Raw genomic sequence first — 234,193 nt, 5'->3', positions numbered from 1 at the left:
ATCGACCCCATCTGCCTGGCTCCCTGCAAAGCCTTCTTCCAAGGCAGGAGTCCCCTTGCTGAGCTGGAAGGCTCTGCTTCCTTTTTCAAATGTTGGATCTTGGTTGTGTGCATCCTGATATCTTCATCTCACTTCATGCAACTCAGCAGAACTGAAGACTGTTCGTCTTAGTGTTTTCTTCCTTCCTTCCTTCCTTCCTTCCTTCCTTCCATCCTCCCTTCCTTCCTTCTTTTTTTCCTTCCTTCTCTTCCTTCCTCCTTCCTTTCTTTTTTTTTCTTGTGTGTTTAGGTGTGTGTTTGTTTGTGTGTCTGTGTGTGTGTCTGTCTGTCTGTGTGTGTGTCTGTGTGTATGTGTTTGTGTGTGTGTGTTTGCCTCTGCGTGTGTCTATGATTCCCTTCTTGCTCATTTCTTGCTCCAGGCTGACTGCAGCTGTAGTGGATACAAATGAAATCATGCATGTTCAGTCCAGCACATTAAGCTGAGCTTAGGTTTTGACTCTTCCCCTGAAATCCCATGAATACCATCTTGGACATTTCCCCTTTTAATTTAGAAGCAGAATATCAGAGAGGTGTTTACTGCTCCCTCATGGGCCTGTGAGGCAGGAAAGTGCATAATCAAGGCTTCCTGTTATCAGTTTTATTTCGGCATAGCCTGCATGCAGTACCCACCACTCCCTTGACCACTCTCTTGCTATAGAATTACAAAACAGAGTCCTCATGTAATTTTTCTTGCCAGAGCCTGTGCTTAGGCATGTTCAGCACTCCTGCTATTTCGAACACTTCCTCCATTGATCTATCTAAACTAAATTACTTTTGCTTTTGTGCTGTGTACTGTATTTTCCCAGCTTTAGAGTTTGTCCACTGTGAAAGGCAAGGGCTCAGCCATTATGAGGACGATAAACACAAGGGTTCTGTTCCTCCACAGATATTTAGCTTATTAGGACACAAGAGTCCTCAATGGGTGCCCAAGGCACAAGGTGATTCTGCATGCCCAGCAGAGTAGCATAGATAGTTTTGCATTGAAGCAAGTTCTGTGCCATTCATTCACTGAGAAAGGGCTGCAGTGGGTACCAGGGTCAGGATGCCTAGCACCCTGGTGTGGTAGGAGGCATCCAGAATGTAAGTGACAAGGTGGAGCCTGGGATATTGGAGTTAACATTCCTCATGAAGTCAGAGAGAACTTTAGACCAGCCTATGCAACAAGAGACACTGTCAATCACCCACAATTTTAGACACACACATAGAGACACACGCGCACACTCACAGTCTCTCTCTCCCTCTCTCCCTCTCTCCCTCTCTCCTTCTCTCTCCCTCTCCCTCCCTCCCCCCCCTCTCTCTCTCACACACACACACACACACACACACACACACACACACACACAAGTGAGGGAAGGCAAGCAAGCAAGCAAACACAGAAAACAGCAAGATAGTTGATAATGAGAGGTACATGCATATATCGTTTGACCTTGGCCCCACAGAGGCAGTGGCATGCCTGAGACTTTGATTCCATTCCTATGTATAAAAACACCTCCCAGGAGTTATGAAGTTGCTTGTAGTCCAAATCCACTTGAGACACCAAAACCACCTCTACTCATTACTGCCAGATTTGAGTATCATGAGCTTTGTGCAGAAACATTTTGAAAGAAGAAAAAGCAGTGTGGAAAGATGTAGAGACAACGCAAGGAGTCAATCCCGAGTAGAGATCAGACCTGAGCATCCGAGTTGAAGCCTGGGCATGATTCCATGTTTGCTTGCAAGCCAGCACCGTGAGAAGGTGAGACTTGAGGACCACAGGGATTTTCTGCTGCTCAGCACCAAAGGCTGGGACTCTGAGTGGTCAGGCAGGGAGTCATAAGTCACAGAGCAGTGCATGCCACATGTTTCTGCCCCTCCCAGATCCAAGAGCAGCAGCCATCATATGTCATCTCACACCCCACTCACCTCTACAAACACAAACTCACCTATCCACTCTGTTTAGTCAGGTTCTCTGTGCAGGGTTTTCCAGTCCTCACCATCTAATAGCAGCAGGATTCCTTTGTTTATAATGCTACTCAGGGCTACATTGGTTCCCATCTCCCTCCATCAAAATAGGAAAATTCTAAGAGAACCCATAATGTCATATATTTCTGTATATATTTTCCAGAATTCAACATACACACAGTGGCCTCAAACTCACTTCCTGTCTTCTGCTGTATTTCCACTATCCTGTCCTTTTACCTTTTGGTCTTGCTGCTGACACTGCAGGCAACTGATACCATGTCTGGTGGTAATTACTTTCTTCTTTTAAGACCAGTTTTTTCAAGGTAAAGTCACCCAGTTCTTCAATAAGTGAGTGGTGTGGCTGAGGCTGTTGATTTTTTTTTTCATAGATGTGTCTTATAGTCAGTCTGATATCATATTATGCTCTAAGACCGACAGTCCAATAGAGAGAGACCATTTGTATTAAGAATTTTTCATTGATGTTATTCTGTTTGTTTGTTTATTTGTTTTAAATCTTCATATGTGCATGTCTCTTTTGAAGGGACAAGATGTCAGTTACCAAGAAAATGAATTACAAGTACTATGGGCATCCACAAATATGGAAAGATAAACAATTCCTCCACAGGAGCAGTAAAACTTTTTCACTACTGTGCCATCATCTTTTTTTGGCCTGAAATTGGTGTTTTATGTTTATTTTATATATCTAATGTCTGGACTTGTAACTGCTCACCTCCAATTTCATGAATGTATTGTGTGATGTGTGGTGTGTTGGGATAGGGGTCTTCTCCTGTTACTCCAGCTCCCCAGTCTGCATCCATTCTGTGAGTTTAAACCATGGTTCCCAAATATCCCTCTGAGGGCTATGAGGCTAGTGAGACACTTTGATGATGTGAGCCGTGTGTTGCTAGAAGTCAATCTGCTCAAGGGCACTTGGACATATGGAGACTTTCCCTATCTGCTACATGAGCTCCAAGACAGTGCTGGGTGCGGAGGACACTAGGACAGTGTAACAGGTATAATCACCATTGTTGGGGTTTGTGGTTAGTGTCAGTCATTGGGCAGTGTGCCAACTACTTCTACCATGCCTCCCCCTGACCTAGACCCAATTTCACATTTATCACAGTCTTCCCAAGTTTCAGTGTGTGTGTGTGTGTGTGTGTGTGTGTGTGTGTGTGTGTGTGTGTTACTCCAGGCCCAGAGGATCTGTTGCCATCTTTGGTTTCAACGGACATGGTACACATGTGGGGCACACACACACACATACACACAAACACACACATACATACACACATACACACATTGTGAAAAATAAATATAAATTTTTTATAAAGAGAAATTTAAAGGTCCAAAACAATTAATTAAAATAAAACAATTAATTAAAGTCAATCAATTAATTATTAAAGTGAAATATGTTTGTTTCCTTTCTGAGCTGTAAGCGGTTACAATAAACACATTTTGGAGGTTGGAGTGGTTCTTGTTATAACAGCTAGGAATTTTAAAAGTTGGTCCTCATTTGGTGCCACTGTTTGGGAAGTTTAGGAAGTGTGGCCTTGCTGGAGGAAGTATGTCACCGGGTTGGACCTTAGTAGTGCCTGGTCATGGTGTTTGTTTTGTCACGGGTAAGCATTGTGAAGATCAGCACTGGCCCCAGGGATTCCTGCTTCACTGTGATAGTTTCCCTCTGCAGCCCCCACCTCTCCTTTCTCCAAAGGAGCTTTAGCCATTCCCTTCATGCAGAAAGCTGGCAGCAGTTGTTTTAAAGCAGTTATAGGTCTGGAGAGATGGCTTAGTAGGTTAGGAACACCGGCTGTTCTTCTAGAGGATTGTGTGCAGTTCCCAGCACCCACACTGGGCAGCTCACAACTGCTTATAGCTCCAGCTCTGAGGGATCCAATATCTTCTTCTGGCCTCCATAGCACAAAATGTGGTGCACAGAAATACATGCAGCCAAATACCCATCACATAAAGTATCAGTTACGATAACATCAATTGTGTGAAGCTATTATCTAGGACGGTGTGGTGCAGGCATTACATTCCAGCACTGGAGAGGCAGATGCAGGTGGGTCTCTGTATATTTGGGGCTAACTTATTGTGTGTTTCAGGCCAGACAGGGCTACATAAAATCTCTTAAAATGGAAAGCTTTACGTTTTATAAATTACTATGATTTAAATATGGTCTTTCTCTGAGATAATGCAGCTTAACCCCCAATGTTTTATGTTAAAGAAATTAAGAGGGTGAAAATGAGTATCAGTGTGGGTGGAGGTAGGGCTTTTGGGGTGTGGTCAGGGTAGATACGGTCATTGGCAGGGCTTAAGGGCCAAATCCTGAAGGCTTCAATAAGATTAAGGAAAGAGAAAGACCAGACAAGCATACATACATACATACATACATACATACATACATACATACATACATACATATACACACACCCACATCATGATGTCATGAAGCCTAGAAGAGTCCTCAACAGAGCCTGCACCATGCTGTTTTAATCCTGAACATCCAGAGCTATAAGCCAACATAAACCTTTGTTCCTTACAAAGGAGCCTGCAGCATATATTTTGTTGTACCAGCAAAACCCAAACTAAATCATAACCTTTGCACATAGTTATGCAGAAGTGTAGTGGTGAATTAGTTAATCTTCTTTGGCTCCCGGTGGGTTGAGCATACCATGCACCTGCCCAAGAGCTCTGGGTTCACAAATGAAAGACACAAACAAGCCATCTGATTTTGATATGCCTTGAATAGCTCAATGGCTAGGCACCTCTAAACTACCCCATGGCTAGCACACACTCCCCTCCAGTATTCCTGAGTTAACATCTTTTAAAATATATATTTCATCTCTGCTACCCCAGACCCAACTGGGGGACTGGCCCCTAGGTCCGCTTTCCTGGAATCTTACCTGATGGTAGTCCTTTAAGTCTCTTCTCCTTGTTCCCTAGTCACGGCCTTTCCTCTCTCTTTCTCCTGGGTCCCTTGCCCACACAATTTAAAAGTCGTTCCTCCATGTCCCTGCCCAGGCATTGGCTGTATGGCAACTCTTTACTACCAATCAAAGTCAGCTTGGGGCAGGAACCCTCAACATCTGGAAGCACGGCTTTTGGGAGCCGAATAAGACAAAGCATTAGAACCAATGTCCAACACAGAAGTCAATGCTGGGTAAATTAGTAAGTTTAACAAGCAAGTTTCCCGAGAACTTACCTGAAGATAATCAGGCCATGGAGAGAATCCTGAAGGAACTGGAGAGTCCAGTACAGTGTTACACAGTGATGGTAAGGCACAAAGCCTGGCTGTTGGCATATGTTCATGGTGGTGGCAGTGGCAGCGGTGTGTGTGTGTGTGTGTGTGTGTGTCCCAGAAGTCAATGTTGGGTGCCTTCCTTTATCCATCTGATGCTTAGTTTTTGAGACAGTGTCACTTGCTGAATCTTATCCTTGCAGACCCAGCTAAATAAGCTGGGATACTGAATGCTAAGGACCCACAGTCTCTGTCTCTCCAGCACTGGGATTACAGTTGCACGCTGCCACACTTATTTTTAAAATTTATTTTATTTTTATATGTATATGAGTGTTTTCCTTGTATGTATGTGCACTGTGTGTGTGTGTGTGTTCCCCACAGGGCCAGAAGAGAGCATCTGATCCTCAGGAACTGGTGTGAGCTGCCATGTGTGTGCTAAAGCCATACCTGGATCTTCTACAAGAGCAGCCAGGGTTCGTAATTACTGAGCTATCTCTCCAGTCCCAACTTTACCTTTTATATTTATTTCATGTGTGTGTGTGTGTGTGTGTGTTACCTTTAGGTATGCATGTATACCAACTGTGTGCCTTGTGCCTGAGGAGACTAGAAGAAGGGGTTGGATCCCCTGGAACTAGTGTTATAAATACTTGTGAGTTGCTATGTAGGAGGTGGGAACTGAACCTGGGTCCTCTATATGATTAAGCAATGCGCTTAACCACCAAGCCATCACCCCAGCCCAATGTCTTTATTTTTAGGTTCACGTGAAAGCCTCCTTTGTAAGAGTTGGAAACTCTGAGCATTGTCACAGGGCATCATATGTTCCTTAGCGGAAGACTTGTATTCACTGATCCCTCTTTGTCCTTGTCAGACCCAAGTCAAAGCTCCTTTCTCAGCATAGCCCAAAGACCCCCCAAGCTTGAGCATAAAGAGTGTCCCAGGATGCAAGAAGGAGTAAGATGCTTCTTAGAACCACCACCAGGGGCAGAAGCTGAGGGTTGGCCATGGCCATCCCGTACAAAAGTCCTTTTAGAGGACATTTATAAATTTGAGTAGAAACCAGAGAGAAATCCTTGTCAGGCTTTCATTTCCACCTGTTCCCCCAGCCTTTGAGACTCAGAAAAGTAGACAGAAAGCAGCCCTGTAACAGTATCCTTCCGAATGTCATGTTTTAGGTAAGCAAAAATATCTCGTTTGGACAGATCATGCAAACAGGAACACAGACACAAAAGACCAGCTTTTACAGGGGTTCCTACTTGTGACACACATAGATGTTTAACATTACATTTTAAAACACAAATCACAACCCAACTGTGGCATAAATAAAACTGGACGCTCCCATGCCTTCAACAGGATTCACTTAGCATGTGTGACTAGAAGCCACACAGTCTCACAGAGAAAAGCACATGTGTCCCTTCTGAAGGTCACCCTCTGTGGACAGATGTGCTTCGTGACAGTCACGTCTCCCGGGGAACATTGCGAGTACATGACAGGGGTCATTTCTTCCTTTTTGGAGAAGGCGAGTGACAAGGAGTTGGGACCATACAAAGTTCTCATCCCAAGTTTCCAAGTGTCAAATGATCCCAGGAACCTTCTTTTCCCTTGGCTGTTACCCGCTTGTCATGTGAGGCCTGGAGTGAGAGTGCCCTGGTGGAGTCTTAAGAAACAAGGCTCTCTTGCCTCACCTTTGCTTAAAATACAACCGTGGAGAAACCACTTCCTCCCCTTCTTGACACTTGAGGACAGGTTTTGTTACTGTGCCACCATTTTAAAAAGCCAAAAGAACTAAGGGTTGAAAATGATGGACTCACAAGCTGCCTAATTTCCTAGCAACTCTGAGACACGGGTAAGGCAGGTTCCACGGTGGGGCAGACAGCTCCGGACAAAGCTCTAAGAGAGGCGAGGCTCAGAAGGACTGTGTTTTAAGAAGTGCGGCTGCAATGGAATAGCTGCCATACCTCTCCAGGTGACCACTGGAAGGGGACAGCATCCGTATACCTGCCTCTGCAGTCACATAGCTTTTGTTCAGGAAGTCTGAGTCCAGGCTAACTCTCCAGAAGAACTGTAGCCACACATTCCCACTTCGGTTACTAAGGAACTTCAAGTCAGAGACTTTGACTTCCAAGGAGTATCTGAGACTCCCACAGTCCCTGAGGGCCAGGCGTGCTCTGCCTGGGTCTCTTTCAGATGCTCTGCTTTCTACCCAGGGTACAATTGCTCTGCTGCCTGCTTTCCTTCTGACAGACCCTGGGAATGCCTTCACACTGCTCAGCCCAGGACCTTCGATTCCACTTCCTAAGGCTCAGGGGTCTAGCGACGCCCATGCTTTCTTCCTCTGGCTCCCTCTTGGACATCAGACGTTGTCTATCCACCATGTGGCATCCTTTGGACATGCCCTTAGGAACGAATGTGCAGAATTTTTTTGAATGTCTTCTTGAAGTTCTCGTTGCACAGCGGGTAGATGAGGGGGTTCAGCGTGGAGTTGATGTAGCCCAGCCAAATGGTGAACATGTGCACAGGTTCGCTGCAGCAGCTGTTGCAGAAGGCAATGACCATGAAGAAGATGAAATAGGGAATCCAGCAGAGAATGAATGCTGCCATGATACAACCCAACTGCTTGGCTGCCTTCCGCTCTCGGTTCAAGTGCAACCCGGACACATACTGTCTGGAATGTGAGCGGAGCCTCTTCCAGGTGACTTTGATGTAGTCCAGGCCACTGTTAGACCTGCTTCTCGCTTTGACTTTGCCCAGCCCTGGCTCTATGCTGGTGTCTGAGTCTGTGGTCCGGGAGAAGGACTGTCGATCCACCAAGGTCTGGTCCTCTGATGTCTCACTGATCCGCCGGCAAGTACTCAGGCTCTGCTCATCCATTTTGGGCTGGCTCAAGGTCTGGTCATTGGCCTTTGAGCCCCTGGCATCTCCCTCAGGCACAGGCTGTGTCTGCATGACGTCAAGACGGAAACAGGGGCGTGTGACTGTTTCCCTTTCCCCCTCTTGGCTGAAGACAGTCGGAGAGGTCACCTTGGGGTCTTCAGATGTTGACTTCTGATCCAGACCTCCAGTAGGGTCTCTTGACGGCCTCTTCTGGACCCCCCAGGGAGACTCTTTCCCAGGTTTCTTGGCACCCTCTTTGGCATCCTCCGACCTCAGCTTGATTTCTAAAAAGGTAGGGAGGGACCCGTTGGTGAGCTGGCGGTGCTGACAGTGTCGCCGCACAGCCTTGTAGATCTTCACATAGAACCACAGCATGAGCAAAGTGGGGAGGTAGAAGTTGATGATGGCGGTCATGATCTTGAACCAAGTGACATTGTAGAAATCTGTCTCACACTTATCTTCCCGAAGCTCTGGGGCCAGGGGCGTGAAGTGATGCCAGCCAAGTATAGGTATAACCCACAGGAAGGAGAGAAACCAGGCCCCCAGGATGGTAGCTGAAGCACGGGTCTTGGTTCGATACCTCAGGTACCGGAGGGGTTGCTGGACAGAGCGGTAGCGATCAATACACAGGATGAAGACACTAAAGATGGATGCCGTGCTGGCCACATAATCCATAGAGAGCCAAAAGAGGCAGAGGGGGCGGCCCAGGGACCACTTGGTCATGATAAGATAGAGGATGTTCATGGGCATGACGACTGCCCCTACAATCAGGTCTGCTACCGACAGGCTGACAATGTACAGGTTGCCCACGGTGTGTAGCTTGCGCTCACTGCGCACTGCATACAGCACCAGCAGGTTGAGGCCCACTGTGACCAGGGAGATACTACTTAGAACCACCACCAGGGGCAGCAGCTGAGGGCTGGCCATGGCTGTCCTGTTCCCCTCACACATCTTGTCTTCGGAGGCAGAAGAGGTGTTGGGAAGGCTCATTGGCACAAGGGCAGCCTCCAGTGATGGCTCCCTCCCTGGGAGAAAAGACACAAGATCAGGGTCAGAGGTCAAGGTGATCAGAGGTCACCCATGATGAGCATCATGGTGGTCAGACTGGGAGTAAAGCGGCTGGGGACAGGGGACACCCATCCCACCGTCAGGACCATGTATTCACTCATGTGTTCCTATGGTCCTCACACCCCGCCAGGGACTAGTTGCTGAATTCCTGGCATTATTTTTTATATCAGAGATACCACCATGGACAAACCAGAGAAAAAACTCTGATCTTGTGGAGTTTAGATACCAGAGTTTAACCAGATCAGGGTGATCAGCACCTTGTACAAGTCTTATTTCAAACATGTCCTGAACACCCTGAGCAGTCTCATCATCTGGGTCCTCTTTGATTGCCCTGGGCCAAAAATGTGGCCAGAAAGAGGCTGTGGGGCTCAAAAGCATGCTCCCTCTGTGACAAAGATGCCAAGCTATGAAAATCACCCTTTCCCTCTACCCTACTCCTGAAAGGAAGTGAGGAAGGGGTGTTTGGGGTATGATGCTAGTTTGGAGGTAGTTAGGAATATCAAGAAAACCCCAGAGACTACAGTTTAAGGTTATGTGGTCATGCAGCTGCTGAAGTAATTCTGCAATCTTGCTCATATCATAGCTAAATGTGCTCTTTGCTTAAGCCACTGCCCAAGAATTGTTGTTGGAAGCAGGGCAGCTGCTGGAAGGGAGCAGTTGGGAAGGAGCTGATGGGGTGGAGCTGTTGCGAAGTCCTTGGAAAGAAAGCCCTGTGCCCAGCCCCGCACAGTGAGGCCAGAGGAATGCCTGCAGTTCCATGGAAGTGGAAAAGCCTTGGGGAACTCTGTGAGCCGGCTGTGAGCCCAGAAAGAAATGGCCACACAGGGAGCTCAGCAAACAGCACGGCCTGAGAAAGGCTGCTGCAATTCCAAGAAAGGAGGGGGAGCCTTAGGGCCAGGCCTGAGGGAATGCTGGGGACTTCCCGAGAAAAGAGAGATGCCTCAGGGACCTGTGGGTTCTACGCCTGGAGTGTATGGTCACACACAGAGAACTGCAGAGGGCCCATGAGAGAGATCTCCCCTACTCCATGCCCCACTCAGAGCCAGATACTTCAAAATAAAAGAAAACAAAATACCAAAGTACTAATAAAATGGAAAAAAATAAAAAAGGAAAAATATTTTCCAATGCTAGAAATCAAACCTAAAGCGTCACCGTCCCCAAACAAGTGCTCTGTCGCCAAGCCACACAGCCTTAAATAAAAATGTCCAAATGATCAGGAATTTGGTGTCAGGAGTTGCAGAGCATCGCAGTATCTGAGGACCCTTCTGGACAGCTGCAGGGTTACAGGGCCGCAGTGGCTGGGAAGTGCCTGTGCTGTATCCAACCCTTAGGCAGGACCTAGACAGGAAATAAGAAGCCAGTGTGCTCTGCCCTCCATTCGGATCAGCAGTTTGAAGAGAAGACCCACAACAGTTTCTAAAAGAGGGCCAGGAGCTTGTGGCGAGAAGGGGAGGCATGCCAATACAGACCCCACTCCATCAGGCTTCACGGCCCACAGAGACTACAGAGAAAAATGAGGACAAGACCCTGTCCAGTCTCACTTCTCACCAGAGACTGTGAAGAAGGTGGGGGCACACAGAGACTAGGACCCCCACTTGGCCTCATATCCCAGCGGTGACTGACTAGAACACGGGAGAAACGGGCTTCCGTATGACCTCACATAACACAGGCATCTGAAAGGAAAGGTGGGGGCATGTAGAGACAGGGGCCTGCAGAGAGGATGAGGGTGGGGACATGGATCCTTTCAGCCTCATACACTCTCCTGGTCCCCAGCAGACTGAGCAGCCTAGATTCTGGCAAGATAGCCTTATATCAAAAGCAGAAAATGCCTCCTCCTTCCCTCCCTCCCCCCTCCCCTCCTTCCTCCCTCCATGCTAGAAGGCCAACATCCTTCTGAATTACAGTGATGGATACAGACCAAAGCCACAGACCAAAGCCATCAGAAGGAGCAGGCTCTTTAGTAATTACAAATAGTAAAATCCAATCAAGCTCAAGTACCATGAAACAAGCCCAAGGTCAATGTTCCTTCCACATTCTGGACCACAGACAGTAAGAAGCCAAGCTCCGGGCATCTCTCACACATCTGTTACATTAATCTGAGCACCCCCACACTCAGAGATGCCAAGAATTTTACTCAAAGCCACACAGCTCAAGAGTGTTTGCCGAAACTGTGGTTGAGGAATACTCCCTTTGGGTCTCTCACCTGAGTACCACTGGCATCTGGTAGATGCCTTACTCTGGGTGGGGTCTGCCCTGTGCCTGGTCTGTGCAAACATCCCCGGCTTCTGTGCTTGGGGCACCAGTAGCAGAAACATCCCAGAGTGGCAACTGCATATCTGATGTCAGATATTCCCTGGAGTACAGAAGAAAGTGTTCCCACGGCAATGGCACATTTGTTAAGCTTAGGGCACAACATGCATCTCACAGTAAGGGGGGCTTGCTTGTGCTGTGGGTTTAAACAGGGTCTCTCTCTCTCTCTCTCTCTCTCTCCTTCTCTCTCTCTCTCTCTCTCTCTCTCTCTCTCTCTCTCTCTCTCTCTCTCTCTCTGTGTGTGTGTGTGTGTGCATGTGTCCATGCATCTGTGGGTCCGTGTGTCTGTGCATCCATGTGTTCGTGCACCCGTGTGTCCGTGCAGGTACTCTCAGAGGCTCAGAGAGTCAGTTGGATGCCACGAAGATGGCAGTATGAGTAGCTGATGACTGTTGGGCTGGGGTGCTGGGATCATCTGCAAGAGCAGTTCACGTTCTGACACAGAGCCATGTCTTCAGTCCTTGATTTGGTTTTGGAGACAGGGGCTCATGTAACCCAGGCGAGCCTCCAACTCAAACTCCCTATAGAGCTAAGGATGACCCCGAACTTCTGATCCTTTTGTCTCCATCTCCTGAATTCTGGGGTGAGGAGCATGTGCCACCATGCCCAGTTTTATGCAGTCCTGGGGACAGATCCCATGGCCTCCTGAATGCTAGGCGATTTCCCGAGTGCTGCCAACTGAGCCACATCCCCACACCCAGCATGGATTCGTCACCAGTCAGATCTTATCTGGTAAAAAGCCAGGAGTTACCTGAGAAATTTAAGCTCTTTTTTCATGGAAAGCACATAACAAGAGGTAGTTTCCACATAATCTAAATTAAATGCCATCCATCTTTCTCAAAGGTAATGATCTGACGAAAACCTGCAATGGTGGCTTCAGATGTAGCATTCAAGGCACTTAGCACTGTGCCTGGCATAGAGCAGGTGCTCGGTTGTTGTAACTGCCATATTTTCCAACAGCCATAGCTGCCCCAGTCCAGCTAAAGAGGCCACCTTCTCTTCTTCTTATTGCCTTGGCTTGCTTTCATTTACTTGTTTGCTCACTTGTTTGTTTGTTTGTTTGTTTGTTTAGACGGGGTTTAAATATGTAGACCAGGATGGCCTCAAACTCACAGAGATCTGCCTGCCTGTCTCCCAAGTGCTGGGATTAAAGGCACATGCCAGCACTAACTTACTGATGAGTACCGTTCCATGCCGTTTAGACAACTTGCCTAGCCTCCCTTGGAAGCTTCAGAGTTAGTAAAAACTTTTATAGTAATCTGAAACATGAAAAAGATGTAGACCCAAGGTGGGTAATCTCAAAAGGTCATCTCTGGCCTCTAATGACCTCAAAAAAAATCCAGAATAAAACAAATAAACAGATCTCCACTGTGTGAGTCCCCAAGAAGACTGACCTGCAGGTGTGCGGTTTGTATGTGGGTGCAGACGAGTCTATAAGGGCTTCTAGTCACCATCATGGGAGGGGCCTCATGGGTCCTCCAACCCACTAGGGGACTGCTCATCTTGGGATCAAGGTAGACCTTCAAGTCTTGGAGGAACCATTGGTACTGACACCTGAACCTGACTCCGGGCTCTCTCTGGCTTCCTGTTTCATATGCTATGGCCATTGCCTTCCACACACGTGCCAAAGCAGTGCCATTGGAGGCTACTGCACTGGGGATGCCCAAACTTGGCTTTTTGATCACCTGAATTCTGAGCTGCATCAATCTTTTTTCCTTTATACTTAGCCTGTTTTGGGTCTCTTGTTACAGTAACAGAGAGTAAGGGTCACTAAAGCAGAGACTATCATCTTAGACCACTCATGACAATATAGGAAAATCTGAAGACAAAATTAAATCTTCAAGGTGTTGTTTGTACATGCTGGTGCCAACTCTACTGACCAAAAGGCTCTGAGGGAGGGTGGATCTCTGCTACACTCATGGCTCTCTCTGGGCTGTGAAAAACATTATCTTTAATATTTCCCAAAGTGTCAAGAAATGAGATTTGACTTAATTTAATGATAGGAAAAATAGTACATCAACCACATTTGTTTTTAAAAACACAATAAAAATAAATTTCATTTGAAAACAATAAAACAATGTGCTGTATTTTTTTAAAAACAGGTTTATTTTCTCTAGAAAGAATGAGAATTCAGGATTCCATTTGGGCACATTCTGAACGGATCCCCATTCCAGCCTACGCTATTCATTTGCATAGATGGCACTTCTAGTTGAGTAAGTGAAAACATTAATTTCTTGGCTCCCATTCCAAGTAAAAAGCACCATGGGCAAGGCTGTGCCAAGGATGGCATAGCCTCCTCGTGTCTGGGAGGGCATAATTTGCACAATGCCCTAAGCTTGGCAGTGCCACCTTCTGTGTGCACAGAGCAGATGCTGGTGGCGGGAGACCATTTGAACTCTGCTGCAGAGGTCAGTCCCAGTGAAAGAAGCAGTTGGCAGGTGACCTTGAGCTTGGGCAGAGGTCCTCGGAGATCTTCTGGGGTGCAGGTTGACATCCTGGTGTCTAGGGGCTGGAAAAATAGCTCAGTAGTAAGAATGTTTACTGCTCTCAAAGAGGACCTTGGTTCAGTTCCCAGCACCCACATGACAGCCCAAAACCACCTGTAATTCCAGTTCCTGGGGGATCCTACATCTCCTTCTGACTCTGACAGCTTCGGGCTTATACACGGCACACATGCATGCATTAAGGCAAAACAAGCATACACATAAACACATGCACATACACAAAAAACAGGCATACACATAAAATTAAAACAAATACATTTTTAAACAAAGTATGTTTCTTAGATATGATACTAAAGGTTCAAGCCTGAAAGGAGAAGTTGGTAAACCAGACTTAGAGCCCAACATAGAGCCCACCATGGTCTGGGGTGTAATCTGGCACTCATGAGGCTGAGGCAGGAGGATCAGCATGAGTTCAAGGTCAGCCTGAGCTACACAGTGTGTAGCGGGGCAGCCTTGGAAACATAAGGAGATCTTGTCTCAAACAAACACCATGGGAAACTTGTGTTTCAAAAGGAAGCATAGGGCTGTGGAAGGCAGAGGATCCTTTGTTCTGTATTTGATCTGTATGTGCTATATCCAGGATACGCCCACAATGCACTGCAGCTGTGACTGGGATCATGTAGGAGTGTGTGGACAAAGTGACAGTGTTGACCACATCGGGTAAACATACCATGCTCACATGAATGAAACAGTCTGATAAAGACTGTCTAGGACATAGCATCATCAGGAAGGGGCCTGTGACTATAGAAAGAACTCCTCCCACACAACCATGAGAAGATGAGAAGATGAGAAGTGGCCCCCTTTAACAAGCAGGAAAGGACATTTTACTGAAAAGACAGAAAAGATAGGAAATGCCTTCCAACTCCAGGAAAATATTTGCAATAGTGTGGATCTCTAGGGAAATGCAAATCACTACCACAGTGACACACCACTTCGTGTCTACTGGGCTGATTAATAATTAAGAAAGAACAATAGCCAGTGCTGGATGTAGACAAGTTAGCCTCAAGGGCTGCTGGGAAAATATGAAGTGGCACAGGTGCTGTGGGAGGCAGTGCAGGTTCTTCAGATGTTTAAATATAGTCTCCTTTGGAGCTGAAATCACATGCCTAGATGCTATCCGCACACCAGAGAACCAAGAACGTGTGTCCACAGGAGACAGGCATGCAAACAGCATTGTTCACAATGGCCTAGAGAAACCCAAGACAGCAGCTGGTGACTGTATCCTAACTACACAGCCTATTACTGAAAGGGTCACTGGACGCCAATCAGTGAGAAGGAACAAAGTACTGACAGGCTGAGTCACACTTGGTGCTGCGTGCCTTTAATCCAACGCTTGTGTGGTAGAAGCAGGTAGGTCTGCTTGTAAGCTTAAAGACAGTCTGATCTACACAAAAACAAAACAAAATCACACACACACACACACACACACACACACACACACAACTCCACACAATGAAACACAAAGGCAGCGATTATCCAGAACCAGCGAATCAGAGAGAGACAGGCAAACAGACACACAGACAGATAGACTGACAGTTTGTAACGACTCAGAGTGGTTCAAGAACAGGAGGAACCTTTGGGGGGAATGATAGAATGTGCTGCAGTTGGGGTGTGTGTGTGTGTGTGTGTGTGTGTGTGTGTGTGTGTGTAGCCTGCATGTATAGATACGCTCCCTGTATGAGCTTGGCACTTGGGGAGGTTAGAAGAGCACACCTTAAAGGATGGTGTGAGCTGCCATGCAGGCAGAGTCAGCACTCTCAACCACTGAGCCATCACTCAGGCCCTTAGTATTTAAATTATGTGTCTCATGGTACAAATGACTAAACCTTATAGTATATAAAATATGCTTCAATAAAGTTGTTGAAGTTTTTATTTTTAATTCCTCCAAAGTAGAAGGATTGTAAGTTCAAGGTCAGCTTGGGCTGTGTAGTAAATCCCTTCCTCAAAATCACAAGCAAACCCGAATAATGTATTAAAATTTCCATGCATTAAGAAAGAGCCTGCAGGGCCAGGTGGAGGGGCATGGGGCAGGAGGCAGAAGCTGCCCAGGGCTCTGGATCTCTGTATCTGTTAAAATCATCTTCTCTGTACTAGTGTGGGAAACAGAATGGATTCCAAGATTCTTAGGACCATTGATTTATTTCTTTTCTTTAAAATATTAAATTTACATTTTTATGTGTGTGGGTGCCTAGGACTGTGTGTGTGCGCTGGGCCTGGGAAGGTCAGAAGAGGATGTTGGGGGAAGCTGGAGTTATAGAAGACTGTGAGCATCATGTGAGTGCTAAGAACCAGACCTGGATCCTCTGCAAGAATAGACAGTGCTGTTAACTGCCGAGCCAACTCTCCAGCCTCAGTGCCATCTAAATGACAGCAAGCCAGTTGACTAACAGAACAAAAGCTTCAGCCAGTACCAAGAATTAACTGTTGCATGGGTAGTGGTTAAAGCACAAGCCAGGCATGTGTGCATGTGTGAGGCTCTAAGTTTAATCAAACAAATAAAGTAAGTATGTATACACACACACACACATGCACACACATGTACACACACATGCAAGCATGCACACACACACCTCATTAATCTTACAGTTTCCTGGTGAGGGTACAGAGTGAGTTGTCACTGCTAACTTCTGAGTTAGTCATCAGAACTTCCCCAGGATCCCCATGTGTACTGGCTAGTTTTGTGTCAACTTGACACAGCTGGAGTTATCACAGAGAAAGGAGCTTCAGTTGAGGAAATGCCTCCATGAGATCCAACTGTAAGGCATTTTTTCAATTAGTGATCAAGGGGAAAGGCCCCTCGTGGGTGGGACCATCTCTGGGCTGGTAGTCTTGGGTTCTATAAGAGAGCAGGCTGAGCAAGCCAGGTGAGGCAAGCCAGTAAAGAACATCCCTCCATGACCTCTGCATCAGCTCCTGCTCCCTGACCTGCTTGAGTTCCAGTCCTGACTTCCTTTGGTGATGAACAGCAGCATGGAAGTGTAAGCCAAATAAACCCTTTCCTCCCCAACTTGCTTCTTGGTCATGATGTTTGTGCAGGAATAGAAACCCTGACTAAGACACCATATTACCATGGTATAAGGTTTTAGGACCGTGGCTCTCAACTTTCTAACGCTGTGACCCTTTAACACAATTCTTCGTGTTGTGGTGACCCCCAAAGATAAAATTCTTTTCATTGCTACTTTATATTTGTAATTTGTCTACTGTTATGATTCATAACATAAATATCTGATATTTGACCCTGTGAAAGGATCCTTGGACACACGGGTAGGGGGACATCAAGATCCACAGGTTGAGTACCACTGGCTTAGGAGATCATAACTGTTTAATTATTTGGACCATCTCCATGGAGACAGATGGATGCAGGAAAGGGGTGCCTAGGGGTAATGGTCCCTAAAAGGACTGTATGGAAAGTTAAACTCAGCTGTCTCTTCCCTCTGGCTTTCACATCAGTGACGAGAAGGTGCCTCAATCTGGGAGAGGTCCCTCCTCTCACCCATCATACCACTAGTGGCTTCCCCTAAATCAAAGATGTAGAACTGAGGCTTACAGAGCTTGACACCAACACTATGAGACCCAAGGTGGGGTGACAATGGACTGGGGTGTGACTTGGTGACAGAGCGCTTGCTGAGTGTGGGGGCCCTGGGTTCTTAAACACAGTCCCGCAGCCATGAGTGTAAGCTGCACTTGAAGAGCCACACCCCAGCACACTGACTTCCCAGACCTTCCAGCAACCTTTGCCTCCCCTAGCTCCCAGCTTTCCTCTTCACTGGAAGAGAGAGAAGAAAATAAATGCTTTAAATAAAAATGTCAGTCGGGCAGTAGTGGTGCATGCCTTTAATCCCAGCACTTGGGAGGCAGAGGCAGGTGGGTTTCTGAGTTCGAGACCAGTCTGGTCTACAGAATGAGTTTCAGGACAGCCAGGAATGCAGAGAGAAGCCCTGTCTCGAAAAACCAAAAAAAAAAAAATGTCAGGAAATGGAAAATATGAACATCAATGCTAAAGTTAGACAGAAATAGTCAATGCTACTCCCAACCCAGCATGTGAGTGTCATTTCAGGATATGAGGAGTGAAGTTTCCTTTTTTCCTCAAATCCCTGAAGATTCAGCTTTGAGAAAGACACTTCCAAAAACCAGTGTTACCCAGGATGTTCTCTGCTTCAGGGAGGAAAAAAAAAAGATTTACAAAACTGCAGTGAACAAAAGAGAGAAGAAGTGGGCAGTGTGGGTGAGTGCACTTGGAATTGGATGCTCCCTCATCTATCTCCCCGAGCCAAGTAACCTGGGGTCCAACAGGCTGTCACCCTGCTCCCACACTCAGGGATGCTCAACACCACCATGTTTGTCTCAGAACCAAAAGCATGCAAAGATGGGAACCAGTATGGCTGTGGGTGCCATCTGATGTTCCTTCACTCTGTTTTGCATTCATCCATCTTCCACTCATTCTGTCTTCATTCATTCATTCATTCATTCATTCACCAAATCTTTATTGAAGGAAATCCTCCTTGTGAATAGATATAAGGACAGGGGCCAGCCCCTGCTGTCCTGCAGTGGGCAGTGGGCAGCTCTTACCAGCAGGTCTCACCCTTGCCTTCCCAGACTGCATCTCAGTGTTCTGTACCTTCTACTTCCTAGTGATGGGATGGGCATGGTTTGTTTTCTATTCTTTACCAAACACAACTGGAACCCTTGGACATACCTGCAATGTTCCTATAGTCCCAGCTACCTGGAGGGCTGAGGCAGGAGGATAACTTGAGCCCAGTAGTATGAGAAGCTTGGACTTCACGAGACTCAATTTCAAAAGCAAATAAGCAAATGGACCAATCCCTAGAAAGTACTCTGGATGTTTATTCTTAACTGTGTGTACGAGTGCATGGGGGGATGTGAACCTGGGTACAGTTGCTCAAGGAAGCCTGAAGGAGGCACTGGATACCCTGGAGCTGCAGTTGCATGTGGTTCTGAGTTGCCTGGTGTAGTTGCTAGGAATTGAACTTGAGTCCTCTGCAAGACGGTTCTTATTCTTAGCTACTGAGCCACCTCTCCAGCTCCAAACACTGTTTTTGTTTTCTTAAGACAGGGTCTCACTATTTTGCCCTGGCTATCCTAAAACTTGCTACGTAGGTCAGGGTATCCTTGGACTCACAAGACCTGCTACCTCTGCCTCCAGAGTGCTGAGATCAAAGGTGTTCAATAGTATACCCAGACCAGACATTATTCTTAAGATAAGCACAAGGCTGACAGGTCTTGGAGATGCAGAGGCCAACTCGCCATGAAACTTGGAAGCCCAAGAATGATCTGAAGGGGGGCTGGAGAGATGGCCCAGTGGTTAAGAGCACTGACTGCTCTTCCAGAGGTCTGGAGTTCAATTTCCAGCAACCACATGGTGGCTCACAGCCATCTGTAATGGGATCCGATGCCCTCTTCTGGTGTGTCTGAAGACAGTGTGCAGTGTACTCACATGCATGAAATGAATAAATGTTTTAAAAAAAGATAAAAAAAAAAAAGAGAATGATCTGAAGATGCATTTCCTGGGATCTTTTCTTGGCCACATGAGGTACAGAGAGGAACCAGGAGCGCAGCAGACAGAAAGAGAATCCTCAGGCAAAGCCCACTGTGTCTAGTTAAAGGCCCAGAAAGTAGTAGCCTGGAAAAAAAAATGGCAGCCTTTCCGTCTTAAATGGCTGTACTCCAGCCAAGTCCTGCAGAAGGCCCTAACTTTCTTGTCAGCAAAGATACAACCCTGCTCAGGAGTCTCTCTTCCTGCCCCCTGTGGATCTGAGTCTAGAAGTCTCAGCTACTTCTCCAGCACCTGTCTACCTACATGCCACCGCGGTTCCCTCCCCAGACTAAATCTCTGAAACTGTAAGCCAGCTCCAAATAAGTGCTTTACTTTATAAGAGTTGTGTGGTCATGGTAATAGAACACTGACTAAGACACCCACAGACACCAGAAGAGAGCAAGTCTCTGGTTCCCTTTACTCCCCCAGTGATGGACTTGGGGAGCGGGAGCCCCCAGCCTCTTCTAGTGCCAGCAGAAGCTGAGTGTGGTATCTTGACTTCACTCCTATTTGGAGCTAATGGTGCAACACATCTCCCAATAATGACTCCTTCTTCTACCCTAGCAGGGACAATAGAAGCCTGAAACGTGACCCAGGGTCCCCTAACATAGTCTAGAAAAGTGCCTACATTACCATAAGAAGTCACATGTGTTATAAAATGGGCATACTACAAATAAAAATGGAAAAGATACGGGCTTGAGAGATGGCTCAAACGGTTAAGAGTCTTGGTGCTCCTGCAGAGGACCCAGGTTTGGTTTCCAGCACGTACACAAGATATACTATAAATGGCTGTAGTTCCAGCTCCAGGAGATGTGATGCCTCTGTTGGCTTCTGTGGGTACCAGTCATGCACATAATGGAGGTAGGCATATATGCAAAATACATACACAAAAATTAAAACAAACAGACCTTTCTTTCTTTCTATTTTTAAGGACAAAAAAACCCCAAATATATCTTTCTTTCTAATGTTTTAAGGACATGCGCTGAGAACACAGCTTAGTTGTTAGAATGCTTCGCTAGCATCTGAGGCCTGGGATTGATCCTAGTGCTATATAAACCTGTCGTGGTGGTGCAGGCCTGCCATCCCAGCATTCCAGAGGGGGAGGCAGGATAGAAAGTTTGAATTTCAGGTCATCCATGACCTATCCAAGGCTAACCTGGGATACAAGAGACTCTCTCAAAAACAAACAAAAATGGGGGCTAGAGGGATAGCTCAATGGTCGAGATGCTTGCTAGACCTTCAGAGAACCGGGCAGCTCACATTAGCTCCAGTTCTAGTTCCAGGGGATCCAATTCCTTTCAGGAACATGCATACATGTTCTCATTCTCTCTCTCTCTCTCTCTCTCTCTCTCTCTCTCTCTCTCTCTCTCTCTCTCTCTCTCTCTCTCTCCCCAAAAGTAAAGTATTAAAAAGGTTAAAGACACAATAAACAAACAGCAACGAAAACTAGTGGTAAGATACAATGGTCTCCCAATAGTTTAAATGATTTTTTTTGAAGAATTGCTATAAAGCGTTTCAGAGGTCAAAAGTAGACGTGCTTGAGATAAGTGAAAAGAATCGAAAGTCTCAGGAAAAAACAGAAGATATAAGGAGGAGCTGAATGGAAACTTTAGGATAAAAATAATAACAGTTGAAATGAAAACTCCGTAAATGAGATCAAGAGCCGAGGGAAGGCAGGTAAACTGGCTGAATAGCCATGTCTACAAACCCAACACGTAAGAAACAGAGGCAGGGGGATTGCCACAAGTCCAGGACCAGTCTAATCTACCACAGTGAACAACAACAACAACAACTAAATCAAAAAGAGAGAATGAACTAGAAGATTAATCAAAGGAAATTACTCAATTCCAACACCAGAGGGAAACAGTCTAGATTTAAAATAATTAAGCAAGCGCCAAGAAGCTATGGGACTAATAAAATGGATTTAATATTCATGTAATAATGCCAGAAGGATGCAAGATAGCAAGGATAAAAATATACTGGAGGGAGGTGCTAGATTCTCCTAAAGTCGACTCGTTCCTTTTACCATTGCTGTGACCGAGTGACTTTCAGAGACAGCCAATGCAACAAAGGCTTATTCTGGTTCCTGGTTTCAGTGGGATTTCAGTACCTCAGAGGAGGGGGGGATGAGCGTGGTGGGGCAGCTCCCTGGAGGGGGATCACCCCAGCTCATTCATGTGATCATGGACCAGTGGTCTTCCCCCCCCAACCCCCAGGCAGGCTCTATCTCCTAAGGTTTTCACTTGGGGGACAAGCATTCACTGCCTGGCTTTATGGAGGACATTTTTACCTATGAGCCCACGAGGGACACTTCAAACCATCACACCATAGACCCAGCGAATTCAGAACCAACCGAATTGTAGATGAGTTACAGCTCTGATAACTCTTCACCAAGACACATGATAATTAAATCCCTGACAACTAAGGACAAAGGAAAAGATGTGGGAAGCAGCTCAAAGAGACAATATCTTACAATAATGAGAACATCTCTTCTCGTGAGAAAACACAGGCAGAGAAAGAAGTGGGTAGGGACACTCAGAGGCTCACAGACCAACAAGTTCTCAGGTAAAGAAGTTAAATAGGACTTGTATGCTGAAAACAATTACTCAGGGATTAAAAAAATAGATAAAGCCGGGCGTGGTGGTGCACGTCTTTAATCCCAGCACTCGGGAGGCAGAGGCAGGCAGATTTCTGAATTCGAGGCCAGCCTGGTCTACAGAGTGAGCTCCAGGACAGCCAGGGCTATGCAGAGAAACCCTGTCTCGAAAACAAACAAATAAATAAATAAATAAATAAAAAGGTGGACATGACTGGAGACTGGAGAGCTCACATCACAGACCATGAGGCTCAGCACAGTAAATAGTTCCTCAGTGAGATATAGATTCAAGAAGCCTTACACATATGAGTAAGAATGTTGTAGGGATGGGGAAACAGTTCCTTGGTTAACATTGCACAGTGCTCTTTCAGAGGATGGGTATTTGGTTCCCTGCACCCAGGTCAGGCTGCTCACACTGCCTGTAACTCCACTCCAGGAGATCTGATGCCCTCTTCTGGTCTCAGGGGGCACTGCAGTCATGCATACACACACACACACACACACACACACACTTAAAAATTAAAATTCAATGAAAAATTATCCTAACACGTATGTAGAAATGCAAAAGAACTAGAGTAATAAAAACACCAAAACTTTAATTATACTGTTTTGGTTTTTGCAGCTAGAGGGCCTGGGTATGCCACAGCATGTGTGGAAGCTCCATTAGTCAGTCTTGGCATCAGTTGTCTTTACCCACTGAGCCATCTCACTAGCCTGGTTTCATTTTAAGACAGGGTTTCATGTAGCCCAAGCTAGCCTTGAACTCACTATGCAGCCTCGGCTGACCTTGAACTCCTCACCAGCCACCTGCTGAGTGCTGGTGTTCCGGGAGTATGTGCTGTATGTGCTGCCACACCTAGAGTGGCATTGAAACATTTTGAAAAATAACAACAACACAGAATCCTGCTCACCCAGTTTCGAGATGTTACTAACAGCTCTTGGCAGCTTGGGGGGTAGCCATGAACAAATCGAGTAGAATGACAATCAGCAAGCAGTTCCCAGACATAGTAGAGTGTCTGGGCCCTTTACAGAAGAGCAGAAAGGCTTTAGTTAATGGCACTGAAGCATCCCTGAGCCCTCAGGCAAAAAAAAAAAAAAGCATAACCCAAGCCTCATGCTGGCTTAATACTAAACTGTAAAATATGACACTATAAAGCCTTTACAAACCTCCGAGCTCCAGGGCTTGTCCAGGGCTAGGACATCTCAGACTTGAGGCCAAAAGCCAGGCACAAAAGGAGAAAAAAATGTCCATGTGGATTTCATCAAAATGCTAAACCTTGCAATAGAGCTTGCTACGAGGAAGAAAAGGCAAGAAGGGCCTATGTGCAAGGGCCAACCACGAAGGACTAACATCCAGTGCACATAGAGAGCTCTTGCCAGGCACGGTGGTTCATGACTATTGGCCAGTACTGGGGAAGTAGAGGCAGGAGGATTGGAAGTTCAAGGTCACTGTGAGCTTGAGGTCAGTCTAGGTTACATGATATTCCCCCTCACAAGCCAAACCAAATCAAAACCAAAACCAAAAAAACAAACCCTCAAAACTCAGCAGTAAAGACCAAACAATCCAATCAGGAGTCAAGGGAGTGTCATGAAGAGACATTTCACCAGGACACACACACATACACACGTACATGCATACGAGCACGTGAGCACACACACACACACACACACACACACACACACACACACACACACACACACACAATGCCACTGGCCACGAGGGAAATGAAGATGGAAAGCATAGCAGACACTGCTGCACACATACTGAGTGGTTGAAACAAAGAACTGTGGCAGAAACACCCAGGAGTGTGCAGAGACTGCACCATGCTCTTTGCATACTCCCAATGACAACCGGAAACCACACGGACACACAGAAAAGAGTACAGCTGTGACCTAGAGTCCTAAACATGTGGCTCCCAACAGCTCAACAATGCACCCCTGATCGTCTGCCCCGGAGAAAGGAAAGTGGTGTTCACACAAGAACTCACTGGTGGGTCACCCAGTTGCTGTACGCTCGCAGCCCCCAAATGTAGCACAGCACAAAATACCACTCGGCAATAAAAGGGGAGCAAGCTGGAGCCTCTGGTGTAGCTCAATGGTCAGCTGTGTGTTTAGCCTCCAAGAAGTCCTGGCTGCCATTCTGCAGCCCAAGAGGATGGGCTGCCAACAGGCACAGAGCATCCTGACGAGAAAAGCCCAGCTCAAATGGCTGCTTACTACACGATTCTGTTTATGCAGCACCCTCGAAAGAATCAAATTAAAGATATAGACAATAGATGAGTGATCATCAGAGGCAAGGGATGCTGGGATGCCACTGCCCTGGAAGCAGTGATGTCATCATGCTGATTGTGATGCTGGCCAAGAGCTTTGCAGGATGCTCCTCCCATGGAAGGAAACTGAAGAAAGCGGCATGGGATCATCCTACATGATTTCTTTGCTCTGTATTAGTTAACTAATTGGACACTGAGCCTCATGTAGCCCAAGCTGGCCTCGAACTCTTTGAACTTCTGATCCTCCTGTCTCCACACCCTAAGCGCTAGAATGACAGGTGTGTACTAGCAGGCTGGCTTAAGTTAGTTCTCTGAGTATCTTACTACACACATGTATTTTCTGGGGCTCAAGTTAAAATGTATGAGGCAGCATGTGGGGTGCTGCGTTTGTAGCAGGCTCCCCACTGACACCCGTGATGCTGGGTCACCTTAGAGCCAGAGCTTCTGCACAAAGCCTGTATTTAGATTGAGATCATAAGAATTGCCAAGGAAACATCAATAGAGGGAGAGATGAAAGAAGTTGCATACACACATAGTGAAATGCTTTTCGGTCATAAAAAAGAACAATGTCCTATGGCTTGCTGTAACAGAGGGGGTGGGGACTGGAGATGTGAAGTAAATACCCCAGACACAAAAAGGACCAAAGCTGCATGTTATCCAGCATGTGCTAAAAACAATTCGAATGTCAGGCAGGGATTACTCTGGGAAGGGCAAGAGGACGGACAGGGAGGTTGCACACTCTGTAAGAGGCACAGTTCTTCCAGGGCAGCTTAGGGGGTAGACTGGCTCATAAAGACCGGTGTGCTCTCTACTTTAAGAGTCACTACAGAGAGAAACCTGGAGGCTCTAACACAGCCACAGAAAGAAGGGAACAGAAGTGATGAAAAGATACACCGGGCCAAATTCTGGAGAAGAGTCCATAAGGTCTGGCCTGGGGCTTAGGAATCCAGTCTTTAATCCCTTGCCCCTTAGCCAGGTTTGGGGCCAAGCAGTCAGGTGTGCCTCTTGATCCCCTGTTTCTCTGGGAACAAGCTCCCTGTGGCCCCAGGGCAATAACTGAGCCCACAGTTTTCTGTTTTCATTTCCAGTGATTTCTTTGTCTAAGCACCAGAAGAGGGCACCGAAGCCAGTATCCTCATCTGCTGATGGGCTTGTCTGTGGCTCCTGCCAGTGCCACCTCCTGGGGCTCAGCTCCAGGGCCCCTGGCAATGCTTGGATGCCGGCCACCCACCCATTTCCTTCCCCTGCATGAAGACTGCTGGGTCCAGGCTCAGATACAAACTCAGGTTCTCTCTCAGGCCACTGCAAAGGTCCCAGCGCACTGGCCTGCTTCTTGTCTCATATCTGCCAGCCCCCAAATTTACCAATCAAAAAGCAATTTCTTGGAGGCTGGAGAGAATGCTCAGTGGTTAAGAGCACTAGCTTCTCTTGCAGAGGATCTGAGTTCTATTTCCAGGATCAACATGACAGCTCACAACCATCTGCAGCTACTGTTCCGGGGGAATCTGACGCCATCTTCTGGCCTGTATAAGTATTGCATGCACACGTTGTACAGACACATAAAAAGAAATAAAATAAAAAGCAATTTCCCTACATCCATACCTCTCTCTGTCCTTCCATTGCCTCCATCACTACCCCTTTTACTGGATCTGTGTGGTTCCTAGCCCACCATTTGTTTACTTTATGCATTTTGTAAAGAACCTACTTTCAAAAGGCACTTCCATTTATTTCACTGATAGAAAGCTACAGAAACGCAAAGACTCTATGATGTCACTTCTTCGAGGCATCTGAAGACACTACCGACAGAGGAGGGGAGGAGAGGGGAGGCTCACAGAGGCTGTGGAGGAAGGGCAGGAGTGGAGGGGGCTCGCTTCCAGGCACAGCCTCATACCGAGTGGAGATCTCTATACACAACAGGGCAGATGTGCTTAAGGAGGTTGTGCAGAACATCCCTAAAACAGCTGGATGAAAGGATTCTGGGTGCCAGGAACCTCAGGAGGGTGGGTGATAAACTGACAAGATGGCAGACATGCTACTTAGCATATCGAAATACCATCTTCTACACTAAATATGCACCGTTGTTAGATGCCAATTAGAAAACACTCATGCAAAGCCCGGGTATGGTTTCTGTGTTCCGGGGGAAGCTTTCCATAGCCTTGGCCGTGTTGACAACAGATGAATGGAACTGAGTTCTAGAGGATTCTAGCTAGCAACTGTGAAGAAGGCTCAGCCTTGAGGAAGGGAAGCTAAGCCCATGTACGGAGAGCATCAGAGCCGCCACCTCCCACCTCAGAGCTTTGATTAGATGCTCCCGGAGGTAAAGGGAGGGCTGACACACACAAGCACAATGCAGGACAACACTGATCACCACCGCGTCTGTGATGCCTTCGGCTGTGGGAGCATTTGAAATCTCGTCACAGAACTGCTATTCTCTCCCTGGAAGGAAGACATCTAAGTCCGTCTGAGCATTACAGGGCAGTCAAAGCAAATCCCATCCCATCTGTAACTGCAGAGCTTGAGGCAGAGGCAGGAGGATCTCAAGTTCAGAGTGGACCTAAACAATGTGGTAAGGCAGAGTCTCAAAAAAAAACTTCTTTCAAGATTCATTTTATTTTATTTTATTTTATTTTATTTTATTTTATTTTATGTGTATGAGTGTTTTTGTTTACTTGGGTATTTGGGCACTGTGTGCATGCAGTACCCATAGTGGCCAGAAGAGGGTAGCAGATCCCTTGAAATTAGATTACCAGTTTGTTGTGAACAGCCTGTGGGTACTGGGAATTGAACCCAGGTTTTCTACAAAAGCAACCAATGCTCTTAACCAGAGTTGGGAACACTTTGCCAGTATGAATGAAACCCTAGGTTAGAACCCCAGTACTGAAAGAAAGAAGGGACAAGGAGGGAAAGGGGGAGGGGAGGGGAGGGGAGGGGAAGACTGCTTGCTACTGAAGTTAAGAAACTGAGTTGAGACCCTAAACACCCATGTTAAAAAGCCAAGTGTGACTGCGCAACCCGAGTACAGAGTGTGAGACCAAGTTGAGACAGAATGAGGACTGTGGCCTACTGGCCAGCTAGGCTAGCGGGGGCCCGGGGAGGTGAGTGAGCTCCAAGTTCGGTGAGAGACCATCTCAAAGGGACAAGATGGAGAGCAGGACACCTGGTTCCCTCCTTTGGCTTCAGCACAGGGGCACACGAGTGAGGTTACCCGCACACATGAGCGAGTATATTCACGTATGTGTGTACGCACACTCATACACCACTCACAGAACAATGTAAAAATGATTAGTAGTAATAAAGGATTCAGGAATAACCGATAGAAGAATGCTTGCCCAGCATGTGGGTGCCCGACTCCATGCTCCAGTGCTGGAGGGGTAAGATGGCAGGAGAAGGAGGAAGAGTGAGAGATTCAGAGGATGTCAGCAGGCTTCTACTTATCATATGAAACCCATCTTATTAAATGTTTTTCTCCATTCATTTATTTGATGAATGTGTACAGTGTGTGTGTGTGTGTGTGTGTGTGTGTGTGTGTGTGTGTGTGTTATAGCACATGCGTACATCAGTTTCTTTCCTTCTACTGTGGGGTCCCATAGATTGAACCTAAGTTGCCGCGCCTGACAGCCAAGTGTCTTTACTTGCTGACCCATCCTGACAGCCAGTCACAAAGCCCATCTCCAACGTTCCTTTCTCTTCCAAGCTTTTCTGTGTCCTTCAGCAAGCTCTGAAGTCGGCTCAGACAGTGACAGATGTAAGCTACGGAAGTGAAGTTTTCCTTTCTGGGGATTCTCATGATAAGAGTCTCAAAACTCAAGTGAGAGAGTCCTGAGTGCTAACCACTCTGAGATGGAATTTCAAGTCTCTATTCAGGTTTCTAACATTCTGCTGGGATGAATGAATGACTGAGTGAGTGAATGAATGAATGAATGAATGAATGAATGAACGAATGAAGTCACATGTACTTTTGTCCTCACATGAGCCAGAAAATGAGACATTTACCTGCATCTCCAGCATCTGGCTGAGTGGCTTTTCAGCCTTGGCCACTCTTGATGTCACACAGGGAACTTGAAAGACTGTGGCATGAGTCCCACCTAGGACACAATTCTGACTTAACTGGCCTAGGGTATAGTCTTGACAATTCTCCACATGACCTCAATGTAGCCTAAGATTTTAATCTGCCACCCTAACCCAACAGCTAGCAGACAGAGAGGCAGCACTGACTCACTCAGCTCAGACCTGCTGGGTTCATGTTATGCTAATTCATTAATATATTCGGGAACTATTAATTAAGCAGTAACATGGTAGCAGGTGCTATGCTTGGCTGAGCTGCTGGAGATGGGGCCATAAACAAGACGCCCACCTCTCTCCCTGGTCCCTTGAGAGTTTGGGAGCATGGGGGGGGGGGCATGTGCCACCAGCTCTTCTAAGAACTTTCTGTCCTGTTGGTTAATTGGTCAGGCTCACCAGCCATCATTTCTCTGGCTGCAGGCAGTCGACCTCACTCCGTTTGGTCTGTTTCCTGTAGTAAAGGTTATGTAAGGATAGATCGTATTCACTTAAGGAGACAGGGACTTCCAAAGACAGAGTGGCCTCACCCCGACAGCCCCACAAGCTGCAGTAAGATAGGCAAGTCAGGTGCCCCATTGCAGTTCCGTGCAACCAATGTGGTGGGTTTACACAAAGCAATGGAAAAGCCCCCAACAAAAGCCCCAGCTTGTAATTGTTGGAAGATATTCCTAGCAGCCACTGTCTCGGCACTCTTATAGCCTTTCCTGGAAACTCTCTACAGAAGCTGGGGGCAGCACACACCCCTGAGCCCAGAATGTTGGGCGGAAGGAAGAACCAAGAGCGTCTCAAGTTTCAAACGAGTCTCCATAGGGAGGAAACCTTGCCTCAAAAAATAAACCAAACCAAACCATACATTGGAGGAGAGCAGAGAGGCCGATGCCTGGCCCTCACTGCCAACTGAGAGCAAAGCCTCCCTTCAAATCCTCAGCTGCTTCCTCGCTGGCCTGCCTCTTCCATCCATCCTCCATACAGAAGCCAGACAGCGTCCTCTCAGCCACCACGCAGTCACCTCTGTGCCCGGCTCCAAGTTCTGCTGGATTGTCACTGTCAGATTATAACGGAAACCCGGCTAAACGTAAACGAAGGTGAGCGCACATGAGACATGGGGCTGCATCTGCCTGCCACCCAGGGCATTACAGCCGGCATCAAGTTATAAATATGCACACAGAGGGAGACGCATATTTGTAGTTATAGACACAGGTATCCGTGCATAGATCTGAAGTCACTGAAATCTCTCCTGGAGGGCTGACGAGCTGCTCGGCAGGGAGGATCATGAACCTGTAACTCCAGCTCCAGGGGACCCAGTGCAATCTTTTCCCCTTGGCAAGCACCTGCACTCCCACATATCCATGTATCCCCTCCACAGACTCACACACATACAAGTGATTTAAACAAAAACATAAATCTTAAAAACCTATTTTTAAAACCCTACTGGGGTCTTACAGAGGCAGGGTGGGTCCCAATGTTCCATGAGTACCACGCCACAGTGCCATTGACTCTGACATCTGCCTGCCCTCAAAACTCCCTCCCTTCTCCCCAAACCCCAAGTCTGCCTCAGTGTGGCCTTTTCCTCTCCTTCCTCTTCCCTTCCCCACCACAGCCACTCTGTGACTGATCCTTGGAAGGACACCAAATCATTTGTGCAATGAATCAACCTGGCTTTCCCCACGAGTCTCTTTCCTGCTCCCTACTCCCACTAGAGATATCAAGACAAGCACATAGACTCCACTCTGTGGAGGGGCCCAGGGCCCAGACAGAGGCTGCTCCCACACAAACACCTTAGGACACCTAAGCTTCCATACCCAGTCCCATCAAGCGCACCTCGCCACCTACCTGTGTCTACGCTGTTCTCTCTGCCAGGAAATGCCAAGGCCTTCCCTTGGCTCCTAACGCCCAGCTCTGACATCACTTCCTGTTGGGTATTCCTTGACCTCACAAGGCAAGTTCACCTACTTCCTTCTCTGGGGTTTTCTCAGTTCTGTATACTTCAGTTCTAAGCCTTATCAAGCTGGGCTGTAATTGCTTAATTGCCAGGCAGACTTGCTCAGACTGGGGGTGTTGACTGGAGAGGGCTGAGTCATGTCTGGGTCCTTGGTGCCAAGAGCTTAGGATGCTCTCCCTAGGGTATTCAGAAGCTTCAGAGGCTGCCTGTACCCTGCAAGACGGTCCCTGTCCTCTCTTCCCTGCTTGTCCTCTGAAGGAGCCCAGGTCTGACCCTGGAGCCTTGCAGGCCCACTTCTCAAGTGGTTCTGAACAGTCTGCCATCCCAGGAAGAAAAGGCAGCTTCCAGACAGGAAAGGTGGGAATTGTACCATCCTCAGACAGCACCTGATCCTGTCCATGACTTCAAGGGACCTGTGGAATTCTGCTGACCCTAACCAAGTGAACTCCAGGGTCCCGGACTTGGGACAGCCCCCAAAGGCCTTGGAGGCACAGATCTGATTCTGGCAGTTTGATGACATTTTTAAGTGCTGCATCTCTTATGTAGCTCTGAACACCAGCAGCCACTGGGCCCTTCCACGCCATCCCCACCTTATCCCAGTGTCTAGAGTGAACAGTCACCCTAGGAAGGCAGATTCTGCCCCGAGCCTCACTCCCAGCTCAGCCTTATCCTTGGCCCTGTACCATCTCTGACTTAGCTAACCCTCAGCCACATTTTCAGAGGAGGTGCCACCCCTTGTCTCAGCTCAGTTACAATGTGGAGACTCTGAAGGATCTGAAGACACCTCTATACCATTGCCTCTGACAGACACATCCTTAACCTAAAATAGACCAGAGAGGCGCTGAGCCTGTTCTTCTGCCTGGGTGAGATGCCTCCTTTCCCCGTGACCTAAACCACAGGATGGGAAGTGATCAGGTCCCTGACCACAGGCAGTACCAATTCCCACTAGCTCAAGAACACCAGCCTTGGCCACGGCCTTGGCCAGCACTAACCAGCCTCACACTGCAAGGGCTCAGGAAAGAGGAAAGTGGGTGGCAGAGGGACATGACTCCTTTCTTTTGCCTGCACATATTTGGTGTGTGTGTGTGTGTGTGTGTGTGTGTGTGTGTGTGTGTGTGTGTGTAAACAGAGGTGGGGAGATGTCTCAGTCTTTACTCACAGAGCCTCATGGGCCCCCTATTGCCTCATAATTTTATCTCCTTCTTCCAACTTCTTTGTAAAGCAAGGCTAGAGAGTTTTTTACCCGCGTCCCTCTGTTTGGGTAGTGCTACTGCTGATTCCTGTTGATGTTTCTCTAAAACAGATCAACGAGAACTGGTGTGCTCAGAGGGTCCAAAGCCCCATGTTCTGGCTCCTCCTCACCTTCCTTGCTCCGTGCTCCCCCAGAGAGCACTCAGAGCAGCTTAGCAACGTGGAGAAGGGCTTCAACATCCCCCAGCACAGAGGATGGCTCCCAGGAACATCTGCACCGCCTTGAACAGCCTGGAAATGGAAGTTCTCCCAGACACATTTGGACAACAGTGACTGAGCCTCGAAGTGCTTAAAGGGAGGCAGGCAAGGCAGCTTGCTGAGAAACAACAGGCTGGACCGACTCAGGATGGAGAGAGGATTTCCCCGGTGCCTCCAGCCAAACTTGAGCAGGGGGTGTCTTGCTCTGTCTTCTCTTTGAGTGGCATCTGGCTACAGAGCACGTTGCAGTCAGCAAATTGAGCCGCTGTCCCTTCCTGCCTGCAGCTTTTGAAACAGGCTCCCCAACTTTTCTCCATCCCCCGCCCCCCCCCCCCCCCCGCCTTACGCTTTCCAGAACTCATGCAGCAGTTAGAATAGCACAGTGAACTCCCTTGGAGAGGTCAAAGCTGGGCAGAAGAACGGTAGGCCAGCAGCCCTTATTTGGATGTTTTAGTTAAAACTCAACAGGACACAACAACTGTTCGGCTTCTCAGGGAAGTGGTTGCAGATGCTGGGAAGTAGAAAGCAATCAAGAATGGCTCCCAGGAGAGCCTCCCAGAGCAGGGAGGTTACCACTTCAAATATTCAGGATGTTATGACCCCTTGTCCCAGCCCAGCCCTGCTGCCCTCACACAGACCCTGACTCCAGCTATCTTGGAACTTTCTAGTCTCTGAGCCAGGGGCAGGGCTCAGAGAAGCTGCCAGCTGACTGGAGCACCTCCTTGAGATGTTTCCCTGAAACATCAGGTTACATAAGGGTAACAGGATGGTTCTCTGAGGTTTTGCAGGTAGGGAAGGACTCTACCACACAGCCACAGCTTTGGACCCTGCCAGAGGAAAGTCATGTATACTATAGCATCCATTCACAACACCCAGATGGAGAAACGGCCCACGAGTCACAAGAGACAAGAGTGGTCACAGTGTGGTTCCAACATACAGGATGTGATGGTTAACACTGACTGCCACTCCACAGTCTGTCAGGGAGTTTCTAGATTAGCTTATCAGATGTAGAAAGTCCCATCCTAACTGTGTATGTCACCATCTTATGGACCAGAGCCCCAGACTGGATGAAGAAGAGACAGACAGCTGGGTACCAGCCTTCGCCTCTCTCCACTCTCTCCATCTGACTGCAGATGCACTGTGACCAGCTGCTCCATGCTCCTGCCGCTGTGCCTGCCGTCACTGCCACGATGCACTCTGTCCTCAAAGTGAGCTGCAAATAAAGCCTCCCTTCCTTGAGCTGGTTTTTGTCAGGTGCTGGGTCAGAGAAAAGTACCTCACAGCGGAATGCTATTTGGTCTTACAAGAGCATCACAAGGTATTCTGCCACGTGCTACACAACATGACATGCAGGGGCAGTTTCACAGATAGCCAGTGACAGAGTACCTGCTTAGCACATGCAAAGCCTGAGGTTTATCCCTTGCAGCGACCAAAAGATGGTCCACCTTAAAATTCTTTAAATTAAAATTTTGTGTGTCTGTGTAAATGTATGGCACCTATGTGTAGGTACCTGGAGAGGCCAGAAGAGGGCACCAAATCAACTGCAACTGGAGTTGTAAGGCATCACGTGGGGTCTGGGAACAGAACTCAGGTTCTCTGTAAGAGCAGCAAGCAACCAGTGAGCCATCTCCCCAGACCCAAGAGCACAACACACTCTTGTAGGCAAATGAATTCTCAGAGAAGGATGGATGCAGAAAGCCTCAGGTTAGAAACAGGGTGGGGAGAACGGAGAGCTAGGGTCAAAGGGAACAGAGTTCAATGTGGGAAGGCAAAGGCATCCTAGAGAGGAGCAGGGGAGGCAGCTGCATGTGAGCACACTTGATGTCACTGAACCACGCTGCGGAAGTGCTCAGAACCCTAAGTCCTGTGTTATGGACATGGAGCCACAGCTGCAGAGCCAGGAGAGGCCTGCAGCATTGGAATGGGGCCTTCCACCCATGAGCTCTTCAAGGTGAGGACATTTCCTAGAGTCCTGGGTAGCAGAGAGGCAGGAACTTAAGTGGATCCAGTATATGCTGGAGGCACTCACTCTGCATGATGTCACCCTCCCTGTACGCAGCCACAGACACTGTGCCCACTAGGACCCTCCCACATATGCCCCGTCTCTGAGGATCTAAATCTAGGACCCAAGGACTGGACAACAGTCTGGAGATAAGAAGCATTCTGAATGAAATCCCAATGTAAAATGTGAATGTATGTGTTATGTTTTGTTTAATAACTGATGTGGAGCACTCTTGAAAAGTACGGCACACAGGGCTGGGCTGTGTCTCCATGGCAAAGGAACTGCCTCACACATATGAGGTCCCAGATTCCATGCCTGAAGAAGACAGAAAACAAAATGATGCATACAGATAGAAAACAGAAACACGGGGGAAGATGGGATGGGAGCAGCAGGCAGCCATTCCCAAGTTGCTATGGTAACCTTGAACTACCTGTTCTGAGCTTGCCATAGTGACCTTGAACTCATCTGTTCTTTAGAGTTTGGCTCAGGCTGTATGGGGGTGGGCAGGGTTTGCAGTTTAAGATTAGGAGGGAAAGCCAGCTTGAGTTTGACATACAGGGTGACAAAAAACCAATTTACTGGCTCAGCTGTGTGTTGGGCACATACTTTCCCCTGCAGGTGCCCATGGGAGGCTTCGCCATGCTGCACCTCTTACTTGTCACAGCGTCCCAGGGGCTCACAAGTCCAAGGACTATTCCTATGTGCTCCTGTTACAGCGAGCAGGTCACTCAAACTCAGTATCTCTGTTCATGATGGGAATTGGAGTCATCGTACTGGGGCACATGACTTCAGACAGAGGCCACCTTGCGGAGAGTACAGAGCAGGCCACAGGTCAGGCTGGAGCTAAAGTAGTGTTGCTGACCTCATATTCAAGGCCTCTGCATAATAATAATCAGCCGTGCTCACTTGAGGTCAGATGTGGCACCTGAGGACTTCTTTGCATTGTCGTATTAAGTTCCCTCCACAATGCCAAGAGGTAATTACTGTTACTCTTCTAGACAGGAAAGCACAGCATGGAGAGGTTAAGCAGTTTGCAGGAGGTCATGGAGCTGACAAGAGGGCAAATTCAGATTTGGATCCAAGCCCTTGTGATGACTGTTTGTATCTAGCACTGCCTTCCTCACTCCAAAGGTTGTTTTTGGAATAAAACATAAATACTGCACAAATGTAACATATGAATTCATAGATTATTATAAGATAATTACCTAGAAAGAAATGTTTGTCATCCATCACCCCCCCCCCCCCCATGGCTCCCACAAGTGACAGTTATTTTGACTTTAAAGACTCTTAATGTCTATAAAAATGCACCTCAAAGGACTGGAGAGATAAAGAGCTTGTCCTGCAAACATGGGGACCACAGCATTCCATAAAAGCCAGCTGTGATTCCAGTGCTGGGAAGCCAGCTGTGGCAGTATGCACCCGTGAGTCCAGTGCTGGGAAGCCAGCTGTGGAAGTATGCACCCGTGAGTCCAGTGCTGGGAAGCCAGCTGTGGTGGAATGTACCTATGACTCTAGTGCTGGGAAGAAGGAGGCAGGTGGGTGCATACCTGTGCACATACATGACCATGCATACACAGGAGGGCAGGAAGGAAAGGGAGGGGTAGAGAAAGGTAGGTAAATAGGTTGGGGGGCGGAAAGAGAGGGAACCCCAAGGCTTTATATGCTTGCCCATTTAAAAAGCTTGATAAACCTTTTAAATTTTTGAGGTGCTAAGACACTAGCTAGTATAGCAAGTCCTCTCCTGCTGAACTGCACCTCAGCCTATGACCTTTAATCAGATTAAAAAAAAAACTTATTTTGAATGTATGAGTGTTTCCCTGTATGTATGTATGTATGTATGTATGTATGTATGTATGTATGTATGTATGTATGTGCTCAGTGCCTTTGGAGACTAAAAGAGGGCGTCATAACCCCGGAACTGGAATTATAGATGATTCTGAGCTACCATGTGGGTGCTGGGGGCAGTAAGCGCCCTTCCCATGGGGCCTTCTCTCCAGCCCCCTTCCAGGTTGTTGTAACGTGTGGGTTCCTCTCCCATCCATTTCACATCCTTGTTCTTTCTGGGTAGAAAAGGATGCAGTTGGGCTGAAGAGAAAGGGATGCAGTCTGGTGTGCAGACCTGGGCTCACCGTCACACACTGTCCCGCCCCCTATGGGCTCTACAGGTCAGATCTAGACTCCAGTTCAGACTCAGGTCCGGCACCTTGGGCAGGAGTTTGCCCCCTCTAGGAGGCTCAGGATGCCTGGTAGTCTCACATCCCCAGCTCTTGGAAGTAGTTGGCACCTCACACAGTTGTCTTTTTCTTTGTCCCCTTAAAACCTTTTTTTAAAGTAATATTTTGACAACAAATGTGCCCTCTTCACCCTGCAAACACTTGGTGCAGCGATGTTATGTATCTGTATTGTGCAGTCAGTTTCCAGAATCCTCCACCCTGAATAACTGACATTCCACATTTATTAAATAACTTCCCATCCCCCCAGCTCTGGCAACCCATCTGCTTTCTGTCTCTAGGAACCTGACTTCCTCACGTAAGTGGAATCGCACAGGCTTGTTCCTCTTATGACACATAGGTTTTATTGTTATTTTACATCCATCTATCTATCTATCTATCTATCTATCTATCTATCTATCTATCTATCTATCTATCTTGTATGTGCATGTGTGTGTTATGTATGTATGTGGTACACCATGCCACGGCATGTATGGGAGGTCATAGGATAACATGCCAAAGTCACTTCTTTCCTTCTACCGTTTAAGTCCCAGGGACTGAACTCAGGCTGTTGGGCTTGGCAGCCAGTGCCTTTACCTGCTGATCTAGCTCTCATTGGTTTGTGACAGGCTGGTTTTATAGTCTACCCACTTTGCAGCATGTGGCAGGGTTTTCTTCCACTCACAGGCTGAGGAGTGACATTTTACTACATCCAATATAAGAGACATGAAATCCTAACACTCAGGAGGCTGAGACAGGGCTTCTCTGGGTCAAGGCCAACCTGGGCTACCGAGAAGAGACCCTGGCTCAAAAAGCCCCAAAGAACAACAAAATCACTAAGTATAAACAAAGAGAAGCTGAACTGTGAGCTTGGAGGACATGAGAGTGAGGCTGAATCCGGGGACAGTCGATAAGCAAGTGGAGGGGGCAGGGGAGGGGGCCGACCACAAGAGCCTGGGCACAGCTCTTCTTTGAAGATACCCTGCTCACTGAGTTCTCACTTGGGGACGTCCATTCTTGTCACTATTACTGCTCTCAGTTTTCACAGCTCTCTACAGTGAGTTATTAACTTCATCGCATGCCAACTGTGTGGAGTTAGAAAATTCTGCTCTGCTATATTCCCTGGCCAGAGGGGCCAGCTCACTGCTGCAGGGGAGGGTGCAAGAACACCATCTCCCTGTCCTGCCTCCTAATGACAAAGCAGCCATCTCTAACTCATCTCTAACCCATCTCTAACCTACCGTCAGATTCCTTCCTTGAGAATCTGGATTGTGGGCCCAGAAACCTACTGTGAGTGACTTGACAAACCGACTGGAGCTGAAACACAACCGAAACCTACCAGGAACTGCATCTTCCACTTCTCTTCAGTTACAGAATTTTTCCCTCTGAGTAGAAAATGAGACAGAGACACGGAGGCAGAGTGATAAGCCTGTGCTGCCCACTGAACGCACTGACTTGGACACAGTAAGGCACTCTGTTCTGGTTGTGGGCATAGATGAGTGAAGGGGTGGGTGGTAAATGCAGAGGGAGCCTTCATTCTTCATCCCTCATGAAGGACTGGCCCCCCAAGTTTATTAAACAGTGCCATACCTGGTGCTGGGAAATATTGCCACCACCGACTGGTTTCTTCTGGATGTGATACTTTCAGGTGACCCTGGTATTAGAATAACAAGCTTGTAATCTTTTCTACCACCCTCCAGTGGGGCTGTGACAGTGAGCAGAGCTATGCTCAGGCACCTGCCTTCTGGCTGCATAGCCCTCTCCTCTGAGCAGGCTCAGAATCACTCTGCCCCCTTTAAGTTCTGTTGATCATGCTTCCCAGAATGCACCAGGGGCATCTCCTCTCCCACAAAGGAAAAGCATGCCTCCCTTCATGTTTGTTCTGCTCTCCCTGCTCCTCATGCTGAATACTTCCTTCTGGAAGTATTTCAGCCCAGCCCCACAGGACTCCCCCTTCGAAGTCTTCTGGTTCACACAGTGCCACCCCCTATGCCACCATCCCATATGCTCAGGGGCCCAGCTCATCACACCTGCCCAGAGAAGTCTTTGCATTTGAGCCACATGGGCAGACCTCTGCCATCTCTGAACATGACAGTCCTTTGGGAGCCTCTTTCATCTTCTTTAGCATTGCTGGTCTTGGTAACAGTCTAATGGCATTTACTGGGACTGAACATACTGAGTGTCATATAGACCAATGACTAGGATGTGTGTGCAGCTATGGTTTGAATGTCTGTGTTCCTCCAGGCAGCTTGGCTGAAACTTAAACTCCCAAGGCAATAGCAATCAGAAGTGGATCTATACTAGGGTGTGGCTCAGAGGCAGAGCACATACCTGGTGGCTTTGAGGCCCTGGGTTGGAGTCTCAATGCCAATATCAATAAATGCTGATAATGGTAAGAAGATATGGCACCTTTGGGAGGCAGAGGCCATGCCAGCTACTTCCCAGACAGGATCAATCTTTACAATCAAGGCTCCAGAAAGTCTTGACTCTTTCATCTCTTGTGCCACATGAGGGAGGGCATTCAGTGTCATCTGAGGAAGGGGCCCTCGCCAGATAAGAACTTGTCAAACCTTAATCCTGGGCTTACTAGCTCCACACTGTGAGAAATAAATTTCTGTTTGTTATAAATTACCCACTCTGTGGCAATTTGTGACAGCTATACAAAAAGACTAGAGGTAGATAAACTTATCTTGTCTAGCGTGCAAACCTCTCTAACCATGCAAACCTCTAACCATGCAGATCTCGCTAACCTAGCAGACCTTTCTCACCATGCAAGGTCATTTTATGAATGTACAGACTAAGGATCAGAGATGCTAATCACACAGAGCTAGTCACACAGCTAGTAAAAAAAAACCAAGCTAGCCAGCCAGCCAGCCAGCCAGCCAGCCAGCCAGCCAGTCAAGTAACCCTTATTATGGTCCTACAGTATATTAAACATGTGGGAACATAAGAGAAGTCCTACTTATAAATGCTTTTATTCTAGTGGGGAGACATGGGCCACAAAGAAAAACCCCAGTAAATAAATAATGTGCTAGGTAGTGAAAATGCTAAGGGATACTGATGGACTGAAGTGGCTGAGGTGAGATGGTGGCATCCAAGCAGGGACACAAAAAATGAGGGAATCTATGATACTAATACCTTTGGAAAAGAACATTCCAGAAAGAAGACACGGTCAGTGCAAAGGCCCTGGGGTGGACATGCCCTGGCATGTAAGATGAACAGCAAAGAATTAGGTGTGGCCAGAGCTGACAGTGAGTGGAGTGGAGACAAGGTAAGAACTTTGGTTTTGATCCGGTCAAGGGAAGGAGCCCTGGAGGATGATTTCCAGTGCCCACACTCTTGGTGGCTATGTTCTGTGACTGACTGACTGACTGACTGACTGACTGACTGACTGACTGGTTGTATTTGAGAACATCATAAGGAATATGGGGCCTATTCCCATTAAAACCAGCAGGCTGTCATCTATTCAGGCAGTCTGAAAACAACACCACAGAGGCTGGGTCGGAGGAAGCAAGAACAGGAAGCCACTACAGTGAAAAGACCCTCCACTCAGCCACAGGGCCATGGCCCTCCCCACGGGGCTAGGTGGAGTCCTACGGTGGCCTTCAGAGAATCATCCTCTCGGGGCCTTCCCTGAGCCATGTGCTGTGAAATCTGCTCTCTGCTAACCAGAGGCGGCAAGAAAAGGCAACATTTGCGGTGACTCACCAGCTAGGGATGAGAACTGCGTCCAAGCTGGGAAAGAATCCATTTGAAGTGACACATTTGCCTCAGAACAGATAGAACGCCTTTTCTTTTTCCTCCCCATTTGAAGGAAGGCAGAGCCCTGCAGACAACCACCTCACAGCGGGGAGAAACTGGCATCTGAGATTCCTGCTGCAAATCTCTCTGAGGCAAAAAAATATATAACTGTGGGTCTGTGGCTGGCACCAGGCTCACAGTGATGTGCCATTTGATGGCCGGATGCAAGCATACCCTGCCATTCCTCCCCAGGATGGATTCCACTGCACATGTTCTGATTGGCTGTCCACTTGACCCAGCCCTTCTCAAAGCCTGTAGTGTGTGAGAACCTGCTGATGTGGGCATCAGAGTCGGGAGGCCAGTGAGAGCTCAGAGTGAGGGAGGGCACCAGTCTTCCTCAGTTTTTCTCCAACTCATTTTTTGAGAGAGGGTCTCTGGAAGAACCTGGAGGTTGCTAAGCTGGAGGCTAAACTGGCTGGCCAGTAAGCCTGGCATCCCCGTCGTCCCCCTTCCTCCCCAACGCTGGGCTTACACTCAATGTTTATGTAGGTACTGGGGATTGAACTCAGGTCCTCATGCTTGTTCGGCAAACACGTTATGATCAGGCCAGCTCCACATCCTGCTACTTTTCCCATTTCTTCCAGGGTTGAGGATGGAACTCAGGGGTCACACACGCTAGACAACTGCTTACCGTCCAGCTAACTCTGCGTAGCTGTGTTTGTTACAGATGTGTTCCTCAGGTTGTCCGGGCCCCAGGAGTGAGAGGTGAGGGGTATTTGGTATTCCACGGGATTCTGGTTTACATTCTAGCTTCTGATGGGCTGCTCAGACACATCACACTGAACAGGCGCTCAGCTAATGTTGACTGACTGAGAGGCTAAGTCGTGGGCTTTTCGAGGGCAAAGCCACATCTGTCTCCATGGTACCCTGTTCACTAGATCCAGGCCTTCGCCTCTAAATAGATGGGCTGAGGATAATGGCAGGTGCTTTAACGTATTGCTTACTATGTACAAGCAACAGTCTCTCATTTTGTCCTGAAGGCAGCATGACAAGGTAGAGATTAGCCCCATTTAAGAGACAAGGAGAAGGGGGCTGGCGAAATGGCTCAACGCTAAGAACGATGGCTGTTTTTCTGTAGAGGACCTGAGTTCGGTTCCCAGCACCCACATGGCAGCTCACAACCATCTGTAACTCTAATACCAGGGGGTCCACTACTCTATTCTGGCCTCTGTGGCCACCAGGCGCACATGGTACATACAAGCAGGTAAAACGCATACACTTTAAGTCTTTAGGAAGAAAGTGGGGACAAGAGAGATGGCTCAGCAGTCAAGAGCACTTGCTGTTCTTCCAGAGCACCTGAGTGTGGTTCCCACGGCCCATTTCAGGATGTGCACAACCATCTGTAACTCCAACTCCAGGGAATCTGAAGTCTCTGGCCTCCATAGGCACCCGCTTTTACACGCATATGTCTTCATGCAGACATACACCTACACCTTCGCAGAACTAGAAGTAATAAAAAATAAATCTGAAAGGGAGAGAGAATGGAAGACAGAGAGAAACAGGGGAAAGGAGCATGGATAAAGACACCCAGAAAGAGGTAGAGCTAAGCTGCTTCCTACTAACGTTTGGTGGGACCATCTTGTATCAGCATTGGAGTGGGATTCAGGAGATCAAGCCCAGGTCCCAACTCCCAGAAATCCAAGTCTTCCTGGACAGCAGGACTGAACAAGGAGCAAGAGTTTGTCCCTAAGTTCCCTTCCCCTCCAGCTGAGCCCACTGCCTCTCCTGTAAAATGGAGCTAATAAGGCTCACATATGGTGAGAGGGGCCTGTAAGGCTGGGTGGGCCACACTGAAGAGTGTTTCCTTACTACAGAACCTGACACACTACATGTTCAATAAATAACAGGGCTCACTGGCTACCCCTAGAGAGCCAAGAGAGCCCTCCCTCAAAGCAGTGATCCATCCCACCAGCTCCTGGACCTGTCCTGTGGACTGGGTGCTATGACTCCTTAAACACACACGTTGTAGCCTGACCCTCTGTGTGGACAGGATTAGGAGGAAAGATCTTTAGGGAGTCATCAGGCTTAGAGAAGGTCATTAGGTGGTCCCATCCCAAGATTAGGGTCCTTGTAAGAAGAGGACGAACTCACCAGTTTTCTCCCTGGCTGTGTGGGGATGCAGCAGGAGGGAGAACTTTGAGAGGCTTCCACATTGGCTCTGAGCATGAACCTTCAGCCTCCAATACAGTGACAAATGCCTGCTAAGCCACCTTTGGGATGGCACTTTGTCAGCGGCCTGACAGACCAAGGTGGTCTGAGAGCTGTGGGGCAGCGTCCAGATGCTAGGGAATGCACACACACTCAGTTCCAACCTACAGAGCAGTTTCATTGTCAAGCACACAAAGAAAAGAGTGAAAACTCCCCAGGCAAATCAATTGCTCTCAAGTCCCTCTGATAACAAGTATTTAGGAACTGGGTGTTTTACATTTTAGCATTTGGGTGAGCAGCACAAGGTAGGGAGCACTGGGGAACAAGGCAGGGAGTACTGAGGTGGGGATGAGCAAGGAGCACTGAACAGGACAAGGCAGGGAGCACTAGGGGGACAAGGCAGGGAGTACTGAGGTGGGGATGAGCAAAGAGCACTGAACAGGACAAGGCAGGGAGCACTAGGGGGACAAGGCAGGGAGCACTAGGGGGACAAGGCAGGGAGCACTGAGCAGGGCAAGGAGGGAGCACTGGGGGGACAAGGCAGGAAGCACTGGTGGGGGGACAAGGCTTCCACTACTTCCTGCAGAGCGGCAGTTGGTGACTTTTAGTCCAAAATGTAAAATGTGTCAGCCCTTTGGCCCAGCAAGTCATCTCTGAGAACACCTCATGCCACATGGCACCCAAAGATATTCAGTAGACTGGCAGGTTGAGAATCTGACCTGAAGTTCTAGGGCGAGGAAGACTCAGGTCTAAATCTGAGATTAACATGACCTTGGCCTTCAGGCAGAGATTGACATACATGTCCCATGGACCACGCTTGTACAGAGACTGACTATGTCTCCCATTCACTACATCTGTAGGCAGAGTGTAGTTTTGTACAGGGTCCTAGCCTCTGAGAGAAGCTTCGTGTTCTGGAGTGCTTCAGACTCACTATAGAGAACGGCCATCATGGGGCTGGAGGAACAGCAGGATGGGGACAGTACACAACTGTATCTGGCTTCTGTAGTGCCTGAAGTGTGACTGTCAACCTGATAGGAATCACAGAGGAGACAAGCTTGTGGGAGTTATGTAGGTTAGGTTGTGGTAGGAGGTCTCACCCTGAAAGTGGGTAGCACCATCGTATGGACCGAGGTCCCAGTGTGAATTAAATGGAGAAAGTGGGCAGAGCAGCAGCATCCATCTCCTGCTTTCTGGTCACGAATATGATGTAACCACGCAGGCTGCTGCCGACATAGCCTGCCCACGATGAACAGTGGGAACTGTAAGCCAGATAAACCTTCCTGCTCGTGTCAGGCATTTCACCACAGCAGGAAGACACTGACACACACTTGCATGGGTGTGCCTGCTTGCAGAAAGCCTACAAAATGCTCTCTAAAATATTCACGGTGGCTTTGCTTTGGGGGAAGTATTTCGAGTGCTTTTCCCCAAAACTTTCTATAAATATGGTGTCGGTGGGGCGGGAAGCTAGGCATGAAAATGAAGCAAGTCAACTTAAAATTGATTTAAAGGAAAAGATCAAGGAAGTAATAGAACAGACAGGAAAAGGTGTGCTAAAGCCAGGACACATTTATCAGACACAGCTTTCAACTCTTCATCCGGCTCTTGCAAACAGTCCACAGAGTAGAAATGCACCTGGGTGAGAAGAGTTCTCCTTTAACATGCCGCAGCTCTGGATGAGACATGACACCCACGCTTCCTGACAGCTACCAGGACCTGAGCCAGGCAGGATGTAGGGGTAACCATGCTTCTCTCTTTGTAGCATTATTAAAATAAAAGTGTGTGTATGCTTTGTGTGTGTGTGTGTGTGTGTGTGTCTTTGTGTATGTGTGTGTGATTTGTGTGTATACCTTTGTGTGTGTGTTCACACACAGCCATGCACAGAAGTGCAGTGTCTGCAGAAGCCAGAAGAAGGAATTAGACATTCTAGAGCTGGAACTGCAGGTGGTTGTGAGCTACCTGACATGGGTTCTGGGAACCAAACTCATGTCCCCTGCAAGAGCAGGACACACCTTCATTGCTGAGTCAAAACACTAACTCCTCTTTTTATTTCTGAGATAAGCTTAGACAGCCTCAAACTCACTATGCAGTACAGGATGGCCTCAAACCCTTGATTCTCCTGCCTTGGGTCCCTTTAACATTTAAATAGATCTTCTTATGTGCATTTGGATTTACAGCATAACCTCACTGGATGTGCATAGGCAGTAACTATGTAGACAATGGTTACTATGGTAACAGAGATTAATATATTCATCATTTCATAGTTACATATTTTTCTGACAAGAGCAGCTAAAATCTACTTACAGAACAAAAGTCCCTAATCCAGTGCACCTTTATGCCACGCTACAGAGAAGAGGTCTGGCTCCACTAGCTCAACTGTGTGTGCCTGCTGTCCATGACCTCTGTGCTCCCCCCATCCACCACTGATGGTAACTAAAGTGTCCTCCCATACCTTCCCTCCCACCCCATGCAGTTCTTTACTTCATGTACAAGTGAGACATGCAGTATTTGTCTGTCTGTACCTGGTTTGTTTTACTTAGCATAATGACACATACCCTCCAGTTGGGAGGGTGAGAGAGAGGCATGAATGGCTGCCAACAAAGAATTTTCATTTCATCTGTTCATTCATTCATTCATTCATTCATTCGTTCATCTGTCCATAGGCTGTTCTCATGGCTTGGCTGCATGGCAGTGCCCTAGCAGAGACTACAGGTCTCTTTCTAAAGTGGCCATCTCTCCCACTTTGGTTCTCAGTCTTCAAGGAGGATCACCTAAGCCGTAGTGTAACTCTAATGTATGTTTTGTTCTGTTGTGACAAAGTCTCTCTATGTCCTGGCTGTCTTGGAGCACACTTGTGTAGACCAGGCTGGCTTTGAACTCACAGAAATCCACCTGCCTCTGCTTCCCCAGTGCTGGGACGAAAGCTGTGCACCATCATGCCTGGCCTTATTATATGTTGATGAGAGGTGGGGTGTCCCTCTGCTGCTCAGGACAACCTTGATCATGAGCTCAAGTGAGCTCTCTGCCTGATGGCAGAAGCCAGGACTACAGGTAAATACAGTCTTGCCTGGCTTTATTTTAAAGCGCATGGGTTTTTCCATAACGGCTGTGCCCATTTACTTCTCAAATCTTCTTCCACATTGTTTTCAACATTTGTGGAGCTGCTGTCTTTTGACTTCTGGGTAACAGCCCATGTTTACTGACAGAAGCCAACATCTTGTCATGCATGGCTTTAATTTGTGTTCTCCAATGGTGAGTGGTGTTTCACAAACCTGTCAGCTGTGACACATCTCTTTCAAAGAAGTTTATGCCAAGGACTTTCGTCCACTTTTTTTTTCACTTTTGGAGCCAGATCTCTATGTAACCTGGCTAACCTGGACCTTGCTGTATAGACCAGGCTGGCCTCCAATTCTGAGATCTGCTGCTGTCTTGTGAGTTCTGGAATTAAGGATGTGTACCTCCATGTCTGGCTCTGTATTGTGCTGTAAGCTTCTTTATACGTTCCAGGCATCACCCCTCATCAAACGTGTGGCTTGCTGTCACTTTTCTTCCATGCTGACCTTTCACCTGCTCACTGGTTTCCACATCACATGCAGCTTTTGTTGGATGCGATGCTGGGAAGAAATTGACTGACTTACTGTAGGCTGAGTCATGGTCCACAGTAAGGGACTTCCCTTGCTTTCTCTCTGGGGAGGTTGAGATGGCTTCCCTGTATGGGTAAGCTGAGAGTCAGGTCCACTCACTCATATGTGGACATCAAGTCTCTCAGAGCCCATCATGGACAAGACTGCCCACTCTTCATAATGACACAGTCAAAAATAAGGTAAGCCTGTCTATGTGAGTAGACTTCTCTAGTCCATTCCAGTGATACACATTGCTGCTCTTACCTGCATGCCATACTGTTTCTACTGCTATAGCTTTGTAGCATCATTTAAATCAGAGAGCCAGTTCTGCAACCTGCTCTGAGTGTAGCTCTGTTACTAGAGTGTTTTGTTGGTTTCATTTTGCTGGGTTTTGGTGGCTCTCAGATTTGAAAGCTGTTTTTGTTATTGTTGTTGTTGTTGTTTATGTTTGTTTGTTTGTTTTTCCTATTTTAGGGCAGAATGCCTCTCCTGTTGATCTTGCAGCTGCTTTGTATGTCTTCAAAATGGTGGTGGGGGTGAGGACAGGGGTGTTATGCAGAGATGGGCTAGCATTTCCTCACACATCTTCCCAGCCACCCCAGGAGAGAGGGAGCCCAAGTACCCCCTGATAGTTTACTGATGGAGAAACAAGGCCCAGAGAGGTAAAGGTTTTTGTCCATTGTCACATAGCAAGAAAGTGGAAGAGCTCAGAGGCCAAAGTGATTCTAGAGCCCACCACCCTCACCCTCCAAGAAGTTCTCCCTGAGGCCACCTTCCAGACCAGCCCAGTCTGGACCCTGGACCCTGTCCACTTTTACTGTCTCCTCACCACTGTCATCCCATCCATCCTGAGACTTCAGTCACTAAACAGCCACACAACTGCCACACCTCATCCCTGCCTGCTCTCTGGGGACATTTTCCCCCACACAAACCTTCCACACTCACATTCCTCCCTCAACACTGAGGCCAAGGGCAGCTTGGTTGACCTCTTCCTTGACTTCTCCTTAGGAGGACACAGGTCACTCAGGGCTTCCACAGACCCTCTGCCTCAAGCTCCCATCTGCTGCATGTCAACCCCTTCTGCCCCCTCCTGCATGTCTGCGTGCTTCTCCTTTGCTATGCTCCTGGATACAGGGTCTCTGGAAAGCTGCTGTTGAGCAAGACGTTTCTGGGAACCAGAAGCATGCCAACTAGAAGGTTTAAGGATATGTCTGGGACTCAAACAAGCATAGCGTAAGCTTCAACATGGCATCTTCCCAGTTGTGTGACTCTGGGCTAGCCACTCTGCCTCTCTGAGCCTTAGTGTCTACAGACCATGAATATGAAACAGCACCATAGGTGAGGTACTTGCCCAGGTGACTACACCACAAAGCACTGGTTATGATAATGGCAGTGCCAGTTATGTGATTTACTTTGAAACAAAAATTGCCACTGAGACATTGGAAACGAGAGCTGCTGGACACAAGCAGATGCTAGGAGTGGTTCTGGCTTTGGTACTCAAAAATCTGAGAAACAGCCATCCCAAAACAGCACCTCAGACATGCCCAGGCTCTGGTCACAAGAGGAGACCTATGAGCCTGGGGCTAGAAGACAGCACCAGTCTCAGGGGACACAGAGGCCTGGCAAAGTTGATGACAATGGCCCCTACGCACAGCAGATCACTGCTAAGTGTTTTACACGCATAATCACATTTCATCTGCATGGCCATCTTCTTGGAATGTGCTAATATTATCCCACGTTGGGATAACATAGGCCCTGAGAGGTTCATAAACTTGCCTGAGGAGGCACAGCTAGAATGTTGTGGGGAGGGTCTGGCTCAGGCAGACCCTGCAGGTGGGTATGAAGAGGCCGGAGCTTGGTGAGCCTCGCCCCGGGGGATGCTGTGAACGGGCTTTTCCTGCACGCTGTGTCCTCTTCCAATGTGAAGAGCTCCTCCCCAGAGGCGGGCCAGATGTGGCCTGTGTGGCTGTGCTCTCAACCCCCAACCTCCTCACCGAGGAGAGAAGCCGATGAGAGACCTGGCCTGGCCAAATTGCCTCCAAATTGCTTCCTTCATTCACTGTACAAATCTGCATCTTAATTAGGCTTAATGGAATCCAATTACCAGACCCCACATTTCCCTCTGGGATCCTAAGCAAGGATGCCACAGAGACAGGCCAGAGGCCAAAAGAATGGGCTGGAGGGAGCTGGGCTGGGCTGGGCTAGCCCTGTAGGCCACTTCACACCTGGGAAGGGAGGGGTGGTGGGCAGTACTGAGGACTGCAGCTGGTGCTGTGGGCTGATGAGCTAGGGCTCGGAACAGGTGCAGGCAGGAAGCTTGGTTCTGCTGCCAACCAGCTCTTCTGAGCCTCTGTTGTCTTGTGTTAAGATGGTGCCTATGATATGGAGGTCATCAATGAAGACTGCTGAAAATCCCGTGCACCAGCATCCCATGGAGTCTCTAGCATGTGCTTTGTCCTCCTTCTCCACACCCTCTCTCTACATCCTCAATCCCACAAGGCCATGCAGAGCCAAGTCCTCCCTCGGAGGTGCAATGACCTCATCTTGTCCATCTTCCCTCCCATGCTCTGGCCACATAACCCCCAAGTCCTTGGAAAGCTCTGAGCTCCTCCCAGCCCTAAGGGCTGTCCCAGGAACCCCTGGCCCATCTCGACCTGGTCCATATCTCAGTGGACCTATATCTCTGCACAATAGTGCCACCTACAGGCAGACTCTCAGGCCCCAGACCAACATCCCCATATCCCCCCATATCCCATTGCCTGTGAACAATGCCATTAGTGGCTCTCTGCCTCCTACCCAGTAAGCTCTGTGAGCATGTGGAACAGCACTGCTGTGGCATCAATGAAGCTCCTGGATCAGGGATTTGTAGAAGAAGAAATTCCCCTCAGGACCCTGTAAACACCTGACAGGAATTATTACTCTGCCCCCAGGTACTACATACAGAAGAACTGCACAATATGGGGCACACAACAGACTCTTGATAGACAACCTCCCCTTTCCTTTTGCATAAGGAGAGTAGGGAATGGGAGTGTAGCCAGCTTGAAAGGAAGCTCTGATCTTACCCAATGCAGCTCCATGTACATGGAGAGAAGTCACTGTTGTCTTAGAATACCAGTTGTTCCCAACATTACATATAGATGTAACAAAACCCCAGTCAAAGTTATAACAAGCTGCTGTATGAATTTATACAGATGGACCCTAAGGTTTCTATGAGGCGAGAAATCCCCAGGAGAGTCAATATGGTACTGAAGCTGGGCAGAGCTCCTGTATGTGGGTGGGATTGTTCTTCTAGGAATTTCCACCTATTATAGGCTGAAATCTGCTGAAACTGTGGGCCAAAGCAAACCCAGCCTCCCTTAAGTAGCTTCTTTGGGACATTTTTGTTACAGCAATGCAAAAGTGAGCACTATGGGAAATTGCTACCAGGAGTGGGGTGATCACAACAACTAAACTTCATTATGTTGTTCTTAGGGCTCTGGAATTCAACTGGTTTGTAGGAGAAATGTGGAAGAGCTTGATGTGTGCTAGAGATGCCCCAGAATGCTGTCAGCTCTGGGGTGACATCTGTGAGACATCAGAGTGCAAATAGAAAAGCTGGGTGTTAGGCAGCACACTCAGAAGGCCCAGATGGGAACAGGGACTCTAGAGCTGACCTTAAGTCTCTGAACAGATATTCAATTTTGGATATTTTTTAAAAGAATTGTTTATTTTTATTTTATGTAGGAAGATGTTTTGCCTACAGGTATGTATGTGAAGCATGTGCATTCACACCCACAGAGGCCAAAAGAAGTCACTGGATCCCCTGGAACTGGAATTACAGACAGTCGTGAGCTATAATGAGGTGCTGGGAATTAAGCCTGGGTTCTCCAGAATTGCAGCAAGGGCACCACGGAGCAACCTCTCCAGGTCCCTGAATTTTTAAATGTTGAACAGTGTTGATACTTGGGGTACTCAAAGTTGAACTGAATGCATTCTGCGTGATTTGATGCCCATGAGTCTCAGAGTGGCCAGAGTGGGATGTGACAGTTTGAATCTGAAATGTCACCACAAGTCCAGGTCTGGGATGTTTTCTTCTTAGTATTTTGGAGTGCCACTTCTTGGGGAGGCTGTGGATCCCAAGGGGGAAGGGCCTAGATGGAAGAAACAGGCCAATGGGGATGGATCTTTAAGATTACCACTGAGCTCCTGGTTCCTCAGACCCTTCTGTTTCCTGGACTGCCATGATATAAGAAAACTCTTGCCATGGATTCTGCCATGGCCCCTGCCACCTCTGAGGGATTCACTCTGCCATGATTCCCAACTATGATAAACCAAAATGTCCTCAGGCTGTGGGACAAAAGAAACAAAGTCTATCCTCTCTTCAAATGTTTTGTTGAATATTTTGGTCATAGTAACATAGAACATCACTGAGGGTAACCGAGGTGCCAGGGCTGACTCCCAGCTGTGCTTTCATCCTTCCTCCTCCCTGATCAGGCCGGGGGCTACCTGAACCTTGACTGCCTTGCTTTCAGTCTGCACTGTGTTCCTGGATGGACCCTCTTGCTCTTAGCCCCAGCCTCCTCTCTGCTCAGAGAGTCCCACTCCACAGTACTCATGTCAAGTAGCACAGCTCACAGAAGAGGAGGAAGAGAGAGTGAAAGCACACTTGGTGATGGGCCTGTGGCTGCTGGCTCCACAAGAATTGGCTCACCAGGAGAACAGGGTGACCAGGTGAAAAGAAGTGAACATAAAGACACATAAAGCCCCCAGGAGGGGTCGCAGAGTCAAGGACTCTTTCACAGAGAGGTGACCATCATTCATCTGGCTAGGGACATCTGAGATGGAAGGCTTGGTGCCTGAACCTCCACCAATCCAAGATGTCTCTATGCCTGTAGTTAAGGCTCCTGGCATGCAGCCGGCTGCCCTGGCCTGTAGGGAGACGGTAGCACATTGCAGGGCCTCTTCTATCCTGAGCCCCAGGCTGTGCCGTAGGCCTAGAGCTCAGGGGAGTTAATGCCCGAGGAAGGACACTCACTCAGATTTGATGTGTCACTTTTCAGGCACAGGCCATGCTTTTCTCAAGGGTCACAACATACCCAGTCAATGACATCAGCCCCCTGGAGACCCAGGAGGGCTGAGTGTCTAATTCCTCCTATGTGCCCCAGTTTCTAGTAACTTTGTGTCACAAAGTGGTTAATGGCTTTCAAGTCTTCTTCCCCCAGGACAGGGCCGTTTAGACATCTGGTGCAAAGTAGGTACCCCTCAGTGGTGGCAGAGTCAATGACGGGGGCTTTAGTAGAGTTGCTTCTCAGAGCCTTACACATCCATATACGATACCAGGACTGCTGCCCTTGTGGTAATGTACGTACTTGGCATCTGGCTTCCTGTAAACAATGGCTACCACACACACTTACTCACACTCTGAGCATGACCTGCAGACCAGCGTCTCTTTGCCTCATTAGAAATGGAGTACCCAGGCCCTACCACAACCCACCTCTCCTGGACTCTGCTCATAAGGTGTATAGATGTCTAGTCTTTGTCAAGCTGCAGACCAGGACCAGCTTACGGAAGCTCCTGTACCATCTGTGTCCCTGTACTTCTTTTCCTCTGTACCTGCCTCTCTAGTCTGGGGTGCCTCTCCTTTCTTCTAGGCTGCAAACTTCCCGAAATCTGGGGAACTCCAACTGCAACTGCGATATAAAGTTGCACCTGTCATATAAAGGCAAAGATTTATTTTTCTCTAAAATTATCCCCCAGGAGAGGGTCAACTTTGTCTTTCATAATACATCAAGCCCACAGAACAGGAAGCTATTCTATTGAAAGCAGCATCAGCTGTACTGAAGGGGACACTGTGAAAAGCCCTAGATCGGCAGCTTGCTGCAAGATGGAAGCAGGCTCAAGACACAGCTCAGAGGGTAAACCTTCTAGGGGCCTCTTCAGAACTCCTCAGGGAAGGTGGTGGAATGGGGAACATGCAAGAGGGTAGTGCCAAGGCCAGTAGATTGGAGGACAATTTCAACGTGTCACTGTCACAAAGCCTGCATGACCCCTGTCTCCTGGAAACCATTTCCAGACACGTGGCTCTCTTCTGATAATCGAGACATAACCAACGTGGGAAGATGTCACATGTGTACTTAATAGTACACGTGCATCTTTACCTTGACAGCTTTGATGGCCATGTCTATGACAGAGTTCCACATGACCACGAGGACCTCAGGGCCATCCCTGCTAATCTCCACAGGAGAACTGAAGCCCTCATTTCATAATCCACCAGGAACAACGTCCTGCTGACAACTTAACCAGCCGTGCCCTTAGAAACAAACCTTCCTTGCTCAGTGGAGCCCAACCCTAGCCACTACCTTGACTCCAGCTCTGCGAAGGGTAACGAACCTCACCTACCTGGAAAGCCACACCCAGGACTCCGTACCCACAGGAACCCACACTGCAAATGGGTATGAGCTAAGTCACCACAAACCATTAATTGGCTTAATTAAAATTTAAAAGTTGGGGACATAGCTCAGTAGAAGAGCATTTGTCCGGCATGTGAGAGGCCATGGTTCAGCCTGGAGCACCCGAAGAAACAAACGCATGAATCTGGTAATGACCTCAACGCTGGCTTGGATGTTTACTGTGGGCACATAATAGACACCATAAAAACAAGTAAATAGATGTAGTCTGATCTAGAAGCATCCTGGAACTGTGACTTCACAGCTCTTGGCTGGAGGTCACTGTAAACATGGCCTGAAGACCACCCATAAGAGCACTGTAGTGCACGAATGTACTGGGAGTCATGGAACACATCACAGAATCAGCCGATGAAGACGAGCGACAGCTCACTACAGGCTCCCCTGCCTGTGTGCCTTCCTGACACCACAGCAGTCACTTGGGAGCTTGCTGGGAAGTCCATGGGTGGCAGCTTTGTGGCTGGGGAGTCCCTATTTTGATCATGCTATTAGGGAAACATTTGGGGAGAGAATGGTAAGGTTGGGACAGACTCCCACTGTGGGGCCTGTGGGGATTCCTGGTACCAGCTGGTGACTGCCCTGTAACTCTCAGGTCAGCTCTCTCCTCACCTGGAAGTGAGGACTCCGCCCTCTCACTCTGGTGGTTACTTATTCACTCCCAGTTGAGATGTCCAATGACCTGTGGCCCCTCCTGACCCCTGTCAGTTTGTACTATAGAGAGCGAGAGGACTTGAGTCAGGCTTCAGAGAGCCCCCACAACAGTGACAGTGGCCACCAGATCACCCTCAGCCTTCACAATGCCTGTGCTCACACAGCGTCCACTCAGGCCCACAGGCTTGCCCATGGCTCCTGTGCGTCCCCTTCCCCCGCCTACATCCCAGCCAGCTTCCAGCCCTAGCCCACTTACCCATGCTCCACACACACTTTTTTCTTCGCTTTCCAATTGCCATCTCCCCAAGGCCCCACTGCCAGGGTTTTCTTTACTGACAGAACAAAAGGGAAAGGGGTACAGGGATGGCCAAGAGAGCCATCTCTCATTGTTCAAGTAATTACTGCTATTTTTGAGCAACCCTTTGGGGCTTAGATTGGACTTGCATGTGGGCGGCAGGGCTGTTCCCGGAGGCAGAATAGGACATCGAGATCTTTGGGGCCCAATGCTTGACCTAGGGACAGGAGCTGTGGCTCAGTGAATGAGCATCTGCCTGGCACACATGAGGCTCTGGGGGCCACCCCTAGAACTGCATTAAAGTAAAGAGTGAGCACATTTATGCAGGAGATGCCCAGCCCTGAGCCCATTCTAACATCTGGGGACCAAGGCAAGGTGGAGCATGGGTGGACTGTGGTTTGGGTTGTGGGTCTAGGAGAGCCTGGAATTGAGGCTGTGGGATGCAGCAGCCAGGGAAGGGTTCAGTAGGAGAACAGGATGATCAGAGTGGCATCCTGGGAATATCCCTTCAACAAATTACAAAGCATCCATGGACTGAGAGCAGAGGCAAGGGAGGCAGATGAGTTAGAAAAGAATCCCAGTGTTCCCATGGGAACACTAAAGACACAACTAAAGCAGAGAAGTGAGAACAGAAGGTCGGGATGGATGTAGGAGACATTCCCAAGACAAAGATGGAATGAATGGCTACCCCAAATGTTACAGGTGTGTGGCTAAGGTGGGGGGGGGGCATTGCCGGCACAGGTGGCCAGGAAGAGGCCAAGCTAAAGTTGACCCGTCCCCAGAGGAGCTGTCAGGAGGTGTGGATACTGGCCTGGGCTGGCAGACACGGGCTGAGGACAAAATCACTGGATGCCCAAAGGAGGAACCTAGAGCCTGGGCTCACCACCCAGCTAAGAGGTGACAGCAACTTGAACTAGAAACGATGGCTGAGGACCACACAGGTGAGACAGAGAAGTCAGTTTTGGCTCCTGGGAGGAGGTGGAACAGCTTGGGAGAGAGAGATAGGGACCTGGCCATGCCTCTACCCAGAGTCAGTCTTCAACAAAGATGCAAGTGTGAACCATTTAGCTGGGAGGCGGCCACAGCAGGCAGTGGGCAGTTATCCAGAATCTGGGAGGAAGAACAGGCCAGAGGGTGAAGCACAGAACTCTCTTTGTAGACTATGCTGGCCTTAGAGTCTCGGAGGTCAATTGTTCGTGCATCGTGAGTGCTGGCATTAAGGGCAAGTGCCACCATACCTGGCTGTTTAGGATCCAGTTCACTGGGGGGATCATGTGGTTTTTCACAAGGGCAGTGGCCTGACATTTCATATTTGAGATGGCCCAGGAGGTCTCAGAGGGCACCAGCGTTAGCTCTGCCACCAACAGAGGAGCACCCACTATGTGTCAGGTGAGTAAGCAGACATTCCACAGTCACTGTGGAGGGAACAGCTGACAGGAGTAGACAGTAAAATCCAAAGACCCCCGAGGGACACTGGCAAAGTGCATCTGTGACAAGTGCCCTATGTGACTGTGAGTGGCAGGAAGCATGTGAGGAAGGGGAATAGAGGAGGGAAGAACCAGGCACGGCTGGAGGAGGAGGCCACAGTAGTCCTAGACAGGGCCAGTGGCAGCCAGGACTGCAAAGCAAGGCAGCATGCATGTCAGGCAGGGCCTAGGGAGATTTGTGTTCATACAGAGTGAGCCTGTGCACTACAGAGCACTGGGGAGGGAGCCCCCACACCTCTAACTGTGCAGAGATGGCCAGGCTGCAGCACAAAGTGGGGCAGGAAGGACTAGGGTGTTCAGTCACTTCCCTGAGCTCCTGGGTGGAGGCTTGCTAGAGAGCATTTCAGTCTCCTGGGGACCGGAGACTTGAAAGGCATTGACTGCTTTGTGACACGAGGTCACTGAAAACTGGGACATGTGGTTTGAGAGCAGAGATAGCATTAGACACTTAAAAAGTCATGGGGGCTGAGAGTGCAGCCATTAACAGCCCAGAGGGCTTGCCTTCCGTGCAAGAGGTCCTGTGGTTGATCTGCCTTCAAAAGCTGCCTCTGGTTGCATCCCTGCCTGACACTCCTCTCTGCTGCCTTGATTTACCTTGTGATGCCTCTCCAGCCACGAGGAATTCTTCAGATAAGGTGGTTTCTTACAGCTCAGAGAGCCCTGGGGGATTCTTCAGTACCCTGAACTGTGTTGACATAATACAACAGTTCCAGAAAGGCAACCTGCAGGCACAAGGTCAGAACCTCTAGACCCCTGGATGGATGTGACCCATCACCATGGCAGTCACTTGGTTCTGATAAGCCAGGGCAGGGGGGTGCTAGGTTGCTGTCTTTGCCTTGGGTGGGCTGGGGTAGAATTTCTAGCCTGAACAGGGTCGGCAAGTAAGCAGGGTGGCTGGGAGAACGCATGGTAGGCAGGCCTATCTGTGGCCTGCTTTGGTTGTCTAATTTCCTACATAGGGCTCTTGATGCTCAAGTCATATGGAAGGGTGGGTCTTGGATCTGATCTTCAAGCAGCTCGGGCAAATGAGACTCTTTCCAGAAAGAAAACCCATTCCAAAGAGATGGTTCGGGGGGTGGGGGTGGGGGGTGAAGTCATTTGCCTTCAAACCCAATCTGTACAGTGGAAGGAGAGAACCAACTCCGAAAAGTTGTCCTTTGAACCCCCCAAGCCCCTGGAGTAGCACACATTCGAACACACACTAAACACATAAAACATAATTTCAATAAGAAAAACAGAAATACCTTCCCTCCCCCCAGAAGCTGCTCATTCCTCAGGAGCACTTGGGATTCGGTTTTCCTCCTTTTGGCTACAGGCACTGTGGGAATTCTGAAACTGAAAGGCTTTTCTTCAAAGGAAATTGTCTCGGAGAAAGTCAAAGTGACCTCACAGAGTTTCCAGCTGCATGCTCAGTGTTAGCAGAGGAAGAGGAGATGGGGGGAGGGAGAACCCACTACTGATGCTCTGGGGGGCAGGGCAGTCCTGAACAAGACCACACATCCACACCCCTGCACAGGACCTCCCATCCACACCCCTGCACGGAGCCTCCCATCAACACCCCTACACAGGACCTCCCATCCACACCACTGGACAGGACCACCCATCCACACCCCTGCACGGGGCTGCCCACCCACAGGTGAGCATGGAAGTGACACCAGGAATCACAGCATCTCTCTAACACAGAAGTTACATTGTAGTGACTCAGGACTTCTTACCAAAAAAAAAAAAAAAAAGAAAGCCAGAGAACACCCTCCACAAACACACACACACACACACACACAGGCACACACACTGTGAAGCTGTGTCTTTATCAAAAGTCAAAATAAGCATATGGGACTGGTGATTCCACAGCTCTTAGTGCTCAGCGGGAGACCTAACTGAAGTGAGGGTTTGCTTGGAAGGTGTAAGTCCCAGTGCAGTGACAGTTAAACAAGATGCAGAGAAACTTGCCATTACGTCCCATCTACAGCTGGGACCTGCTGTGTCCTATGAAGGCTCCCACACCAAGCTTAAAAACAAATATGGAGCTGGGGCGACACTCTGGGTAAGGGGACTCCTGTGTAAGCATGAAGCCCTGAGCGAGAATCCCCAGCAGGTATGGGAGCCAGGCATGGCTGTGTGTGCCTAGAACCAGAAAGCTGGGAGAGTGAAGACTGTGATCCTGGGGCTTTGCCTAGTCAAGAGTGAGTGAACATCAGTGGGTGAGCCTGCCTCAGAGCGGTAAGGCTGGGACTGAGACTGACAGAGCAAGACACACAGCTGTACACAAAAATGCATATGCTAAACACATACATACATACATACACAGAGTCAGAGACACAGACAGACAGACAGACAGACAGACGTAGGGGGAGAGGAAGAGAGGAAGGAGGAGAGAGATGGGGAAAGGGAGAAAGGTGAGAAAACCTTGCCCAAATGCACAGTATCAGAAAGGTCAAATTGGGATTTGAACCTAGGTCTGCTTCCCTTTGGCCTTCTGGTTCTCTAACGATACCACCCTCTCCTCACCACAAACCACACCTCCTCCTCTAGAAAAATGTCCTTCACGTGGACACCTCATGAGGACACCTCCTCTTTCCCCAGTTTGGGCACAGTCATTTTATCCCTGTAAGTGTACTGTGTATGCACATGCGTTTACACGTGTTGTACATGGAGAGCCACTCAGTAAGCTGAAGTTCCAAGACCAGACGTGTTCTCATTTCTTCATGAAGTGATGAGAAAGCACAAGGCTCCACTAAGCAGAAGTCTCACCACTGTACCCACCAGAACAGACACCTGAGGAGACGGCCCTGCCGTGAGCCTTTCCCCCCTGCTCCCACCCTGCTGGTATTCTGAGTGTTATAATAAATATTTAATCTCAATCAGGAGTTCTACCCCATCTTTGATCATTCAGTTCCCAGATTAAAGATACAAAACTTTTATGTTTATAATAAGCCTTAGACAGCACTAAAGCAGGGCAGATATCTTCCCCCTATGACAATAACCCTGAAAATATAACTAGCCATGTTCTGCCCAGGCTGCTCTTACTCCAACTGGCCAGCCCTCATGGCCACATTTTTATGATTCACCTACCCCATGTCATCTTCCCCTCTCTCCATCTTCTCTCTACTCCACTTGTGGTCCTAGTCAGACCCCAAGCCTGGGAAGTGAAACCCCCCCCACCTCTCTTCTGATGAGCTATAGGCTGTTTTAGTATCTTTATTCAGCCAATAGTTTTAAATTAAGGAGCAACTTGATGTGTGTGTGTGTGTGTGTGTGTGTGTGTGTGTGTGTGTGTGTGTGTGTGTGTATTCTCTAGTCCCTGAGGGCAACCAGACCTTGGGGGCCAGTATTTATCATTATAATACATAGCAACAGTCCAAATCTCAACACCTGCTATTTGTGTCTCCTGCATTCCTATGTTGAAATCCCCCTGCAAAAGAATTTGGAGACGGGACCTTTGGTGAGGAATGGTGAAGGCCTCAGGAACAGGATTAGTGTCTGTGGTGTTTTGAATGAGAATGCCCCCCCCCATACTCAAGTCTTTGGTCCCAGTTGGTGGTGCTCTTTGGGGAGATCTGGAAGTGTAGCCTTTTTTGGAGAAGTGTGTCACTGGGATGGGCTTGGAGGTTTCAAAGCTTTGTGCCATTTCCTGTGTGAACTCTGGAACTCTCACATTCCTTCCCCCTCTCCTTCCTTCCCTCATCTTCCCTCCCTCCCTCCTCCACCCTGTTTCACGCTTAGGGTTTAATGTGAGCTTGCATCTTGCTGCTCTAACCACTAGGCCTCTCTGCTTCCACACTTCCTCACTGTGATGGGGAGTTGGACTCATCCCTCTAGACAGATAAATTCAAATAAACCCCTCCTTCTGTGCACTGCCTTAGGCAGTGGTGTTTCAGCTCAGCAATAGGAAAGTAACTAATGACGTGTCCTCATGAAGAGGTTTGAGGAAAGCTGTCTTATTCTTTCTGCTATGTGGGGACACAGGAAGAAAGAGCCTTCTGTGAACACCAAACATGCTGCCACCTTGACCCCAGACTTCTCAGCCTCTAAAAATGTGACAAAGAAATCACTCATTTTTAAAAGCCACCAATCTTACAGTGTTTTGCTTACAGCAGCCTGAAGAGATTAGGAAACCTACTTTAAAAGTATTGAACTCCAGACACAAGACAGGAGCCTCTAAGTAGAATACCAGCAGCCTGCAACCCGCCATCAGCATCACTGGTGTGCAAATCAAAGAGTTTAAAATTCTTTTGGACGCTGGGCATAGTAGCACATGCCTTTAATCCCGGCACTTTAGAGGCAGACACAGACAGATCTCTGTTAGTTCAAGGCCAGCCTGGTCTACAGAGCAAGCTCCAGGCCAGCCAGGGGTCCACCGGAAAACCCTGTCTGATAAGTAAATGAATGAATAAGATGAAATACTTTGTAACCATTTTCACCTATGTGGAGAAGAGCACATACAGGAGACCTCTAAAAGGATTTTCTATGATCAGTGTGCCCTCAGGAAGACTATGCTGTGGGGCTTACAAACATGAATGTTTACATGTTGATCTTCACAGCCCTTAAGTGTAAGTTAGGAAAAAGCTATTAACCAGACCAATCAAGAAATAGCTTGTTCTATCTCCTCCTCATGGCAGACACAGAAAACACCATTGGTAATACCTTGCTGCCAATAATAACCCAGCCGTGACTTCTCTGGCTGGTTTAAAAAGAGAATCAAGTTAATGAAGATGTGTTCCTACCTCTAACATCCTTTGGAGAGAAGAACAGAGCCAGCAAAGCCCAGATGGGATGCAGGCGACAACAGAGGAGCAGAAGACTGTGTCCCCTGCAGAGAGGGCCATCTCCTGGGACACTGTCTCGCTGCTCAGTTGATGTGTGGGGACCTGACTGGACCACTGTGATCCCTTTCCAAAAACGACACAAAACCAAGAAAGAGCCTACCACCTATCAAGGAAGTGTATGTACTTCCCCCCCAAAGACCCAGAATGTTCCGGTAGCTCCGCTGACCGCAGTACCATACTTGAGGCCGTCTTCTGCCTCAGAACTGTGGGAGCTCAGTTTAGTACATTGCCGTCATCAACTAGAGGTGATGTCAGCAGCTACAGCACAGACCAACAGGCAAACGGTACAAGGACCGATGGAGCTGAAAGAGGCAAAACCTACGGGCACAGGCCGAGCAGATCCATTACGTTATACAATGGCTGTGGCAGCTGTGGAGAGAGACAGAAGGGGAGGGGACCTACTCACACACCACGCTGGGAGTGTTCTCTTCCTCCTTCTGGATGCTCGCTATCTAGCTACACAGTGTACATCCCTGGTTAAAATACATCCTGCGGTGCACTCGGCCTGCAGATGGAGGCATTTGTACACGTCACGGTTCAATAGAGAGTGCCACTGTTGTGATTAAAGGCCCATGAACAGGAAGCTCGCTGCATCCGTCAGGGAATTTCGGGTGGAGATCGTTGAGATCGCATCTGAGGGGACAGGAAGTCCAAATGCTCCATCTTTGTTCCCTACTGCTGCTAAGCTGGCCTCTTTCCCCTGTACTAAGAGGCTAGCACTGTACTCGATGCCCACCCTGTAGGGGGTATCTGGGGATCATTTGTGGCTCTGGCCTGGAACTACTGTAGCATTCAGTGATAATGTCACCAATACCCAGGCCCCTGCCAAGGACAAGATGACAAGATGTCTGCATCTCGGGACACTTTGCCTCCATTCCTTCCCTTATGAGCCACTTGTCACTTAGGAGGGTAGGCTGGTGGCTCACGGCTATGAACCTCAATGGAGGAAAGCAATATGGCAGCTTGAAGACCCCAAACCAGTCAAGAGCCTGTCAGTATCCTTATGCACTTCCTCCTGCCCATATCGTGGCATGCCACCCACACTTTCCCTCTTTGCCCATTTAAAGAAAATGCCCTAGGAGGCATCCTGTACATCTGCCTCAGAGAACTCCCGGTGATCCCTTGAGCCTGGGTGTGGAAAGCGAAGGTGCAGGCAGAGGCATCACCTGTGGCCATGTGCCCCTAAGAGCTCACAGATGTGCTGTGCCCTGGCTTTTGCCACTGTGTCACCTCCTATGGGCTTTGCTCACCCTTCAGTCTCTCAGCAAGCATCTAGGGTTGGGCTGCAAGGGCCTGGGGAGCAGCCCTGAACTTGGCTTTGAGGCGTAGGGTGGGGCAGGGATCACAAACCAGCTTGAGCAATCTGAAATCCTCAGAAGTGTTTCAGTTTCCAAGGTCTCCACACTAGGGAATTCTGTCTATGCAGAAGCATCCTTGGGAATGAGACCCAAGTCTAAACTCAAAGCTCAATTATGATTCCTGTGCAGTGTTTACACACAGGCCAAAGGTAATTAATTCTGTACCTTGTTCTTGGTGCATCTATAATGGGGCCGGGAGCTGTGTGTGACACAAGGCCAGGCATGGAGCTCTACACCGGTGGCTTCGTGAGAATCGTGATGTTCTGGACTTAGGGGCCTGGCATCTTCAGATACTCGCTTATGCCAGCTGGCTGCGTGCAGACAATGGGACAGTGGCAACAGTCAACTGCGGGACCATGGCAACCAGCGGGGCAGCTGCCTTCCAGCACCGCCAAGTGCACCAAAGGGATGTGCACTCACCGCTGGAAATCGCTGTCGTGTGTGTGCATTTTCAAGAGTACTGGAAACAAAAATCTCCTGTGAAATTGGAGCCAAGTTCATTTATCCGATTCCTTTAGGTGTTCATTTGCAACTCCTGGTGAGAGGCCATGATAGGGCATCACCAGATGATTTTTAAAAAAATACACGGTAGTATTTGGTCTGGAAATATGGTTATTTGAAAAATATGTCCAGGTTTAAAAACAAAAACATGTATTGTTTTACTCTACAATAAGTATTCATGTGGAAAAGAGGGGAAAGGACATAAATAAAGAAATTAAAAATAGCGTTGAATTATTGTAACCCTATTTTCTGAAGCAGACATTTGAATGCACTCTGACATTTCCTTCTGGTTTTCCTCTATATTCACCATGGAAATAACAGTATCGGTGTGTGCAGCTATCTAAACAGCACCTGCCTGTGTGGCTTTGACAGTCTCGATTTTATAACTTCTGCTTTCCATCCAAAGGCACTGTGATTTTTTTTCCCCATCTCAAAATTCTGCAAAAGCCCATTGTTTTCCATGGTTATACAAAATGCCATCATGTAACATTACCATAATTTACAAAATAATTGCCTCACTACTGAGCATTTAAAGGTATTGTTTGTTGTTGTATTGAAACAGTTTCTATGTAGCTCACATTATTATTATTATTATTATTATTGTTGTTGTTGTTGTTGTTGTTGTTATTACTATTATTGTTGAATCTATATAGCTCACACTGGCTTGGAACTCAGGATCTTCTCAACTCGGCCTCTCAAGTGCTGGGAGCACGTACCGGAGAAATGCTCAGGGAAACTAAATGTTCCCCAGGTTTCTGTGTTTGCTGGAAATGTGGGAAACACTTTTCTTGCTTCTGTTCTTTCCCCTAGAATGCTTTTCAATTCTATTCTACAGTCTTTGTCAAAGGATACTCAAAGGCATGTCTTTCCGTTGACTTTCCAAGTGAGCACCCCAGTGTCTCAGGAGCCCCCTCATCCTTTACAAAAGTGCCCAAGATGACAAAAGACATCATTTTCTCAAACAATTCTGCAAAGAAAAGGATGTCTAGGTCACCAGTGGGATGTAGAGACCCAAGACTGGATTATGTCAGGCCTCGGGATGTCCTCCACCCAGCCCCAGAGTCTTGGAAGAAAACGGGTCTGAGGTTAGATACATATGTCAGAAAACTATAGTCCCGGGGGGCTCCCAGGAGATGGGAGGGTTGGGGAGCTCCCTCTGCACAGACAGAGGAAAACTTTGTCATGAAGACAAGAGGCTGAGTCTGTCTCCTGGCATTGTGGAGATCTCACACTAGATAGGCAAATATTCCCAAAGCTAGGAAGTTCTGAAATTTGAAATACTTCTCTCAATATTTGGGTGAAGGATCCTTGCCACCGGGAAACCTCAGACTCTGTTCAGTTCACGTTCTCCTCGAACAATTGTCCTTGACCCGCACTGTCACCCGAAAATGAAGATAGGCTCAAGAGCCAGCATCCAAAAGGAGAAGCTGAGGCTAGCAAAGGAAAGAGGGGCCTGATACTGTCAGTGCATCCCATGTGTCTGCTGTTTGTTTATCCATCAATCAGGGCACAGTCAGAGAGAACGACTCTGCAACTAAGGGGAGGGCCTGATCCCTGGATGCTGTGACCACAGCCAAGTGTCTCCTTCTAGGGCCATGGCTACTGTACTGGGTGGTTGTGTGTGTCAACTTGACACAAGCTGGAGTTATCTCAGAGAAAGGAGCTTCAGTTGAGGAAATGCCTCCATGAGATCCGGCTGTAAGGCATTTTCTCAATTAGTGATCAAGGGGGGAGAGCCCACTGTGGGTGGTGCCATCCCTGGGCTGGCAGTCTTGGGTTCTATAAGAAAGCAAGCTGAGCAAGCCAGGGGAAGCAAGTCAGTAAGAATCATCCTTCCATGGCTTCTGCATCAGCTCCTGCTTCCTGACTTGCCTGAGTTCCAGTCCTGACTTCCTTTGGTGATGAACAGCAGTGTGGAGGTGTAAGCTGAATAAATCCTTTCCTTCCCAACTTGGCTTCTTGGTCATGATGTTTTGTCCAGGAATAGAAACCCTGATTAAGACAGCTACCCACTCCCAAGTTCGGGAACACAAATAAGCTCTTGCTCCTAACCCCTTCCCTCCATCCCGCTTCCTCTTCCTTTACTGCCCTCCCCTTCCTTGTCCTTCCCTTCTCCTTCCCTTCCGAGGAAGGCATTCCCTCAGACTCCTCCCCTCCCACAGCTGCACAGTGAAGCTCACAAGGATAAATGGGTGTTTGTTTAAGAACCCGCAGTGCCCACCTAAGGCATTTCCCTGCACACCATCACCACTTCACACACTCACAGGGTTAGCTGTCGGACAGACCTACAGGAGGAGGGAACTTCTGGGTTAAAGGAACAGTGCATATTGTTACACAACCTCAAAATCCTAATGTCTCATCTAACTTGTCCATCTTTCCCAATCCCTGGAGGTTAGAAGCCTGCCTCACTTTCCTCTAACTTCTGCTCCATTTAATAAGAGTGAAGGGACATCCTTCCACCTTCCACGTGGGACACCCTTCACTTCCTTCTCTATCCCAGTTCTTTGACCATTTCAAAGCTCATGGGGAAGATCTTTCCTTTATTGGTTGGCAGGGGCTCTTTACATATTAAGAAATTTAGCTCAAGGCTGTGTGATCTGTGCTTATGATTATTTTTTCAAGTGACTCATCTGTCTTTGGACTTTGCTGGTAGTATGTTAAATTTTAGAGTTTATTTAAAAAAAAAAAAAAACCTGTCTTCTAGATTGTTATACCTTAGGGAGGTTAAGCCTGGGGCTGTATTTGGCTTTGGGCTTTGCATCTGCTCTTACCTTGCAACAGTGCATTTAGTAGCTTAGTTCCTTCACCTGCAGGTACGGTGCCCCCACACCCTTCTCCAAGCAATGCTCTTATCCTCGAAAACCTTGAGCCTCCCCCTAAAAACTACAGCAGGCTACACATACTTCAGTCTCTGAACAATAGTACAGACGTTCCCATTTTTAGTAGCAATCAGATTTAGACGGTTTCTCTTCAAGTGTATTCCCAGTATACCTGGGTATAAATAATAGAAGTGCCAATCCAGCCTGAACTGGTTTTAGGTAAATTTAGATCTACAGTAAAGTAAAAACCTGTCCTCGGGTGAACTTTCAAGGAGAATCCCCTACTTACCATCTGATGCCCATGCGTGCGTATGATTAAAATCAGATGCATCAGGGAGGGGGTGCGCACAGTAGGGAAATAAGTACACAGCCCCACTTCTCATCAAAAGAGAGACCCACCCTCACCACGGCCCTTGGTAACCAAACGCCTCCTCTCGCATGCAGTCAAAGGAAGCCCTAAACAATATTCAGGGCTCTGGAGTCCCCTCACTGATTATTAGACATTATGACAATGTATCTCTAATCTATACTACTACTCGACTCTGAGTGATGTATCTTCTTTTGCCACACTGAGTAAGCCTTGGCTAAGAACCTGGAAAGAGCCTGTGCAGACCTGACCATGGTAACATCCATACAGACTTCCTCCTTTCAGGTGTGGCAATCCACACCCTACCAGACCTATGGTTTTACCGTCCTGTTTAACCTCTGTGGTTTTGTCAGGAGGCCCTAGAGCTGCTACAGCCCCTTTCTGAGCACCTCACCTACATGTCTGTTTCTGCCTGTCCCGCTTGCCTCTCTAGCTCAGAGCAGGCATCTTCACAACGACCATATTAACCTGCAAGAAGCCTGTGACTCGGGAGAGACCAGGACACTCTCCTTGTAAAGTTGGCCCTGGGCACCTAGTTCTGGACCAGAGATGGAAAGGTGGCTTCCTCTTCCCCCAGGCCAAGGAGAACCACCGCTTGCAAGCAGTAAACCCAGATCCTCCCTCCATCTCTCAGAGTCAGGAGTCAGTACTACGAGCCACTCTGAGCTGGACCCAGCCTTCTCTAGACTCAGCATGCCTCTCAGCACCTCTGTTTTCCCTCATTGTGAAAGGATAATGGTAGAGCTACTGCCATGTCCTAAGGCTGGTCAGGAGTGATGGTTACACTATCACAGTTACAATGTCTAAGAGTGTTGGCATGGTGACCCCACCGCTTTCCCTCATGTTGAGGCAAATAATGTCTATTCCTTCAGCTACACTTGGCAGGAAATAAGCGATCCATCTCCTTGACAGCCCTAATAAATCTAAAGCCCTAGTTGCCACACCCCAAGTGCACATATCTCCCACGGCAGGAGAAGGAAAGGGTGGGACTCTCCCAAGCCCTCCTAGACTTCAGGGCTCTGGGGCAGAAAGGGCCTTAAAACAGGGCTAGGTCTTGCTGGGAGGAGCGAGGACCCAGGCTATGCAATCCTGAGAGCTGTGATGAAACTGAGTGGAGAAGGAAATGCCAGAGGGTGGCTGGAATTGGGCAGAGACTCAGCCCTCTTCATGGCACAGCACTGAACAGATCAGACCCCAGACCAGTGGGGACACTGGGTGTGGGCCAGAGCTACGTGTCCATCTGTTACTCTTAGTATTCAGTGAACAACTCTTGCGGTACCAGCTTCACATCCAGGAGGTACACAGCAGGTGCCAGGGACAGCGAGGCAGATAAGACAGTATTTGCTCCAAAGGCCCCAGTACACACATCGCCTGCAGTGCCCGGTGTGGTGAGGGTTGGAAATGAAGCTGCTAACTCCTTTGAAGAACTAGGGAAAGCTTCCTGGAGGAGGTGGCTGGTGAGACAGAACCTGATTGATACTGCCTGGGCCGGTGATGCATAGAGACTCGCTAGTGCACATCCTGGCACTGTATCCGGGACTCTGCTCTCTCTGCTGAGCCTCTGGGATGCCCGGGACGTCCTCAGGCCCAGGCACTAGACTGTTTTCATGACCCCCAGGATAGATATCTGAGGTGGGTATGCAGGGAGTACCGGCCATCTGTTGCAAGTGTTGTCTCGTTTGATTCTTTAGTGAGCACTGTTTCCTTGGATTAAAAACTCAGTGCAACTGAAAAGCAATGTCAGAAGTCCCAGGGAGAAGTCCCCTGACAGTTGGTCTGTCCCAGTAAGTCCAATTGGAGACTGTGACCTGGGCTCACTGGGAAACATTCCCCCCTCTTACTATTCATGCCTGACTCCATGGAAACGGGTTCTTGTTCTGGGAATAATGTGTACCCATGTAGGGAAAGGTCATGTTCATACCCAGGTATGGACAGGGCAGGAAGCACTTTATTTACCTGTTTAGGAAAAAGGGGTGACACTCAGCAGAACCAAACAGTTCATGTTTAGAGTAAACTGGTGCTGCCTCTGAGCTGTGTGACTTGGAAAAAGTTGCTCAGTCTCTCTGTGCCTCAATTTCTTCATCTGTACAATGGGGACAATAGCAGTACCTGACGTGTAGGTTGTGTGGGGACTGCGGAGTTTGTGCATGTGATGCAGCATGTATAGGTAGCAGTGCTGGCCAGCAAGCATGCTTCATGGAACTGCACTCTTATGCCGAGGTAGAACACACTAGGCAACAGCTCTGTCATTGAGCTGCACCCCAGTTCTTCATGTTCTAATCTCTGCATCCCAGTCTGCACTCCAGGGTCTAACCTAGTGAGTGTCAAGTGTCTGTTCATTTCAGCATCCAGACAAGAGTTTGGCTGTACCCTCACTGTGAGGCCCCTGCAGACCAGGCAGCAGCACCTATACCCTAGGACCCATCCAAGATTATCCAGAGACATGCTAGCTCTGGGAAACGCAAGAGCCATTGACACCTCTCAGACTCCCTGGGCTTCAGGGTGGGTATGTTTCCTTGGTTTCATCAGAAGATCTTTGAATTCTTTAGCCCTGAGCACAGGAAGAGGGGCAGAGTACCTAGGAAGCCCTGTGAGTCAGATGAGGGAGGATCATGCATTCACGCGCATACACAAACAAATGTGCCTCTGGGTTGGTCCAGCCTAAGTTTCTCTCCATCTGTGTCTGGAACTCTGGGTACAGGTAAGTCTAGACCCCAGGCAGAGCTGAAAGCTCAAAAGTCCTCAGCCTGAGTGCACCTTCCCTGCAACCTGGGGCAGCTCCCACTTCAGACACTACCCAGTATCCTGCTTCTGCCTGAAGGTCACTTTGGAATCATGCCAGCCCTCCCCAGTCCATCATGGGAGTGCAGACATGCCGATCTCCATAACTTCTGCTACAGACCCAACAGACCCTCAGACCCAGGGCTCTGCTCACTCAGCCTCCCTGCCTCGTCACTTTGCAAAGGTGGGCTGGGCTGGACATGATGGCACCAGAGCTTTCTGATGAATGGAAACAGTGTCTCAGGATGGGAACATCAGGGATGCAGGAGTGGGGTGGGCCTTCCATCTTCCTCAGGTTTCCTCCACAGTTCCCAGAATTTCCAATCAAAGAGCAGTGATGAGCATTGAGAGGAAAAGAGAGGGAAGAAGTTCTCATTGGGATTTCCCAAGACTGGGTGTGTCCTGGGATACAGGGAGTGGCAGCAGAGAGACAGATGCCAGACACAGTTATGAATCATAATGCAAATATCTGATATGTGACTCCAAAGGGGTTGTGACCCACAGGTTAATAGCCACTGCCATAAGGGCTGAGCCTCCAGAACATGGTGCTAAGACATGCACAAAACTAAATCCATCAACATTCAGTTATGAGCAGGGATGAGTTTATAAGGCCCAGCCCTCCCTGAGAACTGACTGGCAGCTAATGGTTACTTGGGGTGGAGTATCATTCTGGTGGTGTAGCCATAGGTAGCTTGCCCTTCCTTGGGTAAATGACCCTCCCCCGACCCACCCAGGTACATGCAGGCAACTCTAGCTAAACACTTCGGAGACGAAATAGACTTGGAGTGAGAGGGGGCTCAGGGGGGAGATAACGGAGAAAATGATCAAAGTACATTGCATATTAAGCATGGAACTGAGAGAGATGAAAATAGATGGATACAGGTTAAAATAAATAATAAAATAGAACGCTGGGCCAAGTGGCTGAAGGCACAGGTCACAAAGCACCTAATGTCGAGTGACTCTGCTTACGTGAAGCATTCAGAGCAGGCAGATCTGTCTGGATGACCGGCACTGGTCGGCAGCTGCCACAGAAAGGGTGGAGTGGTGTGGTACAGGGGGTAGGTACGGCTATAGTAGGTGGGAGCTTGCTTTGCAGGGGTGGGGGGTGATGAAAACACTCTAAATTAGACTGTGTTTAAAGTCACGTATCACTACGAATAAGCTGAAAACCACCACATCACGCACTTCAAATGGATGAGTAGTTGGGTGTGTGAACTGCCCCTTAAAACAGCTGCTGAGTAGAAAGGGTTCTATAGACTTGATCTAAGGACAGTGAGTGCGTTTAGAATGAAGTTGGGACTCACAATTCCCCAGGCTGAATCCTGACCAAGTGATCTATTAAGAGAGGGCTCTCTGAAGGAGCTTAAAGAAGCTGGGGACCATTCACAAGTGACATGACATTTAAGTCAGGTATTGAGGGGTGCAGGGAAGCTTGCTAGCAAAGGAGCGAGAAACCTGTCATTCCAAAGTTACTTAGCATTACACAGTAGGACTAGGACTATGACCCCTAATTATGCTCAGGATAATGGGTCACTATCACATTGGCTCTCGTCTCACTGTCTGGCCTCGAACTCATAGTGATGCTTAAGTCTCTTGAAGTGTTAGGATCTTGGGCATGAGCTGCCACACCCAGCTACATCCCTTTCAAGCTAGCTGGCCCTGTAAGAATTAAGGCAGTATTACTACATTCATGGCCTCGGGCCCAGGGGCAGGCAGACACTCAGGCCTCTTTTCCTTTCCCAGCCCAAAGAGGACCTGAGCTCAGGGAAGGGAGCATAGCCGCAGGGTGAGCACCACTGCTCGTTCATCCCTCTGTGAACCTCAGAGTGGGTTTCAAGGGTGTGGGACTCCATGCCTTCTCTAGAGGTCTGTAAATGGCCAGAGGAGATATTCTGAATTGCCACAATGATGAGGGGGTTGCATATGACCCCCAGTGAATCTCTACATTACAAGGAACTGCGTGTTCCCCAATGTTTCCTGGCCATGATGTAGGTAGAACTATCAGCTTGTAGTTTCTGAGTCCAGAAGCCCAATTCTATTTCCGTGAAGCCACAAACCTGCTGCATATTTTAACCTGCTCAGAACGTCTGAGCTAGCTCTTGTGTGATTGGCAGGAAGCCTGGGTGTGGCTTGGGCTGTGTCGCTGGATCCCGTGCCACGCCTGTAAGTAGGGAACCCCTGACTCTGTGAGGCTACAGGCCTCAAATGGCTACGGAGTGTGAGGTGTAGGCAGGCCACCATCCATATGGTGAAACACAGTCATTTTGTGATGGGTGGTTTCCTTCTGTCCCCCTTCACTGGTGGGCACCACATCCCTGTCACTCCTGCAGGGTGCAGTCTGTGGGCAGCTGGGAGAGACACTGGCTGCATTTAGGGAGGATGGCACAAATCACATCATGGAAAGGGGCGTGGTCTATAACAGAAGCCCTGGCTCTGTCTGTCGGGAGTCCTGCTTCCTTTCTGTGGTGACAAGCATCTAGCCTAGAGGTCAGGAGTCATGTCCTCAAGCCAGATAGATCCAGTCTGGGGTTTACTAGCTAAACACTCTAGGGACATGAGGTGATCTTGATAATCCTGAACTGTTTGTAACATAGTCTACCATGGACCCTCAAAGGCTTGTAAATGGGCACAGGAGTTGTTTCTATAAAAACCCCCATGTTTCTATATGGACCAAAGTCTCAACAGCTTTATTTTTGTTGTTAGTATTTCCCCTGCAATCCTACCCTGACCTGACCCGGCTACAGCATCCCCTCAGGTCTTGCTCACCAGATGTCTACAGGGAAAGGGCTGGCCCAGATGGACCAGGGAGCAGATATGTCTGTACCAGAACCATCTGAGCTCCATCTGGAACCAGGCACAGCTCCTGGCTGCCTGCTAGGATAGAGGAGGTGGGGAGAAGGGCATCTACCACCTAGAAGCTCCCTAAACTCCATGCAGGCTCCTGAATCACCCACCACTATTGGGGTCCTGGAAAGCCCTGGGCCAATCCTTAGGCTTTGGACTTGTGGGGTCTCCTCTCAGGATTCTGCACTGATCTGAAAACTCTTGGGATGAGCCAGGTTCCTGCCCACAAGGCTCAGCCCAGCCCTCAACACAGGAGACCACTGCTGTTCCCTAGGACTGAACCTCCAAGGACTTCCACTTGGCTCAGACAAGCCTCCAGATTCAAAGCTCATAGCACGCGGACTTTGGAGCAGACGGCATTAGCTTGTCTTCTCATCCTGGTGTCCCTGTCTGTTGTCACTCAATGGTGTTCTCCTTCCTAAACAAGCTTAGGCTAAGATCAGCCCCAGTGGGACTCACCTCCTGCCCTGGGTGACACACTCCAAGGTCTTGTGCCTTTCCCCATGGCCACAGAAGCAGAGGACAGCTACTCAAGCCTCAGAGTACCCTGAGCTTTCTCTTTGTCCTTTGACCTCCAGCTGTGACATGAGCAGTCCCTGGGGTGGTGACAAAATTGGCACTCCATCAAGAGCTGGCTGGGATCCCTAGGGAGAAACCATTACATCTGCTCTGAGGAGGTCATGGTCCAGCCAGGGTAACAATCACGAGACTGTGGTTCAGTGTTGTGTGTTGAGATGGTGCCAGAGGCCTTGAGCCTCCTTGGGTAAGGAAGGCCAAGCGATTCTGCCTCTGCCTAGGTAGGATGTGAAATAGGAAGTAAGAGCTAACACTGGAGTCAGGCTTTGAAGGATGGACAGGCGCTTCCCCAGGACAGGGCTAGAACTCAGACTCTCCCTTCAATCCCTAGGCTAAAAATTCTGGCCACTCTTAGCCCACACCTTTCTTCCTGAGTGACAGAGGATAAGGGAGGGATCAAGGATGAAAGACAACTCCTGTTTGGACTGAATCCTACCCCAAGTCAGTGGTTTCCTCAGACTGTTTCCGAAGCTTGAGTGTCTCCCCAAATGAGTATCACAGGATACAAATTCCCTAAGACACCCCGCCACCGCCATGGCCACCGCCACTGCCGCCTGATGTTATACAACAGAAAACAATCAAAAATCAAAATAAACTCCAGAAATACTGGGTCAAATAAAGCAGAGTAACTTCATGAAACTTTATGACAGGACTTCTCAGAGCCTTTAGAGAAAAAAATAGAACACAATTGGTGTGTTTTAAATGAATTTTTGAAATAAAAATATCATAGCAAGTTTTTAACATACCGTGAACCAATACCTTTCTCTGAGTCTTTCTAGCTGTGTACGGGTCTGTAAGGTCTCATAAGTTCATGTCAATAGTACTGCCATTGTTCCCATTTGACAGACAGGAAGAGTGAGGCGTCTCAAGAAAGATTTCACTTCCCACAATCCAATGAGACATAGTAAAATTGAGACTCAAAGCCAGACTCTGTCCAACCCAGTCCCACCCCTTAACGGGGGTGAGGGGTTAAGAGACCCTGAGAGAAGTATCTCAAGGCTATCCAACAGAGAACCCCTTTCCACTCATGCTCCCCAGAGCAGCTATGGCAAACACTTCTAGGAGACTCTGAAAGCCATGAAAGGCTACTCAGAGCCCAGCTTCTCCTTCCTCTTCCCCACTCGTGCCTGTAACCAATCACCCACAGACACCGAGGATGGTGGATTTGGGTTCACAGCTTTGAAACCCAGTAAGAACCAGCTGGTGATGTTATTTTGGACTTGAGGTGGTGCTGAGGCAGGAGCAAATGGCAGCATTAAGACAGTCACCCTTGCCCAGGAAGCAAACAGAAAGAAGGGAAAGTTGCCAAGGTCTCTCAAATCCCCTTCCAGGGATAGCTTCCAAATGGCCTACAGAGCTCCCACTAGACCCTACCTCTTAAAGGTCCTGCCACTTCCCAGGGGCATCATGGTTTGCAGCCAAGCCATCAAGACACAGGCCTTGAGGTGGGACACTTACCCAAAGCATAGCACTGGATGGCTCATTGCAATGGAGAGATGGCAGGCTAGACCAGAAAATGGGGATGGTATGGCACTAATTCTGAGTCCAACAGCAGCAGGTCCCAGCTCTCTACAGGTTTGCTCTCCTGCACTCTCTGCCCTTAATCTTGACTCCAGCCACCAGCACAAGCAGGGAGGTTTGGCTGAGGCAGTAATGTGGGTAGCACCATCCCATGGTCTGAAATTGGGACTGAATAAAAAGGGGGGGAAGGGAGAAACCACTGAAACTTTTCTCCAGGTGATGCGCTTTTCTCATCTCTGCTTCCTGGCTGTCTTAGTTGTTCTGTTTTGTTTGCAATAAACCATTCTGACAAAAGCAACTTAAGGAAGGAAGAGAGGATTTACTCCAGTTCCCAGTCCAAGGTGCCGACCACCATAGCAGAGGGTCACAGTCTGAAGCAGAGACCTGTGCGCAGGTCCCTCTTCATTCAGTCCAGGACCTGGCCCTCAATGGTTCCAGGCACATCTCAAGTGAGTCTTTCCACAGCAATTGATGCGATGAAGAAAATCCTTCCAGGCTAGTGAGATGATTCAACCAGTAAACATACATCCTGCCAAGCCTTGAGACCTGAGTTCAAACCCTGGGACCCAGCTCGTTGAAGAAGAGAACTAACTCCCACAAGGTGTCCTCAACTTCCACGTGTGCATCATGCACACACTGGGGTGGGGTTGGGATGGGTCTCTGTTGATGTAACAAAACTCTGACCAAACGCGAAGTTAGGGAGGAAAGGGTTTATTTGGCTTACACTTCCAGGTCACAGTCCGTCAATAAAGGAAGCCAGGGCAGAAAGCCAAGACAGGAACTTGAAGCAGAAACCTTGGAGGCGGATGCTTGCTGGCTCTCTCCGGCTCAGGCTTGGATGCTTTCTGTACACCACCCAGAACTATCTGCCTAGGGATGATTCTACCCACAGTGGGCGGGGTTCTCCTGTATCACTTAATAATCGAGACACTCACAGGCCCATCTGATCTAGGCCAGTCTTCAACTGAGGCTTTCCTCTCAGGTGACTCTAGGATGTGTAGAGTTGACAATTAAAGCTGAGACAGACAGACATATACACACACTAAATAAATAAACAAGTAGATTGATTTTAATCTTAAAAAAAGAAAAATCCCCCCATAGGTATACTCATAAGCCAACTTAATCTAGACAACCTCCTCCTGAGACTTCCTCTCAGATGTTTCGGATCCTGCAAAGCAGACAACTGAAATTAACATCACATTGGCTGAGGACAGGATGTGACCAGCCACTCCACACTCCTCCTGCCATGTCTATCCACCTCAGTGGACTGTATCTCTCTGAACTATGAGCCAAAGTAAAACCAACTCTTCTCCCTCCCTCCCTGCCTGCCTCCCTGCCTCCATGCCTGCCTGCCTGCCTGCCTTCCTGCCTTAAAGGTCTCAATAATGAAGAGATTAACAGCATACTGCACAGATAACAATGACACAGAGCTGCACCTAAAAACAAAAAGAAACAAAACAAAACATCCAAAAAACATTGAATCCAGCCAGGAAGGTCCAAGAACCAATCCATTAAACAGATTAGAAAACTGAGGCTCAGGGAAGCCATTCCTCTGTCTTACAGCTCAAGGTTCCAACATGGTCTTGGGAGTCCAGGCGCTGAGTTCTAGAGGCTACAAAACTTGAAGCTGACTTCTTAAATGGGACAGAGGAGGCCCATAAACAACGGGCACATAGGAAGGATTCAGAAAAAGCTATGTGATGGGTTGGTGTGGAGAAGAGGAAACACTTCTTGCTAGAACGAGGTGCCAGAACAGGACGGGGCACAGAAGGATGCTTGGCTGAAGAGACCAGGCAACAGCATAGAATCTCTCCTGTCTGCACACTGTGACAAGGGCACTGGAGGACTGGAGGACTTGACGGCATGTTAAACGTGTCCAAGGGAAGTGACTGCACAGGCTCTTACTGAGCAAAGGGGCAGTGGCAGGTGGGCAGCAGTCACCAGATGAGTCACACCCTGGAGCCAGTCTGCATGAGTCCTGGATCCCTCCATCTGCCTGCCCCGACTTAATTCCTCAGAGCCTGTCACTTGGCATAATGAGCTGGTGAGAGCGGCCATAGGGTGAGCAAGGGAATGACGTCCCTCCCACCCCCATCCCTCCTCTGGGCCTCTCCTGTTTCTCCATCTCTTCGTTTCCATGACAGCATCTGGCAACGAGATGTCTACTTCGGAATGCTGGCAGGAATGGTCCACAGGGTAGAGGCAGAGGCTGCAGAAGGGAGGGTGGTCTGACTCCCAGACTCACTATCTGGGTACTACCACCTAAGACTTTACAGCTACCATTCCTACTCCTTACTCCAGCCAGGAGAGGATGGGTGACTCAGAGAGACACCAGGGCTACCCAGTTCTGCTTATAGAACATGTCAGAAGCCCACCTCATCTCACACGCTCTGGTCACACCCTGCTCTTTGTCCCATCTGACTCACTCATTGGAACAGCACCAGTGTCCCAGTCTATCTGATACTTCTTGCTTTCTTTCTTCATTGTTCCAGGTGATTAGAGCTAGAGCAACATTTGACACACCACCTGTTGCTGGTGGTCCAGAATTTCCCTGTGGCTCTCAGGGTCATCTGAACAGAAGTTAAGACATCACAATGGCCAGGGATGTCCTCCATGGAATGTTTGATCTCTCCCATGGCCACCTTACTCACTATGCTTATTCATTCATGTCTTCTTCCTCTCTCTAGAACATTCCAAACTACTTCCATCCCAAGGCCTTTCTAATGCCTCTTCCCAGAATAGTCTTCTTCAGGAGTGCCCCTCCAGGCTTCCCTCAATACAAACACCCACCTCTGACTCGGAGAGGAGAGGGGAGGGGAGGGGAGGGGAGGGGAGAAGAGAAGAGAAGAGAAGAGAAGAGAAGAGAAGAGAAGAGAAGAGAAGAGAAGAGAAGAGAAGAGAAGAGAAGAGAAGAGAAGAGAGCAGATATACAAAGCTGTGGGGCTGCAGAGGCACAGGGCCATGGACCGTGAACAAGAGACATCACAGCCAGCAGTTGTCCAAGATGAAAGGTGTCATGGGTCAGCAGAGGACACAGGATATCAAGGACTCACAAGAGGAAGGAAAAGATGTGGCAGGCCTAGAGAATCGAGGGGACAACAGGAACTGTGGGACGAGAGAAGTCTCAGGGTGGCAATAGCAGCAGGTTAGAATCTGGCCTGGGTAGAGCCTTCCCATCTCAGCAGGGAGCCCAGGAGTCAGCACAGGAGTAGACAGGCAGAACGGATGCTCAGTAAACACATAGAGAGTGATGGAGAGGCATGCCAGGAGCAGAGGACTGGGCAGCCAATGGTCATCTTGCTTTCCTGCCCTGGCTTTGGAAAACAATACCTTACTGCAGAGCTGCGCTGTAAATGGACCCTTAGCTCCCCACAGGGTCTGCCGTGTGTAATAACACTGTTTGGTCTTGCTCTTGTCCCCATATCTGGGCAACCAGCCCTTACCCAAGCCTAAAGCATGATTTTGGCTATTCCCAACTCCAGCAGGGAGAATCAGCAGCCCGCCTGGCAATGCCATGGCAAGGGACACCAGACAGGAGACTTTTGTGCGCTTTTCACTGTTTTTTAAGCAGCTTTGGTGAGAAATAAGGCAAACCCCCATGACATTTACCATTTTTAGCAGGGAGGGTCATCTTGCTACTCTACCATAGGCTGGCCTCAAACTCAGGATTTTCTGCTTCAGCCTCCTGACCACTGAAGTGCAGGCACAAACCATTTAACAACATTCACCTATTTCATATAAATTTTATCACAATAAAATATTTGTAAATTCTCACCAACATGAGAACATGGGATGAGTGGGTAGAGAAAGTGGGAAGACATGAAACTAAGGATGGAGTTCAGCCGTATGCAGGGGAGATCTGGCTGTCCAGTGTGGACCAAGCAAGCAAGTGAATGGTGCCAGGCCAGCAGTCACAGAACCTGTGGTTTGAATTCCAAATTTTACTTAGCACACCTGGGAAGGATAACGCAAGAGTGGCCTTAGAGGTCAGGAGACCTAGGCTCCAAAGTTAGCGCTGCCACCAACGGGTGCTGTGCCCTGGAGAAGTTCCCCTCTGTGTTAGTCAGCTTTCCATCACTGTGACGAAAGAGCAGAGGCAATCAACTTTAAGGGAATGAGAGATACCTTGGCTCACAGAGGTTTTAGTCCATGGTTACTTGGCCTTGCTTCTTTGGGCCTGTGTTAACACCATAAGCCATGACAGTAGCACATACTGTCACTTCAGGGTCACTGTCTGTTCACCTTGTATCGAACAAGTGTTCACCTTGTAGCAAGAAGCAGGGGATGTGGGGGAGGGGAGGAAGGGGCTTCAGGTCCCAATATCTCTTCAAGGACATGTCCCAGATGGCCTAAGATCCTCTTCTCAGGCCTCAACTCCCGAAGGTTCTGTAGCTCCCAACAGCAGCACAGGCAGGGGCCTCGGGGTGACACATACTGACAATGCAACTCTTTCGGCTCCCAGCTCATCGCAAAGATGCAGATAACAGCAATCCCAGCCTCACAAGGTTCCTCAGAGGGTGGATGAGGTGACACTCAAACGTGCAGCATCCTGCCCAACTCCCAGCAGATGCTCTGCACACACCATTATCACCCCCCGCCTCGGGTCAGGTGATGCTGGCGAGCCTAATGAGGGTAATTTCCCCAGGAAGCACGGATGTAGAGATGCTCAACTTGAAAACAAGTGTTCTCAGAGTGGCATTCAGAGTCCGTGGGGCACAGCTCTGCATCTGAGATAAAAGGGGCAGGGCACATTCAGAAACAAAACAAAACAAAAGAAAAAAAAAAAAAAACCTCACTTCTGCAGGGATTTCTCTCCAGCCAATCACAGAGAAGCATGGGACAAGCCACTGAGGTCATCTTTACCTTTTGACACCAGAGTAGCAAGCCAGCCCAGTGTCAGTCCTGAACCTGTTCTCTGGGTCTTTGACACACCCCAAAGCTGCACTTCCACACAAGGCTCAGTTTTGGGCTTTCCTGTCTGTTCAGGCTTTTTCCCCTACAGAGATATCAGGAAACAGCCAACATCAGGTTTCCCCAGAACCATGTGCCCAGCCTGGAGCTCAGGGCACGGGGTATACACATACACACACACACACACACACACACACACACACACACACACACACACACAGCTTCTGCAAACGCCCATGTTTCACTGTTAGGAGAGGGTTAAATGGACAAAAGCAGCCTGACTTTCCACAGGCAGGTGGCATCACAATCCAGGTGGCTTTGTGACACAGTAGAAGGGAGCCAGAAGATCCTGGTTCAAGCTCTGGCTTGGCTACACAGTAGCTGTGTGCTGCTGAGTGAGTCACTCACTCTCTGAGTCTCCCTTTGTATCTTCCTCTCCCTGTGTCCCTCTTAGTTATCCACCTTGTCTCCTATCAGGATAGCAGGCCATAGCTGTACGGTGTCCTTGGGGCACAGAATTTCCGGATACCCACAAACAGCCTCCAACTCCTATTCAACCTTCGTGAGCCTCAGCTGCTGGCCCAGGCACTGTCTTCCCTATTGATTTTAGACAAGCCGGATTCTGCTTGGTCCCTAGAACTTCAGAGGGAAGTCTCCTGTGCAGGTGCCCATCAAAAGGCCTGTGTAGCCATCTAACTACTTCCTCCAAGGCCTCCATAGAGGAAGCAGGTGGAAGGAGCAAGTTCATCTGAAAGGGAAACTATATAATCTTTACTCCTTCGGGAACTGAGACACAGCTTCTCACACTCTACAGCAGCATGCATTGCACACCCTGTGCCTGCAGCCCTCTGTGGGGAGGAGAAATGTAAGGGGAGAAGCAAGCATATTTTGTCTGTGCATAAGAAGATTTTTTTTTAAGGAGAAAACCAACCAAACAAGAGTTCCTCCAGTTTCCACCTCTGAAACACTAGAGTCTGGCTGTGTAGGCAAGCTGGTTCTTCCCGTTACCTCATAACGAATCCACGGTGTGACGGAGGCATTCAGCAAGGTCCATGGAATCAGGCAGAAGTGCAGGACTCCCCCCTCAGTCCCTCCCACTTTCATCACACCCACCCTATCACAGCCGCACTCATCTCTCTACACAGAGCATCCCAGCCTGTCCCACCAGGCTCTCTTTCATTACTTCCTGCTAAGTTCCCAGGTCACCGCCCTCTGAAGGGCATACACCCTTCCAGTCTCTCAACCTTAGCTAGCACAGCTCACCTCACTCCTTCAGTCATTCACTCGCTCATTCATTCATTCAGCAGTCTCCTGCGTATCTCTGTATTTCCTGCACTGTGGTGGATGTAAAGGTATAATAAGGAGTCGGTCACCACCTGTGTCCTCAGACTGCTCACACCCGAGGAACAATGATGGCGACAGTGAGAAATACAGTGTGATAGACATAGGTCCAAGGGGGGGAGGGGCTGTGAGGCCAGGGAAGATCATAGCCCAGGCTGTGGGTGATCGGGGTGGGCTTCCTAGAGGAAGACACAGCTAGCTTGAGTCCTAGAGCTGGGAAGCAGGAGAGGCGTGTCAGTGTCTACGTGAGCACATATAATCATGTGGCCAGATATGACTGCGACTCATCCCTAGCACAGGCTGGCAGTGTAGACGGCAGAGCCCCTGCCCCACATCCAGCTCCCTGAGGTGAAGAGGCCTAGCAGAGCCAGGTCACTTACTTTCTTCTGTGCAGTTACCAAGCAGCCTGGTCAGAGTGGGCCTGGAAGCCACAGTGTGGCCAGGACGCTCTGCTATCTGTGATTTCTGTCCCAGGTAGGTTTCTATCGCTGTGATAAAGCACTACCACCATAAGCTACTTGGTGAGGAGAAAAGGGTTTATTTCAGCTTGCAGCTTGTAGTCCAGCACTGAGGGAAACCAGGGCAAGAACTCAAGGTGGGAAGCTAGAGTTAGGAACGTAAGCAGAAGCCATAAAGAAACCTTGTTTACTGGCTTGCTCCCCATAGCTCACTGCTTTCTTAAACACCCAGGACCATCCGGCCAGGGCCCTCCCACATCAACCAGCAATTAAGAAAATGCCCTACGGACTTGCTTACAGACAAACTGATGGAGGCATTTTCTCAATTGGCATTCCCTCTTCCTGGGTGACCCTGGCTTGTGTCAAGTTGACAAAGAAAAAAAAAAAAGTAACGGGGACACTGTGCATGCTGTCCGTGTGATTCTGCCATTTACTCTCATCACCTGCCAGCACATTCATCAGCGTCATCTTTCTTGCTTCAGCCTAGGGCTCATTCCTTGTAAGGGCACTAGATGTCATCACTGGGTTTGGAACAGGAGGTGACACCGTCAGACTCTACCCTGGAACAATCTCCGGTAGTAACAATGGGCTTTGGGAGCACCAGGGAAGGTGTCAGGGTCCAGTGAAGGGAAGTGGAGAGCTATGCTAAAGCTGAGGCAGGGAGGATGCAGGGGATGGGCTTATCGATCAGTGGGATGCAGCCACCTGTCACCTATGGCAACTAAAGTGCAGGAAGGATGTCAGGATGTCTACCATATCTCCTAAGGGCCCCAGCCCCTGTGTGTCCAGGCCCTACTGCTGCCCTGTAGACTCCACTCACTGAGCATGCTCCAGCAGAGAGAGCCCCATTCCTAACTCCCCGAAGTGGGCAAGTGGCACCATGCCTGCAGAACTGTGAATCCCCTGCAGAGGCTCCGCCTATGAGGTCGTGTCTAGTCTACCCTAAGTACAAAACCAAACTGAGTCCCCCCAATGAAGAAAAAAGCCAAACACAGTGAACTTAGCCAAGAACATGGCTTCAGCGCCACCCCTAACAATGACCGATTGCCCTTGCCCTTGCCCCAGCATGCCACCTGCCCAGTGTTCCCTCACTGACTCCTAACAGCTGTCCCACCTCCTCTCCGTGGCTGCACCCCCTTGCCTGGATCTCCACAGCAGTTTTCCCATGTCTGTCCATGCCTCTGATGTGTCAGCCACCACCTCCAGCCTCCGTGGGTGCACGAACGCTCACCTCCCCAAGTGGCTGAGCAAACAGGATGACCTAAGGAAGAGAAGTGCCCAGAGCTCAGCTCCTGGCCTGTCAGTGGGATGGTGACCCTGCTTCTTCAATCCTCTGCTTACACAGGTAATTAGTCAGCACCCAACCCCTCGATGCACAGACACACGCGCACACTCACATGGATCGAGAAGGAAACGTGCACACAGGGCAGTGCATAGGTTGCCAGGCTTCTCTCCCCAGGAGGGAGGGGCCAGCGCCCAGCACTGCTGCACCTGGGCAGGAGCCCAGCCAGCTCTGCCTTCCAGTCACTCACTCTCGGCCCCGCTGATTGGCAATCACGGTGACATTTTGTTCTCCAGCTGCCTCGCCTTTTATCTTCCTCCAGTTGGACAGAGCTTTAGCCGGGCAAAGCCTCCTGTGCACCCAGCCCCCTACAGGAGAGGCGAGGGAGGAAACATCGTCTATCTCGTGTTCCCGACTTACTAATGGAAGGCCTCAGTCAAGCCCGGTGCCAGGTGCTGTGAGAATCAATCGATAAATTACCGACAAATATTTATCGAGCTCCTGAAGCAGTCGTGAAAAGGGTTTGCCTCCAGCCAGGGTTTCCTAGGCCATTCAACTTCACAGTCTGAGTGGCCCTGCATTAAACAGAGACATCGTGGTGGGCTACGCAGCTACCTGTTAGCTTGCATTGGGTAGGTTTTTATTGCGCACCTACTAGGTGCCAGCTGCTAACAAAGTCATTGCAGGTGAAGGGATGCCAGCAAATACTGTTCCCATACGATAGGTTGCTGGGAGCTGTGCAGATAACCTGTCAGATCACAGGTTGGAGCAAGATAGCCCTCCCTGAGGAGGAGCCAGCTGGGGTCTGGGACACTGGGCTCTCAATAAGGCTATAAGATGGGCATCACCATTTTGTCCTTTTTCCAGATGAGGAAACTGAGGCCAGGGAGATTAAAATGCTTCCCTGGAAGCCAAAGATTGGCGCCCAGGAGCCTGAAGAGGTGACCTCAGTGGTTGAGAACACTTGCTGCTCTTCCGAGGATTTCCAGCACCCACTTGCGAGTTCATAGCCATTCAGCTCTAGGGGACCCGATGTCTCTGTCTGGTCTCTTTGCACACCAGTACGAACAGACATACTTGCAGCCAAACAGGTCCAGGAAAAGACCGGGAGGTCCCAGTGATGACCACCAAACCCACCTGTCCCCAGGCTCTAGCGTGCCTTACCTAGGAAGCCTTGGCAAACGCCAGTGGTGCCCAACAACTTGAGGACTCTGAGCCGCTAATGCCACTCAGAAAGGGCCACACAGGCCCTGGCATTCAGGGACAGGGCCACGCCATTGCAAACTGACAATCCAATAAACCGACAGCTGACTTCCTGGGGGGGGGGGTAGGGGGGTTCCAGGCAGCTGCTTATTAATCAGCTTATTTAATACACTTATGCCCCTGTTGTCGATGCTTTTCAAATAGTAATTCACTCAAGCTTCATGACTCATTTAATACTCATAAACGATGCTGGCAGTAAATTGTCAGGCATCACCAAGGGACAGGGATGTGACATGATTCATTACGAGACACGTGCCATTCCATTGCCACACAAACACAGCAGACTGGCAGAGGCTGCCACATACCTAGGCTGTATAGCATGAACCGCTGCCCCCAGCTGCAAGTCAGCACAGCCTGTGAGTATACCACAAGCACCAGCAACACACAGTGAGCGTTCAGACATCTAGACATGTCTAAGCTAACACGGCTGCACACCTGAAATCCCAGCACCTGGGAAGCTGAGGCAGGTGGCCATCCTGAGCTACACAGAAAGATCATCCTGGGCTACAGAGTGAGACTCTTGTCTTCTTTAATAAACAAGCAAACAAACAAACAAATACCATAAATAGGAGCTGGAGGGATGGGATGGCTCAGCAGCTAAGAGCAGAGCACCTGGATTCTGTTCCCAGGGCTCACGTAGCATCTTAGAACCATCAGCTACTCCAGTCCCAGTGGCTCTGATGACCTCTTCTGGTCTCCTCTAGTACTGCATGTATGGAAGGCATGGCCATATAGGCAAATTTTCAAAACACATAAAGACTTTTTTTTTTAAGGGGAGAAAAAAAAAACATGAATAAATAAATGAAAAAAATCCAGATATAGAAAAGATGCAGTCAAAAATATATGAAATAAGATGAAAACTCGGCCACCTGTTGCTGCTCTTATGGTGGGATCGATCCTACAGGGCAGAGACTACTCTGGGAACCTGTAAAGCCTAGAAAAAGTTCTATTCACTGCCAGAGACTTCGGGAACGTTGTACATGACGCCTCTGTAAGAATGGTTATAATACTTAAGAAGTATTTATTTTATGTGTGTGGGTGTGCATGCATGTAGTCTGTGCACTATGTTCTTGCCTAGTGACCATGGGGACGAGAAAGCGTCAGACCCCATTGAACTGGAGTTATAGGTGGTGGTGAGCCACCATGTGACTGCTGGGGATTGAGCTCAGGTCTTCTGCAAGAACAACTAACAGTCTTACCCACTGAGCCATTTTACTAGCTCTGTGTGTGTGTGTGTGTGTGCATGTGTGTGTGTACATGTGTGTGTGCATATGTGTATTAGTGGAAATTGTTGTGGGTGTGTATTTTAGTAGAGGTTGTTGATTTTGTGTGTGTGTGTATGTGTTAGTTGAGGTTGTTGGTTTTGTGTATATGTGTGTTAGTGGAGGTTGTTGGTTGTTTTGCGTGTTGTTTTGTGTGGAGATTGTGTGTGTGTTAGTGGAGGTTGTTGGTTTTGTGTGTGTGTGTTACTGGAGGTTGTGGGTTTTTGTGTGCATTTATATGTGTTAGTGAGGTTGCTGGTTGTGTCTGTGTGTATGTGTTAGTGGAGGTTGTTGGTTGTGTGCGTGTGCATGTGTGTGTTGTTTTTGAGGCAGAGCCTCACGTCTCCCAGGCTAGCCTCACACTCACTATGTAGCCAGCAATGAGCATGCACTCCTGATTCCCCCACCTCCCGGTAGCTGCTCTCATGGGCGTGTACTCTCATCATACCTGGGCTTAATTGTCATTATAATTATTTTACCTCTCAAACATGTTTGTTAAAATATAAGGCATAAACACGTATGTGAACTGAGGCCTTGCATATGTCCCACTGATTGATCTTATAGCATCACCGCCTGTGGTGACAATGTCTGTTCTGCCTCATGGTAATCTTAGGAGATACTGACCTCCCTTCAATCCATCTTTGCCCAAAATAGCATTATATGGCACAAGACTGTACTGTCACACAGCTAACTACACAGGGAGGGCATCAAGTTACAGAGAAGTCAGGACATTTGACCAGGACACAATCTGGAAGGTGGTGGGCCCAAGACAGAGCCCCGTGTTCCCAGCCCTGAGCCCTGGCTGGATTGGCAAGTGGCACTGTACAGCTGAATCTGCAACAGTCTCTCTCGCCCTTTCTGCTTCAAATATGCCTATTCTCAGGGAGAAACAGGAATGGCCTGATTTAAATGCAAGATCATCCTTCCCCTAGATTCATACAGGGAGCCTTGGGAGACACTGGCAAGAGCCGGGCCATCTGCAGTCCTCCAGGGAGGCTGGAGCCAAGTTACCCAGAGAGCCCAGAGAGAGGTCCCTGGGACTACAAAAACCACGGTGAGCAAGACCCCCAGGGACAAGTCTTATTCAAAGCCCTGAGTTCATATGTGTGGCCTGGCCATAACTCTGTGCAAGGAACAACAGTGTGCATTTCCTTAATGAGGATCAGTGAGCCTCTTCAAGAACAGAGAAAAGTCAGCGAGCAAATGAAAGGAGCCCAGCTAAATCAAGAGACTACATGGAAATTGCCTAGAAAGGCAGGCATCTGGGAGCTTAAAATACATTTGGTAGCTATAAAATGCACCTGGGTAGGCATTTGGTAGTTATAAAATATATTTGGTAGCTATAAAATACACGCTATACAAATAGCCCTCAAATCTGCAGCTCAGGCCCTACTCCTCCGTACCTCCTTGGTACCTACATAGACCCCAGAAGGCTTCTTGCTGTCTGCTAGTCCACCTGTCTGCCTGTTTCCAGCCAGCATTGGCCACCAGGCTTGCTGAAACGAGTATGAGGGTTTTTTTTTGCCTGAACTCTTCTCTACCTTGACCCTAAGGGTCACTGAGGATGGTTCCAAGTTCAGATTCTGTACTGTGCTTTCTCCTTGAAAAACCACACCCTTCTTATACCCACCAGGCTTACAGGTAAAACAACTACACACACACACACACACACACAAAAACACACACACACCTCTTCTCCCTGATGCCCAAAGCAACAGTTCCTTGGTTAAGCTCTTTGAAGCCACCTCGTTTCCTGCCTCTGCTGACTACTCAAGCCAGTGGGACAAAGCAAAACAGCCCAGCCCAGCCCAGTAGCCTGCAGCCAATGTCAGTTGTGACTCATGCTGCTGGTGTTCCTACAGCTGCGTGGCATTCCTCTTGTCACTGTGCCTCCGGAGACAAAGCCATCCAGCTCTGATACAGGAAGCAAGAAAGGGAAGAGACAAGGGAGGAAGGAAGATTCTGGAGACAGAATGAAGAGGCAAGAAGCAAACGGTTTCACTGTGAAACACAAAACCAATGCCGATAATTAACTAGCACCCTTGCTTTTCCTCATCTGGAAGGAGTAGGTAGTGACCACCCATAGTGTCATTATAGTGACTAAGAAAGACGATCCAAATCAGTACAGAGCCTGGCAGATCTAGCAAAGAGGACTAAGGAAAGATTCTAGCTGAGAAACTCAGCCAGATCTACCCAGAAGAGTGGGAGAGGAGGTGGGAATGACGTCAGGAAGAGATACAGTATTAGGTCAAAGGTCCTGCAGAAACTAGCATGAGAGGAGAGCCCCTGCCACCAGCTGGAAAAGGATGGATGTGGAGAAAGTCAAGTACCTCGGTCTCTGGCTGTCCTAGGGAGTGATGAATCACCAGCCCACAGTAGCAGGAGCAAGCTCAGGAGGAGACCCAACTGCAGCCCACAAGCATCGGGTTTCACTCGTGGCTGAGTCTCCTCCCTCTGGGGGGGGGGGGGTCCTGCGTTGGCAGACACCTCATGCAATGTGTGTGGCTGGGCTCACCCCATGCCACTCAGGATGGATGGTTGGCAACCTCTTTCCGTTTCTGCGCTAGGCAGTCGGAGCCTCTCACTATTAGTAAGTTCCTCTGGGATTTGGCTGAGCTGGCTTTCTTCCCCACCCTCCATGTGTATGTCCACCCAGTGTGGCCCCACTGGTGATCTCCGGCAAAGACCCGAGGAAGAACAGCTCCCTGCTTCAGCAACTGCTTCCTGCACAGAAGAAGGCTAAACCATCCAAAGTCTGATAAATAAGCTTGAATATGTAAATCACCAGGAATTTCACCCATGAACTTGCATTACAGTCCTATGGTAAAAGATCAGCCGTCGAGATGCCGCAGGATGATGAGAGGTAGGTCTATGCCAAAGAAGCAAAAATCGGGGTCATTTATCAAGTTAAAATGGCGGGGGAGAAAGATCACATGGTCAGGCTGACATAGGAAAAGCATCTGTAAAAGTCTACTTCCATTTATGACTAAGAAGAAAAGAAAACCCCAGAAAACCAGACATTGGGAATGTAAGGGACTTCTTCAACCTGACAGTGATTTACCACAAACCTAGAGTCAAACCATACTTAACCTGCAAATTAGAACAGCTCCTACACAGGCCTGGCAAAAGGCTCAGTGCCCATAGGACTCTTTAATTCATCATCCTGAGGACTTAGGACGAACAGGAGAATTAGAAAGGGATGGAGTTGCTCATTGTATCTCTGATCACTGTACACACCATGCTTTCTAACGAATCTACTAAGACAGTGTTTAATTAGTAAGAGGGATAGCCAATATTTCTGGCTGCAAAATCAATTTTGCAAAATGCAAATGTGCTTCCTGCAATAACAAGAAACCAACAGAACTTTAATTTAAAAGATATAAACGCCTAACAGATACAGCAGCCTCAAGCTATCAAGTACCTGGGAACATGTCTAACAAAAGATGTATTCATCAAGAGAAAATTAAGAGCCTAGCTGATGGAGACATATGCCTTTAATCCCAGTACTTAGGAGGCAGAGGCAGGTAGATTACTGAGTTGAGACCAGTCTGGTCTATAGAGTGAGTTACAGGACAGGCAGAACTGCATAGAGAAACCCTGTTTAAATATATATATATAAAATCAGAGAGAGGAGATGGGGAGGGGAAAGGGGGGAGAGACAGAGACAGACAGACGGACAGATAGATGTGGACAGAGACAGAGAGGGACAGAAACAGAGACAGAGAGGAGATATATTATTATGAATTCATTCTCTTAAAATAGTTACAGAGCTCTAACAACATAGTTACAGAAACCCTACAATGAAAAGAGGTACAATGTTCATGAAAGACTTAACACTACACATTCCACCCTCTAGAGGGCAACAAGGAGCTTGACAATAACAACGGGGACTTGGAAATCAGAGTAAACTCTAAACTCAGTAAACTCTGGTCTTCCACCAGGGGCAGTGATCTGGGGAGACCTAGGTAGCCTTGGATGGAAGGTCTAGAAAGCCCTGAATCACAGCAAGGTATCAACATGGGAGGAGCAGGGATTCCTGTAGGAAGCAACTCAATGACAGCAACCCACCCAGAGACCCATCGAAGGCAGAAGCAGGGATGCTGGGGACCCTGTTGCCTAGCATCCCTCTGTTGTTTGACTCCACCGCTGCCAGCCACAGCACAGAAGGACCTGAGGTTCCATCTCACACTGCTTTTAGACTCTGGTGTGTATTTATCTTGTTTGTAGAAATCGCTACAAGCATCCACACTGTTCCATCACTCCTTTTGAACCTTAGTTTCCTCCCCTGAAAGTAAGAACAGGTATTCCTGCCTCCCTGTTAGGAGGAAACAAATACTAAAACACTCTTGTAGAGTGTTGTCTAAATACAGGGCATTCTTCTGGCTTGTACTATTGCTTCTTTGTAGACTGTGGGTAAGAGAATAACATTCTATTTCTTAGGCTGGACAACAGTATCCTTCCACTATCTGTCTCTCTCTCCAAAGGCATCACTGAGTCCTTTACTCTGGTCATAACATTTCATCAATTAGTTCTCACAGCAAACCCTAGGGGAGGTGTGTGCTATCCGGCTCCATTCTACAGAAGAAAAAGCCAAGGCTCAGTTCTCCATTAGGCATCCATAACTGCCTTTCGTAAGAAAGACACCGTCCCTGCTCTACAGAGTCATCCTCTAGTTGGAAACCCATCCAAACCTCACAGATGAACTGGCAGACCCCCACATCCAAACTCAACTCCAGTTGACGCCAGTGGCTACACTTTCAACTCATCTCTGGAGTTGCCTTCATCTTCCTCTCCCACTCCATCCTCTTTAACGACACAGTGGTTGCTAGCACATTCTTCTAGCTGAAACAAGGTGCAAGGGCCCTTGCCATGAAAGCAAGTGAGAGCTGTTAGCTTCTTCGGTCCATGTGATCCTCCTGCAGGATCATTGGAGAATTACTAAGGGATTGATGAATGCACACAAAAGGCGAGGCACCCCACTCCCTACCCCACCCTGAGCAGCATCAGGAGCATTGTCTCCTAAGAGTGTGTGGCTGAGTCCTCTGCCACCATTAATGGCAGAAGTGAGTCACTTATAAGTAAGATACAGAAGCTTTGTTATAATTACATCCCGAGACTCAGCAATGCTCCGCATCACTGTGAAAGAGAGGGCAGCGGGTGACTGGGGCTTGAATGATCCTCTGCCAGGTACGGCTTTCAGATAAAGCGTCTTGGATCAGGAGCAGTTACAGCTAATGCCCAGCCTGAATGCTAATGAGAGTTATTTACAATTGCATGTAATTCTTTGCCATTTATACGCTCCAGCCGCTCCCCCCACTCTTCCCGTCCTTTCTTTGCCTGTCTATCTGAGTTAATCTTGAGAAACAGACACTGGTAAGGATGATTCATGGCCATTTCACAGATGAGGATACTGGAGTCCACGGTTATTCAGGTCTCAGGGACGAAAATGAGTTTCGACCTTCAGTATGCTTCCCTGGGAGGGAGAGCCTGCAGAACTCTTTATGCTTTCTCCTTGCTCGGAAGGCATGTGGTATCCCCACAGCCAGCCGCACGCACCCAGAGGCAGTGGCTGGTGTCCTCTGTTGGGACAGCTGTGGCCAGATCTTGTGAAATAGACCAATAGACCTCACACATGCCCTTTAACCCTGTGACTGTCAACTCGTGCCTCTTCCTTGGAGAACCCAAGCAATGACCACACAGTTCAAGTCCAGGCTGAGAGACAGGAAACAACTTCTCGGCCCTCCAATCCAAGACTCCCCAAGTCCACCCCAGCCTGACCACATCCGTTTAGAAAACATGTGTTTGAATACCGCCCCGGATCCATACCACACAGGAGCACAGAACTGAGCCTGCCAGGAGAAGGAGACAGGTCTGGGTGGCAGTGAGAATGACAGCAATGTCTGGAGCGTCCCCGGGGCCTGGCCCTGAGGTGGCTGGCTGAGGAGTCCTCTACCTGTTAGAATTAGAGGCTACAAGAAGGACCTTTTTACCATATACAACATCTAACTAGATCTGCCCCATTTTTACAGCTGAGAAAGCCATGAGGCTTGGGGCTAGAGATGTAGCTCAGTGGCCGAGTATTTGTCTAGCACGAACAAGGCTCCCCAGGTGGATTCCCAGCATCACAGAACAAAACCAACACAGCAAGGGGTGCACAATGTCCAGGAGCTCAGAGGCTTGCCTCGCTGGGTCTGTCAGTGTCACAGTGACAACTGCTGCTACTACTTTGGTGAATTACAAGGTATCTTTGCAGTGCTGTATCAATGTGGCATGGTTAATTCCTCCACCCCCGCGCAGGGAAGAAGGAACCATGAACATCTCCAATCAAAACATGGGGAAACAGATATATGTCAACGGCGCATAAGAGACAGCATGATGACCGGACCCAGAAATGTACCTTCAACCTCTCCGCCATGCCTTGGTACTGAGGAAAAGCCACGGTGCCTCTGCCAGGCGTTCCTTGACTATAGAAAGGAGTGTAGGCAGGAGAGTTCACTCACAAATGCCTCCCCACAACCCTCAGCTCAGGGCTGGGGACCCCGTGCAGGCCACGACTGCCCAGTGTTGGGGGAGGGGTGCTAGGATCGTGGCAGGCAGCACGGCTCTGAAATCATAAATGGGGAATACCCAGGTTTTGCGGGTCTTTGACATATTTCAAAACAGCATCAGTCAAACCCTGTCTTCCACCAGGAGCAACGTTCTGGGGGCAGCTAGGTGGCCCTGATGGAAGGTCCAGCAAGTCCTGAGATACAGCAGGGTATCAACATGGGCGGAGCAGGGATTCCTAGAAAGCTACTCAATGACAGCAACCCACCCAGAGCCCCATCGGAGGCAGAAGCAGGGATGCTGCGGACCCTGTTGCCTAGCATCCCTCTATTGTTTGTCTCCACCGCTGCCAGCCACAGCACAGAAGGACCTGAGGTTCCATCCGCCTCTTGAGTCTCACTGATAATTTAAGATACAGGCAAGATTGGTTGGTACTCAATCCACTCCACCACGGACCAGCTGGGCAACTCTAAGCAATCTATTGAACCTCTCTGAGTGTCCACCTATCGCTCAATAACGGTACCTTGCATGGCTGCTGTATAAACTATGTTAATCCATAACCATCTCATAACCATGGGGGGGGGGGCTCTTTCTCTGTCTCCAAGGATTGCCGGTGGCCTTCAGGCCCCCAAGAGTGTCGGATCTCCACCTACTCTCTCCTTTTTGTTCCAGTAACACACTTCACCCCTGGTTCAGGGTCCTGCCCTTCCTCCTCCCCACCCCCCACCCCCCAATAACAGAACGCGCTCTCAGAGCAGTCAGCCTGGGGATCTTCCAGTTCCCTCAGCTCCATTCCGTCTGGAGGTGGGAGCCCCCTGTCGGAGGAGAGCCACCCTGCCTGGAGCAACCCTGTGTCTCCATCGCCCAGGCTAGCAAGCGCCTCAAAGGTGGCTTCTGTAAAGATCAGTTGTGCTCTGATTCAAGACTCTAACTTTCAGAGCAACACGGCGTAAATTGCAGAATTTGGTATCCCCTAACGCTCTCTGGGAAAAGGCAGCCCTCAAGGATCTTCTCTGCCATCAGAACACACCCTGGCCACAGTATCAAGTCTTCTGGCTCGGCCAGGAAACGACGATAAAGCCGGCTAGGAAAGGAGGGAGCGCTGGCTCAGACGCTTCTCATACCCAGACACCTGGTTTGGGTTCCACCTAGCTAAGAAGCTTGGATTCATCCAATTCAGTCTCAAGGCTGTTCTCTAAGAGACAACTTTCCCTCCCCAAGCCTCAGTTTCCTCCTCTGTAAAGTGGGTATACTAGTAGTACCTGGGTCCCGGAGATTCAGAAGGATTTGAGATAGTGGATGTCCGGAGCTTGGCACGGAGATCGCACCTCAACCCAGAGTCTGCGTCCACGGTTAGCATCAAAGCCAAACCCTGAGGAATCTCGGGGAGCCGTTGAGGAGGCCCCCTGGCCCAGAAATCGGAGGCGGACTCTAACCGGTGAGCCCGGCCCCAGCTCCGGGAAGCCACAGGTGTTTGTGCTTACGGGCATAGCAGCCACAGCTCCGATACCCTGCCCAGGCCGCTAGAGCATCCGGCGCGCCCACCTCGTGCGGCCACCTGCGGGATGTCCCCACCGCCCTGCGGGGGCGCGGAACTCAGAGCTGGGCGTGCGCGCATCCTTGCCCTCCTCCCGCCGCCCGCCACCGGGTTCCCGCCCCTGCCCGCGCTGCGCTCCGACTCACCCGCGCCAGCTCCGGGGAAAGTTTGGCGGCGGCGGCCAGACTGCTCGGTGCGGTGGCGGAGGCGGCCGCGGGGGTGGCGGGAGCACGCGGAGGCGGCCTCGGGGGAGGAGCCGCTGAGAGGCCCGCCCACCAGCAGCCCCAGGGCACCCTCCCCCGCCCATCTTCTACCGCCGCGCCCCGCATCTGTGGCGGAGCCCTGAGCTTGGCAAGAAGCCAAGGATGGATCGGAAGCCTGGCGACAGCCCTCCGACACTGCCACCGCATGCTAACCCGGGGACACGCAGAGCCACAGACCAGACCTCAGATAAGGAGGAGCTGACAGGATTCTTCGCAAATTCAACCGCAGGTGGACCAAGGGACTAGTTGGGTTTTTGTTTTGTTTTGTTTTGTTTTGTTTGGGTTTTGTTTTGGTTTTTTGTTTTTTAAATTAGTGACACTGATTGATCCGGATCACCAAGACTCGGGAGGTTTAGAACCGCACAACCACTGTTTCTCTAGATCCTGAAGAATGAATGCGCTCTCGCCCTCTCCCTCCCTCTTTCCCTCCTTCCCTCCTGTCCTCATCCTGCAAGTGCTATGCTGAAACTCAGGGCCTTGCGCTGAGCTATCCCGACCTTGTTCAACTCTCACTGTACCATTACACTTAGGAACCTGTGCCGGCTAAGAGGAGAAGGCGAGAGTGTGTTTTTGTGTGTGTGTGTGTGTGTGTGTGTGTGTGTGTGTGTGTGTTGGGGAAACTTAAGGAACTGTTTTTTTGTTTTTTGGGTTTTGTTTTTCTGAGCTAGGAGAGGGCGTTTCTCCTTCTTTGCTAGGGAAAACCCTTTTAACATTCAATTGTGGCTTCAGATGGCAACAGTCAGGGAAGGGAGAACAACTGAGGAAGGGAAGTGGCTCCTCTTTGCTATGACACCGTGCCCCCTAGAAGGGGCTCATCCTCCCGCAGTGGTATGTAGTTGTGGGAATGCAGGCCCAGCCCTGTGTGGCTCAGTTCCAGACTTGTATGGATGTCTTAGTCCCCTCCTCGTAGCCCTGATTTAAATCTCAAACTACACCAGAAAAAAGAAGCAGTCATCAGCCCTATTTATAGATGATGGGCAGGTTTTGTAGCTTCTACCATGTCCTCACCGAGAACTGCACTTCTAGCCTACCCAGCCCAAGTCCAAAGGCCAAAGTTTTTAACACAGAGGGGCGGAGGACAAGTTAATGATGTCTTTTACACAAAGGGCTTACTTGGTAAGCACCTCGATATAGCCCTTGACCTTGAGCCTGTCTGTGCCTGCCTGGAAGGTGGGACTCCAGACTCATTTGAAATGCCCTTAGGAACCCAGGCAACAGGTGGCTGAATTCAGGTCAGCTGGCAGACCTGGGTGCCAACCCTGCCAGACCCTGACCCTCTTTGACCTGTACCTCCAGAGACCAAGGAGCCCAGGAATCCACAGCACGTTCTACTTCCAGTTGCTACTCTAGGGCCTCCATATTTACACTTTGTGGGACTAATGCACTGTTTGGAACTGAAGGAGTGACCAGGATCGCACCTGTTATAAACTGTAAGGCAAGATATTTCCTCTTCACAGCTGTGGAGTTTACAGGAGTTGGGGCGTATGGCAGAGAGCCTTGGAAATCATCTCTCTTCTTCCTGAAAGTCAGCAGCGCCCGATAACTTGGAATTCTGCTTGAGAAGGTTTCACTTCCTAAGGCCTATTATGGTCTTGTTCTACCCATGGGATTTTTAGAAAAATCAGCATTTTAGAAACAGTGTATCAGGCATTATTTGAAGCTTCTGTTGTTTTTTGGGTTTTGTGTTTTGTTTATTTTGTTGTCATTTTGTGACTGACAGAGCATAGGGTAACCTGGGCCATGTCTAGCTGAAGTCAGCCAACTACCAAGAGGTAGGTAGCAAGTGAAAAAACAAGGCTAGTCCTCTTGTCCTCCTGTCCTCCTGTCCTTCCATCCAGTGGAGGCTCTTCCCTGAGAGGAGTCAACTTGCCTGCTTCTCAGAGCAGCTCAAAGGGAGGCTCTGTCTTCATCTGGTTTGCAAATGAGAAAACTGAGTGTTCTTGATTGGCCAAGCCTGAGTCACATGCTGATGGCTGGTCTAGTCAACTGCTCTTCAGACACTTAAGATTAAAAGAGGGCAAGAGATGGCTCCCCAGATTCAGGTGTGATGAGCAGAATGTGGCATTGGATCTGGGGATTGCAGGAGTCCCCTCTCTCCAGAACTGTTTTTGGGATTGGGTCAGTGTGTGTGTGTGTGTGTGTGTGTGTGTGTGTCTGTGTGTCTGTGTGTGTGTGTGTCTGTGTGTCTGTGTGTGTGTGTGTGGTGTGTGTCTGTGTGTGTGTCTGTGTGTGTCTGTGTGTGTGTGTGTGGTGTGTGTCTGTGTGTGTGTATCTGTGTGTGTGTTTGTGTGTGTATGTAGGTCAGGGCAGCCTTTGGCACTGGTAGGTGCTCAGTAACTGAGTGACCTCCCTTCCTTCCTCTTCTGGAAAACAGGAACTGTGGCTCACCAAACCCAGGCCAACTTCTCCCTATTCACATAGGGAAACTGAGGAAGATCCATAGAAGGGACTTGTCCAAGGTACCCCAACCTTGTCAGCCATAGAAACATGACTGACTGGGTACAAATCCCACTGGAAGCTGTCAGCTGTCAAGTTGCAGCTCCACCACCACCAACCCTCTCCCCCCCCCCCCACCCACACACACTGGTGAGGAGGGAGCTGACTGCCTTCATAGACGAGACTGGAAACTCACAAAGCCTTCCCAACCCAGAGGAAGTGAGTACCACTTATGTTGGGCTCTCAAGTCATGCCACAAGCTCTAGACAACGTAGTTCTGGGCAGAGTGCCCAATCAGCTCCCACCCATTAGAGCTTACGTCAGCCAGTTCCTCAGGGGACAGCACGCTCTGGGTGCTGAGAGACCCCCAAAGCTGTTCTTATGAAACTGCCCAGATTAGACAAGATGGCTCTTTGCTTGACTGTTCCTCTGCTTGGTTTGAGAGAGCAAAGTGCATGTTACAGGACCAGAGTGGGGAGAGAGCAGGCTGTCCTTCAGTCATCAATGTCAGCCTTCCAGTAGGCTCTCACCCAAGTCCCAATCCCTGGCCTTAGACAGTGTTACAGTTTGGATCTGGAATGTCCTCAAAGGCTCATGTGTTCAAGCCTTGGTCCCCAGCTGGTGACACTATTGGAGAGGGTGGGGAATAGGAGTTGGGGCTCAGAGGGAGGAAGCAGGCCTCTGGGAACAGGATCTGATGGTTGTATTTTATCCCCTGCTCCTTCCTCTTAGTCTTTCCCTCTCTCTTTGCTTCCTGGGAACCATGATATAAGCAGTCTCTCCCTCCACAATGAGCTTCTGTTGCCTTGAGCTTCTGCCTCAGTTTGGGCCCAAAATAATGGAGCAGACCACTGGAAGCCATGAGTTAAAAAAAAAAAAAAACCTGGAAGCCATGAGTTTAAAAACCCTGGAAGCCATGAGTTAGAACAACCCTTTCTCATCCCAAAAGTTGACCTTTTTCCCCAGAAAATTTGTCACAGTGATGGAAAGCTAAAACTGGAAGTCTTATTCTTCCACTTCAAGGTTGACAAGATACACGGTGAGGAATAAGTCTGTCTATCTATCTTACTGCCTGTCTGTCTATCTGAAGGGACTCTAGCCAGCTCAAGCATGGCAACATAGCTTTGGCAAGGCTTGCTCTTCTCCCCTATTCCCTTTGCTTTGCTAAAAAAAAAAAAAAAAAAAAAAAAAAAAAAAAAAACAACAACAACAACAACAACAACAACAAAACAAAACAAACAAAAAAAACTGTTAGATAACATCCTCAAACCTAACCACCAAGGTCCACTACCTATCTGGCCACTTCCTCCTCTTGAGGCTGACCACCAAAGTCCAGCTATCCAAGTACTGAAGTGCAGCAATAAGAAACCCTCTTTGGCTCACCTAATTAATATGTCTGACATATTAATTAGACACCTCATCCTGGCTCAGGGTTTCGCTTTATAAACTGTCACTTGCCTATGGCATGTCTGTCTCTTCTCTATCCAGAGGCAGTCCTTTGTTATCATCCTGCCTCTGCCTCTGCCTCTGCCTCTGCCTCTGCCTCTGCCTCTGCCTCTGCCTCTGCCTCTGCCTCTGCCTCTGCCTCTGCCTCTGCCTCTGCCTCTACCAGGCAAATATCCCTTCTCCCTCTCTTTATTCCCTTCCCTTTCTCTCTCATCCTCTATTTCCTGTTTTTGTCTTTTATTCCTTGCCCACTGTCCCTCTGGGACAAATAGATCTCCTTTGTGCTGAGAACTTGGTCTTAGGGGTCCTGAGCTGATACCATACCCTCCACTATCTATCTATTTGAGGATGCTGAGATAAACCTATGTCCTTGATCACACCAAATATGACATATACCATACTGGGATGAGTAGATCTGTCCCATGGTTTTGGTGTGCAGTCTGTGACAGAGTTTAAGGGACAGCATTTCAAGCAGAGGAAGTCACCAGGGAACAGAGCACAGGACTGGGTAAAGAAACATAGACAGTGGTATCAAGCTGCCTGCACCCAAATCCCAGCAGAGTCCTGGAAAAGCATTGTGCCACTTTGCACATAAGCGCCCCCCCCCCTGCCCCATCCACAAATGAGGATGATGGCATCCAGCAGGTAGAGACGGTTAAGTGTCTCAGTTCCACAGAACAGAATAGATGGCCTCACAAGGTAGGGATTCCATGAACACAGACTGTTGTGTGCCTACGTAGAAGGTGGGACACATATGCATGTTCAGTGTTCTAGGGTCACTGTACACCATACAACACAGGATTTTACACATGTGGATGCTATCCATGCCACTCTCTTGCCTTTCTCATCCTCCCTCAAGGTCCTTACAGTTGGTATACAATAGTCTCCATAATTTCTAATCTGCCGAACCCTGGGGCGGGAGTCTCTGACTCCACGTTGGTATCTGTGGAGACATCTTTGTTCCCATCCACACAGGTCACTGCTAAGTTGTCCCTTCTTTTTTCTCTCTCTCTCTCTCTCAGCAGTCTCAAGGACACATTGCAAGCTCCCCAGGGAAACTGTTCAGCTCTGTAGTAGCTGGAGCTCAGAGAGCTCTCGGGGAGGCAGGAGGCTCCTCTATGTACCCACACAGCCCTGCCTGAGAGGGGCACTGTTCTCTATATTCTGTTTTACTGAGACTTGTCTAAAGATGGCGATGCCTGACAAGTCCAACAGTCAGCAAAGGAGGTTCCCAGATGGAAGGGGAGTGACCTGTAGCAGAGCCTCGCAAGCTTGGGAGGCTCTGGAGAGTGGTGATTAGTTAGAGCTTGGGAAGGAGGACCTTGGAGGTGGGAAGGAGATGCTCACAGGGCCTTAAGTAGCTCCGGAGATGGGAGTGAGGCTGAGGCATGTGGAGCCGGGGAAGGAACAAACGGAGGACAAGTATGGAGAGAGAAGAGTCCTGGAATGCTGGCAGAATGCCTTTGGGAGCTGGCAGTGTTAAGCTGCAAGGGAGGGGACAGATAAAGAGATTCCTGCCAACATGAAGCCATTTACTAAGAAAAGACTGGGAGAGGGACACTTGTAAGTGTCAGGGTGAGCAGTCTGTTGTATCCCCTCACTCCCGGTCCCCTTACGCTTGAGGAAGAACCCAGTTTGTGCTATGGAGAACCACTCTGCTCTTTGCTCCATTGGGCTGTAGGACTCTGATCTGGCCCAATCAGCACATCCACTTCTTGGGTCCCAAGGATTGGTTCAGAGACTGGCACACAATCAACTCCAAGCCAAAGGGAACCAGTCCTCGGAAATGCCAGTGTTCTCGGTAATGAAGACTGTCTTCTCTGAGGGTTTGCTCAGCAGGCAGATGCTGGAGCTGCTAATAGCCACTTGGCCACCAAGGCAGGGTGAACCATCTTGAAGACACCAGCACTCAAACAAGCAGAAATCAAAGGATGGAAGAGCATATGCAGGGTGCTCCTGTTGTGAGCCCAGACCCAGCAGTGCCTGGAACCAGACGGACTTTTTATGAAACGCCACATCATCATCTTAGAACAGTTCTGTTTAGACTAGGGTTGTCTCTCTTACTGAGAGTATTCTAATGAATACAGACCCCTTTCAAAAGACTTTATGTGATCATTGAGCCTCTTCTTGAGAGAGTGGAACATTCTAGAGGTGGACAGCAGGCAATGGCTGTACAATGCCAGGCTTACGCTGTAAAGCACATTGTTACAATGGTTAAGTTCTTATGTTCCCACAACTCAAGGCACATTCTTTAAAACTTTTTAGGATGAACATAAGAAAAACAAGTTTAAGGGTTCATGAAATCCTGAGGTGGCATTTGAAAGACACCAGACAAAGCCTGGGTGGGCATGAGAAAGCTGGATCTCAGGTGGAAAGCCTTGCAGACAGGAAAAGAAGAGAGACAGTGAGGGAATGTGAGGGGCCAGGCTGACCTTACCATGCAAGGGGAGAGGAGAAGAGTCCAGAAGGGACACCAGAGTACCAGCCACTGTGCCTTTTGGTGACAGAGTCATTTGAGGTTCCTATGCAGCAGAATGGATGTGAGCTCAGGGACTGGCAGATGGTTCTTGGATATAGCCTGGTGATGTCCCTTCCTGCCCTTTCCTAATTCATAAAGCCTCCCCACGCTGGGACATCTGGCAGTCTTGGCCAAAAAATAAGCCAACCGTACCATTGTCCTCTATAACCCACTTCCCACACAGTAGAATGAGGACCCTGCAGCTACACAGCTGCCTGTGCTCATATAAACCCTGGAGGTAAGCCCACACACTCCCCAGGACCACAAGGACCTATGTCACTGAACCTTGTGCCTGTTCTGTCATTGTATCTCAACCTCCTCATCACTATCTCACTGCCTCATGCCCACCCTCACCTGCATTCTCACAGGTTCTTTTAGCTTCTACCCTACCTTGGGGGTGCCCTGCTATCTCTTCTGTCTGCCAGGAAAACTCAGGCCTCAGCCATGCTCAGAAACACCTCCTCAACACTAATCTTTTCTCACCTGGGGGAGACTATGCTACTCCAAACCCTACTAGGCCTTGCTTATGGGCTGGGGATCACAAGTCCTTCTGAGAGATTGCCCAAGAAGCTATATAGGAGGCTCTCTGCAAGTGCCCATGATGGACTTGTGAGTATGTAGATCCCCTATGTCTGTCACCTTGCCTTCCAGGTTTTCTTTTCTTTTTTGGTTTTTCGAGACAGGGTTTCTCTGTACAGCCCTGGCTGTCCTGGAACTCACTTTGTAGACCAGGCTGGCTTCGAACTCAGAAATCTGCCTGCCCCTGCCTCTGCCTCCCAAGTGCTGGGATTAAAGGTTTGCATCACCACGCCCGGCTGCCTTCCAGGTTTTCTTGGCTGGCTATAGTCCACATGAGTATTTTACTCCATCTGAGTGTGGGTAACTGTTGGGCAGGGGCTCTGTCTGAATTCATAGAGGTGTCTAACAAATGGCAATGGAAGGAACACTTTGCACCTGGGAAGTTAGACCCCAAAAATGAAGGAGCTTAGCAAGAGCACCCTGGCATTAGTGCTGGAGTCTGGTCCCAGTTCTAAAGCCAATTCGTTTTCTACAATTCCTCCCACATTTTTCTGTAAAAGGATTTACCAGACTTTTTCACAGTAGTTTTTCTCTCTAGGGCAGAAAGAACAATGAGCTAGCAGCCAGAAGAGATGGGAGTGGTTGAGAGTCTGCCACCATGCACCTTGTAGCTGCTAGATTCCTCCTGAGAGAGCTCAGCAAGTGACTAAGCAATTGTTTGCATGAAGATGGTAGGTACTACCCAGGCAGTGGTTTTGACTTCAGAGTCTGGGCCAGGCGATCTGACTTCAAATCCTGCCATGCTAGTGGTTAGTGGCTCTCCATCTGGTCTCAGGCAATGACAAAGACAAGCCTTGCCTGAGACACAGTGGCTTTTACCTCCCTCCTACCTATGTGTTTATGGAACCCATGGCAAAGAGGGATGACCTGTGTGGCAAAGGAACCCTTCTGAGTGACAGCATGTGACGTCTACATTCTAGATCATAACAGAGGACTCTCAGGAGCTCCATAGAAAGGGCCACTATGAAATGAATTTAGCCACTATGCTAATGTGTTCTACCAACATTTAGCACCAAGCTGGGGGCAGACAAGTGAGCCATTGCAGCAGGTCCCTTCAGTCAACTTTAGCTTTCAAAGCCAGAAGGCAAAAACAGGAGAAACTGTGCTAGAAGCGCCCAGCAGGGCTGCTTCTGAAATATCAACTACTCAAACTACTGCTGTGAGTCACTATATATTGGGGTGATCCACTGAGCAGCCAAGGCAATAATTCTCCTTATCTCCATCCTGGGCACTTGCAGAGAAGCCTCTTATATAGCTTCTCAGCTAAGCTCTCAAAAGGACTTGAGATTCCCCATTCCACAAGCAATGGCTGCTGGGGTTTGGGGTAGCACAGTCTCCCTCTGCAGAGGCCTTGATCTGAGAACTTTGTAGTCAGGCCTGAGAGTTAGAGCTGAGACACCTATGACTCCAGGCAACACAACTCTAGGGACCCAAGAGGGAGAGAGAAATTTTGGAGTGTGCATTCACAGCCTGGGGTGCTAGAGAATGTCTGAGAGACAGAGACCTCACCTGGGAGCCCCTGACTAAGTCCCAGGGAAGCTTGGAATTAGTTGGACTGTGTATGCCTATTTTCCTGCAGAGAGACAGCCCAGCCTACACAGTAGTAAAACCTTTCGAAAGAGCATGGCACTTTGCTCTTAGGAAGTCCCACACACCCTTAGCTATGTGGCAGGCCATGAGCTCAAGAAGCAAGGCAGTCAGCAGACATCATGCAGCAGTTTTCTCCAAGATTAAACCTTCCATGTTGGAGGGAAACTTAAAGATGGGGAGGTAAAACAGAAGGACGTTCTCTATTAAAGGGTCCCGGCATTAGGAAGGTTGTGTGTCACTGCTCTAAGGGGAGGCAAAATGATAGGAAGCTCCTTAAGACCGGAAGTAAACAAGTCAAAGTAGCTCCAGGAAGTCCCTGAAACTGACTAGGGACTTCCTGGAGGAAGGCTAGGCTCCTGCTTGACCAAGAGTATATAAACAGTCAAGACTGCTGAGAGTCTCTGATAAGCTCAGCTGCCTAGAAGAAGCAGAATTCAGCCCAACTGCCTAGAAAATGCAAAGAACTGCCTGAAAGCAGTGTAGATCAACTGCAGCACTATCCTAAGTGCCTAAGGATGCTGTCCACCCTGCTAAGCTGCCTACAGGCTGTGCAGTGTGCTTCAGGCTTCCAGCTTTTGTGAGCTGTCGTCTATGCTGGGGTGGGCTTTGGTAGTGCAGCTGTCTTTGAGACATTTCGGCTCCTGTAAATAACCCCAATAAAACCCATTGGTTTACCAAACTGGATTTTCATGAAATTGTGGGCCTCACCATTTAGGGGTGAATAGACATATGTATGTTGCATCTCTCTGGAAAAAGCCTATCACAAAGAACTTTCTTGTGTTGTATGAAGGTGAAAGGGAGGCTGGAGAAACTGTGTGACTGGCAGAACCACACAGCCTGTAAGGACATCACCCAGGAAAAGTCATACTTTTTTGTTTTACAAATAATTTAGGACAGAGAGAAGGCAGGTAGGGTTCCTCCAAGTTGGGAAGGGGTGACTTAAAAAAAAAAGATGTATTTATTTGTTTTATGTATGTGAGTACACTATCTCTGTCTTCAGATTCCATTACAGATGGTTGTGAGCAACCACGTAGTTGCTGGGAATTGAACTCAGGACCTCTGGAAGTGTAGTCAGTGCTCTTAACCACTGAACCACCTCAATGAGTGAGGAGTGGTTTTGAAATGAAAGGCAATGTTGCCCTGGTACTATTTGTATTTTGATGTTAATTCTGCTTCCTCAAGAGGGCCTGCCCCAGTGAGAGGGAGGAGTGGATCGGGTGATTGATTTCATGTGAACTTTCTCCCCACTCTAACTGGCCATATAAAGGCTAGAGCCTGTAATGGGTCAGTGGAAGAGAAAGGTGGGGCTCGAGGTTTTAGAGAGGAAGAAGAGAGGAAAGAGAAAAAAAGGAGTGGATGAGGTGGAGGAAGACGGAGGAAGAGGAAGTGGAAGGAAGATGGACTAGAACCCCGTGGTCTGGAGGAGCTGCAAGTACCAAGGGACCTCATAGCTGGGAAGAAGAGTAGTGTAGTGGGAAGAAGAGTAGTGTAGTGGGAAGCCTGCACAGTCTAGGTGTGCAGCTTATAAATACTGCAACTGAGTTGTGTGGGGTTTTTTTTGCACAGACTTCTTGGGGTTGGAGATTTACTGCAACCTTGGAGTCCCTGAACGGATCTGAGGGGAGAGAGGAAGTTGCTGGGTTCCCAGGGCTTGCTGGGCCACAGAGGGTAAACAGTTCTAAAGCAGAAAGAATGAATAAGCTGGGTGTGTGGCAGAGGTGTGGCTGGAGACCCCAAGGGTTAGCTGAAACTACAGCTGCAGGGCGTGTGCAGGAGAGAACTTTGAGCCTGGGCCCAGAGTCACTGCTACAAAGAACGTAGAGATGGGGCTCATTGTCCTTGTTGAGTTGAAACCCTCTCTGCTCTCCTGGGCCGTCTGGCGGACGGATGGGGTTTCACTAGCTTCAGCAGATGTGTTTGGTCTACCATCTCTCTTCTGTCAGAGGGGCTAGCAGAAATCCAGATGTGGGTGGAAACCCTGATGTCCCACTTCAAGCTACCAACAACCCCTGAGCTGTTCACTGCACACAGGCACCAGGCCAAAGGGGCTAAACCCCAGCTTGCCCTTTGATTTTTAACCATATGTCAGCAAGGCTGCATTTTCCAGAGTGATTGCAGATTGCTTTTCTTTTATTACTTAGAAAAATAAAGTTTTATGAGCTAAAGTTCACGGTACTTAAAATCTATAATTGAAAATACTTTTGAACATAAAAGTCGATGGCTCTGGTATAGTTGCACCCTCAATTTGTAGAATAATCCCATCACCCCCACAATAATTCTTTAGCTCTTAATGCTCCCTCGCCCAATGTCTAGACACCCAAGGATCTTGTGTGGAGATGGCATCCTCTGGTTTGTGGGTGTTTGTGGCTACTTCTTCCATTTAACATAGTTGTTTTCACGTTCTTTTTCTCTCTCGTGAATCAGTGCCTCGTCCTGGTATGTTCTGGTATGGAAGCTCTACTTTGGGTGAATGCATCCATTGGCTGATGGCCTTCTGGTTCTCATGAATAAGGATGTTATGCACACATGAGCAAGCTTTTAGGTGAACTTATCCTCCCTTCTCTTGGGTGTAGAGTTGGGGATAGAGAGTGCTCTTGGATCATCTTGAAGTTCTGGTTGACTTTCTGAATCACCAGGTTCCCTTCCAAGGGAATGGCATCCCGCTGCCCCAACTTTCCGGCTGGACAGGCATCTAAGACTCTGAATGAGAGTAAAGTTATAGCTGTCAGAACCACAAGCCAATGGCAGGCTTAATGTCAAGTAGACAGTTAGGAGGTGCTTGAGATACGTGGAGGGACTTTGGGGGTGACTGAGGATGAAGCCTAGGCCACAATCGTGCAGTTACAGGCTTGAACGTGCACCCAAGTCACCTCAGAAGGAGGGCTCAGGGCAGGCTCACATCACTCTCTAAGGGCGAGAAGCAAATTGAACTGACCTGCGTGGATGGCTATGGGATCCTCAAATCCAAATGCTGGAGATGACTTTTAGGTATGGAAGTGCATGGCTAAAACCCCAGCAATTGTATAGTGGAGGCAGGAGGGGATCAGGAGCTAAGTCATCCTTGTGTACAAAGCAAGTTCAAGGCCAGTCTGGACCACATAAGTCTCTGTCTCAAAAAGGCGAAAGAAAGCAAAAAAAAAAAAAAAAAAAAAAAAAAAAGGATTAGAAGAATCAGGGAAGATGGCTTCAGCCTGCCCCAGGTGACACTGTTGGGCAGTGGCTGTGGGAAGCAGACTCTCGGGCACATCTCAGGTCACAAGGTCACTGCAGTGAAGGCTGTGTGTGGCCACTCTCCATGTTTTCCCTGTCTGGAAGCCAAAGCCTGGCTTTCTTGCTGTCAAAGTGCTAGGGGCAAGCCCTTCTGGCCACTGTGGTTTTGGACTCGGTTCCTAAGAAGGTTCTAGAAAGAAGGACCCCTTGACCTGAAGCTTGGACAAGGGGGCAGCTTACTGAGCTCCAGGTGAAGGAAAGGAGATTCAGGGAAGCAAGGAAAAGATAGGGAGAAGCAGGCAGAAGTGAGGTCAAATGAAAGCATGAGCCTGGTCTCTGGCCGCCAGGGCAGGCTCTGGTGAGGTGGGTTCTCCGGCTGTTTCCTCCTGGTGCGTTGGCCACCACTGTTCTGAAGCATCTCCCTGCTGAAGGCCATTGCATCACAACACTGGTCTAAAACATGGCTTCCCTTCCTTCTTTCTTTTCCTCTCTCTCCCCCTCCTCCCACCTTCATCTTCAGCTTTTAATTAAGGTTATATTTTTCCTTGGGTCTTTATCTCTTCTCACTTCTCTTTCAGGCTTGCTTGGCAAAACCACATCTCTGGTCGCCTTGTCCCCACCTATGACGGAAAACAAGCCATGTTTTTGGGTTCGTTTGGTTTTGTATCTTTTTTTCCCCCCATTAGCTTTCTCAGAACCACCTGGGCTCACTTGAGATTCGTGGCCTTGACTGTTTCAAGACTCCACCACGCTGCCTCTCCTGCTCTGGTGTGTCTTCCTCTGCCTGCTGCAGCCTAAATACTGCCTCTCTAGATCTCACCCACCACTTCCTGCTTCCAGAAAATCAAAGCAGAATGTCCCTGGACTTCAAGGTTTGCCCGCCACTCTGCCTTCAATGTGTCCTCCTAAATTCCTTGTGTTTTGGAATTAAGAAGATTCAGTCCTCAAAAGTAGGCATGAGGGTTTTGGGAGTGGAGCCTCTTAAGAGGCTCTCTTGAGAGGTTGCAAGGGAAAGACCCCCATGACAGCATCAGTGGCTTTGTAAGAAAGACCTGAGTTGGTTTCACTGGGTTCTACAAAGGAAATGAGACATTATGTCATACTGGCACTTTGATATTGGACTTCCCAGTCTCCAAAGCCATGTCCCAGATAAACTTCTAATCATTATAAGTTGATTAGCATCAGCTGTTCAGTTATAGAAATAATAGGAGACAGACAAATACCCCTCCCTCTTGTGACATACTCTGCCTCCTACTCCTTGCTAAGGTTGAACTGACCGTGGGGTTGTGTGTCTGGGCCTGGACCATTTCCATCTCTCTCATCTGCTAAGAAACATCACTCCAACAATTCTCTGTCTCTCTGTCTCTCTCTGTCTCTCTGTCTCTCTCTGTCTCTCTGTCTCTCTGTCTCTGTCTCTCTCTCACCACAGCATTGTTCTTTTTAACTTCTGAATCATTCTTAGCCAGCACACAATCATGCCGCCATTTCTCCAAGCTTTGAAACATCATGCCAATGAAAATCCTTTTGACAAAGCCTTTCCCAAATATCCCTTCATATGTCTGTCTGGGGTCATGACTGTTGTGCAACAGTGAGCTTATAATGATGGCTTTAAAGCCACTATTATTTTATTCTGCCTCCAGCAGTCCGGCAGGACTTGGCTGTATGACTGCTGTGATTCACATGGCATAAGTGGGGCTATTGCCTTCTCAGGTCACTACTGGGACAGGCTGGCTCTGGCCAGTGGCTGGAGTTCATCTGGAGTTGTTAACATGAAACTTTGAATGTCCCTCTTCAGTGGCATGTCCTATTTAGAATATGGTGCCTTTGTTCAGTGCCTGTGGGCACTGCTAGATCTTCTTAAGATTTAACTTTGCAGCAGCACTGTTATTTTGGACACATTTCCTTGGTGATAGTCAATCATAGGTATGACCCTGATTCAACAGCAAGGGACTACAATATCCCTTGCATACTAAGAGGTGAGATTTGTCAAGGCCACCTAGTGCCCCGTTACCCTACTGCTCTCTGTCAGCAGAAGGGTCTCCGTCCCTTCCAGTCCTTCCTTCCATTTCCTTAAACCCATGCTGGTCAGGTATCCACTTCCCCTCTGAACAATGATGTTCTTTGTTAAGGTTGCCAGTAGCTACAACATGGCAAGATCCATAGTAAGGTCTCAGTCTTCACACTCCTGGGATCAACACAGTTGCCTGCTCCCCTCTTTGCTGGCTTCAGGACCTCAGTGTCTCCCCCTTTTCCTCCTGTTTCAAGGGCCCAACCTTCCCGGGTGATTTTTCTTGTTCCTTCCTTTGCCCAACCTCTCAGTACAGGGGCAACCCAACATTCAGCCCTTCATGTTCCTCTCTTGGCCAATCCCACCACTTGAAAATTCCCTTCATAGCCATGGACTGCATGGCTGCATTGACCATAGACTTGGTCAATATCTTAGATTACTTCCTATTGCTGTGATAAATACTGTGGGAAAAAGTAATATGAGAAGAAAGGGTTTACTCGGTCTATATCACAGGGCACAGTTCATCACTGAAGGAAGTCTGGGCAGGGACAGAATGCATTTGTCATTCGTTTGTAGTGACACTGGTATAAACAGACCTACTGAGTGGGCTGCACAGACAGTTATGTGTGGTGCTTGGCACTTGGAATTAACAATCAACAATTAAGTTAGAGAGTTATGCAATGACTGTACCATATACAGCAGAGTAAGTCTCTCTCTTGACTTAAAAGCAAAAGTTGACTTTAGAGCTGAAGCCCTGTGGTGGTGGCTACAGCCTTCAACATCCTGTTTACTGTTCCTCCAGATTACCTCAGAAGGCCACATACAGGGAGTGAGTGACCCAGGCCATCTAGGTCTGAGGAAGTGTCCTCTAAGATGCTTGCAAGTGAAACAGCTGTGATGTGTTTGTCAGAACGCACATCTGTAGCCCATAGCCCTTCCTTGCGTCCTGACGTCCCTCACCATCTTCCTTATTGTGCTGGACAGGTTTTTGTTTGTTTGGTTAGTTGGTTGGTTGGTTGGTTGGTTGGTGGTTGGTTGGTTTTTGTTTTTTTGTTTATTTTTTTGTCAACTTGACACAAACTAGAATCATCTAGGAAGTGAGACTGTCAATTGAGGATTTGCCTCCATCAGATTGGCCTGCAGGCAAGTCTATGAGGCTTTTTTTTTTTTGCTTGGTGGTGGAGAAGTGTGGGGGCATCCCTCTGTGGGTGGTTCCATCCTGGTTAGGTGTGATCCTTGGTATATAAGAGAGCAGACTGAGAAAGCCACAGAAAGCAAGCCAGCGCTGTGGCCTCTGCTTCAGGTCCTGCCTCCGGGGTCCTGCCTTGAACCTTGACCTGGGAGTTGTAAGCTGAAGTAAACCCTTACCTCCCCATGTTGCTTTAGGACATGGTTCTTATCATAGGAATAGAAGAAACCCTAACTAAGGCAGAAATTGGTGCTGCAGAATGGGCTACAGCTGTGACAGCCATGACTACATTGACTTTACCTCTGGTTGAAGGGTCGATCTGAACCTCCAAGGGTATGACATGACATTGCCGTTTCTAATAAGCTTCTAAGGGAGTCTAGTGTGCAGCTGGGCCAGAGCCGTTTCATTGCTGCCCTTTATCGGTTGCATCGATCATGAACTTTGCAGCTGCAGAAGAGCAGATTTAATTAGAGAAGGCGGAACATTTGGGGTGAGTGGATGACAGTGTCTGGACACGTCCAAGGGTCTCACAAGTCCCATCTCTCCTGTTGTCTTGGCTTGACTTGTTTTCAATTTAGCTGATGTCACTAGTACAAGTCATGTTCAGAAGGCTGGGCTTTGGAGGGGAAAGCAAAATTTAGGAGGGCGAAAAGGAGATAAGAAACAGATTAAAAACTCCCAAAGGCTGAGATCCAAAGGAAGGAGCTGAGGGCTGGGGCTGGGGAAGGAAAATAAATGATGTTTTCCTGAATTAACTGGGTAAGAGAAGATATTTTTTGGATATAAGAAAACTCTAAAAGACAGCATTGTATTGTTGTGAACCAGGGAGGAACTGCTTCTAACAGAGGGGACAAGAGAAACAGACTCAGCCCTTCTCCTCCAGGGCCAAGTAAGGATGGATGCAGTACTATAGGAATTATTGGTTCAGTCCCTGTAGGCAGAGCCAGAACCTATGGGACCCTCTAACCACATTTGAGTGATGGCTGTCACCTGAGCAGGAAGGAACAGGGAGGGGGTTATCAGGAACAGTATAAACTTCTATGTATGGCTAAATCCCAGCCACACCCAAGGGAGACCAATAACACAGGCTGGGTGCTAGAGGGGCCTTGCAGAGAACAAGAAGCCTGGTTCTCTATTGCCAGAAGGATCTGGAGTGGTGGACCAAGAGGCAATATCTGGACACTGTCATCCAGTACTTCATGCCCAGCCAAGCATCTGACAGGGGCAGCTCCACAGCAACCCTTAGGTACAATAACCAGAATATTCAACCTATGACTGAGCTCAGTCTGTACAGAAAGTGTTGGGGTACACCCAGTGGACCCACCAGAGAATAAGGCAGACATGATCCAAGCTTCCAGGAGCAGGGGAGACATGCCACATCATGTGTGCCTCAGTTACAGCTATGACCTTCCAGGAGAGTCTCCAGGAAGCAAGTTTGGATGTGACTTAACCTTCAAACCAGGATCTTTTAGGTAGTGAAAGTGGGCATCACTTACAGCTTTGATTGGACAACAAATTAGCACTCACCAGGGCTGTCCTGGGCCAATGGGGCACACAGGTGCCCTGGCACGGAGAGACACCAGCTCCCCTTGAAATCAAGTCAGGCTTCCTCTAGGAAGGGACATTTGAGCTGATACTTAACAAATGTGTAGGATTTGACTAGCTGCCTGGGTTGATTTTGTATATTGTCAGCCTGTAGACGCCTCCTGGGTGGTTGTCATTGTGATATTGGTGGGTCGTTGGATAGGTGATGTTTCAATGTCATAGTAAGTCCCTTATGGGAAATGTCATGCTTGTCTGACAGCTCTGCCTGGGATTCTTGTCAAGGCACCAACTGGAAGCATGGGTCAGCTGGCACATCTGCTGCCTCTCCCGCCTTTTGTCATGCTGCTCAGAGCAGAAGCTGGGGACCTAGTGGCTTCTCACCTAGCCCCCTGTCACTATCTTTTTCTGATGTTTGATACATCTGTTTTACCCCTGTCTTATTATGATAAACATACATAATATAAAATTAACCACTTCTAGGCATAGAGTTCCATGGCATTAAGTGCTGCAGCCAACACCATCAGTTTCAGAATATTTCATCTTCCCAGGCAGCAACTTTCCACATTAAACACTAACACACTCTCTTCCTCCTCCAGGCCCTCATACCCACCGTGCTGTCTCTCCTTGAATTCAGCTATTCCATATTGTGGGTGTGATCTAATGCTGCATGTATTGTGTTAGTCTGGCCCCCCAAATTGCACAAGAATCCACATGTCTGCATTTTAGACACTGAGGGACCCTGTCCCTAGTTAGTTTTGATTGGTAAATAAAGTTGCCAGCAGCCAATGAGTGGGCAGGGAGACAGAAGCAAGATTTTAGGATTCCCCCTCCCCCCGCAAGGGACTGAGGAAGGAGCAGAAAGAAAGAGAGCCACTATGACAGAAAAGGGGTAGAGACCACATCTGAGGGGTGCCAGTCAGAGAACATAGCCATCATGTAGGTGATGGAAAATTCAGTCTGAGAGGGCTGTAGGTCTGGGTCCGGACAGCCAAGATGGAATATAGGTTTTAGTAAGTCCTCTTGTAACCATATTATTTTTCAAGGGAGAACATCTCTATCCATATTATAGTGTGTCTGTCAAACTCTCTTTCCTGTTCAAGGTTGGATGGCATTCTACTGTGTGACTATCAGCATGTTCCAACCACCCATCAAGAGTTGGGTTGCTTCCATCTCTAGCTGTTGTACACAATGTTGCTGTGAACACCAGCATAAATCTGTTCAAGCCTCTGCTTTGTTTACTTCCCCATGCTGTAACCAAATACCTGAGATGTCAGCTCAAAGGAGGAAAGGTTTGCTGTGGCTCCCAGCCACATGAGCTACAGACCCCATTGCTTCTGAACTTGTGGTGAGAAGGTTCAGGACCTCATAACAGCGGAGTATGCTGTTGCAGTTATTGACTTTATGGGAGCCAGGTAGGCAATAGAGTTGGGCATGTGGGGACAGGTATGGACCCAGTGACCTGCTTTCTCCAACTGAGCTCTGCTTATTAAGAGACCACACACATGGTAAGTCCATTGATGGGGTTAGCACCTTCACAATGCAATCATCTCTCAGCCAAACCACCAAGTCTTCAATCAGTGAGGCTTTGGGGTAACACGCCTGTTTTCATTTTGTGTGGGTTTAAACAGCATGACAGCCAAACCATGGAGTGGGTCTCCCAAGCTTTTCCCAGGAAGGATTGTGCTGTTTCCTGTGATAGTGGCACCAGGTGACAGATCCATCAACCATGTGCAGGAATTTCACTTTCTTCATACCACTGTTAGCAACCGTTGAATCGCTTTACCTTTTGTAGGGACTTGTATTAGTCAGGATTCTCTAGAGTGACAGAACTTACAGAGTGAATCTCTATCTAGAGAGAGAAAGGGGATTCACTGGAATGACTTATAGGTTGTGGTCCATCTAACCCAACAATGACTGCTTTAAATCGGAGGTTCAAGAATCCAGTTGTTCTTCAGCCCAGGAGGCTGAATGTCTCTCTCAGCTGACCTTCAGCATATTCTGGAATAAGTTGGCTTGAACACCAGTGAAGGACAGACTTGATAGTGAGGTGGGAGCAGGCAGGCAAAGAGTAAAGGCTTCCTTCTTCCATACCCTTATATAGGCTTCCAGCAGAAGGTGTAGCCCAGGTTAGAGGTGTGTCGTCCCACTGCAAAGATCTGGATCAGAAATTGATCTTCCCACTTCAAATGATCAAACTAAGCAAAAATCCCTTGCAGGTGTGCCCAACCATTTTTTCTTTTTGTTTTTCTTTTTTCTTTCTTTCTTTGTTTTTTGTTTTTGTTGTTTGTTTGTTTTAGTTAGTTCCAAACAGTCACATTGACAACCAAGAATAGCCATCACAGGATCTTTCTTTTTTCCAATTTGAAGAGGATTGTTGATTTCATGTAGCTACTTTCAAGAAGAGTACAGTGTCCCCACAGTCTTTAGCCATTTCCCACCAAGAGTGACATGTCACACAGTTACAACATCTCAAGCATAATAGTTTAAGCAAGTGTTAGTGTCATTTAGTGCTTACTAATGTACATGGTGTGTGTGTGTGTGTGTATAGATATTTAAATTTTATCACATGCAGAGATTCATGTGACAACCACATCAGTTAAATTCCCAAGATATATAAAAAATATTAAGCATGTGGGGAAATTTTAAATGACAGGAAACTAAAGTGAGCACCCGTGCACTGCCATCCAGCGTCAGCTCTCAGCATCAGTCTCCTCCCAGCCTCCTCTCTCCTCCCTGACATTTCAGTACCTCAGAGGCTTTTCATCATTCCATCTGCAGCCACTGCAGAAAGGTAGGAGATGGGGCAGAGCTGCTATGGCACCCTTAAGCACAACCCCTGCTCCCAGACAACAGTAACCCCTAGACATTCCCACCTAGATGCCTACCCACCCACCCCAACAGCAGCAATCCAGCCATATCCTAGGCGAGGGGAGCACCAACTGCAAAGGTATTTACTTGGCGTGGAAGACGACAAAAGTCACCATTTCATGCCCTACAGACAGCCCACCGAAAGTCTTGCTGGGGCTGGAGAAATGGCCCTTGGTGCCCTTGCGTAGGACTCAGCTTTGGTTCAGAGCACAAACATGGTGGTTCATGACCATCCTTAACTCCAGTTTCTGGGGATGCCTAATTTCCGAGACCACCTGGCGCACATGGGGTGCAATACATATATGCAGACAAAACATTGAAATGCATTAAATAAAAAATAAATACGTAGAAAGTCCTCTCCCTTTACCTTCCAGACAGAGTCTCCGTACAGCCACTCCCTGCTGTGTTGGTGTCCATTGGCTATAACCAAATAGCTGAGAGAAAGTCACCTTAAGGGAAGACCGGTTTGTTATGGCTCTTGCCTGCAGAAGTTTCTGTCTACTGGCAGCAGGCTCATTTGTTTCTGGGCCTGTAGTGAGGAGGTTCATTTACCTGGCTCTTATCTCAAAGTTCTGGAAGGTTTTAGAATCTTCCACCCAAACCTCTGCAGCAGCCTCCAACCTAGCACACTGCCTCCCTCTGCCTGGCTGCAGCCCAGAGAGACCCTACTGCAACCCTAGTTGCCGTACTCCTCATTGCTCAGAACTTCCGGCTTTCAGGCATTCAAAAGTGCACACCAAGGATGCTCCCCGCACCTTTGTCTTCTAATTTCTTTCTCTTTCCCACTAGGGACATCCAGGTGCCCTCCTGCTTTCTGACCTTTGGCAGTCTGATCCTTCTGTTTGGAATGCTCATCTTCAGATGCCACATGGTCTACTGGATGCCTCCTTGTCTAGGCTCAGACCTCATGTATAAAAACAGCATAACTTGGTATGCATGGGGGGTTGGTTCCAGGACCTCCTTGAATCCTTCAAATATTCTCAGATACTCATGTGTTATATATACTACAGTATACATCCTCAGAGCCATACACACCCTCTCATATATGTTTGTATTTAATTTCTTTGGAGAGCTTTTTTGTATTGTATTTACATACATTTTATATGTAAATCTAACCCTTCTTCTCCCCCCTCCCCGCTCCAGCGTCTCTTGTGTCCTCTCTACCCCTTCTCAAATTCATGACCTCTTCTTTAATTACTTTTTGTAAATGCTGCTTTTACTACCTCAGAAGAAGAGCTAAGATGAGAGCTCTACCCAAACCGTGTGAATACACAGCTTGTGCTGATGATGATCCCAGAGTGTTTCTATCTAACTCTCCCTAGGCCTAGGCCTGGAAGCTTCTAACCTCCATATAATCTAATCTTCTGCAAACCCAGATCTTGAAGGTTTCAGCCTCAAGTCTCTGTCTACTAGCCTAGGCCTAGAATGTTTCAGCTTCCAAGACTTAACTGCTGCATAAACTCACCCTTTCTAGCTCTTTCTGAACTCTGGCTGTCTGGTTCAGCTCAACTAGCTATTCTGGCTCAAGCTCCTTAAGCTGATTGATTCAAACTGGCTTCTCTTGGCTTCTGACTGAATTGCTCTGCTTGGAAGCACTGCCTCTGAGCTTCATGAACTGAACTGCACTGAACTCAACTGTTCTGCTTTGAACTGAGCTCAACTGCATTCAACTGAACTGCTCCAAACTGAACTGACCACAACTGAATTGCACTGAATTCCCTTCCCCCACCTCTCTCTCACTGTTCCTTAAGTAGCCTCTCTTTCCTGTCTGTTATCATAAGAGTTGTGTATTCCTATCTCTGACTCGTTCTGTCAAATCTTCCTCTGATTCATCACTTTATCTGCCTCTCAATTCGATGTCATTGTTTGGGATTAGAGGTATGAACCAAAGGCATGTCTGTATTCCAGTCAGGAGGATTAAAGGAGTGTGTCATGCCTGCATTCTAGCTGGATCGTATCTTTGGATGTGATCCCTTGCCAGAGCAGCTATGTTGCTGGATTAAAATTCCTCTACAATTATTGTTACACATACATGCACACTTGAAACCTACTAAATCCATTTGGTGTTGCTTGTATGTACATGTATTTAGGACTGACCACTTGGAATTGGCCAGAGAACTCATCTCTGGTGAAGACTGATCCTTCATTTCTCAACAGTCATTATTGCCTATAGGTCTTCATCTAGGGATGGGATATTGTGAGATTTCCTCCACCCATGTTGGCATGTTAATTGGTTTGTCATTGTGATAGTCTTGAAACAGATACCCTGGTCCTCTGGCTCCTACAGCTTCTGTCTCCTCTTCTTTGATGTTGCTATGTGTAGGAGTGTGTTGTAGATATATGAGTTAGGGTTGGGCTTCCCATGGTCTGTTCTCTACATTTTGACTGGTTGTAAATCTCTGAGATGGTCTCCATTGGTTTCACAAAGAAACTTCTTTAATGGGGGTGAAATCTACACTTACCAGGGAAAGTGGGTGCAGGTTCCATTGTAAGCAGACCTGCAAGTGTTGAGATAGTTGAGGGATTTGCATCTCCAGATGACTGCCTGTGCCAATACAGTGTAAACCCTCTGCAAATACTGATTTCACTCCAGCTGGAGGGGAATAGGTCTGCTCGGTGCTGATGGAGGTTTAATTTTCAGAACAGTTTCTGTCCGAGATTGGGTAGACCTGGGGATTTGGAGACCAGGGACACTGAGTCAACCACAACTTATATCTCCCTCTGCATCCACCTGATACTTTGCTCTGTGTCTCCATTGCTGATGGATGAGAGGAATAAACAGATGATTCCATGGGCTGGGCCCATAAGTATTCTGTGGGATGAATGGAGTGAGTGAGGCCAGGTTCCTGTTTATTGCTCCCCCAAGGATTGCCATGGGCCTCCCTCTGGTCACAGTCACTGTTTAAACATTGCAAACTCTTCTTCAGTGGCCCACTCTCTGGTAGGAGCCCAACCCCTGTGCTAACCTTGTTACTCAGCTCTCCCTGGTGACTCTCTGAGTCCATCTCTGTGCCTATTCTCTCTCTCTCTCTCTCTCTCTCTCTCTCTCTCTCTCTCTCTCTCTCTCTCTTTCTCTCTCTCTCTCTCTCTCTCCCCCCGTTTCTTCCTCCTCATTATTTATCACCTTTTCATGTGGTACACGTTACACCTTCCTGCATTACTTGTCATCTGAATCCTCTACCTGGCCAGCCCTGTCCTATTGCACAATCTGTGTATCTTACAGCCCCAGCAGTCTCCATTCACAGACTGTGATGCGATTACAGCAAAGGCGACTCTTGGTGTTGTACAACAGTAGCCCTAACACTCAAAAATGTGAAAGCCATTGCGGGGGTGGGGGGGCTGTTTTCCAACTGCTTAGAAATAAACTTAGCTCACTCTGGTCTCACAAGGTTTTCTTTAAGGATTATCAATCTCTTTTCCTCCCAAAGAAAAGAGGATCCTTACCTAGAGGTATCTAGGGCTCTTCATAAAATCCTTGAGAGTAGTGTGCCGGCTGGTTTTGTCAGCTTGACACAAGCTGGATTTATTTGAAAAAAGGGAACCGCCGGGCAGTGGTGGCGCACACCTTTAATCCCAGCACTTGGGAGGCAGAGGCAGGTGGATTTCTGAGTTCGAGGCCAGCCTGGTCTACAGAGTGAGTTCCAGGACAGCCAGGGCTATACAGAGAAACCCTGTCTCGAAAAACAAGAACAAAAGCAAAAACAAGAGAGAGAGAGAGAGAGAGAGAGAGAGAGAGAGAGAGAGAGAGAGAGAAAGGAAGGAAGGAAGGAAAGAAGGAAGGAAGGAAGGAAGGAAGGAAGGAAGGAAGGAAGGAAGGAAGGAATCTCCGTTGAGAAAATACCTCTATAAGATGGGATTGCAGGAAAGCCTATAGGGCATATTTTTAATTGGTAAGCCCATTGTAAGTGGTACCATCCTTGGGCTAGTGATCCTGGGTTCTTTAAGAGAGCGAGTTGAATGAGCCATGAAGAGCAAGTCTGTTCATGTCCTCTGCATCAGCTTCTGCCTCCAGATTCCTGCTCTGCCTGAGCTCCTGTCCTGACTTTCTTTGATGATATACAGTGATTTGGAAATGTAAGTCAAATAAACCCTTTCCTCCCCATCCCAGCGATGGTAACCCTCACAAGGACAGGTAGCAACTGTATCTTATTGCTTACCCAATGTTGTGGTTGTTGTCTGACATGCCAGATAGGACTTACTCAGTGGTGCCATTGTGGCACCAGGCTGTATGGCAGCTTCCAGCCCTCAGAAGTCATATGTGTGCTTGGTTCCCACCCTCAAGACTCAGCTGAGAGCCTGGAGATGTGTCTGGTCCAGGATGTGCCAAGGACATACTTTTGAGCTGCCTGATAGGTCTGAATGAATTGCCTTTCCCTTTCCATGTCCCCCTCGCACTATATAACTCAGAACAAATTGGACTTGATCCTGAGATGAGTTCCCCAAAGGGGAGGTCAGAATGATCCTGACCATCAAGTTGACCCTGAGGACTTATGAGAGGCCAGTACTAGATATGAAATTTCAGGCTGCAGCAGGCAAACAGGCTGCCCCTTCATGTCTTCCCTAACTTTTCTCAACAGCCTTGTGAGCAGGAGCAGGAGCTCCCTTGCCTTTGTGTGGTGGTTTGAATATGCTTGGCCCACAAAGTGGCACTATTAGAGGAAGTGTGTCAGTGTAGGAGAGGGCTTTGAGACCCTCTTCCCAGCTGCCTGGAAGCCAGTCTTCTAGTGTCCTTCAGATCGAGATGTAAAACTCTCAGCTCCTCCACTGCCATGCCTGCCTTGCCTCCTACCTTGATGATAATGGACTGAACCTCTGAAGCTGTAAGTCAGCCCTAATTAAATGATGCTCTTTATAAGAGTTGCCTTGGTCATGGTGTCTGCTCACAGCAATGGAAACCCTAACTAAGAAACCTTGCCCTGCATGGCTCCTTTGTTCTCATCAGATGTTGGGTCCAGTCTGGTCAGCTCACTTGCTATCTCTTGGCAGGGTGGCTTTCTTTACCATGTTCTCCTCCCTCCAGAGGCTAGGGCCCAGAGGCACCCGTGGATGTTCTTTACTTGATTGAAAGTGCTGTGGGTAGCAGGAGAGACTTGAGAAAGGACAGTGATGAGAGGAGCCATTAGGTACTAATGCCACCCACCATCACTGCACAGCCTGGCAGGCTTCTCTCAGGCCAACTGGGTTGGGGTTAATTAGCTTCTGGACTTCTTCACTGTGGGGTGTCTCCTTAATCATCTGCCACCTGCCCCTCTCCAGTCCAGCAGGGATGAGAGTTCTGGTAGCAGGAACTGACCTCGGACCAGTGGACCAAGGGCAAGTCTCAGAGAGCTAAAGTCACATGCCCCAGTGGCTCCACTGCCAGCTCCCATAGAGAAACTGAGGCCCATGGAGGTGGGGACTGATCTGGGGTCCTTTTTTGGGTGGCAGAATCATGAAGCAGCCTGGCATCCTTGGATTCAGGTCTAAGGCTGACTGTCTCGAAATGCCTTTATTCATACTGTAGACTGAGCTCCATCACACTGTGTTAAAGAGTCCAAGGCTTCAGAGATGACTAAGTCGGAGGGAGATCCTCCTCCCACGGGCTCACTCTACAGCAGAGGACACCCCATTGAAAAGGCTAGCAAGCAAATAAATGGGTGATAGCAGAGTGCGGACGGATCGCAAGGGTGGCAAACTGCAATACCCAGGATGATCATGGACTGCCTTACTCAGGGAGTGTGGTTTAATGCATTTTGCTTCACACCGAGACCTGATTGTCAGGGCAATTGTATTAATGAGATCACAGGATTCATGTCTTTCTCTGAGACAGAGAACTGGTCTTCATGAGCATAGGTTATTCTCACAAGAGCAGGTACTTACAGGAGGTGCCTGGCGACTCCCCTTGGTCTCTGGTACACAAGCTGCCTCCTGGTCCTTCCATTTTCCCACTATGTAGGGAACTCCGCAAGTCACACCAGAAATAGGATCTTTGGCTGCCTGATCCTGGACTTCCAGAATCCAGAATAAGAGCTAAGCAATGTCCTTATTATTTACCTGCCTCTGGGTTTTGGTTGCAGCAACACAGCATGAACCAGGACTCCAGGGCAGACACCCGGGAAGTCCTTTCTGAGGAGATAACTAATTTCCCTAAGATAACAAGCTTTTCTTTATCAATTCTTGGCTAATAAAGAAGGATGACATAACAGGAGACAATTATACTTTCACAGCCCCCAGTGGCAGTGTAGAGACAGGTCTGGGGAGTTGAGCATTGCAAACACCACAAAGAAAACAGCAAGACCCTGTGTCCCTTTACAGTGTGGTACCAAAGAGTCTTTAGAAAATCAAAGGTAAATCTGGGGCTAGGGAAATGTCTCAGTAGGTAATACCCATGCAAGGATGAGAACCTGAATTTGAATCCCAGAGCTCATGCTGCTGACCCCACCCCCCCAAAAAAAAAACCAAAGGCTAAGCACAGCGACAAGTGTTTGTGACCCCTGTGTTGGTGGGGGGCAGACAGGAGAGTCCCTAGGGCCCTATGGCCTGGCTAGCCCTTGTGCAAACGTGTGGCGCCTGAGGGACAAAATTAAATTTGCCCTCTGATATCCCCACATGCACGTGCACGGGTTTGCACGCGCACACACGTGTACGCACACACGTACAAACATACACACAGGCACACACACACACCCATGCACACACACATGCATGCACACATGCACACATACACACACATGCATACACACAAACACATTCACAGGCACGCACACACACACATACACACAGGCACATACATGCACACACACGCACGCACACATGCTCACACACATGCATATACATGCACACGTGCACACACGTGCACACACACACATACACACATGCTCCTTGTGAGACTGCTGAGCACTCTGGACAGCACACCTGTGGCCCAGTTCTCAGTCTCCAGGTGACTCAAAGGATGGAGAGACTCATTCAACCACACACCATGGTGGTCCAACCAGCAAAATCCAGACTGTGGGACCCTCTACAGGAAAGATGGCCAGCATTTTTTCCTTAAAGAAATATAATGCATTCCATCCAATAGCTGACTGCGAGCATCCACTTCTGTGTTTGCCAGGCGCTTCTGTGTTTGCCAGGAACTGGCATAGCCTCACAAGAGACAGGCCCCGAGTGAAGGAGCTAGAGAAAGTACCCAAGGATCTGAAGGGGTCTGCAACCCTATAGGTGGAACAACAATATGAACTAACCAGTGCCCCCAGAGCTCATGTCTCTAGCTGCATATGTATCAGAAGATGGCCTAGTCGGCCATCATTGGGAAGAGAGGTCCCTTGGTCTTGCAAACTTTATATGCCTCAGTACAGGGGAACACCAGGGCCAAGAAGTGGGAGTGGGTGGGTAGGGGAGCGGGGGGGGGGTATAGGGGACTTTCGGGATAGCCTTTGAAATGTAAATGAAGACAATACCTAATAAAAAAATTGGAAAAAGAAAAAAAGAAATTTATAAGGACAAAAAAAGAAAGAAAAAAAGAAAGAGAGAGAGAGAGGGAGGGAGGGAGGGAGGAAGGAAGGAAGGAAGGAAGGAAGGAAGGAAGGAAGGAAGGAAGGAAGGAAGGAAGGAAGGAAGGAAGGAAGGAAGGAATATAATGCAGTGTAGGAGCTGGCTCGGGGGTTAAGAGTACTGGCTGCTCTTGCAGAGGACCTGAGTTCAAGTCCCAGTACCCACATAGCAGCCACAACTGTCTGTAACTCCAGTCCCTGAGGATCCCACACTCTCTTTGGCATACAAAGACACTTCACAAATACGATGCACAGATAAACATGCAGACAAAACTCCCATACTCATAAGACAAAAATAAAGGCAAAAATGAAATATATTATAGGACCAGTGAGATAGTTCATCAGGTAGAAGAAATCCATGACCAAGCTTTACAACCTGAATTGAGTCCCTGAGACCTGCATGGTGGGAGGTGAGAACCAATTTCCAGAAGTTGTCCTCAGTGTGCCACATGCACACACCCCACACACGCATGCACACACACATACACACATGCATACACACACACATGCACACACACATGCACACATATATGCACACAAAATTATTAAATGTTAGTTTTAAAAAATAAAGTATATTTTAAAGGGGAAAACTGTCAGAAAAGACACTTAAAACTACCAGAGTCTCTCCAAACTTTGTATGCCCCAGTACAGGGGAATGCCAGGGCCAAGAAGTGGGAGTGGGTGGGTAGGGGAGCAGGGTAGGGGGAGGGTATAGGGAACTTTCGGGATAGCATTTGAAATGTATATAAAGAAAATATCTAATAAAAAAATAAAGTAAGCCAGCAAGTAGGAAAAAAAACAAAAACAAAAACTACCGGAGTCTTCAAACACATAGAAAGTAGCCACTGTGTGTGAACTTAGTTTAGTTCCTGGTTGAAACAAACCACCTAAAAGACATTTTATGGTGTCTATGAAAGACGTTTCTACTAAACAGTGAACATTCGATGGTGCCCAGGAATGACTGGTATTTAATGTGATAATGGGACTGGCTGTTTTTAAAAGTCATTCTCATTTTTTAAAGATGCACTGAAATATTTATGAATGCATGCCAAAATAATACATCTGGAATTTGCTTCCAACCAACGTCTGAGGGGAGGGACAGATGGGCATAAAATGGAACCAAGTTGATAACTGTGATGCATATCACATATTCTGTCTATTTATATACTTACTGGAAGTTTCTGGACTAAAAAGAAATGAAGGGAATTGGGGTATTTCTGAGAGACTGTGGATAGTGGAGGCCACACAACTCCAGAAGGGTAGGGAGTCCGTCTACCTTGATCAACAGTAAGCATCTGCTGTGGCTAATATGGAGAGTGGCCCCTAAAGGTCAAGAAAATAAGATATTATGCATCCAGACTGGAAAGAAAGAAAACCATCACTGTTTGTAAGCGTGCATGGCCTTGCAGATGGAAAATCTGAACTAATGCATTAAAGAGAGAGTGGAGGTAATGAATGGGTCCAGGCAGGTCATAAAGCAGGTCAATGTATAGAAGCCAATGCTACTTATGTACACTAGCAATGAGAACCCCACCAATGAAATGATAGCATGATTTCACTTGTAGTGAAAGGCTCAGAATACCTCGAATGAACAGAGACAAACCACATGAACGCTGTGGGCTTGGCTCAGCAGGTTGGATAAAACGAGGATATGACCACTGCAAGGTGTGATAGAGGAGAGGTTTCATTGTCAATATGAGAGAGACATTAACTAGAGGCATCTGGAAGGGTCCAGAGCAGAGAAAGAGAGAGTAGCAGATTGAACATGGCCAGCAGAACAGATTAGGCCATGAGAGGGGAGGTCCAGGGAGCAAGGGAAGAAGGGAAGAGTGAGCAGAAGAGAGGGGAGAGAGTACACGGGAAAAATGGATGGGTTATGTGCGAATCAGTAGCTGGGGAGAGAAGCAAAGCCCTGGGCTGGAGAGGTTTAGGGTGGGAGGCAGGATAGGAAGAGCAGAGCAGAAGAGACACAGATATTGAGTAACCCTGGGCCAGTGTGCACCACCTGAGCCATTTGTCCTGAGTTTCTTTGGGACCTGACATAAGCAAAGGTGTTCCTCACCAAATGTGGCAACCTGAGTTCTATCCCTGGAACCCACATGGTATCAGGTGAGGACCAACTTCCTCAAGTTGTCCTCTGACCTACACACACACACACACACACACACACACACACACACACACCATACCATGGTCTGTGTCCCCTATGCCCAATAAATAAAGGGAACACTAAGCTGTTTTGAGAAGATTTTCACATTAGAAACTATGAAGGGAAGCCTCCTTGAAAGCAATCAAAAATGCTCCACACAGGGAAAGATGCCTGCACTGGAAGACTTGGTTTTGTTAAGACGTCTGTGCTGCCAAAAATCTACTACTCATCAATACCCCTCTTACCAGACTTAGAGTTGTCTCCCTTTTTTTTTTTTGAAAGAATTGACAAACTGATTCTAAAATTCATATGGAAATGCAAGAGACCCGGAATAGAAAAAAAAAAAAAAAAAAAAAAAAGAAGTGAGTCACAATTCTCACATTCAAAAGTTTCTGTGCCAAAGACAGGAGAGATGCACAGGCACAGCACGTAAACCAGGGAAAGAGAAGGGAGACGCCCTCCATTGTGACCAACTGACGGTGCCAAGACATTCAACCAGAAAGAGTCTTTTCACCCAATGGAGCTGGGAAGACTGGCTTCATAAGCCATCCAATCATTGTCCCTCAAACGGGTCAAAGTGGATCATGGACTGTTTACAAATTAGACCACGAACTATTTGCCTCTTAGATATGATACCAAAAACATAATCAACAAGAGAAAAATTAATACATTGGACTTTTATCAAAATTAAAAGCTTTAGTGTAATTTTAATTAGGGCTAGCAGGCTATGGGTGCTGGGTGCAAGAATGATGCTATCTCAAGAGAATATGGCTGATCAAACTTTTTTTATTTATGTGATTTCCTGTTATGAACATATCCCATCTATGGTGAGAAAGACACACATGGACAGTGTGAAATCCAGGGGAAATTTAAGCTGAAATGCTACCACATGGAATGCATCGTGACTGCCGTCTCCATGGCCACAGAACTCCTGGAGAGGATGCATCCTCTTATAGTCGGCAGCTGCTGGCTGGAGGTGTTGGCTCAGCAACAGACTCCTGCTATGGCGCTTCGCTGTCACGTCAGAAGTGCACAGGAGTTAATTTCCACTCAGTCCTGGTTTTAAAGTGTGTGTGTGTGTGTGTGTGTGTGTGTGTGTGTGTGTGTGTGTGTTCCAGTGCCCAAGGAGGTCAGAAGAGGCCATCAGTGAAGCTGGTCTTAAAGGAGCTTGTGGGCTGCCTGACGTGGGTGCTGGAGACAGAACTCAGTCTTCTAGAAGGGCAGTGAACTCTTAGCCTCGGCATCATCTCTCTAACTCCCAATCATTCACTTTTAAGAGAAAGATGGTTTTTAGAATATTACAATATTTTCAAGTGGAAAAGTGGTTAGCAAAAAATAAAAAAATTAGAGACTGGCTGAATGCATGGTGATGCTACATGACTGGCTGAGATCTGGGGGAGTTCCAGGCCAGCCAGAGTAACATAGGAAGAAACTGCTAAAAGAGAAAAGAAGGAAGGAAGGAAGGAAGGAAGGAAGGAAGGAAGGAAGGAAGGAAGGAAGGAAGGAAGGAAGGAAGGAAGGAAGGGAAAGTGAAGAGAAGAAATGAGCTCATGTCAACCTTATAACAAAGAGAGCAACAACACAGGTGTCCATCAACCAAGAATGGATGGGCACACTGTGGTAGATAGAGCTGTACAATGAGGTAGCACTCCAATAAAAGCCAGACTGTGTAGACCCAGTGTGTGTGAATCTATTTGCATGCAGAAGGACAAGTACATCTAATTCATGGTGATAGACATCAGAACAGTGACAGCCTAAGGGACTTATCTGGAAAGGCACAGAGACGCATCACAGGGTGACAGAAACATCCCATGTTCCCAGAACGGTGTTGATAACCTCTGTCAAAGATCAACATTTGCACACCCAGGACCCCTGCAGGTCACTTGTAAGATTTGCTTTCATTTATGAGAGACGGATGAGAGACTAGAGGGTGCATGTGTGCAGAGAAGAGCCATGCATTCAGGGCTAGAGAGTCTATGGCCTGGGGGCTAGAGAGAAGGCTTGCTGGTTAAAAGCACTGGCTGCTCTTGCAGAGAATCCCCCAATTCAGATCCCAGCACCATATGGTGGCTCACAACTCCTGTAACTCCGGTTGCAGAGGATCTGATATCTTCTTCTAACTTCCAAAAGTACCAAACATGCACATGTATATCTGGGCACATAGATTATGCAGGTAGAACACTCATATACCTAAAACAAAGCAATCTATTCATTTCAGGGGGCCAGATGATGAGCAGGTGGGGTGGGCATAGGACTCTGGCTCTGCCTTTGTTTGTGTTTATTGCCCCCCGTGTGCCTCCTAGGCAGACCAAGTAAGGCTTCTGGGAAATCTCATTTAAAGTGTCAGCCATGTCTGCCTGTGGCCACTCCAGGATTTCCGACCATGACATAAAGTCCTAGCAAGGACAATGACTCACCGTGGGGGGGTAGAGCCAAGGGGAGCTGAGGCTACAGCCAGGCCAGTGGAGGCAGGATGAAAGGACACAAAGATCTGAATTTTGGGAACAGACCAAACCAAAGACATTCAATGTAAGCTCAGTTAACTCTTCTGTAAAATGACGTGGGGGTTGTTTGGGGACATCAGGTCATGCCCCTTATGGAAGGCGAGGTGAACTGGCAGGCTAGGGAGGGTCTGAGCAAAACAGGGAGTCATCTGGGTGTAAATCTGGCCTTGGTGTGATCTCTTAGGGGCTGTAGAATTGCTTATGCAACACGGAGGTGCTCCTGCTTCAGCTGAGATGGGCCAGAGTTCCATACTCCCATCTCAGCCATTAGCCCTAGAGTCTGGGGGTTTCTGTTCTGAACAACTCTCCAGAAATAAGGAGTCTGGGCAGTTGTGAATTCTTAGCAGCCAATGAACAGGTAGTTGAAGTGTGGGTGCCTAACTTACTCTGAGTGGAAAAGACCCCCTACCAGAGCTTTTGTGACATGGAGCAGGTCATGAGGAAGTGTTACCTGTGTTTTGGCTGCATAAGGAAAAGCACCCCATCCCAAAGGAAAGTACACCCAACTATTGTAGAGTGGAATCACCGGCCATAAGCTATGGCTGAAGTTCTCAACAGCCAGAAGCTGGCAAGGGCCGTGCCCTGGTGCCTGCATGAGAAAGCTGGGCTTGCCTGGAGAGGGGAGGGAGTAGTGAAAAGGGCCCTTTAGGCTCTTAGACCCTGGAAACCTGCTGCCTGCTCCTGCCAATTTCCCATAACATCTGCTTCCAGATGTTTCCACACACTGACCCTGAGTCAGCTTTGTGTCTCATGGGTCCACCAGTCTCATATTCCCACTCTGTCCTTCTCTGTTTTTTTGTCATGTACACTTAGAAGTATGAATGCTGACCCTGGATATGCCAGGATCTGCTCAACCCAGAGCTCCTCTGAGAGCGCTTTCTAGAAACATCGAGCTGGTCCTGTGCCTGGATCGTTCCCATCCTCATGGAAGGAAAGACAGTAGACTTCTGGGCTGGTTAGTTTTTTTGTCAACTTGACACAAGCGAAGGTCATCTAAGAAACTGCCTCCAACGGATGGTCAAATGGCAAAGCTGGCAGGCACTTTCCTTTTCTTTTCTTTTTTTTTCTTGTTTTTAATAAAGGCTTACTTTTATTTATTTGTATAAGTGTTTAGCTGCATTTTTGTATGTATACCATGTATGTGTAGTGTCTGTGGAGGCCAGAAGATCCCTTGGACAGCTGTGAGCTGCTGTGTGAGCTGCTGGGACCCAAATCCAGGCTCTCTGCAAGAGCAGCCGGTGCTATTAATAGTTACACTATCTCCCCCATTTCTTGATTATTGACTGATGTGGGTGAGCCCAGCCCATATTGTGCCATGATGCCCCTGGGCAGGTGGTCTTGGGTTATATATGAAAGAAGGCTGAGCAAGCCAATAAACAGCATTCTTCCTCATTCTCATCTGTTTCGGTTCCTGCCTTGGCTTCCCTTCATGACAGACCACAAAAGATTAAATAAACTCCTTTTCTCATGTTCCTTTTGGTCATGGTGCTTACCACGCGATAGAAATCTAACTAGAATCAGATGGACCTCGCTTTGACTCCAGCTCTGTCATCTGCTAGCTGTGGGATCCTGCTCAAGTTGTTATCCATCTCTGGCTGCTAGCTTCCTCTTCCTTAAAACACGCTTACCCTAACACCTCTGTTCAGAATGGGTAAGGGGAGAAGTAAGAGCTTTATCACATTTTGTGTCTTGCAGTATGTGGTAGACATTTCCTATAAGCAGACCCCTTCCTGTCTCCTGAAAGAGACCTGACGCCCCTAAGGGGCAGCTTGCATGGATTCACCATGGTACCAGGCCACTCATCCTGTCTGCCTGGACTTGGGGGTTTTCTTCAGTTCTGGGTGCCTTGTCCTGCAGGCTTCTGTTTCCTGTCCGAGTCACTACCCTTCAAAGGCTCAATTGTCTGTTGTCTTCAGAAACCTCGCTCTCATGGGCACCTGATCACACTTTCCGAGCAGAAGAACGGTTTCACTAAGTTTTTGCCAGGAACTGGTCTTTTGTTCATAGCCCAGAGAAGTTGACAAGTGTGGTCGGGCGTCACCAGTGTGGTCTTCAAAAGGACTAGTTCTGGAAAGAAGGTGGGACTCAGTCTGAAAGTGATGGACAAATGATGCCAGATGACTCCCAGGGGCCACAGGCTGAGCAGAGCCTGAGATCAGACACATCAGACACTAGACATATCCACCTATTCCGTTAAGGACTCCTACTGTGCCAAGAAAGGCAGGGTTGGTGACAGGGCTGCCAAAACCAGATAACAGTTCTCACAGCTGGGGTGGGCATGGGGGGCAGCTACCAACTGTGTCCCCCATTTCCACTCATGGTGCTGTCTGATTCCACGAGACCCAAACAGATTTCTTAGCCCCCATCCTGGAAATGGCGCTATTTTCCAAAGCACAGCCACACCAAGAACGGCACTTATCATGCCAGATCGGGTCATTTTTCCTCCTCTAGAAACATGATTATTCCCAAGAGGTATCGTGGCTAATTGTTTTGTAAAAACTTGCTGTTAGCAGCTTCCTCGTGATTTCCATTATATTCACAGTTTTAGAAGCAACGCACATGAGGTAACCATTTACATGTTAAGATATACTGTGTTCACAGTGTATAATGGATTATAATGTGAATATGATAAAGGACTGATGAAGGATATTAAATGTTTAATTTTACTTTCGGGATAGCATTTGAAATGTAAATGAAGAAAATATCTAATAAAAAATTGAAGAAAAAAAAGAGAGACTGGAGGCCCCAGGGAGTTTAGAGGTCAGGAGGGGTTGGGGCGGGGGCATCCACATGGAGACAGGGTGGTGTGGGGAAGAGGTGTGGGGTGTGGAGCAGATGGAGGGTGGATGGGAGGGGGCGGGAATGGATTATGGAGTGTGAAAAAATATATTAAAAGTAAAATAAAATTTAAAAAAATAGAAAAAATAAATAAATGTTTAATTTATTGTATCCTCAGAGGCCAGAAGAAGGTCCTGAAGATAGGTGCAGGGAATCAAACCCAGGTCCTCTGGAAATGCAATCAGCTCTTAACCAGTAATCTGGCTCTCTGGTTTCCAGTTTAATTAAATCTTCCCTGTTTACAACCCTGCAAACTCTACCTGCATCAAGGGCTACATCATTTCCACCATACCCAAAAGGCCCCTGGCTATTGATTAATAGCCCAAATCCCACCCTCCCTACCACAAAGTTAACACCACCCCCAGTTTGCCACCAGAGCTGGGTTCTGCCCAGTTTTAAACTTCATATAATGAAACCGTGTATGGTCTGCAGTCTCATTCAGTTAACATAATAGTCCATACGAGTTGCGTTATCTATTGTCATTCTGTTATATGACCACTTCTTGCTAAATGGTTTCCAGGGGACAAACAAAAGCTGATTGTTTTAAGCAGGAAAGTCATGGAGCATGCTAGATTTCAAGGAGTAGAATATGAAGGGTGAGGGATGGCAAGAGGGTTTAGAACATGAAGGTGCTTGCTGCCAACCCTGACAGCCTGAGTTTGATCCCCAGGACTCACAGTAGAAAGAGAAAAGCTACTGTTACAAGTTATCCTCTGACCTCTACATGTGTACTGTGTCGTGCATGTATACACACATGTGCACACGCACACACAAGCACTCTAACTAATGAAATAAGTAAATGGATTTAGAGTTGAATGGGAGGAAATTTAGAGATCATGCTCAGCTTCCTCAATTTCTGTGTGAGGTTCAGAGAAGGGAAGTGACTAGGCCAAGCCCAAGGTTACACTGCTTTGTGAGGCCGAGCTGAGGTTAAGCCAAATCTGCTTCTCCAGGCAGCTGGAACTAGCTTCCCTTGTTTTGGTTGGCTGGTTGGTTTGCCTTTGGTTTTGCTTGTCGTTTATTTGAGACAGAGTTTCTCTGTGTAGCCCTGGCTGTCCTAGAACTCACTCTGTAGACCAGGCTGGCTTCAAGTTCACAAAGATCTGCCTGCCTCTGCCCGCTGAGTGCTGGGATTAAAGGTGTATGCCACCACTGCCTGGCTGGAACTACCTTTTAAAGATATTTATTCATGTATGTGTATTCAAGATCCCCCACTCTCTCTCTCTCTGTATCTCTCTCTCTCTCTCTCTCTCTCTCTCTCTGTGTGTGTGTGTGTGTGTGTGTGTGTGTGTGTGTGTGTGTGTGTGTGTGTGTGTGTACTCACGTACCTGCAGAGCTAGAGGATACTCAGATCCTTTGAAACTGGAGTTGAAGGAAGTTGGGAATCAGCTAACGTGGCTGCTGAGAAGCAAACTTGGGTCCTCTGGAAGAACAAGAGCTCTAACTGCTGAGCCAGCACTCCAGTCCCCTGCCTTTATCCATTCTTGTCCTGTCCTGTCCTGTCTGTTCTGTCCTGTCCTATCCAGTCTTGTCCTGTTCTGCCCTATTCAGTCCTGTCTAGTTCTGTCCTGTCCTATCCTGTTCTATCCAGTTCTGTCCAGTCCTGCCCAGTTCTGTCCAGTCCTGTTCTGTTCTGTCCTGTCTTATCCTATCCAGTCCTGTCCTTTTCTGTCCTGTCATGTCCAGTCCTGTCTTGCTCTATCATCTGCTGTCCTCTACTCTCCTCTTGGCCTTGCCTATTTTTTCCTACCCCTTCTCTCTACACCTCACTTAATCTATTAAATAGCTAAACAGAAGCAAACCTTTACAACCTAAGAGGCTTGCAAGGCTTTCTGCACACACAATATGTTCCCATGGGAACATATGATAAAATTTATTTCCGAGGTGTCAAAACTGTGTCTGTTATGAAGTAACAGACACAGATTTATAAATGTTCATAAAAGAGAAAGAAGAGCAACTAATGATTCATAAGAAACAGACTGTTTGTATCAGCGTTCCTGTGGTGGAAACCCCAAACAAGGGAAACCCTCAGTTCTCAGCTTGCTTTGCACAAGGCTAAAATCTGGATGCTCATGTGTGTTCCAAGCCTGATTTCACTGGTTTTTTTTTCCCCACCTTTTATGGCTGTAGAAAAAAAAAGTTAAGTCAGATATACCAGGGTTCACATTATGGTCTCTGTTTTTGAAGCTTCGTTATGTCATAGCTTGCTTTCTAGTGCTCTGATGAAACACCACGCATGACTAAAAGCATCTTGGGGAGGAAAAGGGTTATTTCATTTTACAGCTTGTAGTTTGTCAGCCAGAGAAGTTGGAGCAGCAACTCTCAGCAGAAACCTGGAGGCAGGAACTGAAGCAGAGCCTCCTGAGGAATATTGCTTACCAGCTTCCTCCTCAAAGCCAAGCTTTCTTATAACACCCAGGACTACCAGCCCAGGGGCAGCACCACCCACATCAATCAAGAAAATGCACTATCGGCTTGCCCACAAGCTCGCCCCGCAAGCCAATCTAGTAGAGGCACTTTTCAAAATTGACTCTAGCTAGTGTCAAGTTGACATAAAACTAGATGGCACAGTTATTACATAGTTCACTCCTATGAACTTCAATTTCCCCTGCAGACTGGGCACAGACAGTATCAATTGTCCTGCCATGATGCTAGGGGCATCTTTTCAGGCACCAAGTAGATACTCGATGCATCCTCTTGGGATAAATTTGGATATTTGGATTCAGGAAGAGTTCCTTGGGGGAGATGAGGTGTGTCTGGCAGAGTAAAAGCAAGGAAATGGGAGTCTAGTCTGTGGTATGTGGGAAGCCATATTTTTCCTATAAATTTTGGCATTTTTCTTGGCAAGGGTTGTGTACCTTTCAAGTCTCTGGTGCCTGGCTCTGTTCATCTGCTCCCTCATCTCAGGAGTAAAGGACAGGAAATGACCAGGTTTGTGAAGTTTAGGCCTCAGTGTAACTGGTAGTTAGAGTCTAGGCCAACGTTCCCAGGTTCTTGAACTCCTATTTAATGAATTGAAACGAAGATTTGCACAGACCACAAAGGTAGCAAGATGATTTTATTTAATCCAAAGCAATAATACAGATCAGAAGGAAATTAGCTGCCAAAAATGACAGGGGTCACATGGATGAGGCTGCTCAAGGTCACTGGTTATTGTATAGGGTTTTCTTTTGAGGGGTTCAAGAGAAGGAGGAATTTGGCTTCTAAGGGGCATAGCAAAGAAGTTATCTGTTTTGATTGGCAGATCTGCTTTACGTAAGCTTCTGCCCACTGAGCATGCCCCTTTCCATTATGCATTCAATTTTAATCATATATGCAATTACTCATAGGCATAAGATGGTAAATAGAATATTCTCCCTAAAAGTTCACTTGTAAGACAGTTTAGCCCCAAATTTGTTCAGGACAGATTGACCATCCTACATACTGGTCTATAGTGGGAATGTGTTTGAATAGAAATGGAAGAGAAACTGATTACATTATTGAGAGGGCTGTGTGCGTAGCTCAGTGTGGGAAGGAGGCCTAGGTTACCAGGTACATTGTTAAGAAGAGAGGTGTGTGTACAGTGTGTGCATGAAGGTCTAGGTTTCCATGTGCATCATTAGAAGGCTGTGTATAGCCCAACTGAGCGGAGTCCTAGGTTGCTGAGCTATTCCCTATGCTTGCCTTTCTCAACAGATTAAGAGTGGGGCCTTGATAGTCACATAGCTGGGTCTGGATCTTATTCTGGGGTCCTAGGTAGGTCTATTTTCTGTTTCAGTGATAAAATATTATAGCCAAGGCAACTTATAGGAAATTTTATTTGGGCTTGCAGCTCCAGAGAGCAGATCCATATTGGCTGGAGCAAAAACCCAAGAGGTCACATCTCAACTGCAAGCATGAAGCAGAGAGTGGGGTGAGGCTGTGAGGTCCCAAAGGCTGCCCCAGCAAGGCTGCACCTTCCTGGGTTCCATAACACCCCCCCCCAAAACAGCAGTACCATCTGGGGACCAAGTGTTCAAATACAGGAGCCTATGGGTGACATTTCTCATTTAAACCACCACGAAGGGCAACCGCATTTGACTGTCCAGAATTTTGGTGGCTTTAAGAAGGAGGCCTTGAGATTTGGAGGTCTTGGGGGTGGGTTGGTGTTCTGGATGGGCGGGGGTAGGAATCCCTGTTCCTAGAGATGTGTGGTGTGATCTTGTGCGGGTTAAAGTTTCTCTTTGAGCCTCTGTTTCTTCCTCTGCAAAGGAGGAGGGTCACACCTGTTGGGAGAATTGGGAGGATGGCATGGATGAATGGTAACCAGTCCTTTCCCCTACCGTCTAACAAAGACTGAGACGTTTTCAGACTTTGCCATCCCATGGACCTGGTGTGTTACTGAATCCCTTCCATCACACCCTGGGGACAGGTGGCTTCAAGAAAGCTAACCTGCATCTAGGGGGTCTGTGGTTGACAGAGGCTGTTCGCAAGTCTCATCCTCTGAGTTCGCTGTTTCAGTCATAGGACAGAACCACAAGTGTCAGAGGATTAAGTGGCACAATGGCAAAGCATTAAACAGAGTCCAGTCAAGTGCACTGGCTCAAGGAATGGATTCTGGACTCAAGAGGGGTTTGAAATCTGTCTCTAGTGTTTCCTAGATGTACTAAGTTAGGAAATTGCTTAAGCCTTGGGCCTCAATATCTCTACGTGTAAAGAGAGGACTTAGCCATACCAGAGGATGTTTCCATAACACAAAGACAACAGACAGGAAAAATCACAATGACTGGCAGTTAACCAGACCTGTGTGGTAGGATGTGGTGTCCTCTGGGGAATGGGACTCCATGTTCTTTAACTTCCCTGTCTGTCTATCACTGCCATGGAATCGGACCTTAATCAGTTAGAGAAACATAATTGTATTTTAGTTTGGCTCCCCCCCCCCTTTTTTTTAATTTCTAAAAAGGTTCTCTTTCTGGACGGGGACATAATAATTGAAAAGAATGTGGATTCAGACCAACCATGGAATTCTGAGTCATACACAAGTCATGTGACCATGGACAAGTCACTTCCTCTCCATGGAGTATCTTCCTTCTCTGCAGAATGTGGATAATTATGGCAGCACCGCAGGGCCCCTGTGGGTGTGATAGGACTCTGGAGGCTAAAGCCCCAGCCAAACTCTCTTTGGCTCAGGGCCAGCTCTTGAAGTCTGCAGCTTCCTGGCTTGAAAGCATCCACAGAGGCAAAGCTTTGGCTCAGGAGTGCCCCGTGACTCCTGGCCAGAGGGAACCAGCATTTGCAGCTTGTTCTATTGCTCTCCCTCAGCCCAGATTCCTGGCTCCTCTGCTCTCTTCCGGTGGTGATGGCCTAGCCTGCTCAAGGGCAAAGCAGACATCTAGCCTTTGGTGCCGCCGGCTGGGCAACGTTGAAACCCATACTCTTGTGTGAGCAACATCATCCCTCTGACCCTCAGTCTCCCCTTTGGGGACTATGTTAAAAGTGGTTCCTTCCTCAAAGGGCACTTAGCTTGTGCATGGTGGTCAGGACTGGCATGAGGTGACCACTGGTCATCTACTCCAGAACTATCTGCCAAGCACCTACAGTGTGCTCTGTGCATAAGTGTAAAATGGACAGACTCACCTCATCCTTGGGGGTCTCTAGCCTAGTTGAGACAGTAATATGAATAATGACATCCAAAGTGGTAAATGCTCTCTTAGTCTGTTTGGGAATAGCTGGAATAAAAAGTGTCCAATATGGTGGCACACACCTTTAATTGCAGCAGGCAGGAACCAGAGGCAGGAGGATCTCTGTAAGATCAACCTCTCAAGGCCAGCTTGGCCTACATAGACAGTTCCAGGCCACCAAAGGATATAGGACAAGACCCTGATTCAAAACAAATTATAATACAACACACACACACACACACACACACACACACACACACACACACACACACGAACAAACGCATGCATGCACAGTACCACCACCACCACCACCACCACCACCACCACCACCACCACCACCACCACCACCACCACCACCACCACCAAATAGGCTGTATTGATTGCTTTATGGCTAATTTTGATTGTTATCTTAATAGACTTTAGAGTCCCTACAGAGACAAACCTCTTGACCAGTCTGTGAAGGATTTCCCAGATTAGGTTAATTGATCGAGGCAGCACCATTCCATGACAGAGTCCACAAAAAATGAGAAATCCAGCAGAGTACTACTCTCTTGTTCCCAACTGCAGATGCAATGTGACCAGCCACCTCCTGTTCCCCAGCTTTGCTGGCCACAGCAGGGCACATCTCTTGCAACCAGCCACCAGATGGTTCCTGCTCTCTTAAATTGTATCTTGTCAGGTATTGGATCTCAATTCAGGAAAAGTAACAAATATAGTTGCTAAAACAAAAGAGTCAAGGCTGTGTAGCATATAGGGATGATTCTTTTACTTAACTCATATTTCTAAGTTCAAAGGCACAAGGCTGACATCCGCTTAGCTCTGTGGAAGGTAGACAGCAGCGTATGGTGGGAGCGTGCACAGAAGAGATCCTTAAAGTGAGACAAGCTTATTTATAACAGCTAACTTTTACGGGAACAAACAGTGGTTCTGGGGGGAGGGGTGGAGAGAGAGAGAGAGAGAGAGAGAGAGAGAGAACAATATTAATTTATAAGAGGACAGCCCAATGACCAAATGACTTTCCATGAAGCCCACCTCGGAAGATTCTACTACTTCTCATTCCACCACGCTTAGGACCAAGTCTCTGACATATATACCCTTGTGAGACACCACACCACCAAAAAGACCCCTGGCTTATTGGCTAGCCAGTCAGTTAGCCACATGTTTGCTAGAGACCCTGCCTTATTAAAGAAAGCAGAGATCACAGCCACAAAGGAAAATACCCAACACCGACCTCAGGCCTCCACGTGCATGCCCACACGTGCACACATGCACACAACCATACAAATACGTATATGCATATACACACACAATATCTCCAACATGTTCATGCTGGAGCGCTTAATCTAGTGGCTACTGTGGTAAGACCTTAGTGGTGGGAGCAGGTCACCGGGGTGGGCCTTTGAAGGTTCTATCAGCCCCTGGAGTCTGACTTGGATCTACTTCTTCATTTGCCAGCATGTGAGCAGCCTCTGCTGCGCATTCCCACGGCCACGACCTGAGCTGCAGCTCCACACCTCCCTCATCATCATGGACTGAAGAGCTCTGAAACCATGACCGAAATAAATGTCCCCCACCTTGACTTGTTTCTGCTATGTATTTTTGTCATAGTAATACGAAAGCAATGAAGGCAATCTTGCTATCAAGCTGTTGTGCAGTCGAGTTCTGCTCCCATGCAGACATTGAATTAAGTAGCTAGTGTAAGAAAGCAGGCTCCAGTGTGGTTAGGTGCAAGACAGAATATTCTGGTCATAGTCTATGACTGCTACAGGTCGCCGCAAGTCATCCTTAGCTGATGGCTGGACACAGTCTATTAGGGACATAGAAAAGTGCCTCCCTGGGGATGACGGATTCCTTACATTTTGTTCATTTAGAGAGGGCCTCTAAAATGCTGTAGCCACGCTACATATTCTGAATTGCACTCATCTCCTCAAGAGCTTGCTTCCAGCATCCATTAAGCTGCCTAACAAGCTACAGATTTCACCTCTGGAAACTCGTTTATTTTTAACAGTCATTATGCTAATCAGCAAAGGCTCTGCTGTTGATCTTCCAAGAAGATAAACGGACCCCTTGTTGTGGTGACTTCTGAAGGGGTGGGGGTGGGGCATCATGGAGAGGATGCTGACTGGCATTTGGGGACCCTGGGCTCCAAGCATATCACCTTTCCCAGAAAATCACACTACTGTTTTCCCAAGGTCCTGGAAAGCTTATCTCTGGCATCATGGTTGATGCCTTCTGACCATCAACCTTGCTTCTAGGATGAAGAGCAGCCTACAGCCATGATGAAGCCTCCTACTCTGGACAAGGAGCTGGTCCAAGGTTGCCCTGAGCTCCCTGTCATATGGGTCACTTTGTCCAATAGTAGTACCTGCTTCTGATCCCTCCACAATCCTAAACTATGCCTGATTGCACAATTAGTCTTTACCTCTAAACATTCTTGGTTCGACAAGCTATCCATTTGTCCATTACTCCTTTTATTTTTGTATTTTACATACATGAAACACTCCATTGGTGTTCACTTTCTGTCTACCTGCCAGACCTCAAGCTTCAGCCCTCAGTGTTCAGCACTTGGTAATTACTATCATCTGGGGACACAGATAGCAACTTCTGCAGATGCTCTGGCCCCTTACATAAAATACTGTAGAATTTGCATAAGCCTACACATACCTGCCATATACATTACATCATCTCTAGACTGTAGTACTGATAGAATGTAGACGCTACCCAAATCCCTGTCCTGCACTGTTTAGAGAACCTCCCGGTGCCCCAGAATATTTCTGATCCACTTTCATTGAATCTGTGGGTGTGGCTCTGCATATCTATGGGGCTGACTATGAATCTTAATTTGGGGAACTGGCAGAGCCATATTCGCTGGAAACAGAGGGTCATGAAGCCAGCACAGCAGCTGGACAAAGTTCCAGCAATGCTGAGCAGACTGCTGCACCGGCTGTCCTTTCTCTCTAACTTTAGGGTTTGGGTTCCTGCGTGTTGCATTCTGGGAAGACATTCTGCATGATGATTCATTTTATGTCTTCTCCAGAGAAAACTGCATCTGAGTCTTTTTAGGAAAATCCTAAAATTAGCTTTATCTGGCTACTATTTGCAAGTCTTCCTTACTCGCTGGAGATCACTAAACACAGATAACCACATAGCTAGATAAGGCTATTACTCAGGAATCCTCTTGGGGTATCTGCCCCTGAGCAAACTCAAACAGTATAAATGGTGCAAGATAATCATAGATAACTAACAAACTCTGACTGGCCAGGAAAAGAGGGTTTAGATTCAAGGTCTCTTTTTATTATAGGCTTTAGAGGTCTATAAAAATTAGTTTAAAGATAGGGGGTAGTACAGGGTATACCCCTTGAATAAAACTCAGTAATTAAGATAGATTGACTAAAATAAATCTTTTCCTGCTGTATAGCATAGGTGACGAAAGATACAGTAAAAGAAGTTAGGTATAGTATTTGCTAGTCATAAAAGGACCGATTCTGATATTTTCTGTTTTCTGGAGTGATTTCAAACTGCAAACACTTCCAGCCTAAAAGTAGGCCATCATATATTAAACGTGTTTGCTTTGGAGGAGACGTTCTTTAAAGTCTTTAAATTGGAGTTATAGAAAATATGTTCTGTTTGCATTTTCTAATTGTGACTGAACTTGTGACCCTGGATGTGTCGTGAAAAAAAAAAATCAAACACATAATCAGTACTACGTGGATAACCATTAGTCTGCCTTTGTTCTGAGAAGCCTGTATACATAAAGAAGCTCCAGGTTGGTAGTCAGAGCTGCGAGATTCCTCTCACACTCCTCCCTCTGATCCCCTTGCCAATGCCTTATCTCCTCTGCTGCTGCCCAGTCAGTAATGACCCTCTGCCCCGACCCCCAGCAGGGGGGGGGGTCAAAATAGTGGCAACAAGGACCTTCCCATTGTCACCATTGCCATTCAGCAGAGAAAAGGTATGCTTATCAAGAAGGGAGGGTGCTCTTCGGGACTGCTGCCTGGCTGTGGAGGCCAGCCCCAGTCCTGATGGGGTCTCTTGCTTGGCTCTTTGCTTCTCCCAGATAGTGCGGTGCCTTTCCAGAGATGCTGCTGCATCAAGTGTGGGTCTTCTGTCCCCTGCCCCAGGCCTGTGAGCCCCATGATGATAAGCACAAGCTAGCTGCCAGGGATCATCATCTTCTGCCTTGGATTAGGAGCAGGGGGTTATGTCTCTGAAGAACTGAGCCTTTGTGGGGTTTTGTGGACAGAGGGGACAGAGTAGGAGCAAACCAAAGGACAGACAAAGGGACACGAAGAGTCATAGCCCACTGCCCTAGTTGAGCACTGAATCCATTCATGCCAGGCATAGCTAAGACCTGGAAATCCAGGGCTGGGATAGGCTCAGGCCCCTCTCTTGGGGAACTGTGAGTCCCCAAGGGACCTCACATTATTGCCTACAGTCTGTGCTACTTGTGACTCAAGCTGTACTGGAGTACATGCAAGTCAATACAGGCATGTGTTATCTGTGTCCAGCATGGTCTCCATAGATTGCCTAAAGAGTGCGTGGCCCACAAAACCTGAAATGCTAATCAACTGCCTCTATAGGAAAAGCTTGTCGACCATGGTGAGAAAATGAATAGTTAGGAGGGAAAGCAGAGTATGAGGAAGAGATCAGAATGTGTACAGTATCGGGTGAAAACGGGTGCCTCTGTGAGGACAGAGGCCGATTCTGTGGATTAAATGTCCTCATGATGAAATTCAGTCCCCACAGTGAAGTGCTTAAGAGAGTGGCAGCTTAATCCAGTGATGGCCTTTGGAGGTTGACCTTTGAGGGGGGGTAACTAAGGTTGTATGAGGTCATCAAGATGGGACCCTAGTCCAACAGGACGATGGCTTTCTAAGACAAGGAGGAGAGACCTGAGCCAGGTCACGGGGTCTCACCGTGAGCTGCTCTGACCGGAGTTGTGACTCACCAGCCTGAAGGCCCTCACTAGATACAGTTTCTTGACCTTGGACCTTTCAGCTTTTAGAGCTATAAGAAATGAGTTTCTCTCCTATGTAAATTATCCAGTTTGTGGTGTTCATATATAGTGACAGGAAAAGGATTGAGATGGCTCGGTTCCCACAAATATTTATGTTTGCTATCTTTCTCCATGACAAAATTCCACAGTTAATAGTTCAGCCCTTAGGGAGAAGCCCAGCTTTCACATCTCCTCGTGGGAAGCTCAGTTCCTGTTCACCTCACTTCCTTGACCTTCTAGGAGGTAGGACAAGCTTCAGGGAAGACCTAGAACCCTGAAGGAGGGAGCAGAGAGGACGATCCTTAATGGTGAAAAGTGTCTGGGGTTCAGAGAGCCGCACAGAGCTGCCTGCTAGGAGAAGCAGCTGTGGTCGTGGGAAGCTGGGCTTGGGTACTTCTCAGAGGTCCGCTGGGGCTTCTGAAGAGTGAGACCACACTTGGGACCAAAGGACTCGCTCGCCAGGAGCCAAGCTGGGGTTCCTCCTCACTCATCTATACTCGGGAAGTACCTGATCTATCTATCTCTCTCTCTCTCTCTCTCTCTCTCTCTCTGTCTCTGTCTGTCTCTCTGTCTGTGTCTGTGTCTGTCTCTGTCTCTGTCTCTCTGTCTCTCTGTCTCTGTCTCTCTGTCTCTCTGTCTCTCTGTCTCTCTGTCTCTGTCTCTCTGTCTCTCTGTCTCTATGTCTCTCTGTCTCTCTGTCTCTATGTCTCTCTGTCTCTCTGTCTCTCTGTCTCTCTGTCTCTCTGTCTCTCTGTCTCTCTGTCTCTCTGTCTCTCTCTCTCTCTCTCTCTCTCTCTCTCTCTGTAGTCATTTTATGTTGTACTATGCATACCAGAATGGATCTATCCATTCGTATTTCATAAAGAGGAAGAAGTGAGAGGGGATATACATATAATTTGGGGCATTCCGTTTAAGAAAAAGATTTCAACATTATAAAAAAATAGGTACTAAATTTAGAATTTTTTCTTTTTCTTCTTGTTTTTCTGTTTTGTTTTGTTTTTTGTTTTGTTTTGTTTTGTTTTTTCGAGACAGGGTTTCTTTGTATAACCCTGGCTGTCCTGGAACTCACTCTAGACCAGGCTGGCCTTGAACTCAGAAATCTGCCTGCCTCTGCCTCCCAAGTGCAGGGATTAAAGGTGTGCGCCACCACTGTCCGACAGTAGAATTTTTTTAAAAATCATAATGATTTTACATTTTAAAAGAAAATGGCAAATACCATAAATATCACAGAGACAAATAAGTAATGTCCTTTCATTAAGTTCCTCAGACCTTCCTACTTCTGTGTGTATGTATGTGTTTGTGTGTGCAGCTGCATATACACATGTGTGTTCACGTGGAGGCCAGGGGTCTTTAATTGTTCTCTGCTTTATATTTTGAGGTAGGGTCTTTCATTGAACCTGGAGCCATTGGTTCAGCTAGACTGGCCGGCCACCATGCCCTAGGGATGCACAGTCTCTGCCCTCCCAGAGCTGGTACCATACACAAATGCTGTCTAGCTTTTTTGGTGTGGGTTCTAGGAATCAAACTCAGATTCTCAGGCTTGCATCACCCCAGCCCATTCTTCACTTATATATTCTACTTAATTCTAGTCGTTTCCATCCTACTCCAATGTTTTCTATGTAGGTAAGAGAATACTAGGTCACCTTCTTATGCCATGCTATTGACCGACATTTGCTTTGTACTGAGCTGAGGTGCACAGAACATGCAACGCCACACACAAGCACGGCGTTGGTCTAGGTCCTTCAGATAAGAACTTTCGGTAAAGGCTATCTTTTCCATCACAGAAGATAACATGTGGTGTATGAATATTGTTGAGTGCTGCATTATTGGGGGTGTTCTGCTTCTGCAATTGGAAAATAATTTCGACTGGATGGTGATGAGAATTGGATCCAATTACAACACTGTGTCTGAGGATTCCCAAGATGTCAGTGTGTCCTCTGTGACCCTCACACTTCTGGTCCCCAACACCATGATACACACCAAAATGCTTCATCACACCCCAGGCTGTACTCATCTAGGGCAGCGATGAGGCAAGCTAGCTGGGCAGTAAGGCTATTCCTGGGAGCCACGGCCAGGCCAGGGTAGGCAACATTAACCTGCACAAAGAAGGGACAACGAGTCAGATCTGTCTATCACACTGGGTCCAAACAGTGCCCTCAAGTCATCTTCCCCCAATGTCCCCTGTTGCAGGACAAGAACAACAGAAGAAAACTCCAAGCAGACAGAGCTGTCATCCTGGCTATCGCCAGAGTACATTACTCGGTCCAAGTATCTATCATCCAAAGAACACATAGACAGATTGTGTTCTGCTCACACTATTATCCAGGACTGACCCTGGAGGACACAGGGATGGACCCTGGAAGCACTGTGCAGATGAGTACACAGACCTAGACACGAGGTTCTGGCTGTAAGTGGAGCGTGATGGATATGAGCATCTCTCTGAGATGATAAGAAAATGCTGGAATTAGATGGTTTATGACTGTGAATATTATTTTTTAAAACTGCATTATGTGTGTGTTGGGGGGGGGCTAGTTTTATGTTAACTTGACACAGCTAGAGTCATTTTGGAAATGGGAACCTCAATTGAGAAAATGTCCCCACTAGATTGGCCTGTGGGCAAGCCTATGGTGTATTCTCATAATTGATGGGTGAACCCAGTTCACGGAGGGTGGTGCCAGCCCAAGTCCAGTGCTTCTGAGTATATGGGAAAGCAGAATGAGAAAGCCATGAGGAGCAAGCCAATAAGGAGCACTCCTCCATGGCCTCTGCGTCAATGTCTGCCTCCAGGTTCCTCCCTTGAGTGCCTGCTCTGACATCCCTTGTTCCTACAGTATAACCTGCGAGTTGTAAGATGACGTAAACCCCATCCTCCCCAAACTAAGACAGTAGAAAAGGATGATTCTTACATCGATAACTTTTCAACACAGGTGCCATTTTAAAGGATAACCAGGTAAACACACTACTTAGGTTCCCTCCCATGACACATTCCTCTTTAATGCCTACGTGTATCGGTTATTCATTGGAAGCAATGCTGTGTAACAAGCAAGCACAAAACCTCAGTTAGTGAACTGCTAAAAATAAGAAGGTATTTGGCTCGTGAGTCACCTGGGCTTTGATTGGCAGCTCTGAATTTCCGTTAGTCCCACTTTTAATGGTTTCTTTGTTGGTGGAGGAGTAAAGTTTTGGTTGATCTCTGCCAGGACAAAGGAGATGACGTGGCTCTGAACTTAATGAGGTCTCCTCTAACATCGTGGGCATGTTTTCATAGTGAAGGCAATGAACGAGAAAGAGAGAGAGAGAGAGAGAGAAAATACAAATACACCGTGAAAATATACGTTCCCAGGGTTATTCTTCCATTATGTGTATGTGTATGTGCACGTGCATATGTGAAGGTGCATGCAAGCATGTGGGTCTGCCCTATGTGCTGTGACTAGAGGCCAACCTTGAGTGTCCTTCCTCAGGAACCTTCCACCTTTGTTTGATACAGGGTCTCTCCCAGGCCTAGAATTTTTCCCAGTAGGTTAGGCTAGATGGATGGGAAGCTCCAAGGATCTGCTTGCTTCTGCCTCCCATCTCTCTGTCACTGGAATTAGGAGTTCTAAGCACAAGCCACCATGCCCAGCATCTTATGAGGATCCTGGGGATCTTAACTCAGGTCTTCATACTTGTGAATCAAACACTTGACAGACCCACCCATCTCCCCAACTCTGTGCTTGCTAATTTTGCATGGGCCAGAATATCATCACACAGCCAAGTTCAGTGGCTAAGGAAACAGACTGTCATTTTAAGAGGGGAGGAACTCCAAAGCTGCGTGTCAAAAGAAGCATTTTTTAAAATCTGCTTCCATGGATATACAGGTGTGTGCCTGCCTGTGTGATTGCAGCTGTGTCTATGTGTGAGCATGAATGTGCATAGGCATGAATGTGTGCACACGCATACATAACTGCTGTGTGTGCATACATGTGCTTTGTTGTATGTATGAGCAAATCCTAGAAGCTTTTCTGCTTGAGTGCCTGTAGATCTGAACCTTCCTGGGTAAGTGTCTTGTTTAATGGACCAATAAAGTGTACTGCCCTAACCCAGTGGGATTCTAGAATCTTTGGGTCTGTTAAACAAGGTTTTGTAGTCAGGAACCCAATGCAAGAACCAGCTCTGCTACCACCTGGGTGGGCAAGTGACTTCAGACCCAGCCTTCTGACCATGAGGTGGGATCACCACTTCTCAGGTTCCTTTTGAGTGTCCTAGGAAGTGACACACCAGAAGGAGGGACTCGGAGCACACAGTGCACTGGGCTGTGGTTAACTGTGAGACTGAGTGGGGGTGGCTGTGATTTCCCCCTCCTGACTCTTCTCTCTGCCCCACATGCTTGACCCCTTTCCAGAAGCTGAAACTGAAAACTGAAAGCAGCTTCACGTCTCTTAATGTGTTGTCATGGCAACCGCTGGCTCCTGCTCATGGCTCTGTCGCCCCCTCACTGTGGGGCTGGGGTGTGGAGGAGGAGACATGGACTCACCAGAAGTCTCCCTTCTTCTGAAGATGTGGGAGGTCTGGCCCTGTCCTTGTGGCAAACACCCTACTCCTCCCACTGACCTTCAGCCACAGTTCAGGGATACAGGGATGAGCTGTTCAGAGTTCTCTGGGCATCCTTAGCCGCGGTGGATTCCAGGCCTTGGCTCAGAAAGTGGAGTCAGGTCTGAGGCATCTTGGAGGGGGCAATACCTGCGCAGTTTCAAATCTCCCCTCTCCTCTCGGGCGACTAAGGAAGAGGCGCATCCCTGCAAGCACAACCACAGGTGTCTGAGGGTGCCGGAGCTGGAATAACCCAATCACAGACCTGCTGGGGCTGTAATCTGTCACTTCATTTGGTGACTCATGCCTTCACTTACTCACGGATGTGTTTGCTTATCCATTCAATTATAGACTCTTCCGTTCACATTTAAATAACCATGCCTTCCTCTAAGTACTCACTGCTCTGAGCAAACATCCATTACTACCTGAGCTCTGAGAGTCGGGGAGATAATTAAGGTATAGCCTCTGCCGCCCTGTAGGGGTTCCAGGGTGGGGTTTTCTAACTGTAACAAGAAGAGGAGGAGGAAGAGGAGGAAGAGGAGGAAGAGGAGGAGGAGGAGGAGGGAGAGGGAGGGGAGGAAGAGAAGGAAGAGGAGGAAGAGGGAGAGGGAGAATGAGAGGAGGAGGAAGAGGAGGAGGAAGAGGAGGGGGAGGGGGAGGAGGAGAAGGAGGAGGAGGGAGAGGGAGGGGAGGAAGAGGAAGAGGAAGAGGAAGAGGAAGAGGGAGAGGAAGAGGAAGAGGAAGAAGAGGAGATGCCCATGGATAGACTGGTATTTTATTCTTTACAAAAAAACCCAGTACTCTGTAAGAAAAATATTATGTACATAGTGGTACACTGTGGTCTGGGGAAATGTTCAGGTGCTAATATTCACCTCTAGGACTTGAGGGGGTCATTTTTAGGACCACAACAGACACTGCATCCATGGGTGCAGTTCCTCTCCGTGAAATGGTACAGTGCTTGCACAAAGCCCTATGAGGCCAGCAGAGCCCAGTCTCTCTGCCGAGGTGAGACCAGGGGGACTTTAGACTCAGCCACAGAGAGAGTTGAAAGTCAGCCTGGGCTATGATGACCTTGTATCAAACAAACATTTAAATAAGACAATAAGTGAGGTCCTTTTCATCTATGCTCTGGAACACCAAGGTTGCTTGCTGACTGTGACTAGGGCAGAGGCACAGGGCATCACATAGACTGGGAACATATGTATAACCCACCCATTCTCTCCTGAGTAAGCCACTGTCAGAAGTCTTTATCTAGTCCCACCCCCTGTCCTTCTGACCCCTACCTCCAACACAAGGCCATATAAGTTTCCACCCACCCTCTATACCTCACAATAGGGACTAAATCTTAACACCCGAATCCTCAGAGAACACGTTCAAATCATGTCAGCCTTGAATGTCAGGGAAGGTAAAATGTTGGGCTTCCTCACACACAGAGGTGCTCAGAGGAAGAGAGGCTGTAACTTAGCAGGAGACCTGTGGCCAGCTTGGTGTAGAGGGTGAGGAGAGGCGGGAAGGGAAGAGGCACTGGTCTCTGGGTGGAACTGCAAGATGGTGAAGTATTTTCAGAGATAAAACAGTGATGGTGGACTTCAAAGGAGTCCTGGCTCCTGGGTAGGAGGCCAAGCTCAGGGAAGAAGCTGTTAGCTGAGACTGGGAACTTGATTCTGCCCCGACAGCCTCTCTCCATGAAAAGCAGAGGTAGCCAGTTCTCCAAATGGGAGCAGGTGTAACTGGAATTTATGTTCATTAGAAAAGAAGGCTCACTGTGACAGATAGGCAGTCCTAAGAGCAGTGTGGCGTCCACTGCTGGCCCAGTGTCCTCTGAGATCCCGGAGGCTTGAGTTCCCTCCCCTCCCTGAACTCCGACCTGTGAAGATGTACCTCTTGGTCATGCACATTGCTGTTATCAGTGCCAGACTCCTCCTCTAGCTGGAACCACACATGGAAAGCACCTGCAGCCTAAACTGACTGTCTTCTACCCGGTGGAATCCCAGGGAAGGGCTGTCACTCACTTGGGCCAAACCCATGTCATGCCATGTGCCACAGAGAGAAGCCCTGGGACCACATGGAGTCATTTTCTGCCACAGCCTGACCTGGGCTGTCCTGGCTGTGCGCAGATACCAACCCCTCCTTCCCTGAACATCTGCCTGGCTCCTCACACAGAGAATGGCTATGAGGGGACTATAACTGTGGGAGCCAGAGCCATGTCACACCTTATCCCAGAATGATTCCTGTCTCCTTCCCTTCTGGGTTAATACACAAGGCCCCCTGTGATGTGCTTAGCCTCCTGCCAAATTGGTCCTGGCTTACTCCGCTCTGGCTCCGGCATCCTGAGAGACCCCTTGATTTTATCCTTCTGCCACGAATACCAGTCCCCTGTGAATCTCTGTGGCTCCTCACATCCCACTGGTTCAGATATGACCTTTGCAGTCTGGCGTGTCTTCACAACCAGCTCTGTCTAAAGTTCTCCAGTCATGCAATACCCCCCACACCTGGCTTCCCTGCTTCAGGAAATCTCCCTAACAGGTCACAGACTCCATGTGCTGGGTACCAGCTGAAGCCTCTGGGGCACACATCTCTACACTGTTTCTTCTTAAGCCCCAGGGTTCACTCAGCACAGGAGGGTTCCAAGAAACACTGTGGTGTAAGTGCACAGCTAACCCCAGAGTTTAAGCCCAAAGCTTCTGCCATTTACCTGTGGGTTCATCCTTAGAGTCGGAGACAGAGACAGCATCCAGTCAAGACAACTGGATGTGACCAAGAGGGTTGAAAGAGTAAAGCTTGCCCTTCCTGACAAGAGGGTTGTCACTGTCCCGTGAGGCCTCAGGCCCAGGTATCCCTTTACCTGCCTGTCATTAACAGCCTTTCCAGCCACTGGGGCAGGATGGTCACTAGTGTCTGTTATCAGGCCACAGTGCCACCTGCTGGCACATGGCTGACTGGCAGGGAAACTGGCAGAGGCTCAGCTTAGCCACCCCCGTCGAGCTAAAGGGAAGAGATAGGGGCTCCAGTGTTGGTATTTCACAGGCCAGGTCACTTCCTAGCTGTGTGATACCTACCTAGCATCTGTGTTCAGATGGGTGGCTCATCTGTAACAAAATAGCAGTGGGGATAGGTAACTCTGAAATGCCACCTCCTGGGAAAGCCCTCCCAGATTGCTCCCATCTCCCACTAAGCCATTCACTATCCTTTGATCCTGCTCTGTTGTTTCCTTGTAGCACAATGTCCCCCTCCCTGACATTTGAGCATTTATTACTATCAGCTCCATCATGGGACAGGTTTGGTTCACTGTATGTCAAGAGCCTGGGCAGTGCCCACCAAGGAGCAGGATCCGAACATACCTATCAAGCACAACACCAACAGGCACACGCTGAGCGCTCTGTAAATCCTGCACCCAGGACAGACTCAACGCGCTCTCTTGGGTTGAGGTTTTTACTCATCTCTTAGTTGGGTCACGGAGTGATGTGGTGATAAGCTACACAGCAGGGAATCTACCATGCTACTACCATGACCCATCTCAGTGAGTCGCGTCCCTGTGATAGTTAGCACTGCCATCTTTACAGGATCTGGAATCACTAGGAGACAGAGCCCTGGGCGTTTGGGGGAGATTCTAGGCTATATTGATCGGGGGTAAGATAGTCCATCCTGAATGTGGGCTGCCCTGGGGCTGGGAATCCCAGATTGAATGAAAAGTAGAAGAGGGCTGAACCCCAACATTCATCTCTCTCTGCTTCCTGACTGCAGATGCGACATAACCAGCCAGTCATGGCACGCTCCTGCTGCCGTTACCTGCCACGACTGAAGTGCACCTTTGAACTGTGATCCAATAGCTCTTCCTTCCTGAAGTTGCTTTTGTTGGGGTCTTTTTTTTTTCCACAGCAACAGGAAGTGAGCTGACACAACTGTGTACAGCCATCACCAGCCCTGTCTCTAGACTCCTTCCAACAAAAATGAAATTCTATCTCTGTGAGGCACACACACACACACACACACACACACACACACACACACATTCTGTCCCTCCATCTCCTAGCAATCTACTGATCATCAGGTCTCTATGAAGCTCATGCTACTCTGGAGACCTCATGTAGTGGGAGCCCTATTTGTTCATGGTCACCCACTTTTCTTGAGATATTTTTTTTTCATACAAAGGAAGTAGGTTCTATAGGGCCAAATGAGGGTTAAATGGGATCAGTGCAGGTGTCCCCCTAGCACTGAGCTTGGTCACAGAAGTCCCTGAACCTGTCAGTTCCTGGCCTCACTGTCTCTAGGGTTGCTATACACATCACATACACCAGGTGGAAGCCTTGTGCCACGAAGGCATCCTTTGCTGCTGCCTGAAGCAGGAGTAGGGAGTTGGTGGGAGAGACCAGGACTTTGGCGCTTCAGTGGCAGCAGGAAAGTATTTTGAGAATGCGCTTGGGAGCAGATCACAGAAGCCCAAGTCCTTGAGGGCTCCAATTCTGTTTGGACCTTGAGACCTGATGGAAAACAAAAGGAACCAAAAGCATGGAAGCTGTGGCTGGATATGCATGGCTTGAGGCCTAGCCAGGGCACTTTGCTCTGTGGCATCATATAAGTGTCACTTCACCTTTCTGAACCTCCACATTAACATCTGTATAATGGATCCTCTGCAGGGTCACAGGGAGAGTAAGTGAAAGACACACTAAAGCTTCAGGCATATGGCGAGCCTTCTGTGTTTACTGACACTATAGAGGAGGGAGATCGGGAAACCTCCTTAATTCAGGAAGGACCAGCCCAGTTCCTGCTTACTGTAATCTTACCAGCCTCTGGTAAGTGCTTAGCAAATGCCAGTACTTGGCATGACTTTTGTACTCACCTTATCCCCATCTTTGGTGCTTTTTGCCACCTGCCTCCCAGTTGCAACTGCTTCCCAGAGCTCCTTTGTCTTTTAAACAGGAGTGTTCAGGCTGGAGTAATGATGAGTAATGATGGTCCATTTTTCGGAGTCCTCCCTGGCCTTTGTGCTGGTTAGGATTTTCTGTGTGGTTTTGTGTGTGTGTGTGTGTGTGTGTGTGTGTGTGTGTGTGTGTGTGTGTGTGAACTTGATACAAGCTAGGATGATCTGGGAAGAAGGAACCTCAAATACCCCAGCAGGCTGGCCCGTGAGGCAGGATCTTGACTGAGGATGGATGTGGGAGGGTCCAGCCCACATGGTTTGTCCTGTTCTGGACAAGCAGTCCTGGGCTGTGTAAGAAATCAGGCTGAGTGAACCCTGGGGAGTGAGCCAGTAAGCAACATTCTTCCTTAGCCTCTGCTGCAGCTCCTGCCTTGAGTTCCTGCCCTGACATGATGGGCTACAGTTGTGAGGTGAAGCAAACCCTTTCCTCCTCAACTTGCCTCTGGTACTGCCGGTTATCAGAGAAACAGAAGCTTAAGTAAGACAAGAAGCCAGACACAAAAGGCCACGTATTGCATGATTACGTTTTGATGACATGTCAAGACGAGGTGGATCCACAGGACAATGTTTGCCAAAGGGAAGCGGAAGGGTTTTTGCTTGGCAATAGGAGTGCTGTGCTGCACTGAGCTGTGCTGTGCTGTGCTGTGCTGTGCTGTGCTGTGCTGTGCTGTGCTGTGCTGTGCTGAGCTGTGCTGTGCTGTCCTGTGCTGTCCTGTGCTGTCCTGTGCTGTCCTGTGCTGTCCTGTGCTGTCCTGTGCTGTCCTGTCCTGTGCTGTGCTCTGCTATCCTGTGCTGGGCTCTGCTGTGCTGTGCTGTGCTGTCCTGTGCTGGGCTCTGCTGTGCTGTGCTGTCCTGTGCTGGGCTCTGCTGTGCTGTGCTGTGCTGTCCTGTGCTGGGCTCTGCTGTGCTGTCCTGTGCTGTGCTGTGCTGTCCTGTGCTCTGCTGTCCTGTGCTGGGCTCTGCTGTGCTGTGCTGTGCTGTGCTGTGCTGTGCTGTGCTGAGCTGTGCTGTGCTGTCCTGTGCTGTCCTGTGCTGTCCTGTGCTGTCCTGTCCTGTGCTGTGCTCTGCTATCCTGTGCTGGGCTCTGCTGTGCTGTGCTGTCCTGTGCTGGGCTCTGCTGTGCTGTGCTGTCCTGTGCTGGGCTCTGCTGTGCTGTCCTGTGCTGTGCTGTGCTGTCCTGTGCTGGGCTCTGCTGTGCTGTGCTGTGCTGTGCTCTGCTGTCCTGTGCTGGGCTCTGCTGTGCTGTGCTGTGCTGTGCTGTGCTGTGCTGTGCTGTGCTGTGCTGTGCTGTGCTGTGCTGAGCTGAGCTGTGCTGTGCTGAGCTGTGCTGTGCTGTGCTCTGCTATGCTCTGCTGTCCTGTCCTGTGCTGTGCTGGGCTGTGCTGTGCTCTGCTGTGCTCTGCTGTCCTGTGCTGGGCTCTGCTGGGCTCTGCTGTCCTGTGCTGTGCTGTCCTGGGCTGTGCTATGCTGTGCTGTGCTGTGCTGTGCTGTGCTGTGCTGTGCTGTGCTGTGCTGTGCTGTGCTGTGCTGTGCTGTGCTGTGCTCTGCTGTCCTGTGCTGTGCTGTGCTGTGCTGTGCTGTGCTGTGCTGTGCTGTGCTCTGCTGTGCTCTGCTGTGCTCTGCTGTCCTGAGCTGGTCTCTGCTGTGCTCTGCTGTCCTGAGCTGGTCTCTGCTGTGCTCTGCTGTCCTGTGCTGTGCTGTGCTGTGCTGTGCTGTGCTGTGCTGTGCTCTGCTGTGCTGTGTGTGCTGTGCTGTGCTGTGCTGTGTGTGCTGTGCTGTGTGTGCTGTGCTGTGTGTGCTGTGCTGTGCTGTCCTGTGCTGTGCTGTGCTCTGCTGTGCTGTGCTGTGCTGTGCTGTGCTGGGCTCTGCTGTCCTGTGCTGTGCTGTGCTGTGCTGTGCTGTGCTGTGCTGTGCTGTGCTCTGCTGTGTTCTGCTGTGCTCTGCTGTGCTCTGCTGTGCTCTGCTGTCCTGAGCTGGTCTCTGCTGTGCTCTGCTGTCCTGTGCTGTGCTGTGCTCTGCTGTGCTGTGCTCTGCTGTCCTGTGCTGTGCTGTCCTGTGCTGTGCTGAGCTGTGCTGTGCTGTGCTCTGCTGTGCTGTGCTGTGCTGTGCTGTGCTGTGCTGTGCTGTGCTGTGCTGTGCTGTGCTGTCCTGTGCTGGGCTCTGCTGTCCTGTGCTGGGCTGTGCTGAGCTGTGCTGTGCTGTGCTGTGCTGTGCTCTGCTGTCCTGTGCTGTGCTGGGCTGGGCTCTGCTGTCCTGTGCTGTGCTGTGCTGTGCTGTGCTGTGCTGTGCTGTGCTGTGCTGTGCTGTGCTGTGCTGTGCTGTGCTGGGCTGGGCTGGGCTGGGCTGGGCTGTGCTGGGCTGTGCTGGGCTGGGCTGGGCTGTGCGCTGCTGTCCTGTCCTGTGCTGTGCTGAGCTGTGCTGAGCTGCACTGTGTTGTGCACTATGCAGCTGGAACTACAGTATTGCTCTATGGCTCCACTTTAAAACACTCAGTTTCATGATGTGAGTTTCATTTTGATTTACAAGAAACAAGTTTGATTTAAGAATATTTTTGCCACTAAGGCCATTTGAAGATAAAGAACAAGCCAGGAGCATGATTGCCAGCCAAAGATTAAGGCTTTTATTTAAAAAACAAAACAAAACAAAACAAAAACAGAAAACAAGAAACAAAAACTCTACTGCTCCACCTGTTCCTATATGTCCATTTACTAATCCACTCCTGGGATCCACAGTTAACTGCTAACTTATCTTCTTTACTGTTCACCAGAGTATCAGTCAACTCACTTACTAGTCTATCTGTCCATTGTCTACTACCTACTAATCAATTCATCCATCCATGCACCTATCTACTCATTTACCTCTGAGTCCTCTGCCTACTGATCCACTCACCACCCATCTACCCACTCATCCATCCAGTCACCCACCCCACCCATTCACACACCACGCATCTACCTGTCCACATACCCACCTGTCCTAGTTAGCACGGAAAGGAACTGCCTAGATCAGTCTGGCTTGAGGGGAATTGTGTCGTCTGCTAATTGATGCAAGAGGGCCCGCCCACTATGGGCAGCACCATTCATAAACAGGTGATACTAGGCTATATGGGAAAGCTAGTTCAGCTTGGGACTAGGAGCATGCCAGAGAGCAAGCAAGCAAGCAGCATTCCTCTGTGGTTTCTCTTTAAGTTTCTGCCTCTAGGATCCTGCTTTGCATCCTTCTGCTGACTTCCCCTCTGCAAACTATAGGCTGAAATAAGCCCTTTCATTCCCAAGTTGCTTTGGGTCATGATGTTTATCAGAGCAACAGAGGGCAAACTAGAACACCATCCATCCATCCATCCATCCATCCATCCATCCATCCATTCATCCATTCACCCACCCATTCAGTATCACCTTCTCTGTTCCAGGCACGATAAATTCAACTCAATCTCTATGTCCAAAGAAGGTTGGTGGCTCTTTCTTAGATAATTATAGCATAGGAACATGTGGGCACTGGGAACATCTTCAGTAGGACCCGCAGTGGCTCAGAGTCAAGGGAGTATCAGGTTTCCTCAGAGAGGAAATGGTTAGCTCCGACTGAAAGGGTAGCTAGAAGCCAAGCCTAGTGGATTCAGATGGAGAAGGAAGGACCCTTGTACAGAGGATCTCCATAGTCAAAAGCTTAGGTGTGGGCTGGGGCGATGACTCGGTGTAGACCCAAGCTCAAATCCCCAGTAACCACGTAAGTGATGGGTGCCAAGGTGATTGGGGAATAGAGATGGGCAGATTCCTGGGGCTTGCTGACAAGCCAGCCTAGCCAAAGCAGGGAGCTCTGAGCTTTGTGAGAGATGCTGTCTCAAAAAAGATAAGGTGGAGAGCAGCAGAGGCAGACATTCAAAGTCAACCTATGACCTCCGTGTGTGCATGCACTGGCAAGCACCTCCTGACTCCACCCCCCCCACACACACACATACCCTCCCCACACACGCACACATACACACCTACACACACACAAGAGATAAAAGCTCAGGCAGCAGGGTGCTTGAAGCACGCAGCAGACTGGCTGAAGCTAGGCATGTGAAGGGCATACACTGTGCACAGTATGTCATTCAAAGAGCACAGACTTGGTGGGGACCTCCTGGGGACCGTGGGAGAATTTTAGCTCCAAAAGCAATATGACCGGCTCTGCATTTCAAGTAGATTCCTGTGAGGCAGTGAGGAGGCTAGTGGGGTGGGATGCAGGGCAAGAGGGGCTCAGTGTCCTACAGGGCTGAGCTGGTCTAGCAATGTGTGTTCTCAGTGTATCCTCCTCTGACTCTTAGGAAGGGGTGGACGGTTTCTCTGCTTTGAAGCCTAAGCCTGCTGGTCCCTGCTAGGATCTGATGCCCAGGGCACCCTGCCTCATGACTTCCCACAAGGTACTGAGGGAAGCTTCGTCTCTGGCTGCCCCTAGAGGGCTCAGGGGTGGGGAGGCAGCCTGTCTAGGGACTCTCCTGCTGGGGCCTCCCATTTCCTTCCTTTGGCAATTCTTGCTATATGCCCCTGCTGTTCTTGGTTCAGCTGCTCAAGAAAGCAATGGGGTCCCCACTCTCCTCTTGCTGGCCAAGAAGGCAGGTGACTTAAGCTGGAGCTCCTCTAAGCCAGGACCCCACCCATCTAACTCTGATAGCCACGCCCTTTGTAGTTACAGTCTTTAAAGTTATCCCTGCAAGGCTCAGTGCATACTGTTTCCATATCTACACCCCATCTCCTGAGGCCAAATGAAAGAAAGGACGGTGGGCAGTGGAGTCAGAAATCCTGGGGTCAAGTCCCAACTCCGCTCCCTACTAAGAGCTGTGTGACCTTTCACAAGTAACATAACCTCTCTGGGGATCTTTGTGCACCAACCAAAAGAGATACCCCGAGTGGCTGGCACACGAGATCTGGCATGACACAATGAATTTGTGCATTTAATGGAAGTGGCACTGCAGAGAAAAGAACAGCTGACATGCAGGCCTCACCGAGGGTGCCCACTCTTACCCTGTGCGCAGGCTTACTGGGTGAGTCCTCACTGCAGCCCAGAAAGCAGGCGTCGATTTAGACATTAAGACAAAACACCTGACACGGGCTTATGAAGTAAGCCGACAGGTTTATTTTTGGCTCATAGTTCTGGAGGTTCAAGGGCGTGATTGGCAGCCCATCTTGTGAGAAGAGAGAGGGGAGAGAGGGAGGGAGGGGAAGAGAGGCTAAAAGAGAGGGAGAGAGAGGGAGAGGTAGAGGGAAAGAGAGAGAGATAGAGAGGAGAGAGAGACAGAGAGACAGAGAGACTTGGGAATAGCTTGTGTTGCAGAACAAGCAATGACGCCTCATCTGGGCCTTCAAGATCCATGCAAGCAAGATAGCTGCATGACATCTGAACGTTTGTGCACAGTCACTCACTGGCATGACTGTGTGCTGATGGCTCACGGCATGCCTGTCTGCTTACGGACAACACCAGGTCTATCATCTCAGCTCTTTGCCAGGGTAAAGGTCCACAGATGAGAAATAGAGGTGTCCTCCTGTCAGCCTTCAGGCTCCCTCCCAGCCCCCCAGAGGGCATCGGAAGGCCTCTAGTGACTCTCCTGAAGATGCAGGCCACGGAGACTCACAGAGAGATCATTTCATAAAGACACCCACCTCCGACAGAGATCACATCCATCTTATTGAAACTGGATCATCTCCCTGATCGTAAGGACTCAGAACCACCTAGTGAATGAGAGTGAGGTCCTCCCTGTGACCAAGACTGCTGCCTACTTCTTACCCCTGCCCAAATCCAGCTCATGTCAGGGGCTGTGACGAAGATCCTCTACTCAGCATGGCCACACTGTTGGACTGAATCATCCCCTACCTTGTGCCATTCCCAGCTCTGAGCGATTGGCACTATGGGCAGGAGATTCTAAGCCCTGAACACCAACCCTTCAACGCAAGTGTCACTGTCACCTCTAACTTACAGGTGGGGAAGTGGGGGCCCACGGGGACCATGAAGCTGTCCTCAGTGAATCAGGGAGGAACAGAAGTGGATTCAAACCCACAAAGCCACAGCTCCTAAGCCCAGGAGCAGTGGTGACACTCAACAACTGTGAATCATTATCTGACACTCCCCATTCCTGTCTCTGCCAAAGAGAGAGAGAGAGAGAGAGAGAGAGAGAGAGAGAGAGAGAAGGCCAAGGCCTTCTCTTCTCTTCTCTGAGGCCTCTGAGAGGTTGGCTCAGGATGAATAGAGAGGGAGCCTGGAGGTGCAGGGGGCCCTGTTCTAAACTCCATCTGCCCAAGTGCTTCCTCCCACATACCCAGACACCCAGTATCAACAATAATCCTGTCCCAGTAAGGCGGCCCTGGGGGTCAAGGGTTCTAATTACCAGGACCATCTGATGCCAGCCTCCATCTTCCTGCATTAGCAGACCCAGACCTGCGGGGGCCTAATGAGAAATACAAGAGTGGATGGCTCCCTCCTCGCACCCTGCACCCTGCCTCCCTCCCCAGAATGCCTCCCTGGCAACCTTTCCTCCTGGACCACCTTCTGGTCTCACCAGAATGGGTTTTAGAGCCGCCTTAATTCTCACTTTAATTAAAAGGAAATGTCCTCCCAGTGCTTTGGGCTGGATTCTTTCCCTCCCTGGAACATTTGTTCAGCCTCTGAGCTGGAGCCTGGTGCCTGGTTAATTGAAAGTTACAGATGAGCGAGGACATGGCTCTCCTGGGAGGGGGACGAAGAGAGGCACAAGCTGGCACCAGCTCCAACCTTTTCCGGTGTGTGTTGGGGAGGGGTGGCCATGCTCCAGGCTGGTGGGGAGGTAGGATGCCACCAAGGGTCTGCAGGTACCACCTTCATCCTATGGGATACAGCAGACCCCCCCCCCATGGAAGCCTCAGGGATCAACATGCCAGAATTCTAAATAACTCATGAACTCTCTTTCCACCAAGGGGGGGAAAAAGACAGAACAGAGTAAAAGAGTTCTCAGTGCCACCATCCTCCCACCATCTGGAAACAATCACGGCTAACACCTGGGGGAAAACAGTCTTCAGGAACTTTCTAGACTCTTTGCACGACCCAGTGATTTTTTTATTGCCTTCTCTCCACCTTGATTATAAAAGTGATTGATAATCATTGAAAACGGCTTAGAAGAGAGTGGTAAAAGTTTGCATTAAGAGTATCCACCGTCAAAGTCACCCCCACCCCCACCTCCATGGGGCAGGGGTGGAGGAGGGGCCACGACTAGGTACTGGAGTTCCAGTACTGAGACAAATAGATGCCTGGGATGGTCGCTCTGAGAGTTTCACTCTGTGATCAATGAATCTGTTACCATTAGGCTTCTGGTAGTCGTGTGACAAACAAGAGACACTTGATGAAGGGGACCAGCTCCTTACCCCTTCAGGAGCCTGCCCCTAATGACCTAGGACTTTCCACTCGGCCCCACCTCCTAAAGCACCCACCCTCCCCTAACAGAGCCAAGTCTTTAGCTCGTAGATCTTTAGTAACACAGGGACAGATGGGGCACTTTACATCTTGTATTATTAGGGCAGGTTTTCCCACCACGCCTTGGACAAGAGTCTGCATGTGCACTCTATGAACAACCTAGAGTGCCTCTGAACCTGGAGGTACAGACAGACAGTGGAGAGGGCAGACGTGCAGGACGCTGACACCACAAAACTCAGGGATGAGGCTAAGCTCCTAACCCTGACTGACAGCCCTGACTCCGGTGGTCTATTTTTCCTCGCGGGTGAACCTGCCTCCTCCTTACCTTGCTGTCCCCTGAATAAAGCAGGATTTAAGGGTTCACTCTTGTCTCTGCCGGTGGCTGTTTATGGTGACAGACGACAGGAGCTCTATCTTTCCAGCTCAGGATCCAAACTACAGCAGCTGGGAATCTAATTTCCCATGCCTGTGTTCCATCTGAGGACACAGGCTATCTATCTTGCAGCTATCTTGGAAGGTTGCTGGGTAGTGGTTGGTTGGTTGTTGTTGTTGTTTTTTGGTTTTTTTGTTTTGTTTTTGTTTTTGAGATATGGTTTCTCTGCATAGCCCTGACTATCCTTGAATTAACTCTGAAGATCGGGTTTGCCTTAAGCTCAAAGATCTGACTGCCTCTGCCTCCTAAGTGCTGGGATCAAAGACATGGGCTGTCCTACCTAGCTGTGCTGTGGTGGCCAGTTGTACAACAACCTGATATACAAGGTAAAGTCCTCTGAGAAGACGGTACCTTAACTAAGGAACGCCGGCTGTGGATTGGTCTGTAGACAAATCTGGAGGGCATTTTCTTTGTTTTTGATGATTGGGGAAGGGCCCAGTCAATTGTAGGTGCTGCCAACCCTGGGCTAGTGGCCCTGCGTTCTATAAGCAGGCTGAGCAAGCCAGTAAGCAGCACTATTCTCTGTGGAAGCATTAGCTCCTGCTTCCAGAGACCTTCCCTGTTTGGGGCTCCTGTCCTGACTTCCTCTAATGTGATGTGGGAGCCTAAGCCAATAAACGCTTTCCTGCCCATCTTGTTTTTGTCATGGTGTCATCACCACAGCAATAGCAAACCTAAACTAAGACAGTTGCCAAGAGCAGGGATGAGCTAGGGTATCAGGCCCACCTCTGCAGCAAAGGTAGCTGGGACTTCAGTTGATTTTGATAGCACCTCTACTCCAGCTCCCAAGATCTCATTCCAACTGAGAAATAGCACACAACAAGGTCTGTGTGCCATTGTGTGAGGACGGAGTTACATCCCAATAAAACACACGTTAGGAGACTGTTGGAAGTCGAGAAGCACAGGGAACGCTGAGCCTGTTCTATACAGCAGCTTTGTCACACGGCAGTGGCAGAGGGGCAGGCAGTGGGCTCATCTCATCCTGTGGCTGACCAGGAGTTCCTCAGTTTCCCATTCCACATGGCTGGCAACCTAGTGTTACACTGAATATAACCAGCCCCGGAAAGAGTAAAGTTCAAACTGCAAGACTGGAGGTGAGGTTTCTGCCAAATGCCTGTCACTTTCAGATGGCAGCCCTGCTAAAAACATCTGGTCCTGGCAAGTGAGGGGCTGTCTAAATGTGGCACTTTGCATCCTATTTTTAATCTGTCACCAAATCGTGGCCACTTGAAGCAAAGTGACATTTGCGGTTCTTTTCCAATATCACTCCGAATGGCTCAGGAGTGTCTGCTTGGGGTGAGTGTGGGGTGACATCTATCCTGAAAAGCTTGCCACCAAACTGCCTGTGAGCTCTTTCTTCTATGGCCATTGTCACGTGGGATGCCATGGTGACATTTCTGGAGAAAAACATTGGTTGCATCTCTGAATTATGCCTAAGAAAGTAAGTCTTGGGAGCGGCAGGGCTAAGTCAAGGGAACACACTCTCTTATTTATTCTTTCTCAGTGCTTGCAGAGAGACTTTCTGAAGATCTGTTTCTGGTGTGCCCACCATTTGTTACGTTACACATTCCTCTCCCACCCTGCTGACGCTGCCCACTGTGCTTCCCAACATGTCTGTACATTTACTTAATCGGCAAGAAAGCTCTCCGTGGCTGCTTTAGTTTCTAGGTGAATGAACTGAGTACGTTGGCGATGAGCAGGAAATGGCTGACAGAGTAAATTCTTTTTGACAGCTGGCTTCTTCTCTGTAAACTGGGGCCGATGGCGGCATGTGTCTTGCAGAGTTGTGCTGGACCATAGGAATCACATTGCACCAAGGTTTTGGTTCCCTCCTGGTCCTGACAGCTACATCCCACCAGGTGTTAGTTCTTCCTGATGGACTGGGCGGTTCTGCAGATTCTGTCAGGGCTCATCATCTGAGGGGAAGATCACTGTGGGGTTTGATGTGGGTCTTATTCTGATTGATTCTCAGTCCCTCAGTGTATCAGCAGGGCCAGTGAGGCCTGTGTGGCTAACTCAGAAAGCCGTTAAGTAGCTGAGTGAGGATGTGCATCTCTGGAGTTCAGCCCAGGGGATAAGTGTCTCTTTCCTGGCTTCCTGGTGTGCAGAGCAGGGGAAGTCCTGAGTGAGCAAAGCCCTGATGAATGTGTGCTATAGACATGGGCACGTCCGTATCATGGTCCACATTAACTCAAAACCCATGGGGGAAATGGGAAAGCCTGTCCTTCAAAGCTTCCTCTGATCCATATTCCTATGACGATATGTATATGATGTATATGTATATGTATGTGTATGTGTATGTGTGTATGTGTGTATGTGTGTATGTGTGTATGTGTGTATGTGTGTATGTGTGTATGTGTGTATGTGTGTATGTGTGTATGTGTGTATGTGTATGTGTATGTGTATGTGTATGTATATGTATATATGGTCCACCATAGCTTTCTCCCCTTGTTTATGGCCTGAAGATTGCTCCCCAACACACACAGAGAGATTTATCCTACTGAGGTTAGCTAAGCCTATCTCCTTGATCCAGCTGCATGGCATCCCCCATCTCCTACTTTATCTGTGTGTCCTAACCACACTTCCTCAATCAGCTCTATGCCATAATAACCCACCTCCCCGTTGAACTTCAAATAACACACACACTGCGTTTCCGGGTGCCGAGGCTTCCCCATCAGATGGCCCAGTTTATCCAATCCCGGCTTTCCTATGTATATCTCTGCCCTTTCTTTATTCCCTCACTGCCCTAGTCAGGTTAGTTTCTGCAACAGAGTAGGGATGTGGCATCTTGGGGTGGAGCAATTCCAAACAGAAGTGGGAGAGTCCAGGATGTCTTTCTGGAGCAGGGCGCCAATTCCAGGCCTTAGGAAAGAACCTGGAGCGGCCATCTTGGGGGAAGGCAGGTATGGTCTCCTACTCTGGGCAGAGCGAAGGGCACTTGCAGAGGTGGAAGGAGAAGCTGGGCTTGGGAAGCTGCTCAATGGATTGTGTCTACTGCTGCCCAAACAGAATGGGTTTCCATTTTACCAGCAAGGAGGGGAGGATGACTGGTGGGTGATTAGCCCTCCCCACCCCACACGCTTGTTCCTATCCCAGCCTAGCGTCAAGGACTGAGAGGAACTCACGACTTGGGTGAGGCACTCACAGAGACAGTGCAGAGGAGAGACCCGTTACTCCCACTGTCCTGACATACAAGACTAGGGAGCCCCAGCTCGATACCAACTCACTTTGTGCCAAGCAGCCTGCTCTTGCTTTCCAGTCCCCACTGTGGTAAAAGCCGTGCTCTTTCCCCGGAGAAAGCCGCCACCATTCTGTTCCTGTCCAATACCTGCAGGACCCAAGCTTGCCTCTGGCCTTTTCTGTTAGGCTTGCAGTGCCAACTCTAGCAAAGGGCTCAGCTAGAGAAGGCATCTGCCATCTGAAACAGAAGCCAGGAGGCAGGTCAGAGTCAAGGTTGCCATAGAGGCTGTCAGGAGGCCGGGTCCTGTCCTTCTGGTGTGCCATCTTAGAAGACTGGCCTCTCCACACCTGGCCATAAGATGGGAGGGCGGTGGGGGGTGCGGGGGTGGGGCTAAGCATTCTCACCCAGCTACAGAGAGTCAGGGAGGGGCACTCATAACTGAGGTACAAAATAAAGAAGAAAGTGAGGTTCCACTACTCCCTGGCAGCCAGCACCAGGTCATCAAGCCTTTAGGTCATCTGTGCCCCTCTGGTCATCAGTCCCAACACAGGCAAGGCAGCTCAGCTGGTCTGATTCTGAGCTCTGCCTTCACGCTGCCACACACGGTATTCTCAGCGTTCTTTGCCCAGGGTTGTATTGATGAAGTCAAGTCTGCCCCGTGGAGCTCCGGCTTGTTCATTTCTATTTCCGTTATTTGAAAAATCTCACAATCTACCTATCCTCCTGTTGGTGAGCGCTGAGGCCTCCAGTGAAGGCTGTTGAAATGCTGGCGTGAATGCTCTTGTACTATCTACTGGTAAATACCGTGCGTGTGCATTCTAGGGCATGGGAGAGAAACTATCAAAATGGCTGCTCTGTGGGTGGAAAAGAAAAAGTTTATTCCGGACGGCTACAGGCCTCTTTTGGGAAAGCAGAAAAAAGCAGGACCCGGAGAAAATCTAGCTGGTTATGAAGAGAATGGGGTATCTGGGAGGAGGGAGCCTTATCTGGAACAGCCTAGGAACCAGTGTGGAGCTCTGATCCCTGGGAAGCTTGCTTGAGATAATAGAAGACTAGCTGCCCTCTCCAGAAACGGGAGTCTGGCTGCAGGAGCAGATAAGAAAGTAAAGGGCTTCTCCTGGCAAACAAAGCCACTTTATAAGAATTCTGAGGAATACTGAGTGTCTATGGGTCAGAGTCCAGCCTGAGCGAAACCCAAATTGTCATTTGGGGTAGGGGAGGGTTGGAACAAACACTAAGCCTGTCTCTTGTTAGGCAGACCTTTGGGAGTAGAAGTTTTGGGCCCTAGAGCATGCACATGCCTGGATTCATTAAATACTTGCCACCCTGTTTCGTTTTTTTTTTTTTTTAATGACATAAGTTTCTAAACATAGGTAAGTTAATAGTATATTGGCCACCCGAGTGTCTGCCACCTTGATTTAGCTTTAATAGTGCACTGTACATGTTGATTGTGACCCCCACAAGCCATCTATCCACTTCCCCACCCATGTGTCCATCTGTTTACCCACCATATAAGACCCCAAAATGCTGGACATGACAGATGTCTTTGATCCCAACACTCAAGAGGCAGAAGCAGGGAGATCACTGTGAGTTGGAGGCGAGCCCAGTCTACAAAGTGAGTTCTAGGCTAGCCAGGATGCAAAGAGACCCTGTCTCAAACAACACACAATCACACAAACCCTTCCTAACTCCACGCTTCAAGTCTACCTACCATATCTCATTGGCTAGGATTACTCCCACACCCAGATTTCCAACTACTCTCCAGGGCAAAGGACCATACGACTAGAATAGACCAGTCAAGACTCACCAACCAGCTGAGACAGAGCCATGTTCACCTACAGCACAAGGCTGCCTGATACCTGAACAACATCAGAGCTTGGTGTGAGAAGAAAATGGAAAGTGGTCATTGGGCTCCGGTCCCCTGCCTCCAATGACATCTCCAGAGAGCATGCTACAGACAGGGAGATGAGCTGTGTGAAACCCGAGCAACCCAAGGGAGACCTGCAGTTCACTCCACTCCCCAGAGCAGAGGGGCCAGCAGGGGGCAGAGGTCTGCTCCTTTCTTTATAGTATGGGGCACAAGGTGCCTGCACAGCTCTTGACTTTTCTCAAGCCAGGAGATAAAGCCGATTCCCTATCCCTCAGGACCCTCTCATTTCTACAGATGAACCCAGGAAGGTTGCTGTCAACAAGCAAGAGGGAGGGCTACCCTGGCCTTGAGTACCAGACATCAAACGTGTGTCTGAGGCACACAGCAGTGCTCAATAAACTCCCCCCCCCCCTAAGATTGATGTCAGGCTTTAGACAAATTGATACCCGTCCCCAGACCTCAGCTGTGTCATCTACAAAGATGAGAACAGAAAGAATGATATTTGACCGAGCAATCTATCCCACTCTTGAGGCTTCTCGCTCCAGACCAGCGGGCAGCACCTCCTCCCTCCTCCCACCATCTCCCTGCAAAGGTCCTGAGACAAACACAGGCTCAATTGATCACAGCCAGCAGCAGAGCACTGGAAGCTTATCAGACATGCAAATGAGCAGGCCCACATCAGCCCCTTCCAACAGGCAAGCATAATGAGACTTAACACAGATGTCTGCTTAGGCTGTGAGAGCCTGGGAGCCACACTCTGAGATCCCTCTACTGCACTCTAGGCACTAGGGAATTGAAAATGCTGCCCTGCCTCCTCCTACATCTACTGATGCTGAGTGAGTGGCTCTGAGGTGGGGGTGGGGACTTGAACCCATAGCCAGGTTTGGGAACCAGCACTGACAAAGTTTGGCAGAAGCTCCCATCCCTTAGCTATCTCTGGGCCCGGATTCGATCATCCATTAATTTATCTGCTTGTTGGTTTCCTAATTTATCAATTAAGAAATATTAATATTATTAATTAAGGCTACCTAATCTGCCTTCCAGCTTTCTCAATGTTCATCCCGCCACCTATTACCATCCAGACAGTCAGAGCGTACCCTGCTTTCCCAGGGTGACATGTTCTAGGACTTCCATGGATGCCTGAAATCACAAATGATACCAAACCTGCTCAGGCCCTTCCCTCCCACACATGCACACTTACGGCAGCTTCATTTATAGAGTAGGTACAGTTACAAATCAACAACAGTAGACACTGATAACATGAACAAGCCCCCCCCCCCCCGCCCGCCCTGTGGTCAAACAAACATGGCCTCTTGGAGCATCCCATTTTGCTGTACTCTGTACTCACCCTTCTGTGGTGCAAGCTGATGTCACGCCCACAAGATGAGATGTAGGGAGGCTCATGGCATAAGAGTGGTGGCGGTGCAGGACTATGACATCAATGGTCCCTTTTGAACACAAGTGCTGTGGCACTGTGGCACTCAGGCACTCTGGCAGTCCCTACTGTCTGGTGACCAGGCCAGCTACTAGGTGACAAGATGGTGAGCAGTGTACACAGTGTGGACATGCTAGACAATGGCGTGACTCACATCCTGTGTAGGATGCAGCAGGATGATGCGAGCTCTCATCGTGGTACCCAGGATGGCCCACAACTTAAAGCGAATGGATTGCTTATTTCTGGAATTTTTCCATGTAATATTTTCAAATTAGCTGTAATAGAAACTGCAGAGAGTGGAATTGGATGAGTGGGGTGACATCATTTACGACATGGCAGGCACTTTAGAAGAAAAGTTTCTGTCTCCGGAGAGGGGGATGACCGTGAAGCTGCAAAGAACTCGTCAAGATGGCACCCTGCGTCTCCCCTGGAGCCCCCAGAGCACAGGCCAAGCGAGGGCAAGAGCTGGTGGGGAGGGAAGGTTCTCAAAGACTTGTGGTACTCTGGAGCGACCCACAAGTGTAGGATTTTCCCAAGCAGGGGTTAGAGGTCACACCAGGGCTTCCCTGGCAGAACCAGAGGTGAATCAGAGACTTGGGGTCAGTGGAAGAGGGCTGAAGGTTGAGCTCTAGCAGGGCAGAGCCTTTCAGGAACCCCTGGGATTTGTGTGTGGATCTTTGGCTGGAGGAGGCACTCCCAGTCCCTGGCTAGCCCTTAGAGCAGTGGTTCTCAGCCTTCCTAACACTGCACCCCTTTAATTCAGTTCTTCATGCTGTGGTGACCCCCAATCCTAAGATTATTTTCATTGCCTCCTTTTTAACTGTAACTTTGCTAGTTATGAATCATAATGCAAATATCTGTGTTTTCCCATGATCTTAGGTGACACCTGTGAAAGGGCTGTTAGATGTCCACAAAGGGGTCGTGACCCACAGGTTGAGAACCTGCTCTGTAGCTGAGTGTGGAGAAAGAACTGCAGTTCTAGAGAACAGAAGTGGGGCATGGTAGTAGGTAGGTGAACCAGAGCTATAGCCCCAGCAGGAGATAAGGAGAGGGCAGGATGGAGCTGTGACATCAGTGGAGCTGGGGGCTGGGGGGCGGGGGGCAACCGAGGACAGAGTCTAACCTCTCAACCTCACCATGATCTGGGTTGGGAGATGTGATTCTGACTCTCAGGTTGGCTCTCAGCTCAAGTGAAGTCCAGCTGTGGGTCCCACAAGATCATTAGCCTGCTCGAGGTCAGCTGCCTTACTTCAGATAAAGTCTCCTGAGGCCATTAATTTGTTATAAAGCGTCAGCTAGAAACACTCCTGAGCGAAAAGGCCAATTTAAAAATGAATGTTTTCATGATCAGTATTTAGCAGCTTGACCTCTAGGGAATGTTATTCTCACAGTGAGGCAGGACTGGGGAGAAGGAAGAATACGTATCTCAGGTCCCCTGTACTCAGATCCTCTCAGGAGCCCACTGCTGCCAGAAGAGTCACAGAGTCACCGCTGCCAGGTAGGTGTGTAGCCCCTTCCTCCTCTGCTTACATGCCTCCAGGGACAGTGAGCTCACTCCCTAATGACCAAGGCAGGTTTTTTGTTTGTTTGTTTGTTTGTTTGTTTGTTTGTTTGTTTTGTTTTGTTTTGTTTTTTCTATTTTTGGATAGGCCTGGCCATCAGAATGTTAGAGCCTCTTAGCCCTAGCAGACCTTTGACCCTTAGGCCCCAGATGTTCTATCATCCTTTGTCCAGCCCAGACTCACCCATCAGCAACTCAGTCTTTATTGAAGCAATTGCTCCATTTATCATTAGCATCATTTGCCTGCCTTGCCATCTTTCCTCTCCACACACCGCATATATGAGTTACATGTTTCCGAGTTACTTGGGGTTGAGTTTCAGGCATGTTAGCTCTGCACCCTTCAGCACTCATTTCTCAAGCACGGGACATTCTCTTGCCTGACCTCAATGCACTGCTCAAGATCAAGGAATTAACACAGATTCAATATATTTTAATCTTACTACATAGCATATACAAATTCCAGCCACTGATCCACCAAGCCCTTTAGAATAAAAAAGAAAATGTATATATTTATGAAAGTGACTCAAGGTTTATTTCGCTTCTGTCTGAGGGATTGTGGTACACGTGGCAAGAAGGCCGGCCCATCAGCTGCCATGTGAGATGGCTGTTCACACTGTACTCATAGTCAGGAAACAAAGAGAGCATGTTAGTTCTCTCTCTCTCTCTCTCTCTCTCTCTCTCTCTCTCTCTCTCTCCCTCCCTCCCTCCCTCCCTCCCTCCCTCCCTCCCTCTCTTTCTCTCCTTTTCCCTTTTTTATTCACTCTGGGATCCCAGCCCATGGAATGGTGACACTTATATTCAAGATAGGTCTTCCCCCCTCAGTTTCCTTTCTGGAAATATACCCTGCTCCTGTAGGCAAAGATGTGTCTCCTAGGCGATTCCAAGTCTGGTCACATTGACAGTGAATCTCAGTCATTAAAGTCTACCTCTTGTCAACCTGACACTGGAACACATCACTTTAAGTGGTAACACTACACAACCTTGACCCTCAAAGAGTCATGGCCAGCCATCTCATGGTGTATTTAGTTCATCTCTAAAAGTCTCCCAAATCTTAACATTTTTAACATTATTTAAACGTTATTTAATGTGATCTAATTACATATATTTAATGTTATTTAATATCTTAGTGTAATTTATTTAAATTTAATAATTTAAACATTATTTAAATGTTAGAAATGCACATGCCTATGAAGTTTAAGGCCATCATTGGTTTCATGCTGATTCTGAGCAATATAAAGCTCTCTCATTGTACAATGGCAGAGCAAACATTCCTTTTCAGAAACAGAGGAACTCAGGCATAGCAAGGAAAAGGGATTAAAAAGACCAAGATTCAGCAGGGCAAACCCTGAAGTTTCATATCTGGCCTCTGGAGGTCTTTGGTGGTTTTATCTGAGTCCCACGGGGCTTGGGCAGCTTGCCCCTTCAGGTCTACTATCCCCAGCACACAGGTCTTCTCTCTTGGGCCAACTTCATGTCTCGGTGACTGTCCCAGTATCGTGGCATCTCCAGATCTTGTCTTTATTGCATCTTAGGCTTTATCTTCTTAGCTTCATGCAATGGCCACTCTGGTATCCCCAGATCAACTCCTTCTTTCCTAATACATTTGTGTTCCACAGGTTGGTGCCTTTAATGGGTGTTGTCTGTTGTGGGGTATCCACCAGAGAAGACAACATGGACATGGTTTAAGCCACTAAGAAGTCTTTATTAGCTTCTTGTGGCTACACTGGGTGTTTGGGATCTGATGTAGCCCTGAGCCTTCCTCGGGGTGAAATCTTAAAGCACAAGAACCATGCCCTGGGTTGACTTTAGTTACCAAGAGCAGCTAACCAGAAACAGAACTACAGAAGCCAAACAGCAAGGCTAGGACAGCTAGAGAGTTTTTTTAGGTCTTTGTTTTCAATATATCAGGTGATGTTGTCTATGTGCTGAGTTTTATGCCCCAATAGTACTTCCATCATGGAGTCAGTTGTGCTAAAGTCTGGGAGCTTGTTACAGTCTTACCCTCAGGGCATCCTTTTATTGTTCCCGCATAGAGAACAGATTTATATATATATATATATATATATATATATATATATATATATATATATATATATATATATATAAAAGGTGCAGTTTCTGTAACAATTGTAGCTGCTTCCTGCAAACTCACCTCAACACAACTTTGAATTTGCTTGTGCTCCTTCCTGGACAAATTACACATTTTCAATATCCTTCTGCATCAGAGTCTCATTACAAACCTCACTAAACATAACAGCATTAACTGTATCATAATCATAACCTAAACGTTAGACGTGTTGAAAACTTCTCTGCAAAATAGCAGTCCATCGCCTTTAAATTCAGCCTTACTTAGGTTCTCAGAACATGAGAGAGAGGACTCTGCCAGAAAGCAGCACAGATGGCCTCCAGCCCAATTCCCAGTAAGCATCCTTATTCTTCTCTAAAACCACAGGAGTGCAGTCTTTATTATCTTCCATTCAGATTGCTGGTTTTCTAAACTCCCACCAGAATGGCTCATCAAATTCTGCTTAGAGCATTCTAGGGCTGCTGCAGCCTACAGGGAGGGGGCACTTTCACATTCGCCTTCTTCCCACAAATTAATTCCGAAGTCATAAAGACACCATGGTCAGTTAGTCACAAGCACTGGCTCCACTTACCGGTACCAGTTCTCAATATCAGTTACTTCTTCCCCATTGCTGTGTTAGTTGAAATAACTAATAAGAGCAATGTGTCCTGGCTAGCGGTTCGAGGGAACACAGTCAGGAAGGCACGGTAACAGAACTGTAAGGAAGCTAGTCATAGCACATCCCCAGGCATGAGGCAGAGTGTCGCAAGGGCTGCAGTTCCGTTCACTTTCTATTGGCTTTCTTTTGGTTCTGTTCAGGACCCCAGGCCACGGGAAGAGGCCAGCCACATCCAGGCGGGTCTTCCTTCTTCAGTTATACTTCTCTGGGAATTCCTTAACAGACACCCCTGAAGTTGTGTCTCCTAGATGACTCTGAATACAATCAGGCTGACGACAAAGACTAACTAGGAGCCAACCAAAGACTGGGCTGCGTTCACTAGTGTGACTCTTAAATCTGAACAAATCTTTTATCATTGTCTATGACTTTGATCGCTTTCGAGAACACAGGCATGTTGTTTTGTATATTGGTGTTGTATTGAAAGATCCTGGCAGAATGTAAAAGGTCACAGAAGCCCTGAAATTGGCAAAATAGATTTTATTGTTAGTAGAACTAGCTTCACTGATTTAGAAAAATAAAGGTGCACAATGCTTTGGCCGCTCCTCGAACCTGTGTGTCTGCCAATGTTCTGACCAGGTGTGTGCCCATTGCTGCACCTTCATTAGACTCTTTCCTTCTCCCTCCCATACCCATTTCTTGAAGAATCAATCATTTTAGAATAGATATTGTTTAGATCTGGAAATCCCCTACTCCCCCCCTTCTCCCCTGAGGGCCTATAAAAACTGGGACTTCTTTCCCCTCGAGGTCGACTCCTCTACCCCTGTGTGGGATATGAGTCGTCCCCAGAGCTCTGGCTTTCCCTGAATAAAGCCTCATGTAGTTTGCAACAAGCTCGGTCTATCGTGAGTTCTTGGGTGTCCGCTATTGTCCTGAGGCCTGAGTGAGGGGCTCCTTTGGAGTCTTTCAGTATGTTGTTTGTATCTTAGTTTAGGCTCTCTCTCTCTCTCTCTCTCTCTCTCTCTCTCTCTCTCTCTCTCTCTCTCTCTCTCTGTGTGTGTGTGTGTGTGTGTGTGTGTGTGTGTGTATGTATCCCACATGTATGTGCTGAAGTAAAAGGACAATTTGCAGGTGTCATTTCTCTCCTTCCACCAAGTGAGTTCCTGACCTTGAACCTAAGTGATCAAGCTTACTGGCAAGTGCCTTTACCCACTGGGCATTTCTCTAGCCCCCTCCTGGGTTGTTTCAAAGAGCATTCTAGAAGGCATGTGAGGTTCTTTACTGAGAAATTTCTGAGTGTCAGCTGTGGCTTCCTGCGTCTGAACAGGTGTGAGGCCTGGAGCTCTTCCATGCAGAGGGGCTCTGTCCTTCATGTGCACTGTGAGCAGGCTCAGGGGCTTCTGATGCTGGTACTAATGGTCTCATATGCTTGAGGCCGGCATTTCCCAGCATTCTGACTGAGCTCTGTAGCTCTATTCTGTAGACCCTGCAGCCCGTTAAGTTAGTACAGATGCATCTCCAGAGAGGCAGGCAGAGAGACAGAGGTGACCCCAGAGACCCCCATGAAAAAGCCCTGGGAACCATGCTATGAGCTTTCCTGATCACCGTCCTGCCTTAACCCTGCCTGGACATAGCTCTTTGCCTCCTGCCCTGTCCCTCCTCTGCCTATGGAGGTCACTGTGGTGTAATATAAAGATCAGGGCTCAGGTGCTCAGACCCAACTTGCATCTATGTCCTTGGGAATATTGCTTTACCTGTGGGCCTAAGGATTCTCACCAACTAGTAGAAATAGGAAACTGAGCTCTTTTCCTGGCTGGTGATGGGAAGTATTCTGTGCTGGGTATGTATGAAGCAGGCGTTTAGGAAACACAATTCCTTTCCTTACTCCTCTGTCCTGAACTCAGCATCACTGATGTGGGGAAGTCATTGGCCAGAGGGAGGCCTTGATGTCAGCATCCTGGGGTCACCAGAGTCTGAGACAGTCCACATGGCCCCGGCGCTCAGTCAAGGAATACAGCAGAGGTACAAGGGTGGTGGGCTTCTCTCTATGATGGGTTCTTTTAATGATCTCTCTGCCTAGGGGCCTTGCTAGTCAGTACCCTCCCCAGGCTCCGCCTCCTTTCCCAAGCAGAATATCTTCCTGTCCACTCTTGCCTGGTGTCCTTATTGTTACTGAAAAGCATCTAGCCTAAAAAGCACTGTTGTCTCTCTTTCCTGGTTCCTACCTAACCTGTTGTGATGGCAGCCTTGGTCCGAACACCGAGACATTCTATTGACAGGGACTCTCTGGGGAACAATCTTCCTACCCCTTGATTTCTCCGGAGACAGTGTTAGATATTATTAGATGTGTCCATCAAGACTGGGCTCTCTGTTTATGTCCCATTAGCATTTGTTAGCACAAGAAAGCTATCAAGAGCAAAATATGCATGGGCTTTAATTGATGTGCATCATAATGAGATGTTCTTGTCAGTGAACTGTCCTCCTCCAAAGGAGGACTATATTTTTAAAATATGGTTTATTATGCATTTCTCATTATAAAAATAAAACCCACGTCTGGAACACAGACAAGGTGCTGGCTCTATGGGAGGCCATTACGCACACAAATGAAAACTTAAAAAGCAAAACAAAACAAAAACCCAATAACAATAACAAAAACAAAACAAAACAGAGGGAATATGTCTGGAGTGTTACCATGAGGGTCACCTGCACTCCATGGGCTGGAAGGTGGCTGGTACAGACCCTGGCCATTACCACTGCTGCTACCATTACCCCATTAGCCTCTTCGAGCATCCAGGAAAGGTCCCCTGAGAGTCAGAAGCAGTCTGGTTTATAAGTGAGAGGAGAAAGTCTGTTACTACTGTGACATTATAGGAAGTTGTCAGGCATGGTCCCTCCTGAGCATTCACTGTGTTCCAGGTCCTTTCTGACAACTTAGTGCTTGGGGAGTCACCAATCCTCAGGCCGGTGGGAAGACACAGCAGAAGGTGACAGAGACCTCATCTACCCCAAAAGAGAGGGACTAGATAACAAAAAAAAAGAGGGCTTGGATGTTTTTGTAACTTTGTGTTTAAAATCCATGTCACACTGGCAGGACGTGGAGACAAGGAGCCAGAGACTAGACAGTAGGAAGCTGACACACTGGAAGAATATATCTTAGTCAGCAGGTATGGTGGCCCCACAGGTTCATGTATTTGCATGCTTCGTCCCCAGTTGAGGAGCTGTCAGGGAAGGATTAGGAGTTGTGGTTTCATTGGAGAATGTGTGCCACTAGAGGTGGGCTTTGAGGTACTTAAAAATAAAGCCTATTTGAGAGGTGGCTTAGAGAGTACTGCCTACTCTTCCAGAGGACCCAAGGTTCAGTTCTCAGCACATAAAACATTGTTCACAACCATCTCCAATTCCAATTCTGAGGAATCTGGCTCCCTCTTCTGGGCTTTGTGGGTACTACATGCACACGGTGCCCATACATACATGCAGGCACAACACTCTGTATACATAAAATAAAAACAAGTTAAGTGTAAACTCACATTTAAGTTATCTTAGGTGTTAAACTGATAAGAAACTTAATAACAAGACCCAATTTAGACAGGGCACGAGGGAGTGATTGCTACCGAACATTCTTAAAAATGGACAAAACTTTCCAAGGACAGCTTTATCAGTAAGTGCTGGTGGCCTTAAAAATGCAGACCTTTGAATTCGATTAGACAGTTCTGCTGCTACCAGCACATCTGGAGAGATACAGATATGCACAAAAACTTAACACTTAAGGTGAAGAGTCCTTCTTTCAAGCCTGCAAAATGTCCCTCACTGCTATCTGCACCACTGTGATTTTAAAGAGGAAAAATATTAAGCCTTCAGCTAAACATTTTGTGAAATGATGTAGCCACAGGCCCCACCTGAGGCTTGGGAACTGAAAGGGTCCCGGGAGAGCTGACTGGAAGCTCTTTCCACATTAGAGAGCCTGGGGGAGATTAGCATTATCCATCATTGGCATAAGCTGGGGACCCAGAATGCCATATTTTTCCGATTTTGCCTGGAATGATAACAGCTCAGCGCTGTCACCCTGGTTACCCCATGCTAACCAGAAGCTCTCATTAGCAACCACATCTGATTAATAGAAGCAGGGAGAGAAACAGCTTAATTATCAGCGTGACAGACCCAAAACCTCAAACCCCAGGGCTCTCGGTGGGGGATGGGTTCTGACTGAGGAGGAACATCTCAGGATTGGATGCTTTATGGACATCAGTTTGTGTTTGGTTTGGTGTTTGGTTTTTTGTTTGTTTTTTTTTTGTTGTTGTTGTTTTGGGGGGATTGTTGTTATTGTTGTTTTGGGTGCTCAGTTGGGGCCAGGCACGTGTTATGTGCTTGCTTTGGCTTAATTCACTGCACTTTAAATTAATTCAGTAATTTTTATGAGGAAGCCAGGCCACAATTGTGTACTGACAGCAAGGAAAGTGAGCAGCAGAAATGGACCCCATGGGGGTTGACAGGTGTGATGGTTTGTATATGCTTGGCCCAGGGAGTGGCACTGTCGGGAGGTGTGACCTTGTTGGAGTAGGTATGGGTTCTAATACCCTCATCCTAGCTGCCTAGGAGTGAACATTCTGCTAGGAGCCTTCAGATGAAGACGTAGAACTCTCAGCTCCTCCTGCCCTGTGCCTGCCTGGATGCTGCCATGTTCCCTTGATGATAATGGACTGAACCTCTGAATCTGTAAGCCAGCCCCAATTAAATGTTGTCCTTTATAAGACTTGCTTTGGTCATGGTGTCTGTTCACACCAGTAAAACCCTAACTAAGACAACAGGCCCTAGAAACAGGATCCTTGATAGTGTTCACACTGCTATTTCCTAGAGACCCACTCACCCACCATCCACTGCTCACCCATCCCTTCCCTAGCACACCACTTTACCTCTTATCTGTCCATGCTCCATACACCCATCCATTCCCAGCCACCATCCATCCACCAAAGAGATGCAAAACCATCTATTTGCATCCAGCCACAAGCCTTTCACATTCTCAAACCCATCCATCCGTCTACCATTTATCCATCAAATTAATTTCTTCCTTCCTTCCTTTCTTTCTTTCTTTCTTTCTTTCTTTCTTTCTTTCTTTCTTTCTTTCTATCTCTATCCATCTATCCATCCATTCACCACTCAAACACCACCAACCCAGCATGTATACATTCAGCTTCTATACATTTGTTGAGCTCATTCTGTGTGTCAGGCATTCTATGGATATTCAGGACATGGCAGTGATTTTAAAAAGTTCTCACCCTTCTCGCAACCTTCATTATAGTGTTTAGGCAGAGACAGAAAAGATGGACAGTTTAAAAATGCACTAGGCAAGGCAAAATAAAAGCAGGTAAGTAGGTAGGGGATGGCCTCCGTGGATAAAGGCATTTTCTACCAACGTGACAACCTGAGTTCTATCCCCAGTTTCCACATGGTAGAAGGAGAGAACTGACTCCTGCAGGCAGGCTAGTCTCCAGCCCCTGATGATGCATTGTGGGATATACATAACCATGCACATGAGCAAATAAACACATAAATATAATCAGCAACTTAAAAATAAAGAAAAATAGAAACAAGTGTGTCTGGCATATGTCTATAACCCCAGCACTTGGGAGGCTGAAACAGGATTTTATGTTTGAGGCTACCCTTGGCTACATAGTAAGAACCTATCCCAACAAACTGTCACCAAACAACATTTAGGAGAGAGAGAGAGAGAGAGAGAGAGAGAGAGAGAGAGAGAGAGAGAGAGAGAGAGAGAGAGAGAGGCACAATTGTTTTAGAGTGACCAGGAGAGGTGTCTGTGAACAAGATGGCTTTGAGCGAAGGCCAGAATGAAGGGAAGGCAGCAGCCGTGGGCTGTGTGGGGACAGCAGGGTAGGAGAATCAGAAAGTATAAAGCCCCACAATCACTGATGTGAGAAGCAGGTGCCTTCCTGCCCATGTGGATTTGTTCTAAGCTTCCCTCTGACTCTCTCACCAATTCTTCACCATCCTTCAGTTTGGGTTCGTGTGGTCCTCTCCTTCCATCATTGGAAAATGAACGCCTTATCTCAGTAGCCCAGCTCCTGGGTCGTTCCTTTGTGGCTTGTCTTTTAGGGTTCAAAGCAATTGTTTGGTTCCAGTGGAGAGTGACCTTTCAGGATTCTCAGAGGCCAGGATGACGGAGTCACGGACACACATTCCTACATTGTACAGGCTTTGAGTCTCATTCAGCACCCAGCCATGGAATGCAGTTAAGTTCTATGCCAGTGGGGCAGTTAGAGGCAGCATGCCACAGAGGTGACAGGGACTGTGGAGAATCATCACGTTGGTCACTCAAGTCCCCCTTTAAGGCTCATAGTTCCCAAGCCTTCTCATAGTTATCTAGTGACTGTACCACTTAATACATCTCTTTCCCATAACAGATTCTCTTCCTAGGCTGGTTTGATTGACAGAGGGGAAGGAGGAAGTGGGGGAGGTAGAGCCAGAGAGCATGGCATGCCTACAACCAGTGGACCCTGGATGAAGCAAAGAAAGGGGGTCCAGCTCAGCTATTCCAACAACTCTACACAGTTACATTTTTTCTAAATATGATTTAAAGATTAAAATTCTAAAGAATGCATCAGGTCAGTGACAGCCAATGTGCTTCTCTTATCTTCCAGATTAGATCTTTATTTGGTGGACACATTTGAGAGAGTCTGCGCTGTGCAGCTCTAAGTAATCTCCTTCGTATGTTACTCATTCTTAGAGGAGAGTCCAGCTCTACTGCAGTGGGTTTTGAGCCCACATCTCTGTCGCTCTGGGATTGAATTAGTTTGTGACCTTGTCATGTTGTTCCAAGGAAAGAGATTATTGTGTGCTCCCAGCCCTAAGAAAGAAGGTCTGCTAGCGTGTGGTGGTTTGAAAAGAGAACTATCCCCAGGGCCTTGGGCACCGCAGCCCTTGGGCCCATCTAGTAGCACTGTTTTGGTGAGGGGTGCGTTTAGGTGGTACAGGCTTGCTGGAGGAGGTATGTCACTCCGGGGTAGGCTTTGAGAGCAACAGCCTCCCCTGCTTACAGTTTGTTCTCTCTATTTTGTGCTTCTGGGTCAGGGTGTTAGTCCTTATTTTCCTGCTCCTGCCACCATATAGGCTGTTTTCCTGCTGCACTGGACTCTTGCCCTCTGGAACCAAAAGCCCAAACAACCCTTTTCTTCTGTAAGCTGTCTTGGTCACAGCATTTTGTCATAGCAACTGGAAAGTAACCAATACACCATATATCATAGAACCTTTATTATTTTTCCTCTAAATTCTTAGAAACGTACATGACGCCCGTGTTCTAGCTGTGATTCCATTTGATAGACATTTAAAACACATCTTCATGTATAAATATTTTACATTTGGTCCATAGAACAGATAATTTTACTAAATAATACTGTAATTTTTTTAAAACAGGCTCTGTATATAGTCTGAATAGGCATATATTACATATACTTTTATATAGAGATAAATTTACTTGGTGTTCTGAGAATAAATCCTTATTGCAAAAAAAAGAAAGCATATATGATAATACAATTATCTTCTTCCCTCTGGGCAAAAACTGAAAAAAAAAGTTACACATATTCACAGTTCTCACAGTAATTGTACGACCTTTAACGTTGTGCTCTATAAGGTAAGTTTGGGTGGAAATCAGGGGATTTCTTGCCAAACATCTCAGAGGTGCTTACAAACATGAAATACACTGCATTTATCTCAAAAAGACTTGTTCTCAGTTTCACATCAAAGAACACCGAGCAGCAAGAAGGAGACCTCCTGCCCTCATCCTAAAGGGCTTCCTACACAGGTGGGGGTGGGGTGGGGTTGAGGCCACGAGACACAGTGGAGGGTCCTTGCATTCCACACCTGGGACTCTGTCGACAGGCATCTGTGCACGCTGGTCAGTCGCAGAGTCTCCACCGAGCAGGCAGATGCCTCAGCCACACAACCCTGTTACAAGTGGCCTCGGGAAGAGCTGGTAGATTGCCTACACAATATCACACGGGACGCTAAATGCCACATGTGAGGATGGGTATGCATGTGTGTGCATTTCTATGTGCATACGTGTCTGCATTCTCTACAGTGTGCTTAATGCTCTGAGGGAGGGAGATAGCTTATTGCAAGAACTGGTGTGCTGGTCACTTCTGGATGAGAATGACAAGAGATTCAAAAAACCCACGGTCACAGTTATTCACCATAGTTATTAAGGATTAGTCATAAACACAGTTTGTGAGCTATCAAGCTAAGAAGCTACGGGACGAGACATACGCTTTGCTACATGGGAGTCCACCCTCTCCGCAGAGGAGAGAGACAGAGCTTCTGGAACTTTCCAGAAACTGTCTCCGCTGGCTTCACCAACACAGAACCCAAGGCCAGAAGGGACATGCGATGTCCCCACTAGAACAGGCTAGCAAGGGAAGCTTAATGCCAGGGTAGGGTGGGCGGAGCCTCTGGAGTAACCCTGCTCCATGAGTGGGCGTGTACATCTGAAAGTTTTCCAGAAAGGTGAGGGGGGACACCAGAACAGAGTGGCAGTGACAGTCTAAGAGGGAAACCAGAGTGAGCTGGATTGGTCCTGACTTAGAACCTTCACCTTGATTTCCTTGGTCATTGTTTGTGCCAAACTGGGCAGCTCAGAAGGACCACAGCTCCCACTTGGGGAAAGTCCTGGGATGGTGACCAAAAAAGGCAATTGTGCTTGTGATTTCTTTTGTTCCTTCCCAGTACACAGGACCCTTCTGGATGGGCTGTTGTTGTTAATGCCACCTGGGGAGGTAGGGCAGGGGACACTGAGCTGCCCGGGTCACAGGGTCACAGGGACAGAGGACCCTCTCCGCACTGATCTGTGAACAGTCTGGGGGTGGGTCCTGGAAGCTGCCTCAGGAAGGAGAAATTGAGAAGGAAGAGGCAGAGCCTGCTGGCTCCCAGCGGCCATGAACAAAATGCCGAAGCCCCGGTCCATGACCAGTTCAGAGCCAAGGCGGGCAGAAAAGTCTGGATAACAGTCTATAGTTGGGGCACAGGACAACAGTCTGAAAAAAAAAAAAAAAGACTAAAAGCCAGGAGCGTGTGGCCGCAGCTATCACCCTCTCTGGCAGCATAAAAAGGAGCTACAGTGGCAGTGACAAAGGCTAGCCACCTGCTCCTGCTAAGGGGCCTCTACGGAAGCCTCCAGAGGCGGCTGCCCACTCAGGGCCCACCCAGGGTCAGACTGTCCCCCACCGCCCCTCTCTGCATGGTCATGGTGTCTGGACCTGCCCCTTGAGGTAGGTGGAGACAGAGAGTATCTTCAGTCTTCAAGGGGTGTGGGTACAGCCAGTCCAGAGTGCCAGTGTAGGGGTGATGGGGGGCTGCACCCCTAGATGTAGGCCTCCTTGCTGGCTGAGCTGCCAGCCTGCGGCTGCTCAGGGCCATTCTCAGGGCGCACAATATCTTCACTGGGCTGAATCATGACCTGGAGACGCTGTGGGCAGGGGGTTGGGGGTAAGTAAGGCCCTTTGCAGCGAGGACCAGCCCCTCCCCTCTCTCTTCCTCCACCAAACCCAGCTCTTGTTTCCTCACTAGTAAGCCAAATGTCCCATACGGTGGAGACCACTTGGCCACAACACATCCGCTCCCATCTGCATGATCCAGAGTCTCCTGACTGGTCCTCTGATGTCTTTTCTGACATCATCTTCCTTCTGTCCTCAGCATGATAGCCAGGAAGATGGTCAGAATGCCTCCCTCTGTGTTTCAGGACCCCACAGATTCCCCTTTCATCCAGTGTAAAAGCCAGGTCCTACAATGCCCTGTACAGTCTGGCCACTGCCACCTCTCAGATTCCAGTGTCTCCCTATCTCCCCCTCTCCTCTCCTCACTGCCCCTCCCCCCTCTTCTCCTCCCACTTCAGCCACATTGACCTCTTCTGCTCTTCAATCACCTCTGGGCCTTTGCAGATGCTGTTCCTCTGCCTACCACAGCCTTTCTTTCAAACCCTTACAAAGTTTACTCTGCCTATCCTACTTCCTCCTCCTGCCCTCCAGCTACATTATTCTCCCTCCAGCCAACCTCATGGCATTTTGATGTCTGGACCTTTGTACAAGCCTCCCGTCCCACCCTCCCATCCCACCATCCCAAGACCAGTCTTTCTGCATCTACCACTCAGCCTGGCTTTTCTTCAGGCTTCCAGGGAGCCTCTTAATACTGCTCAACCCAGGCAGGACCACAGTGCCTCAGAGGTGTTCCCTGTCACTCTAAATGGCACTGGCTTGCTGACTCAAGCCTCCCCACCTATCCCATGAGCTCCTTCCATGCAGAAGGGCTTACCTGCTTCAGGGAGCCCTTCAGGGTGAGGAACATGTAAGCCATGTACCCGGGGATGAGCACCATGGAGGACAGAGCCATGAGCCAGCCCACGCCCTGGCCCCACTTGGGGAAAACATAGCTTCCCATGGTGAGTGGTGTCATCTGCACAGCACTGAAGAGAAACACGCCCTGTGGATGGGGAAGGGCGTGATAGTCAACTCCAAGGGTGAGACCAAGCCAGGTCCTGCCTCCACTGCAGCTGACTCTCACGGCCTGCCATCCTTGTACTACTTCACAGGCAATGCCTTAAAGCAGACTCCTCTTTCTAGAAAAGGCCCAGAGAGGAGACACCCTCCCGCCCAGCCCTGCAGCCCTCCTGTCCTCCTTCAGGCTAGCTTGTATAGGGGGCTGGATGGCCTCTCCAGGCTACCATGATCTTACACACAGCACAACCTAGGCAGCAGCCCAGTTCCCACCTCAAGGACCTGGGGTGTCCCTGCCTCGGGACCTCAGCATCCATCAAGGAGGGAATGAGACTTGCTGAAGAATAGAAGGGTCTACGTGTCAGGAACCTGGGCTCCTGGGCTGGGCTGAGCTAGGTGAGTGACTCAGGACAACTATCTGGGTATTGAGTCTATGAGGAGGTCATGTGATTGTTCCCTGGCAGGCCTTGACACAGATGAGCAGCAAACATGGGCGGGGGGGGGGGGGGCAGAGTTACTACTCCCAGGGAACAGAAGACCTGGGGAGATTTACCCAGCCCTCATTCCCAAGAGTTTTCTCCAGGGAGCTGAGCTGTCTGTACCACAGCCTGCCTCATCCCAGGGGGCTAACTTCTTCCCAGTGGGCTAGCCTCATCCCAGTGGGCTAGCCTCATTCCAGTGGGCTAGCCTCATCCCAGTGGGCTAGCTTCATCCTAATGGCTGGTCAAGCCTCATCTTTACCGCCACAATGATGGGTGTGAAAAAGGACCAGCACAGCTTCCACCAGATGCAGGGCCTGGAGCCAACCATCTCCTGGATGTTGTCATAGAACCGGTTGACACCTGTGACATGGGAGTAAGAACAGAAGGCAGAGGAGAGCTACCATGACAGGACCCAATTCTATTTGAAGTACAGCCATGAGCAAGTCCCCTCATGTGTATGAGCCCCAGTGTCCTTCCTTGTTTCTTATATGGGGCATGTGCTTTGGTTTGGTTTGGTTTGGTTTGGTTTGGTTTGGTTTGGTTTGGTTTTCGAGACAGGGTTTCTCTGTGTAGTCCTGGCTGTCCTGGAACTCACTTGGTAGACCAGGCTGGCATCAAACTCAGAAATCCTCCTCCCTCTGCCTCCCAAGTGCTGGGATTAAAGGCGTGTGCCCCCACTGCCCGGCTATGTGCTTTGGTTTTAATCAAGTCCTGCGGTGCCATAACATAAAGACAGGAGGATATGTAAAGACATACCTGCCTAGTGCCCCACCCACAGACGCCTGTCCTAGCCATGCCTTCCTTCATTGGCTTTGCCAGGAGGGCACATCTCCCCATGACAGTCTTACTATGAGAAATGAATGGTAGCTTCTGAAGAGATTCCCAATTTAGGAAATCAATGTTAATGATAAAAGACCTGAAGGCCTCAGAACGGAGCAGGTTGTGCCCCCTGTGGAAAGCCACAGAGCCAGCACGGAGGGGACTATTAGGAGGGAGGAGCAAACAGTGGACGGAGGAGGGTGATTGGGTGCAGGTGAAGGATGAGGGAGGGGCACATTTGAGAAGGACATTCTCAGGGCTTTGACTCCCAGGCAGTCATTTGGGGAGCCTTGGCCCCACAAGAAACAAAGAAAAGAGACCCTTTGTGATCAGTTCTGGGATAGTTCACACCCGTAATCATACACAGCCTCACAGCCATTGAGCACATGACTCAGAAAACTATATAGTCTGGGGTTCCCCTTTTTCAGATAAAATTTCATTTTTTTCACATTTTGTGTGTGCGTCTGTCTGTCTGTCTGTCTGTCTGTAGGCACATGTGGAAGCCAGAGGACAGCTTGTGGGAGGCACTTGTCTCCTTCTCCAGGTGGGCTTCTGGGGGTGTCTTGGTGCCAACTGTTTTGAGCCACGTCACCAGCCAAGCCCTCTAATCAATGTCAAACCAATCTTTTCATCCTCAAACTTATGAAGTCATAATGGCTTGCATTTTACTTTTTAAAAATTTATTTACTGTTACTTCATGTGTATAAGTGTGTGTCTGCATGTATGTCCACACCATATACATGAGAGTGTTCACAGAGGCCAGGAGAAGGAATCAGGTCTCGGGGAACTGGAGTTGCAGGACTGTGAGACTCCATGGGGAACCAAACCTGGGTCCTCTGCAAGAGCAGACCGTGGTCGTAACCTCTGAGCCATCCCTGCAGCCCCTGGCTTGTATGTTAAATGAACATCTATGACTCTCCCTGTCACACTTCCTCGACAGGGCAGCACCTGTGTTAACTAAGCTCGTGGAGGTGTTACAAGGGCAAAATAAAGGCTTAATGTTCAAGATCTCATTAATGAATAATGGTTGGATAGGCGGATGGATTAATGAGGGAGCGGGGATGGATCTCACCATAAAACCAGGAAATGGAGACACACTCGAAGAAAACCAGGAACAGCAAGCTCATGCCGCTGGCAGAGTAATAATCAAACAGTTTGAAGACATAAATGCCACCCTGAAAGAGACCAAAGGGATGAAGTGCAGACTTAGCTCCATTCCTGCACGCTCCCCCATCTCCAAGATCCTGAAGAGGCTGGCACTAGACACATAGCAGCGGAAGGCTTCAGGGCACAGTGAAGAAGCCATTAGGGTCTACGGCTGCTCATAATCTCAGGGCTGGGAAGGTGTCTGGGTGGTGGCCAGAGATGGCCTATTTCCTGTATGGCTTTCAGTAGGACTGGAAGCAGCCGGCCCATCACCAGCATGCATTAGTGATTGTTCTTTCCTGCTTAAACCCTCTCCTGACTCACACAAAACAGTGGGTAGAGCTATCACTTTAAGTCAGATCTAACTGCAAAGCCCAAAAGATCTGGTTTGAATCTCCATCCATCCTCCCACTCTGCCTCCTCCACGCTGGCCTCTTCCTGTCCCTCTGGCCTCTCAGACACACTCCTACTGAGGGGCCTTTGTGCCTCTTCTGCTCGGTCTCCTATGATTCTCCACTCCCACCCCAGCACTGACTCTGCCTCATCTTTGAAGTCAAAGCTCAGTGGCCACTTGCTTATGGAAGCTTCTCCTAGCTACCTAATGAGTTAGGGCCCATCCCTGCTGGTTATTCTTGAGCCTCCTATCCATTTCCCTCCTGGCACTTCCTCTCAGAAAGAAGCAAATATGCATGTTAGTTTTGACCACCACAACCTTCCACAAAGCCAACAAGGCAGTCCCTGCTGAATCCCAGGATCAGGCTATCACACAGCAGGTGTGTATAGCATTTCTCTCTGAGATAGACAGAAGGGACTTGGAAAGTGATGGTGTCAAAGGCCCCACTCTCAACTTGACTCTGACTCATTTCTGTGAGCATTTGCAAGCTCACTGTCCCAACCCTTCATCCCCCGTCCCTTTGATTCCCCATCTCCCTCACCTGCCTCCATACCCTCCTCCATAGCTGGGATGTATGCTGCATTCTCTAGATTTATCTCATACTTTCTAGTTCAAAGTCTGCCTCTCCCACCAGTCTGGGACTCCATGGATCTCACAATGGAGTGATGGGGTTTGGTACAATGGCACTCAGTACAGAGAAAGATGGTGGCATAAGCTAACCCCAAGAAAAAGAGGCCCAAGGGCTGGAGAGCTTTGGATCTTGGAGGTGAACATGTGCCCTGCCATGAAAAGGTATGGCAAGCCCTGGGGGAAATTCGAGGCATGTCAGATGCTGGTCAGCCTACCTGGGTGATGTTAGACAGGCCAATCAGGTAGGACACGATGCACACGGCAGCAATGAAGAGTTCACGGCGATTGCGGAGAAGTCTGGGGTACTCGTCCACCAGGGCAGTGATGAAGCCCTCCACGGTACAGAACTTGTTGGGAGAAAAGATGGGGTTAGCTACCAGCTGCAGCCAGCCTCCTCCTACCCACCCACCCCAAACCTGGCCTTGTAATAGAAAGGCGTGTAGCCAGACAGCAGGGCCAGGATCGTCTGGAGTCAGGTCTTCCAGGCACTGTGGGTGCCAATCAAGGCCAGGCTGGTCCTGATGGGGGTCCTCATGGTGCTGTGGGGTGGGGGCCTCACCTGGCTGTCAATGCCCAGCATCAGCAGCATGGAGAAGAAGAGGATAGCCCAGAGGGGAGAGATGGGTAGCTGTGTCACAGCCTCAGGGTACGCCAAGAATGCCAGCCCCGGGCCTGGTGAGGAGGGCAAAACAGAGGAAAGAAAGAGAGAGTGGGGGCTTGCTACCAGCACACCCAGCACCATAGCCAGAAGCACACCCAGCACCATAGCAAGCAGCACACCCAGCAGCACACCCAGCACACTCAGCAGCACACCCAGCAGCACACCCAGCACACTCAGCACACCCAGCAGCACACACAGCAGCACACCCAGCACACTCAGCACACCCAGCAGCACACCCAGCAGCACACCCAGCAGCACACCCAGCAACACACCCAGCAGCACACCCAGCACACTCAGCACACCCAGCAGCACACCCAGCAACACACCCAGCAGCACACCCAGCAGCACACCCAGCAACACACCCAGCAGCACACCCAGCACACTCAGCACACCCAGCAGCACACCCAGCAACACACCCAGCAGCACACCCAGCAGCACACTCAGCAGCACACCCAGCACACTCAGCACACCCAGCAGCACACCCAGCAGCACACCCAGCACACTCAGCAGCACACCCAGCAGCACACCCAGCAGCACACCCAGCACACTCAGCACACCTAGCACACCCAGTAGCACATGCAACACACTGTCACTTGTTCATTTGACCTCAGCTCATCCTCTGGGTAACCTTGTTTGTACACTGTCATCTCTTAGGAAACAGCGAGAGTCCAGAGGGAAGACAGACAGGTGGTGTAGAGCTGTGGCCACCATCTAGCGAGGGACCATGGGGACCTGGCCAGGGGCAGGGACAGCTCACATGCAGAGAGGCTGGCTGGGGATACATGAAGGAGGCAGGTGGAGACAGATGCTGGAACTGCGGGGCTTGTGGAGAGGTGAAGGAAGAGGGTGGGAGGAGGCTGGGGCTTCTGTTCAGCAGATGAACCCTTCATACGGTGGGAAGGAACAGGATGGAACAGATGTGGGATGTCTGTGTGGGGCTGGCGGTAGGGGAGGATCTGGAGGCCCCAGAGGAGATGTGTAAGAGTTCGGGAGAAGCCTCCTGTGAGTAACAACCTTTCTGGTTGTTACTCTGGGGCAGAGCAGTGGGTGAGAGTCTAGAGAGTTCAGGGAAAATGGAATTGGAGAAGGGGTTCCCTTGTGGGTGAGACAGGAACCATAGCAAAGAGCATTTCTGACATATCCAACCCAGTTCTCTAAGGGACAAGTCACATCACCTCCCTGAATCTCAGAGGGCTCTACCTGGCACACAGTTCCTCCTGCTGTGGCTTGCCCTGGCCAAAAGGAAAAAGGGGTCAGACCCTGAGGATCTTCCTGACTTTGGCACTGTCCATGGGAACAGAGTGGGCACAACCCACACAGTGACAGTGTTTTCAGAGCAGGGCAAAAGTCTAGCCTGGAGAGCTTTGTATCATGGAGGTGATTGTAGCTCATCTGGGCCCACACGTGCAAGCCTCAGGACCACACGCATCATGGCAAGCCCTGCCTCCCCCACGTAGAGCACCGACCTGAGGCTGCCACATCAGCTATGGACCTCTTGGTGACATGAGCCATGAAGCCCACGATGGAGAAGATGACGAATCCGGCAAACATGCTGGTGCAGGAGTTGATGCAGCAAACGATGATGGAGTCCCTGAAGAGCAGGAGGGCCGGTGAGGTGATTGGGGACGACTACAGGAGAGTGGGACCAGAGGGCAATAACCTCTGAGGGAAGGGAAAGGGGTTCTAGAAGAGGAACTACAGGAGCAAGGCCAGAGCAAGCCAGGCAGGTAGAGCAGAGAGGGGTCTCCTAAGAAGGTAAAGAGAGATCTAATAGAGTAGGTGTGGCTACAGAGGGCGTGGAGATGGAGGTTCCACAGGGGATGTAGTCTCAGATGAAGAGCGTGTATGGCCTCCAGCATGTGACAGGGGAGAAGTGCTGGAGATAAGTGTGTATTACTGAGGTAGGCACAGGGTTAGGGGTTGGCAATCATCCTGGGGCGTGGCCTCAGTGTGCCTCCACCAGGAAGGCATGTTTAGGGGCGTGGCCAGGAAGGAAGCCTCAAAGCCCGCCCCCTCGCACCTGTACACATTGTTGTGGAAAGAGTTGTAGCTTCCCAGAGCAATCAGGGACCCCAGGCCCAGCCCGTAGGAGAAGAAGATCTGGGTGGCGGCGTCAAGCCACACCTGCAGACAGAGGATCAGAACCTCAGAACTGATCAAGGTCAGAGTCGACATCTTCATCGCTACCGCGGCCTCCTGGGAGTCCTCAGGGATTATCTGCTCCATCCGACCTGCTCAGATACCTAGTGCCTGTAGCATGCTCTTGACTCTGGGGATCCATTTGGGCGGGACAGGGCGGGGCGAGGCAGAAGCTCACCTCAGAATCAGACAGCTTTCGGAAGTTGGGTGTGATGTAGAAGAGGATCCCCTCCTTGGCCCCGGGAAGCGTCACTCCACGGAAGAACAGGATGATAAGCATGATGTAGGGGTACGTGGCTGAGAAGTAGACCACCTACAAGCAAAGGACTGCAGGGCTGCCCCTCTCCGCAACACCAGATCTGTTCCTCCTCCTCCTCCTGGAGCCGCCCCATCCCTGGATTTCTAGCCTGGTAGGCGTGCCCACCTTTCTGAAGCCCCTCCATGGAGTCTCCACCACTGGTTAGCACCTCCCCCATTCCTGTTGGCTATCCTCTGTCCCTTCTCCTCCCAGGTGCGTGAGGCCAGTGCCTGTCTTTGGCCAGGCAAGGAGAAAGACTCACAATTCTGGGAGGGAAGACACGCCACGCCTCCCCCCACCCCCGCCCCAACACACACACACAGAGCCAGAGGCCATGCCCCATGCTTAGAACTCTCTGTGAAGCTCAGAGATGGCCTCAAACTCACAGTGATCCTCATCCAGAGTGTTTGGGTTACAGAAGTGAGCGCTAATTTGGGGGTTTGGTGGTAGTGGGTGTTTGTTTATTTGTCTCATTATGTAGTTCTGACTGGTCTGGTACGCACAGAGCCACCTATCTCTACCTCTGCAAAGCTGAGATTAGAGATGTGTGCCACCACACCCAGCCCCCATCTCTCTATTTTTTTTTTTTATTTCTACATTATCTGAGTGACACAAATGACAACAGGGAGAGTTTAAGTCCAAGTGGACATGCACACAAGGTCCCATAGACAGCTCCTACTGGTTACATGAGGGACAGGTCCCGGCTGACATCTCTGTTCTCCCAATGCTTAGGGCAGTCTATGGCATTCAGTGGACCCTTGGTAGGTGTCTGACAATCATATAACATTTTGGTTCTCACTTGTTCTGTACAGTTGAGCACATGTCCTTGCAAAAGAGCACAAATGCAAAAAAAAAAAAAAAAAGGAAAAGAAAAAAGAAAAAATGGCCTCTTTAACAAGTGTGTGAAGCTAAAACACACAGGCCAAGCTCGTTCCTAATCATTGCTTCACTGTCTCAGGAAGAAAATGATCTTTAATTACAGAAAGTCCTTTGGGAGGTTCCAGCTCCCCGCTCCAGCTTTCCAGCTATATGGAGATCTAAATGCAACACAGAACCTGTCTGTATACAAATCTTTATCTTAGAAAGTATCATTCCACGCTTGGGAAAACGTCCAGCTGTGCAACTACCAAATCTAAAACCACCAACTTCTCCCAGCTTGTGACCTATGTTGCTTGAGAACCTTCTGGAAATGGAACTGCAGATGGCAGGGTATGGTGGCCTCTGTGTTGCAGAGTATGTTTAAACTTTGTCTTTTGTCAGACCCATCACTAAGGAACTGGTTTGCACAGTGCTTCTTTGTGACTCTGGCTGCCCCAAAGTCTGATGTGACCCCCCCCCCACTTATTGGATTCTGAGATCCTCAGTATTAGGGGAAAAAAGCAGCCACAAACCATGAAGAAACCAACCTAAAAAAAAAAAAAAAAAAAAAAAAAAAAAGAGGACTCAATCATTAGTATGACTTTGGGTAATTTCTTAACTTCTCAGAGCCTTAGTTTTGCTTGTCTAGCAAATGGGTATGATTTTCCATCTCAGTGAGCAGAGAGGCTGTTGTATGAGGACACAGGCCATGCCTAACACTTAGTTGCTGTCTGTATTTCCCTATTCTCCATGCCCAGCAGTAGGCTGAGCACACAGTAGGTTTCCAATAGAAACTTGCTGAAGGACAGCAATCATGGATGGGTCAACATCCCCAAATGATACAGTGGGGGAGGTCCCTACTCTCTGTCCTCAATAAGTAACCAGTCCGTGAATGCAGCCAGATGGCTGGGCATCCTCACCCCCACCAATGGTTATAACTGGTATTAAACACAGAGTTTCCACATGAAGGATCTTAGCTAGCATTCTGCTTAGATCGTCTCTCAGCCTGTGACGACCCACTAGCGGATGAGGGGACTGGGACTCAGAGGGGTCTTGTGACTTGCCCAAGTGCACACAGCTATTCCTTGGGAAGCTGGGTTTATAACACTCCAAGGCCCTGAACAAAGCCCCCATTCTTCTGCTTCCTGGAGTCAGCCTGGAAGGGCTCTGTACCCACCTCTGCTCTCCTTAGTCCTAGGGAAGATAAAGGGTCTTCTGACTCCCACACCATGTCTGAGGACCTGGTAGGTCCTGGGGTCTACTAGACTGCACCACAGTGTGTACCACTTGTAGAGCCCAGGAGTAAGTCAGCTAACTCTGCCCACAAACTCTTTAATCGACTTGTGCCAGACACTCTCCCAGATCAGTGTCCAGAAGGCTCTGGCCAGATGCTCCAGCTTGGCCCCCATCTTCACTTACATAAACTAGATAAAAATGGCAAGTCCCCTCCCTAATGCTGGAAATCCCGATAGGTACCAGGAAACCACCGAATAAATGTTATCTCACAGGAGAAAAACAAGTTTCAGGGAGGCAAGATGGCATGCCTATGGTCACAGAGTCAACTAGCTATCACGTGGGGATCTGAGCTTGGGGTTATATACCTCTACCATCCATCCCATCATCATGGAAGATGGCACTCTGGGCCCCTGTACTGGACACAGGGTGGCCACAGAACAAGTGTAGAGGAAGTTGGTCCAATAGTCTTGGAAAAACACCTGCCATCTGGTTATGGCTCCGTCAAGCCCAGTGGCATCTGTGACCTTGACACTGGCTCATCCCGTTTCAGAAGAATGAGCCCAGGCATGGAGAGTGGAAAGGACTTTAACTTAAGTTAGATGGATCATATGGGAGTCATGGGCCCTGGGCCAGGACCCACCTCCTACATCGACCTGCCCCTTCTCCTGTGTGTCTCCATTATTCACGCATGTCCCTACCTTTCCAGTCCAACCAACACCCTTCCAGATGCAGAAATACACGAGCACCCAGGCAATGGCCAGTGTGATGGCCAGAGGCCAGCGGATCTGTCCTGGCTTGTCCAGTCCATCTGTCATCTGGTGCATGTTGCGCCTGGAGACAGAGGACAGAGAAAAGGGTCACACAGGGCCAGCAGGAGGTGAGTGTCCATGGCTCTGATGTAGACCATACCACCCCACCCCACCCGGGTGTCCCAGTCACACTGTGACCTTGTGGTTTGGACAGGGACTGTGGGCCAGGACTCTCACCCTGGAGAGTTGCAGTCATTGGTGTCAACCTCGACTCCTGGGCTACTAAGCTTTCATCTCTCCATGGCTCTGCTTATCCAGCCCCATGGACTCCTCATAAGTTCCAGGAAGGACCATGTGGTCACTCTCCTGCCTGAGACCTTGTAGTGCACAGGACCCCCTTGTCTGAGTCTGGAGAACAGATGACTGAGACTTCCCAACATCTGCCGTGCACCTTAATCCCTCAGCAGAGCTCCTCACTGGGCACCCTCTGTAGCTGCCCCCTCACTGTGCCTAACACATGTTCCTCCCCACTAAGTACCACTGACCACCCAACCCCACATGTGATGGTGAGCAGCCACACTCTCCTGTAGGCTGTTCCAGGCCACCTCCCCTACCCTGCACGTCTCCCTGCCTATATGAGCCACCTGCTGCTGTCACTGTCTATTGGCAATCCCAGATCTCTACCGGCACACAGTAGGCATTCAAGAAACATTCAGGAATGAATGGCTGAAGGAAACACCACATTGCCTGCCACCACCCAGCTGGCACACCCTCCCCAGCCTCACCCCAGCCCCCACTCACTCCCAGAACTCCACCACGGCGCTGGTCATGTTGGTGGTATTGACCAGGCTGTAGTTGGAGAAGCAGCGGTCAGTGTTCCACGGGTTGTCACACTGTTTCCATGGCAGGGTCTGCAAGGGCAGAGTCACAGACAGATCCCACTCAGCCCCTGGGGCTGGCCAGAGAGGACCCCACTCACCCAGCCCATCCTCATAGCCCCACACACTTGCTCACAACCGATTTTCCATCTCTTCTTCCCCGAGAGCTCTCAGAGGAAGGTGGGCAAGATCACACCACCCAAATCTGAACTCTTGCCCCTCCAAGAACTAGCTTCCAAGCCATACTGTGTCCACGCTGTGTCCACAGGGGTGACCCCAGCAGACAGGGTTTGTCCTACATCCAGCCTGGCTCTAGACTCTTTACACGTGATTTATGGAGTGAGTTTCAGTTTTTGTTTCCTCCCTCTTTCTGTTCAAATACAGGTCGTGTAAAATTGACCCCTGCTCTGTGTGCAGCTGAGCAGCATGAAGCACACACAGTAGTGTGCAGCAGCTCTGAGCAGCATGGAGCACACAGTAGTGTGCAGCAGTTCTCTCTAGGACCTTGGTCTCCTTTATTCACTAACTCCCTGTCCTCCAGGCTTCCCCATGATGACTCCTGTCTCCTGGAATCTGACCACCTTAAGAAGCACATGCAGGCAGAATCACACAGCATCCATTTTCTGTGATGGCCTTAACGTCTTCAAATTTCATGTCCACGGTACATGGGTCAGAGTTGTTTCCTTTGTCACACACACATGTGCATCCAGTCACACGTGTTCCCTGGGGACCCCGGGGTGGCTTCTGAATGGCTCTTATAAAACATGATGCTGTAAACATATGGGCATTGAGCCCCGTGTGTCTGAGACCCTGCTTTTGCTTCTGTGGAAACAGAATTGCTGGGTCACATTTATAAATGAGATCGGTTAGGTCTCAGAGAAGTTAAAGCTGGTTCCTGATGTTGCACAGCTGATAGACAGTAGAGTTAGCATTCCAACCCACGCTAGCTGAGTCCATACCAAATGGCTATCGGATCCAGATGTGGGATGCCTGGGGTGCGAGACTGTGACTCTCAGCATGGCTGGTCAGGGAAGACACTATAGGAGACAAGCTACACCCCTTGACTCCTCATTCAAGGATTGACCCAGTGAGTACACTGAGGATGCCCACAGGCCCTGTAGGTGCTGGCCGGTGACCACTCACCGTGGTGAAGGAGTTGTACAGGTAGTAGATGGCCCAGGAGATGATGACGATGTAGTAGATGTTCAGCCAGAAGGACAGCACAGCTGCCGCGAGGCCCACACCTGGAGAGAAACATGCACAGGGCTTGCCGCTGCATTCTTAGAAATGGGCCCATAGCTTCCTTGTCCCGGAGGATCTTGGGTGAGGCCCCTCCATATGCCCAGGTCCCTTACTCACCCTTGAACATGGGCGCCAGCTTCCATACGCCCAGGCCCCCAATGGAGGTGTACTGGCCTAGGGAGCACTCCAAAAGGAAGAGAGGAACACCCGCAAAGATGAGCGTCAGGAAATATGGGATTAGGAAGGCCCCTGGAGAAGAGAGATAAGATACACTCATGGCTCTGAGTCTCCCCACCAGCTCTGGAGTCCCACCCACCATTCCCATGTGTCCCGCCTGGAAAGCAGTATCCAAGGCAAGCCCCAAAGGCATCCTTCGTTCAAAATACACCCCAGCTCTTGCAAAAGATACAGAAGTTCTGATATCACCTCCACAGACAACTGTCATTGGGGACTCTTGAAGAGAGGACAAGGAGTGACAAATAGGGCCTGATCTCAAAGATCCTCCCTCCCCTCAAGGTAGACCCAGAAGATGCAAAGACATGGTCCCAGGTGGTCACCTACCGCCACCGTTTTTCCCACAGAGGTAAGGGAACCTCCACACATTGCCCAGGCCGATGGCATAGCCCACGCAGGACATGAGGAAGTCGAAGCGTCCCTTCCATGTGTCCCGGTCAGGGAGGTCCCCGGCCTTCTTCTGCACCTTGACTACCAGGGTTTTGGGCTTGTCGCTGGCCACAGGGGCCTCGCTGACCTCAGTAGAGATCTGCCCATCAGCCACCTTGCTGTTGTCAGTCGCCATGTCTCGGAGCACAAACTTGGCAGCGGGGATCCTGGCAGGTGGGCGCGAGATGTCAGCTCCAGTCCACGTGGACAGCAGCTTTGCAGCCTGGGATTGTTGTAGGACAGAGTGAGTTATAGTTAAAGAGGTAGCATAGAAATAAAACTGCCTTCAGGTCAGTTCTCTTTTACCAGCTGAGTGCTATTACTTAGTACTAGTCATAGTACTAAGTACTAGTACTTAACTCCTGTTGACTCTGTCTTTTGTGTATGTGTCTCGTATATATGGGGTAGGGGTCAACTTTGGATACCATTCCTCAGCAGTTGTCCATTATTTCTGAAACCATGTCTTTTGCTGGCCCAGAACTCACAGTACAGGCTAGGCTGACGGACCAGCAAGTCCTGGGGAATCCTCCTGTCTCTGCCTCCCCAGTGCTGAGATTACAAATGTGCACCCCCACACCTGGCTGAGTGTGGGAAACACGAGCACATCTGGGAACACACAGAGACGGCAAAGGAGGCTGTCGGGCCTCCACCTCTCTCACCCCCAGTCGTAGTCACTTGAGATATGGTCTCTCTTAAACCTAGAGAACATGGTTCAGCTACAGCGGCTGCCAGCAAGCTCCAGCAATCCTTTTATCTCTACTCCTGGAGCTGGGGTTACAGGCCATGTGGTCATGCCTGGCCTTTTACACTGGTGCTGGGGCTCAAACTCAGAGCCTCATGTTGATGTACTTGACAGACTGAGCCATCCCCATGGTTGCTCAGTTTTCCCATCTATCCAATGGTGCCAGTCTCTCCTGGCTGCAGCAAACTCAGCTGTTGGGTCTGCCAGGCTGTGATTTGTCACCTGGCTGCTTATCTTACCTAATCGATCTCTGCTAGGAGTCTTCTCCTAAAGGCTTTCTCCACAGAGCCTGCAGAACAGAGGGGGGAGAAGGGCAGGGAGGTGAATGGACAGGCTACACCAGATGGAGCTAGACTGTCAGCAGGGGGTGACAAGCGGGGAGAAGCAGCTGAGACCCAGACAGGGCCTGTGACTGCAGAGCGTCCCCAGCCAGAGTGACAGTGGTGAGTCCATGCAGCATGGCGCTGGCCTGCCAATGCGGAGACATGCGGGATAGGCTGTGCGGGAACAGCTGTGGCCATGGTCGGGGTGCTCCATAATTTCACCAAATGGAAAAGAGAAGCCGGGGCGGAACATTGCTCGAGGCATGTTGGGACTCAGGAACCAGGCTGATCTTTTCTTTTAATATGCAAAATTAAAGATTATTCTAGCTGATATTGTTCTCTATCCTCCATATAAACTTGAATAAATGTTATTTAACAACAACAACACCAACGATGTCAGAGCAGAGCGAAGAGCCCTATATTTTATAGCAAGGAAGGTGGATTTGGGAAAGCCATCTTCAGGTGTCCTATTTAAGGTTCTGCCCCCTAAATTGTAAACAGACGGTCATGGAATTTGTTTTCTTCTGTGTCAATTTTTTTCTAGAACATTCTATAGAAGGTGTTCAATAAAACAACATAAACTAAACTTATGGAACCCTCAGGACAAACTGGAAAGACGTGGCCACCACACAGGGAATGCGCAAAAGCCATGGGTGGCGTGGGCATTGTGCCTGGGATCTGCCCCGATGCCTGGTGTGCAGTGCATGGCCTTCAGCCCCTCGCATGCAGCCTGTTACCCAGCGCCATGTGTCCTCCTCTTGGGAAAACTTCACGGCCCAATCCCGCTTCTCTTCTGCAAGGTGGCCAACTCAGTTTGAGCCTCCTGCACAGCGGTAGGCTTGTCCTGAACGACTATCTCCATTCTGGCTGGACCTGGCCACATTAGGGAGAACTGTGGCCTCAGGTAGAGGCAGCCTGTACCCTCCAGGACGGAGAGAACAGGAGGTGGAAGATGGGGCCTGTTCCATAATCAGGATATGCAGACTGCCATCTCAGGCAAGACAGACTGCTAGCTTTTGTGACCACAGTGTTCTCAGTTGTCCCACTGTCTATCCCAGTACGCTCCAGCTGCCATATTTATTCAGAATGATCCAATCACCTCAGTCCAGTCTGACCATGTGACTGAAGCTAGCCAATCAAATTCCTTCTGTAGGATTTTGGCATACATCGAGTCTTGGGGACTCCGAGGCAGTATGGGCTGCCTACCCTATACCTAGTGTGGCACAGAGAGCTGGCTGCTGAGAAGGAAGGGGCTATGTTGCTGATGTTCTAGCTTGTACTTCTAGGCTTTCGCCCAGAAACTCTGCTCTGAGATGCCAATAAGTGTCCCTTACTATGTTTTGAATGGGACACTTTAGAGGACAGGTAGATTGTGAGGCGTGACTCCCACCAATGTCATTGTCGCTGGAGCACGTTGTTACAAAAGTGAATTCCACCTTTTAGGCCTCTCTCTCTTGCCGTATCTCAGAGATATTCAACGAGAAGGCCCTTCTGATGCCGCTAATCTCCCGTAGACTCTCAGCTTCCAGAACCACGAGCCTCCAGCCATTATCCATCACTGGCCTGTGGCATTCTATGACAGAAGCACTGATGGGCAAAGGTCTTCCCCAGGGTCACATGTGGCTGACTCTAAGACTCTTTGGCCCCTTGGGTCCTCAGGAAAGGCAGTCCAAAGTCCACAGTCCTCAGATCTAACCCAGGGGTCCCAGGCAGGGCCACTTGGAAGAACTGGCCCTGAGAGAGCCAGGCTGTCATTTCTGTCTTCCAGAAATGTATGTCTGGAATCAGCCGAACACCTGCAGCATCCGAGAAAGAACTGCAGAGCCAAGAGCTGTGAGTTCATGTCTGTGTCTGAGCATAAGCAAACGAGGCTGGTGTGACGGAACTGATGCCCAGGAAGGACCCAAGATACAGATTTGAACTTGAGGTTGGTGTGATGGAATTGATGCCCAGGGAAGATCCAAGATTCAGCCTTGGACTTGCCTGGTCCTGAAGCTACGTTAGTCTTGAGCCTGACCTTGGCTCTCTCTAGCACCTGTTAATGCAGGGTAAGCTACCTCTGCTCTCTGAGCCCTATCTGGATAAATGGGAGAATGAGAACAACCAGGTCAGGCACACAGATAGGTATGCAGGGTAACTCCAGCACTAGCTGGCAGGGCCTCAGGAAATCTCGGGCACTATATGGACATTTACCACCCAGCACTCCTGGCTGCAGCTTTGTGGGATATACCAGCAGGAATATCACATATAGATAGAGGGCCTGGTACTCTGAGACTCTGGTCCCACAGTGTCAATCTGTCAGTCCTAGAGAGACACAGCAGAAAACCTCTGCTGTGGATCTTCTCCTCAGCCCAGAGAAAGAGGTCCAGCTCATTCCTGTCAGAGGCTGAGAGGGGAACAAGATTGGTCACAAGAAAGATAATTAGGCAAACAGAAGCCTTACTCAGAGGCTTCTGAGAGGATGGAGTTAATGAAAGAGACCAGACGGAAGAGTGGTGAGTCTCAGAGATAGCCCATCCCTCTTCCATGTAGCTGTGACCAAGTCTTAACACCACTGACAGAAACTCAGCTAAAGCATGCAGAGATCTGCAGGTCCCTCAGCCAGAGACACTTTTGTAAGGAAGGCGTGTGGAGCTGGAAGCCCTAGATCAGACCTGGCAAATAGGTCAGAAGTAGCCCTTGGGCTTGTTTTACTTGGCCAGAACAACAAGAAGATTCAGTTTGAATTAGAAGTTGAAAATGTGACCCTTTAGGACACAGTGTTTTACACAGTGGGAAAGCAATGCAAAGACCTCAAGGCAGGACGGAGACCTGGGTGTTCGAAAGACAGCAGAGAGGTATGGAAGGGAACAGATCCAGGTGGAGGGTGACAGGAGTCACATCACATGGGGTCTCAGAGGCCAAAGCCAGCAGTTCAAATTATTAATTTTTTTTTTTGAATCTTAAGTGGCCAAGGATATCTCATGCTTCTAGATTTCACCCTAGCCATGACAAATGCTTCCAAGGGTCAGGAGCAGAAGCAGAGACATTCTTGGGAAACCGAGTCCAAGAGAGACACAAGGACTTGGCCTTGGCCACTGGGGCACTGGGACCCCACCCCAGAGCAGGGCCTGGAAGCTGGTGGCCTGCAGATGGCAGCCCAGCGTTGAGCCAGTGGCCAGCTGTGGAAGAGGGAAGTATAGCAGGGAAGCCCGAGGGACAATCTCCCTCTGTCTCATTGCTTCAGAGGGCCTGGTGTGGTCCTGTGGGTGGAAAGTAGGCAGAGGCTGAGAAACCAGGGCTTGACAGTCAGGCGTGCCATTGTCCCAGCACGTGAACTGTGGGTTGCAGGAGGCAGAGCAACAGGCTTGGCCTGAATTCTGCTCCTCCTCTCTCCCTCCCCTCTACCCCTTTCTCCTTCCTCCCCTCACCTCCCCCTTCTCCCTCCCTCCCACCCTGGCTAGGCCCACTGCTGCTCCATCTTGCTCCCTCCCCTCCGCTCAGTAATTACCAGGACGGCGGAGGCCTGCAGCAGCTGTAATGGCCCCCACTTGCTTTTATCTCTTTGAGAACTGTGATGGTTCAAGAAAGGAATTAATATTGGGTTTGGCTGGGTGCCAAGCGGAAACAATGCATTTTATTATCCGATTGAGAGGGAAATGCTAGGCCCACCCTTGGGACATCTGCTGTGCACCCAAGTCCCTGTGCACAAATCCTTTCAGAGAAGTGGGCACCCACTGTGTTCCAGGCATGTCACAGAGTTCTAGTGCCCAGACTGATTGCAGCTACATAAGCTGAGAGTTACTGTATTCCCCAGGTAGAGAGGGAAACTGAGGCCTGCCAGCCCAGGGCTGCGGTCAGAGGGACTCTCAGAGGGCTTTGCAATTCTGGCTTTGCTATGCATGGGGCGGCTCTGCTAGCAGCATGTCCACAGGAACGAGGTAGTGTGACTCGGGTGTGCTGGGCCTTGAAGCTGTGAGGAGGGACCTCACGTTTGGTGGGATGGCTTCCCATCTGATCCCTGCAGAATGCTTAGTAGGGATATTTGGCTTGGGCTGGCCTCAGGCTTCAAGAATGTGGTGAAAATCGAAGCCAGGACACACAGGGTGTTGCAGTAAGGGGCAGTTCCAGCTACCATGCAGAGATGATCAGCTGTATACACACTCTGTCACAGAGAGCAACTAGCAATGACAGCTACCCCGGGTAAGAGAGGCCCGAGGGAGGTGGAGTCCTGGAAATTGACAGGTGTTCATGGAAAAGGGACTGCGCCAGGCAAGTGTGACAGGAGTGTCTAGCTGGACATCTAAAACAGACCCGATTCTTGGACCCTCAGCTGACATTTAAGGGGACCAAAGAAAGGCCCTAACTGGTGTAGGCAGATTCTCTACCACACTTACATATGTGCACAAGGCTCAGAGAAGGCGCACAGAGAAGACTGGCGTGAGCTCAGAATCATACAGCACAAGAGTCGCTTTCAGTCTTTCAACTCTCCACGATCACTCAGGACCTGCATACCTTTTGACACCTCACCCTACCCCAAGGTCATTAGCAGCCCTAGCTGCAGTTCTCATTAGAAAGTACTAGATGCTAGGCTCTCTCAGCAACCCACTGAGGTGGTCCAGTCAGTTCTTTCCTCAGGGCTCAACAGAACCACACACACACACACACACACACACACACACACACACACACACACACACGCACGCACGTGCTGTTCCCAGCTCCATAACTAGAGCAGGCAAGAGTATGAAACACCAAAGCTCCATGATCAATAGTCCTATCTCGCAGACATGGGGCCATGATGCTTAAAGAGGTCAAATGACCAGTCCCACATCACACAGAGCTTAACCTGGGCCCTGGAGTCAAGAGTCTGACAAACCACATCCCTTAGCCTGTGCATCCTGGGATCAGGCCTGGGTAAATCCTCTGATGCTTTAGGCCTCCTGGCCCCAGAGTCCATCCCAGTTGGTTTGGCCACAATGGGAGAGCTGGAGCTGCTGGGAGATGAAGTTGCCCAGGCAAAAGGAGATGGAAACTGAGACTCTGGCCTTTCCAGGGAGAAGGCAGCTGAAGGTACCCCAACATCCTGGGTGAGAACATCAACTATATACAACAGCTGTGGCTGCCCTGAAGCTATCGATTGGCAACAGTCCCACTTCACAGAAGGGTAAACTGAGGTACAGAAAGGCAAAGTGACTTGCCAAGGTCTCCTAGCCAGAAGCTGAGTGTCAAGATTTGAATGGGGGCAGCCAGCTGGGCTGCTGGGCCTATGTGCTAACTTCTCCATTTTGCTGGCTCTAGAGGGGAACTCCTAATCCTACTTTTGGTATGCGGCCTGTCCCCAACAGGCAGCTTCCTCTAGGACTAACCTCCAAGGACATGTCCTGCTGCTCTCTGAAGAAACCTAAGAGATCACATCTCCCTGGGGCCCTTAGATGCACAGAGCACCATTGGGGCAGGGATGCCCTAAGAGTTCCTGAGGCCTAACCTACAGTCTGGCCAGCAGTCCTCATTAGTCTGGGAGGCCTGAGAGTGAACAAGAGTTTCTCCCCTGGTTCTAGGCTCACTGCAGATACGACCTGGGCTACACCTCACTAGCTGTGTAGACTTGAGCCTGCACCTTGCCCACTCTGTGCCGTGGTTTCTTTCTGTGTGTAAGCAGCAGAGGAGTGAGGCTCTGCTTCCCAGTGACCCTAGCCTCCCCACTCTCTCTCCATCACACCATCGGCATCCTGCCAAACCCTGCTCTGATACCTAATTATCTTCAGTGTCTGGTGGTGCACCTCATTTTGTTGAGGCAATTTCCAATCTAATCTGCCCGGCATGCAGTGAGCCAGGTCCCATGCTGGGGACTGGGGGATGAGATTCAAGATGGAGCCCTCAGTCTCTTACAGAGTTCCCAGGGCATTTGATAGATGAACACAGATGGACCAGAACCATGGATTTCTCCCTGGGCATAGCCAGTTGCTGTATGGGGCCCCGTGTGCAGAAAGGTATGTTTATACTGCAATGGGGCTACAGATCCAACCCACTAAAGGTTCCTGTATGCTTAATATGTTCTGTGTATCTCATGTGCCATTTCACTTTCCCTCACCACATCCCCATTGTATAGAGGTAGAAACTGAGACTCAGATAAGGAAAGCCTACCAAAGTCTAGGAGATGGTGTTTGGATTGGATGCCCAAACTGCTAAGCATAGTTCTCTGATGGCACACAGGGCCACCAGCACATGGGGAAACTGATGTGAGGGTATTTGGCACCACTGCCTGGTCCCTGTAAGGGAGGTGCCAGCTTTGTACAGATGGAACTCAGTTCCCCCTACAGTAGTACTGGATGCAAGCATGTCCTTTGAAGTACCATCTTTAAGGTCCAAGGACAGCATATGTCTCCAAAGCAGTGTGATGCTAGTGAGTATTTAACAAGGGACTCTCAGGAAACAAAGCAAAAGGCTGGATGGGTGGCATCTGCTGTTGTCCATGGTATAAACACTCCATGCCAGCCTACTGGAGTCAGTTGGAGGGACCCACAAGAGGTGGCATGGCTGCAGGGCTCTGCCACCAGCTCCACGGACAGTGTTTCAGATGTGGTTTCTTAGGCAGCCAGGATCCCACTGACCTCACGCTGAACCTCTCTGACACTTCCTCTAAAGAAAGCCCCTGACCACCCCCTCACTGGCTCTGAGCATGCTCTGTAGCCCCCAAGAGTGCCAGCTCAGGATGCCTCTTGGTCTCTCCATCCACCCTAGCTTCAGCATCCTAGGCATAGTGGGTGGATGTGAAGGAGGAAGGGGTGGGGAGGGTGAGAAGGAAAACCCAGAGGAGGCAGAGGCTGGGGAGAAGATACCAAGGAGGAGGAAAACAAAGGGAGGGAGAGAACAGGGAGGAAAGGGGGGCAGAAAGGTCTCCTGTCCTACAGACCCTGGAGTGCCCAGGGAAGTTGGGGAGCACACACTCACCAGAAGCAACCTGAGGTTGGAGGAGCCGAAGGTCACTTGGGGGGAATGATCTGAATTCAAACTTGGCCTCAGGGCATAGACCACTGATTTCTTTTGTAGATCCTAACTAGGTTGGGGTGCCCAGTGAACCTCCCTACTCAGACTTCCATGCAGGCAGCCCTGCGCCTTATCCAGCCCTGCACTGGACACAAGGCAACCTCACAGGGACGGCCAGGGGTGGGTGCCCTCTCAGCTCCTTTCCTGGCCGCCTGTGGTGACACAGGCTGGTTCTCTGGAGGGCCTCGGTTCCAAGCTTCCTCTGCAAAGGCTCCGAGCTCAGCCCACCGGAAGGATTAACCGGGATCAGGAAGTGAGTGGCAGGGTGGCCACTTGGCACTCTCTCACATGGCTCTCTGCCTTGTCAAACACACTGTGAGAGCCCATGGGGTTAAATAACCAGTCGGCCTCTTTCAGAATGCTGGAGACTCCCACGGGAGTTTGCAGAATGCAAATTTGGAGGAAGTTAAAAAAAAAAAATCTCTCAGGGCTAGCTGAACTAAACACATGGCTAGTAAGAGTCATGGAGAACTTGAGACCAGGAGGAGGCCCGTCTGAGTGGCTCGAAGTGACTCAACAGTGAAGGGAACCAGGAACAGCTTCAGGGTTCCTGACCAAGCATCCACACTGGGGTCACCCCACTCCCAACAATGCCACAGGCTTTATCCAGCCCTTCCAGAGGTATACCATCAGCAACAAGGTCACCCAAGGTCACCAGAGAATCCAAGGTCTTTGGGCTAAATAGGGTTTGTGGATATATGATGTCTGATTAGAATTTTCAGACTTGAATTTGCATCCTCTAGAGAGGGGGCTGGGCCCTGCATTGCTGTCACCTTGTCATTGAGCCCCTCACTCACATGTAACTACTAGGCCCCAGGTAGCCTTTGATTTGCAGTCCCAGGGTGCACAGTGCCATTCTGGTCCCTCGGCAGAGTGCTCCTCTGGGAGGCAGTAGAAGAGGGAGAGTAGAGGTGGCCCTCTCTGGCGGTGTCAGTGTCTCGGGGCGATGGAGATCAGAGACTCCTGTGAGGCTTTCTGCTTCCTTTAGAAAACTACAAATCTCATTCCTCTTTTCATAAGATCTCAGTCAGGGTGAAAAGAAATGCCTAGAGCAGCGGTTCTCAACCTTCCTAATGCTGGGGACCCCCAGCCATAAAATGATTTCCGTCACTACTCCATAACTGTAAATCTGCTACTGTTATGAATCGTAATGTGAATATACCTGTGTTTTCTGAAGGTCTTAGGTGACTCCTGTGAAGGGGTCACTCAACCCTCCCCCCAGGAGGTTACAACCAAAGGTGGAGAACCAACAGAATATTTTACAAGCCTGAGGGGAGAGTGTATTTTTAGGACTGACAAAGGGTCAGGTCCCGGGATCTAATGCTGGTATTATATTTATAAAGACTCTGTCGGAGGCTCACTTTTGCCAGCACATCTGTGTTCAGAGGAATTTCATGCTGTGTATCTCCACTCCATGCTATAAAGTAAAAACGCTGACAGAGCAAGGATCCCGGAAGATGGCATAGAGACTAAAAAATTCCTCTGGCTCGGCGAAGTCAGCTCAAACCTAAGAACTTCTGCTCAGGGTCAGAGGGTGATCAGACGTTTATCACAAACTAGGATGGGGAGAGCAGGGTCAGACCCAGGCCCTTGGAGCAAGGAAGCCTGTTTTTGAGTCACAATCAGAGATGAGCAGTACTGTGGGGCTAAAGGTTAGTTGTGTAAGCTCTCTGTGTAAATAGAGTATCATTTTACGACTTGTTCTTGGAGAGTTAGGTGAGGTAAGTACCTGGGACACAGGAAAGGCTCGATGGCTGACATCTTCTATATTATGGGATAATGGTAGGGAAACAGGAGGAGAAATGGTATTTGGAGGTCACAGCTACAGGCAACACAGGCCAGCATTAGATTCCAGAACCTGACCCGTTGTCAGTTCTAAAAACATAGTTTTCTGTCATTCTTGTAAAATACTCTAGGCCAGTGCTTCTCAATCTGTGATTCCTTTGCAAGGATGTGTGTGTAGGGGTGAGGGGTTGTTGAGTGACCCTTTCACAGAGGTGACCAAGACCATTGGAAAACACAGAGACTTACATTACAATTCATAACAGTAGGAAAACTACAGTTATGAAGGAGCTGGGGAAGTACCAGGGAGAGGTTGATCATTTCGAACTCTTTCAGTGAACTCCTCAAAAATTAGAATGCTACCAAAACCTGGACTAAAATGTGAACAGTACTCATTTGCCACCGAGCGAGTCCCTTGACCCTCTCCTGACTGCAGGGACCTGCCATCCTGTCAGCCAGTAATGCTACCATCACGAACAGGATTTAGTCTTAGCTTGAAGACTGGGTCTGCTCAAACAGGCTCATGAGCACAAACAAAATGGTTTCCTGCTTTCATCTCTATGGGCACTAGCAGCTCTCCCTCTGCCTCCGAAATGGCCACATGCCCAAATCCAAATCCAGCACTCCCTCTTTCCACTTCCAAGAAGGAATGGGGTGACAGCCAGCTCACATCCCTATCAGCATGCAAACGATGCACTCCGGGGTTCCTCAAGGTGTTACCCTCCTAGTCTCTGATCACCAATGAATCCAGGAGGGAAATACGTTTTACCAGATGTTCAGGAGAGAGACATAAATGGTAGGGGGTGAGAATGTCTTCCAAAAAACTCTGCAGCCTGTGGTCATTTACACAGCTGGCAGAAAGAGCCCAGCCAGGATGGCACGCTCACAGATCTTTAGGGACGCAGAGCATACAGCAGGCAAAACATTGTGTCTGCTTCCGAGGATGGAGGCGTTTGTGTGTTCTACTGATGTCCTAGCCTGGGGACAAGCATCCTGTGCACCTGCACTGACTTCAGCTACTTTCATCCTTGCAACTTCACAGATGGCTGCAGCCACCCCTGCTCCTGGCCTTGCTCCTCAGGCTAATGACAGATGGTGGCTGCTATCGAGGGAGCCAGTTGGGACTAGCTGGTGGCTTCACCTCCCATGCAGTACACCATCTTGTAATATCCTGTGAGGTGGGAAATGGCATCCCCTCCCCCACCCCCATCACCCATCACCATTTTCCAGCTGAAGATGCTGAGAATCAAAGATACATGACTTGCCCAGGGCCATAAAGCTAAAGAAACAGTGGAGAATTTGATTTTTGACTTCAAAACTGATGCCTCTGGCTCTGGGATGTGCAGTTTCCCCTTTCTTTGGGCTGACCTGTTCCTGGCTGTCCAGCAGAATCTTTACATTCATTGTCCTTATCGCTCAGGGGGAAACAAGAGCTCTGCAGGTACCTGAGACCACCCCTCCCGAGACCCCAGCAGTTAGCTTCTGTCCCTGATGCCAGGCTTTCCCTGGAATGGGGAGAGGCCAGGGGCCAGCTCTGCATCTGGATGGAATGACCTGAGCCTTGGATTTGCATCCCCTCTACCTAACTCTGTATGACAGTGAAGTGAAGTGTGCCTTTCTGAGTCGGCTGGGAAAGAAAGAAGCCACAGCAGCAAGCATCTCTGCCGAGGTCCCATCCCTGGGCTCCCATGTCCAGGCTCCCATGCATCCTCTAGGGGAGCCTAATGCCTAGACATAGTCAGTCCCCTCTGCTCTCGCTGGCTCTCTCACTCCAGAAGCTCCCGAATCAGCATTCCACGCACATCACTCCCCTTGTGCAACGCCATTATCTCCCGAGGACACATGCTCCGTTGTCACGGCAACCTGAGTCCTTCCTCCAACTCTATTTAATAATTTCTCAACAGTCAAGCTGGGCTGGCTTGGGGCAGGGGAAAGAGCAGCAGGGCTGGGTGAGAAGTTCTGGGTCCTAGCACCTGTTGTGCCTGGAACAACTGTCTAGACCTCAGTTTACCCATCTGTAACAGGGGGTCACCTGCAGTGGGTATGTTTGTGGTTTTAACTTCAAAATTGTGAGAAATAGCCTCCTAGGTCTAGGGGACCTCAATGGGGACCAATGTGGTTAGAATGATATTTTAGGCCAAAGAATAAACTGGAAACTGTCTTGGGCAATGGCGTTCTCTTCTGTTGAAACAATCTTTAACATGTAACCTCCAGACACTGAACCATCTGTCTTATCCTCCAGCATTAAAGCTAAGACTGGTTGGAGCATACAGCTGTGCCAATAGCCATAGTATCCCCCTTTATTCCCATTCTATAGATGGGCAAACTGAGGCAAATCAGTCCTCATGCTGGGAAAGGTCCAGATTGCCCTCAGAACCCAGTAATATACTATTCCAAGGCTGAATTGATGGGACATGGAGAATGGCCTGTCTGCTGTATGGCCCTCTACCCATTTAACCCTCAGCCCCTATTGCTACGTTCTCCATCTACATGGCTTCTGCCTGTCATTCAAGGAACCATAGAGATGATGGAGAGAGAGAGAGAGAAGAAAGGGTGATCTGGGCCCCTGAAAGGATACAGTTTCCACAATGAACATCTCTTCTTTCACAGAACCTAGAACACAGTAGGTGTGCAACATTCTATCTGCTACAGCTGATTGCTGACACTTGTCCCAGTAGCTAACTTGTTTGGGTCCCCAGAAGCCTCCAGGAAAGTCTTCCAAAGATACTATGGATTGATGTCCCAGGAGCAGCCAAGAAGCCCAAGCCTGGGAAGGACAATCAGCTCTGGGACCTAGTGATTCTCCATGGGAGGAGGGGGCTCTTCCCTGGCCCAGGATGATGGCTTTGAGCAGGCTGTCAGCAGCCCTACACCGCTATTGAACTCCCTCGGTTGACAGTTCTATTGAATGCCTTAGCAAATGAGCGGTACCACATCTGCTCTGTCATTACTGCCATTCACTGCCATTTGGAGAAAGAGCGCTTATCTTACCCAGCCATTAGTCTCGGGAGGGTGTCGTGGAGAAATTCAGGGGGTGAAAGGGAAGTGGGGTGGGCAGCTTCCCTCCCCGAGGCCTGCCTGGAGCCTGAGGAATGGGGTCCAGCAAACTGATGTCTATCAGCAATGCAGAGAGGGAAGGGACCTAGCCATGGTCCATGAAGCCTTAAGCCAGGCAGGAGGCAGCGCTCCCTTCCTTTCTCAGGTATGCTAGACAGACTTGATGCGGTCCCAGATCTGTCATGTGTCTGTGAACTAACCTGGGACAACCTTTCAACTCTGGGGCCTCTGCTTCCTTACAGAGGATACTGGTACAGTGGTTAGCTCTGTATCACATCAGAGTCAGATGGGAGTTGGGGGGAAAGGACACTGTTTATTTTGTGCTTCCTTCCTGAAGAAACCTATTCAGTGCCTCTGTGGCAGGTGTGTGCCTTTAAACCCCATCACACATCTATCCATACGGTCCCTTCTCACCCTTCTCCACGGATGCTAGGGTTTTTTTTTTTTAGGGGGAGTAGACCTTTCTTTCCTTTCTTTCTCTCTTTCTTTCTCTCTCTCTCTTTCTCTCTCTCTTTCTCTTTCTTTCTCTCTCTTTTTCTTTCCTTCCTTCCTTCCTTCCTTCCTCCCTCCCTCCCTCCCTCCCTCCCTCCCTCCCTCCCTCCCTCCCTTCCTTCCTTCCTTCCTTCTTTCTTTCTTAATTACAGGTGAGCCCTTGATCTCAAGCTCTGGATACAGTCACAGCGACGGCAAAGAATGAGTCCCATCTCCTCATGTCGCCCACCCCCACCGCCCCCCACCCCGACCTCTGCTCAGGTGCTTTTTAAGGAACTGAACAACATGGAAAAGCACCAGGCTTGACATCAGCAAAACACCCTGTCTAGACATAGCTACCAAGCAGGACACCCACTCCTGCCCGCAGCCTCAGAGTTAGAGGAGAGCATCCACCACAGTGCCAGGCCTGGGGTGGGTGAAGTGAGGCACCCAGCCTTGTCCAGGCCCCTGAGGTGAGGGCACTTGGGCAGCAGTCAAATGGGTGGTCTCCTGCCTCGCCTACTGCGCCAGAGGCAAGTGTCCCAAACCTTTAAGATGTCACATAGGCCAGCATTGAAAGTGTTCAAAGGTGATCCTGACCACTGTTCTATACTGTATTCTGCCACCCGACGCCCTGTGCCGAGCATACTGGCAGCTACGTGACGCTCCAACAGTGGGCCTTAGATGACCTGGCTCACATAGGAACATTGTTCCACATCCTTCCTGGCTCCTGAGACCACAGGCCCCCCTGTATAACCTCACAAAGGTAGAGGGTGGTTCATGTCACCCCAGTTCCTTCAGATGAGCATGCCTGTGTCATGCAGGTCTGTTTGAGAACACACATCTCCCCTTCTTCAGTGTCTGGCTACTGATGGGATCAAGGGATCATACTTTTGAACCCTAAACTCTGGACACGACCTAGATTATGACAAGTTCTGGCCAGAGCCCAGGTAAGGCTCAGTGACTGAAATCCAGGGAGAGCTCTTCCCTCTGCAGCCTCTGGCCAAGCCCACCTGTGTCATCAGCCACCTTAGATTCCAGGTGCTGTGGGCTCCTTTCCTGCCAGCACGGTGATTCCCAGGCTCCTTCTCAGGAAGAAATAGCTCAGTAAAGGGGACCAACATTGGCTGGGAAGCCAGGGGACAGATCAGAGCACTCTGAGCCTCAGTTTCCCCAAAAGACAGTAAAGGTAATCCTGTCTTCGGAGCATCTGGTTCAATAAAGAAAATGCTTTGAAGACAGAAATTCTACATCTTAGAGGAATGAGAATTCCCTCCCTTGTGCAGAGAGACATCTTTGCACATCTAGGTCAAGGTCACTTGGATTGAGATTTATTAGAAACCCAGCTTGAAAAAGATTCTCTTTGGTCAAGGGAAGACTCTTCCCTAGGACCACACTTTCTTCTCCTGGATTACATCCCCCATCCTTCCGGCAAGGGCACGGTTTACAAACTGTAAAGTACTATGCTGATAACCAGGGGTTATGTGGTCAGCACCAATTTGCAACCAACCAAAACATTAACTCCAAATGTTTCCACTTGCCTCCTTATGGCGGCTGCCTGCCTGCGCTCTCTGCTTTTCTCAAGCAATAAGGCCAGGGAGGCAACCTGCTGCCAATGCCTTCCAGGGCATCTTTGACCTTGAATGTCCCTCTGTCTGGGGCTCAGCTATCCCAAGAGCTGGCACAAAACACAGGTCTTGAAGACATCGGGCAGCTGACAGGTGAGCAGAGTGGCGGGTCACTGTCCCAAGCAGACACCAATTCCTCCCTTCTCTACCTCACTTTTGTGTCAGGACTATACCCAGCCCCAGAAGCCTGGGGCCGCTTTGCCAGCTGAGGGGGCTAACATCCTAATGTGCTCCATTCCACCCAGCTGCACATCTCCCCCCACCTCTAGAGTGCCACCGCCAATCATTCTCCAAGACCTGGTCCCCTTGTAATTTCCAATTTGTGAGAAATATAAAAATAGAAGCCCATTCGCTGCAGGCAGCTCACATCGAATCGGGTGCCACTTTCTGTGTCATGTCAGATCACGGTAAACGGAACTGATGGCTTCCTTGCGCTGCTCTCAATGGCTTCCTGAGCAGGGAGGTAGGTGGTGGGGACAAATGAAGAGATACCCGGAAGTTTGGGAAAGGTGGTGGCTGGGTGCAGGCCACCAATGCCAGCTTTAAATGAAGTACAGGCCATGGCATGGACCTGTTGGGATAAGATGGTGACCTCAGCTAGAATCTCAGTTCTGCATCATAACGGCAGAGGTCTCCAAACTTCAGCTTCCCCCTAAGTCAAGAGCCACTAACAACTGACTGATGCCTGGTCTTCTCGAGCTGTGGTTAGGCTCAGATGCTGGGGACGCACTCGGGAGACCCTGTAGTTTCTCTAGTGGGCTGTGCCTGTGCTTCACCGCGGCCGGTATCACCTGCAAGAGACTTAGAGACTTGATGGCTGAGTTCAGACTCAGCCCCATTTATTGTCCTCTGATACAACAAGTACACAGGGATAGGTATACACAGCTCACAGGAGCTTATACAAATTAAATGACACAGAAGTGTATCATGGGGCACGTTCTGTGGCACATTGTCAATATGCAGGCAATGACAGTTGTCCCTGTAGTTGCAATGCTGGCGTGAGGATGAGGGTTCTTGGAAATTGTTCCTCTGTTTACATCTGAATTCCAGGTCTCTGTTCAAGCGTCACAGCTTGCGTTCACACCTACTGCCTGTACCAAGAAACAGGGCCCTGTTCTGCGTGGGCTTCTCTCTGCTTCCTTCTGCCTCTGAGGGCTCAGAGTCAGTCTATGGTAGAGGACAGTGCTAGGTGTCTAACAAATTCACAGAGACACCTCTTCCAGGAAGCCCTATTTTGAGATTAGAATCTGACTGACCATCCTCTTCCCTCTCAGAGGCAGGGGGTGGGGGGTAGGGGGGAGGCTCTCTTCCACTACCTAAGAATGACTTTCAGAGAATAGGGCAAAGCTGTCAAAAAAAAAAAAAAAAAGTCGACAAATCCTGGAGCAGTGGATACTTGGTGACCTCATCAGCTGGGGGAGGGGCTGCTCTCATTAGCAGGGGGAGGAGCTACTCTTTGCAGATGAAGTCATTTCAAGGTCATCTGAAGTCATTCTAAGGTCATTTCCATCTCAGCGAGGGCTGACCACTATTCCCCAAGTAAAGGATTGGTAACATTGCAGCGCTGAGTGAAAAAGACAGCTCCTATTTAGGCAAAGACAGGCCCTGTTGCCACGTTTCCATTTTAGGACCAGGCAAGGAGGCATAGGGGTGCTCTCTCCTTGGGTTTGGCTTCAGGAATGCAATGGACAGAGCAGGGAGCTGTGGTTCAGCACAGCTTGAGATCAAAGGGCGACCTGTCGCGACATGGAACAGGCAGCAGGAAAAGGCATGGGACACTGCCCACTCTCAAGACTCTCAAGGTCGGGGGAACTTTCGGAATGCAGAGGGCTGCAAATAGGGGCCAAGTCTGGATTTGCTAGGGTCGACACTGGGCCGGGCATCCAACAAGCAAGAGACGGGGAGGGGGAGACAGTTCTGAATTCCAAGTGACCTGAAAAATCTCTCACAGCCAATCCTAGGAATGGCATTTCTGTGGGAGGCAATTTATTTAATGTTGCTCTAGATGTGCCACTTGCTGGGAAGGAAAAGAAGTAGCCATTTCTCTGACAGCAGGTCCAGAGGGACTAACTCACTGTCTGCCATGAAATCTCACTGTCACTACTCTTCCCTTGACTATCCCACTTTACAGATGTGAAGACTGAGACCGGGGAAGCACACTATGGCAGCCTAGGATTGCCTTGCCTCCTCCTTGCTGTGTGACCTTGACCAAGTTGTTCTCCCTCTTTGTGTCACCCTCTCCTCATTTCTGAAGTGAGGTTTAAAGCAGATCCTGTTGTACAAGGTTAGAAATGACAAGCTTGACGCACCAAAAGATTTTGACATTCCATTTCTTCTTTCCAAAGGGGATTAGAACTTGGCCAAGATCACCTGGCCAAGAAATTGTAAAAGTACCTAGCCCAAGGCATATTCATTCGTTCCTGGGTGTGGATTTGAACAAAGCATTTTATAACCTTCCTGCCTCAGCAACACAGGTAGACGTAAGGGCAGGTCATAGCTAGCTGGACCATTATTAGGCAATCGCCTTCCACCCAGGTGGGCTTTATTCTGGAACACATATTGAGTTCTTCCTGAGTTCTGGGTCTCACATAAACAAATTCACATCCCTTTCTCCTGGGTTGCCAGGAATGTCAAATACTGGGCTGAGACTAGTGTGGAGTTATGTGCATCTTTCTTTAGCCTTGCCTTCACCCTCTTAGCTGCCTATTCTTTGACCTCTGGACCCCTCGTTAGAGCCTCACCCAGGAGACCTTACTTCTCAACAAATGTGGGTCCCCAGAACACGGTTTCCACTGGGGACTGATCATTGCCGTTTTTTCCCTCAGTGGTGACCGGCCGTCTGTCTCCTGTGCCTTTCTCAGGGAACCCCACTCCACAGAAGCTCTGGGGACAGGGCAGCCTGTGTCTCACTGCCTGGGACTCACTGTTTGTCCTCTAGCCACTGGCCACCAAGCCAGCACTTGGCTGGAGCAGAGCGCTTTCTTTGTTTGCCGCCTGCCTGGCAATTCCTTTCTGAGGCTCAAGGGAGGCTCAGCCATTTTGCCCTCCAGCTCTAGGGAAAGCTCCCTCTTTCTCTCTTCTCTGCAGGGACTTACACCTCCCAGAGCCACTTTCTTTCTGCCTCCTTCGTTTGGAAGAGGGTCTGAGGATGCTTTGATCAAGACCTGATCCATCCTTTCCAGAACTGGGGTGGGGAAAGACTGCAGGGCACTTTGAATTCCCACAGATCGCTTTTGTTTTGCAATTTGGAAGTTGGGGTATGCACGCTCCACTGTTTCCACCAAAGTTCACAACAGAGAACATAGGCAGGACCCAGCACACCATTTTTTTTTTCTTTTGTCCAACACATTCCCTGTTTGCCATAGAAAAACTGGGGCTAGCATCAAGTTCCACTCGGCTGGACATAGTCCCTTCCCTGATGTGGCCACAGTCCTTTTCACCCCTGATCTTCGTGGGTGGGCAGGAGGTCCAGCCAGTAGACCTCAGGTGTCTTGGTCTTATAAACTGGCTTTCAAAAACCCATTTTTCCCCTTGAGACTCAGGTCTGTTTTGAGAGGACATTGGCTCCGTACAAAGCTGCCCACTCTGAGTCTCTTGTTGGAAGCCTAAAGCAAACACAGAACGGGACATCTGTGGGTGTCACCCATGGGGTGGGTGGGTACGGAGGGAAGCATGGAGAAGCCGTGATAATTGCCACAGAAAGGAAAGAGAAAAAACCTGGGAAAGGCAAACCACGGGAAGTCCTGGCCCGACCCACCTTTTGCACTGGGCATCTCTCAGGTGAACAGGACAGCAGCGCCAGCTTGCGCGCGCTCAGTCCCAGCTGCTGTACACTTTCTTAGAGACAAGGTTTCTTAAGAGCTTGAGCTGCCCCGGGATGGGAAGGAGATGTCTCCATCCTCGGGTAGTCCCCAGCCCCTCCATCCTCCCGCCCCTAATAAATAAGGCATGCGGAGACTGGGGATGTGGCGCAGGTTGGTCTGGCTCCCTCCTGGGCACCCCGCCGTCGGCTGGCGAACGAACTAGGACATAGACGGCACCTGGCCTCTTGGGACCCTCCCGCCTCCGGAGCATCCCTGGGATGCAGCTGGCGCACGTCGTGGGGCGAGGACGGGGGACGATGCAGCCTAGGGTCCCGCCCTCCACCCAGTGCCCCGACGCCAGCCTCCCTTCCTACCTGCGGCCGGGGCTGCGCGGGCCGCTCCGGGCTCGGCCGCGCTTGGACGCGGGCGCCTGGGCTCCTGGGCTCGCGCAGCTCGCCTGCAACCTCTCAGCTCTCTAGGGCTCCCAGGGCCGGCGGAGGGGGCGGGGCTGTCAAGACACGCCCTCTAGGCGGGGCTTGTCCGTGCCGTCTTGCCCGCCCCTACCTTTCAGCCTCCATCTCCCACCTTTTCTGTTCCTGCTCCTCTCTCCCAGTTACCTCTGCCCTACTCTCTCTTCCCTCTTCCTTCTGCCCTGTTCCCCCTCCCTCTGCCTGCCTCCTCCTCCCTCCGCCTACCCCCTTCTCTTTCCTCCCTCTGCCCTGCTCCCCTCCTTCCTAGGCCCTGCCCGCCTTGCCTCTTCTCTCTGCCTGCTGCCTCCTCTCTTCCCCATCTCCCTCCCACCTCCTCTCTCTCTCCCAGCCCTGCTCCCTCTCCCTCTTTTCCTTGGCCTCCACCCTCCTTCAGTCTCCTGGCCTCAAAGGTCTACCTTAATTGGTCTCTTGGTTTCTCTGGCTCTGTCACATCTCTCTTGGAAGCATTGTGGCAGTGGGGTAGGACTCTTCCCTCCTCTCTACCTCTCCTGTCTGCAGCTTCCTTCTTGGGAAACAAAGTTACCACCTGAGCTACTAGGTTGGGAAAGACTGTCACTGCAGGATTGGTCTTGGAGGATGTGTGTGTGTGTGTGTGTGTGTGTGCAGCAAACCACAAACTGGAAACCCCCAGGGTTGGCTAAGGACCCTAGGTGCTCTGCTTGCAGTTCTTGAGGCGTGAGGGATTATCTAGAACACCTCTGCCCCTGGCCAGCTCCAGCTACCTCTTTCCAAGTCCAGACCTTCTGGCTCCTTCCGTGGAGGCTTTGGGGAAAGGGGCATCTCTCCCTTTTCCATGTTCCCCAAAGACGCAGAAAGAATTCATTATCTCCAATTTCAATGGCCTCCTGCTTCTATCCCAGGGTCTGGCATTCAATATCTGACTTCCCATCCTCTAATTGCATTAACCCTGGGGTCTCCAACCTCAACTTCCAAAGGCTACATAGCTTTTGACTCTTTCTCCGCACTTCCTCCCACAAGCATCTAGGCTTAGGGCCCTATGGCCTCCTGACTGGTTACCAGGTGCTGACTGTGTGTACTTCAAATGAATCTTTCTGGGGCTCCCGTGAGCCCCACACACTCTGGTCTGGGCTTAGGGACACAATGGTAGACGCACAGGCCACTGCTCTTCTTATGGGGCAAGTGAAAGAAACGGGCTTTTTCCGAAACAACCTTTCGAGAGCCCAGACTGACAAGCTCTGCCAGGGCCACCCATGAGGGTCCCAGCCTAGGTTGGGATGAGGCATAGGTCCACCCATGAAAGTGCCACTGGGGTGGGAGCTGATGCGTGGATGAAACGACAAAGCTGTCAGGGGAAATGTGGCCGTGGCTCCCAACAAGATTAGGGAAGCAGCTTTTAATCCCAGCACTTGGGAGGCAGAGGTAGGTGGATTTCTGAGATCGAGACAAGCCTGGTCTACAGAGTGAGTTCCAGGACAGCCAGGGCTACACAGAGAAACCCTAAATCTCAAAAAACAAAAAAGATTAGGGAGGCAAGTGGGGAGGGTGCTTTGGCTTGCCTGATGATCATTTCAACGTCTTCTAGTCTCGGGAGCTCAGTTTTTACTATAGGGTCTTCTCCCCACGTCTCATAAGCATATGATTGGATACAGAGCTCCTGACCCTACGTGCAAATGTGACTAGAGCCATGCCAGCCAGGGTATATTACCTCAAAGCAAGGGCAAGTGTCAGACTTTAGGTCAATGGCACCTCCACCTAGGACCTGTCCCAAAAGCCTTAATCACCAATAGGTTTTTAAGTCTGGGGTCGCCACGCCTGCAATGGAGCCTCCCTGAATGTAAGGGAACACAGAGAAAGGCAGAAATGAGGCAGAGGAGGGATGTAAGTTGTTTGAGCCCTGTGATCCAGCTGTGCCTGAAGGCAGAATGATTCTCTGAATAATCGAATTACTCTCTTTTAAAGATTAATTCATTTTAATGTTATATGTTTGCCTGTGGGTATGCTCGTTTGTGTGTGCCCGGTGCCTGCAGATTTCTGAAGAAAGTCTTGCATCTCCTGGAACTGGAATTACAGATGGTTGTGAGCAAGTATGTGTGTGCTGGGAACCAAATCCAGGTTCGCTGAAAGCCCAGCTACTGCTCTAACCAGTGAACCATCTCTCCAGCCCCTCTGTCTTGAATGATTGATCTGCTTTTACTTCCATCTTTGCATCTGTTTGACCTCTGTCTTACTTTGGGTTTCCGTTGCTGTGAAGAGACACCGTGACCAAAGCAATTCTTATAAAGGACGACATTTACCTGGGGCTGGCTTACAGTTTCAGAAGTTCAACCCATCATCGTCATGGTGGGAAGCATGGCAGCATGCAGGCAGATATGAAGCTGGAGAGGAGCCTAAGTTCTACATCTTGATCCAAAGGCAGCAGCAGGAGGGTCTCTTTTACATGGGGTTGAGCTTGAACTCTAGGGGCTGCCCTCGAAGCCCGCCTACACAGTAACATGCTTCCTTGAGAAAAGGCCAAACCTTTAATAGTGTCACTTTCCATGGGCCAAGCATTGTCAAACGACCACAACCTTCCACTGAAAGCTGCCCCAGCTGTTGAGACAGCTTCTTAGGTTTGCCTATTGCATATTAAAACCTCCTCACACCCTGTCCCCCATCCCCACCCTGATGCCTCCAGGATAGCTTTATCCCTCAAGGCATGCCCACTAGGCAGATGGTGTCAAACCACAAACTTGGCATGGTAGAGTTCAGAGTGCTATCTCCGATGCATGGGGCAGGTGTGTGTGTGTGTGTGTGTGTGTGTGTGTGTGTGTGTGTGTGTGTACAGGCAAGGCAGGCACAGGTGGGATCCCCCAGCCCCTTGTGAAAAGCCCAAGTGAGAATTTGTCAGGTAGGTCACAGTCTGGTGGCAGCCCCTGCAACATCTCATTTCCAAAATGTCCACTGCCAGGCCCTAGCTGTGGTCAGGGGAGTGTTCATACAACAGGACAAGCCTCGGGTTGTTGCTGAGCAGAGGTTAATATCTCTCAGGAGCAAGGACAAGCATGCGTGAAAGCTCTGTACCTCCAGCGATGGTGGGCAGCAGGGTCTAGGATACACTGGGTGTATCTCTGCTTCGACCTTGTGCTCATTTTCAGGGAGATCTATTTCTGGCAAGCAATATTGGTCTTTTAGTTACAATATGATGTAAAGTTTCCTTTTGAGATACTCTTATTTAATCTAAAAAAAGGAAATATTTAAGTAAATAAAAATAGACATGGCACACAGAAGTTTGCCCAGCTCTTGTGGCTGGCTTGCAAATGACTTCAGTTTCTGTGGCCTAATTTAGAAAAATGCTTCCTCTATGTATTCATTGACTCAACAAATATTTATTGAACACCTACTGGGTGTGAGACACTGGGGGAGGACTAAACGAAGACACCAGAGTCGGGAGATTCCATTCAGGAATCAAGGGCCTGAGTGGACAACTCACCCACACACCACATAAAGAAAGAAAACCGAGACTTGATCCTGAGAGCACTGGGGAGCTGCTGGGACGTAAGATCAAGTGTGTGGAGGCTAAGGCTGGCCCATGTACAGGATGAAGTAAAGGGAGAGAAGACTGGAAGCCAACAGCCCGGGGGATGGGGGTGGGGTACAGATTTGTGATAGGTGTAAGGGCTGGAAGGACTGGTACCTAGCTGAGTTCCTAGCACAAAGTAGGCACTCAATACATGGCTGGAACTATTGTTGTTACTATTATTAAAATCTCCTCTCTTCCTTAACTTGGAGAATTAATTAAGTCTTAGTTCCATGAATCATCAAACCAGAAGCAGTTTGTGGATATTATTAGTTAGACCATTTGATAGATGAGTTGAGACCTCAGAAGGGGACAGTGGCTCAGCTTAAGACACCTAGCTGTCTAGTGGCAAAGCCAGGGAGACATGATTACCTGCTGCATGTCCAAGTGCTTGCTGCATGGGATACATGATAGCACTGAAACATAGGAAAATAGAGACACAGAGATGTTGTGTACTTTGCTCAGAGACACACAGTAGGAGAGTTGCAGGGCTGGGGTCCCAGTTCAGACCTGCCTATCTCTAAGGTCAGTAACTCTTGATCTTATCCCTCAAGTTGGTTTTTTTTTTTAATCCTTGACAGGTGCTCACCAGATCATGGCACCACTATGAAATAAGACCCAATGCAGTAGTCAGAATGTCTAGAACTGCCACTAAGCTGCTGTGTGACCTTGAACAAGTCGTTTCCCTCCCTAAGCCCATTCCCTCCTCTGTGAACAGAAGGCATCTCAAGCCACGAGGCTGCTACACACTGATGATGCTATGCTCTGGGGTCTACTGTCCTCTCCTAAGTACAGGCTCACTGCTCAGGACCCTTATCTGCTGCTGCTCAAGCTGACTTTGTCTCCATGACAACATCCAGTCTTGCTGAAAGTGTAGCAAGATGGAGAATCTCCCACCAACTCAGTAAAATCCCTGCTGTGGGCAAACAGTCCTTTGCCTGTTGTGTTTGATTTCCAGAAGGACTGTGGGTACCTTATCTACACCCTGGACATGGGCCTAGGATTTCACCACCAGCGAGTCTTGAGGGCACAGGATGATCCCAGAGTTGGGGATGTCTCATTTAAGAGTCCAGGGGATGAGTGGATTGCTCACTCACCACTTTAGAGAACTGAGACTTGATCCTGAGGGTACAGGGGAGCCACCATATGCTCAGGAAAGCAAGACAGGGCTGAAGACCCTGAGGGAGGTACTAAGACATGTGGTCATCTTGTTATTCTGTCCCCAAGTCACACCGGAGTATATCACCACGGGCTGTGGCTCCACCGCAGAACATTCAAATATGTGTGCCTTTCTCACTTGCAGGGATCAGTAAATGGTCACCCCAGCGTACCAGGGTGACCACAAGGAGCAAATCCACAAGGGTGGTTGAACAGCACTCCAGGGATGGCTAGATAACACCCCAATACAAAGTCCCGAGGTTCTCTGCTGGCCGTGAGGCTAGCCAACCTTAGGAAGGGGTCTAACCTTTCTTAGCCTCAATTTTCTCATGTGTAAGATGGAAATGAGACTAGGATTTTTCTCACAGATCCACCAGGAGAGATCCAGAGAACGACCTTTATTACCTACTGCTGTTGGCAAGCTCTGCCTTCCCAGGATGGGCCAAGGTCAGTCTGAAGTGCAACCACCTCCAAGAAGCCTGCCTGATTTATTCCAACCTGCACATGATTTCATCTCTGCTGGGGTTCCCAGACAATGCTCATTCCTGTTTTCATCACTCACCTCTTTGTGGGAAAAGGGAGAGTGGTTCCTTGGAGCCTGCACACAGTGGGACAAATACTGTTGACCGATATGTCTCCTCCTGGTGCAAGGTAGCTGGGACCCTTCTATCCCCTCACATATGTTCTGCCTGCATCTGGTCTATGGCATCATTTTCAAGGTCTTTCAAAAGACACCTCCAGGGTTCTTGCACATTCGGTTCCTCTACCGGAGACGCTGTTCCTGCGTTGTGCTCTCTCGGGGAGCTCTCCTGTAGGGTTGCGCTGAATGCACAGGGTCAGTCCCATCTCACCCCCAGTTGACACTGAGCTCTGGGACAGAACAGGGCTGACAAGGTGGACAGAGTGGATTCTTACCCCAGTAGGCCAGGCAGGAACCACACAGCCTGAAGGAAGACCTTTGCACACGATATAACCACAGAAAGTATTTATTGAGCAATCACTTAGTGCCAGAACCCTCAATGCCAACAGAGCCCTATAAACACTTCAGCACAGGAGAATGTAGGTCCCTTTACAGATAAGGCTAAGAGACAAAGTAAGCTGCCCACCATGGTTACACGGTCCACATGTTCTCCTTTGACCCTTGGCAAGCCTGTTACTCTCTAGAAAACCACTGTTTGCAAATGACACTCATTTCTTAGAGCTGCTGCCTCGTGGCCTGAGAAATGGGATGAGATGGAGACTCAGGCGACAGGTCTAAGGGAAGCTTCAGGAGAGTGTGCCCTAGGCAAGACTGGCACACACTGACTCCTGCTGAGTCACAGAGAACAGACATTATGGAGAACTCCCCATGGGAAGATGGTTCCAGTAGCCTCACTGATAGGCCTTGCAGGTTGTACTTGCTTTCCAACCAGCCAAGAAGGTAGGAATGATGCCTGGTCTTATGTTATGTGAGACACAGAGTGGGCAGATGCTTTACCCAGGTACACACCTGGAAGTGTGGGAGCTGGGGGTGGGTGCCTAACCATTGTGCTTATACATCCTGAGAGTGTGCCTTCGTGCGTCTGGTGCCATGCCTAGGCAAAGGGTGCCTGAGAGGGTCATACACAGGGACATGCCAAGTGGACCAGGAAATGTGGGAAATCACATGGCTCCTTACAAGCTCCATCGCAGGCCCCATCTCCCCAGAATCTGAGTGTAGACCACTCTATTACTTTTGTTGCTCTGACAAATACCTGATAAAAATCAATTTAGAGTAGGAGAGGTCTATTTTCGCTTGAGGTCTGAGGGCGCAACTTGTCACAACAGGGTAGCCATGCTGGAGGAATGTAAAGCAGTCGGTCACATGGCAGACCCCATCCTACGGAATGACACCGTCATTTAGAGTGGGTCTCTCAGTGAACCTAATCTAGATCGTCTCACAGATGTGCTAGATGCTTATCTCTTCTTCACACTGGATCCTGTCAAGCTGACAATCAGTACTGGCCATCACATCCACCCGCCTGAATCCAGAGCCCAGGATTGTATCCAGTCCCCTTTGAGTACAAACACATTCATCCTACACAGGACTGCCTGAGAGGCGCCCCCTTGCTGCGGTTGGGTACAGCAGGCTTCGTAAACTCTCTCTGCAGTCCAAGGTATCTAAAATGGGCATGCACATCAAACACTGACTGGCAAATCATAAAGAAATCTGTGTTGGGACAGTTCTTTGTTATACATACAAGCTTCCCATTAAGGTGGACGCGAATCTGCACACTAATGAGGTGGGTTTGTTTATTTCGTAGAAAGATTAAATCTTGGCTGAATGATTGAAACTGCTGAGAACGCCGCCAGAGCGGAGAAACTGTCTCAAAGGCAGAGGCGCATTTAAGGCCATTTCTGAAATCATCAGAAAGTCTGTCCCAGTCCTAAGCCCAAAGTCACCGAACCAGATTTTGTGAATCTCAAATAGCAGTTTTAAAAATCCAACACTCTGGACTGGGGAGATGGCCTGGTGGGTAAGAATGCTTGCTCTGTAAGCACAAGGACCCCAGTGTGAATCTCCAACCCCCACATGAAAACAGGCTAACAACAAAACTATGGCTGCATTGGAAGGCAGCTCCCAAGAGGCACTGGGGCATTTGTGTAGTGACTCCCACAGGACGACAGCTTTTGGGGTCCTGGAAACACTCCCAGATGTCCAGATGACAATAATGGTTGGGGGAGGCAGGCCAAGCAAAGCACCTGGGAAAGGTCAGGCCTGGGTTATGAGTGCCACATTGTGTCCTTGCCGGTGGAGAAGATGAGGCTGTGTGCTCCTCAGAAGTCAGAGTGATACAGCACCTGAGATGGCAGCTTCCAGTCAGGAAGGGGTTATTCTGCCTCCTGGATTCAGGCCAAGGCCACTTGTCTTCTGTTGCTTTCAGGACTTTGGTGAGGCAGCTCATCACCTCCGAGTTCATGCTGTGGAGTAAAGCTACTCACCCGACAGCAGTGAGGAGGGGAGGGGAGAGCAAAGGAGGGGAGGGGAGAGGAGGGGAAAGGAGGAGAGAAGAGAAGAAGGGAGAGGAGGAGAAGGGAGGGGAGAGGAGAAGAGGGAAAGAGAAAGGAAGGGATAGAAAAATAAGGTGGAGAAGGGAGGAGAGAGGAGAGGAGAGGAAGAGAGGGGAGAGGAGGGGAAGGAAGGGGAAGGGAGAGGAAGGGAGGGAGAGGTAGGGAAGGGAGGGGAGGGGAGAGGAGAAGAGAGGAGGGAAAAGAAGAAGATGGAAAAATAAGGTGGGGGAGGAAAAAGGAGAGGAGGGGAAGGGAAGGGAGAGGAGGGGAGGGGAAGGAGAAGAGGGAAAGAAAAAGAGGGAGGGAGGGTGGGAGAGAAAGAGAGTGGGTGAAGAACCAACATATATGGTCCATCCAATGGGTCCATCCCTGGACCCACCGTGCCTCAGGGACAGAAGACCTTCGACTACCTGGGATCCACCTCCTAAAGGCTGCCGCACCTCCACAAAGCACTCAGCTAGTAATCCAGCCTTTAGCACGAAGCATCCAATCCACAGCCCAGGAGCACAAAGGCAGCTGAGGAGTGCATGGGCCATGCACTCTCAGTGTGCTCATTTTCTACAATCGCTGCCTCCTGGAGTTGTAGGCGATGGCACACTGGGGTGAGAATTCTGACCTGGGAGTTGGCTTTCTTCCAGGGCCTTCCTAGAGGGGCCTGCACTCCTCCCTCTATCAGCGCAGGCTCAGGCGTGACTACCCCGGGGAGGTGGTGGCAGGTGGAAACCTGGCATGAAGTGGACTGCAGTCAGGGATGTGACCCATAACTCCCATATCTCAGGCAGTCCAGAGGCAGCCAGCTCTTCCCACTTTAATTAGCCATTAGAGTGACAGCTAATCACAGCCTCCTTATTTATGAGATAAACCACGCATTCAGCATATTTCCTCAAAACGGAAGCTATTGACAGTCCTAGAACAGCTCCCGAGAGGGAAAGCCCACGGTTAATGGAGCCTTTAGAGACAATGAGCAATCAACAGGGTTGGGACCCGCCACATGGGCCTTCTGATGGGAGGATAAAGGGATTGGGGCTGGGGGTGGGACCAGAAGAGGAGCAGGCATGTTTGTGAGGGAGAAGCAACTCAGTTTTGGAGGGATGAGGCTAGAGAGGTGTAGGCAGATGGAGGTGGCGGGGAGCAGGAGCCCTGGGGGAGGAGCCTTGCACCTGTTTGTCCCCCACACTACCACTGCTTCCTCTCCACCCTCTCCCACCCCCACCCTTGCTCCTGCTCGAACTTTGCTTTCCTTTCTCTCTTCCTGGCCCTCTTTCCTTCCCCTTCACCTCCCCTCTTTAAACTTCTATCTGTTCCTTAGGCAGGAGTACAGCATTTAAGACAGACATTGCTTTTCTGTGTCTGTGCGTGTGCACATGCAGGTGTGTGCACATGTGGCAGACAGAGGCTCATGTGCTGTGTCTTCCTCTTATTTATTTCCTTTGAGGCAGCATGTCTCCCTGAACCTAGAGCTCAGGGGATGCCCCTGTCTCTGCTTCCACGCAGCACCAGAGTTGCAGACTCATGCCACCACACTCCATTTTTATGTAGGTGCTAGAGATCTGAGTTCAGGCCCCCATACTTGCTTAGCAACATTCTCCCTGCAGACCGGTCTTCTGTGAGCCCCAAGCAGTCCCTTTGATTGTCACACTTAATCCTTTGCCTTTCTGCTCCCTTGACACAGAGAACCACCAGGAACAGCTGGATGCAGGCCCTTCCAGAATGTTCTTTTCATTTGTGTATGTTTCTATATTTCCAGAAACCATGTAAGAAGGTTCCATCATAGGGGAGGATGAAAGAACCCATTTTTCTTTCTCAACTTGACTCACTGGGAGCTCCCTGGGAGTCAGGGCGTTTCTCTGAGGGGACATCTAGAGAGGTTTAACCAAGGAGGAAAAATAACATCCACCCTGGATCTGAGCTGCACCATCCCATGACGTGAGGTGTCCTATTAAATAAGGGGGAAAGCCATTTGCTGAGCGCTGGAATTCATCTCTCTCTCTCCTTCCTAATTGTGGATGCCTTGTGACCAGCTGCTTCCCACTCATGGGCTATACCTTCCCACCATGCTTGCTGCCCCTCAAACCACAACCCTAGTCCTCAGCTCGCATTTGTGGGATATTTGTCTCAGCACTAAGAAAAGTCACCAACACAGGAAACCTTACTTGGGGTCTCAGTACATCAGTGGCGGAGGGCGGGACAACCCGCACCTTTGTGAGCAGGAAGCAGAGAGAGGATGCTGCCTGCTGCTGTTGGGTTTAGTCTTACCTCCTTCCTTACTCCTTTCTGGCCCCCAGTCCATGGATGATGTGATTGTCCCACCTTAGTTGGTCCCTCTGGAACCTCTGGCATGCCTAGGGCCATCTCTCGAGTTCCCTCAGACCCCATCCTGAAACGCCCCTGGGAGTGGATGCCAGAGTGTGCCATCAACCTGCAGTTGCTTCCCGCTCTGGAGTGAGAGTGAGCTTTGGACGAGTCTTTGCCGAGGTCTCGCCGTGAAGCTGCAGGGAAATTAAAAGCTGTGAACACCAGTCAGGCAGTCCAGCCGGAGCTCCCTCAGGGGCCCACTCAACGGAGCGGGAGCCAGAGCTGATATGGAGCCGAGTGTCCAGCCCGGGACTCTGGCCAAACCCCACAGATGGCCGCTGGCTGCAGAATCGGGCACCGGAGGAAGGCCCATCTGCAAAATGCTTACTCTGTCTCTGAGTGAGACAGAGGAGGGGTTTGGAGACCAGTCCAAAGGGGCTGCGAGGGGCTGGAGCAAGAGACAGGGGTTGAGGGAATTCCTCCCTAGGAGCTCAGTTCTGATACTCTATCTCTGAAGCAGTGGGCATTGGAGGAGGCAGGGTGTGCGTTCAAGATGAAATAAATGGCCATAAACACTCCTGTGCTATATTATGTATACCCTCCCCATCCCAACTTTCTTATTTCAGGTCCAAGGTATGTCCGTAGATATGCCCAACCTGTTCCTACCCCAGGGCCTTTGCACAGGCAGCCCCCACTCCAAATCCCCTCCTCATTGTTCAAATCTCAGCACCCTTGTCACCAGCCTTCTCTGATCCCCTGCCCCCTCTCCCATGGCTGACTTCTAGAAATGAAACTGAGTGACTAGTGACTGGGAACTACAGGACAGATTAGAATCTTTGTGATGTGAAGATTGGTAGGGTAGTGCCTCTAGGGGCCACAGACAGGAGTCCCACTGTGAGCTTGAGGTGGGAGGCTTTCCAGAGGAGGAGGTCAGATGGTCAGGAGTGAGCCAGAGAAAGTGGGAAGGGGAGGGATTCCGGTAGGTAACAGGGCGTACACAAAGGGTCCAAGGAGGAGGGTGAGCTGTGGGTGCCCAGAAATAGAAGTAGGGGTGGGGAGAGGAGAGAACTTCTCAGGTAGTAGCTTAGAGCTAAAAGTGTGTGTATGCATGTGTGTGTATGCGTGTACGTGTGTGTGCTTATATGTGTGTGTACATGTGCACACGTGTGTGTGTATGTGCATGTATGTGTGTGTGTGTGTGTTTGTGTGTGTGTGTGTGTGTGTGTGTGTGTGTGTGTGTGTGCATGTGTGTGTGTAAACCATGACAACCAGCTGACTTGGATGGCCAGTTTTGAAGATGTGCTAGGGTCAGAAGGTAAGGCCAGAGTCCTATTCCAGGGACAGGTCACTTCGCCCAGAGGCCAGGGAGGAAGACAAGAAACCTAGATTCCTGCCCCACTTCCCTAGGTCCTCAGCTGGAGTGCCATGCCTGGCTCTTCCAGGCATGCATGCTAAGAGGTTTCTCAGAATAGGACACCTATGTGGCCTGGTCTCAGCCTGAGTCCTCCCTGTGTAAGCAGCTAGCAGTCTCCTCACCTGCCTCTTAGGTTTAATGGTGATTCATTGAGACATGCATGATCAATGAGATGCCAGCTCAGAGGAGAGGAAAGCTGGTGGTGGTTTGGGAGAGTCCAGAACGTCTGGAGCATCCCCAAGTCTTCTCTGGAGTGGACCTATCCTCTACCTGCTGGAGGCTTCTCCCTCAGAGCATCTGCCACAGAGACATTTCTGAGCCCTGGACAGGACCCACACTGGAGCCAGCAGCCAAAGACACAAAACCCCACAGCCATAGCTCAAGGCCAGGTGGATCCGGAGTAGCGTGGAAGGAGACAGATGGTCCCAAATGAGGGGCAAATGAAGCTGCTAAGTGGCCCGCTGGGAATGAGTGCCCTGCCTTCCCTCCACAAGGCCCCTTCTTTCCTGCAGAAGGGCTTGTGCAGTTTGGCCGGGGCTGGGAATGAGCTTGTGCCCTTTGTACCTGCACATGCACATTGCCACACGAACTCTCTGCCCGCCCAGTTCTAGTCACCCCTGCACTCACGTCTGTCCATCCTCAGGCTCATCCACGCTTTCATACACATGTCCATGATAGGCCAGCCTACAGAGGGTATGCTGCAATTCCCCACAAGGGATGTGTTCCCAAACCAAAGAGGCAGGAGACAGCAGGCTGTCGGATCTCCTCTTACAGCAATGTGCAGGGAGTACCCCATCCCCGGAGATGCTCCTGTTTGATTGGTGTCTGATTTACAGTAAGCCAGGCAGTGCACTTCAAACTTGTCCACAGCCTCCTCTGAATCCCCAGGGAGGATCCCATTTTCCCACCTGCTGGTGCTGGCTCCAGAGAGCTGTGTGTCTCTTCTGGCTGGAGCTTTAAGAGCTTGCTCTGCCATGTGCTCTTCACTCTCTACCATGTGACCTTCAGAAGGGTCAGCCATTGACTCTGGGTCCCAAGAGGTACTCTGCAGGGAGCAGAGTCTTAGGAGGCTTGTACATTCACTGGGGTGGCACCAAGGATTCAGTCTAGGTGTTGAGCATCTCTGAGCAGGGTGCTGTTTGTTACTGCAGCTGAACCCAGCCATAGCACACACACACACACACACACACACACGTGCGTGTATATATACATATATAAAACAGTTACCACCTGATCACCTCACCTCACACTCTACATACACCAGCCTCTTCAAAACCCACACCCACACATCAGCTATGCGCACTCATTGAACCACTGGCGTGTTACTGTGACAGGTGGAGCTCTTTTGATAAGGACCTGGGTAGTAGGGTCACAGGGTGGTGGGACACAGCTCTGTTCACTCCATGGTACTACAGTGGGGTGGCTTCATGTTAATTGTTCACTTGTCAAGGCCTCAGCCTCAACCTTGGCTGGGTAGGGAGGCTCTGAGGCCAAGAGAAGTGGCCGAGTTCAGAGTCAGGAAGCTTGGCCTCAAAGCTTCCCATGGCTGCGTGACATTCCTCCATCTGTCCACTTTCTGGATAGGAATGGCTTTGAATTCTGGAAGGGTGACTGGTCACATATGGAGGACAGTTGAAAGACCATAGCTTGGGGACAGTGCTGGCTGTCCATCCATGCTGAGTGTTCATTCATATCAACTGTAGTCTAAGTTCCTGTGGGTACCTTCCCAGCTTGAAAAGTCTATGCAGGATGTGGGTGCAGGAAACACCACAGTGCCTCCTCCAGAACCCAGGACAAGAGGGGTCTGTGGGATCACAGGGATGCCAAGGGCAACTGGTCACCTCAAGGGAGTTGGAGAAGGATCCCTATGGTGCATGTAGTCTTTTGAAATGGGTTTATCTATTGCTGAGGTCATAGTCTTTAACTGCTTCCTTTTCTAGTGGTGGCATCCAGGATACTAGATTTAACCTGGCTAGGCCTTGGTTTACTCATCTGTGAAATGGGCATGGCCATTCTGCATCATCCTGAGGATGAGATTCTGTGGTAGCAGTTGCTGCCCTTCAGTGTGAAGCGTGACTGGGCACTGATCCAGAGTGACCCACCCTAGTGACAAGGGATCAGCCCCTCCTGACGACTCTCAACACTGGCTTTGCTTTCCTGGGGGAGCCGTTGCCTTGTCATTGGGCCTAGGTCCACCCAATGCACCTGAATGTCCCATTTGCTTGCTCAGCGGCCCAGCCTGCTCTCCCTTTTCTGGGATCCAGATGATCCCCTGATCCCCATTTCCCTTGTCCAGCTTCCCCTGTCAGAACATTCTACTGCTGGAATGATGGCTGCCCTCTCCCTGTACTCTGCTCCAATGGAGGAGGGTAATGAAGTTCAGACAACTCACGCTGGTTTTGAGGAAGAGCCTGAGGTGAAGTTTACCAGTGGGGAATTAGTGCTCAAGAGCTGAGGTCAGCACTGGGTCAGTGCTGCTGACCCAGTGGCAGGGCAGGCTGAGACCACAGGGGGAGGGGAGGGACAGAGATTTAGGCACATCCTCTCTGTTTCTCCTGTCCCAGTCTCCCAGCGCCTCCCAGACACACTGTGACATCTCCTCTCCTGGGATTTAGCCCAGCCACTCCTTCCCTTTCCAGGAATGCTCAGGACTCTCTTCTTGGTCAGAGCAAACTCCTAATTATCCTTCAAAGCCCAACTAAATGCCCACTCCAAATCCTCTAACCAGCCCTGTATGCGTTTCACTGAATTCTGAAAATGCTTCCTCCGAGTGTTTCTTGCCATTTCTGGATCTAGTGAGGGGTGGGGGTGGGGGTGGGGGGATGGACACATCTGCACTTCCCATCTCTAGTCTGGCTGAGAGCCTCCCAAAGGCCATATTCACTGTAGTTGCCCAGGGGCAGGTGACACACCCTTTGTAAGTCTCACTTTCACAGCTGCAAAGAAGGGTTATTGATAGGGTCCATGTCTAGGGCAGCGGTGGGTTGAAGACATGTGGTCTTCATGTGATCAAACAACCGGTCTTGTCCCAGATGATAGTTCCAGTTCTACCCTCTACCTTCATTCTCTGTCCCCCACCCCCACCCCTACCCCCTTCACTTTTCTCTTGGGAGCATTGTGCAGTTCTGGGTCTGGGAGCCAACGTTCTTTTCAAGTATGTCAGACTTGTTCAGCAACCCCGTGGCCCCCTTTGGAGTTGAGGGAGGCTCCCTGGAGGCTTGCTATTGTTTCAGCATCTCTCTCCCTCTCCCTCTCCCTCTCCCTCTCCCTCTCCCTCTCCCTCTCCCTCTCTCCCTCTCTCTCTCCCTCTCCCTCTCTCCCTCTCTCTCTCTCTCTCTCTCTCTCTCTCTCCTGCTGGGTCAGAGCAGGAGGCCTGGCCCACTGCTGTGGGCTGGAGGAAGATGAGACAGTTTCTGTGATGTCTTGGCCTCTTGAACCTGTTCTCTGTAAAAGCAGTTGTCACTGACCTTAACCGGACTCCCCACCTGGCTGGCCTTTCAAGTCTGTGATTAAATAGCACTGGGTTGTGTTGGCTGGGCTGAGAGCATGGCGAGGGTGGGGGTAGGAGGGTGACTGAGACCTTCAGTTTCCTACCAGGTCCAGCCTGTGTGATGGGTCCCTGTGTCCCACTGGCCTGTGCCCCTCTCCTGCTTCCTGACATTCCTATGAATGTAAATGGTTAAGACTTATCTGTGAAAGCAGTAAAAAGGCTTATCCATCCATCCATTGAGTCACTCCCTGGTTCTTCAGTTTTCTCATTCATTCATTCATTCATACCTCATTAATTCACTAATTTCTTCCCTCATCATTCCCTCCCTCATTCACACATCCATTCTTCATTCATTCATCCATCCATCCATCCATCCATCCATTCACCCCTCCCCTCATTCAGTCATTCACATCTTACTTTCTCCTCTTCTAACCTGGTTACCACCATTAGACCACACAGATCCCTCCAGTCTCGTCCCCTCTAAGTCTAGATATAAACGGTGCCACCTCTGGCATCCTTTTCTGACCCCTGTTACGCCATGGCCCTTATACATACCCATACCCTTTATTTTAAAGAATCTTACTATGTAACTCTAGCTGACATGGAGCTCGCCCTGTAGACCAGGGTGGCCTTGAACTCGCAGAGAGGCACTTGCCACTGCTTCTTGAGTGCTGGAATTAAAGGCGTGTTCCATGACAGGCCATGTGTCAACCATGCCATGAGGGTAGCCCTCCCCCATATCCAAGTCATTAAGGCCACTAAAGGGGACCTGAGACGACAGGGGTGCTGCAGAACTATGCCAGTCCTTCAGGCTCTCTTGTCCTTTCACAAATACAACTGGGGTTAGCCAATGGAGCCTGGCCAGAGCCAAAGGTCAGGAGAAGAGTGAGTGTCCACATCCAAAGCCATCTCTACCCATCTTGATGCAGTCCCCACCCCAGGGACCTGAACACAGGCTGGCCACATTCTTTATGGCAGCCCCCTCGCTCTGCTGGGCTTCACGTTGGTCCTTCCTGATTCTAGATCCACTCCTGTTCCTTCCCTGGGCTCACAGTTGCCAGTCTCAGATGTTTGTCCCTTTCGGTTTCTGCTCCCCAATCCTATCTTTAAATGCACCTCCATCTTCGTGCCTTGCCAACTGCCTGGTCTTCCTTCTCACAGACTTCTAGAAAAGATTAAGTAAAATCCCAGAAGTAACTCACTCTCTGGAGCAGAGAGAGTACTCAGCCAAAGTGCCCCATTACCCTGGCTTATCTGCATTCAAATAGGGCTCTTAGGTACAGCCCAAAGCCACACAAGCTTTGTTTGCTGCCACAGAGACAATCAGCAAAGCTGTAGCTAGGAGCTTCTGGCTTTGAGAGTGAAACCTAGAATTTAAATTGTCCCTAAAGACCTTTTGTTTCCAACCCAAGGACTCTGAACTGCTCCCTGATTCTCATCCTGGGAATTTATCTCTCTCCATCTGGCTTATCCCCACCCCCTTCCTACATGCTCTCCAGTCAACTAGGTGGCTAAGAGGCCAACCTATCCTCCATTGGCTAAGCCCAGTTGTATTTGTGAAAGGACAAGAGAGCCTGAAGGACGACTGGCTCTTGCCAGATTCCTGAGCCACAGTTAATCGTGGAGGACTCTTGGAAGTAGAAGGTGCCCCCTTGGTCCTCCCTAATGAAATATATCCATCATCTAAAGGGCTGAACTTGGAGGGTCCAGAAAAAAGAAAAATGCTAGCCTTGTCAAAAACCATTAAGGATTTCAAGGGAAAAATAAGAGACTGATTGTCACACACTCTTGGGGCTGGCTGGTTCCCAAGACATAGATGAGGAAACCGAGGGATGGAGCAGAGCACCAGGTACCTCACCAAAGGCTCAGCTTAGGCTCATGGGGGCTCAGCTCTGCCCTTTACTGACAGACAAACAGATTTAACACAGCTAACAGTGGCAGAAGAAGGCCCATCAGGTGAGGCTGGCTTCAGCTATGCCCCATGCTGGAATTTGTCCCAAGTGTTGATCTTGTATTACACATCCCAAGCCTTGAGTCTCACTCATGTGAAATGGGTAAGGACATTTGACACAATCTGTCCCCTTCCTGGGTTGATCTGAGCATGACAGCAAGAGCTCTGGATTGAAATGCACCAAGGAGAGCTCGGCCATGGAGACCTGCTAAGAATGGTGTCTCTTGTCGGCTTCTCCCAAGACCATCCATCATAGTGACCCCTAAGCCACACTCTCACATGCTACATTGAGCGCTTGCCATGTGTTGGAAGAGGCATGTTACAATTACTCCATCATTAAGTCAGTCTAGCCATCTAGCATACAGACCAGCAAACAGGCTAAGTGGAAAACGGCCGCTGAGAAGCCCAGATCGGATGGGCAGTCTCCCAGGCTTCTCAGTCCATTGATCTGCACGGCCGGCCGTGGGGCGTGCGCCTGCTCTGAGAATTCCCTGACACATTAGGAGGTATCCTAAGCAGCAACCACCAGCCAAGCCACTTACTGGCTCCTGGTCCTCAGGAATGATTAGTTAATGGGTTGCTAAGTGCTAGAGGTAATTTGCTATACAGAAGGCAATAAATTCTCTCCACTACCTGTGTTTCCTGGAGTTGCTTCCAGAAATACAGTGAGCCTTGAGTCTTTGTTTTAGGGACAATTTCCAGGCAAATCAAGGCTTTTGTCACTGCCCTGGACTAACCCTCAGCTGCACCACATGGGTAAAGAGCCAGACTAGACTGCTAGCCCATCACATTGGGTGAAGGGCCAGGCTGGACCCCCAACCCCACCACATGAGTGAAGGGCCAGGCTGGTTTTGTGTCTGCCGCTCCATGTTGTTGGTACCTTGTTGGTCCCTTGGTTAGGGGGATGAGGTTCCGGTTCCTAAGAGTCTCAGGACTCAGCCAGAGCCTCCTCCTCACTTGAGACTCTCCCTCCCAGCCCTTTACCGTGGCTTCATCGGCCAGAACTTTTCTGCTTAGACCCAGACAGTGATTCCTCCGTGCGCGTGGTTAATGTCTACCTTTGTATCCATCTCACGGGATCGTGGATCTGACAGCTCTTGTCTGCTTGGATCCAAATGGTGACATGAAAGGTGTGACAGATGATTCTTATCAACTTCCAGAGCCCTCTGGGTGCCTGCCAGACATGTGTGACTTAGAATTAAGTTCTTATCTTACTTTGGCAACCCGGGCAGCCAATCTCTACAGGAGTGGGAAGAGAGCTGAGGGAACTGTGGGTGAGGGGCGCACTCTGAGAACTTCAAGTTCAACCCCCCTCCTTTTGCCAAGAATGACTGGCTCCCTGGCTGTCTTCCCAGCAGGTGTTCAGTAAATGCATATCAAAGGGCCAGACTGGAAAACCGCCAATTGTGCATTTTACACAGAATCATAGGTACTAGGCTCTTACAACTGGATCACTCCAAACACACACTGCTCGCTCCTCTTCCTCTGACCTGGTGACCCCAACCTCCCAACTCTGTATCACAGTTGACCTTTACCACCCTGTAACCCCCATATTGAGCCAGAAATCTTGGCCCTTTTAATTTCTGATTATGCTAATTAACTAGGTTTTTTGTTGTTGTTGTTTAAAGGAGACAATTATTGCCTTCAGTTTGACAGTTTCTAACGTCATTAGCACGCACAGCTGCCAGTACCACAGTGCTATTAGTCACCTGAATTGCTCCAGAAAGACAATTACTGTCTTCAGGCTGTGTCCCAGCATTTTGCTGTCTGGGGACAAGAGGTGATAGGGATAGGGGTCTTAGCAATCTCTGCAATGAGCAGGAATCACTGGAGGAGCAAGGCTGCAGCCACTGGCTCCGGCTGCTACAGTTGGAGTGGGCAGCCACAGAAGAGAGGGACAGCTGTGACTACCGCCTTGGGAATCAGAGGGCTATAGTGGCCTCCGGAGACTTGTAATCTCAGAGCAGGCCATGGCACTCACCTTTGGTCCCAGGTAGAGAAGGACCTAGGCCAAGGTTGGCCACCATGTCAGTGGGCCTCACTTCTCTAGCCACCTTGCTTCTCACAATCCAAAAGTGTAGCACACCTGGAATCCATCTTTCTCTCTTTTGGGTTGCTGGGATCTTAAGACTAAGTATCTCCACAGTTATAGCCTGTTTCTGTCCTGCTGGATGTAAGTGCCCCCCCCCCTTCCACCTCTGTCTCCTACTTTTCTTTAAGATAAGATAGCCCAGGCTGGCCTAGAACTCATGATCTTCCCGCCTCTGCCTCCAGAAGGCTGAGATTACAGGCATGCATAACCATGGCCGGCAGCATATCTTAACTCTTGATAAATATATTTCTCTTTTTCACACTGTCACCAGTTAGCTATGCCTGTGACATTAATAACCCACAGAGGGAGTTCACGCGCCTACAACTGCCAGGAATACCCTCTATTTGAGGGGCTGGGAGGGGCCATCCTCAATTATCTACTGAGTTGGGGTACACATGGAGAGGATGTGGGAGATGCTGCCTTCCCCCTCACAGAGCCAAGCACAGAGGGCTGACTGTACCATTTGAAGGACAGCCATGCAGAGAGGTGGGGTCTGGCCTTGTGTCTCTGGCTCCCATCTCAGACATAGCTATAACTTGTTAGGAAACCAGTTCCCTATGTTAAGAACTCTGCTGAGAATGTTCACTTGCTTTGTGTCCTGACGCCTGTAGAGTCCCCCTGAGATGGGATCACTGTCCTGGTTTGGAGGTGATGAGATGTGGAACTCTTCGGTCGCTTCTCAAGTTTGTGTGTAGCAGACCTGGGTCTCCAGCTCCAAGACTCCGTGAGCTCTCTCTTCACTCACTCCACTGCCTGGTCTATACACTGGGTCCAGGACGAGGGCCCAGCAGTAAAGTGCTTGCTGTGTGAACATGAGTAAGGGTCTGAGACTGTGTAGATGGTAGGTGGGTGTGGCAAAGACCATCGATCTTCACAGCAAGTCAGCCAGTTAAACTGTGTGAATCAGCAAGCCCCTGGTTCAAATGAGAGATGCTGTTTGATAAGGTGTATAAGGTGGAGAGAAATAAGGAAGGCAGCCATAGTCAGCTTCTAGTCTCCATCCACAAGCAGAGTCAACTGCACATACACATGCCACTCCGTCAGGGTGGTACCCAGGCTGGGATGCCTGGCAGGCACAAGGTGTGAGCAGTTGAGAACATAGAAGCACCTGACAGACACCCTCCCCAGCGAGGGGTACTCAGCATCTAGTACCCTTCTTCAGACCTGTCCTGGGCAGAACGACAGGACTGAGCTAGGAGTCTCCATGCAGGCTCCCTGCACAGAGTTCAGTTTTGACCTATCACGGGGTCACCTGCCCCCTGTCAATAAGCTCACCTGGGGGCTGGAGCCCATGTGACTTCTTCCCTGTTAGCCCCCAGTGTCCACAGTCACACAGAGCTTCAGCTGACATACAGTGGATGACTTCCTGCACCATCCCAATGGCCATTGCTGTCTGGAGCTCTCCCATGAGGCTTCGTGTTAAACCCATGAGTGTTGAGGACCAAGGAGACCCAAGAGGTAAATGTCTCTCTCTTTCTTAGATGAGAAGTTTAGTCACTTGCTCTTCCATGGCACAGGGAAGCGGGGCAGAGCCAGGGTCTTAGGGGAGGTTTGGCTGACTCTGAAACAGTTATGGGGGGGGGCAGTTTCTAGTGGCCCTCGGCAAGCACAGGCAACGGCTGCTTTACTAAACCTTCTTAACAGCCCATCTTGTGAACAAGAAAACAGGCCCAGAAGAAATGAATCCAGTTCCAGAAGCCACAGAGCCCGGAGTGGAGGCGCACACCCTGCTTCCCTAAGACATGCTTTTTCATTCTACCTGCTGTACCACGTCACTGGCAAGAGACCTCAGAGGAAAAAAAACAGGGCAAGCAGGGGCGGAGAGAATTGGAGATGACAGCCTGTGGCCGCAGGCCTGTGGGCAGCAGGGACTAGAAGTGGGTTGGCATCCAGGCCAGCGATGACCCACTTTGGGGCTCCTTCTCTGTCTGTGTCTTCCTCAGACCCCTCCCACTTCCCCATATGGACTTGGTGAGGGGCTGTTGTGCCCCATCCCCCTCTCACAAAGGAGCTGGGGACAGTGGCAGTCCTGTCTCTCTGCCTCTGCTAGCGGGGAAGCACGTGCTTGGGCTCCTCAGCTGTGCCAGGGAGACCTGCCTGAGAGATTCAGGCATGCTTATCTGAGCAGGGACAAGGAGCCACTCTGCCATCCACCGGAGATGGCTAGGAGCCAATGACATGCCAGTGTTTTTTGTTTGTTTGTTTTTGTTGTTTTGTTTTGTTTTTGTCTTGCTTTTTAACACTCAGAAGGACGTTCCTCTGAGACAATGATGCCATTATTTCAATACTTGCTCTGTACCAGCAACCTGGCATTGTTTGCAAAGTTCTCTCGCAGTGGCTAGAGGTATTGAAGTTACAGTCAATTTCTTTCTAAAATTGGAGGCTCTGAGAACTCAGGGGCCTTGTCCAAAGTCACACAGTGGGTCTGATGGGCTCTAAATCCAGAATTTTCTGCTCCTGGGATTCTAGTTTCTTGCTTTGTCTTAGACGAGGCTCAGTAGAGTGGAGCAATGGCCCTCAGCCTAAAGAAGCCGGTTAGAGATGAGGGACTCCGGGAGAGGCAGAGATCTGAACCAGCAGCAGGCCAGCCAGAATTGTTGTTGTCCTTGTTAGGTTTCTGGTGGGAATCTTATTTTAAGAAGAAAGCCACATTCTGAAGGTGGAATGTGAGTTCTAGGGGGAGGCATCCTTAGTAATGGGGCTAGGTGTCTTTCTGTCCCTGTTGGAGGTGGTGGTAATACATTTCCTAGGCGAAGGACAGACTGGTAGACTTCTTGGAACCCAAGAGAATGGTTGTGTCCTGGAGACCCCACTCACCTTGAAAATGCTCTCAACTCAGTCCCCCAGGTGACAGCCTGGCTGTGCCATATACTTAGGGAGGAAGCAGGAGACATCCTCAGAGCTGTCTGACATCCTCAGCCCTGGGACCAGGGTTTCTGGTCATGGTCTCCCGACACTGACCTCCTTCTCTCTACCGATGCTGCTCAAGTCCTGAGTGTCTGTCGATCCCTCCCCCCCCCCCCACTTCTCCATATCCACCACAGCATCAGCACTGGTCTTCTCCCTCATCCCTGTACCCAACTCTCCCACCCCATCTTCTTCCTGCACTCCTGCAGGTTTCTGTGGGCTCAGTAGCTGTGGCCAGCTGCTGGGAACACAACCTCAGCTTTACCTCTTCAGTCCCAGGACACCTCAATGTCATAGCTCCCTACTCACATCAAGAGACTCATGTCCGCCTTGCTGGTCTGTATGCTTGTACACCACGGGCAGTATGAAGTGTAGTGGCTGGGTAAATGGGCTTTTCACGAGATTGTGTTCTATGAGTTGCTGGATAGTTTGAAATGAGCTCAAACCTATGCTTCCTGCTGGGTCCTCAGGCCTGTCCTGGCACACTACCAGTGGGGGAAGGAGGGCTTTGAAATGGAAGATAGAAAGGCACAGGCAACATAGTGACTAAAGCTTAAATAGAATGTGGAGAAATGGCAGACAGTGATCCTGGTGACAATCCCCAGTCACAACCACACACACACACACACACACACACACACACACACACACACACACACACACACACACACACAGGGTGGGGGAGGCTGGAAAGAAAGCCAGAGGGAAAGAGTAGGGAAAAAGCTGCCCAAGATGAAGAAGCCATGAGGCTCCTAGTGCACTGGCAAAGCTGCAGACCCCCTTTGCAGGCTGGACAAGCTTACTGAAGCCCTGACCTAGGAAATCAGCGATGACTGTCACCTGGCATCTGCTCCTGAGCTTCCAGCTGCTGCCACCCCTGAGGTACTTGCACTGTCCCTAGGCCCCCTCAGAAGCCTGGCTCTCAGGTTCACGACAAAACACTTGAATTCCTTAGTTGGGCAGGGAATGACAACACCGTCCATGAAAAGATCAAGGCAATAGAAAGATGCTATGGCCAGAATGAGCCCAAACACTGTACAAGAAAACCAGTGTGTGTGTGCACATAGCAAACATGTATGTGGTATGTGTGCAGGCATGCCTATGCGTGTGTATACATACATCTAACATGCCCATTCCACATCCCAGCTTCCTCTTCAGGTCTGAAGTGAGTTCTCTCACATCATCTCCTCCAGGCAGCCCTCCAGGGTCGCTGCCCACGACACAGGTCAGACAATGCCTCAGTGTCCTCCTGGCCCAGGCACAGTGCCTGTCTCTAGCAAAGCATAGTGTCTGGAGGAACCCAAGAGGTTCAGAGATGCCTCTGTCCCCCCATATCAGGGGCTTTAATACTCATTCTTGGGGAATCCAGGTCATGTTCACAAACACTGAGATGGGCCTCTGGGCATCTTTTCTCAGCTCCCCACTTGGCAGATAGGGATTTGAGGCTGGGGGATCCCATAATTCCCAAGCTGTATAGTCAGAGAAGGGCCCTTTAGGTGGAATCCTGTTTCTGACTAAGTCCATTACAGGATGTCCTCAGTCTACCTTCAGGTGAGCCACACAGCACTAGGCCATGGTGGACACCATTCCTTTTTGCCATTCACCCATGTGTTCAGAGCAGTTCCCTGAGTCTCCAAGCTGAGGTCCTGCCTCTAGAGAGAGCCCTGGCTTACTGTAGGTATTGATGAGGCCCCACCCCTACCTTCTGAGATAAGGGCAGTCAGAGAGGGCACTGTGCAGGACCAGCAGCTAAAGTTAGAGGTAGGATGGTGCCTCAGGTACACTGCACAGGATACCTGGGGGTCAGATAAGTCCTGGCTCCAGGGCACTGGCTCTCCCTGTGTTTCATGGGGCTGAGCCAACACTCGCTAATAGGGTATGTGTATGCAGGAAGAGCCCTTGCTAGTTCTGCTAGGGCATGTGTAGGTTCTGAGTCAGGGAAATGGAAGGGAAGGAAGTTGAGGGGAAGAGAAGACTGCTGACTCCAATCCTCCATACAGTCAGCATCAGCAGACCCCAGCTGTTGCTAGGTAACTATTTATCCTCAAGCTGGATTCCACCCTTCAGGCCAGTTTCTCTTTTCATCCTACCAATAGCCCTGTGAAATCTGCGTCTGACAATGTGCTGTCTCCTCACAGACAGAAACCATCGTCTATGCACTAGGAGACACTGGCCCACTCTGTGCCTGCTGTCCAGGAGTGCCTACACACACACACACACACACACACACACACACACACACACACACACACACACACTCACACAAACACTCACACACACCACACACACACATACAAACACTTCACACACACCACACACACTCACACATACAAACACACTTCACTCACACACACACACACACTTTACTTCAGGGAGAGCATGCTGACATCAAACCATTCCTACTGGCATGGAGCCATGCTCAAAGAGGTGAAGGGGCTTGCCTGCAACCACACAGCCATGTGGGCTCTGCTCCACTGTCACTGTAGTAATGTCTCCCTGGGCTTAGGAATTAAGGGTCAGAACAAGTTTTCCCAGGAGTCTGTCACTCTAACACTGCAGAGCTAGGATGTGTTCACTCACAGCTCTGGTGATCTTGGGCAAGTCCCTGCTTCTCACAGGGACTCTGATTCTCACTGTCTGACTTAAGGGACAGATTCTTAGTAAAGGACAAGCCAGCTGCTGCAGCCTCCCTCAGCTCATCTTCTGCTGGTACCCTCAGCAATGAGCAGCTGTTGCTTAGCAACAGAAGTAGGGGGTAGGGGTCTGCAGAATCCTGGGATCAGTATAAACCTCCTGCCTGAATTCCACATCTCAGGCATGGGCTTTGGAGACACTGTGCCAACCACAGATATAAAACCCAATGCCAGTTGATGGAGTGGGTTGGGCCTGGCCTTGCTAATGCACTGAAAGGCCCAGTCTGGCTTCTGACCATTGGTCTCTGGGTGTAGCAGGGCATTGCGTCACCCTGTCAGGCTCAGGAACTATGATATTGGGAGGACACTAGGTCAAAGGTACCTGAGAGCCTTGACCTTGAGAGCCCCTCCTCCCACCTAGGAACAGAGGGGATGGCTCAGAAGCCCCCTCTGAACCCCCAGATGTGAGTTCTTGAGCAAGGCTAGCTCCTGACATGAAAACTGGGTTTTGGGAGGAAATGAAGCACTTTATATGCCTCTGTCCCTTAAATACTCACTACAACCCTGGGAAAAGGAAACACCCAGAGAGGTTAGGTGACCTGCCTAGCATTCATTATACAGCCAGAATGAGATAGACTTGATATCTGAAATTAGGCTCATGTGGCTTCAGACCCTGAACTTACGATGCCTCTCCCAGTGTGTGTGTGTGTGTGTGTGTGTGTGTGTGTGTGTGTGTGTGTGTGTGTGTGTGTCCCCTTATGTGTGCATGTGTATGTGTGTGCATTCATGCATGCACGGGTGTGCAAGCATGTGTGTGTAAGCACATCCTGATGCCAGACATAGAAGTCAGTCTCTCGATGTCTAGGACAGAAATCTGACAGCAGTGGTTTTAACTGTGAGGAATAGCAAGGTGTTAGATGTGGGGCCCTCGTTGTACCAGGGGGAAGAAGGAAAACATGGCAACTACACAGTACGAAGGAATCAGACTGAAGCGCTTACCCAGGGCACTTTGCCCTGGCCACTATGATCTGTTTCATGATATTAGGGGAGGGGTCCTCCTTAATGTTCTGTCTCCTTCTTCAGGGGATTCTGAAATGTCTGGGTCACAGCCAAGGGCTGTGATGTGTGCATCCTGTCCCCAGGTGCAACTGTCTTGCAGTCCATTTGCAGCAATCTTCACGGGGTCTGCCTTTGCAGCCCTCTTGGGTCTGACAAGCAGATGGGAGGGAGCAATGGCTGCCAAGGGGAAGAGGATCGGATGAGGAGGAAGAGAAGACTACAGGAAGAGGAGGGGAGGAGGAGGGGGGTAAGGAAGGATATGAAGTGCTGACTAGGATAGGAGGGAGGCAAGGAAGCTGCAGGAGAGAGATAGGTGCTAGGAACACAGGGGACAGAGCAGAAGGAGGGGAAAGAGAGAGTCTCACAGACCCCATGAGCCACAGAGTGGATAAACAGGAGTTAGGGCAGTAATTGCTCCACTTCCCCACTCTGCCACGCAGATCGTACCTCATAATACAGACCTGGCCCCAGCCAAGACCTGCTGATAACAAATCTCTCAGGAAAGAACCAGAGGCTGCTTAAAAATAAATAAATAAATAAATAAATAAATAAATAAATAAATAAATACCAAAACAAAAACAAAAACAAAAAACACCCCAGGGTTTGCCAAGAACTAGCATACCCACCAAAGATATAGGGTCCAGAGCAGCCCCAAGCCAGCTGCGCCAGCCTCCATGTCCTGACTGGCAAGGTGGGCACAAATATATCTGAAAAACCGACTGGAGAGGGGTGTGTGCTCAGTCAGTAAAGAGCTGGTGGGGAGGCATGAGCCTAGAGCTCGGTCCCCAGAATCCGTGGGAAACTGGGGTGAGTGTAGCAGTGTGCGCTTGCCATCTAACAATGGGAGGTAGAAACAGGTGGATGCCAGGGGGAGTCCTGTCTCAAAGATTAGGTGAAAGGCAGGAGATGGTGGCACAGGCCTTTCATCTCAATACTCAGGAGGCAGAGGCAGAGGCAGGTGGATCTCTGTGAGTTGAAGGCCAGCCTTCGGGAAAATCCTGTCTCAAAGAAAGAAAGAAAGAAAGAAAGAAAGAGAGAGAGAGAGAGAGAGAGAGAGAGAGAGAGAGAGAGAGAGAGAGAAGGAGGGAAGGAGGGAGGAAGGGAGGGAGAGAAAGAGAGAGCGAGAGGAAGAGGAAGAGGAGGAGGAAGAAGGAAGAGGAAGAGGAAGAGGAAGAGAAAGAGAAAGAGAAAGAGAAAGAGAGAGAGAGAGAGAGAGAGAGAGAGAGAAAGAGAAAGAGAAAGAGAAAGAGAAAGAGAAAGAGAAAGAGAAAGAGGAGAAAGAGAAAGAGAAAGAGAAAGAGAAGGAGAAAGAGAAGGAGAAGGAGAAAGAGAAGGAGAAAGAGAAAGAGAAAGGAAAGACTAGGTGGAAAGTAACAGAAAGAGTTATGGAACACGGAAGGTTGATTTGTGGCTTCCATAACATACATGCATGTGTGTGCTTATACAACTTAGGAATACGCACAGTCACAGGTGCACTCACAAAAGTGACTGTGGAGTTTGCATGTGACCATGTGCTCGGGGTGTGGCCCATTGTTGAAGTATAAGGTCCAGCCCAGTGAGCCAGGTGGCCTCCTCAAGCACAGCCAGACATGGACATGTGTGAGTGTGGCTCTCTCTCTCTCTCTCTCTCTCTGTGTGTGTGTGTGTGTGTGTGTGTGTGTGTGTGTGTGTGTGTGTGTGACAAAGATAATGAATGGAAGATCCTTTTCCTTGGCCAATAGCTCAGTGCATCTTAAACCCAACATGCAAATCTCTCACTCTGTCCGCCATGCTCCCGCTCTGAAATCCAGAGGGTTTAGCAGTGGGGAGAGTGGCTCTGGAGAGAAAAGGGACTCAACAAAGTATCTTAGGAGGTGATGAGTGTGAGATGCCCCATGTGTGTCCCTTCCTTGCCTCTTCTGATGGCCCTTGGGGTAGCAGTGGGCCGTAGTGGCCAAGTGGGAGTGAACGCATCCCACGGAGGCTGGGGAGGGGGCTGGCCAAGGCACTAGCTCGCTTGCTCGGCTTGCAGTAATCAAAGCTCAATCAGCGCTCATCAATGCGTTCTTGAAATAGACCCAACTGGATGGGGGAAGCGAGTGGCGCCTCGGTTTGTATAGCAGCAATCAGAGGAAGGCAATTTTAGATCCTCGGGAACAGCAGCAGCTTTGCCCACACACGCAGGGATTCAGCAGAGATGCAGTGCTGCTCTGGAGCCCACGGCCATCTTGGAGGTTAAAAAACGCCCCACTGGGACTGCAGCTGCCCTGGCCAGGAGTGGGTTTGGGAACATGGGTCCAGCTGCACTAGGGTGGAGTCCCACATTCTCTTTCTGCTCATTGGTGGAGGTCCTACTATGTGCTGGGAGCATGGACAGCTGCTTTGTTTGTGGAAAGTGGGTTCCCTTTTGCAGAGGAGCCGATGGGGATGGAAGAGGTGGCTGTCTGGTCAAAAGTCATTTAGCTAGGGCAGGATCCTGCCTGTCTGACCCCTATAGTGGGGGCCCTTTAGTCTCTAGGAGACATTAGCCTCGGCTACCACAAAGTACCATGCTAACAGGACACCAGGCCTTGCAAAACTCCGAGGCTCA

The 234,193-nt window shown here is 49.2% G+C and overlaps 2 protein-coding genes and 2 long non-coding RNA genes across 10 annotated transcripts; 1 reads left to right on the top strand and 3 right to left on the bottom strand.

Annotated features, from left to right (window-relative positions):
* Positions 1-5,539: 5,539 nt before the first annotated feature.
* Hrh1 (histamine receptor H1) lies at positions 5,540-90,902 on the bottom strand. 7 transcript variants are annotated; one of them, NM_008285.4, is made up of 3 exons: positions 90,840-90,902; positions 79,918-80,064; positions 5,540-9,113 (listed from the first exon to the last, which is right to left on the bottom strand). In NM_008285.4, the coding sequence occupies exon 3, from the start codon at positions 9,076-9,078 to the stop codon at positions 7,612-7,614; it is 1,467 nt and encodes a 488-aa protein (NP_032311.2). In that variant the 5' UTR covers positions 9,079-9,113; positions 79,918-80,064; positions 90,840-90,902; the 3' UTR covers positions 5,540-7,611. The 7 variants fall into 7 exon arrangements, with proteins under 7 accessions (NP_032311.2, NP_001239572.1, NP_001304054.1 ...); NM_001252643.2 differs by lacking the exons at positions 79,918-80,064; positions 90,840-90,902 and adding exons at positions 37,646-37,709; positions 84,941-85,172; XM_030255192.1 differs by lacking the exon at positions 90,840-90,902 and adding an exon at positions 84,941-85,337 and having other exon boundaries at positions 6,359-9,113.
* Positions 90,903-91,086: 184 nt separating this feature from the next.
* Positions 91,087-132,648, top strand: Gm38875. Its single transcript, XR_869365.2, has 3 exons — positions 91,087-91,185; positions 111,135-111,275; positions 132,460-132,648. It is a non-coding gene; the product is annotated as a predicted gene, 38875 (long non-coding RNA).
* Positions 132,649-171,312: 38,664 nt separating this feature from the next.
* Slc6a1 (solute carrier family 6 (neurotransmitter transporter, GABA), member 1) lies at positions 171,313-206,203 on the bottom strand. Its single transcript, NM_178703.4, has 16 exons — positions 205,962-206,203; positions 187,734-187,783; positions 186,651-186,975; positions 186,207-186,338; positions 185,991-186,091; positions 184,771-184,880; positions 183,919-184,051; positions 181,007-181,141; positions 180,710-180,813; positions 180,156-180,280; positions 178,588-178,700; positions 178,244-178,375; positions 176,931-177,033; positions 175,299-175,399; positions 174,376-174,543; positions 171,313-173,533 (listed from the first exon to the last, which is right to left on the bottom strand). The coding sequence occupies exons 3-16, from the start codon at positions 186,886-186,888 to the stop codon at positions 173,429-173,431; spliced, it is 1,800 nt and encodes a 599-aa protein (NP_848818.1). The 5' UTR covers positions 186,889-186,975; positions 187,734-187,783; positions 205,962-206,203; the 3' UTR covers positions 171,313-173,428.
* Positions 206,204-211,723: 5,520 nt separating this feature from the next.
* Gm46972 lies at positions 211,724-216,409 on the bottom strand. Its single transcript, XR_001785352.1, has 2 exons — positions 216,040-216,409; positions 211,724-213,706 (listed from the first exon to the last, which is right to left on the bottom strand). It is a non-coding gene; the product is annotated as a predicted gene, 46972 (long non-coding RNA).
* Between the last annotated feature and the right edge of the window lie 17,784 nt (positions 216,410-234,193).

This window comes from Mus musculus, chromosome 6 (genome assembly GCF_000001635.26).
Source record: "Mus musculus strain C57BL/6J chromosome 6, GRCm38.p6 C57BL/6J".
NCBI lineage: Eukaryota > Metazoa > Chordata > Mammalia > Rodentia > Muridae > Mus > Mus musculus.
This window is presented reverse-complemented; position numbering and strand designations above follow the sequence as displayed.

Bases quoted from the DNA above. Each gene is read 5' to 3' on its own strand.
- Hrh1 (NM_008285.4), bottom strand. From the start codon at position 9,078: ATGAGCCTTCCCAACACCTCTTCTGCCTCCGAAGACAAGATGTGTGAG.
- Slc6a1 (NM_178703.4), bottom strand. From the start codon at position 186,888: ATGGCGACTGACAACAGCAAGGTGGCTGATGGGCAGATCTCTACTGAG. The intron at 186,092-186,206 runs GTGAGTAAGGGA...GTTTCTCTCCAG, and splicing joins GCTGGCGCCCATGTTCAAGG to GTGTGGGCCTCGCGGCAGCT. The intron at 178,376-178,587 runs GTGAGGCCCCCA...TCTCCCAACAAG, and splicing joins TGCTGGGCATTGACAGCCAG to TTCTGTACCGTGGAGGGCTT.